The 239134-nt window shown below is 41.7% G+C and overlaps 1 protein-coding gene across 1 annotated transcript; it reads left to right on the top strand.

Annotated features, from left to right (window-relative positions):
- Positions 1 to 1033: 1033 nt before the first annotated feature.
- Positions 1034 to 207183, top strand: TMEM178B (transmembrane protein 178B). Its single transcript, XM_053977885.1, has 4 exons — positions 1034 to 1415; positions 58653 to 58766; positions 189378 to 189515; positions 206933 to 207183. Exons 1-4 carry the CDS (start codon positions 1034 to 1036, stop codon positions 207181 to 207183), a joined length of 885 nt encoding a protein of 294 aa, XP_053833860.1.
- The last annotated feature ends 31951 nt before the right edge of the window (positions 207184 to 239134 follow it).

Here is a 239134-nt window from a genome sequence, read left to right as displayed (position 1 = left end):
GAAGGATGCCGGGGCCGAGGGCAGCCCCCCGCGCTGCCTAGGGGGCGGTGCGCGGGCGGCGGCGGCTCCTGCCGGGCTGCGGCTGCTCCCGCCGGCTCTGCCCGGCCCGGAGCCGGGAGGCTGCCGGAGCGCTGCCTGGGCGCGCCGGGGAAGGAAGGCAGCGCGACGTTCGGCTGCCTGGATGACAGCGCCTACGACAAAAGCGGGAGAGTGAATGGCAAGGCTGGCAGAGAGAAGCCGAGGTGTCTCCGAAGCCAAGATGCCAGAGGCTGTCAGCGAAGTCTGCTGAGGGAGAGACCCGTACGTGCCCGCGCTCCCAGGGCCAGCTGGGGAGGGGATGTTTTAACCACGATTTCAAACAGCAGCAGCAGCAGCAGTAGCAGCGGCAGCAGCAACAACAACAACAGATTGCTCCCCCCCCCCACTCCCTCCCTTTCGACCCCGCTTTAAACCCAAGCAAGTGACCGACCGTCCAGACGATGATGCTCTTGCTGAAAAATCTCAGCTCTCACTGACAAAGAAAAAGCAAGTCACCCATTCCTGACATCGGGACAACTGGCTGCTTGCAAGTGGGAGATGTCAGGCTGTTGAACTTTTCTGTCCTGTGATGATGCTGTAGTGAGCTTGCTCATCTGAAAGCCATCTCTTCTGGATTTCTGAGCGGGCCAGATTGAAAGAGATTAATGGACTGATCAGCCATCAGGTCTCTTCAGGGGGATTCATCCCTTCAGCCCCTGTTACTTGGGTGCTTGCGGTGAGAGGGTCACTGGTGAAAGGCTGTGTTTCTCCTCACCAGGTCTCCTCTGCAGAGGAGAAAAGGCAGATGAGACTCCAAGACTGCCTCCAGGGCAGAACTTTGTAGTGCTCTCAGCATCCCTCTGCAGCGTGGATGTGAGCCACAGGAGTTGGGGATGTTTGAGGTAGTCTGTGCCAAGTGACACCTAGCAGGTGCTCCGGTGGCTTTTGCATGGTCTCACCCCCAACAGCTTTGCCTGTTGTGAAGATGTCCATGGTGTTTCTGTGAAGCTGAGGCATGGCTGCTGGAAGGTTACTGCTCTATGCTGGCCTCTCTTTAGCTCTGTGTGCCCTTGGCATGCTGGCTGTGGCAATCTGCTCTGACCATTGGTACGAAACTGATGCCAGGAAGCACAGGGAGAGGTGCAAGAGCATCACAACTAAGAGAAATGATCCTGGCTTCATTTATAACTCCAACAACAACCTGCCTCTCAGGGCCAGCAGGTCTAGGTTGGACCGCTGGGAAGGGAAACTCCTCTTGGCAAGAAACAGGAGGCAGATCTTTGCTATGAGCGCAGTTGATGAGTGTAACAGACAGTACAACTCCACCAACATGGGGCTCTGGAGGAAATGCCACCGACAAGGATTTGACCAGGAGCTGGAGGAGCTGATTGCCAAAGGTAAGGGCTGTTTTTTTTACCAGATGGACATGCCAAGCTCTCCTGAGATGAGCAGGGGCTGAGCAGAGTCATTTGGGCTCACAGACGGGAGCTGGCGTCTCTAGCCAAGTACCTCTCCTTGCAAGGGGTGAACTGGCCTGGCTGGGCATTGCTTCCAGAAGCACTGCCAGGGCAATTTCCCACAGGATCTCTACTCCTGGGACATGGGGTTTGGGAGCAAGAAGGCAATGAGGGTGAGAACACACACACCCCAGAATATCTTTTTCATGCCTCTCTCTAATCTGGATATAGTCTTCCCATCACCATGGTATCAGATTTTTTTCCACACACAAATAAGAAACATGCATAAAGCAGACACTGGATTTTTTTTTTCCTTTTTTTTTTTTTTTTTTTTTTTTTTTTTTTTTTTTTTTTTTCCTTTTTTCTTTTCTTTTCTTTTTTTTTTTTTTTTTTAGTTTGTTTGACCCTGGTGGCTTGGGCAAAGTACATCGTAGTTTATTGGAGGCTACATATGTCTGCCTTTCTGAATATCCCATCCATCCTGAAATACACCATTTGCAGTGCTCACATGTAGGCTTTTTCTATCCTCAAATGGAGAGTAAACAAAGAGAAATGCTAAAGAGCAGGAGGAGACCCAGCTTGCTGTTTACACTGAGCTATGCTTTGGAATATTTTCGATATCTACAAAACATTACATGAATTTATTAGAAAGGAATAATTTTCTCTTGGGGTGGAGATGCATCTGTTTTCCTGTAGCATTTTTGTGCTATTTTTTTTCTAGTCTTTTGGTCCTTTGTCTTAATTTTTCCCCCAGGGTAGTTGTTCAAGGTGATGGTCATTTTGCCCCAAATGTTTCTTTGATCTGAAGTATAGAAAGGGGCCACATGCATAAACCCCTACCTAAAGAGAAGATGCATGTTTTTGCAGGGCGATGAGGGTTTCAGTAAAGGATGACGGCATCTTTGCTACCCACAGCATGGTTACTCTGTACAACAAAATAACATTTCCCTCCCATGGTTCTTCTGTTGCAATCGGAAGATTCCCCATTGGTTTATTTCCATTGTAGTGAAATGATTGCTTCTCACATAATGCCATCTTCCAAAATTCTTGTCTTCCAAGAGTGTTCTCTATCCCAAACTCTCTTGATAGCCTTCATTAATTCCCTCCTCAGACATTGCAAGTGGAATTATTATTTAAAGTTACTTATTCAGGAGGGGTGTTCTCACACGTTTGCCCATGTGCAGGTTTTGTTTCATATGTTTTACGAGTGAGCTCTGGATGTAAGTAGCATGGTAGAAACTTGTACCAAACCAGTCCAAGCAGGGGGTGTACCTGGATCACTGCTTGGGATCTTGCCTGTGTTCCTAGGGACCCTTAATATCCAGCTGCTATTTAACAACTCCTAGGAAATAGATTGGTGTCTTCAGCCCCATTTGTAAAGGGCAGGTGGACATGTTGAAAGCCTGTGAGCGCAGATTCTTGCTGCTGGTTTCAGTGCCAAGGGAGTGATTCCTCTTCTCCATCTAGGCAAGGATGGTATGTGCTAGGCTGGCCATGGTGAGCTGGATTGCTCTGCCACGTGTGCTCGCTGTGCTCGGGGCATAAACAAATTCAACCTTGACAGTGGGCAAACATGTCAACAGAGCTCACCTTTGCAAATGGAGTTGTGGTTATTAGAGAGGATTTTCAGCCTGAAATAAGTGAGACTCTTTCCTCTTTCCCTACCTGCCTTGTCCTGGGAGCAGGAATGTCCATTTCTCCTGCCAGAAACAGCTGAAATTGTGTGGCGCAGGGTTATGTGTAATGGCAGCTCTGCTAAGTGTTAACCATAGGGAGAATATGACAAAGCAAGATGGTTACATGCAGGAGAAGGTGGACTTTGAAAGGTCTTGCTATAGTCTGCTTGTGTTCATATATGTGTGAATGAGTGTGTGTGAGTGTGTGCAGTAAACTAACTCTAAACATACAGAACCCAGCCAGTAGCCAGGGATTCCCTGGGCTCAGGGGCAGTGAGTGTCCCTGCACACACACTCCTGCATAGGTGTGTCTGCAGATGGCTAGAGAGCCACTTGGCAAAGTCACTGCCCCAGGTCAGATGTGCAACTTGTGCACATAAAGGAGCTCTGGGTGTGTCCCTCCTTGCCTGCTCTAAATGTTGTCTGATACACTTCTAACAAACTTCATTATAGGATGAGAGAAGTGTTCAGGAGGGAGATAAACAGCAACATTTTAGTTCATTTGATGGCCTTTCTTGGGTGAGGATCTATGCTATGGCTCTCAGCCATGATGATATAGAGGTATAGCATATACATATATATGCTGAAATACAGAAAAAGCAAGTATAATGGCAATTCAATAAAATAAAGTGTTTGACTTGCTCAGAAATAGAAATGGAGATGTTTCCTTTTTGATCCTCACTTATGATGAAAGTGAAGTAAGTGTTACTGCTGTCCAATGTTGAGAAGAGCTGTGAGTTCAAAACAAGGCAGGTATTCCAGGTTCATACCAACAGGATCTATCATGAAAGTAAAAACTAAAAGTAGTTTTCACTTCCATGACAAATGCTTTTTTGGGAGCTAGTTGTAGGGATGGGTGTGTGGACAGAGTGTGTCATGCAGGTGTGAGGGGCCGCAGATGTTCTCTGTGTGTAGTGTTCAAATAACCTGACTGGGGCACATATCCTTGCACAGATGAAATCACTCTCTATCAGATCCAGGGCAAATACCTTATAAAAGAGGATGTTATTAGTACATACAGCTTTAACTCTTGTTCCTCTGTTAATTTAATGTAATACACCTCTTCCAGAAGTGGATAAACTAATGCAGGTTCTGGCCCCAAATATTGTGTGTAATGTTATATATAATTGAATGTGAATTTTATTAAGTGTTTTGGTTTTTTGTTTATTTGTTTTTAAAGCTGGACAGGATCTGTGATCCATTTAGTTTAAAACAGATCCTACATTTTTCCCTAGGCAAAACTTCCAGTGTTGAGAATGGTCTATTGAGATTTGTCTATCAAAGTATAACAAAAAGTGGTCATTAAGAGCCTAACTAGCTTTTCAAATACCCTGCAGTTATTCTGCTTATGAACTCTGCTGAAATTAATACAGGCTATAGGCAATGATTTGTGGCAGGATCAGAAACTGTGGTACTTGGCAATATTCTGATACCAATGATTTTAAAAACCTGTTCTGTTCCTGAATAGGTTGGGTCACTTCTGTAATTCTATTCTGTATTTATTAATTTTTACTTTCTGGGAAATAAATCAAGACCTTTATGTTGGATTTTGCTAGAAAAACTAGAGATCTGTTACTTCAGGTTTCTTATATATAGGTGTAATAGATAGTAATACATATAAAAAATAGTTGGTCCTATTTTTATTTCTCCTATACTTTTTGTTTTTATATTTTCATAGAACCCATGTGCATATTTCAAAATAATACAACTAGATAAATAGGCAGGGAATTAAAAGAGATTGTCACAAGTAAGAATACTCAGGGAGAGGCAGATAGCATGAGACCAAAGACTTGAGTGTTCTAAAGCTGCAACAAAATTAAGCAGTTAATTTCTTCTCTTTGTCATCATGGAAAAAAAAAACCAAAACAAACAAATAAGAAACAACAGAAATTACAATCAATAAAGAAATTTTTGGAGTTGAACACGCAAACTGAGGTCTCAGTCTTGCTAACTTTTCCTCTGCTGAATAATCTATATTTCTGGGAATGGACTGCTTGGACTGAGGGAAAGCATTCTCGTACAGAGGGACCAGTGAAAAAGAACAAGCTAATGGAGCTGTTCCTCTGATTCTGCTTTCACATCTGGTTGAGCCTTTTAGCATCTCAGGACCAGAGTTTCACTTCTGATCCCTAAAGCCTTGCAGAGTCAGGAAATACTGGCTCTGGGGTTGTTCAGCGCAATATTCTAAAATCCTTCCAATTCTCAAGAAGAAGAATTCTCCAATTCTCCAGTCTCCTCCACAAACTGAATAGCCTTGCTGCTGGAGGCCCCTTTGAGTATAGAGCTCACCCTGTCCTATCAGATCCACTGTTTGCCTCTTTACCGTGGAGTTTCTAGCAAAAGCAGCAATCCCTCACCCAAGCAACAACTCTGAGTGAGCCAAGCAACTCCAGCACTAAACAAGCAGAGAGCTGGAATGCAGGTGAGCGTCTGGGAGAAGAAAGAGTTTATGTCCTGCTTTGGCAACCAGCAGCTCACAGCTCTTTGTATACAGCTTGTAGTGAGCCAGGAAAAAAATGGGGAGCCACAGTGTCTGTCTGCATCCTATGGCAATGCTGCTCAGATGCTTTCCTGCAGTAGTTGAGAGGAAAACAAGAAAGGAAAAAAGGGAATTACATCATTTAATTATAAAGGTACAATAAAGTAGATGAAGAAGTTGCACAATAACCAGAGTCTGTTCCATTTAGACAATTACTACTCAGAGGACCTTTCATCTTGCCTTTGGAAGGCTGCCAGTTAAACCTGACTGTATGGGGCTCTGCTGCCTGCCATTGGAATCCAATTTTTATTTAAAACCCCCCAGAATTTACAATGACCTTATTATTTTAACCCTCCTTTTACCTTCTTTCTTCCCCTGAGATCTTTGGAAGTCATAGTAAATCCTATTTTAAAAACATTTTATTGTGAGTATACTAAGCCCATGCCACCACTGAAAAAAAACCCAAAAAACCCAAACCCTAAGTAATTCCTGTGCAGCCCACCTTCACCTGAAATAATATGCAAGATTTCTGGGATGAAAGCATTCTCTGGTTTGGTTTGTCAGATGCAGGGCATAACTGAGGAAGAAAGGCTTAACAGGTCTACTCCAGCCATCACTAGGGATTATTTATACACAAATGGAAAGAGGCTACTGAGAGAGGCTACTTGCAGCTATATCTAGCTGAAAAGAGCAAAAAGATTTATTTTTGTAAAAATTCTTGCAATACCTTGCAATGATTTGACTTTTAAAATGCAATGATTTTGACAGGTAAATTAAGACAGCCAATTTTTTCATGCATCCTTTAGACACTAAAGACTCAAATGCTTTGTTTAAAATCTGTGCTTGAAATCCCAGCTGTTTTCCAAATGGACTCATTAAAAAACAGACTTTATTGAAGTCTTGATTCTGATCCTAGAGAATTCAATAGTAAATGTTTTATTGAACATGGTGATGCAGCAAGTTCAGGCCTTTAGTGTTTCCTTTGAGGTTAAAATTGTCCCTGGGTAGAAAGGCCAGTGCAAGGTCTGTGCTCCCTCCTGTCACAGCTGGAGTTCTGCTGGAGGCATCCACTGAAATTCAGGCAATAGACAGCACTGGAGTTGAATCTTAGGCTATCCAGGTACTCAGTTTTGTAGGTTTTGATGCTGAAATTATTCTTAGTCTGTTGATGTAAGACTGGAAGTCAAACAACTGAGATAGAGCAAAGCCATCCTCTTGTTCAGGGATTTTCTAAAATCCTTTAGTGGATGAAATCACTCGTTCATGTGTATGACAGGATTTGGCCCATCATATTTTGAATAAGCAATTTAATATTTTAATTGCATCAAATTTAAATAGCAATTCATTAAAAAGTTTATTTGCCACAAGTAATAAGAACCTGACACATTCCTCTGACACATCTGAGATAATTAGTTTGATACTATATATCTGCTAAAAATACTAAGAACATATATGTAATTTAACAGAACAGCAACCAGTTTTGATCATGACTTTTTAAAGGGCAAATTTCAATCAAGCTGTTGGCTTTCAAACAAATTTGCCAGTAAAGACAAATGGAAATTTTGCCTGAGTAAAAATGATGGGATCATGCCCTTCTCAAGAGAAACTGATATTTGCAAGCTGCCTGCAGGACTGAATGCTTAATTCCTGTTCATTTAATTGAACATCCATATCCTTTTGAGAAATCTCAGCATTTTTATCCTTTCTGCCTACTGCTAAAAATTTGTAAAAGCTGTGGAGGAAAGATTTAATATGAGTGCAGTTGTGTTCTATTCAGTGTAAAAATAAAAATTTGAAAGATAATTTTACTTTAATAGAGATGAAATGGTCTGAACTATTTTGTCATCTCCTGCAATAAAAATCCATATAAATATGCTTTTCTCATTGAAAAAGTATTTCTGTGCATTTAGAAAAGCTTCAAGAGGAGAATGAGTTCATTAACTATTGCAAAACCAGCAGGGGGAATGAGTCCATTAACTATTGCAGAACCTTTATAGGTAAGAAACCTTTGTTTTTTGTAGGTTTAGCAGAAATAATGACAGTAATTTATAATGTGAGTTACTTAATGGCTCATTGCTCACAAACTGCTGCTGGAACTCTTGACTACATATCTACCTCTTTAGGACCAAAAGAAAGAAATGAGATGGTGTTTCTTAGTTTTTAAGGAATAAATAAATAAATAAATAAATAAATAATGTGTATTCTGGAATCCAACTTCCCTTAACAGATCATCTGGAATAGAACCCATTAAAAAAAGAATATAAACTAACACATTTTCCCTGCAGGAGAGAAATCAGAGGTAAAAAAAAAAAAAAAGGAAATTTATCCATTTTCTTTCTCATTAGGCCTAATTCTTTTATAAATAAATATTCAGAACTGCCTGGCTGAGCCTGCTGAAATCATAATCCTTTGTACATAAGTACCAAAATAGATGAAAGAAAGGTAGTACTGCAGTTAGGGCAGGGGCTTACAAAGCCAGAATTCAGTCCAAGCTCTGCCATAGCCTTTCTTCATGACCTGAGGCAAGGGACTAAATCTCTCATACCTCAGCTCAGTAGCAGTAAAATAGGGATTTCGTTCACTATTATTAATGCCAGTTCGCATTCTACCCTCAGATTTACAAGCCTTAATCATGGATCAGAAATCACGGATCAGAAAAATGTCCCTGTCCTTTTGACATGTGGCTGCACTTTAAATATTGACAGTGAATGCAGCCTTATGAGAGAGTACAACGAGACTACAAAGTAATTATGTTCAGCGTGAGCAGTAGTGCTTTAGAACACCAGGAGGCAAACCACATTCCTGTGAGCACCACAAAATGTGGCATTCCTACACAAGCACAGTTGTAAAGAAGGATAATAAATAAGAAGTGTAAATGTTTACAGGATGGTCTTCCAAAGACTGAGGGATGGCACCAGAAAAATCATGGGTCATGTCTGCTTGAAATATTAACAGGTAGGTGATGGGGATTGACCTCTTTGGTTGGCTGTAGGAAGAAGTTGACATTTCCTTAATGAAGACAAGTAGATTACACTAATGAGATAGATATGGGAACAGCAGTCTACAGCTGCTAAGAGAAATGACGTGGTCAGAGTGATGTGTTAGGAAAATTATATTTCTAGCAGCATCCTAAATGGATACATGGAGGGTAAGTTCACTTTTGTAAAGGTCAGAAAAAGAAATATTGTAGCAATAAAGGCACGAGGTGGTGAGAGCCTGGATGGTGAAAGAATATGCAAACCTTAGACATCCCCTGGATCTATATATATGGTAAGAGATATGAGATGAAAATGTTGCTCCAGTTCTGGAGCCGAACAATAAGAAAAGTAATAGCATTGTCTGTGATGATCTAGAGGGGAATTACTGAAGAGAGCATATAGTAGAGAAGGAAGAAGACATTAGGAACTCTGTTTTAATTACAAGAAGCTGAGTTTGTTATATATGTGTCCATGAAGAAATATTAGAGATTCTGTGGGTATGGACCTAGGGAGACAAGTCTGTGTTAGGAAGTCTGTGAGCCTGGAAATTGCTACATAGAGATCAGAGCGGAATCTATGTTTGCGCTTGAAATTATCAAGGAGTGAAATACAGAAAGAGAAAAGCCCCATGAACACCAGCTGATCTGGGAGAAGTGTCTTTCTGGAGGGCACGCAAAAAGAGCAGATTCAAAAGGTGGTGCAGTAGAAGTCAGTAACACCATGGTAGCTGAAGAGAGACACTGCTTCAAATTTAAACAACACAAGAGACTACTGCAGGTAGCCAGTGTGCTGCAGCAGGTGAGAACAGAGTATTCAGACTGTGCTGAAGATTGCCCAGTAGATTAAGTAAAGATTTTAGCAGTGGTTGCAAAGGAGAGGAAGCTGCAGTGAACTAGTGGGGAGGACTCCAGGCAACATTTGTAGCTGGCATATTCAGAGCGGTTGGTGAGGAAAGGAGGAGAGGAAAAGACATGGTATTTCTAGAGGAAGATAAATGTTTTAAGATAAAAGAGTGTTTTAAGATGAGAATATTTTAAGAGGAAAGAGATTCAATGGTATTTGTGTTATGAGAGTAAAGAGGCAGAGGGGCGTGAGAGGTCAAGGCAAAGAGAGAGCAAGAGGACAAGAGCAGCCATAAGGAAAGGCAGGAGGTAGGGTAAGACTGGCTCAATGGCAAATAAAAGAAATGAAGAGAGCCACATAGGAGGTTTTTCATCTGTAGGAGAGAAGAATGGGGAAGGAGTTATAGGAGGGGAAGTGGAAACAGAAAGCAAAGCTGCTGGAAGAGGAAGATCATGGTTTGTCATTTTCTCATGGAAGAACTGGGTGAAATCCTGCGTGACAGCTGAAGTGGAGGCTGGAGGAGGCAGGAGGGTCTGAGGAATGAGCCAAATGTGGCAAAGAGGTGATTGTGACTGTGAGTCTGAGATTTAACTGTGCTGAGCTGGAGTAGTAAGTCTAGGAAACAAGCAGAACTGAATGAGGGAGCAATGCAGTTATAGAGGAGAAAGTCAGGCAGAAGGGTTCCCATTAGAGATGTCATGCTGTGTGAGACATAGCAGAGATCAGCTGGTATGGATCAGCTGGGATTTGGGGTACAGGGCAGGAACAGCTAGGGGAACGCAAGGCAAAAGGCTGTGAATGAAAGAACACAACATCTACAGCTGGAGAAAGGCAAGGAAAGATAAAGAGAGTGATAAAAGAATATGGGCAGGCAAGAAGTCCTTGATGCTGATGATATGAGGTGACAGAAAGGCCAAGGAAGCTTAGTGTGAAGAGGTGGCTGGTGCTTGTTGAAAGAGTCCAGGAGATTGCCCAGGTGGTGGAGGAGAAGGATGGGGGGCTAGCACAGGGTTCAGGATGAAGCCTTGGCTTTTTGATGACTGAGTGGATCAGAGTTGTACACTGAACAGATGATACACTAAAACATACGGCTTTAAAGGGCAGAGAAGTCACTACCACTGACTCTTCTATAACTTGCTCTGCCTTCCTGCTGTGCATTTATCCTCTGTAACTTTACAGAGGTGTAAGCATGGCTCTCCCCAACAGAGTTCAACAAGTTTGTCCAGTGCTTGTAATAGCCATGTTCCAGTCTCAGCTTGAACCTCAAAGATGAATAAATATCAAGTATTAATTCAGGATATTTTCCACAAAGTGGGGTGTGTGTGTGTGTGGAGAACGGGATTTGCATAGCTGGGGGCTTTTATGGAAAAGGAGTTCTAGGATGTCCCATGTATACAACAGTGTGGATCCTGTTAAGATATCCCACCAGATTGAGTGAAAGACATGGGGTGTCTCATTGTAGCCCTTACTTAATTCTGAGAACTTCTGTTGGTTTTGAGTTTTAACAGCAGACATCTGAAAAAAGCTTCCTAAATGTATTTATAGACTTTCTAATAGGATGAAAATGTCATGTTAATTTTATCAGATAACAAAAGCTATTTGAAAAGATCATTCTGCCTCAATATGAATGTATGATTCTTGTCTCTGTCTGTGTCTCTATTAATCAGTGTGTATCTTTGAATATGCAAAAGAGCCTTTATAGTGTAGATACTTTTCTTTCTGCCTAATGGTCATTTAAAGACAGAAATATTATAACAGAAACAAACACAAACAAAAGAAACAAAAACTTTTTCAGATGTTACAGGTGTGGATTAGGGTCACTAGACTGGTTTTGAAGAGGTGATGATTTATGATAGCTGATGATCCAATTATATTGCTTTGTCTTAGGTACTTGAGTGGCCCTGATTAAGAGTATCCAAATATGGTTTTTGATTTTTAAACATAAAGGAATTTGAAGAGTGGAATTATCCCTGTTTTTCACAGAGGACAGTTATTCAACAGTGCAAAAGTTCTGCAGGAGAACAATTTGCATTGGAAAGATCATTGTTGATCCCTAATTACATATTTTATGTTAAATTTCATCCCCCTTTGATTTACCAGTTCCCAAGACTGTCCAGTTTTGTTCATGTGATATTCTGTAATGGTTAAAGAGAAAGGGAGGGGTGTTATGGTGATCAGAGAGACAAAGGAGACAGCCAACAGGAACAGGGGAAATGGAAAAACTCAAATAACTTAATGGGCTCAAATTGGGAAGTTGGACAATTTCCATCTGAGTCTTTTGAAAGATGTGACATTGCAAGTCCAGTAAAAAGGATTTTCAATAAATCTGTCTAATTAGGGTGGTACATTAGGAATGAAAAGTAGCAAATCTATATTTAAAGAAAGGAGCAAAACTTGTCTGGGCCACAGCGGACCTTTTAGTCTGATCATAATAATACCAAGCAGTGTTTAAAGTAAGTTCTAAAGGAGAGATTAATGAAATGCACAGGGGAAAATGAAATAAACATGCAACGTATATTTTCCTATTTGAAGTGTGGCAAACTACCCTGATATATTTTGCTAGGAAGATAACTGGGGTTTAAGATAAGGAAATGCCTTAGACCTAAATTATCAGGATTTTGGTAAAGGATTTTATATTCTGCCCCTAAGGAAATGGTTTGTTGCAATGTTAAAGTAATTAGTACAAGATTTACAGAAGGTTTAAGGAACTGACTGAGGGAAGGCAAAAAGTGCTAAGAGGGGAAATGCCAAGATGAAGTCAACAGTAGAATTCCTGAAGTAGGGGACCAGTAGCATCTTTGCACAGAAGTTAGCAGGGCTCATTGAAAGGACTTTGAGCTAGATGTGAAGGGGGAAAGAGATAAAGCCAGGCTTGTTAGAGATAAGCCTGAGGGTGGCACACCGATGTTTTAGGGACAGTGTGCTAAGAGGGTGGAGATTCATATGGCAGTAAAGACTCAAGAGTTAGTGGTATATTGGAAGGAGAGACTGTGACCTTTGGAGAAAGAGGCAGGCAGCTCAGGAGGACTACAAGGATGTCATGAGGTTATGCAGAAGGAAAATTAGAAGGGCCAAAGCCCGACTAGAATGATTTGATGATCTTAAAGGCCTTTTCTAACCCAAATGTTTCTATGATTCTGTGATATATTGCCTACTATGCAAGAAAAATGCAGAGTCCTTTCCGGTACTATGTGCTTGTGAAACTTTTTTTTTTTTTTTTTCCCCTGTGAAAGAGCATATTCAGCTCTGTACTGAGCAGGACCTTATGGAAGGAGTGCTTGTCTCTGGGCTGCCTGACACCAGCCACAGGTATCTGGTGAGAGGGAAGGGACCTAAGGCAAATCCAGCTGCACTATCTCAGCTGCTTTGTCTCTCACTTAGATCTGAGCCACACTTTTTTTCATTCCTGTGACACCCCACACATTCAGGAAGGACTAGAGAGTAGGACTCCAAGCACTTTAATGCATACGTCACCCTTCATTGAAATAATGTTGTTAGTAGGGCCTTTGTTTCCTGGGTCCCTCATCTGCTTTCATTTCAGATTGCCTTAGCTCAACAACAACAAAGGCCTGTTAGATTCCCAGCTATTTATATATATATATATATATATATATATATATATATATATATTTATATATTTATATATATTTTTTATATAAATATATATATATATTTGTATAAGCCAGGAGAATGCAGAGCCTTCAGCTTCTTCATTAAAACAGTTTATATAAAACAAAGGAGAATTTCCGTGCTATATTTAAGCGTTCAGAATGTCTGGCAGCAGCAGAATTAAACTCTTCTTTGCACATATTTAAATTACCATGAGATGTGTATTTCAGTTCACAAAATGTTCAACCCTTTGGTTGGTGATGTTGGGTGAGTTTCCTTATATTAGGATGGATTTTGGCACAGGATCCACCCCCTTATGAGGAATAAACAACCCACTATGGACTTTGTTCACTTGTGTGTAAAGCAGCAGACCACATTCCTCAAAGAAATTTTTGGGAAAGGTCTTACAGAGAACATAAAGGCTCCACAGCACTAAAGGTAGGTAAACATCTAGGATAGTGTTTTGGGGCTATAGTTCAGTTTCCAGGAAAGGTGGAAGCACAATGACATCAGTACGGAGCAGGACAAGTGTGGATGCTCTTCCTGTCTGGAAGTTCAGAGAATGTTGTCTGACACTCCCAGTAGCAAAGCTGCCTTCTGCATTACTGGAAAGAATGGTTACCCAGCCCTCTGCCTGGGCACCTGTAGAAGCAGGGCTGTATCTAAGGTGGTTTAGAGAAGGGATTTCTGTTTTCTATTTCTATTGAAGAATGACCTCAGTCTGATGAACAGGCCCCATTCTGCTTCGAGTGACCTGGAAAGGGTGGTGGCAGAGACCAAGAGAGGGGAGGCTGGAGGTTGATAGCGTTGCCTCTACAGGGATGTCACATATGTGGGAGCAGCTGGATGTGAGGTCCTGTGCCTGTGTGCTGAGCTGTGCTATCAGCTATACATATGTGCCAGTGAGCTATGCTAAGCCACTGTACACCACTGAGGGTATGGAACAAGGGCAGAGATAAGTGTTTTCTTGCCTCATTCGTGTAGACTTAAGCCATCCTCTTTCCATGAAATAATATTTCATGTCCAAGAAGAATTCTTTCTACTCGGTGTCATGAGGGAGAAGCCTCCAGTTTTCAAATGCTATTCCTTCTAACTCATAGATCCTGGTGGGAAAGTTAGTCACAGACTCCCAGGGCATCGACTTTGTGGGGATGGGAGCAGGACCAAATCTCATTGACCACGCCATCCATGTTTATCAGTGATTAAGTGGCTGCAGAATGGGCCTATAGAGTGTCTTGGCCTCTGGACCTGGAAAATTCAATTTGTATAAAGCATGGATGCAGCATTGCGTTCTTCTCCCCGGTCCTGGGCAGCTCTGGGGAGCCCGGCTAGGCTCTGCCTCTTGGCCGGTCCGTGGTGCCATGTGTCCAGGCGCCCTCGCGCTGAGCGCACCGGTGTGGGCTGCCGCGTTCTGTAACCGACGCTGAGAGGAGGTAAAGGGGCGAAGGAATGGCACACTTTGCCTTGCGGTTGGCTGGAGAAGATTTATTGCCGTGTGGCCGCTGCGGTGGAGAGCAGCATCCGCTCCTAGCACCCGCATGGACAAGATGGCGATGAAACAAAGGACCCATGGGGTTTTATAGGGGGCGGGTAGACAGGGGCGGAAGCCCCCTTGCCCAATGGGGACAGGCAATGGGGGGGTGATGTGGACCATGGCAACCAACGGGAACACGACAGGGGTGTGTACAGGGTTCCGGGACGAATGGGATTGCGGGGATGGGGTAACTGACACAGAAGTTTCAGGAATGAGCAGGGGGTGGTTACAAGACTGACATGGGAAGGCTCCAATGGTAAGTGACCCAGAGCAAACCATCGCGGGGGGAGGGGGAGGGAATGGGGGTACATAAAACTGGCTAACTAACATTATTAAAATCCCTAACTGAACCCAACCTGGGATGCAACACATGGAGACTTGTTTCAAACATTTTTTTAAACAGAAGGTGTCATTGGGAAGAGTGTGGCAATTTGTTTAAGTGTCTTCCAGGGAAGGAGGGAGAGGCTACTTGGTTAGTTGGAAGGAGGAAAGATGTATGTCAGTGTAAGGTCTCCCTCACACTGACAGCCATGGCACTACAGGGACAGCCTTTACTTCTCCCTCAGTCTTTCCTTCCTGTCCCCTGTGTTGTTCTTACTGGTGTCCCCTGCACTCTGTGCCACACCAGAACATCTGCCCCCTCTTGTTCATCAGTTATTATCAGCATCCAGCCTGTGACACAGCAACTAATTGCATTGTCAATGCCTTCAAATGAAGAAGCAGTAGGAGCAGGAGCAGATGAACTCTTCAGCACCAAAGTCCTCTCCCTTTACAAAGGGAGAGAAAGGGAAAGAAGCAGGACTTCCTGCTGCCCACAATGCTGAGGTATGGGCAAATCTTCAAACTCAAGCTCTGCTTCACCTGCTGCCAGCCTTGCTTCTATCTGAGGGGTCTTGGTGTCCATTTGGTTGTGTTACCAGGGTGTAGTTTTTGGCTGGTGGCACTAGGATGACTGGAATGGCACAGCTTCTTTAAAGATTCTCCTTCCTTTGAATGCAATTGATGGCATTTTGGGAGTTCCTGTACCTGAAATTTGAGGTGACCTGCACTTGACTGCTGTGGTTGGATGGTACATTGTACCTGTCACCTAGAAAATTAAGTTGTTTGAATGTTCTTCTTGGGCAAATGAGTTAGGCACTGAAATACCTCTTCTGAGGACTAAGGCTCTTCAGGCTGCTTGTGATAATGTTTCATTGAATATCTTTAGGATCTGTGTTTTGAAATGAGATCCAACTGTTTAGCTCACAAAAGGCACAAATTGCCCCAATTATATCTATCCTGGTGGCAATTTACACCAGGGTAGGACTTGGTTCTAATACTTGGGGATCAAATACGAACATTTCTCCATTCATTTCAATGCTTTCTTTCCAGGATTTTGGTCTGTGCTAAAATGCAAGTCAGTGCTCCTTCCCGAGATTAAGCTTTAATTTGAGTAAGTTTCATTCTCCATCAGAGCTATGGCAACAATCTTCAAAGCTGATGTCATGGTTTAGGCATCTGGTGCACACATACTTGACCCAAAAGATAGAGGCAACATGTAAAAAACTGATGTGAGTGGAAGAAATAGATCAGGAGTTCTCTCTATGGTCTTTAACAGTTTCTTTTACCATCAGGCTGTTCCTTTCCAAAGATAATCGATCAATTATTTTTCCTTTGTTTCTAAGAGCCTGGGAACTGAGAAGCTACTTCTCTGACATTTTGGTATAACACTGTAAAAATATGGAGCAAGTTTTCACATGAAACATGTAAGAACCAAAGTTTGCCCATCACAGATGCCAATCTGGTTTCAAAGGATTTAAGAAGGCCTATTGTCTGCCACACTTTTTTCTTCTCTCCTTTTTTTTCTTTTTTCTTTTTTTAAATTTTTTTTTATTTTTCTGTTGATGTATTGTCTTTGTAGCTTTTTCATCTGCTAATTGATGTATGGCTGTATATCCTGGTCTTTCAGCTGTGCTCCAGCTTTATATTAGAACTACTACTTTGTTTTTTCGTGATTCTTATGGTTCTATTTAAATGTTAGGAAGATAAGTCTGAAATAAATTTGTAGCTCTTATGGATTAAAGTAACTTTATTGAAGTGAACCAAGGGAAAGCAGAGATCAGTGGGTGCCTGAGCCCTCAGGCAGCCTGGAAAAGTGACTTAGCAAGGTGATCACAGTCATTTCACTGGAGCATCATGTTTCAAGCCAGTAAGAATGAAACTGGGCCTGAAAGCTTGGAGTTGTGGACAAAAGAAAATGGGGGCAAAGTTAGGGGAAACATATGCAAAGAGAGAAGGGGAAGAGTGCAAGAGAATGGAAGCACCAGTAAGGAGAGACAGCAGTGGCTGCAAGGGGAGCAGACCTTTGGTCTGACAGATCCTGAAGGCCAGGATCTGTCCTTGAACAAATATTGAAGTGACAAAAAGTACATAAACACCATTTTTCTCCTTTGGCAATTAGCAAACTGTTGGCATGTTTGTGGCATGCGTGGGAAGAGCCTGAACTCTAATGCTGCCTGCGAGCCAGACTCATGGTGAAATTTTTCTGACAAAGATGCATTTGGGTCCTTACTGTAGTAGGGGCAGGACAAGTACAAACTTGTGACCAACCTTTTTCATCTTGAAAGGGTAATTTCACCTGCCATTTCTGTCCTTGCAGAGCCTCCTTGGGGGCAATTCTTCCAGCAGAGCACATCTTATCAAGTTTTCCTCCAGAAACTGAAGCAGGAGCCAGAGTCCTTTGGAAAGCCCTGCATATAAATATCTGTTTAGTTAGTCTAATAAAGGTATTACTAACAGTACTGCTTGGAGGATTTGTTGGGGGATTTCACTAAGACAGTGTTAGCAGTGGAATTATAGTCATTCTCTTGTAAGACCTTGTCAATGCAAGAGAAAATAACATTGATCCAATCAGAGATATTTTACAGGATCAATGTAATATTCTTTTGCATAATCACAACCAAAGGATTATGGGCCTGTGCTGGGAGTGATGAAGGATCACTTGACAGATCACAGCCTCATTTGTTCTCATCCTTTTAACTGGTGAAGTACGGGCAGTTTTTAAAAGTCTGCCTCTAGATCCCTGTATCTTAAATACATCAGGGCTCCTTCGGGCCACAGGCATTATATATTCAGTCTATTGCTTTTAAACAATATTTTTGGCTACATACATTTTTCATAGCTGAGCCATACTGAAGCATCTTGGTATGACCTTGAGACAATTCCCTCTGCAATCCAGGAAACCAATGTACACAAAATGGGAAATGAGGCCCTGAGGTGAACAGGGAGGAGGAGAAGACAAATCAATATACAGCATGAGCCTTATAACCCAAACATCATAAGGGATTCTGAATAAGTTTGTGTAATTGAACTTTTGGATAATGCAGCAATTCCTCCAAGGAGATACAAGCATTGCAGATGGCAGTGAATTCAGGAGGCTCAAGAGCATCCTGTGGTATGCTGGGAATAACTTATTATCAAACAAGTCTCCCTCATTGTTTGCACTATTGTCTTTGCATTTTTTCAAGATCCCAGGTCCGCTCTATTGCTTTAATGACAGCTTTGTCATGCCTTGTGAAAGCCCTAAATCCCTCTACTGGCTAGTTACCTAGATATTCCCTTGGCTTTAGGCAGGCTTCTTCTGCTGTGGAAGAGAAGCTGTGTGTTTGATAGCTTCACCACATTTGATAGAATGGTTCCTTTGGATTTGCACGTACATCTCAGTAAAAGATGGAAAGGGAATATGGTGGCTGAGGTGCAGAGCAACGGCTCGGCTCACTGATAATATCAGGGACCATTCAAACTCCAATCATGTGGTTTCAGATGATTACAACTGCAGGGCTGCAAAATTTATTTGGGGAATAAAAACCAGTTATTACAAGTGACATTTAAAATTAGATGGGACATAGCTCTCATGAAATACAGCAGGCATCAGCTTGTTTCCATCAGGACTAGGACAGATGACCGAACATGTCCCTTTTTCAGTCATGGGCAGAGTCTAGCCTGAATCAGAGCACACAGCTTTGCTAGGAAGCTGTGACTAACATGAAGTATATGTACAGAGGAGTATGTGAGAGGATTCAGGAGCCTTTTGGAATTAACCCTTAAAACAAGTTCAAGCTGGGGACAAAATCTACAGGAGTTTGTGGTCTCTACAGCTTTACCTTGCACCAAGATGCATAGGAAGGGGAAGAGGAGACAGGGTTACAGATCACAGATGGGTCATAGCCTCTAGGCAGCACCAACCCTGGCAAAGTCCCCTTGCTGACCTTATTCTTGCAGGCTCATGTTTGGCAATACAGGTCTTCCACAGCCATCACTGTGAGGTGATTTGTGGAGGAAGTCTGGTTTGACAGCTCCCCTTTGTGTGGCCCGTTACCTCCTGCGCCCTGTGGCACGTGGCACACACCCCGTGCTTGTGCAGACTGTGACCCCCCTGCATTGCTACACCTCTGTGGGCTCCTGCTGCCCACGGGCAACTGCTCCTGCTTTGCTGATGGCCATTTCCATAGGACCTGGCTAACTGTCCTGCCTGTAAGCCTTGGGACATTGTCATGGGTCTGGCGCTGTGGGTAGCACCAACATGGCAAAACAAACTCAGGTTGCCAGAATCATTAAGTGAGAGTAATTGTGGTGCCATTTTATTTTTTTTTTCCTTGCTACCTCAAATAATCAGTGATCAGATTGCTTCTGCAAAATGCAGTGCCAAGAAGTAATCGGTGATAGCAATCATTCACTGTATCAGCTCTGGACACAGAGCTTCGGTCTTTGGGCAGTTTTTAAATCCTTGCAATTCACGGGTGCCTGTCATTTGTTCTGTCAGTGAGTCTGAAGAAAATCTGTACTAAAATGAGGTTAGGGGTTCAGACTTAAACCCAGAAAAGCATGAAAAGTCAGAGCAAATCCGTGCTGATAGACTGTACTTTGTTGTGTAAGTTCAGGATGGACCCTTATATAGGATTTTCACTCTTAACTCACAGTATCCTGGTGCTGAGAGTTGAGTTAGATCATGGATATTTCTGGATTGTGCATATTTTCCTGTTAGTGGATCCATAGGCATATGATGAGCACGCCAGTGTAATTTGCATTTTAAAGCAGTCTTAAAAAAGTTCTCATGTCTGCAGCTGGGCTTTGAGAAGATTGTGTTCCCTGGAGTTAGCCCAGGGCAACCTGCTGAAGATCACACCTAGCTTTTACTCTGTTCTTGCTCAAGCAAAACTGCTTTTAAGTTCAGGAGAGCTATGTCAGCCTTGCTGAAGTTGGAAGCAAGCATGCCTTTGACTTCAGTGGGACATAAATTTTGCCCAGCATTAATTTTTGCTTGTGAAAAGTCTTCAAGAAAAAATGGAGAACGGCCTTCTAAACCAAACCTCCCAGGGACTTACTAATCACTCTTTCTTGCATAGGTTCACTGCCATGTGAGTCCCCTGAAATATTACCTTATGTGGAGCAGGAGGTTTGCCTAGAGAAAATGACCTATATACAAGGCAAGTGCCACGTAACACTTGCAGTTAACGTTTTATTTGTTGGTATAATAAAAGCATGTCAACAGTTCAGTGTTGCCAAATTCCATTTGCCTGTTTGGCTGGGATATGTAGTTTTTTTTCCTGAGGAGAGAGTAAAATTATGTTCATTTGTTTCTTTACGACGCTGCTCCTGGCGAAGAATATTTTGTGTCAGGGTTGATAAATATTTGAGTGAATTTTTTGAGGTTGTTACTCTGAACCACTGCCCAAAAAAAGTTCAAGGAAAAATAATCCAAGGCTTTGTATCAATTCATATACCTACCCTTACAAATAAAAATGTTAGGTCTTTAGTTGAATAATCCACTACATCTCCGACATAGTGGTCTTTTGTAGAAGTCATTTCTTCTGTGAAAGCTGCAAATATAAATGTTCCCTTTCAACCAGTCTCACTCACAAATAAATAACTCAGATCTTCCTTGATGCACATTGTGTTGACCAAGCAATTTCCATCACCTTAGGCTTGTTACTTTTTCATTTTTCCCAGAGGGATTTGCAATCATTACGAGTCACTTTCCATTTTGACTTGTAGCCCAAGCAATTGAACACGAGTGTGAGGCTTCGATAGAAGCTGCTCACTGCAGATAAGAGTAACCCCCATTTACAAGCAAGTAAGGTCAGGCCTTTCCATCGTAACCTTTTAGGGGGATGCTGATCTTTCAGGCTATTACACAGGCAAGAGAAGCATACCATGATATCCATGTCACTGAGATTTTATACCATCCCATCACAGTAGCATCTAAATACCGACATGCACGACTCTGCAAGGAAATACAGCTCAGAAACTGTCTGGAGTAGATATGCCATGTATTATTAATTACCCAGCTGAAGCATCTGTAGAAATATTTGTACTATGGGCTCTGCAGCTCTATTCCCCCCATTCTTTTGAGCACTTATTTGAATATTGTTATTTATTTTAGGATACCTGGTGATGCCCAAGCTTGAGGAGCTTAATTGTGCTGTAGGCAGAGGAAGTTGGGCACTTTGTGCGTGTGCGGTCCCTGCCGTCACGTGGGCTCACTCAGCAAAATGGTCGATGCGGGCACAAGATGTGTAAATCAGCCAGTGCTGCAAGAAGAGCACTTAATTGAAGCTTTATCAAGTGCCTGCAGAGCTGACCTCCGAGCAGCAGCTGAACCACAGTTGGGATGGGAGTGAGCCAGCAGCTTTCACTGATGACTAAGCCTGTGTGCTGGGAAAGGATTTGCTTAGAAAACTTGCCTGCTTTACCCATGGGTGGCAGAGCACTGCATAGCTAGGGGTGACTTAAATCATTCTGCCTAACTTACTTAAATTGTTCCTTTCAGCACAAATTCAGAGCTTTCAGGACACTTTGATGACTCTGTAGTTGTGTACAGGGATTTAAGCTAAAGCCAGGCTGCTGATGGTCGGGGTCAGCACGGTGCTAACGGCACAGGGGGTGTCAGGCTGTATGGTGACATGATGGCAAATTCGGGCCTGTGAAGTCTTTTGTGCTGGTCTGGCATTGCAAGAGTGGATCCAGCACGTTTTCTATCCCTTCTGCATGAGCATTTCCCTGCTCTGCATGTCTGCAGCTGTGTATGCAGAGACAGGTAAATATCCAAGAGTTGTAGATATTTGGCTGTTGAGAAATGGATCCCACTGAACTACACAAGCACACTAAACTAAAATAAAGCCCTGAAGGCTGAAAGCAAAAGGAGAAAGAACTGTGTAAAATTTCACAATGCTGAAAATAATGGAGGACCAAATTAATTTGGAGACAAAATCTAAGCAATCTTGACAGGTAATTGGAAACTTATAGACAACATTCTACTACATGTCTGCAAAAAACTGTAGTGCTATAGCTGAGAAAGAAGACAGTATTGTTAAAACCTACAATAGCTTCACTATGAGAGGAAGCAAAAATAGCAGGAAATAAAAATTTTGAATGGGCCTTTTCTCACATACAGGAGGAAGAAAGGGCAACATACTGAAATATCTGGAAATTAAAACCTTGGAATGATAACAGCTAGGTAGGAGAAGAAGTACAAGAAGGAAAGCTATGGGTAGCTGTGTTGATACAGGAAGCAAAGCTCCAAAAGCTATTAAAACCCAGACACTTCAAGTAAATTATTATTATATGCTCTGTAATAGCAAAGCATATTAATGATAGAAATGCTAACAATAGTATTTGCCTTTTGCTAAATGGAAATGATTAAGAAAACCTGTGGAAGTCAAGGATATTTTTAATAATGTTTAATTAATAATAATTTTTATTTCTCATTTGGGAAAATCCTAGATAAGATATTCTTGCCTGTGATGACAACAAAATACTTTCTTCTCCAGCAGTAATTTAGACTGACAGAACAGTTAATAAATTCAGTCATTTTAATTTAATTGATCTGAATAATTTGATCCCAAGCATTTTAAAAGACCTGGCTAAGGAAATGTCCATATAAATGCAGATTTTTAATATTCGCCAGGATACTGGTGAAATAGCAAAGACCTAGAAGAAAGCTGATATTATTCAAACTCTTGTAAAGTTTAAGTATAAAAATGCTAGGAAAAGTAATGCAGCAGCTAATGTAATTAATGAATAAATTAATAAAGAATTAAATACAGATATGCTAACTAATGCTAATCAAAATGGATTTATAACAATAGATCTCATTAAAGTAATTTTTGTTGATAAAGGCACTCGTGTTGATTGAATATTCCTTCTCTTTTTTTAGGCACTTGACAGGATAGCAGATGACATTTTTATTAATAAACCACAGAAATCAACATGATGCACATTAAATGGATTAAAAAGCTGGGTAAATTATGGAGTTTAAAATGAAATTTTCTATAGATATAAAACAGGTTTCACAGGATGTTACAGGTAACAGCATTAGGCATTTTGCATTAGGCTAGCTATCATTTTTATTAAAGAACTAGGGAAAAACATGACAAAGTGATCCATAAAGTATACTTATAATAGTTTGGAGAGTGTTAAATAATAATGCAAACCAGGTAGATCTGTGGAAATGGTTGAGGAGAGCATGCTTGGTAATGCAAGGCTTATAGAGCTCAACCAGCCAAGCTTAAAGAGAGGACTGAGGGATGGCTTCACCATAGGCTATAAAGCTGCATATGGAAAGAAAACCTGCTTAGACAGGACTCTGTATCTAGCAGGCAGATCTATCACAGGTGGAGGGCTGAGGTTAAACCAGCTGAATTCAAATGAGATATAAGGCCAGTTAGTGGGGAAGGTATTAACCTGAGGAACAGCTTCCTTTTGGACATGGCAGATTCTCCATTGAAAACACCTTGAAAACTTAGATTGTATTTTTCAAACAGAATTAAATTCCAGACAGTCCCATGGCCTCTACTGGGCATCTCAGTGAGTGATCATAGAGCTGCCTTCTGCACTCATAATTTATGACTGAACATTACATGGAAGTTGTGGTTCTGGAAAATGAGTGCCTGACACCAAGAGTTCAGATTTTACCTGTCAGTCAAAGGGTTCTCTGGCTTTCCTGAACACAGAGCAAGACTTGGAGTATTTTATGTGTAAGTACACAAAGCCATAGATGCACCCACTTTAAAGCTTTAGGTAACCGCATGGAACTGGTGCCACAGCAATGCAGCCTAGGAGTGCTCTTAATGCAGTGGCACGTTGTGCTGCTGCTTCAAGATCAAGCCAAGAGGATTTTATCAACATCATCAGCATTTTACTGTACCATAACTCAGAACTGAGTTCAGCCGGCAAGCCAGCATGGCCAGCTGTCCCACAAGAGGGGATGTGGAGGGTGATGTCAGGAACAGGCAGTAAAAGAGGGAAAGAATACAAGGGAAAGTTAGAGAGGAAGGACAGATGCACTAAAACCATCAGCAGCAGAAGGGTGGCTAGAAAACAGAGAAATGTGAAAGCTGCATTTTAAACCATAATTTTGTGTACATAAGGAAAAGAAAGGAGAGGAGTATTGCACAAAAGCAGGGAAATTAGGGAGGGAAGAGAAAGAGCATGTACATAAAAGATGGGGAGAGAGAAAAGGAGAAGAAACAGAAATGTTTGTTAGTCTTCGTGACCTTCTGTTGCACTTACTGAATTATTTATTCTGATATTTGCTGGTATCTTCCTGCCAGCTGTTTTTTTGTCACGATATAAATAAGAGCAGAACTCTGTTACTGCTATTCCTGGAGGGATTTTGATGTTGAATGGCAGTGGGCACCTTCCCCCTCCCCCTGGCATCAGGCGATTATGAATTATGCCAAATGCCTCTAATAACTAAAGGGAAAGGGCTGCTCAGCACATTTGGAATGTAAATCTCATTTTTTCACTTTTGTAGGTCATGAAATGCAGCCCTTTTCTAAAGCCCTGTGCTCAGATCACAAGCTACCGCTGCACACGAATTCCTCAGCCTAGCCTCTGCAAGGGTGACATTTTACCCAATGCTGAACCCCTCAGCATCCTGAGGGCTTGAGATAAGATTGCTATTATTGTTGTTTTAAACACAAGCATGCTGCATCACATCACATAAAAAAGTGCTGCACCGATATTATACCACATGGAAAACCAGATTATTTAAAACCCAGAGATTTTGTATTCTAATTAAAAAGCAAGAACTTAATTTATATTTTTTTTTCCATAGCCTGCAGGTAGTCATGGGGTACAGTTTGCAGGGAATCTGCACTTATTGGCCAAAATTTCAGAAGTGTTCACTGTCCCGCCACTCTCAAGCAACCCATATAAGAGAACAGGCACTTTTGGGACCCATATTTAGTTCCTGAGTTCTTACATCTCCTGCCCTTGGCACCTTCTTTGCAGGAGCAGGTTCTGTGCTGCAGCTTGAGGAGCTTGTGGTCTCTGGAGAAGATGCATGGTTCTGCTTTGCAAGAAATGAAAGGGAGGGAAGAACCCCTTAAACATTAATGAGCTGAACTTTCTAGTTTATGATTGGAGTCATTTAGTTATGATTTGATTTATTAAAGAAATATGGATATTGATCTAGCACCAATATCCAATTGTGACGGACAAAAACTCTCTACCAGTTTTAAAGTTAGAAAGTGTATGTTTATTGCGATGCCGGACAGCATGCGGGATAGCTCCCAAATACACACCGTGCCTTTCAAATGATTACAGAGTCCTTTTATCGACACAAAAATTGAATATCCAAAATACAAATACATATTCATCATTTTGTACATCCCATTCCTCGCTTCGTATGCTAATCATTTCAAAAGCTATTAAGCATGCGTAGTTTGTTCCTTGAAATGGGTCGGGGGTCCCTTTCATGGGGAGGGGTCCCGAATGAGGAAGTAAATGAAGTCTTCCTCATTCTGACCTTTCTACCTTTTCAATGCAAATATGACAAATGAACCTTGGTAGAACTCCCATTCCTTGTCTTCAATTGGTTTCGGAACAGAGGAGGCCCACAATTGTCTTATGTTCCTAAAAGCTATTTGTCAGTTTCTATATTCTTCATTATAAACCCAGCCAACTAAACATTGTGTTGACAAGCAATCAATTATTAGTTAACTACTAACTCTTAACTTCATCAAGGCCTACTTATAGAATCCCTTTATTTTAATTAACTTTAGTAAGGCTTATCTCTAACTGAAATCTTAGCTTCTCTAAAATCTCTAAATTTCTTAAAGTTTATGTTTCAGATTCAGGTCATAGATGGTCAGTTTTTGCTTCCTACTGTACCGGCACTGCACAACATGCAGTTCAGAACTTGTTTCATTTTGGAAGAGTAAGCAAGTTATGTAAATATTTAAAAGGAGGGGATGCAGGTAAAAGGGAAAAAAATTAAAATTACTTGGTGTTTGTTTTGCTTTTGGGATAGACAGTTTCTGTCTGTGGGGAGAAATTAACTTTTCTACACAACTTAAATCTCTCTTAAATCCTTAAAATAGAGCTCTGGTAGTGACATGGCACTGAGGCCTTGCTGCTGGCCAGTTTCACCTTATCATATTTGCTCAGAAAATTTCCAGCCCAGCAGAGTAACTTTGCTGACAGCTCTGCACGAGCTCCAAGATATTTTCTTGCTTGCAAATTAAGTTTTCCCAGCAATCCACCCTGCTACTTCAGTTATCATCACTGGAGAACGGATGTCCTCAGGGGCTCAAAGAGGACTATGCAGTCTCTCACCCATGGGTTTTAACTTGACCTTGCTCACATCACTAGTGACCAAAAGTCATTACCATAAGTGGCTTATGTGAAATGTATTGGTCTCAGTCAATTATAAGCAGACAGTTGTCTGCATGACTAAACCACCATCCCAAATGGTGCTTTTTTTGGGAAGTCCTAAGCATAAGCAGGGTCAGTACAGCTGGACTGAAACCTCAGCAAAAGCACAAGGAGAACAGATTTTAAGTTTTGTACTTATTCATTTTCAATAGAATGAAAATAACACAAGCTGTAAAATAGCTGTAAAAGGTATTTCAGGTCTGCATAAATTAGAGCAGTCTCTGGGGTTGCTCTGACTTATACATGGGACAGTCATACTCCCCAGACAGCCCCCATCTTCAGAAGATACCAAGGTGGCAGAAAGTGTTTCTGGCAGCCTTTGCCCTCACCTCTGCTGAGGAAGAGCAGAGACCTGCAGCCCAGACTGTGTCCAGCACATCAGTTTTTACCCAGTGTGCCCATACAACAAGCTCAGCCTTGCTCTGCACAGAATATCACACTGTGGACAAACAGGGATGCTGTCTGCCAGGCCTTTTTGAGCCACAGAGAACCATCAGACTTGCTGGGACTACCCAGTGGTACTCAGCTTTGTTGGGGTACAGATGGGGTGAGATGCAGAGCCAGAGCCATGGCCCAGGAGGAGAGAGAACAGTTGGTCCATTTTGCTTTAAGCTACAGGCAGCAGATTTTCAATCTGGGAAAGGCTTGCAAGAACTGATCTGGAAATTCAAAATAGCGGATTTTTCTCAGAACTGAAACACCAAAGCAGACATTTATTTTGAGTCAGCTGAAAGCCTCTGATTTAGTAACTGAGCTATTTAATTTTGATTTTGCTTTATTTATTAATTTATCTTGGTAAACACATGCTGACTACTGCCTGCTGCTAAACACCCAGTGCTTCCTCTGTTCCACTGCTCTCCTCTCCCCAAGCAGTTGAGCAGTGCAATGTCTCTCTGCACAGCTACAGGGAAACAGCCCTGGGAAATGCCTTCTTGGAGGCCCACTCTTTGCTGTGACTTAATAATGTCTTTCTGGCTTTCCCTACAGCTTTACTCCATGCCTGCATTTGTGCTCCTTCTGCAGCTCTGTGTAGTCCTGCAGTGGTGGGTACATTAAAATTCACCTCAAAACATTAAAACTGAGCTTCAGGATGGGATTCCTACCAAGAGGCCCAGCAGAAGGCCTAGTCTTTGATTAAGGACTGTGTATCTGAGTTGACTACTGTCCTGAGGAAAAAGACTGCCTCAAAGCATAAAATCTAAACAGTGAAAGAATTATTGAGATATTCTGTTTTCCTTTTTTTTTTTTTTTTTTTTTTTTTTTTCTTTTCCAAGAAGCTCAGGTGCCTTGTCTGCAATCTCACAAAGCTGGAAGTGTGTCCAAAATTCTTGACTCCTAGTCTTATGCCTTAGCTGTAAAAGCATCCTTTCTTCCTGAACAGCTGTAGTAATGGTCTGCCAAGGGAATGAAGAGAAATGGAGACTCTTGTCTCCAGTATTATGATTCTGAATAAAACCTCAGGTCAATGTAATCAGACGTACAGAAAAGAGAAGGATGATGTCTCTATGACCTGGTTGAATTACTGGCATTGCAGAGCTGGTCCAATTTTTTTCATAAATGGTAAACTTATCAATCTGGGGGAGAGTCAAAGGGTTTTGTGAAATTTTGTCAAGCACAGTGACAAAATAATCACTATAATGTCAGAAGGCAAGGAAGGATTGAGGGAAATAAGGCAGTGAAAAAGTAATTTTTTTTCAGCACGACAGATATAATTATGGAAATTATAACAATTTCTAATATTCTAAAAATAGACTTCCAATGTTTTTAGGGAATATTTCTCAAGGAAAAATGGATCCAGTTAAAAATCAAAGCATTTCATTATTTTGCCAAAACATTCTGGGTTGACCTAAAATGATTTTTTGTCTTAACATTTCACTGAAAAGCTTTAAAAATTTTATTCTGCTTGAGTCAAATTTAATTTTTTCCTGATTTTTCTCATTTTCCCACCTGTTTTTGATGGATCTTTCTTTACTAAAACAGCATCTTCACTTTTGCTAGCTTGATCTTGCACACTTGAATGTGAAAAAAGGCAAAAATAAGTTGAAAATTAAATGTATTAAATTTTCATGATGTGTAACTTTAGTATGGATATGTAAATATTTCATCCCTCTTTGGTTCCTTTAAAACATCCTTCAGCCCATTGACTCTAGTAATGGGCCAGGTAAACATCTTGACCTTTATCTACTCAACCTAAAATCCCTATAAATAACTTTTATTGGTTTCTCTCCTCTGCAGCTATATGTAGTGTCACAGCTAAGAATGTCATGCCCCAAACTGACAATTATGTTTTCCATTTTTTGGTCTTTTGCTTTCTTTTTCTTCTTACATAGTTTATAAAGCACAGAGACAAGAAAAGTCAAAAGAAAGGTCTTTGTTCAAATAAAGGTAAAATTCTGCTACAGACAGAAAAGTGACTTTGGAGAAAAAACTGTATCATCAGACTCCATATTTATTCTCTTCAGTGGCATCCAGATCAAATTTACTTGGTTTTCAAGGTGATATTTCTAACCAGCCAGCCCTTAAACTCAAATTGGGATCTGAAAGTCAAGCTGTGTCCTTTCTGACTCATGCATAATCATCCTTAATAAAGTTTCTATAGACAGGATTTAGCTGACGAGTTGGTGTTTTTCATACACAAGACAAAGGAGATTAATCCAAGGCATTCATCCATAGCTAGGCTGACTCTTCATCATTGACTGGTTAATGTGTGCTATCTGTAAAGCAAGACAGAACAGGATGATCCAAAGAGCAGATGTCCTAATATGGAGTTGATTTTATGCAATGCTTTTCTCCACCACAAATGCATTTCATTTTAACAAAGTATTTCCCAGATAAATCCACTGGTGAGCCCCTGTGATAGTAGACCTTGGAGAAATCCCTTTTGCCTTCCTCCCCCTCACCTTTGTGCCCATCTTCCAAAGCAAAATGTGTGTATGGGATTAAAAAGGGGAAAGAGTGGGGACGATGAGACAGGGTAGGAATACCTGGGGCTCTGCTCTGCAAAGGGATCAGCTGGTCAATGGAAGATGAAGTCAGATTTGGAGTTTCCAGCCCCATAGCTCTCCTTGTTGAGCATGGTACCTCATGGAGTATGGCACATGATACTGAACACCCTCTCAAGCTCGCTGACATATGCATTTGTATATTTAATGTACATGTATGGCAGCCTGACACCCGCTGTGACAGGAACCACCAGCGGTCTGTGCAGCAAGCTACCATCTCCCATCTCTTTAGGTTGAGGTAATGATGCAGTTTGAGCTTGCTTTGAGATCTCCTCTCTTTTTAATAAGTGTTAGGTCTTGTCTTAAATGTTATTATAATCCACTTGTCATGTACTTAGCATGCTGAGTAGTCAGGCAAGGAGAGGGGAGCTGACTGGGTGCAGGGTAAGTGAGGTATTCCTCTGCTTGGGAGAGCTCTGGTCCTTCCCCTTAAGCACACCTACCTCATGTCTGATGATGAATGTTAAAGGGAAGACTGGATGTCACCTGGCTTTTTTCCTGCCACCAGGGTGCCTGTAAGAAACCAGAGGAAGCAGTTCAAAGAAGTGGTGCCCTTTAAGCAGAGAAAGAGATCATGCTTATAGGAGGCATTGCTTTGCAAGTAGCACAGTGAAGCAGAAGTGGCCAGTCTCTATTTCCTGATCTATGCTAGACCAGCTTAGGAAGCAACTTCACCCCCTGCACCTCAGCCATCTTACCTGTTAGTGACAATGGAGATCCCTCCTTTGTAAGGCATTTGAAATCTGTTAGTAAAGAATGTGCTATTAGAGAAAGGAATATTACTGTCACAATGCTAATAGAATTACTCAGTTTCTGTCTGGACAAAGATGAGATCTTTGTTGGCTTCTCGAACAGATGTGTGGCCAGGTTTTGTCTCATCAGAAATGGTTGTTGGTTATTGCCTTCAAACACTAGCTTACCTACTAGTGGCTCAGTCTGGGGCCCTGTTGTGTGTTTGAAATGCAGAGGTTGTCCCTTTGGAAGCTGCCAGGACTTCTTCTGGATCATATTTGTGTCTGACATGAAATTGTGCTCTTAATGGCCTGATGCAGTCTGCCACCCTGGGTTGTGACAGTCTGGGGCTGTCACAACATTTCTTCTCAGCTTCCATATTACTATTCCTCCTGCTGCTTTGATCCCTGCTCTTCTCTGCTCCCTTTCTTTCTGTCCCTTTCCTTAGTCCCATTTTGTTATTATTAGTCTTGTCCTTTCAAATTGTCCTGTTATTTCTAGTGTTCATCTCCTGCCTCTTTTGCATAGACCCTGTGTCTTCCCATGCAAATTGTGTAACTCATAATGTTCCCTATCTTGGAAGAACCAGAGGTGGCCAGCACACAGCAATTGTGGCCTCTCACAGCAGGAACACACAGGTAACTGTTTTTTTAGGGAGCCTCAACACAGTGAGTGGGCAGCAATCAGTCCAGGCAAGAGAGGAGACTTACACCTTATCAACGAGGCTAGGTTGGGCCTCTTAAAGAGGTCTGGGGAATCCTCCTCTGTGTACTTGTTCATTTGTCCCAGATATGAGTTGGGTGACTTTGAGTCCCTTTCTCCAGTTCTGTTTCCTCACTGTCTTCTGAATCTCCTGTCCATCTGTCAGCAAGATTGTACCACATGTCTCCTTGTGATCCTGTCACTGAGCTTTCTTCACCATGTGAATGCAGCTACACATAATCCAAGGCTATAAGAGTTGTATATAGTGATGGATGATGCTCTGCAGTGGAGTCAGGATTGTGTGATTGTGGGATTTGGAGGTCCTTTGCTGTCCCAGCAGTAATCACTGTACACACAGAGACTAAACAAGAATTCAGCCAAACCAATATTTTCTTCAGGGCAAAATGTCATGGAGACTTTGAAAAATACATTGAACCCGTCTTTTCTGATTATTATACTGTATTTTGATGCTCCTTCTGTTGAAATTTTTCAGAACCTGTGTCTCTTCTAATTGAAAAAACAAGATACAAAAATAATCTGGAACTCATGACTCTCAAAAAGAATCAAAAGCCTGGAGAGCAGCTCAGAAACTCAGGATAGGACATTCCATATTAATCTGCAAAGCAGTGTTTGCACTGCATATATAGGAGCATTATATCGCAGTTCAAGGTGATAACAGATTAATTCTATACAGTTCTGATGCATATACATCTATGTATATGCATAAAAAACTATCACATCAAGCCTTCAACAAAACTTTGATAGCAGTGCCTCAACAACTGAGAGGAGTTCAAAGAAAAGCAACAAAAATTATCAGGATGGCTTCAGGATTGATTTAAGTTGAAAGATTAGGTGTGCTTAATGTGGGTGAGAGATAATGAAGGCGGGCAGGCACTAAAAGACTACAAATATTTGGTGGGTGTTAATGCTAAGAGGGGAAGAATTACTTTGTGTGATTTAAAGGGGTATATAATAAGAAATGACACAGAAGAAGTGACAAGATAGTCTGAAAACTACAAAGAACCTTCTGCTGTCAAAACATAGTACTGTGTTGTCAGTGAAGTATCTACAGAGGTAGGTAGCAGGCCCTGGAAGCAAAACTTGGGAGGTTATGCTGCATGAAGTCAGCTTGCTCTAGAAGAGAGGTGAACTGGAGATTACCTGTTCACCTGCTTGAGACAGCTTTCCTCTACCACATCTTCTGTTTTTTCCAAAACAATCTTTGTGAATGCACCAGTCATTCAAATGACCTCTTCTAACTCAACACATCGAATCTGTGTATTATTTTATTGACAAATGGTTATGACTTCCTTATTATGTTGTTCCCAGTGAGTGTACAAGTTTCAGGAATCTTGTTAATTTGGCTCAATCTTTCATATGTTTTCTTAATATCTAGTCTAAACCCACAAAAATCTGGTAAGCTTACCCATCAGGTACCTTGCCACACAGGTAAGAAGAACAAAGGCTGTTTTTTTTTGTTCTTACATTGTGCTGATTCACAAATTTCTTCACTGCCAGAGACACAGCTTCTCTTCTGAGCATAGCCCATAGCAGGAGCCCCCACACACTCAGGGATGAGATTCGTGTTACCATTAATGTTGGTTTCTTCACCAAGTACACTTCAGGCTGCTTTAATTTTGTTCACCTGCAGCACAGCGGACTGTTCACATCCAAAGACGGAGTCTCTGCATCAGACCTTTGGTCCTCGCTTGCTAAATATTTCCAGAGGTCATTTTTGGCAGGTGTGACACCTGCCTGGGCACTGCCTCAGGACTGTGGGTGGGGTGCAGAAAAACATCCAAGACCATGAGCAGAAGGATGCTCATGCCAGGGGTTTCTGGAGGAGTGAGGCAAGTAAAAGACAGAAGCACAAGTGCCATCCAAGCACTGGTGCAGGGGAGAAAATTTTGTGCACTTTTCTCTTTTTCTTTTCTTGACACCTCATTTATTTCAGTGGCTGTTTACTGCTGGAAGGTGAGACACATAAGGCCCCTAGCTGTTAATTGCTTCTTCCAAAAGAACATTGTAAACAATCCTAGGAAAATTTATGATGGAATTTGTTTGCCTTTTATCAGCTAGAAGTTTTCTGGAGGGAAAAGGAACCACCACACTTCACTCCAGCCTGGCCATTGCAGGGCCTGATCCTGACCAGATGCCATTTGCAGTAGCTGCGATCCCTCAGCCCGGTGACCCGCTCTGTGGGCGGCCACCAAGGCAGTGATGGGGAGCTCCACTCTGGGCATGGCTCCTCCATGTCCCTGTGGGAAAAACAAGCCCCTCGTGCCACATGGCTCTGGTGGCAGGTGCAGCTGCTCCTCAGCAGAGGTGGTGCCCGCTGGAGGCAATCAGGGGCCCTCAGGGCCCTAATTGGCTCCACCTGCCCCCCCCCCCCCCCCCCCATCCCGGGGGCCATTTCAGTTCAGCCTGGGAGTGTTGGCTCTTCCCTAAGCTCTGCAGTGAGGAGGTGGCTTAAATTTTGAGGGATGTCATGGTCCTGGCTTGCTCATTGCTGGATGGATGGATCATCTTTGTGATGAAGGACCCTACTACCAGCTCCTGTGCTCCATCTTGTGGGCTCATGCCCCTTGTGAGGCTCTTCCCGCCATTTGAATGAGGTATGTGCATGGCTGGGTACAGGTAGGGCCTGGTTTTGTGCACCTGGACTCTTCTGAGGCTGCTTGGAGCTGGTGCTGGGATGTCCCTGTGGCTTGGGGACCAAGGTGCTGTGGCCTCTGTGGCCCAAACCAGCAGTGTAGGCTTTGGTGATCTCCTGGACTGGGTACAGCTCTTCTTGCAGGTAGATTGTGTGATCAAAAGTAGCAGCTAGCTGAGGCCCCTTGTGTGCCCTGGGGTGTAGCTCTGTGGTACAGAAGTGTCATCTCCCTCAGCTGGGGACCTTCCCTGGTCTGGGAGGTGACATCCAGTGCTAGGGCTGAGTGATGCAGGCTTGGCTTGTAGAACAGCTGTGTGTGATCCTGGGAACAAAACTGGTGGCCTGTGAGGTTGTTCCTATGCACGCTGGATGTCCAGCTTCTTTGTTTTCAATCCAGGGAGGCTGTAGCTTGGGGTCTGCATGGGTCTGAGAGCTTCCCCTGAAGCTGTTACAGCCCTGGCAGAAGACAATCGCTCCATGCTCCTGGGTCTGAAGGTGATCAGGACTTGGTGTGACTGGGCCTGTGGAGTTGGTGAATGAGCAGTAAGGGAAAAGTGCTTCATGAGTGTTTGGTCTATGCTTAATTAAGAGTAAGTGAAAATATATTTAAACAACAGAGAATTTATCAACACTTTCCCACAAAAGGTTCAGGGGCCAAAGGGATCAGGAAAAATGGGTTCAATTGGGTTAATAGGACTCTTCCTGTTCTTTAGTGTTGTGTTTTCAGTTTGGGGTTTTTGAATGTGTGGGTTTGGTGACTTGCAAGAGAGGATGGTAGTTAAAAGCTCTCAAGCTGCATCCTTAAGTCACTACCCAGTGAATAGTGCTGTGTGCAGCTGAACACCTGTGTGTAGTTTCCTGTCTTGCACTGACTCTTCATCCTGGAGCAGCTCCTCACACAGGTCCCTGTGTGCTGGCACAGAGCCTTGGACTGGCCAGCCCCAGGAGTTTGTGCTTTGCTGCAGAGTGTGTAATTATTCACCTTATGACTCAGTCAGCAGTACTGTGAGTGTCAGCATGTAATTCTTCTCTGCCCTAAAGTAATGGTCTTCGACCAATGGTCCAGGAACTATTTCTATGGGTTTGTGAAAGATAATGAGAAAAGTGAGGCTGTTGTCATTAGGCTTAAATTCATTATTCAGAGATCCATACCTCCATTTGAGATGCTTTATAGGTCCATGAGTTTCAATAGGCTGAAGCCAGTGGCTCTGACAGCTTTCCTACCTTCTGATGGTCCCTTACATAGTGCAGTATCACCACTTTTTCCCCCCCTAGAGTAACAAATAGGAAGAGTACTGGGTCACACTTTTGTAGAGCAAACTATTATCAGGAAGCTATAATGGTAGCAGTCTAATTGAATTGACATTTTATGTATTATAAGTGATTCTATTAAATTAATTTTATTGTGATATGTATCACATTGTGTGAGATTTTAGGGGAAAACTGCTACTTTGTGCCAGATGTTGCTGAGAGGAATATTATAAATGGCGAAAGTATTATAAAGACTGTCTCTTTCATGCAGGATTCATGTCTAAGGTCTAAATTTTAATACTCTCATTGATATTTGAATTTTATTCTGTGTATTGTTTGACAACACCCAATCCAAATATGCAAAAAAATCAATCTAGCTCTAAAAAAATTTGAGATTTATGGCACATATGTGATTGACAAATATTGGCCTAATTTTAATTTTCTTCTGGTTATTGATCAATACCCAGATATTTAGGGTAGGTTTTCAGCTGTCCTCTATGAGTTTAATTGCTACATTATTGGAGGGAGTCTTAACAGACAAAATACTGTGGGAAGTGTTGGTAAAATGCAAAAGGTTACTGCTCTGCAGTTGGCTCATAATGCAGAATTTGATGCTACTTTTTGTAAGTGCTGTAGTCTTGTCTAAAAAGATCATTTGCCTGGGATATACTGCTAGGGTTGGGGTTGGTGGGAACATCATCTGTACTGTGGGGGTTTTCCTCAGAAAACAGTCTCATAAATCCTCCTCTGAAGAACTGTAATAACTGCTTTTGGATTTCATATCTGTGTGACTCTTGTATATCCAAAAGATATGAGGCCCATGTGCCTTTTCAGCTTTATTTTGTGTTTACATTTATCTTAAATGGTACAGGCACAATGATGGCAGATTCCATAGGGGTATTTTTATTAGGAAAGCCCAGTAATACAAATAGTTGTAAAATTTGTCTAGACAGAAGAATAGACTAAAATAGCAGTGGAACATGGGCAGGAAGGAAAGAAATACAAGTGTGTGTGTGTGTGTTGGATGGGGGAGTACACAGGCCTGTTTCAACCTCCAGGGCAAATTATCAGGAGCACGTTACCACTGGTAAAGGAAAATCGTGAGGACAGACGGAGTCCCAGGGGTGAGAGCTGTCTGAAAAATGAGAACATAGTTGTGGAAAGGTATTATCAGACTTTTTATGTAGATTTTTTTTTGGTAGTTCAAGACAGGCTCATTTTTTTGGTCTTTCTTCCCTTAAATTTCAGTGACATGTTTAATGTCTTTAAAGTTGTTATAATGAAATTCTTTTGTAATTGTTATATTGAAATTTTCAGTAATGTTGCTGTAAAAGTACAGTAATGGAAGTTGGCAGAAATAAAAAAAAAACCATGGAGGACTTTGATTATTCCGTTATGAAAAGTGATTTTTTAATTTAAGGCTGCTGTCCTGGGATCCTTGCCGGGGGGGGGCCTTGTTGTTTCATGCCTGAGCTCTTGTTGCTGTTGGGCAGAGTCCTGTCTAGGAATAGTTCCTTTTAGTGAAAAACAGGAGTTGTAACCTGTGTGAGAACAGATATTAAACTGGCATGATTTTAAAGTGTGTTATAAGTGGGGCAAAGCATCAGAGTACTCCAGAACTGTTGATAGCTATTGCCTGGCAGCACAGAAATATTTCACTTTTCTATCAGAGTAATACTGGGGGAAATCAAAGAACACTGGGAACTGGGACACTACAATGATTGGCTTAGGAGGTTTTTTTTTTTCCAAAGCTAAATCAGTAGGGCCAGATTTCAGAGCTTTATTCATGTTCAGTAGTAACCCCACTAAAGGCACCTTCCTTCTCCTGACTTAACACACAATTAAAAGGATTCTGAGAGCCCTATTAATGATATTGAAATCTAACTTGTATCTTGGCACAAAAAATGGGGGGAAAGACAGGAGATCATCACACTCTGTGTGGCTCTAGTAAGAGCAAAGTTTGGAGAAATGTACAGAAAAAAAAGATTAATAATGAATTGAAATGTAAAATTTTAGTTCAGTACAAGACAACCGAGTGTGGTAATAAACTGTGGAACTGCATTCTGGGACAAATGGTAAACTCAGGTTGCCTGCAGCTTTTAATTTGTTTGAGGAACTGCTTTAAGCAATCTTATGCAGTGTAGTTTCATACATTTAGATTTTAACTCCTGAAACGGAGTGCAGCATTGGGAAGAGAGTAGAGGAGCACGTGGCCTGTGTTAGTGTGACCCCAACCCTTGATGCAGAGCTTATGGGCACACTTTATGGCATTAGGAAGAATGCAGTAGCTTCCTTGTAAATGTCTATTTTCCAAATATTGTAGTACGGTAGAGAAGATGGAATAGTCATTTTTCTGAATTTTAAAAAATCATGCTTAAATTGGAAGCTTTTTAGTACTACTACTACAACAGCATAAGGATAAGTGGACAAGCATTTATAGCTCGAACTTGCTTACTTCATTTGGTGTGGGAGAGAAAGTGAATTTCAAAGCATGTTCTCAAGCAAAAGATTTGATATTTGCAACCTAAATCACGTGGCACTGTATGTTTCCTGGGAGGGTGATTCCTCTAACAACCCAACTGTTAACTGAGAGTGTGCAATTAAAAATGTATACTGTGTTTGTCAGCTCTTTAAACTGTTCAAGCTGGTTACATAAGGTGAAGAAATTCATTACATAAGTTACACCATGAATTGCAAATTGTTTACTTAGTTGTGACAGCCATAGCTTAAGATATTTGTAGGCCGAGGGTTAGTCAGGGAAGACATTTATGAATCATTTTGAATAATAAATAAATTTCAGATTTAATTTGCAGCCTGTTAGCAGACAATTAACAAAGAAAAAAGGATAGAACTTGTCAGAGTTGTATTTAAATTACTGTCTGCTTCAGATTAGTGATTTACGCTGGGTAGCTGGGTTTGTGCTGTTGACTAAATTTGGCAGTTCATATCTTGCTGTCAAACTCCTGAGTCATCTAGGCTCTTGAATGTTTTTCTGCATAACTGTATAATTATAGAGAGAAAATAGATGAAGTACATTAATAAGGCTTAATTAAAACATGCATATGTACAAATACTCATGTATACAAATGAAAGTATCCAAACTTCTATGTTGTGATTGAGCATCAGACACAGCAGTACTCTGCAGTACAAATTCTCTGTAAACTGTGTTTCAAGTCTTTTCTACATGGGTATAAAATTCAAACAGCCTAGTGATGTGTTAGAAATTTCTCTAATTGTAAAAAAATGTTTGTATCTGAGTTTTCTTATTTCAACTGCAGCTTTCCCAATAGAATTGCTTGTCCCTGTTCTGGAACAAAAAATAAGCTATATTAGTATAAAGTGGTTTGCTTGTAACACAGTGTACTGGATTCTCTGCTAGGATGATTTTTCAGGAAAAATCTTATTTTTATTGCAAAAGTCATGTCAAAAACCTTATTTCAATACAGATTACCTCTTGAGTGTGTGCTCTGGTGTTCTGTTAACTCCAGCCAAGTCTTATACTCCGGGCTGTTCACTGAGAATCTTTTGTGTCAGGTGTGGGCAGTGAGAGCCACCTGCTGCCATGGCAAAGGTTTCTGTCATCTTTTCCTGAGGTGTGAGTGACCCAACTAGCCGAGCTGTAAATTTGTGATCCCATGGCCTGTGGGAAAATGTGGGATCTGGCTGTGTCCTTCCTTCCTTCCCCTGGCCTATGAACTTTCCTTGGAGGTGCCTGAAGGTCACTTGTCCTGACAATCTGTGATCTGGTTCAGCTGCTAAATTACTTGAGGATTATCAGTTCATGGATACCTGGATTGGCCCTTGCTTCTCTTGGCCAAAGCTTTTGGGATGATTGACAAATGCAGGGGTGCTGTAATTCTGGGGCTGGAACAGCTCACAGCAAGTTGGCTGTGTGACAGCAGAGCAGCATGAAGTGTTGACCTAATATAAAATGGCCTATAATTCTGACTGTGATCACCTATTTGATATAGTTTTCAAGTAGTTTTGTGGTGATTAATGAATAGTTATCATTCTGGAGATCTTCCAGTGGAAAACATTTTAATAAGTACCCAAGAATGTTATTGAAATGCACTTCATTGCATAGTAGGAAAACATGTATTTAATTGTTTCTGTAATTGCTGGTGACTGGATGCCCAGCTTGGCAGGGGAATGGCTCCAGAACCTGACCCATGTAAAGACTTCTGGTGCAGGTGTGTTTGTGTGAGCCATACCTGCTTTGAGAGGTAGAAGTGACCTCTGCTTCACTCTGACTTCAGAGCCAATGAACCAAGTCAAGTCACCCTGTGAAGAAGGCAAAGGAAACTTGGAGAAATAAAGTAGTTTGTAGTTTTCTTTTTCCACTGGGGTTATTCCCACCCATTTTGACTAGCTTATTTTAGCAGGGTAAGTAAAAAATTAATTTCCCTTAATATTGACATTCCCTTCTCCATTGCTTTTGCCATGTTTTTTGTAGCTTTCACTGTGATAGAAGCAAATCTGTAAAACAAAACAATAAAAAATTAAACTAAGGAAAGTACATGAAGCAGGAATCAGTTTCAGTTCTCCAATGGTGTGAAAGATGCAGTTTGTTACCAGGCAAAGTAATTTCAGAATATTTTTTTACGCTTCAGAAGAAAACACTAATTAAAGTATTCCCTGCTGCTCTGCTGCACGAGGCAGCATAGCTCTGATGCTGTTCAGAGGACTTTCAATGGCTGTGCTGAGCAAGTCTTATGGGTGGGTAATGGTGGTTAAAGTGGAATGGAGGCTAGAGGTGGTTTATTCTTAATAAAAATGTTAGCTGAGTAGAGAGTACTTCAAACAATGTACTGAGGTCATAGTGGCAGAACTTAGAGAGGAGAATTAAAATATTTAATTACTCTTGTGGTTTTTTCCCTGTTCAAGTCCAAGAAATACAGATAATTTTTACTGTCTTCTCCTGACACATGTGTGCAGGACTAGGGAGAGCTGCTGAATCAGTGTAGTCTTCTGCTATTGCAAGCAACTACTATGTATAATCCCAGCCACAAACATCTTAAGATACATATGAAGAATGAAAATTTAGGCCCTTTTTTTCTTGGATGACTCCAAAATGTGGGACTGCGCCTTTGAGGTTTTTTTAGGTTTGGCTTCAGTCTTAATCTGTGCCTTCTCAGAGCTGATAGTCTTGCTCTATTGATGTGAATCTTTGTTACAGCTCTTGCCATCAGCATGAGTTTTTTTTCACTGACTTTCCACCTCATCTCAAAACTGAGAAGAGAATGTGGCCTTTGTCAGTTCTGAAATTCCTTTCTATACCTGCTGTTATTTATTTGTCTCTACAGGGTATTTTGGGATTTAGCAGGGACAGGGTGCTAGAGCCAAGTGAAGTCATGTTTGGCTACAGCTGCTGGAGTAGATAGTTCTTTGCCCCTAAAGACCAAAGAAAACAGTGGATGTACTTTAGGTATCAAATTGTCCATTCCATTCAGGCATAACTCTTGTGCTAGTATAGATGTTAATATTAACAAATCTCATGAATCAGTTTCCTGTGGCTTTCACAGGTGTGTTTGCTAACATCCCACATTTGTAGTGTGTTGTAGTGAATTTGCCTGCTTTGAAATCCAGGTAGACTACTTAGTTGAATTTGGTTATCACAGTGGGACTTGCAGTCAGTACAGAGAAATGCTGGCGAGGCCAAGCTTTGAGACAGAGCATGTGTACCTCTCCTACCCTGCCTGGGTCCAAGGCAAAAGACTCAGATGATAACTGAGCACAAATCACAATAGCCAAAATAGCTTGTTCCCCAAACTGTTCCCCAGACATTTGCTCCAGTCTAGACTGCTGATTGGGAGTGTTTTGAGTGACCTGACAGAATGTGTGAGTTTCTGGGGCAGTCAAAATTCTTTCAATATGTAATTATCCCCTTCTTCATGCTCCTTCACTATTGTCACAACTTGCTTATTGCTTAGATGCCTCCAGCTGCAGCTCGCTGGCATGGGTCAACAAAATTGGCTGGTTTATAAGTTGAGAAAAATATAAGCATCACACTCTCAAATTGATATTTGACAAGGAAGAGGGCTGAGAGACTCAGTGGTGTTGCTTGGAAATGTATGAAAAAACAGGCAGCCACCTTGAACAGAGATTTGTCATCTTGCCAGGGAGGCACAGGGAGAGAAACCAGACCAAGCTGTGTCCATCACCTGAACATCACTCAGCCATACTTAGTTGTGTGATAGCTTTGTAATACAATGTTTCAGTTGCCTGTGGTCTGTGTACCATTCTATTTAGAGCTTTAATTCCCAGAAGATGGAATTTTTGTTTTGATTTTATGGTTGATGGTTACTTAAATACAGAGAGTTATGCTTGGAAAAGAATGCTAGTTGTGCCAGAGACTAGGTATTGGAAACTGAGAGTGATGCAGAAGGGAAAAACCTTGGTGGTGCTGCATTTTTCTTTTCTCCTTAAACAAAATGCTTTGATCTCCAGATGAAGCAACTAGCACAACAGTTCATGTTAATTGATACCACTCAATCATCAATCTACTCAGCTTCTGCAAAGAACATTAGTTCAGCAGCACTGGCAGAGCATCAATGGAAGTTAATTTTAATGGTAATTTGGAGCCTGGCTTATTTATCTTTTAAAAGGTTTTTATACATGAAATAAATTTTTATTGCTAATTCATTTCATTATCATCTGGTGTGGGCTCATGCTAAATAGTGCAGTTCACTCTTCCTTTTCTGGAATTGGGTGAAGCTACTGTACTCCCCAAATACTCACGAGTTGTGATTGTTGTTTGTAGTTCAGAGAGGTGAACCGTGTGTTAAGGGACCAAAGATTAAACCAGTGAAAGGGATATTTTTTTTTAATATTGAAACAAGCTGCAGTTCTTCCAACCAGGTAATTCATGATACAGGAGTCAGCCTGCTTGCCACGACATTATGGACTCTAGCAGGACAGTGCTTCCACTTTGCTTCTGTCTGATGGGAGCAGCATAGCCCTAACCCTAATGAAAGATGCTGTCAGAACCTTCCATCATGCTTTTAGTGATATGGCAGAGCAGTGCAGTTCATAATGCCTGACTGCATCCCTGATGCAGCACAGCTGCAAGTGTGCATATTGCTGCAAGTATGATGGTACCCATTTTGGACAAGGCACTTGAGTGATTATCCCTGTCCTTTCTAATTCTGGTCTGAGGATCCAGCAGGCACCAGCATCCTCCAGGCAGAGATAAGTAACTGACTCTATCTAACATAGCTTCAAAATTATTTTAATATCTCCTCATAAATATTCTCCTAGTAGGAGTATCTGTGGTGATGTGAGTCTGCTTTCCTCCGATTAGAAGTGAGACTGGCATCCTTCAACTACTGTGCACAACGGCCACATTGTATTTCTCAGATTCACTTTATAAGATTAGGAGTAATAGCTGAGGGGAAATCATGCTCAGCTTCATGTCCAGGTCAGCGTATTTGGAGAAGCTGCAGAGCTGTCCAGTGCTGAAGTGATTCAAGTGTTGTATTATTGCCACGGGTCATGTGCAAATGTTTGAAGTAAACCTCTTTACTGTTTTTGTACTTCATGACATAGAATCAGGCTCCAGAATGATCAAAGCCTCAGGCTTAAATTATCCTAATTGAGCAAAATCAGAGCAGTGTGAGTTGAGGCTTAAAGGTTGTCACAGAGGCAATGTGCAGTTTACATGACTATGTCCTACTTCCTCGTGGGATCTCGGGAGTCTACATGTTCTTACTTCCTGTTGGAGTACAAGATTCTGAGTCTTTTAAACAACCAGGACTATTTCAAACTCTGTTTTTTTTGCCCTGGTATAATATGAATGATAAAATTGCAGGCTTGGTCTCAAGTAACAACTCTTGTGGGTGAGGTGGACAGTTTGAGCATCATTAGATCATTCCACTTGGTTATATATTTTCTTGGATTTTGAATATTAGTAGTATACCTAGCTATGATTTTTTGTTTAAATACATCTCTCTACCCCAGTACAAAATCAGCTTATGGTATGATATTGGAGACATGCAGAAGCACTAGAAATTTTTATCAAATGGTGAATAAATTTGGTCTGGAACACTATTTGTTTCACAATCGCACAGTGCCTGGACTCATGGGAACCTGGTCCAAGACTGAAGTTCCTAGTCACTGCCATAGCACTGCTGAATTACAATAAATGTCACCAAGTCTGTAGGAAATCTAAACAGAGAAACAAGGTATTTTCTTTTGCTCCCTCCTTTTAAAGACAACCTAAGTGTTCTTAAATATGGTCTATATGTATTTAATATCCTTCTTTAAAGTAAGTAATGGTCATGCCATCTCATAGTAAAATCTTTATTCCATAGTTGAAAGTCTATAGAGTAACAGATGAATCTGTTATTTTTCATTTCTAAGGATAACTTGGTTATTTTCCAGTAGGAAAGATTTTTGCTGGAATGTGGGGAATAATAGCTGGAAAATTCTATGTTTTGCCATTCTCTACAATTCTAGACCACTTGCTCTCATTTTGGAAAGATTTTTATTAAATCTCAGAAAAATATTAAAGCTCTGGAACTGGATGAGCTTGAAGACAGATTGGATGTGGCTGTGAGCAATTTGATCCTAGTGAAAAGTGTCCCTGCCTGTGGCAAAGACCCTGGGTGGTCTTTGGGGTCCTTTCCATCCAACCTATTCTATGATTCTGTATTTCCCAAGTAGCTTTTCTTTAGTCCATTATGAAGTGTCAAGATCCAGTTTTGCCTTTTGTGTGTGCTCCTGGCAAAGGCTTCTTTTGTGTGGATGAAGTCACATTCCTGCACATTTGAGAGCTGTTCACTTATTGATATTTCAGGATTGGAGTATTTTACTTGAACTATATCCCTGTACTGAGAATGGTTCTCCATATATCCTGCATTTGCTGTGGCTACTTTCAGAAAAGCTGTTTAATCTTTAAAGTGTAAAATCTACCACATTTGCAAATGTGTTATATAAACATATATGATAATGGTATCATTTCCAGAAATTGGGCTATTTTTTGGGGCTATTTAATTTCTGACTCCTTTTAGAGTTCTGTGCTGCTAGCTCCTTTTTCTTTGTTTTATGCCTGTTGCCCACTTGTAGCTACAAGCATAAATTCTGTAACCCCTTCAGTTAACCATCTGAACCTCCTGCTCTTTTCTCTAGGCATGATCAGGCTGGTCAGTTGCCTGAGGAGGACACAAGTATCATCTTTAGCTGATTCCAGTGACAGACTTGGGTGTTCAGTTTGGGATATTGACTGTGCTGCCAGTGAGTCTGGCACGTGTGCACCCTTACTGTATTTCTACTGCAGTATGAAATGGGCATTTTGCTTCTCCTTCCTAAGTCTCCTGGTCCTGGGAGTGCCTCCTAAATCTCAGCCTTGTGCCTGCCTCCTTAATAGCTTGTTCCCTTTAAGTTAGGCTGTCCTTAGAAATATTTTTGATGAAACTGATTTGCATGTGCAACTCCCTCAGCTTGTACTGCAGTGTCTTCCTGGTGCTGCATTTGCCTCTTACCCTGGTGGGTGGAGTCTCTGGGCAAGATCAGCTTGCAGCTATATCTCTTTACTATGATTTTTGTCACAATTGCTGTAATTAAACCTGATATAGCAGAACCCTAGGAGATAAGAATATTAAGCTAATGGCATATTTTCTTAAAGGTTTGGATGTTTTCCAATTGATATGTTTTCTGTTAGGTTGGCATGTTGTCTCCATTCTTTTCATCAGTGTGGCTGATGATCCAGTGGAGGCATGTTTACAGTCATCCTTGATCTCCTTCATCTCATCCTATACTCAATGAACTGAAGCCTCATGCTCTTTTGGGAAGAGACAAGTACATAAATTAATGCTGGGAGCAATACTGTCTGTTATTAAATAGTTTCAAATATTGTAGAGAAATAGACTGGGCAAGGTAGTTTCAGAGTAGTAACTAAAATAGAAAATGAAGCATTCATAGAATACAACACATATAATAACACTTGGGTTTAGAATTAATTGTACAGATAAAAATGTGTCCAGAAGCACATAGGATGCTGAATCATAGAGTTTTTAATTTCTAAAATCAAGCATTGCAGTTCAGGACTTATCTTGATATATTATGCAAAATTATCTATATAAGCAGGGGAGGTACTAAATAGGATCAGCAAAAGTCTTTCAGGGCACAGATTCTGTTCACTGTAATTGTATAGCATTTGTCCCATTGGGTATTATCTGAGGCTACTGAGACACAAGCCTTTATTAAAGTTCAGACTAGAAGTATAGTGTAAAAAAGTAAATCCTGAGCTGACAGTGTCTGAATAAATGCCTGTTTCCATAGCCCCTTCTCTCTAAATCGGAATTTCACCAGTGTGGTGTTAAAGGCCTGTTCTGCACCTTTCAAATGGTGCTTGGAAGAGAGCTCTTCTTTGGTCATATGTATGGTGATGGATCTTCTGGGATATGGTTGCCTCCTCCTCTGTCAGGATGAGGATCATAAAGCAGGTTCTTGAGTTGTAAAGGGCTGAATAACACTTCAGGCTATAAACCCCAGTGGGATTCTGCTGCCCTTTCAGGCACAGGGATGGTGGGATGCCTTGGGTGATGACAAAGGTGTTCAGATGTGCAGTGCCCACCTTTCAGACAATGCTTATTGCTGCTGTCCATGGGGTTCTATTATCTAATGCTGCTCAGTGCACTTTGAATTGTGTCTTTCCTTCTATACAACTTTCTTGACAGGCAGCAGAAATATTTAGTCCAGCTTGTCCTGGTCAGAACATCTTAGATTGCAGTGAGTGGGAGATCTTCATTCTGTAAGCCTCTGATTTAATTTGACATTTCAAGGAAGGTGCAAGAAGTGGTAGATGACATTTATTGAAAGGCAAGAGGATGTTATAGGCAAGGGATCATCATGTCACAATCCCCTCCCAAAGCAAATTCCAATCTGCCCCCCAGTATGTGCTGACCTAGAAGTAGATGGGATGAGATATTCTCATCTTATACCTTAATACATTTAAGTATACACCAGCTCTGGGCCTAAGCTAGGGTCACATGATTTTGTAACAATCTAACTTTATTTGGTGTGGGAAAAAAGAATAGAATCTTTTAGACTTATAGGGGCTTTCCCTACTCTAATCTGCCGCCCTGCTCCATAAGTTGGGCTGGTTTCTGCTATTTTTTATTTCTACATTAAAGTACATAATATGCATGTGTTAAGAGAAATACAATGAATCTTAGCTAAAGTGCTTGGATACTAAATACCTTTGAAACTTGACTAGAATAACTTAATTCCTTGTTCAAGATCATGCTGACAAACAGGTCATCTCACTGCTAACTTTCCTATAGCTGGAGCTATTGGCATACTCTGATCCTTCTAGATGTGTACTGGGAATAAGCAAAGGGAAGGTTGGGACTGGAGAGAAGTTGATCCCTTCTCAGTTTTTGGTTCTCTCTATCCTCATGCAAGGACATTTATCCTTCCAGTATTTTTATCTGCTGTGTTGTTGTTCGATAGGGAGCATCTGCAGCGATGTTGAGATTCTAGCCCAAAGTTGACTGAAGTACATTTGAGTGCAGTAAGACCTTGATGCACCAGAAATGAGTTCCTGTAGTGTTTGTGGAGAGGTGCTCAATGCCCAAGCCTTCTGTACACAAGGGCATATGATGGTATTGCAAAACTCCTTACTGGATAAGTTAGGGCACAGTTCAGTCAATTGGAACAATATTTTTTGATCACATCCACCAACTTTTCCTATTTCAAATACTTCTTCAAGAATAATTTCCTTCTGGCAGGAGCCACTTATGATCAGACAGCTGTGGGGAGATTAACAATATCTGTGGTTCATAGGCTTTAGAATGACCAAATTGTGTTTTTGCTCATCTTAGATTTCACAGTACAGTTGTCTGATCTTCTTATCACCATCTTTATCTTCCTTTTATTTCCGTCTAGTTGTCTTTCAGTTTGTTAGACTATTCAAGGACACCTTTTAAAATATCTACATAACATTGAATTTCGCAAGGCCTTTATTTGATCCAAGCCGTCATGTACAATAGTAAGTCCAGTTAGAATAGTGCAGCAAACAGCCTTGCAGGGCAAGGGCAGTGAGCTGTGCAGTCTTTTGTCCCTCTGAATGTGTACTCCTTTACAAAGAAAGATGGAGTATCTCTGCAATTTAGTGATGATGGCTCACCAGTTAATAATTTGAACAAGGACAATCCAGGGAATGGCTTCACTGGGAAAGAGTGTGGCCAAACATGAATCTGTTCCTCACTTCAGACAGATATTATACATACTGCCTGTATAATTTAATGGTCTCTACTCACCAGGAAAAAAAACTCTCAATGTTTATTTCAAGGTAGTTTTTTGTAGCTTTTGTCCATCAGACTATATGATCCAAATAGTTATTCAGTTGGTAGAGTTTGAGGCAAGAGATATTATGGACTTGCCAGGAGAAACTCTGCTCACTTAGGGATGATCTCATCTGTTAGCTTTACTCTGCACTTAGATTTAATAACTGCAGGGGATCTTTGTCTCAGAAATACTTTATGTATGAAATGGTATCTTGAGAATGTTTTTATTCCAATCACAGTACCCTAATTTTTTTCTTAAAATAACTAGAATAGGGACAGCATAAAAAATATTAATGAATCTTGGAGAATCTAGAATATAAGGATATATTTAAAAATGGAATCTTTCTACCAAAGAGAGAATGTGAATATGTCCAAAGTCTTCTGTTTGCCCAGTTTTAAAGTCTCAATAGAGTCCTTGATGGATGGAGGTAGTCTGTCTCATCAGCACAGGATGTAGAGAGAACAGTTTATGGGAATAGCAGGGTGTCTTCTTTCTGGTCTAGCCATGCTGTAGTCTGCTCATGGGGGAAAAAGCCCAGCCTGGTTGCAAAGCTGATGTTGGATTTCTTCCTCACTTATTTCTTTGATAGGCTTTGATAGCTGTCTGATGGTATTTCTGCTTTTGGGTCTGAGAATTTATCTTTTTTTAACCTATTTTTATCTGAGGTAATTTCAAATACTGTGGTTTCTCCTAGTTACCTTTAATTTAAAATGTGCAAAATGGGATTTATGCTAGCAAGGGTGTACTTCCCAAATTTAAGGCAAGCCACATCACCTTTTATATAAAACATGAGTTAGAAAAATGTATCTTAATTTCAACTTATAAGCAAAATGCTTTTTGACTATAAGGGAAAAAACTGTCTCTTTAGTTTAATTTTTGTCATGGTTGGACACTGGCGCAATGCCAGTGTCCCCATGAAAATGCACCTTTTCTAAATAAATGCTGTGAGATGTTATCAGGAACAGAGCAGAGCAGGCCCAAGCTTAATAACAAAGGAAAAAAACTTTATTAAACTACTACTAATACAGAAAACACATAAACTAAATCCAGGATGAAGACCTTTTAAACCACCCCTCCTCCTCCCAATTCCAAAAACACCCAGCCATGAAACATCACCCGGGATTCTTGATCAAATTACCACCCTTCAGGTAATCTATACTTAAACTATCAAGGGAGAGAGAAGTCCCTCTTGCACTACAGACCCCCCAGGAAACACAGCTGCCCCCCTGTGTTTCCCTGTCACACATGGCAACCACCCAGAAAAAAAATCTGCCAGTGTGACACTCTCCTTTCCATGTCACAGTGCTCTCACCACCGTGCATGGACAGACTGCTCATAGGGCTCCTTTAAGGATGCTTTGCCATGGACCCAAAAATACAACAGTTCAGTTTCTCATCCTGGGACTACAGTCCCCCCCATTTTCCCCTGGGGCCGAGGGGTCCAAAAACAGGACTCATCTTCTTCCCAAAGACAGAGGGTATCACCATTCCCTCTTCAGCTTTCTTCGTTTCTCGCCATTCCTGTGCTGTTCGAAGCTGAAACAGGTCTCCCTGGGTCACCACTGCATCCCCCTAAAATGCAGTCTCCATTGCAGGAGATTTTAGTTCAGTCCATGGCTAACAAGAAAAGTCCAGCCAAAAGCTACTTCATCATCTCTTCCCACCTAAATATTTCTTCTAACATCTCAGGTCCCGGACCATCTCTCTTCCACTACAAATCAAGAAGGAGTAATACTTTTAAAAAACCCTCATTTCCTGGAAAGGGTTAAACATTCAGACTCCTTGGACGGCTGATATCTCGGTCCGGTGTTCCGCCGCCTCCCACGCTGGGCACCATCCCCCCCCTTCTCCTTCTCCTCTGCCGGCAAATTTCCAGGTGCCGTCAGGCTCTCTGTCTCTTTCCCTCTAGTGGGGGGGGGGGGCACAAAGGCATCTCCGCTCGTCTCCACCCTTCCGTCCACAGGAGCTGGCTCGGTTCCAGACCCTCAGCCCCTCGGCCTACCTGGACAAGGCTGTGTGGCTTCCCCTCCCCCACCCAGCCCGTAGCTGGGCAGGGGAGAGTCTGCACTCTCTGACGACCGGAACCAAAGAGACAGTTCCCCTGGGAATTCTTGCTTTTAACCCCCTGTGTTCTCAGAGGCGTGTCCATACTTTCAGTGGTCACTCCAGGTGCCAATATCCAAACCTGACCACTGATTGGTTTGACCCAACTTCCTGGAAAAAATTCACTTCCATGTCAAACCACGACAATTTTATAAATTCCTACCATATGACTCCTGCCACAAACTTCATTCTTCCTTCTCATTTATCTTCATCACAACTTATTGTGTTCTAGTAAAGTTGTGAAACTCTGCCTGCCACCCCCACACCTAGTTGCAAGACAAAACCTACATGAAAATGATATCATAAAGATGTTGCATAGCTCATGTAAGTCCTTTTGTTTAGGGTTTTTTTTTTTAAGAGACTGCTGTATGCAAGTGTAACATCCCCTGTAAGTGGGTTCTTCTGGGAGATTTGCCTGGGTTAGGTCTCAGCCTTATTTCCTCACTGTTGCATGCATGCATCTGAATGATTCTGTCATGTTGTGATTTCTGCTGTTTCAATATGAGGTTGAAGTGCTACAAGAAAGCTAAGTGCTTTCTCCAGCTCAGCTATTTGTGGTGCTTGCTGTAAACTAGCAGGGGATACAGAGAAGAGCTTCTGTTCCTCTCACTTTAAGGAGACTGAATGTGTCTAGAAAGCCACGTTTACATTGCAAAGCAGCACGTAAAAGAGCTTTCCAAGGCAGAGAGATAGGCACCTCAGACTTCACTGCATGTGATCACAAATACTCAGCACGATGAGTAATATCAGTGGATCCACCCTTATTTTCTTCTTGGCAATATGGGCCCCTGTGTCTTAGACTTCCATTTGAAATAGGTTTTGAAGCTGGTTCATGAAACACCAAGCTTCATGGGAGCATCTCACTATGAGAATCATAGGGTGTACATTGATAAAGAATAAACCTCTCCATTGAGTAGCCTTTGCTGTGCTTTTTCTTTGGCTTGACAGCAATGCTGAGATATTGCTTTGTTCCATGAGCTATTGGGTCATCAGTGAATTTTTACTGGCAATTGCTGTCTCACTGACTTTTTATTGATCATTTAATTTCTGCCTCCAAACATGTGGGAGCAAATATTTTTCAGTCCTTTTAACCTTCTTAACTTTTCATTTGTGCTCTGCTTCCCACTCCCCTGTGGCCAGCCCAAAGCAAATAGGTGGACAAAAAGATTAATAGAAGCAAGGAGATGCCTTCCTCCTCTCAAGTGCCCTGTGGCTTGGAGACTGTTATTAATAGCTGAAGTAAAAAAGTGTTTCATAACCCTCTTCTTTCTCCTGCTTCCTTGCCAGTCCCCTTTCTTTGGTCCCTGGAGAGAAAGTGTGAGCTCATCACTTTCCAATGCAAATTGAGCTTTTGGTCTCATACTTGGATTCTTTTCTTATCATGGGTGGAATATTTATCTTCTGCCAGCTGGTGGCTTTAAGCAAGTTGCTATTTGCTGGGCTATCCAGAAAGCATGTGAGGAACAGGCCTGGCAAAAGCTGCTCAAGAACTTTATTTTTTCTCTACTCTGAAAATGTTGCTGTCCGCTCAGTGTGCACACATCTGCTGCACCTCTGTCTTTGCTCATACAGTGGTTGAAAAGAAAATTTAGACATTTTGGTGTGGAAACAGAAATTGAAATGTAGGTGTAACTGTTTGAAATCTGTGGAAGTTGCTCTGTGAAATCTGGTCACATAAAGCCCATACACAACACAGCTGTTGTGTGTCTGGAGATCCATTGTCTTCAGGGATGGCTTCCTTTTCATATGTGCACTGTATCTGATTTTTGCTGTATCTCTAGAGATCTAGTGGGACAGTACTGAAAGGGAGCTGGCAGGTTTCCATCCCAGATGACCTGGTAAGAATGAAAATGACACACTGTTGTCTAATACCCCATTTCTGTATGGATAGTACAGCAAGGGGGGATGGTTGAAAAGATCCACCATGCTAAGTTTTTTACAAGACTGCTTTACCAGCTGAGCATTGCCTAACAAGTTTGACTAAGCTAAAGGCTCTGAGAGAGTTTTTATTTGGAAGTTAAGTGAGATGAGCTGTAGAAGAAAAATGGAAAGAAAAAAGAGCATCATGGTTCTGCTTTTCACTCTGAAAAAAAAGTTTGCTCTCTTTCCTAGTGAGAATCTTTAAGCTGTTCTTTCTGTTAATGTATTTTCTGGGTATGTGCCATTTTGTGGACAAAATATTTATTTTACATCTCATCCTTTCAGTTGCTTTCTACCCAGTGAATACAGGCAAGCTTTTCCTTCAGATAAAACAGAGGATGCTGCAATCTTTGGAGTATGTTTTCCTGAAGTTCTGTGTTCATTGCATTTTTTGGTGATCAGTAAAGGCATCTACATGTAAAAAGCAAGTTTAAATAAGATTGTATATTGGAATATCCATTTGCCACTGGCAGCCTAACAGGCTGCACTGCAGACTTTCTGCGTTTTACCCCACAGGGAATCTATAGGTGTGTAATGTGCTTGTAAGTACATTTATAGTTACTCTTAAGTACAGTTAGAAAATTGTTGTTTTCTAAAAAGTTTCATGTGGAAACTTTTTTTCTGAAGCAAAAAGCATGCAAGGGGACAGAACCCCTTGTGAAACAGTCTATTGCTGCTGGTGGTTTCAGCTGAAAAAAACCTATGAAATTTAGACAAATGCTGTAGAATTTTCAGAGTATGTTTTTCAGGCTTTCAATTGAAACACAGTTTTTAAATTATTCTTTAAAGGCATCAGAATAAGTCAGAGATGAATAAAGTTTTGTGGCTGTACAAAACTTTTGTCTGGTGACCTGAATTTTTTTTTTTTTTTTTTTTTTTCCCTTGTGCAATATGGCAGGGTTGAATTTAAAAGAAACAATTTGTGCTTAGGACCTAATGTTCATTTTATGTTTTTAAGAAGAGGATGTTACTTCAAAATGGCTCTGCTCTTGTACCATTAGTTGAATTTCCATCAGCACATCTTCTGATTTAACTTTATTTGTGAAGAATCAAATGAGCATCATCTCACAGCACATGGTGTTCTGAACCAAAGCATGGTAACTAGACATGATCAGGTGGTAATTTCCAAAAATGCTCTCCTGATCCATGTCACATGTTGCCATAGACATATTCATTGTCTCTCCCAATACGTGACCCTTGGGTCTCTCTGTGAATTGGAAAGGGCATTGGAGCAGATCCCTCTTTGATTTTACTCAGATATCCAGAAGGTGAGTAGAACCTGACTGTGCACCTCTATCCACGTGCAGGGGAGGCAACTAGGGGCTGGCAATGAGTCTTAAACCCAACAGACAGAAACTCCACCTCATCAACTGAAGGGAGGCATCAGCCCAATTCCTTGACAGCTCAAAGCAAGCAGCAATGAGCACCAGGAGTTGTTTCACTTTATCTAGGACAAGTAGCAACAGGTCCTACTGGCAGATCAAGCTGAACCTCTGTGCAGGATAATGCCAGAGCCAGTTAGGAAGAAATGTCTTATATTCTAATAGTTTGGCCCATGCTGCAACTGAAAATCTATGTTGAGCTTCATTAATTAGAACATTGACTTCTATTTATGCTTATAAGTTAATGAATATTAACAAAACATGTTGAATAAGGCAATGATTCTTGAATATTCTTCCTAGATTTTTAGCCCTTTACTCTGAGGTATTGTATTATTCAAAATATTAATGCGACACCAAGGGAATTTCTGATTAGGTAACAGGGGCGTTCAGATGTTGGAATAGGTGCTCAAGGATATGCACCTCCATTCTTGGAGGTATTTAAAACTTGATTGGACAAGGCCCTGAGCAACATGAGCTATCTTTGGATATGATTTTAACTTTGAAGTTGTGCCTCTTTTGAGCAGGGTGTTGGGCTGGTTGACATCTAGAGATCCCTTTTAACATAAATAATTCTGCAGTTAATGCAGAAAAATAGTGTTCCTACATTTTTGGTATTAATCTATTTATAGATCTGGAAAAAATATGTAACCAGTACTTTCATGGTTAGTGTTACTCCAGAAGTAACAAAATAATCCTGTTAAAGGTGTTGCAATATTTTCTAATAAGTATCTGATTTCATTAAAAAAAGTCATCCTGAGTTCATTAACTAGTCAGCATCTCTGATTGCATGATTGCAATCTGATTGCAATCTCTGATTGCAGTTATGTCATAGCAGCTGGTCAAAGTAGAACTTAATTTCTCCTTCTATCCTCCTCCAAGCTTTAATTTGACCAGTTAATTCATGCTCAAACTGCAAGTCTTGCCTATATTAAGGTGCCTCCAGATGAGTTTTGATGACTCATAGGAAATGATTAAAGTAACTGAGGGCAGCACATACATCTGAGGGTGATAATTCTGAAATGGCACCAGCCTGAATTGCCAGTGCTAGTTTGAAAGATGCAAAAATGCTCACATAAACAATGAACTTTTCTAGATGAGAGAAGACTTTTAAGACAATAGTAGATACATATGCCACATAGAGTTGCTTTTTGTAACCAAATCTTGGTCCTAACTATGATTGTAGCCTCTGGAAACCTTACTGAAATGTTATGCTAAGAAAAACAACCCACTATGAACTTCCTCTGCTCTACAGATTTTCTGAAGATAATATGAAACAATTAGAGGTTAAATGGCTAATCTACATCTTTGTTTGCTATGGAGATAGTCACCCAATGAGGGAACGGTAACCAAACCATGGAATTAAGGTAATCATTCATACTGAAGGCAGTCTCTCATAATGAAGAGCAAATATATGTAGTGAGTGCAGTTTGCAAGCCAGAGGCTAAGATTTCTTTTACTAGGAAATGTTTGTGTAGTAATTCTCAAACAGATTTGTGAAAATTAGAACTAGCACAAAGGGTGAATTTTGTGGAATTGCTTACTACAAAACAGTTCATCCAGGGGTATCTGCAACACAGAAGAAGGAAAAGCTGCCTGGGGGTAGCAAAGGCTTGAATATCCACACCAGTCTTTTCAGGGAAGCTCATAATATCAAAAGCTTTGATATGGAATGTAGTAGAACAAATACTAGTTTTACAGCTGGATCTTTCTTAGAAATCAATAGACATACTATAAGAGAAGAATGGATACTCCCTGGTTCAGATCTCTGCATGTTACAGAATGCAAGGTGACTCTCAGTCCTAGCTTGTGGAGTCTGGAATGGCTACACCATAGTTCATCCAGAGAGAGTGAGCTAATGGCTCCCTGCATCTGAGTTTCCTGATTGCTCTAACCTAGGGACTGATGCAAAGAATCTTAGTGTGAGAGAAAATTTTATGTGTATCTGCAAGTCCTCTAGCTACTGAAGGCAACTTATTCACAGGCATTTGGTTAATCTGTAGTTGAACCTTTAAGGATGGCTCCACAATCTGCAACCCTGAGAGCTGAGGCAGGGGGCAAGTGTGGAATATTCTAGTCCTCAAGATAGAAGAGGAGTACTCAACCCATGCAAGTAACTCTGCCATCTTAGGCTGGACATGAAGTGATATTACTGTCACCCAACTGCTCTCACAGGTTACGAGTTTGATGAAAGACCATGTCAAGGACTACTTTCTGTTACCAGCTCTCAGATGGATTGGTCTGTATTATGCAGAATACTAAACCATACAATCACATTGACACTGTAAATTCATGAAACTTGGCAACCACTTTTGCAGAAGTCAAACTGACCAGGCCAAATGCCTCTAGCTGCTTTCAAGATCCAGAATTTACAACAGAAATAACCAATACCTTGGTGGCATTTTGAATTTCCATTCTATTTTTAAAATTAGCCATGGTAAAAACTGTGGCTTGGAGCAGTTTGAAAGAGTTTAAATATTATATTTAAGGGAGTGGTGGGGGCAAGATGGTGATCAAGAAATACTGGTCCAAAAGTTCTGAAAAAGTTGTGTGTTTACTTACCAGACAAATACAGTCTGGACATCAGAACTATGACCTTAATTGATCTCAACCCTCTTCTGTTTAGAGTGGGATAATAGTTCAGTCATTCCCTGCATTACCAAACAGTTTAAGGCCTCTACTGAGATGGTGTTTACAGCTCCAGTAATGCAGTGGCAGCTGAACTAACATCTGGATTTTAGTTGGTAAAGTTCTGAAAATTGAACAGAAAAAAACCCAGGGTTTTCAGGTAGTATTTCTCTTGTGGCCCAGGTTAAAAGCTTTTCTTGTAAAGGAGAGAAGAGGAAGTGTTACGTGCTAAGGTGATAGTATGGAGCAATGATCAACAGATATGGGAAGGAAACTGAGCAGCTAAGTGAGTCAGTAAGAGGAGGTGCGTGTTTGCTGTGAATACTTAGCTGCTCAGGATGAAGCTATCTCTAGTTTCCTTATCTCCAATTTGTTTGTCATCTGACCTTTGCAGGAACAGGGCGTGGCCAGCCACAGTTAACAGCTACTGAATCCCCTGAACATCTGTGCTTGTGATGAAGGTATGGCAGAGGTTTGCTCTGCGTGGTTCTAGTTGCATCCTTCTGCTGATCCTTTTCTTAGCACTCTATTGGAAGATGTCAGCTACTTTTCTTTAGGATTTTCAGCAAGCATTTCCCTCTGGTCAGAGACATATAGGCTATACTGCATCTGTCCCTGGAGCAGCTTTGTGGTGGCTTTTGTTTCTTGTGGCCAGCTATAACTCTTGCTATGGCAGCTCATAGCTAAAAAAAAACCCCACTCACTCCTTTGCTCTATAAATACCGTTCCCAGTTATGGGAGCAGACTGCAGAGCAAAGCTGCAGTTGCATTTGGTCTAAGTTTGTGCTGAAGGCTGGAGATGCTCCATAAATTGCAGTTACCCTATTGAGAGTATGGAAGGGAAAGCTTGCTTTGCTTCCTATCCCAAAGACTGGATTGAGCATAGCTAGTAATTCTTCTGAAGGTAAGGATTTTGTAGCATTTTTCTGAGAAGGCTTTCCAGCAGAGCAGTAGTTCTGATTCTTGATGCTTTTGCTCTCATAGGGACCTCTAGGACTTAGATCTTTGGGCATCTTGAACATTGTTCAAGATGTGTTCAAGTTGTTCTGTGTGGAACAACTAAGGAAACATCAGAAGTATGAAATCATCACTGCCTATAAACTCACCTTCTTCTAATTTTTATTGCCAGGTCCAAGCAATTGAAGGCGTTTTTCTTAAGTTCAAAAGCTGATTGTCCCGTCTAGTTAGATATAGGCTGATGTAGTTGCATTGACTCAGCATAGTCACTCTCCTACACTTGTGAGAGTGGGTTTAAACAAGTGGTTCATGTTTAAATACCAAGCAATTACAAGTATTGTTGTTTTGGGCCATAAAAATCTTGAGTTTCTCAGTAAGATACTGCCTTCTGCTGAGTGGACACCATTGCTCCTTGGTGGAGCTGGCAGGGCTTCATGCCCTGTGCACTGCCGTGCCCAGTGCTGTACCATGCCCTATTTGCCCACCCTAGTTGGTCCCAAAGCTATTTTTGTGTGCTTAAGTCTCATTAGAGCCATGGGGAAGTAAGCATGAGCCCAAAATTATGGAAATGGTCAAGTGATGACCCAAATTCAGCCCATAATCTTTCTGCTTTAGACTTTGGCAATAAAAGTGATATTGAGCAACTTGCTGTGTTACCGCCAAAAGTATTTGCAGAATTAGAAATCTGATGGACCTTACTAGAAATTAGCCTTTTTGGTTCCAGAAAAGCTGCAAATAGAATAGGAGTTTTTCTCCCTTCCTTCTGTAAGCTTTTATTTTTTATCTTGTCTCTGTGTCCGTTTCTACTATTCTATATAAATCTCTTGTTTGGACAGGTATCTGATAACTTAAAGATTAATTTCTGACAAATAAGCATTTGTTGTTTTCTTGCTGATGCTTCTAATCTCTAAAAGCAACCTAACAAAAGGGGATAGGAAAACCTATAAGAAGGCAAGGTTGTGATTTGGGGATTTTTTAAAGCTCTTTGCACACTAGCTGTCTCTTTATTTAAATACTATTCTTAGTTTGAAACTTTAATTCTGGGCGTACATTTGGTGCCCAGATGGTGCAGACTCACACAGAAGCCCATCATGCTGTCAGGGCAGGCGGATACATATGTAAATATTTTGCCTTTTTCCCCTATAATATTTGGCTTTGTCTAATCTAATTGCTGTCAAAGGCAGAATGTGAAGAATACTTGCAAGAAGCAAACAATGAGGACCTCAAATGTTTATACTGCACTAACTCTGGGAGATGCTGGTAGACTCTGATGTAATTAATAACTTGTGGGTTTTCTTCATGCTGTGAATCCATGGTCTATAATCTAAGTTCATGCCAAGTAGTATCTTACAACCCTTAGTAGAAACCTGTATTTGTAGTGGTTTAAAAGCCTTTTTTGCCCTGTGGAACTGTCAATATAAGGCTAATGGGTCTGCCTTTTCAGTTCAGGCTGGCAGTGTCCTCTACCTGCCTCCTTGTGTATAATGGTCTATATTATTTATATAATTCATTGCTTCATTTAATTTATTCTATTGAGTGCTCATCTTAATGTATTTTTAATACATAAAAGCATTTCCAGCATAGCTGCTTCTCTGACTAGTGGTAGCTAGTAACAAACAGCATCGCCAACAACATTAAGGATACCTATTTAGTTATCAAAGGTCTGAGCCAAAATAACATAATGTTAGTGGGAAAATGACTTCCATGGGCTTTGACTCTGACAGCTTAGTGAGAAGGTCTAATAAAGCCAGTGTTAGCTGAGAATGCTGGCAAAAGCAATGTAGGAAACCTGACTGGCTTTCATCAATACAAGAACAGTTATACAGTTACAGGTGCCTGATCAGATGTGAAATTTGGCTAGGCTATAATTCATGGAAAGCATCAGACTACACCAGACTTTCTTCTAAGGATGCTAACTATGCAGAGAGATGTCACGAGATCAGATGCTGGAGGGGCAATTATTGTACAGGAAGGAAAGTGTTTATAAAAGGAGATGTAATGATGTGACCGGAAGACTTCAGAAGCAGCACATGGTGCTTTTTTCCATGGAAATAGGTGAAATCCTGAGGAAAATACAGAGGGGGAAAAAAAATTACCCATTTCAACCACTGATACTGCCATCTGAGCCTCATTGTTCAGGGATGCCAATGAATTCTGTCTCTGAACCTGCTGTAAAAGTGTCTAGGTACCTTCAGGAGACAGTGTTGCTGGTCATGTGTCCCCCTGCTGTGGGGTGGAAAGGGTTAGGAAATTGTTCACTACCTATATGTATAATTTTTCTGTGTTGCTTTTTATTTAAGGGAAGATCAAAGTTATTTGCTTTGTGTATTTCCTGAAGTATGGGCATTGAGTCATGCCCATGACTGCACAGAAAGCTAAGACATGAATTTATAGCTTCTATAAGTTAACTGTATGGCAGCTGCTAGCTCACAGTTCAGGGAAGACATGAAAGGAGGAGTAATTTGCCATACAGATATCTCATGGTGAAAGCAGGCACTGGCAGCTACTCCAGGGCCAGTCTGGAAGGTCCCTGGAATGTGTGAAAGATAAACTTCCCATATCAGAAGTTTGGATCTGAGCTTACGTGTAATGGACCAGGGAACGTGCTGGTTGTCACAGTGGGCAGGGATGGTAGGGATTGCTTTGCTCCTAGGCTTTGCTTTTGGTTGTCAAACCCATCTGGCCTGTAGCTGGCAGGACATGTTACATTCATTTAACCACACTTTTCTGCATTTTGCCTTTCCCAGGAGCAATTGAGCGGTGTTCATACATCAAGTACCACTACTCCTCAGCCACCATCCCCAAGAACCTTACGTACAACATCACCAAGACAATCCGCCAGGATGAGTGGCACGCCTTGCGTAAGTGTTGTTACCTTTCTTCACCTTCTCCTCATGTGCAGACGGGAGGTGCTTCCTGATAAATGAGAGCAGAGGCTTTGAGTGACAGCCTGCTCAGAGCCCTCATCTCACATACAGTTTGTCTTTGCAGCAGACGGATCGATTTGTTCTTAGGACCTACATCTCTGTTTCTGCTGCTGACTGGAAATTCTGCTGAGGCATGAGAATGTGGCAGTGGGGAAAAGGCATTTGTATGCAGAGATTAATACTGTGTTAAATACAAAAATGAATAACAAAATCAATGCCCTATTTTTTAATTCAGTGGAATGCTCTGTACGTGAGCAGATTCTCATGCCATTGCTGCTGAGTTTCCTGCTTCCAGGAGAATTCATTGCTGGCATTTATTGTAGAATATGTCCCACTGCCAGCAGCTCCTGTGTGAGTGTGGCATCACTCTCCTTTGAAGATCTTGAAAGAGAATTGCTGCACCCTTTAAGGCACAATGCAGGAGCTTAGCCCTCAGTGATAATTGTAGCCAGTGGTCACCAACTTGTAATGCTTGCTGAAGTGACAAGATCTGACAGGGATGGGATTGCTTTGGGATGTACTGGCTGACCTTAAATTTTGTCTCTTTCTCATCTTGGAGATGGAAAAGGGTTTTCACTGATAAAATGCAAGAGGTAGAATTTCACAAGGAAGAATACCACTGCGACTGTTCTTGTTACTACATAGTTGTGGGGACTCATGAATGAATGTCCTGAGTGGCTCTGTTTTGGTGCAAGCAGTTAAATCTCCTTGAAGTTGGCAGTGGTTGAAGCAATACTGGTTCTGAATGAGAACCTTGAAAGGTGATAGTGAGCTTCTACTCTGTCAGTTTGAGAACTGTGCCAGACCTTTGGTGTTCCCATGGTTTTCAGTATGTTTCACTCCTCCCTTATGTGGTTCTTGCTTTGAGAGGGTCTTTCTAAGCTCAGAGGAGGAGGAGGTGCAATGCTATAATTTATTTCCTGCATGGGTGAGGTTCATTGATGCCTGTAGGCCTTCCTGGTACACTCTCGTAAAGAGTTAAGAACATTCTAGAGGGTCTTGCTAAATGCCTGTTGGGTTTTTTTTTAATGTGTCAGTGTGGAGAAATACCTATTTTTATTGTGATATGACGAAAAAAAGGAATAATTGAACTTATTCCTCTTCACAGTTGGTAAGAGGCTGGTCTTGCAAAATACTGTTATGTTATTTTGTCCCTGAAACCAGAAGGTTCAGTTTGCTTCAAGTTTTCTCCTACCACCTGTCTTCTCTGCTGGCGTTAGTTTCATGTGGATGTAAAATGTAACAATGCTCATCTATTGGCAAAAAAAAAAGTGCACTCACCACCCAAGAGTTCTTAGGGCAGTAGGAAGGAGCTTTGGTTTATGCTTTGTGTATGTGTGGTTTTGCTGCTGTTGTGAGTAACAATGAGCAACCATCTGCTGGGAATCTCACTGTTCAAAAATTATTTTCTAAAATTAATCTTTATCTCAGCAATAGCTCAAATAAAGGGTTATACACCTGCTCATCTAAGGATCAGCAGGTGTTGAGTGTTGGTAGGGCATTTGTCAGTCTCCAAAGGTGCAGTCTAGACACTGCTCACATATTTATGTATCTGGTATGGTCTGAGGCACTCTCCAGGTAAGGCTGCTTGTCTCTTCCATGTAGAGGGTATACTGAGTGTGCCTCGTATTTCTGACCCAAATTTTCTTGCCAGTTTCAGAAGTGAGATGTAGATAGAACTGGCATCTGCATCTACCTATCTGAAGACAGAGGAGTAGAGAAATACTTTGTTGAAACTCTCTTCTCCTGAGCAGTTGGTGCAACAGAGTGCTTTGATATATGGCGTAATCCCACTGGTGGTTCTGGAGGTCACTGCATTTAAGAATGAATTGAATATGACTATTTCCAGTCTAGAAACAGTAACCTGTTTTAAAAGACAAGGCCAATACCAATCTCTCAAACTGTGGTTTGGTTGAAGGGATTTTTCTCCCTTTGCATTGCAGTAGACCAAGCAGGATAGGTCTCTTCAGGAAGTCCCCATGATTTTAGCCCTCTGCCTTAGCAGCTGATCCTTCTCTATGCCTCTGGACTAGTTTCATCCAGGACACAGGTACTTTATCTCAACACTGGTCAATCTGCTATTTCCAGGTTGACCTGGCCATTAATTTCTTCTGAATATTTTCCTGTTCATATCAGCAAGTGTTGTGACAAACAGCAAAAGAATCAGGGCCCAGGCCTGGCTATCTTCCTTCTCCTGCCATGGGTTATTTTTCAGACCTGTTGCATGAGATAGAGGGAAAAAAGTATCTCCTGAAGAAACACTGGGGCAAAATGGCTTCTTGGAGAACTTCAGAGGAACTGGAAAGGTGAAAGCAGAATATTTGGTCACCATAGTAAACAAAAATGTCTCTTCCAGGCTGAAGCCACTGTTACCATTTGCTGTATTTGTATTTGAGTCATGTATTTTCTTATGTATGGACAGTCAGCTATGGTGCCTGTGAAAGAAATCCGTTGTTTTGTGTGTTCAGTGGGTTAGGGATCAGAGGAGAGAGGGCTCCCACCATGGTCTGCAAACTGCTCTTTTTGGACTGGTAGGCAAGACTGATGCTCCATCAGTTTCTCTTGAATTGCAGGAGTGGGTGAGGGGACAGTTAATTTGAGGCTGAGGACCCCATGGCACCATTCAGCACACAAAGCAGATAGTCCTCTAGCTGTGCTGTTAGCTATGCTGGAAGAACCTGAGAGAGCAGTTGGTCTTACAGGAATGGTTGGAGCTGACTTTACCATTTTTGATTTTATCTTTTTTTCATTCTGTTTGACATTTTCAAGATGGAACCTTTGCTCCAAATTGATTGCCTATGGCAGTATGAGCTGGGGAAATAGGACTTGTCTTCACTGCAATCACTTCCTCTCAACTTTCTCTGGTTAAACAGGGATAGAGGGAAAGATGATTGTAGTATTGTCAGCTCTTGCTTGTCAGGAGATAAATGTTGATCTAATTAGACAAAACAAGACTCTATGTGAGCTGAGAGGGGAAGAGAGAAGCAGAGAAAAGCTGTGTCCAACAACTTTGAGCACGAGTAACTGTCTTTATGGAAGATGCTGACATAGTGATACGACTGAGTCACTATTAGGCATTTACCTTGTCACACTTGGACCCTGGCGTTGAGTGCAAAACCTGATAGCTGTGTTTTCTGAAAAAGGAGACCAGCATTGTTGATGCTCTTTGAAATGGAGATGTATTATTGCAGTATAAAGCCAAGAAAATGTGAGCAGGTCTATATTTATTCACACATTGTTCCATGTGTTTTATGCTGTTCCTGTAGGTTCACTTTCATTATGCTACATATGTGTTCACAAAACATGGGAATGTGCTCATGGCAGGAGTTTGAGCTGTAGAATGTGGTGCAGGCATTTGGAGGGGTGAGAAGTGTTTTCAGGTGATAGAATGAGCATTTCAACTGGATGCTTGTGCTGTAAGGAAGCTGACAATAAAAGGGAGGCTATGTTGTGATGTTGAGGCTATGTTGATGTTAATTCTTCTTTTTCTTGTCCCAAAGTCTTCAGGAAACTGTTTTCTGATATGTTATGGGAAAGCAGTTGAAAGGCTGTGTTTGTAAAGAAAATGGCAGTACCTCCAAGGCAATGAGGGGACATGCTATATTCAGTTTAACATCTTCCAGGAGCTAACAAAGCTGTTCCTTTGTTCCTTAAAGCCAATGAGGGATAAGGCACTCAAAGCCCAGGGAGTGTTCAGTCTTTGTTGCTCTTTGGGGAACCACAAACACATGTTGGGTTGATGCTGTTCATCCCTGTTTGGCTTTGTGTGAGTGTGTTTATTTTGTTCTATTTTTTTAGTAGGCTATAGGCAACCCAGACTCTATATTAATCTTACACTGCACCCTGAGAATTAACTTCCATGGAAAAGAGCCATCTTCTCTCCAAGGCAGATGTAGAAACTACTGTGGCTTTAAAGTGCTGCAAACAAACAGGTTTCTGATGTGTGTTCTTGAAGAGTGAGATTTGTTTTTCTCTTAGAGAACAAGTGCAATGACTCCCTCTTCCCTTTTTCCTGCCTTCGTAGCTGAAAATGGGACAATTGCTCCGTGGCACTTAGAGCCTTTGGCAGAACTCCCAGTGGTTTATGTTATAGTGCGTGAAAGTCTCTACATCAGAAGAGAGATAAAAAAAATTTCTTCATTGTCTCCAAAAGCTCTTGTTTTGCTGATTCACACAGCCTATTGTGTGAGGTAGATAGTTGGGTCTAGAAGCTTTTTATTTTTCCTTCCTTCCTATATGTCACAAACCTGGTTTTCTAGTTTGGATGTAATACTGCCACAAAAGAGGGAATTTGTCCGTCTCTTCTCCAGATTGCTGTTGCCTCCTCAGCCTGTCTTCCACAGCAGCTGTGTTTTGTGTCCAGGAATGTGAAGAGTGCTGCATCAGGGCAGGAAGTGGCTGGAATTGCTATGGAAACTGATTTTTTCCTGCACAGCTTAGAAATTGTGTCACCAGACTGCTTTGGAGTGAACCAGTTCATGAACAGGTAGCTGATGCTTCCTGAGTGTTCAGAATTTCCTAGGCTTTTTGAAAATACTCCTTGCCTGGCACTGTGGGATCTCCTTTACCTGTCTTCTACCCCCATGTTTCTACTGCAGGACCACAGGACATGGACTCTGAATTTAAAGTATCAGTGAGGAGAGCTGCATTGTCAGAACAACAATCATAATGCTTTGTATTGCAATGATAACATTCATCTGCACTCTGGAACTGCAGCACTCCTGTGGTCTAAAAGCCATTTGCATAAAAAATGAATTCTAAAGTCAAAAGTAATAGCCTGGCACATTTTGAGAAGAGCAAGTATTGGAGGAAATTAATAATTTCTACAGGGTGTACAGAGTGGTAATATTTTAATTCATACATCATCTATGCTGAAAGTTGAGTGGATTTTATTGGCCTTAATGCTCTGAATTTTGCAGGAGCCTGCAAAGCACTCAAATACTTCCTTTATAAACAGTAAAACTACTGGAAAAAAACATCCAGCAACAATTAACAGTCAGGAAAATGTCTGTAGTTCAAATTCTTGAAATGTCCAGACTTCTAATTTCTACAGACTTCCCAAGCCTTCTCATTCCATGAAACATGAAGTTGAGATTTGCACAGAAGCTCAATTGATAGCTTGACGATGCCTTGGTAACATCAGCAAGCTTATGGACTTGGCCCCATCTGCTATTATAAGTAACAATAAATATTGAATAATTACATTTTTAATAAGGGTCTACCCCAGAAATTTTTTGTCTTTATTTTTTTTCATGGGTACTACTGAAAACAGTATTGAAGTAAATAGGCAACATCCCACTTTTCTTGCTCCTTTCTTTCATTGTCTCCTCTATGTGCCTCTACATGGAAATCCTGTTTCATTTTTAATTAGCTATCTGGGCCCCCAGATGGAAGCACACCCTGAAGTATGGCCCCGTCCTGCTGGTCAGTGCCATTTGGTATGATGTCAATCCTTAGTGCATTGGTTATGACAACAGACGGGGCAGGCATCCCAGAGGTTAGTCAGGCAGCAGGTGCTCACATGCCTGGAGGTCTTGTGTTGTTGGATCTTCATTGCATTCATTGTTCCCACAGCTAATGACCAGGTGGTAGTGACAGATCTTCTCATTTCCCCCTCTCTCTCTGCTGTAAGGTTTTCTTCATATCCTGCTATTTCAAGCTAAGATAATTTTTTTTTTTGGCATTGTAGTCTAAGACCTATTTTGAAATCTGTAAGGGATTTTATTGCCTTCTGCTAGGTTTCATCTTAGGATCTGCTAATATGCCTGTGACCTCAATACCTACACTGATGAATAACTTTCCCAACTGCATACTACTTTTTATTTGCTTCTTAGAGGCAGAAGAGTAGGGATGGGGTAAGGGAGGAGGTCAGTAGACCCTTCAGTCCTGAGCTGACAGTGGTGCCTGAATAGCAAATATAGACAAGATTTGGGAAGGGAGAAAATGAGGACAGGGAAAGGGGTAAAACTGTGCTGGAGAGCTGGAAGAGGTAAAATGAGGGATTACTAAGCATTGCAATTGGGAAAATGGTTGGAGTGGTGGATTGCAACAATTTTAGAGAGAAGGTGCAAAAATGGTCAAATTCTGTGTTGGAGTGAAGTGGGGAACAAACAGGAAAGTGTAGGATCCCCTCCAAAGCCCTGTTCAAAGGGCACAAGTCAGAGGTCTTACTGTAGATCTACTGCTAATGCAGCTGTGAAACACTGGTAGAGGGGAGGTCTCATCCTGCTCCCTCAGCCAGCAGGTTCTTCCCCAGCTCACATAATGGGGCTCACAGGTAAATCAGGATAGTCTTATTCTGCTGATGACCCTCTTGCCACTCTTCTGAATCAGTAAGAAACCCCACAGTAGAATTTCTGGGTTTGCAATTTGTTGTTTGCTTCAAGTTCACTTGAAATCAAATGAGTGTTTTTAAGGTTGCAAATACAAGCATGTAAGGTTAGGAGATGACCCAGTTTGGGCTGCATACTTGGCCTTAGTTTCTCTCCTCTAAGCACACTCACTATTGAGTCTTTAATAACTGTAATCACATACTCTTGCCTTGTTCCATACATCTGGGATATTCTGTTTCCATTCAATGATGCCTTTGTTTGGTTTCTTTTTCATTGCTAAATATGTGGTTGTTGGCCTTTTTAATTGAAGATCATACAACTCCTGATCCTATGATGGAGTTAACCACTTAATGGATTTTGTCACATTTCTAGTCATTGAATTGAAGAAGGGCATGTAAATATAAATATAAATATATTAATATCTAATAACAGTTTGTGGTTGGCTATAATTTTCATTTTAGGCCTGACAATGAAAGATAACTTGTTTGGGTTTTTGGGTGTCCAGTTGGACATAAAGAAATCTTGAGTTTTACATATTTCCACAGCACAGCTCCCATTAACTTTCAGAGTAACTATAAGAGCTCCACACTATGTATCAAGCTTCAAATGGCCACCCAACTCACATTGGGTTGGCATAAATGAGGAAAACACATCTAGGGAACATGAAGAAATTTCTTGGACTGACTTATCACCAAGGAGTTTTAGGCTAAATGAAGAGCAAAGCGCTTGTGTGAGAGGAAGGAGGAGGTGTGGCCATCTGGCTGATCTCTGCTCTGATTGCTCTTTGCTGAAGAGCTTCTTGTCTTCTCCCCTTTCACACTGACCTTTCAAAGGGTCTGACCCTTTCAATTCCTGTATTTCCTAGCTTTGGCATGCTTGGCTTGGTAACCTTCATGTTGATAGGTTTTGGATTTTTTTGTTTTGTTTGTTATATTTGTAAGTTTAGGCACTTCAATTCACTGTGGTTTAGGTGATGTTTTGCATTGTCTTACACTGTTATACAAGAAAAAAGACAATTTTATCTTCACTGTTGAAGAGAGTCTTAAGGTACTTACAGAGCTGTTCTGAGTGCAGGAAAATGGAGAGCAAACCCCCTCCAGTCTCACTAGTGATTTTTTGAGAAGAAGTATTAGATACTTTTTGCCTGTTGCAGTGTGGAGATGTTGACAGGTAAAACATACCATTGCTAATAATTTCTAGTCATTCAGCCAGTCAAAATATAGCTTTATTAATATGCATACAGAGCTCTCTGTTTCCCTTCTCTCCCTCTTGAGAGACACAGAGGGGGAGACATGGGCGTTCTTCTGTCTCTTGGCTAATCAAGAATGATGCCTTGTGCATTCTTAGGGTGAGAGAAGAGGAAAGAACAAACAGGAGGCTCTAATGGGTCTCATCCATCTGACTTCTATAATTTTTGATTTATATACCAATTTAAGGCCTGGTTTATGATGATTTATGTCCCAGTTTGTTTATACCCCGGTCTGATGCCCCACCCCACAATGTTAGTGAAATTAAATCCTGGCTGTTAAATATTTCAAGGTGATTACATGCCACATACAGAGTTACTAATGACAAGTTAAGTGCTTCCTTATTTCAGTGCAAGAAGATAGATATAAGTGGAACATTTTGGAAATGAGTTTAGTGTGATTTGTTCACAAAGCCATGCACCATCCACAAGGAAACATCATAGCAGCCAGTGTGAGAGAGGGGGCAAGAGACTTTGAATCAAACAACCTGGCCTTGACTTGACAGAAATTGCAGGCTGAAACATGGTGAGTTTTATATGTCAATAGCTACTAGGCAGTGGTTGCCATTTTAATTACTGTTGTGCAGAGATGCTCTTTGGGCATTGAACTACAGAATAAATCCAAACCTTATGTACAATCAGGACATTCTCCTGCTTTGAAAAAATATAAAATGTGTCAATATTAATGTACAGAAACCATAATGCAGTTTTACTTCCTCAGATTTTTAGTGTTTACTGAGTCATTGTGATTTTGGCCCTGTTGTCAGAGCCAAATGTGGTTCTGGTCCATGAAGACCAGATGAAGCTGAAGGATTTGTCTAGGGGCCCATCCCAAGACTCCTTAATTGGCTGGGTGAATCACAGTTTAGCTGTTCAATTATTCCCTACCCACCTCCAGGAACTGATTGCACAGTTGGTGGGGGAATAAGAAATCAGGAATATAAATCAACTGCAGGTATCTCCTGTGGGAATTCAGAGTTCAGTCTGGCAAATCTCATCTGGCTGCTCTGGATGTAGGTTATACTTAATGGAGCTTGAGCCTGCATGTCCCTTTGCATCACTGGAATTATGACAGCTAATTTGAGTCTGTCTGCCACTGGTGTGTGCAATTGATCAATATCTCTTTCATAAATACAAACTCTCCCTCATCTCTGCCTTCATCAGCTTTGTCTTTTCTGGCTTGCCCTTTGCATCCTTGTGTATTTTGTGTTTTTTCCCCCCCAAACCTGATTCTCACCTACATATTCTCAGAGAGGAAAATCAATGGAAGAATATCAGTTGCTCACCTAAGAGGGGCTTCTTTGCCATACATAACTAAGGTTATAAATAATTCAGTAGGGTCCCTGTCTTGTCTTTCCTCCCATAAGATTGGGTTTATTAAAATTTTATGGGAGAGGACATGGAGGTAGCTGAATTACTGGCTTAATCTGATACAATCTTCAGCAATGCATTAGTTCAGTACCAGCTGCTCTTTACTCATCATCACAGACACACACTAAATCAGTCCTCCTTGTAGAATCCATTTTGCAGCATGTTATAATCATGTATTTGAGCATGAAGTAATGCCATTCCTTATAACTTGCTTTCATGCCTGATGGTGTTGCCAAGGGAAGAAAAGTGTTAAACTGGCAAGGCTTAATATTTTTTATTTCACTAAGGAATTCAGTAGAGGTATGAATCCATATAGAGAAATATCCTAATCAGAAGGGAGCTATAGGCTGGGGACTAAGAGTTTGGTTTGGCTTATATTCATACAAAAATACTAATTCTACTGAAACAAGAACAGATATTCTAAGATGGAAAATGGTGTGAAATCAGCATCTGAGTACTAAATACTCAAGAGATATCAGGAAAAGAAAATGACTTTTTGGCATTTCAATGAAAATGGACAGATCCCACAATTAAACTTTTCTGTTAATTATGCTACTGATGGTGTATAGTACACCTTCCATCCTAGCATCTTGAAATACTCAAAAAATGGTTTTCGCTCAGTATCCTTTGGATTTAAACAAGGTGCCAAAGGAGGAAGACAACCTAAGCGCACCCATTTCACAGAAGGAGTTAGAGAAGTGAATTAACTTGCTAAATGTCATGTGGAGAGTGAGTGGGAGAGCCAGAAACAGAACTCAGGTCTTTGGATTCCCACTACTGTAAGTGATAGACAATGCTGTGTCCTGTCGTGCCAGGGATTATGCAGCCTATCTCCTAGAAAAGCCTTGCAAAACTAAATATCAAGAATGTTTTTCCTAAAGATAGTAAAAAAAAAAAAAAAAAAAAATTCAAATGAAAGCTCACTGGCCAAAACCAGAATCCAAACGGGTGTATCCATTTTTGCCTAGGAAAAATAGCAAAACCACCTTCAAAAGTTGCTAGCAGCTTAGATATAACAAAGTGGGGGTTCCTCAGAACCTGTTAAAACCCAGGTCCTTGGAGACACAAGGGTGAGGAACAAAGATCAAAGGTTGTCCGTTACAGTATGTGTAGGTGCTGTGAATTTTCTGCCATGTATATGTTGCACTCTACAGAAGTGTCTTTTATGACAACAGATACAGCACAAATAACTTACTGGTACTTGGTTTTACCTGCAAGTAATCTTAACCATAGTTTAATTTGAGAAATAATCAAATCAGTGCATTTTGAGAAATAATAATTATCAGTCCTATTACAGAGTCATAGAATCTGAAAGCAATGCATGCTGACAGGATAACTCTAGGCATATGATGCAAAAATGGCCTTTCTGATATAGCCTGGGCAGAACCTGTTATGGGTGACAAATCCTCTTTGGCTGGTAGATTGGCCACAGCCAGCTCTGCTCCTCTTCCCAAAATGGCATGGGTCAGGAAATGATTAATTGACAAGGTTAGTCCTGACTATGATTACTGGCTATGAACCATCTGCTGCCAGAGGGTGCATTAGAGCTACCTGTGATTTATTCCACATAAACCTAGGCTGAACTGGTTTTTGGCTCGTTTCAGGAATATCTTCATCCTTCATGAAACCCAGTGTACCAGGACCTATGTGTTGGTTAGTTCTGCTGTTTTTTCATTGATGTTTAGGTCTTTACATTAAAACAGGATTTTTTATTCCATAGATAAGCCTTGGCTCTGACAACCATTTGCTGAGGCACCATTCCTCTGTACTGACTTCAGCTGATGAAGTAGTAAAGTCCATGGTGTCATCCCTTCCACAGAGGACCAGATATTTCATGTGAAAGTAATTGAGAATGAAAAGCTTTTGTAACAAGATACCAGGCAGAGAAATGCAAGAAAAAAACCCTTGATATAACAACAGGATTAGTATTTCAGACTGTCTGCCCAGTTTTCCAGCAGGAATCAGTGGTTCTCTGAAAAGCTGAATTGACAGCTCCACTAGGTGAAGCTTTTTAACAAGACAAAGGGTTGCACGGACAGGAGCACTTTGAAAATCTTTGTGATGCATGGATGGATTCGATAATTTGATGTATCTCTTTGGCTGCTAGTTCATAGGATTTCCTGATTAACAGTTCTGGCACTGGCTTTCAATGGGAACCAATTCTTTATGCAAGTAAGAGCAGAGCTCCAGAGGTAAATGAATCCCTGCTTTTTGGCAGTCAGATAACAAGTACAGGGTAAGGATATTTGTGGTTTTTTATCACAACTGTGGGAGCTTCAGTATTTTACAAGCCAGAGAAGAGAGGCCATTTGTCACTGGCTTGTTGGATTCATGATGAGTGTTTTGCTGTCCTTTCTTCATAGACCAGGTGAGTTGATCTGTTACTGTACCAAAGCAGTGCTTAGAGAAGGCATAGTAAATATTGTTGTAGGGCTAAGACCTGGTAGGAAGGTCTTGGAGGCTCCTAAACCTCCTGGTGCAGTTGTCAGACGATGCTTTGACTGAGAGAGGAATCATGGAGAGCCAATCCCCAGGTAGTGATGGCCTGTAGGAATTGCACACCTGTCTATGAAGTTGGCAGAAGGAACATCAGGGAGGACATGGATAGGATGCTCACGTGGTGCCAAGTTATCTGCAGAGGGCTGTGGTCCACACAGCAATCTTGTTTTGGTGGGATTGAGGGGAGCTAGTTTGGGACAGAAAGCCATCTGCTTTGACAGCTGCCTTCATTTTGATGTTGCTAGAAAGGGAAAAACATCTGGTAGTAGCTGTTTAGTGGTATGGTTGGCAGTTGGAAGGGTACTGCTGCTTTCCAAGTCTTTTATTCCTGTGCTAGGTATGAGTAAACATTCTCTGGTGTAGGAGCAGGAATCTTACAGCCTTGGGGAGTGGTGAGTGCAGAGAGGGAACTCTTTGTATGCTTGGGAGGCTCTGTGTGTTTTTTGGTTTGTTTTTTTCTGAGAGCTGAGGGTGCCATTGGATGAGCTTTTAGTGGTGCCTTTAAGAATATGAACAAGGGAGCTAAGGTGGTGTGTGTAAACACCTGGGGAGAAGCTAAAAGAGAAAACAGAGCATAATGGAAAAGCTGCTGGGGGAAAAAAAAAAGTGATGCCTAGATGCTCTTCTGTGTATAGAGAGAACTTTTCTGTTTATTATTCAGTGATGTGGATGCGTTAGATTTATGTGAAAAATCAAACAAATTCCTGGCAGTGCTGAGACAATAACCAGGAGCTGTTGCCTCTGTCACTTTCCTTTTGTAGCAAAGTCTGATGGTGAATGAGACTGGCATGAGTTTGCCATTGCTCACTCATTACTTTTTGAAATTTACTTCTGGTTTTTTTGTGTGTGTCAAGCTCTTGGCACAACTCTGATAAGCAACAGAAAGATGGAGCCTTTCCACAGATCAATAGAGATCAATCTCTTAATTTCGACTGAATGACAAAACAAAACCAGCTATTAAATTGTGTTTTTACTTTTTTTAACACCTGCTAGCTGATAGCTAGCAGGCAGCTCCCAAAACCAAAGTACCAAGGGACGTAGAAGAGAGCTCTTGCCTGCACTTTTTTTATACTGACTCCCTTAGAGGTATGTGGTCTGTTTGTACAGACCTGAGGATTACACAACAGGTAAATGTGCCTTGAGGCATTAGTGTGTAAAATTCAAACTGTTTGGCTTGGGTTAGGTTTGTTATTTTGTTATTGACTGGTCCATGACACTGGCTGCAATGCCACAGAGCTTTGGGCATGAGGCCTCAGCATCCCAGGGAAGAGCTGCAGGTAATGTGAAGATGGGGCTGTACTTGGTGTTAGCCAACATCCATGGGGTTCATTGGTACCAGATCACATGTAGCTGTCCAGTAATACATCACGTCTGGTTCCCTGACTTACAGAGAAGGCTGGGAAGTGGGATGATGAGTTCATTTGGGTGTCATTAGAACATTCAATCAACCATGTGGGATGTTGTCACACCAGTGCATTTACCCCAACAAGTCTTAGGGGTATGGTTTGAGGGCAGTGTGTGAGACTCACTGCCCTTGTTTCCTGACCAAGTGCTGTGTAATGAAAATCTTGCTCACTGTTACATTCAAGTATCAAAACAGAGGTCTTGGTGAAGTATTTTGAAAATCTGTCAGTACACAGAATGGTGAAAAAATTGGTTTTGGTAGTTGTTCTGACTACTTAGAGCACCAAAGTATAAAAACTTTATTGTAGACACTACTGTATATACCCATCTGAATGTGGATGTCAGGGGTGGATATGCAACAAATGGCACAGGATAGTAAGTAGTGTGAAATATTGCTGCTAGTAACTATCAATAGCTGACAGTTGAATCCTTGTGGGTTTTTTTATGAAGGAACAGAAATCAGATATTTCAGTTGTCCTGAATTTACTGTATTTTGTTTCTCTTCCTACAATGCTGGCCTCATCAGTAAAAGTGAGATGTTTTTGAGCATGGCTGCTCAAAAGCCATGGGCCTCTGGTGTGAATGAACAGGCAGAAGGAACAGAACATTGCCTCCTGCAATGAGTTTTCTCTTTATTTGGGGGTGTGTGTGGGGAAAGGCTGAAATGATGTATTGCTCATGAAAGCAAGAGACAGAGCCCCAGCTAAACCCAGGCGTACTGCAGGCAATTACTGGGCACGCTTCCCAGTCTTCCCAGTTACCACCATGCTGCTGCCCTTAATTGCCATGTACAAACTGTTGCTCTAGCAAGAGCTGATCCTTTGTTGGTGCAGAACTCTATCTTGACTTTAGACAGCTTTGCTACTATGTCTCAAGCCTTCTCCTGCAGTATTGCCCTGCCATTCCCAAAATGCAGCACTGTGCCAGCTGCAGCCATGCAGTTTGGCTCCCAGGGCTGTCCTCAGGTCAGAATGTGTCTTGCTTCAGTGCCATGCTTTGCTGGAGGAGTTCAGCATTGGTAAGTAAGGCGTGAGTTCTACTCATGACTCTGTTCTTCAGGTTCTCAGCTTTGGCCAGCTACTGGTTTGGTGGCAGAGAGTCTGTGGGATACATTTATATGCTTCTCATCTTAGAGCTGTCTAGAAGAATTTGGCCCCTAATGCAGACATGTTGTAATTGGGCCTCACAGAGATGATCCCTAGAACTTGCTGCACCAGTAGATTTTACTGGAGAGCAAGAGCTTTGTGGGGGAGGTCGTCCTCAGTTCTGAAGAGGGAGAAATGGAGTTAGCATAGAGTCAGTGATTTTGTCTTTCTGTGAGCTGAAGCCCAAGCAGTGGGCTGAAAGGGCAGCTGCAGTGGTGCAGAGGGGCCTTGGGCCTTTCTCCAGCCCCTGGGATGAGAGGGCTGAAGTTTGAGGGCTGGCTGCATCCCTGCACTCTCCTTTTCCCTGAGGATGCCTCTGTGTGGGTCATTTTGGGGGTTTTACCAAACCAAGAGCCTGTGTGAGGGAGATGTACTGCTACTGAGAGGAGAACAGAAGAGCTGCAGAAAGGGGAGGTCTGACAGCTTCTGGAGCAACATGATGTGGAAACTGAAAGAGGTGGATATTTGTCACTGTAGCATGAAGTGAGACAAAATCCCAGCACCTCAGGCAAACAATAACAAGACCCAAGTTGACGGAGCTGCTCTCCTCTGAAGCCTTATCCATTGTGGCTGTCCTGCTCTGCTAAAGCTGCTCTGAGGCTGCTCAGAGATGATTGCCTCTCCTCCCTCTTTAGGGAAATTACAAGGGGTGGGCTGTGGAAAAGGTGCCAGCAAGCATAGAAGGGAAGAGAAAATAGAGAAAATTTGATGTTGAATGTATTCATCACCATCTATTTTAGGGTCAGTTACTGTTTTTTTTTTCTGTGTTAAATGAAGTGCTATTTTTAGATTGCCAAATCCATACATGGAAATTATTCTCAAGTGTTCCAGCTTTCATCCTGTATTAAAAAAACCCAGTTTTATCTTGATGGTGCATTTACTGCATTAATTCTATGTGATTTCTTTTATCCTTTTTTTTTCTTCCTGCTCAAAAAAAAAAAAAAAAAATACCTGCTTGCTCCCGTACCTTGGCTAACATTATTGGAAATGCAGCAAGAGATCTATTTAATGCTTTCACTTGTTGCTTTAGTGTTTTGTTGGAGTTATGGGGGAAGCACTGGTGGGTTAAGAAGTGGCTTAGCCAGCAGCCCACCCACTTCCTTGTGATTTTTCTTCAAAGAAGAGTCTGACAGAGGAAAGTTGTTCTGTTGCAGATTTGCTGAGTTCAAAGTGAGTGCCCTACAGATACAACTTTGTGATTAATCCTCAGAACTGGCACATAAAGCTTATGCTATACCACTGCTACTAATGTTAATGGGAGTCAGGCAGCTTACTTACAGTGCACTGCTTCAAAGAGTAATAATTTACCCAGAAAAGTCCTGAGGCAAGAGAAGTGATAGTCATTTATTAATTCTTTTGTAAATCCTTTTGTCTGTGGCAGTGGCATTGCTTTCCATCCATTTCTAAGTCATTACATTTTGGTGAGCCACGGGCCCTGAAGTGGGAAGAGAGCAGGATGCTATTTTTCCCATGTCCTTGAGCTCTTCAGCGCCAAGAGCTAGTGCATGTACTAGAATTCCAGGCTATATTTACAAAGAAGAGACCAAAACCTCATAAACATATTTTATACCCTCTGTTGCACATGCTGAATTAGTAGCTGTAGAGAAGAATATGACCTTTAGGCAGCCATTGAAAAGCAAAGAAAGCTGTGCCTCTCAGCTTTGATAGAAAGCAGTTCTGTCTGAGCATAGCTGTGACATCAATGAGATAGTTACTCAAAAAAGTATGGGCTTTTTCAGAGGGAAATGAATTGGGGTACCTGATTTTGAGGTATCTGACATTAAATATGCTTGAAAGAGCCTGATGGCCAGTGGGAAGTGCTCAGCATTCCTCAGGAGACTGAGGAAGGTTGTCAGCATCTGGGTGTGGTTATGTGCAGCATTACCTCCTGGTATAGGCAGTTATCCAGCAAAGGTGTCTCTTTGGCAGATTTGGCTGTATTTGTTATTTCTATGCTAGTTAGGGATTTCTAGTGAGGGTGCTGCTTTCTCAGTGCAGGAAAGAATTTTGGCTGGGAACCAACTCATGGAGAAAAGGCTGTCTGCAAAATTGCACCATAGTACTGGATATATACTGGATATTTTTTGCATGTGTGGAAAGTTTCCTCCACACATACAGTGAATACTGGTGTTCTGAAAGCAAGAGAACTATAAGTCTGAAATAAATTACCATATTGTGTTGTTTTCTAAAAGCAATTGAGCTACTTGGGTTCCCAAATGACCCTGAAAGCTACAAGTGAATAATGAAAATTCCTTTTTTTTTTTTTTTTTTTTTTTTTTTTTTCCAGAGCAGATGAACCAGCACAAAACATGATGGATGCAAACTTTCTGGGCAATTCTGGTGGTGGAACTAGCTTTGGGAGGCTTGTGGCAAATGGCAGCATAAGTTAAAGGACCTCTTGAATGCTAAGTTTGCCTTGAGATGAGTAGTCATTATTACAGCTACATCTGTATATTACATTGCAAAGCCTTGAGTCCTTCAGGAATGCTATTTGAAATAATGATCCTGCAGCATGAGCCTGACTATCAGCCTGGGAGACTGGGTCATTCATTAGTTAGAATTCCCTTTTCCTCCCACCTTTCAAAAAACATTCTGAATTTTTTTTTCACCTTTCCTGCTTTTATCCCCTCCCACCATCCTTCCCAAATGCTTGAATATTTTATTCTAACTTTAAATTATTGAGATTATGCATATCCCTGTTCCTCCTCTATGTGCCTGTGGGATCACTTCCCAGCTGATTTTTGGACTGATTTTGAGTTTGTTTGGGGTCTTTTTTTGGGGGGGTTTTTTGGGGTTGTTTTTTTTTTATTTTGGGTTTTTTTTTTTTTTTTTAGCAATGAGGCTGGTGTCAAGTACCTCTACATGAGAGAATTTTTAGTGATTTGCACAATGGGATGTCAGATTGGGGGTTCATTTCCTTGCCTTTGCCTGTGATGACTGTAAACAGAGAAGCAATTGAGATTCCTTTGATCTGAGGGAGATGAGAGGTGGCAAAGATGACTTCTCAGTGAGCTGAATGGGCAAAGAGCTCAACATAATTCTTGGTACAAACCATTTAAACTACCAGCTGGAGCTGGGCAGGAAATGATCAACCAGAAGCACATAGACTCTTCTGTATTTGCTTGCTAGAATGTCTCATAGAGGGATCTGGGAGACAGCCTGAAATAATGCATCCAGCTCCGGGTTCCTCAGCACAGGAAGGACCTGTTGGAATGAGTCCAGAGAGCCACAAAGCTGATTAAAGACATGGAACACGTTATCTGTGAAGACAGGCTGAGATACCTGGGGTTGTTGAGCCTTGAGAGGAAAAGGCTTTGGAGAGACCTTTTTGCAGTCTTTCAGGACTTAAAGGGGGTTTATAAGGAAGGAGACAACATTTTAGCAGGTCCTGTTGTGGTGGCACAAGGGATAACAGTTCTAAACTACAAGAGTGTCAATTTAGACTAGATATAGATGTAAGGAAGATTTTCACAGTGAGGGTGGTAAAACACTGGCACAGATTTGCCCAGAGATGTGATGATGCCTCATCGCTGGAAACTTTCAAGGCTGGATTGGACAAGGCTCTGAGCAACCTGATGTTGTGGAAGGGAGATTGGATTCTATGGCCTTCAAAGATAGTTTCAGCCCTCCAGCCCAAACTGTTCTATGATTTTAAAAATCTGCAGTATTGTGGTCTGTAGTGGTGCTTCTGGGGAGACTGGGACCAACACTTGGTGGCACCAGCTGGTGCTGGAGTGTGTCACTGCTACTCCAGGTAGCAGTCTGCCTTGGTGTCAACTCTTAGCCAGGACTCGGTACTTCCTGTTGGGCCATACAATATAATTTTGTCCCCTTTTCCCATTTCAGTCCTGAAACAGCCTCTTTCAGAACACCACAATTACTAGCAGAAGCCTGTTTAAAACTGAGTAATAGAAAACACCAGTTTAGCTAAAAAGGAACATGATTGTACTGCAGGCAAAGTCTTGTTTATTCAGGCAACATAGACTTTACTAGCTTGAGTTTGCATGGATGTTTTATGCAAAATGTTTGACAGGGTCATCATTGAGTCACACCATTGTACAAAATGTACAAAAATGTTATTCTTGAGTTTCGTTTCTTTGAAAGCATGTTAGAGAAATCTGGGATAATCTGGAATTTTTAGAAAAGGATGACTGCTAATTTTCAGAACTCCCTGTAGAGCAAACATAGGAAAAACAGCTTGTCTTTTACAAGAAGACTGAGGATGGTAATTACACAAAATAGCATATACTTCCAATGAGTTGAATTTTCAAGTGTATACATTTACAAAGAAATAATATTCATCTGTTGTCTTTTCTCAAAGCTCTAGCTGAAATAGTACTCAGTTTGTTTTTTTTTTCTATTATTGACTTCTAATCCATAGCAATTAAAAAAACAAATTCCTCTATAATGCCTTAATAGGATTTAGAAGTTACTATGCAAAAGTCACAGCAGCCAGACTCTTAAATCCTTCCCTTAAAAAGTCATTGTGGATGCTTCCTATAAGAGACAATATGGTTATTAAATTCTCATGCTGCTTCCTGACAGCCCTGTTCCCGTGCTTTCACTGGCTTTATCACCCCACTGTTAGTTGAGTATTGGGTATTTATCAGATAAGGGTATTTTTCAAATGAAGGAAATCTCTCCTAAGGGAGACAGGGTCAGATATTTGCTACTAGAAATAGTAATAAGGCAGTTCTTTTGAACTAATATTATGTGCATGAAACATGTCTGCACACCTCATCTTTGCTCTGATTCCCTCCTGTCCTCCCTCCATGTCCATTTCTGCTGTAGGAGGGCAGACTACACCTTGCTAATAACACCTGCAGCATGTGGACTGGGGCATTTTTCAGGAGATTCTGTCAATGCATTTGCCCAACACAAGCCCCTGATTTCTCTGGGAAGGGACAGGACCCATTTGGTTGCTTGGGGTCAGCTGTCCTGTTTGTGTGCCCTCCCAGCTTCTTGTGTACCCTCAGTCCAATCACTGGTGAAGGCTAGTGAGGAATAAAAAAGGAGCTGTGCAAGCACTGCAGTAACTAAAAACATCCTTGTGTTATGAATGCTGTTTCCAGCACAAATCCAAAACAAAGCACCATAATAGCTACTATGGAGAAAATGAACTCAATCCCAGTCAAAATCAGCAGAATTTGACTTTTTTTTTTTTTTTTTTTTTTTTTTAAACAGCTGAGCTCCTGTGGCAGTTTTGTTCTTCAACAGTTTGGTTAGATCTCATTCAAAAACATCTCTTGTAAAGTCGCACACAATGGAATGCCAGCCCCATCCCTTGCTGTCAGGCTCAGGATCCCATGGGCAGTAGTTGCTCTGTCCTCACTCCTGCCTGGGGCTGCTCAGGTGCTTCCTGTGCTGCTTTGGCAGCTCTGACTCTGCCTGCACAACTCTATCTTTAGAGCTGCAGAAACTCCACTACCGCAGTGTCACAACAGAGCAGGTGGTACAGCAAGCCAGGCTTTGAATGTTAATTTTGTTCAAATAATTTCTTAGTTAGGAAAATTTGTCTGAGTTCACAAACCTCAGTTTTAGAGGTGTGTTAAACTGTAGAGAGATTTTGAAATGTGCCTGCTGCAAAACCTAGCAATGAGGGGGCTGTCTGCATTATGGAATTACTTTTGTAATCTTTTGATGTCATTTCCTTAACCTTGTGCTAGTTTTATCACAGGGATATATTTTGTTACATTCCTCTTAAAAAAGAGAAGAAAATAAGTAGTTAGTTGTTATTCTAGCTGACTCTCTGAATAAAGTTCAGACACAGCTGTCACACAGTTCTACTATCTGAGGAATATCAGCATTATGAGTGGAATGCTATTAGCATATTTATTAACAGTGCATAGAATTTATTTATTAATAGTAATGCACAGATAATTTACTCATTATGTACTTGCACTACTGTTTTGATGCAGTTAATATTGAAAAAGCTTGTATTTTTCACTTTACATTAAAAATATTGATGACAAAGATTGAGTTGGTTTGCTCTTGCTGTGTCTTGTGTCACCTCACACTCCCTCAGGGACAAATTTACCACTTCACTTTCTCAACATGCTTTAAGTATATGGCAAGGTGGATGTTGTCAGCTAGTATTGATTATTGATGCTGATTCTTGCAAATTTCAAAATCCCTGTAGTATAAACATTTGATGTAAAATTTAGATTAACTTGCAAATGCTGAATTTAACTAAGAATTTTTCACCTTCATATTTTCAGTAACATACACTCACTAGTGCAAAACAAATAGCATGTACTGCGCCTTACAAATGTGCATCATGAGCCCAAATTATTTTCATAATCACCGTGGATGCTTTTTACTGCTAGCATTATGATATAATGGCACAAGCTTTGCAAATACCCCTGGTTCCAGCTGTGGCTGCTCACAAATAAACCAGACTATTTTGGGCTGTAGCAAAAACAAACTGATGGATGAACGTGCTGATGCAGTATGTCTTTGGGAAGCCCTCAGCAGCAGTGAGCCATGGATCTCTGGTTGGAAAAAACCTCATGTGTTTCCTTCTCTGGGGACAGAAGCAGCTGCCCTCCTCAGGGACTGCATCCTGCTCTGTCCTAAATAAGCTGATGTATTTGACTGGCAATGTGATTGCTTAGGATGGAGCATGATTCCCTTAATTGTTGACCAAGAACATCTTGGTGATGTTATTCACTAAGTGCTGTGCTCTGTTCTTGTCAGGGATGTCTCTCCAGCACGGATATGACAGTCTTGGAAGCTCTGTTTCCCAGTTTAGGATATGGCTTTAACAAAAATCAGAACAAGACAGATTATTCATCATCTGAAGAGTGTAGGAGAAGTTTCTGTGGTTGCTCTAACCCTGTGGTTATTGCCACCTCAAGGGTCTTAACTGGCATTTTAACTTATGCAGAGGGGAGGGATGCTCTTCTTGGTTAGAAAGAACAGTGACCATTGCCTGTCCCCAGCAGTTTCACCTTTTTGGAATTGTGGAAAGAAAGTGTTTGTCAGAGAGGTTGGGAGGATTTTGAAAGCTGTTCTAGGTGCTCTCCAGACCTCACATGTAACTTCTAATTTTTTGGGACAAATATGCATTTGGATCTTTTAAAACACGTAAAGTCTCACTTTCTAACCTCTTGTTGCTGTTGTCCTATTAGGCCAGATCCAGCCCATGAGAAAACAGGCAAATCAGAAGGGAGTTGGCCCCTTTTATGTAATGTCATATCTGCCACATGGAGCTGGAGTCCAGCTGTGGATGGAAGGAGAGAGATGGGACAGTGCACATACACATTTGTGCCTGCTGCAGCCCTGCAGGGGGAAATGGAAGTTTTCTTATGTGATTCATTATACTGGAGGAGAAAAGGAATTGATGTGTACTAGACTTGGCACTGAGGAGCTCCTTAGCTGATTGCTGCTAATTTAATTATTGGGATTTCTGTTAACCCTTTGGTAAACTAAGACAGATCTTGTTTTACATTAACGTTCCATGAAGAATGAATAAGCATAAAAACCAACAACTTGTAGCCAGGGAGCACCCAAGGGATTAGTCTTGTAGTCAGGAGTATCTTCAGGACACTTGATTTAAACGGACTGCTTGCACAAAATATCAAAGGTGTTTTATTTGGAATTAGTTAAATGGCTGGAGATAAATTTAGACATATAGCTCCTTATCCACACATATCAGTTCGATTTTGGAAGTGTGTGTGGGGGTTGAGTGTTCTTAAAAAACAGTCTGGCTGAGGCATTTCTGGTCTATTCAGGCAGAAATTTTTAGCTACAATCTCAGGGTTTCTGGGTACAGACTGATGTTGCCTCTCTCACAGTGACAAGAGCCTTAAAATATCTGGATAAACCCTTCTCCAGGTCCCAGTGATCTCCTTATGTTGCAGTTGTCTACCTTTTCCTATGCCATAAATATTCTGCAGGAGAACTTATCTCTTTTTTTTTTTTTTTTTTTTTTTTTTAGTGTTTTTTTTTTTTCTTTTTTATTTTTTATTCTTCAGTACTCCCTTTTCATCCTACAAGTATTTTCATATGGTTTCTCACAGGGCAGTGGGAGTAGAACCATGCTGATATCTAAGAATATTAACTTGGGTTATTCTCCTCACAATTCATGTCCTATCTGCCAGATGAGGGGATTACTTTTCCCACTCAGCTTGCTTAAACAATTCCATGCAGAATGAGGCTGTCTCTCTTCTTGCATTTCTGCTGTCACAGATCCTCTTGAGTCCTAAATCCCCTCTAGTTTCAGGGATGAGAGTCATACCAAGAGCATTCTTGATGCTTGGTCCTCAGTTCTCTGCTCATTATAGGACTGTGTTGCTGTTATTCTGTTGCTTCAAGCAAGAACTCAAAGGCAGCAACTTTTTCCTTCCATGTGATGGCCCAAGTTGAAGTGTAGATAATAAATGCTCCCCCTGCTCCAAGGACTACAGCCGTGTGTTTTCATTCCTGATAGAACTTGTCTCTTTGCAGTGACCCTTGTGTATATAAATGGGACGAAGGGCAAACCCATGTTGCCTGTAAGTCCCATGTATGCAAGACGTGAATATAAACATTGGTTGTTATATTTGCTAACTATAAACGCTGTTTTCTGCATAAACTGGGGAGCTCAATGCAACTGCATATTCTGAGAGTTGGGTGGTATCTGTAACTTTCATCACATGTGTTGACACATTGCACAATTTCTCCATGCCTACTCAAGTTGTAGTGCCCTTAATGGATGTCTTAAGATTGACATAGAAATTTTGTTGGTGAGATCACATCTCAGTTCTACCCTGTGCTTAGACAGGAAGAGAAGTGCCTCAGTGTGGAGAGACAGGCGCTCTCCCTGCTCGTTCCATGAGCTTCACAGCTGTTTCATGCAGCTACCTATGCAGTTGGCACCTTGTAGCAGTCTGAGAAGAGAGGCCAAGAGCTGAATCAATCAGGAGACTCTGCTGGTCTCAGTCTGGCAGGTAAGCTCCCTCCTGGTCACAGCTGAGATGAGTTCTTGTTCATTTTAACTGTGCTTGCAAGCTGCTGCCCCAGGAGCTCTTTCTGCTGTGTAAATAAACTGGGGACTTCAGTACAGCAAATTTTCACCCACGTTAAACTACACAACAACAGTTACTTGGCAATGTTCTTTATCATCATCCTGTACTTTTTGTGAGTATTTACACTGCTGGGAGAGGTTATCTGGATTCTACTGGCTTGTGAAACAGGAAGAGTTTTAGTAGAGAGAGGGAGTAGGCTTGGGATAACTTTACTTGAGATAAACCCCAGCAGCTGGGTTCTGAAGAGGGTTCCTGTGCCTTTTCTTGAAATGTAAAGAGCAGGCTTGAGCTGAATTTTTATGTAACGTTGCAGCTTTAGCCCTCTCATCAGCAGATTTCAGGAGGAAAGAGTGACTTTATGTAGTGTTTTTTAGTAAGCTGGGAAAGAGAACGGGTAATAAGACTGCACCACCTGAGTGGCAGGTGTGAGGCACCTACCATGTGTGGGTATATTAAAAATGTTTCATGAAAAGCAGGTTTATTTTCCCATCCTGTTGTTTTTAAAATCTCATGAAATGCAGTTTGGCTGGTGGAAACAGGCAAGGACATGCCTATGCCATGCATATTGGATTTGGCTCATGAGTACTTGGGTGCAGGGTCCTGGCTGCACTTTTTCAGGCTTTTAAATTATGAGTCAGCAGTATTGGAGGAACTACTTAAGGAATAAAAGTGTCATGTCATGAAGGCCACCATCAATCTTTTCACTTGTTTGAAACTAAAAAGCATCTCATCTGTCTGAAAGTTTTGGGCAGGTGCTCTGGTTAGTGCTGTTGAAAAAGACACATTCACAGAATTACTTTAAAAGATGAAATTATGTGCCTCGTTCAAGCCTATTCATTGTAAGCTGTTTCTGGGCCTTTATAATGACATGAGAGGTCTTTCTGGCTTTTCACCACTCTTCAAAAACTGACAGCTCACCAATGAGGGGAGGAGAGCAGCACAGTGTGGTCTCGTGCTGCTCTGTAATCCCTGCCTCACTCCCTGACAGCTTGCTGAGGCCCAGGTTGTCTGACAGAAGGCAGACAGGCCTTGCATTTCTGTCATGGCACAGATGAGGGTGTTTGTTACTGACAGGATCTTTGTAGGGAAGGTGCCTCCAGTTTTGACACACATACTCTTTGAAGGACGGTACCAGTTTCTGGTGTGTTATCACTTCCCTATTAATTTCTTTATTGTGAATATTTCTTTTCAGATAGGCATTTTTAAATACAGAACTGCATTCTTTCCTTCTACATTTCAACGTTTCTTGCTGTGATTTCACAGCCAAGCCAAGTTTATAGTTATTGAATGTCAGCATATGTATATAAAAGAGACCAGGGAAGTGTGGAATGCTGGATGAACAGGGTGATAGTTTTTGTTTGAGGACTGATGGAAGTGAATTTCTTCTAATGAAGGTTGTCTTTGTTGTCAACTTCAGAGGATGCTACCAATGCTTAAGAATTCTTACAGAGAAACCTGGGTTCCTAGATGACCATACTATTTCTTCTGCTTTTTAAAGGTATGTGCACCAGAAAGAGCAGTAGGGTATCTTCTTTTTTTCTATGTACCCTTTTTTGTACAAAAAAACCCAGCAACTCAGAAACTGCTGACAGCTTTGGAATTTGTGAAGGGTGGAAGGCTGCTATTTTTATGTTCATAGGGGAAGTTGAGCCTCAAGGTAAATCAGGTCGAAAATTAACGAAAAGCCTTTTCAATGTGATGGCTCTTTAAAGATTTGACATGCAAATATAGCTCACAGGAGGGAGATGTCTATAGCACAATTAAGCAGAGCAAATCTTTGCTAGCAGCTGAGCACAGAAAACTGGCACCACTGAATCTGCACAAACTCCAGTGCATTCTTGGCTGAGATATGTGTGTGGGAAAGTGTTTGCTTCAATGACTATTTTTGACCTATTTCATGAATAAATAGGACTTGTGCCTCTAGAGCTTGCAATCTGGCAATTTCCAGAAGCACTACATTAGCAAGGAGAAGAAAACAATTATTAATAAATACACTTCAATAGAAAAATTCTCCTGCCCTAGCTTTCTAAATTCCATATTTAAGCTGATTTTATGTGAAATGCACCTCTAAGATTACCTTTTTTTAAACAAACCCTTATTATTCATAGAAAATCTGATACCAGGGTTTTGTTCCTCAGTGCCACACAGGTTATTAGCAGTGAGATAGAGGATGAAAGAGCTGTAGGGAGAGAATCCATAGACAGAAATGTATCTGTGGAAAGAGCGGTGGTGTTCTCTACCTGCTTAGGTTCTCCTATTGAATTTACTTAAAATACAATCGAATTGCAAAATCCTTTAAATCAAACCTTTGTTCTGAAATACAAGGTGGGTGCTTTTTGCAGGAAGATATGAAGGAAAGTTATCAGAAATACATTAGCTCATAGTTGCTTTGATGTGCAAGGCAGAATTCAGTTTATTCATTTTTGTGTTAGTGTAGTAGAACAGAACTTGTTTGCATGAATAAAACAAGTGGGTAGTATAACATCATGTACGAGAGAAACCATGAACTGGAGCTGCTTGTTTAAATGAATCAAGTTATGACTGCTCCAGCTATGAATAATAAGAGTGATTGGAGAAGGTTTTTTCATTTAAAGTCCTGACAAGAAAAAAAAAAAAAAAAAGTTTGTTGGCGTTTCCCAGCAATACTTTTATAGTGTTCAGGCAAAACTCTTTTGTGTCTTCCTGTTTTATAATTACAGATTCCCAAAACCTCCAAAACTTCAGATAGATACTGAAAAGTCTTCAGCATTATTTTTCTCCAACAAAACCTTTTTTTTCCAGAAGGAAAGAGAATATCTTCCACATCTTTTGGTCAAAAATCTAATTATCTATTTTAGAAGATGTTTCAACAGATTTTTTGTTTTAATATAATTTCTGAGTAATGTTGAGTTAAAAGGCTCCCCACTTTAAAACATAAATTTTTTTTTGCATACTTTTCAGCAAATTGTAATAGCATGTATAAATAATCAGATGCTCTCAAGAGCTGACAGGGGCTGCACAAATTTTGTTTCAGAATTATTTTTTAACCTTTTTCTGGGGTTTTGTTCTGAGGTAATCAAGATAACACAACACTGTCCTGAATCCAGAATGGTGTGTTTATTGTATGGTGGGATACAGTGCGGGATCGCCTGAGCAACACCAATGCTGTTCATGCCATGTGGTACAGTGCAGTGAGAAGCCCATTGGAAGCCTCACCTCGCACCTGGGGCAGCAGAAGTGCCTCCCTGAGGGGCTCCCAAACTGGCAGCTGAGCAGGTCTGTCCCCTGCTGCCTCCACCACCTCTGTGTGATGCTCCAGTGTTTCTATTTCTGAGTTTAATGGTGAGTTTCAGCTTCTCCCTATCCCTGGCATGGATTTACCCTTAAGCTTTCCTCTCCAATTAGGCTGTTTCTAGATTGCCATATATCAGGCTTGTCAGAGCCTTTAAATCCCTCTTCTAGGTCACCTTCTTGCCTTTCCCCAGGGGAGTATAGCAAATCATACTTCCCACTGAGCTTTCCTACACATATGCTAAGAGGATGCTATTAGTGCCACCTTCTTCCCCAGAGAGTAGGATGCAATAATGATTTTGGGAAATGGGTGTTTCTGGCTTCTTCCTTGGCTCTAACTTTCCTCTTCCAGTGGCTTTTACCAGCTCAGTTGCTATTTCTGGCTGTCTGTAATGCTAAAATTGAAATGATTACACTTCCCTACCTGACAGGCTGGAGGTGAGAAGTGGTTGTAAGGATTAGTTACTTAAGGGCTATAGCATGCAAAATGTTATTAATAATACAAAGCAAGAAATGTTCTGAAAGAAAAATCAAATTCCTTTTTTTTGCTCCAAAGGAGAGGTTTACCAGAACACTGTAAAGACCCTGATTTCTAGTCAGGTGGATTAACTGATGTCTTACAGTATTACAGATGTACATGAAACAGTGGGAGAGTGGCAGGCCTTGAAGTGTTTCCCACATTTGGGTCACTCTGCAGTGTTCAGCGCATTACTGAATGCAAGGACGTGACTCCTGCCCAAGAGGTGCACCTAGGTGCTAAAAGGGTCCTAGGCTGTTATCTTCATTTGCTCAGATAATTACTTACATCCTTCTTTTTTAAATTGTCTCCTAGAAGGGTGTCTAGGTTTGGAAAGACAGGTGTCTGCTAAGGAACGGAGGAGCCTCTCCTGAAATGGAAAAAATGTAGACCTCTTCCCTCCAAATTGTTATAAATTTGAAATTAAGGGTGGCTCTCAGGTAAAAATATAGGAGCAGGAATAACAGTTGTTTATGAGGGAAGGAAAAAAAAAAGTAAACAGTGCAGTAAACCAAACCAACACTGACAGAGTCAGAATGTAACCTGACAACCTGTTGGACAGGCTGTTGGCAGTGGTCCAATTGGAATTGTGGCTGCAGTCCTCCTGTAGTGTCAGGTGTGGTTCTGTTGAAGAAGTGATCCTGTAGAAAAGGGTGCAGTCTTCCTCTGAAGAGGCAGTGGAAGAGGCAGCTGTTCCTCTGGGAAATCCAGTGCAGAAAAAGCTGTGCTGGTGGGCCAGAATCTCAAGACTATATCCAGGTAGAAATGCTTGGCTCCTCCCTCTGGGTGGAGCATCTCACAATGGGATGTTATAGTTCTTATCAGTCATACAGTGACACTCAGTGGCCTGTTATCAGCAGATGTCTCCCCGGAGGGAGGATTGGTTGTGGAAGAAATAAGGAAAAACTGGCCACTTAACACAAGACAACTGCCATACAGATGGCAAATAGAATACATCTTGCTTTTCAATCTGGGACAAAGGGCCAGTAGAAGTGTGAGAGAGGAAAAGACTTGAACTTCTGTGCAGCGTAGGGGTAAAGCAGAGATAAGAGGAGGGAAGGATGGCAAAGGACAGAAAAGGAACCAGTGACTATGTAGAGTGAGAGGGGAAAGGACAGTGCAAAAAAGAGAAGGAAGGACAGAGTGAGTAGCACAAGCTAAAAATAATCAGTGAAGGGAGTGAAAATTGGTTGCAAAGGATGGAGTGTCAAAGTGCAGGAGACAGCAAGGAAGAGTGAGTCAGGGAATAAAGAGGAGAGGAAGAAAATGCATTTATTATCTCTTTTTATCTGACAGTACTGAAAGTGGTGTAAAACAGCAATTACCCTGCTTCATGCAAGTCTCTGCTTAAAAAGTGGTAAGGAAATGAATATGATTTCTGAAGAGAGATAGTCCTCTGTCCTGCCATGGCTTATGTGCTGGAGCAGTTCCTGCTTCTCTGCTGGTTCTCCTCTCTTACAGCTGAGCTGCTAGTATGCCCATCACCTCCCTGCTAGTATCATGCAATGTTTAGAGGGGGTCTTATCCATGCCAAAAAAGGACAGCAAAGCAAGCACTGGAAGTGCACATAGGAAGCACCTAACAATTTTTTCTATTCATTAAAAAAAACCCCAAAAACCCCAAAACCTACATGTTGCATATTATTACATCTCTGTTAAGGGAACATCTGGCAGCTTATGGGATTGGGTTCATACCTCTGGGCTACTTCCTTCAGCACTGACACCTGTGGACCTTGGGGGATTTCTTTGGACAAAATCTCATTTTGCTGTGCTGCAGCCCTATTCCATGTCACGCTCATTAACACTCTGCAAGAGGTACCATGCACTGCCACATCCCTGTTGGAGCTGTCACAGCCATCTGTGGTCTTCGTGCTTGCCACTGCTGAAAGTAGGCAATGCAGTGCCAGCAACCAGCCTCACTCCTACCAAAGTCACTGGTGAATTGGAAGAGTGCAGCACACAAGCTCCAACCACAAAATAGCAGGGAAAAATTATTTGCTAGCCTGTCAAGAGTTAGAGTAGTCCTAGGAGCTGCTCTGGGGCTATTTTATCTCTTTCACCCCAGATGACACTTCTAGTGCAACTCCTTGTGTCCCTGGCCCATTCCTTATGATGGGATTAGAAAGGGTTGATTCCTCTGCCAACCCACTGGTTTAGCACTGGGAGGTCAGTCTCTGACTCCTTCATTTCTCTGCCATCACTCCAGCAAACCAGGGCAGCAATCTGGCATTCTGATTCTGAAAGTGGATGCCTCTTCCTTCTTTTACTGTTGGGTAGGCTTTGACCTTTGTTGAATGGGGATAGTGGTGTAGTAAAAATATGGTGTTGGCTATAGGGTCCAGCTGCTGATTCCATAATTTTATTTCATATTCAAGGATGAGGAACTTTAGCTTATGTTCAGCCCTGAGGTAATAGGTGTCAATCACTACCACTTGCTAAGCTGGACAGATATTGTTGCTATCAGATCCATTCCATGGTTTTAAACCATGCTGATAACATACCTTGCTGACAATACCAGGGAACCAGGATCATAAAAAAGAATTACCTTCCTAGAAATAAGCTGGAGGGAGAGGCAGTTTGCAGGCTTGATTTTAGTCTCGAGTTCCAGATTTCATCACTGATGCCTGTTGATGTGGCTGTGTGCAATCCATGTAACTGCAGCACCTCAGCTGTTTTCTGTAGAATCGGGATAAATGCTGCTTCCCTGATTGATGTTATTACAAGGTACTTCAATACTATGTAAATGAAGGTCCTGTAAATAATGCAGAAATGTAGATGAACATAACTGGGGAAGGATGAGTAGAATGAAAAGTTCAACCTGAAGCAGAATTCCAGTCTGCTGAGTGAATATATATGGGAAAATCCATAAACTGTAGTTATTTTTTGAGTAGAGCTAGTTGATTAGACATAAATCTCTAGCATTAATAATATTAAATATTTATGAAGTTTATTCAGTATAATTTTCTGACATTTGAGTTATTACCAAAGAAATCTGCCTCTGAGCATGCCTCAGGTTCAAACCCTGTATCTTAACCCTGTGTTTTGATCTAGGCCTGCTTCTGGATAGTAGGGACTGAATTCTGCTGTCAGGTACATAAGCACAGCTTTCTATGATGTTGGAGCTGGAAAGCTAAATTTGCTCTGAATAGTGAAATACCTAAGTATCTAAACAATTTGCTCTAAATTTGCTTAATATCTTTTCATAGTGGCAGACTTGTAGAAATATAATTTCAAAAGTCTGTTCCTATTTTGTTAAATAGAAACAGTATTTGGTGATAATGCACCTTTTTCTACTGAGGGAACTCAAAGACTGAAGAACTTCAATACTCTGTAGTTTCCAGGACTGTGCTAACTTCAAGCTGAAGTTGTAGCTGTGCTTATGAAATGGGTGGGTGGTGTGATGAGTCTTGTCCTGTGTGCAGGGGGAGCTCTATGGTCTCAGAGCCTGCCAGGACTTGGCAGAAAGCTGCAGTTTTTCCAGTGTATTGCAGCAGAGAGAGCCCAGGTATGACCCTGTGGGAGACAAACACAGTCCATCATGTAGAGGCAGCACATGAAGTGTGGCAGTGGGAGGCATTCTCTGTGAAAGCTTCCAGTGGTACACCAAGAAGAGATCCAAGTTTTGCTGCTTTCATGTTTTGCTGCAGAATCTGCCATTTCATTGAACATTTCCCTAAAGGGAAGCTGGAAAAAAATCTAGCTGTGAATATAAAGGCAGAAGCAAGTGCTTAACCAAAGGCAGTCCTATGTGAGTGTAATCTGAGTATAATCTATGAACAGCACTCAAATACTCTTGATACTGTTATTTTAGGCATGATGGTTTCAGGATAGAATGCCATCAACTCTTGCAAGAAGAGATGATGTCTTTAGGAAGAGGTCATGTGTCTTCCTTGGAGCAGGGATTGTTTTTCTGACTGCATCTCGGTGTTTCTATCAGTTGCTCCAACAAAAACCTGCATTTTTCCATCCAAGTTCTCATTGCTCTTCTACTGGTGCAGGTACTTCAGAAAGTCTAAGGAACAGACAGACAGGTAGTAATACTTATGTCTGGACATAGCAGAAACCAAACTGGAATTACATTGGCATTTAAGGCTTTGGAAGAATAAGGAAAGAGAGCTGTGTTTATCAACTGTTCAAAGGAGAAAAAACCAAGAGGCAGCAGCACTGGTTGGTTTCTTTTTTCCCCACAAGTAACAGTCTTGAAAAAACAAAAATAAGAGTCAGTTTAATCCCAGTGGTAAACTGCTACCATATTCTTCAGTCTGATTTCTTACCTAGATGAATGTAATACACGGTGGTAAAAATGCAACACTTGAGGCTGAATTTTGGATTATGGCTGGACAGCTGGAGAGAAAAGCTCTGATGAGCAGCTTTGTGGCCCTAGTGAAATTCTGGCTTTTGGTGTTCTGGGAACATTGAAACACCTGTAAAAATGACTAGAGCTAATAAGTGGACCCAGATTTTTGGCATGAAAAGTAAGATTTCACTTTGCTTTTTTGTTTTTTAATATTTTCTGATATTTGTCAACTTTCTTGAGGGATATAAATAACATTCTCATCCTTTGCCATTATACCATGAAGTATATATAGGACGGAGACACATTATATGACTGTCATTTAAAATGTTTTTCCATAATTCTTTGTTTCCAATAGGTATAAAATTAACCTGGCTTTAATACCTTATTTGAAACACCTGCACAATGTTGGATAATGTCTTCTCTGCCCTGGGAATTGGTTTGGGTTCTTTTTTTTTTTTTTTTTTTTTTCCAGCTAGCAGATGCTCCCTCTGCTTGTTTTGGAGCTGGAAAAGATAACACAACATAGGACCTACATAAACAGAGAAAATTACTCTTTCAATGTTTCTTGGCAGCAGTTGTAGATTAGATGCACATGAATGTCCCCTCACAGATGTAGAGTGATATTAAGCTGAAAAGTCATGTGATACCAATTAAATACGTGTGTCAGCTGGCTTCTGTTCAGTAATTTATTTTTTTCTGAGAGTATTTCAGCATCTTAAAAAAATTAAATACTGACACTAAATAAAAAATAATCAGCTTGGCAGAGTAATCCTTCCTCTCCTTCCTCACCATGATCTTTTTTTTCTGCCAGGTAGTTAACATGGCCTGGAATGGTCATACTTTTCTGCTTGATCCTTTGGACAAAATGATAGGATGTGGTGAAAGTCAGGTCACTTGCAGCCATGCAAAGCTTGAGATAGAAGTTGTGTGTGGGAAGTCACTCTCTTTTTCCTGTGGGAAACAACTCTCTCCTACAGCTTTCAGAAGGTCTGAGATAAGACTTAAGATATTTTTAGATGTGAGAGAGCTATTTTTATGTCCCCTTTTTTATTTTCTTTTCCCCCCAGTTTTAACAGTTCCCTCTGAGCCCTCTGTGGTTGGGGTGGTTGTAACTAAGGCACCTGGTGCTTGTGCTGAAAAAATGAGTAACACAGTCCTAACAGCACTTTTGAAAGTTCTTTGTATTGTTCTAAAAAGACCTTTTTTTATTGTGGAGCACATAGCGAATATATGATAGTATAAGGTTTTGGAAGTAGGCTATGAAGTCTACTTCATATGGAACAGAGACACTGTGCAGTTCGTGATGTTGTCCCTTGAAGTCCTGTGATGTGCATCTTTCTACCTGTAATGTGCTGTTACCTGCCACTTCTCCTTCCTCTCTGCCATCTCCTCACTGCTGCCGGACCAAACCTTGGGTGCCCGTACAATCACCTGGATCAGGGAGCTGATTGCCCTTTGTAAGGACCCACAGAGGGGGAAAAAAATATCCTTATTTTTCTTCTGAATCAGTTTCCCAGCCCAGATTATTGGAGAGGCCCATAGCCCATGTGATGTGCAATGGGGCAGGGGAAGTGGCTTTGCTGTGTCAAGGCAGCTCATACACGTGGGTTGGGCAGTGGTGTGAGAGCAGGGGAAGTGGCTTTGCTGTGGCTGCTTGTACATGTGGGTCTCTGAATTGGTGTTGTTTTGCCATCCCTGCACACAGTTTTTCACTGGGATATCTAATCAGATGAACAAGGCAAAAGGCATAAAGACCTGTACCTGAATGTGACAGTTTTAAATTAAATGAAATGTTGAGCCCACATAATGGAACCACTTTCAGTAAAGGATTACAGCCACTTACTCCCCCTAAACCAAGACATTTACTTTCATGCCTATGATCCAATAGGACACAAAAAAATAAGTTTAGCCTTCTGTGTAACCTCTGCCAGGCAGACAAATTAATTTAATCTTCTCCTTGAAGCTATGTCTGTACCACACTTTCATTTTTGACTACTAAATATGAAGGGACATATTTACTTGAGGTGTTTTCCAGTCCATATCCTCCAACCTTCAAGAGGGGCAAAACCACAGAGTCTTTTAGGGCAAGGCACTGCCCTCACTCTAGCATCATGTCCTTCCTCTGTGCCTCTAGAAAAAGGCTGTTGAAGGCTGCAGAACAGGAACTCCACCCTGTAATCTTGCACATGTCTGGGTTGTTAGTGGCTTATCTGTGTCTTGTAGGTCACCAGGAGACCTGGTCCATAAATCTGAGCTGTGCTTAGGATAAACTCCTGGCAAAACATGTGGATATTCCATACTGCCTGTTTTCTGTTGGGAGTAATCGGAACTATTTTTGTCTGGTGAAAGATATTGAAACAAGCTCTACCTGATTTAACTTCATAGTATTCTTGCTGTCTACAGTGTTTGTCACTAAAGCTTTGAAATAACGTCAGGATTATTTATATGTGTGTCTATTAAACCTTTGTGTACATATGTTTGTTAATATGGCACATGTGTATGCAAATATAAGTGGAGGAACAATGTGTAATAAAAGATCAGATTGTGCATCCAGAAGAGGATTTCCTCTATATTCTGTACTTTATTACACTCTTACATTTTTAAGCTATTGCTGAGAGGTGCTAGAGTGCTGAGCCTGATTTAGGCGCCTTCTAAAACTGCTGTAAGTTTTGGCAAACTTTGCCACCATCCTCATCCTCCCTTTGGCTTTTTTTTTATGGCTTTGAGTAAGGAGAAGAATAACTGTAATAAAAGTCATTGCAGCTTCTCTCTCCTCTGGCTGCAAACCTGTTGAGGATCAGAGGCTGTATGGATTTTTTTTCTATCCTGTTGCTGATTGTCTGCACCCTTAGAGGTACATGAGACTTTGCATCTCTTCCAGCAGAATTCCCAAAAAAAATGTAGGGAATCCTTACTCTAGAAGTCTATTGTATGTGAGAGCTGGTGTAGGGTTTTCCATCTGGTATGCTCAAGATCACGTGGAGATCCCTCACACAGTGTGTATGGAGGTGCAGGTAAGTTCCTGCATGCACTGAGGGAATTTGGTCAATTGCATTCCTCCGTCCATTTTCAGATTCTTACTCTCTTTTGTCTGCCTCTTTTATAAAAGGGACAAAAATGTATGGCTTCTTTAGAAGGTCTTTTAAAATCTTAGTTTAGGATTTTCCTTTTTAAGCATACACCTATGCTGCCTGTTATTTCATGTTTATTGTCTTTTTGAGATTTTTCAAACCTGAGTTACATGGATTTTTGTCTGATGACTCTTTTACTGGCACATGGATATTGGACATTGAAACAATAACTATATCAGTATATTAATGAGAATGATAAGAGTGAAGAATGTGTATGAAGGGATGAAAAGACAACCAATGCATCTCTACAGCCTTTTGGAGAGTCAAGTGGGCTCACTCTTCCTATCCCTAAAGCTTGATTGGAGCCATGTTTGGGCTGAGCATGGGGCAGGAGAGCAAAGTAGCATCTACCTAAGAAAGATGATTGAGGCATATGCAAGAAAAGGAGGAAATGTATGTACAGATGATACAGAGTTAGTCTCTTCTTCTTTTTTTTTTTTTTTTTTTTTTTTTTTTTTTTTTTTTTTTTGTGTGTGTGTGTGGAGAATTAATAGCCAAGTCACAGCTAACCAAAGAAAACTCTTCCTGCTTTTGAGACTTGGCTTTTTAACTTCACTGACCACAAAATTGGAGTTAATGTTACCTTTGCTCTCTGATATGGAGGTCTGCTGCCTACAGGAGGGCAGAGGCTGGAAGAGTTGGTGCTGAGCAGGCAGGTGTGTTTTCACAGCACCTTAGGGGCAGCAAAGAGCTTAATTTGCTAATTGTGAGTCAGAATTCAGGTTTCTGTATGGAGGGGAAATGGAATCTCTAAGCCATGTTAATTTGGGATTTAGTACCATTCCAGTAGCTTAAAATAACAGAGCATAGCCAAAGCATATGTGCACCCATTCATCCAGTGTTGATCTTGAGGAGGAAAAGTAGTGTGAAGTCTTTGGAACCACCACTGTATCCTAAAACTACTTTTGCTGGATGAAATCTAATAAGATATACAAGTCTGCTTCCTTTTGCATAGCTGTCTTTCTATGTACTGATGAGCTATTTATATACAAGGTCTTTGGTCTTTGTTCCCTATTTGCTGCTGGTTTATATTAGCTCCCTGGATCTTCACAATCTCAGATGAGGAAAGTGTTGGCCTAAAAAAAAAAAAAAGGCTTCTCCACAGTATGTGTGCAGTTCTAGGGTTTTGGATTGTGCATGTGATCCTGGGCTTTAATCAGAACTGATTAAAGATGCCTTTAATGGTATGCCACACTGCAGCGCAAGGTTTTATGGTAGGTGGGCAGTGAGAAGAGCATCACTTACCTGGGGTAAACACAGCCTGCCCTATGTTGTCAGGTATTTCCACCTCATGTTGCTGCCCAAATTCATATCATTTGTTCTGGTCCCTGTGGGATGTCTGTCTGAAATGGAAGCTGTGTTTACTTGGGTCGATCTCTGGTGAATTTTCTGAAGGGGAGAAATAAGATCTTTTTGAAACCAGTTGTTTCTGGAGCCTCGAGCCACTGCTTATGGGAAAGGCAGGGATTGTGTTACTCTTCACCCACATGGGTGGGTTTTGCTCACGGGTGTGACTGCTCGGGCCCCAGCACAAATACAGTGTGATGAGCCCATTTGTTGGTTTTCCTGGCTTTTACCTGGCCTGAGTCATTCCAAAGCACCACGAGATGGCAGTGCGCTTGCTCTGCTGTAGGCAACGCGCAAAACCTCTTCCGAAGGGAAAATCGGTGCACTTCACTCATAGGGACTGTCTTTGTACCCCATAGCCACAGTAATGCTGCTTCAGAGTCGAGTAAAGCCTATCATCGTGCTTGCTCTGAAAGCTGGTAATGAATCTGCTCCTGGCAGAGCTGCCTGTGCTCTCTTATTCTGCTGGGGTACAGGTAGAGAGGAGGGGAAGGGTTTACAGAGGGAAATTGAGAAGAGGCAAAGCTTGCTTTGAATATTTGTTTCCTGTACTGCTGGGCCATCCTGGCTAGAGAGGAGGTGCTCCCTTCCTTCAGCAATGTTGGTTCCAGGGCTGCCCCAGCAAGATATAGAGAATGTCTTCTCAACAGATGCTTTGGAAAATTGTCTGCAGTCCCCTTTTGAAGGGGATTTGTGGTCTTTCTTTGTGTTCTTGCAACCCTTTAATGATGGCTTAAGTTTTTCTTTCCTTCTCTGCCCCTTCTGACAGGCATTTTTAATTGCTCTCTGTCTCTTTGAGTTTCTTTGCAGCTTCTGGTATTAATTGATTTCACTTTACAGTCCGTTTAGCAGGAACCATAACAAGGAGTCCCAGGGTGGCTTTTGAGATGTGTTATTTTGCATGACAAGTACAAGGCTTCAGTGTTTGTCCTATTCCCAGGCAAAGATGACTTTGCCAGTGGAGTAAACTGGGGCCAATGCCCATTGCTGGATACAACTTTGGAGCACCACAAGTTTAACAGCAGAGCAGGGAGATGACCAAGTGATGCCTTGCTGCTCTGCCATGTGTGTGCTCTGCCATGCCATCTGTTAGCACTACCTGGGGCTAATCTGTTTAATTTTCAGGCCATCTAATGGTATGACTGTATTAAGTCTGGGTAAAGTAGGTCCCTTGATTTTTAGAACAGGTCAACTCATTTTTGCTGTTCTTAAACAAGTTTGAAGCTAAGAACTGGCCTCCAGGTTCCTGAGAAACAAAAAGTTGAATTTGGGCTCAGTAATCCCTTGTGAAGATAATGAGATTTTCTTGATTTCTTGCAAGGGATGCAAAGGTTGAGGTACAAAAGTTGTGATTAGCTCAGGGGCATCCAGAGAACTAGTACTGAAACTGAATCCTTTTTGTCTTGTGCTCAGTCCTTTAAGAGAGGTATCCCTTTAAGGGGAATACCATCCATATTAAAAATGACCTGCACGCACTTCACAGATGCTCATGGTAAATACAATGACATGAAGTAGCATGGCCATGCTCTTACCTTCAGTTCAGGAGATAACTCCCCCTTCTCTGCTCCTTTTTTTTTTTTTTTCTTGTCTTTTTCCTTATCCTATGTTCCATCTCCTCATCTCTTTATGATTCTTTTGTCTTTCAATACCTGTCTTAAGTCTTCTCTTCATCTTTATTTTCTTTCTCCTCTTCCACTACTTATGTTCTCCCTTCATGAAGATGGTTACCCAGGGGCCATGAGCAGTGGGAGCATCTCCCAGACTTTGAGAGCATCTGTTTTCTCCTTTTCCCACCCTCTCCTCTTGTTTTGGCAATAGTAGCATGAACAGAAGCTTGAACCCTCACCAGAGGGTAGCAGTTAGGGCTTAGGCTGCCACATGTGTTCATGGGGTAAAGGTGGGAGAGCAGGCTACAGAGTGACAGAAATTTCAACTCCCAGTGAAGAGAAACAACTGCTGTATTTTGGAGCGAAGGAAATTGAGTCCCATATAGTTTAGACTTTTCACACACTCTCATAAAACAAAGCAATTATAGAGCTGGAAGGAGCAGTTAAAAGCTAATGTGACAGTGGAGCCAGCTACTCTGTGATAAGATGGCAGTTGATCCCTAGTCCCCAGTTTTGGAATACAGCACTTGATATTTTCTCTCTACACACAAAAAAAACTTGGAAGAACTTCTGGAAAAGTTACCTATCTTCTTCTACCCTTTCTTGCCTTTTCATTCCTCACAGCAAGCTCTGTTTACATATCTTTTTCTCAGGCAGGGTTTGCTTCACAGCACTGTTTGGCCAGGCTCAGTCAGAGCAGTAAATAGCTGTTTTCCAATAGATTCCTTGTAGTCCAGCTGCAGTTTGTTGGATTTATTCTGTTTCAATATGTTGTCCATTTATCTCCTGTGCTGTGTAGTCCCCATTGTGGAGATGCCTCTGGTTTGGCATTCTTTTAGGATATGTTACTTCTTGAGCCCAGTAGTTGGAATTTATCTGACAACTTCTGCTTGGCATTAGGCCCACCCAGCACCACAGGGTGCTTTGCAGAAGCTGCATTTCCCTCAAAGCCAGAGTGTTATGAATCTGTAGTGAACCAGGTTGTCCAGAGGTGACCCAGGGAGAGGAGAGCCTGGCTGAGATGGCAGCTGGCCTGATTTTCTCAAGATGTGGTGAGCTGCTCTTCCATCCTGCCCCTGCTTCTGCTTTGCAATGCCTTTTAGGAGCTCCTCCTGGCTCTGCACTTCCACCCCCTTTATTCCAGTGACATCTTCTAGCCGCCCTTTGTCACCAAACTGGTCCCCTTCCTGGCAGTCTACTCCAGCAGACCCTTTGCTCTAAGAGGCCACCACGTAAGCAGAGCTGTGCTGGTTCAGGCAGGCTGTTTGGGAAGCCAGGCAAGGGACAATGGGAGTTGGGATGACAACTGCTCTGTTGTGTCTCATAATAGCAAAAAATCACAGCCCTCGCCTCTGCTCCTGCTCCACGCATGAGTGGAGCAGAATCCCTGCCCTCTGGGGACTCTGCCTCTCCTGATCCTGCCCTTTCTCTGCCCTACAGGCAAGAGTGGAGTGATTGCCAGCCCTGCCCTTTCCTTCTCACTAGCCCTTTCTAGCAGGAGAGAGTGAAAAGAGATTTGTCGGGGGGAAAAAGGTTGGAGGAGGAGACGTTGCGGTAGAAGTGAGTTGGAAGCAGAAGGTTAGGAGTTTCAGGTTAAATTACAAAAAGTGCTGTGTACCAGAGGATGGGGATAGGGGGAAGAGGGCCAAGGGGAAGAGCAGAATGTATACAAATAAAGGGATTTCTTAAAACTATTTTCTTCTCTCTTGGCCCTGTGTTTCACCATATCCAAAGAGCTTTCACCTCATTCCCAGCCTTCTTCACCCCTCTGGTATCCACTGCTTCTCACTCCCCAACCCCGAACTTTCTCGGTTGCTGCTCAAAATGTACATTTTACCTACAAAGCAAAAAAGCTTTGAAGAAGCTCTGTCCTGTTGTATATCCCAACATCATTCTTTCTATTCTGTGCTGTCTGTGGTTCATCACAGAGATGTGATTTTTAGAGACTTGTACTCATGGACTTGCTTCCTTTGTTAAATGCTGAGCTGTGTGTAAAGTCTCTGGTAGGGAAAGCAAGGTCATTAGCAAACTGCAGTACAGAAAGTATATAGTTTATTTAAACTTGTGCCTTGCAAATGCCCAAGGTTATAATGCTAGGTAAGCAAGACAGATCCAAACCAAAAAGCTTCCTTCAATTGGTTTAAGGCTTGAGAAAGTGCTTCCTGCATCGCAGACAGAATGCAGACATTCATGAGGACATTCATGAAGAAGCAATTATAAAGATTTTGGGAAGTAGTGATAGCCTAAATCCTATGTTGCAGCATAGATACTACTTTTTTTTACCACCTGGTCAAGTTTTGCATCAGAAAATGTATCTCTTATCTTGGATGATATTAGTGTTTTGTCATGTCTTGATGTTGGCAATACTGTGTCCTTCCTGTGCAGTGCTGCTTTTTGACTGTCCTACAAACCTCTTGGGTCTACTGTCAATAGAATGTTCAAGCTTGCCTGTGATAGTTCAAAGCAGTTCTGAAAAGATGAGAAATATAACTTCTCATCTTCTTGAAGGACACTGGTGCATGTCCAGATCCTGAGATCAAGTACATGATCTGTTGGGCCATCAGCAGGTTATAACTGATTTATACAACTGAAGATGCAGGATCTTTAAAAATGGGTTACTCTCCTTCCAATGCTGGAAAGATATTAGAAAGTAAGAAAATAAGCAATCAGCCTTCTTCACACAGCTGAACCCACACATGCTAGCCACAACTGCCTAATTCCCCAAACTTTTTAATAGCCTGATTGTAATCCCATTTACTAATGACTCCTAGAGTTTCCCTGGCTTTAGACTTATGATACATAACCTTTCACACTTTCTCAAGTCATTATAACATCTTCCAGAAAATAACCAGACTTCACATGTAAGAAATCAGCAGGCAAAGACCTTGTAAAATGTAAATGCATTTTAAAAAAAATCACAGTTCGTAAAACAATAAAAAACAGAACTCAAAATTGAGGTTATCCCTTTACACGTCACCTTCAGAGTTCTGAGCTGTGATGAAAGGTGTGTTTTCCCTCTTAATAAGAATGTGTTTATTCCATGGACAGAATGCAGTTTATGAACTCCTTAGCTATTTATTTCCTGGGGCTTGAATGGAACCAGATTGCTCCAGTTTCACACCCTTGATTATTTCAAAGGAAGTCACTTTTCTTCCTATCTGGAATGAAAATTATGCAAATGAGTCATCAGACTTAGTTTCCACCTAAGTCTGAAGGCAGCCGTAGCTTGTGGACATGTCAGGAGGTGTCTTGGTGATGTGCAGATCTGAGAACTGGTTACTAAGATTTCATTGGTAACATCATGATCTCTACACTGCTGGTCAACAGGTGCTGTGCTAAAGGGGTGAACATATAGATGCTTTTTTGTCACTGTTATTGTTTTTCCTCTGCAATGAGGAGCGGAAGTTGTTTGTTTCAACTGGCATATCAGGATCACCTGGCACCCCAGGGAGGAATTTTCCTACACACAGGCCGGCTTTAAATATTCCTTAATTTTGGTCCTGTTTCTGAAACTGTGCTGTGTGATGCCTGACAGAAGGAGGATGAAAGCAGTTATAAGAGCTGCAAAATTTGTGGCTGGTGCTTTACTTTTACTGGTTGCATCGAATACATCAATACTTAGTTCCAAGTTAGATTAGTATTGTACTTTGTGAGTGATGCCTGAAAAAATATCACTGCTTGTTTTTCACAAGATGTTATCCATGTTTTACAGATGAATAAATACTTTGTTGTCACTTAGCAGTGTTAACCACTGCTTAAGTCAAAATGTCTTCGTTGTATGATTTTACAAGCCTTTGAATATTTTATAAAGCATTTAATTTCGGTTTTGTTGGTACACAAATAGAGAATGATGGTAAAAAAATTAAATAATGATGCAGTTTAAGAACTGAGTCTTTCAGTCTAGACTAGTAATTTATGTAAGGGACTTTGCACCTGTAATGGCTTTGAAATTGTCACAAGAAAACCTTTTAGTGAAAGTGTATTTTATAAAAAAGATCCATTAGCTCAGTATCTTTGCCTTGGTCACAAGAAGGGATTTGCAAGTGATAATAGCTCTCAAAAGTATATGCCTTTTTTTACATCAGGTTCTGTTTTTGGGAATTAGGTTTTCAGACACTGGTAATTTGCTGAACGTTTTGATGTTTCTCATCTTTGAAAAGTGCCTGTTACACTAGCAGGTGTCAAAATCTGTAGATTCTATTTATTGCCCTTTACAAAGCACTTACTACCGGAGACTGTACATGGAGTAAAAAACATCAGGGATGCTTTCTTGAAGGGGTTGGTGTCACTGGTTATGCTGGCATTTTACAATGTAAAGTGCTGTATAACTGTGGGAAATGGACAGAGGTAATTAAAAAAAAAATCTTTGCAGGAAAATGTAAAATATAGCCACTTAAAACTGAGCAACCCAGGGCTATAACTGCACCAGATGTTGCTGGGGCAATACCCATGCTGTGACTTGGAGCTGCACCCTATGGCTTAATTTCCTCTGGCCCCAGTTCATGTGTCCCTGGCAGGTAGACCCACCTGTTTTGCAGAGATGAGCACGCTAATTCTGGAAGTGGTTCCCCCTGTGATACTTTTCCTTGGAGTGAAAGAAGTACTAGTATTGTCTCCAGCATGGAGGGAAAGGGTTTGTTTTGTTTCCTGGGGGAAGAACTACCTGGTTGGCCCAGGCTGGGCCATGTTCCTCCTCCTGTTGGGTGGCTGGATGCTCTGAGTGAGCACCCAGCTGGATAAACATACCATGAAGTGGGAGAGCAATGGCTCATGAGTCAGGCACCAAGGGTTGCTGTGAATAGGGTGACATCAGGCTGGGGACATGTCACCAGTGGGGCTCTGCAGGGCTCTGTTCTCGGCCCTTTGTTCTTCAACATCTTCATTAATGACTTGGATGCAGGACTGGAAGGGATACCGAGGAAGTTTGAAAGCAATACAAAACTGGGAGGAGCTGTTGATTCCCTGGACAGCAGGGAGACCCTGCAGAGAGATGTTGACAAATTAGGAGACTGGGTAATCACCACTCAGATGAAGTTCAACAAGCAAAAGTGCCAGATTCTGCACATTCCTGAAGCAAAGTGCTTCCCTCTGATGGTTGGCTCATACTAAGGCTTTATGGATAGGCAGCAACTTTCCAGTAACTAAAGGTGCTGCTTCTGCCCACACCACAGCATCCTGCAGCTTATTTAGGGGAAAAACTCAAAAAAATCAAATAAAAAAAAAACCCCAGACAAACAAACCTTCCTCCCTCTCAACCCCCTCAAACCACCTCCATAAACAGATGCCTTGGTAAGCAAATTAAGCAAGTTTAATAGCATCATATGTTAGTGGAAACTCTACTGTAAGCATTACTTTATAAATTAAAGGGGGTTGTTTTCCTTTCCCCCCCCCACAGAAATATTGAAGAAAACTTAATTTCTAAATGAAAACTTCCTTTTAAAATTTTATATCTATTTTTGGAATTATTTTAAGGATTGTTGTTAGGAGTTATCAGTAAAATTAAAAGTTAGCTTTCTCTAGTTCTAACAACACTGATTTCTGTGTACATTTGTAAATTTTTAACACAGGGAGTGTCACATGTTGATCTTTCATAAACCCTGAATCTAGTGCTTGAAGTCCCTTCCTATTTAACATTTCTGAGATTAAAATCTTGACATTGATGTTATCTGGATGGGTGGTTAAGATACTAAATATTATATTCTCTTTTAGCTCGCCAAACTTCCTATTTTATTCCCACATTAGAACTGTAGTCCAGTCTGCTGAAGAAATACCAGCAGTGATATAATCCCAGTATTGTCACTATAGGACATGAGAAAGCATGACGCCAGCCGCTGCTATTGTCACGGTAAAAAGACTAATTTATTTTTCTGACTCCAGCATTTATAGTTTTCCAAAGGTGACAGTGGATTGGAGGGTGAAAGTGCCACCTCTCCGACGACACTGGACAAACTACCAGTCCATCAAATTTCTCCGCCTCTATGAAGGAATGCAAAACAATAAGTTATTTACAAGTGTGTGAGAAAGTTTGCTACAAGAATGTAAACTCAGAAGGCTTTAGAAAATCTTAAAAAATCAGGGTGACAAGTATAGTGGAAGGGTCCCCTGAAATAATGTCTACTTGACATAGTTCCCTCCTTCCCTCCTTCCGACCCCTCCAATTCCCTGTGGAATTGTCTGTGATGATGAAGTGGACCTTCATTCTGTATTGAAGGCTGATGCTAATTCCTCTTTCCCATTAAGAAACTGCCACCAAAGAGCAAACTTATTTCCTTGTGTTTTGACAGAAGATGAACAATTGCATTTGCAGACGCAATCTAGGAGAGTGTCAAAGCTGTCAGCACAACCAGAGGTGTCTTTCACTGTGTGTGTACAGAATCATTGCATTTTGAAGGTATCAGCTTTTTCCTTCCCAAGTATGTCCATGTGATCTGGTAGTTGTGAAAGGATGGACTTGTACAGGACTGCAAGTCACTATCATTATTTTTTTTTTGGTAGCTTTAGAGTTGAGAGGGTTCTCAGCAGCTGAAAGCAGATTTATCTTCAGGGAAAATGGCTGGGGGATAGATCCTGATCTCCTGATCCCTTGCTGCCTTGTGCCATCTCTGGTCCTGTACTTCACTGCAAAAGGGACTTCACAGTGCCACCATTTTGATCTGGTGGCATTCTGCAGGGCCCAGTGAATGGTTCCACATTGTGGTTCCACACAAAAAGAAAACCAGTCTGGTTTTCTTTTTAAATAAACTGCTTTAGTATGGTGCCATACAAGAAAGGGCTTCACCAGAATTGCTGGGGCCATCAGTTCAGCTTGGTCTCCCTTTTGATGTGTGGCACAGGACATTTTTTTTTTGAGAGGCCAGAGGTGATCCTGTCCCTCTCTTTGCTGCAGGTGACGGTGGAGCTGTTTGGGTCATTCACTTGTCCTAGGGAAGTTCTCAGCAAGTGGCTGTGCACAAGGGAGGGTGGATGTGTTGTGCTTGTTTTGAGATGTGTGTCCAAGGTGAGCTGTGCTTGCTCTGGAGCTGGCATATTTGTGGCAGCAGACAGGGCTGCGGGATGATTGACTTAGGCTAAACACACAGAGGTTGAGGGATGAGGTCCTATTTTTTCATGGCTCTGTGAGTCAGGCTTCTTGGATTCCACTCGTAATCCTGCAGCTGTCCTCTGTGACCACAACCTGCTCACACAACATCTTCATGCTGATAAAAAGGGACTGCACCTTTTTTGCTATATTGTAATGATGATAATAAAAGTCAAAATTATTTTGAGATCACAAGCTGAAAGCACTTATGTAAAAGTAAAATGTATTATTATGTTTTGTTGAAAAACAAAAAAAAATTGTTTTTAATTGTGCATTGTTTGAGCAATCAGTTTCTTGCAGGAATACAGATAAAGATCACAGCTTTTCACATCATTTGAAAGAGGCAATTGGTAGCAGTGTAACAGCACAACCTTAGAAAATTCAAGCACAGTCATCTCCACAGAAAATACTTCAGATTTTGCCCTTTTATCTTTCCTTTTCAATTCTGAGTTTCTTCCTGGCATGCCCTACAGATAATATTCCTGCCTGAAGACATGCCCCCCTTCCCAATACCCAAATTTTCATTTTCTCACATCAGTGGCTGTATATTAAGGAGTGGGTGGTAGAGGGAAGGATATTATTTGACAGCTAATATTGTAAATTCTGTCTAATATGGTTTGTATATGGAAACAGTAATAGCTACTGCTACTGTGGTTTTGTTGCTGCAGGGAAAATGCAATAAACAGGACTTTCAGATGAAGATCTGGCAATGAAGAAAAGCTTTGGGATTTCATTTGTTCTTCTTGTGCTACCACTAAATCTCCCTTCTCATGTTACTGAAATAAACCATAGATCTAAACAGATCCTGGCATTCTATGGATGTACCAAACGAAGACAATGTACATGGATACTTCTTCCCATTCAAATTCATCTGTACAATCCTTTGTGGAAACCAGTGATGTGGTGTGTTATAATACCTTCCATTTCAAGTTCTCAAAGCACTCTCCAAAGTGTGAGATTACTTATCTTTATTCTTCCCTGTGGTAAGTTAGCATTATTGTTCTCCTTTAACAGGTGAAGGAGATGAGATGCTCCATAACCGTAACTGGAAGCCAATAGCAAAATGGAGAAGAATGTTACATTTCTGCCCTTGTTTGCTTTATGCATCAGGCTGTACTTCTGCCTTGCAACCTTAGTGTCTGCCACTGCACATCATTTATTGGTTCTGTTGCTCACAGCTCCATGTTTTCCTTCTTTGCTCTTTGCTTTCACTAAGGCACTCAAGCATGTCAAAGACTGCAGAGCGCATATTAAGGAACAAGACTGTAAAGGAATAAGATGCAGCTTCATGGCTTATTGAAATAAAGGAATGCATTTTTTGCGTGCCCTGGCAGTAAAAGAAGGAAACAAGGTGGTGCTCTTGCTCTCCTTCCTTTGCATATGTAGACTGTGTTCCTTGAGATCCTTGGAGGAAGCTGCTCCCTGGTTTCCAAAGCTGCTTGAATACACCATGTGGTAACAGAACATATATCCTGATGTTATTACAACACCTTTTCCAGAATCATCGAGGAATATTTGATTAGCCAGAAAGTCCTATGACATAGCCTGGAGATGTCATGGGTGTGTTTATGAGCTGGTTGATTTGCTTTTCTCTGCCTGTCTGTTGCTGCATGTCTAAGGCAGGCAGAGAGAGGGCAGTGGGCTTTCTCAGCTGGTTCAGAGCTCTTTGTGTTTATCATGTGTCTCATTTTCCACAGGGATGCCTGTGTCTTTGTGCAGTGCCAAGGTGCTTTTCAGTGAAGCGTTTTTGAAGGTGCAGCAAAGCCTTAAAACTGTTCTGGTTCAGGCAGGATTTAACAGGTGTTTTTCTTAACTGAGCTGGCCTGTTACTATCGGAATGAACTGCAGTATCTGCACATTTAAGGCCAGTTCACATTACAGATTGGACTCTCTAGAGTTTTATGCCAGAACTTAATCTTTCTCTCCTCAGTCCTGAGTGTTACCTGTCTATTGTTTAGTCTTTCCACAGTCTCTTAACATGATGAATGTCGTATTCTTAGTTGTGAATCTCTGCGTAATCTGAGATGGTCAATATCTCTGATTGCCTTCTCCACTTTCTTTAATCCAGTCTTTGGGAAAGTCTCACAGTGACCAAATATTTTTGTTTTAGTAAACAAATCTTTTAGCACCTCTGATCTCTCTAGCTGAGGTTTTCCTGATGACTGCCTCTATTAGCTGGGGGATGATATGCTGCTCCTTTTGTGGTTACCTGAAGCTGGGTCTTTAGGACTTTGGAGGATTGGAAGTCAGTTGAATAAAATAAATTGATAGATTGTGTGCAGTAACCTAATTTCTGCCTAAGATAATGAAACCAAATTTTATTTCTCTGACTACAGTGAAACAAAATGCAGCAAGAGTTTTCAAAGTCTCTTCAGAAGCCCCAAGGGTTTTTTTCTTCTGATGATCTCTGGTTCTGATTTTCTTCTGATGGTCCAAGGAGGCCCATTTGCTGCATTCACTCAGGGTTTTTGTTGTAAGAACTTCTGCTGCTTTCTATCTGCAGTGCACCATCTGGACACTGCCTCCTCTCCTGACTTGCAACATTTGAAGCTGGGAGATCCTTCAGTAGAGGCAGCTGTGATCTGGCCAGTCCCCAGCTCTTGCTGATGGGGTCACTTTTGTTGGTTTGTAAAATTTCATTCTTTGGAAAGGGTTGACTGATTTCGCTGACAAGTTTGAAAGATCACAACCATTGTTTTTAATGTTATGGCTGATCATTTTCACATGGTATCCTGTCCATCCTTGGATCATTTGCTCCTTCCTGTGGCTGGATTGAAGAGTATCCAATTCAGTCTGGTGGTGCTGAGTGCACCTGTGTAAGGCTCTATAGCTGCCCCCCTTGTGCCTAGTCCAAATTTTGTCCATCCTAGTGTGTAACTTCTCTATGTGTCACTGGTTGCAGAAGGGTTAACTAGATACAGGCTTAGTCTAGTCATACATGAGATTCAGAGGCCCAGATGGTGTGCTTAATTACTTTGGCCACCTCTGGCACCATCCCACTCCTGAGGGAATTAAATGAGGAATGGTGTGTCAGAGACTGTTCCTTTCCTTTCTCCCCAGAGCACTTTGGTGTTACAAGCTCCATAACACATTAGGCCTAGCTCAAACGTCCCCAAGACAAAGTGGGTGCTGGCTGGCCCTTATGTTCCCAGCTGGGGTTTTACACATTCTGTGTGCCATCAGGGCTGCTCTGGGAGTGCCTCATTACAAGTGACTCCAGGACACCATTTTCTTTCCAGGAGCAGTCAAATTCCAGTCCATGAGCATGGCTGTAATGCTCACAGCTGAAATACGTGCCTCGGATACATGATCAGAGCTTGCTCTACAAAGTTATTTTTAATCCTGTCTCCCTGTCCCTTGGTATCACATGCATAGAAATATCCTATCTTGTTGGCTTGCCTGGTAACATACCTGCCTTTAGCCAGAATTTAGAGGGCTGATCCCCATTTGCTGTCAGGAGGGAAAACTCAAACCACATCCACAGTATGTACAGTCTCTATTTTTGCTTCTTGCATGTGTCTTTGCAGAGTGAGACTGAACATCAGAGGAATGCAGATGCCCCCATGGCAAGGTACGAGCCAACTGCAGATGGTGCAACTCAGCCTTTCCCAAGGAGTTATGGCCTGGCTGCAGTGGTTGAGTCCCAAGCTGGGCTCTGGCTTGCAGTGCCAGATCTGGTAACCAGCTGTTAGGAGGAAGCTGGCTGTTCTCTTAGCGGAGCAATGACCAACACACATCTGCCTTGATGTACTTCCCACATTCACTCTTCCCATATCCACTGGGAGTTTTAAGTGACAGAAATTCTAGAGAATGAATATTTTTAGCTGGGACTGGTGCAGTTAGTATTGCATTAAAGATTATCAAGGTACTTGAAATTTTGAAATCCTGTTTTCAGACTGAGCCTGGGAGGCATTCTGCATTTGGCAAAGATTTGTCATACTTGCTTTCTGGACTGAAATAAAGCTTTTTCATTTTTTCTTCTCTTTCCTATCCTGTCGTTTCAAATAAGAGCAAACTTAGCTATTTATTCCTGAGAAAAATAAAAGAGGAGGGTATGTCTTTTAGGTGGTGATGGTTTTCTTAAACTGCTTTTCAGTAGTAATGGCAGATGTTTGAAAGTTGTGATTTAAAGCAGTAATGCTCCTCACTGGAGAATGATGTGTGGCCTTTTTCCAAAGGAAATTTGGTTTGATTTTACCACTCTGTTAGCACTGAAAATCACATACTGAGCCTGTACTGTGGAGTGTTTTTCCTGGGCTTAAGTGTGCATCTCAGAAATGAGGCACTGTATGTGAGTGAATTAACTTCACTCTGCAGTCAACTGGGTGGGCCTCAAAAGAGCTTTAAAAATACAGGCTGTTTTTCATGTGGTTTGAAAAACTTAAGGTAAGAAAAGTGTGTCCCATGGTGCCTGCTATTCCACCAGTCAAAATGCCCTTATTGCCTGGGGAAGTACACTCAGCTCTAGAAGTCAAGAGGGCATGAATCCTATTTCCAGTTCTGTACTTCACAACTCCTATTTAGTGTGTCTGACTGGTGCTGAGAAAGCTGGAATCGGAGAGATGCAGTTTGTTTTGGAAATAGTTGGCACTGGGGAACAGCACAGGGCCTTGATCCAAGGGCGACTAATTTTTATTTGAGCACTTTAAGGGGTTTTGAAAATCCCATGCTGAATGTGTAGAGCAGAGATTTTAGTAGAATTAACACAGTCCCTGAGGATGGTTGTTCTCCACAATAGTGCCTCAGCTGAGGTCAGATGTAACTCTAGTCCCCAGTCTTCTCAGAAACTGCCGCTGAGGAGTCTGCACACTTCTCAAACAAAATTTGGTGAGGGCACCATTCTGGTGTTTAGCCAACTAGTTTTTTCTATTCTTGGATGCTTTATGTCCCTGTGGCTTCGAGAGTATCTCTTTTGATATTCTGCTTCTTTTGCTTCATTCTCATAAAGTGACCAGATACAGTCACTATAAAAAAGTAAATGGAGAAACCCATATTGCATTTGAGTGTGAATGCCAGTGTTGTCTTGAGCCATGCATGCACTCGTGTCTTTGGTCCACGCCTGCCCTGGAGGTCTCCTGGTTTTCTGCAAGGACACAAGAGAGGGATGCTTTTCAATGGGATTGCCTGAACTGTAGGGCACAATTGCAGGGCCTTGGGAGTCAGTGGAGAATGGGGACATGTCACTTCAGGCACAGGTTTCTGGCTTTGTCCTCTGCAGGCTGGTCAGCTGCATATGCAGCTGGCCCCTGAGTGGGACAGGCAAGGTGGCTATGAGGGATGTGTAAAATCCAGCAGCTTCCTTTCCTGTCACACAGAGCCTTGGGAGCCTTTTGTAGCCTGCCCTGGAAGGCGATAATCATGAGAGGGATAATGGCTTGTTTTGGGTTAATAGATCTTGACAGCCTAATTTCCCCTGGTGAAAATAAAAGGGAATAAATCTTACAAATACTGTAAAATCAATAGCTAGCAGTGAAGGGGATGACAACAGGACCCTATATCCACAGCACATTTTTCTGGTGAATTGTTCATTTCACTTTCATGCGGATGGGTTCCCTGTGGCTTTGCTAGAGCCATGTAATCCTCCATTCTCCTTTCTGTCATGCCTATCTCTTCAGTGCTTTTGTTTTACTTGCCTCTAAGTAAGGAATCTTAAGCCTTGAGCTTGTTGGAGCTGCCTTGCTGGGGGAAGATCTACAGTGCTTTCACATCTTGGAGACTGCTCTTCCTTCTTCTCATTGGCCTGCACAGCTAACCTGGTTGCAGGTCTTTATCTGTAAATAGTTAACCTTATCCTGAACCTTCAAAATAACACAGCCATGGGAGCCTTTGCTCACTGGTCTCCAGAAGACCACAACCTCTGTGATGTTATTGACTTGAAATATTGACAGAGCCATCATTGGATTTTTTTTTGTATTCCCAAGGTCAGGATTTAGGATTCATACACTGAGCAGCCAGAAGCTGCTCCAGATAAATCTGCAAATCCACTGAGGATAGTCTGCAATGAGTTGGGATTAGCAGCATTACAAAAATAGAAGATCATGAAATAGGAAGCAGTAAAACAGAGCTGTGGGATCCTTGCTGGTGCACACTTCAGAGGCCAAGGCACAAATGTCTCTCTGAACAGAGTAAGCTTGAGGAGGACCACAAGCTCCAGCCTTGAGGAACTCCTGGTTCCATGGGCTGGCAGGAGCATGGACTGAGCAGTCCTCCCATAAATCCTGAGGAATAAGGCTTGGGATAGAGTGTTTTCTTGCTATTTGATTCTTTGTGAATGAAGATTAGTGAGATAAATGGGCTCTATTCTGTACTCTTGTGGACCCTACTTTAAAGCTAAGGTGAAGGAACTACCTGTTTCCCAATTTTCAAATACTAAAAATTAGTTAGGTTGCTAAAAACTGTGGAAAGAAGTTACTCTATTCTCAGAGATAAGAATCAAGTAACAAGGATTTAAGAGAAGCCTGAGTGAGTGGTTAATCCAACCTCTCAATTATAGTGCTTTGACTCTTTCCTATCAAAGTATTTACACTTGAGTTTCGATTAAAATTATGTCCTTCCTTAAAAGGAAAGAAAATTCCCACTTTCTTTGCTTTCTAGATGCAGACATTTTTGGGCAAAGCCAGGTGAACTCTTTTCCTCAGCCTGTTCCAGTTTCCCACTTCCTCACTGCTGAAGGACACTGAGAGGCAATCAGCTTCTCTTATGTCAGGGTGCTGTCCTAGTGAGGGCACTGCCTTGATCTGAACTCCTGCCTCTGAAACAGGCTTCCTCTGTGATGTTGAATTTGTTCTCTCTTAACTCCAGTATTTCTTCTGTCAGATGGCTCTTTCCTTCTGTTTCCCTTTAGAATGCTCAGGCTTCCTGTCATCACTCTCTATGTACGGTTCCCATTCAGTGATATCTTCTACTTTGGTGGCATTTCTGTTATTATAAGTAGAACAAAAGCACTGGTGGGAGAAGGTAGGGGTTTTTCTACTGACAGTTGATGTTCCCTTTGAGATTTTCTTCCTCTGCCACCTGTTTTATGTTCTGTTATACCCTCTCTTCCCCAGTGTATTTGACATTTATAGTGCTGATGACTTGGTGCTATGTGTTTTCCTCTCTTGTTACCATCCAGGGGCTGTGGGGACACTTTGCATAAAGTAATTTAAACTGAAGTGTATTTTTAAGAAGCAGAGGTATCAGTCCTAGTGTTGCATCATTCATACAGAGACTAAAATTGCTTTCAGAAAGGGCTGGTCATTTGCTGCTTGCTGTGGGCTCTTCCTCCCCTCAGAACAAGAGAGAATCTCCATTGCCCTTCTACCACTAGGAATTCTGCTGATTTCAAGTGGTACCGAATGAAGAGCAACATTAATGAATTTATGTACAGAAGTCTAATTTAAAGTATACAGGTAGCTATGTTTCCTCACAGCACTTTCCTTGGTGCAAAAAAAAAAAAAAAAAAAAAAAAAAAAATCAAGAAATGGATTCATTAGAGTTCTACCTCTCACTTGTGAAAGGTAAACAAAAATCAATATGCTGTAGGCAAGTCCTTGTTTTCAGAAAAGAGTCAGATATCAGGCTGGGCAGAGAATCCCCTAGTGATTCTTAGTCATAGTACATATTTTCCTCTGTTGGAGTAACTGATGAAATAATAATAATAATATTTAACAATAATGATAATAGGTGCTTCACAAGTGATTTTTTTTGGTCAAAGATTACAGCGCTCCCTCCTTACTGATATATGTGTTAGAAGATACATAAGCCCATGACAGTAAAATACTTTGCAAATGTCCTTCAGCAAATAATCGGTGCCAGCCCTTGGAAATGGGATCACTAGTGATGTACTTCAGTGGTTACAGAGAGGGTTTGGTGCAGGAAAGATCTACTGGGTGGAAAAATGAATCTGTAGTTATGAAGGTATGGAAGCACTTGGCATCCTTGGGAGAGCTGGAGCCTCTTTTTTCTGTGCAGGCCATGGAAAACAAAAATGTTACTCTTGTGCCAGAGGATTGTTCATGTCAGTGGAAGTGGCAGAAGGAAAAATAGAGGTACGTAATTGGAAGTGGACCTCTTGACTTTCCACATATCTGTGAGATGTATGCAGGTGAACACTGAGTGTGCACTGCTGATGATAGTCCATGGGTTGTGTTCCAGGAATAAAACCTCCCTGGATGTATCTGGCTTTAATTCATGGAGAGAGAAGGAGGTGCTTTTGATAAAACTGACTTGCAAGACAGAACCTTCCCTTCTGCTTTGGGGTTCTGCACCCCAGGCACATCAGGCTGGCATGTCAGGAGGTGGCTGCTAAGCTGTAACTTGTATAAGGTATCATGAGGCATAACAAAGGTTATGACTGTGCTGCAAATGTGTGGGAAGCTGGGGCTGTGAAGGGGCAGCTTGGGGGAAAATGGGATGGTGTGAGTCTCACACTTGCTCTCTGAGACTTGGCAGATGTGTGGAAAGTAATTTCTCTTGAGTCATTCATCAGGTCAGTGACAGATCCAGAAATAGAATCCAGGTCTTCTGATTGCTAGAGCCACCATCATATCTCTAAAACCGTATTGCCTCTCAAAAGTTACTTCAAAAGTAAGCAAAGTGCCAAGGGATCTTTCACTTTCCTACCCATACAGCTCTTTGATGTGGCCAGGCAGGTGCTCTTGAATCATGGCTGTATATTCAAAATCTGTGGCAGGTCCATTTTGAATAAGAGTTAAAAATGAGTTTTTCATGTGGTGAGGATCTTCTGCTGTGGCAGGCAGAGGCAGGACCATGATGCTAGAGATAAAATGAGTTCTCTCTTTGCACTGCAGCTTTCAAGGTGACCTTCACATTAAAAAAAAAAAAACAAAACCACCTTGAATGTAAATCAGGAAGCCTTAAGTACTTGTTTATGATTTAGGAAATGCAGTTTAAATATGTGCTTTACAGACACCTAAGAGAGAACCTCTAGGAACCTTCTGCAGGTATTATGACTCATACACTATTCAGCAAAACGATGTAAAATTATGCAGACCTCACTGGTGTGGAAATCAAGCCTTGGGAGGATTTGTTAAGCAAGAACATGAGCCTAAATCCTCTGAATTCAGTCCTCTGGGGTTTCAATCAGACCTTGTGTGCCTTTTTCCTGCTCCTCACCCTGATGCTGTGTTCCAACTGCAGCTGTGACCTGTGACTTGGTGTGAATCTCCAGCAGTTTGTTCAGGTTTTGTGCTAACAATATTCCTCTTCATAGAATGTTTTTTCTCTGGCATGACACTTCTCTATACAGCATCTTTCCCTTTCAGGCCTCCCATACATTCTCAAGGAAACCTGGCTGCAGGCGAGTGCTAGGTAAGGCATGAATAATCATGGTTGCAATTTAAAGGGTCTTGTAGCTTTGCCATATTGATGAATGCAGCAGTGGAAAGCAGGCACCATGAGCATGCCACTACAGGCAAAGCAATACACAAAGTGTTGATTTTTTTTTTTCTTTCAGTATGAATATTGTGCTCAGAAACATTTTCACATCAGCTGTGGGATGTTCAGTGCTGCCTGGTATCGACTGCATCCATTGCAAGGTAGCAGAGACAGCACAGCCTGGAGGCGCCCTCCTGCCATGCTACAGCATATCTGGGACTGGTAGGGGTGGAGCAAAACCTGTCCATTTCAGTGCTCTTCTGCTGCATCCTGTGCATCCATGAAGCACTGGACATTTAAAGATTTTGGCTTGGGATGACTTCTATGATATTTCTAAATCCCCTGAGGACTTGGAGGGAGGGGGCAGTGAAATGCATTTTGTATGTGTGCTATTCTATTACTATTTTATTTCCTAAAAGAAGGTAAATTTGGAATTGGGGTTGCAATGAAAACAAAAACCATAAAGAAGTCCTGAAGTGCCAACAGAAGTTGAAACAATGCTTCTGGGATGGGACATCCCTTCTGGTGCTGTCAGGCCTGTGCCCTCCCTTGAGTGGGATCTCATGTCTCATTGGCTTTTGCTGACTTGAAACCTTTCTTTCTATTTACATCTTAAATGAGTATTTGTCTTGATTTGGCATTTATTGACTGTTTAATATTTAAACACACTTAATAATTCCTGAAATGAAACCATTTTCATGTAAATATGGGACTTCTAGTCTCAGCAAGGGCAAGCATCAGCAGCAAAAAGATAAAAAGCCCGAAGTAGGGACAGCATTAATATAAAAACCATAGTTCCCTGTCTCAGTAAAAATGTTGTGTACTTGTCTGCACTGGCAGCAGCAGGGCAAAGGCTGCTCTGGGGATGCAGTGCTTCACTCAGCTCTGGTGTCAGAGGGCTGGTTACAGTCCTGACACCACCCCCTTGACTATGGCAGTGAGGAGGGCAGGCAGGGATGGCTCCCTCTCACCCTGTTCCTGTCCCTGGGGACATTGAGTGCCATCTCTGCCCAGGTACCAGCGGTACCCCCTCTGCAGGGGTGTGGTAGAAGGTGATGAAGACGTGGTCTCTGGCATGGCAGCTCTTGTCACTTCACAGTCTCCTTACAGATTTCACTTTCTGACCTGACACTCTGTTTCCTTCAACTCTCTCCAAGCTGTAATTTATCCCTCACTGTCAGGAGCCAGCTCTCTGCTCTGGCTCCATTTGGTAGAGCTTTTTCTGAAGGCAAATTCCTTGAGCCCCCCATGTCCCTGCCACTGCAGGTGCTTCCAGCATGAAATTTCTAGCCTCTCACCCTGCAAACATGGGCTGTCCAGAGAACTGTTTTATGCAGAAGTTCCTCTTAATCTAGTTGGAGTAATCCTGAGAAGGTTTAGAACAAAACAACAAGCACACAAAAAATATTCTGTAGAACAATTCTGCCTGTGCTAAGTTAGTTCTGCATCATGCAAATTTATTTAGTGGGGCATGAGAGATTCTTAAATTTAGTGTAAGTACCAGAGAACTCCTCTATATAAATAAAGACATGGAAATAGCTTTCCATTAGGAAGCAGCTCTGAGCTGTACTGCCACAGTGTACCCTAATGCCTGGTCATCACCTTTGTTTTCCACTTAGGCTTTCCAATGTACTCAGTGAATTCAAGTGGTTGTGAATCTTAGGAATCAAGATGTGCAGTTTGGCCACTTTCAGGCCTTTGGGGTGCAGACAGAGAGCTCAATATAAAAATAATAGCATATGGTTCCATTTATCTAAACAGTGGGATGGGGAACTCTTCAAAGCTGTTTGCAGTGAATTTGTTGGTGTTTCAACTGTCTGTTAGGGTAGGGCTTGAGCAGATGTCATTTCAAAACCTGTTGCTGTTTCCTTGGAGAGTGAACCCAGGCAGATGGGAATGGCAGGGTTGCAGTGGTTTCCCCACTTAAGCGGACCCCAGGACTTGGAGGTGTGCTGCAGAATGCATCTTCCCTTCAGTGAAGATGAAGCTAGAGAGAGCTAATTCAAATGTGGTTTTCTACCTTTCTTTATAGCTACTAGGAAGTATTTTAAGAGCAACATGTGTTCTTGCTCAAATCCAGTGACAAGTATTTTCCACCTGCTGAATGCTTTCACTTCACAAATCTATTGCTCCTCTTGGCTCTTTGGTGGAGCCTAATAAGCCCTATCCTGAGAGCTATTTATCTATGTCCTGATGCTGGGAACACTGACAGTCAGACTGGAGAGTGTGTGCTCTGCATGCTGAGCCATGTGCTAAAACAGCACACTGCAAAATATACATCCTATCATCTGTGCAGGCACACCGTGAGCCTACGCAAAAGAAAGGATGGGGAAAAGCCCACAGGATAATAATCAATTGTTTAGCAGCCAATACTCAAGAAACTCTGTGGCTTTTCTAAGAGCAAAGAGTGAGGAACCCTCCCTGCTCTGAGAGAAACTGTGGTTATGATAATGGAAACGTTATTGGTGGTTAATGTTTCAGACTACTCAGAGCAATAGGGAAACTTCTATCAGTGTTGAAATTCATATGACTAAATACAAACCTTAAAAAAATATATCTTTGGAGGTTTTGAGGACATTTAGATTATGAATTTGAAGCTACGTTTTAGAGATTCAAATCCCTGTGCTTTTGGAAGGGTCTGAAACTTGAACTGAACCTTGTAGCTTTGAAGCACCTTATAAATTTGTTATTTTTTTACTGTTCCCCCTCCATTTTTCACTCCCTGTGATCCATCAGTGATCTCCAAAAGTCTAATCCATTATCCATTGGAGGCAATATAAATTTCTAGTGATATCAAATATCACTGGCTACTCTTGTTAATGATTGCTGTGGATTTTTTGTGTTTTTCCATTGTTTCAGCATTATGAAAAACCTGTGCCATTTTATATTAAATAGGTAATAGACCAGTTGTGATGGTCTCTGTTGCATACATAGACTTTGTAAGACTTAATATTGTTACAAGGAATATAATTTTTATCTTTTTAGCTTGTGCCATTTAAAATGCTTTAACTTTTAAAAAATGCTGATCTCTCTGTCAGTCTGATAGGTTATAACTGAGATTTCTGGATATCTACATATTGAACTTGTAGTGTTACAGGGGTTGCAGTTGCCACACATGTTTTTCACTCAAAGCTGCCAGGACTGAGGTATCTCTGTTGTGCATACTAATGAGTGATTTGCATGCAAAATCTCTTTTGGGCATGTAAGGGCTGGACATGCAAGGAAAGAAGAAAAAAAATGGAGCAAGGCTGGATTTTAGCATTCTTTGTCACTTGTGCCACTAGGGCTTTGTGGCTGCTTCTTTCATCATTCATCATGTCAAAGCACCACCAATGAGTGGCACTTCTTGGTCTCACTCTCCTTTCTGGCAGATGTGAGGGTCTGTGTGGAGGCCAGTGGAGCTCCTTCCCGAGTAGGGGATTTAGCCCTGGACTAGAGGCTCCCCACATGTGCCTTGCTCATGTTGGGGACCGGTAGCAACAGCTTCAGCAGTATTAGCAAACTTAGTGGGCTGGGAGAGCTGTGCAAATCTTGATAGCTTAATATGAGTTGGTTGTCTCACAGGCCTGAATCTTGTGAACTGTTCCACCTGCCTTTGTTTCCATAGGCTGAGCTGATGTGATTTCAAACCTGTTCCTCTGCATAGACTTCTGTACTGTCCCTTCCTTTGACTCCTCTGGCACATAATCACTTCCAAGAGTCCTAGGTCTTCAGGGCCAGTTCTGGTCCTCACAAAATACACCATGTAAACCCATCCTTTCCCAAGTCTTCAGCTTTATGATTGCTCCAGCTGATGGCTTATTGCCCTGGGACATTTGAAATACATAATGCGCTGTCTGAGGGATTCCAAGTCAGTTATCCTTCTGCTCACATATCACCAGACATGTGACAAAATCAATAAAATACTAAAAATATTTCTTTGCTTCAATTTTTTCATTATGATGTCACGCTCCTTGTGTTTGGGGTTCTCTTGTAAGACCAGGATCCTCCTGGTTTTCTGTACATGACCTCTCCTCTGTAGTGGAATATCTGTGGCATCTTCTAAGAGGGTGATGAGTAAAATTTGCCTTTAAAACTTGCTGTCCTACTTGACAGTAACATCTTGGCCAGCATGGTTGACTGATCATACTGCCTCACCAGCTTATCAAAGTGGATACCAGTTTAATTACCAGCTTATCAAAGTGGATTTTTTTCCTGATTTGACTGTCATTTTGGCTTAAATTGTTTCTTCTAGCAGAAAATTATCAAGGTTTAATGGTTCTTTTTTTTTTTCAGTCCTGTCCCAACAGCCTTACAATTTCATTTAAAGACAGACATGTAAGAAGAAAAGAGGCAAGCAAGCTTCTTGCACAAAAGATGTTTGGAGTTTGAAAGCAAGTCTCTAATTTCAAGCAGAGTTCTGAGACAGAGGAAGCAGATATCACTGCTGCTGTTAATAAGATAAAAAAAACCAATTCATAATGGCCACAGCAGTCAGAATTCGTCTGGAGGCCTAGGGGGAGTTGCTGTGTGAGATATTTTTGCTTTTTTACAGTCAGCTACAATGTGGGTTATGTTAGGATTGTGACAGATCAGTATGCCTTCCAGCATTATTCTCCTATCCTATTTTATTGTAATTTTAGTCAGTGATGGCTAATGAAATTAAACTCTGGCCCTCTTCTTTGCAGCAGTCCAACTGAGCATGCAGTGGTTAATGTGATGGGATGGAACGGGAGAAATAAATTCCCTAAATTTTGCTGATGGCTGCCAGAGTGCCCCAAGCATCTCAAACCCAGTGTGTGGTTGGGTGCTCTCATTTCTTCAGGGACAGCTGTCTTCATTCATTGGTTCCTTTGTATCTGATGAAAGAAAGAGGTTCTCAAATGCACCTCAAATAGGCCATGAGATTTGAGGCATTTTTTTTCCTTTAGGGCCTTCTTTGAGCCATGAGGAGTCAAAAAATAACAGCGAGCAGGGTTAGTAGAACAGCTAACTTTTGTTCTACATTTTTAGGAGCAAAAAGAAGGTCATTGCCCTTAACCTTATCTCCCATTCCTAGCCAGTTTTTTTTTTTGTTAACTCTTAACATTTTCACTGTGCATTTGCCACAGCATTATCTTTCTCATGCTGCTTTTTCCTCGGAGCCAGTGAAACAAAAGAGAAAAAATGTTTTAATTCCTAGCCAGAGGGGAAAGTGATATCTCTAAGATGAGTGTAATATATATGTGAGAATATAAAAATGTGAAATGAACTAGCTTTGTAGGGATGCCGGCTGCTTACAAATTACTCTTTTTGTTTCTGGTGCTCTCTGATACATTAAAAGCTTTACCCTAGTACTGTTTCCATCCATCTTAATGCTAAGTCAGCAGAACCTGATGTTACAGAGAAGCATTTTCTGCACCTCCTCGGACTGCAACTGTGGAAAGAACAAGCAGATAATGTCTCTTGCTGGTACCCTGCATTTCCATCATTTCTTCCCCTTTTGTGTGGTGGCTTTAGTATGGGCTTTAAATTCCCAGACACTGAGTCCTGAGGTTTGCTTCTGAATGAGGACAGCAGAGGCAACAGAAATGCATGCTTCTGCCTCCCAGCAGAGCACCTGCATCCTTACCTAGAAGATATAAGGTAAGAAGTTAGTAGTTTGGTTTTCAGACCTGGTTTTGTTATTGTGTGGTAGTGTTGGCGTCACATGAGTGCACTGTTTTCTGTTTATGTATTGTATTATTTATTTTCTGTGGCATTTCGGTCTGTTGTGAAACTGCTAACTCCTTTTTCACAGTTGACCAAAAAGTCATAAAAGGGAACAACTTTCATTTTCCTTTTTTTTTCTGTTGAGATGATTTGGATTGTTACTGGTGACCCCAAATGAAAGGCTTACTGTCCCATTGCCACTGACCTGACCCATGCAGCTGCTCATTCTTACATCACCTTCATGGCTATACAAAGGGTGAAAGGTGATGCTGTGGATGCAGAACAGTTAGAGGGAAAACACTGAAGGGGTGCTCATCTTCTGTGGTGCATAGCATAGAGAAGAGACAAGTCAAAAAACACTGTAGAGCCTATAAACTGAAAAAATGGTAATGAACAGGAAAGCCTGCAAATGGGCTTCAGGTAGTCCAGATCTTTCTGGGACTTAGAACAGATTTTGTTATGGACTTTTCTCTAGTGAATTGTAAGGAATAAGCATTAATATCAGGATAACTGCAAGTATGAAGGACTTCATAGCCACAAAGGATATGTATTTGGAGTGCTGGGGACTGAATTTTTTCCTCTTTACCTTGTAGTACACTTTCATACCGATTAAGTTCAGGGCAGTGTGTGTATAAAATGCCCTTAATCAGCATCCCCGATTTCTCCACTGCAGGCATTTTACACCTGCTTTTGATACTCACAGTGTGCGAGTGCAAATCACTATACAAGGCAATCAAGCCTGTACGGCTTGAGAATTACTTCGGTAATTCACAGTTTATTTCAGTTGCATTAGTGGAAATATACTCGTTTTTACTTAACGCCTTAAGATCCGCTAATCAGAATGTGCAACTTCCTGGATGAATTGCCTGACTTTAACCTCCAGATGCTGTGAGTTCACAGCCTTCTTTGGGGTTGTCTTTCAGTGAGAAAATGCCACAAAATCTGTCTTCCCCTGTGAGCAATGGAGGACTAAATTCCCCACACACTGTTATTCTTATCAGCCCCAAACATACCGCATAGGACTACTACAGTTCAGTGGCACTTTGTACTGAGGAATAAAAAAAACTCTGAAGTCGAGTCTGATGTTCCAGAAATGATGCATGCATGAAGAGAGCTTTGCTCCACATGAAGGAAAGGGATGCACTTTGAACTCTCTATCCCTTTGCTTGTGGAGCACTCATCCCCTCATACTGCTGCTCCTCTGTGCTTCTGTGCAGACCTTTTAAGCAGCTGTTGTGCTGAGCTCCATGGTATGGGGGGGATTTGCTGGTGTGTCTGCAGCAGCTCAGAAGGTGCTGAGCATGGTGTACACAGTGTGCAATTCACAGAAAGGAAGCAGTTAATTAGCCTTTTTTATGTCAATATGTTTCTATTACAGTCACGGGTCCATGTTGATACCCTCAGATGCTAATTTACATGGAATTTCTAGTGTGCACTGAGCTTTAAACAACATCCCAGGTAACCCAGTGAAAAAGGTTGCTGATGGCTTTTATACAAAAGATTGGAAATTCAACCCCTGTTGGGACTGTGCTTTCAGACACAGCACAGAAATATTAATACCTGTCTTTCCTTCCCTGTTCATAAACAAATTCTTATCGCTGTTTTTACTGCCTAAACAAAAGAAATGGTCCAAAGCATTTAAGACATACAAAGCCAAGATGTGATATTTATAAAAAGAGCCAAGGCAGATAAAAAAATGATTTATGATACTCATAGAGCACCTTTCAGCCAGCTGGGTCACATGACACAAACTGATTGTATACACTCTGAGTATCTATGTGTGTTGTAAGATAAATGAAAAAAGTGTAACTTTTTCCAAAAGTAAGTAAAATTAATGTACATTACTACAATAGCTTAATAAATCTGCACATTAATTTCAAGGAGACAGAGAACAACTGAACAGCAGGAAAGATAAATGTACTGTAGCTGGGTGGGTCTTGGAGCAGCACTAAAACCTTTGCTTCCGTGAGCAGAGATGTGTTGTGTCGGTAATGATGAATGTCTGGCACTTTGGGTGTACCTTGTGCTGAGTTTTGGCACCTAGAAATCAGAAGAACTGCACCAATTTATGCTGACCTAAGCATCTGGCCAATTCTGCATTAATTTTATTCAGACTAAATGAATTCCTGGAAAACTCAACATATCACTGTTTTGGCAGGAGTAGGAGAGTTTCATTGGAGAGGATTCCCTTGTTGTCCTTTCTGTTCTCTGTTCATAGGACAACTTCCCTAGAAATGAACCACATAACTCTTTCCTGTGGTGTCTTGTCTCCTGATCTTAGTGTCAAGATGTGATCCCAACTTAAAGGATCAGCAGTTTCTGTTGTAAGGATCCTTGTCATTGAATGTTTTCACTTGAAACATGGTAAGCCTCTTTTACCAGGGACCCTCCACTCTGAATGGGGTGGTTAGAAATCCAAATATGATGGGTGGACCTGCCATCACTTCTTCATGTTTCAATTTTCTTCTGGCACTGGAGAAGTGCCAGCCTCTGCTCTAAGTACTCTTCTTTCAGTGTGAATCAAGGATTGTATATCACGGTTTGTGATAACAGCTCCTGCTGCTTTGACCCCCTGCCCTCTGCTGATCCTCCAGTCTCCTGACTCTGTGAGCTTCCCCAGAGCATGAGTTGCCTTTGCAAAGGGGTCTTCAAATTGTCCTTTTTGCTTTGTCATCCCTATGCTGCTGTTTTCCAGAGCCAGGACCGTTTATAGGTACAGACTACTGTAGGAGCTTTGACTTTTCTATGCCATGGGCAGCATGTATGGGTTGCACTCTGTGCCTCCTCCTTTGGGTGAGATGGCAGTATAGGTAACCCCTTGTCTGCCTGAATTTGGAAGGATCAATGCCTTCAGCACTACCAAGACCCTTGTTCAGTTTCTCCTGTAAGCCAGACACGAGGCTTTCATGTGCAGCTTCACTGATGCTGGTTAGCAGTGCCTGCCATGCCTAGTGTGCTGCAGCACATCCACTCCATAAGCTGAGTGATTGGCACAGAGCAAGGCTGGAGAGTTTTTCCAAGTTCAAGGGCAAGCACTTGCATAAAAAAGAGGAGGACCTGAGAATCTAGACTCTGTTCCTGTAACTGCCAGACTGACTCATATTTGGAGTGATGTGAGGTAGTTTAGGAAGCACCGGTGTTTGATGATTGTTTTCTGATCAAATAATCTAGCTAAAGAACTCAGCCTACCAGAGACCTACAATAAAAAGCAATGAAACATGGGTTGAGCATCATTCACAGACTTAACTGTGGCTTTATTCAAATCCTTGGTGTTTGTAGCAAACAATGCAAATGCATCTATTTCTCTGCAGCAACTGAATGCTGCTAGAAATTAAAAGATGCCAAAGACAAGAAGAAGCTTACAAGGATCCTATGATTATTAATATTGATATAGTCCAGAGAAACAACTGATACATCTGTTTTTTTGTAAGGAGTTTGAAAGAACTGTCTTTTGTCTTAAGAGATATAATCCTGAAAGAATTAAAGGTGATAGATGATCAGTTGAGCTATTGATCTGTTGATTGATCAAGCTATCACATGAATGTTTATATGTCCTCATACATCAAATGTGTGAACTTTTGCTAAGGCATTAAGAATAAAATAATGTTAATAATAATTTTTCCCATTCCACAGGCTGTGCATGTATATGTGAATGTATCTTGTGTATTGCAGCAGGTGAAAGCATGACTTGCAATTCTTTGGAGAGGCAGGCAGTAACAGGGATGTGGTTTGTGTTCAGCTCTAAATGTGGGCAGACCTGCACTTTTAACAAATATATGAGTGATGGCTCTGGTGTGCAGAAGTTGCATCCTGTGAGCCTCCTGCTGCTACTCAGTGGTGTAATTGTGTAGGCGTGGTGCTGTTATCTTGGAGATTACAGTGAGGTCCCTTGAGTAGCTGCTGTCAGTACTGTGGAAAAAAACTTTAGCGGAGGACAGAGAAATTGAAATGGTCTCAAACATAATGAGGAGTCTCCAATGTATACAATGACCTGATACAGCTACTAATAAGTAAGCAGGTTCATTTTACATGCACTGAAGCTTATTCTAATTATGTGGCTGGATAACTAAACACCACTAATTGTCACAGCCTGCGCAGGTTTTGGCTGGGGTAGAGTTAATTTTCTTCCCACTGGTTGGTATGGGGGTGTGTTTTGGATTTGTGCTGCAGGGTTGATAATATAGAGATGTTTTGGGTATTGCTGAGTAGTGCTTACCCAGAGCCAAGGCCTTTTCTGCTTTTTATAGGGTCATGCTGGTGAGGAAGTTGGAGGCTGGGAGGAACAGGTGACCCAAACTGACCGAAGGGATGTTCCATACTGTATGGCATCATGCTAAATGTAAAGTAGGGGGAAGAAGGAGGAAGGGGGGGATGTTTGGAGTGATGGTGTTTGTCTTCCCAAGTCACCATTACATGTGATGGAGCCCTGCTCCCCTGGGGGTGGCTGAGCTCCTGCCTACCCATGGGAAGCAAAGCAAGGAACTAATTCATTGTTTTGCTTTGCTTGAGTGTACAGCTTTTGCTTTTCCTATTAAAATGTTTTTGTCTCAACCCATGTGTTTTCCAGATTTTATCCTTCCAATTCTCTTCCCAGTCCCACTGGTGGAGGGAGGGAGTGAATGGCTGTGTGGGGCTTGGCGGCTGGCTGGGGTTTAACCATGACAGAGGCAAAGCTTGACATCATGGATAATGGCACCACATAGTCACATATGTCTGATGAGTTCGGATGTAGTCCATACAGCACCAAATGGATATAGGTCCATTCTTTCTGACTTCATTATTTTGGTATTTGGTGACTCTAAGATATACTAAATGCATGTGGGTTTGGTTCTCAGTCTCCTGCCATCAGGGAGAGGACAATGAAGGGGATGATGGCTGGGGAAGGCAAGGATGCCTGTTATGGCAGTGGGTTGTGTGATCATGTGGGATTAACATGTTGCTAGAAGATTTGCTGTGTTAGTGGGAGGTCTTTGATATGTTTGCTTCCTTCTGCAAGCCTTTGTTCAAAAATCTGGGAACAATGCTATTAATTTTGGTTATAAGGAAGATAATACATACTGGAGTCATTTGCATGCTGTATGGTTTTATCACTAACACCAGCAGCCTGGGTAGGGGAGGAATGGACCCACACAGTCTGTGGAGGCTGAAGAAAAAATTTACCTCTCAGGCCAAAGAGGAAGGACCCTGGGCCATTTCAGAGTGGTTAAAATAAACAGCGGTAGGATTTCTGTAGTCATGATTGTCTAAAATACATAAGTAAGGCCAACCATAAACCAAGTTTTATGGTTTTATATTAGCTCAACTGGCACAGGTGGAAAGCAAAACAAAAAGTTTTTCAAGCTCAAAACTGGTCTCTGTTTCTTCTAACTGTATCAGTTAATCTAAATAAAAGATATTATCTCTCTATATGAACCCTGCTTCAAGGATGTCCCTGTACACACCTCTGCAACCTGCCAGGGCAGTGAAAACCAGAAGAGAGATACACTATGTCTGTCCCTCCTCCCAGTGAGCAGCAGGTCCTGTCTTCATGCTGTGTGTTGGTCCAAAGGGCACCAAAGAGCATCCAGCACCCTGCCACGAGTCTGGATTTGTGCCAGATTCTCAGCTGACTTGCTTTGGAAAGGGAAGCTGGTGGCTTGAGAGGTCACCAGGGTGGGCTGTGATTTCTGTGTTAGCCATCTCTCTAAAGGTTAATGTGAGATTCTTCACTTCCTAAATCATGTTTCCATTATCTCTGCTGGGGTCCCCATGCCTGTCCAGTTAGGAGAAGTCACAGATGGTGACTGTGGTTAGCCACTTCTGCACTGCTCTGTGAAGCCCTTCTGGTGCTCTGACCCTCTTCATGAAGTACAGAGCTACTGGCAATGGCTCTTTCCAGCTTCTGGAGCCAAAAGGTGTCAGGTCAAGTTTATAAAAGGGTTTGCAAATAAGGAGCTATGTAGGGAAATGCTTCTCCTGCACTTTTGTCTGGATGTCACAGAGTTCTGAAGGAGCTAATGGGAACACTCTCTGATAAAGTTAGGAAGTTCTCAAAGGAAATTCAGACATCTGTTTGGGGAGTACCTTTGATACATCATCTAGAAAGCTGTAATAGAAACTTTTGACCTTAGATTTCCCACAGACAGTTTCTGGATCTCCAAATAGTTTTCCTTGAATTATGTCCTGGAGACAATCCCTCAAAATACATAGAATTTCAGGATAAAGATAGAAATGGGTTCTGTCAAAACAAGGGTGGAATTTCCTTATAAACAGAGAAGTTAGAAGGGTCTGATCAGAGAAAAATCATGGGGCAGCTATTATACCACAGAGCTGTTCCAGCAAATAATTGGACTCTGTATTTAAAAGTAATAATGAAACAAATGTACTTACTTTGGTACTTAAAATAACCATAGTAGATTAAAACTGAAGATTAAAATGATAGTTTTCATTTGTCAGTATTCATATTTTTGACCACTATGCAACTTTCCTCTGTTAATGAGGTGTTAGAGGTTTTAATTTTTGCCTATATAGTAATTTTCTGCATAGTTTCAATTTTAGATTTTATACCCCAACACAGAGATGCAATCACGAGAGCAGACTGTTAGTTTATATTTAAAATTCCTCTACTCTTCTGTTTCTTTTTAAAATTAACATATAGCGCTATGGAAGCAATTCTGTTAGGCTTGAGCATTGTAAAAATCCTTCTGAAATTAAATTGTAGCAGTGTGACATCCAGTATTCTATTAATCTGGGAAATAATTTGTTTCCTAATAAGCTCCAGTGCTATCAGTACACAAAACCCAAAAGTTGTGCCACTGCAAGTCTAAATGCAAACTTAAGTTTCTCTTTGTATTTTGAAAATTTACAAAGCATCCATTTGAATACATTTAGCAAAACTTTTACTTTTATTAAAGGCATTAAAATGTTCTGGGCAGTTTTGAGATCCATACAGAAAATTGCACAAATCCTTGAGAAGCCACCACTGCTTGCAGCTAGGTGTCAGAGAGAGCAGACTGGAATCGAGAGCTTAGAAGTGACTAATAGCCTTCAACTTTACTTGACCCCAAATATTTCCAGGCATTGGGAACAATACTTTATGGATGAACTCGAGTTTAGACCATGTGTATATATTTCAGAATCCATGAATGACTTAAGTACATATTGCAGTATTGAGTGTAGTGTAACAGATGTGAGCCGTGAATGCCAAATCTCTCCCAATTCATACTGAAGCAAAGGTTGTTGCTTATTCCTCTCATCTTGGCAAAAATTTGTATTTTAGACAAATAAGTGATATAATCTGATTAGCAGGATTGCACTGGCTTTCAGGAGTGATGAATATGTGGAAAAAATATCTCTTGTATATGAGAGTAAGTGCAAAATGAAAACCTAGTTGCCTTTCTGTTGCAATAAATTAAAAATAACTGCACGGATATCACAGGAGTCTCATGCTTATTATGTTAATGCAAGACAAAGATAAAATTCATTGTTTCAAACACAAAAAAAAATACGTTTAGCAAATATGATGTACTAAAAGGAGTTTTAAAGAAAGAAGGAACATTTCCTACTGCAAGAGGACAATTCTGATTCTCCCATATAGGCTTCTATGACATTTTTTCAGTGTGTATATCTTGCTGAGGCATTGCACATTTAACAGCAGGAGGCTAAAATGGGTTGATCCATATTTAATTCTAGAATATCCATTGACTGTCCACTCTGCTAAAAATCTCCAGAATTAATGTGGTTTACGTGTAAGGATAAGAGGTCAAGAGCTCTTAAAAGGACTGGGTACATTTGTGACAAGGTATAGACATTGATAATTTGGGAGCAATCAAGACTGAAAGATTTACAAACAGAAGGTGTGAAGAGTAGGGTACATGGCTGGAGATGTTGAAAACTGCTTGAGAAGCTGTCCTGGGAAAATGCTAAAAAGATGTACCATTTTATCCCTACGTGGAAGAGGTGCCAAAATGGCATATCTGATGCATACAATTTTGGGTAGAGATGGGTAGAAAAATTACCTATCAAGAGTTTTTTTGATATGAAATTTAATTTTAGCCTAACCTATGCTTTTGTTCTTGTTTTCAGCATTCTCTTACAAGAATATATCTCTGTTTACAAATCATTAGCCAAAACCTAGAATGTGTAGTAGACAGGCATTTGATCCAGACTTAATTTTTAAAGTTTTATTTTCTCATTGAAGTTTGCATTACTTGTAGAAGTTTTTGATGAGAAGAATGTAAATTTTTTGTAGTTAGAAGTGTCCATAGGAAAGAAACCCAAGGAAACAGTGTTTCAGCCTTCTGAAAGGTTGAAGAGCTTGGAGGCTAAAGAAGTCAGTGAGGAGCCTTGCCTTGACCTGAGCAATGTGTCTGTGGGCACTATGGTTTTGGGAGCTTCTGAAGGCTTCGTGTATGGAGGAGCTGCCCAGGCTGTGTCGGTAGACTGTGTGCATGTGCTGCTGAGCTCTGAAAAAAATCAGTGTCTTCTCAAGCTGCCATTTCCAACCTTCTGCATGACTGACATGCCAAGAAGCAGTCTCTGCAGAAATGTGCATGAACATTCCCACTTGGACTTACTTCATCATGGTAACCAAGACACTGAAAGACACCAGGAGAAGATGCCATGTTCTTTGACCCCTTTGCTGTCTTCCTTTTTGCTTTTTTCATAGAACAGAGTTGGTAGGACTAACCAACAGTGTCAGGCCGGGATATGGGGATTTTATATGGTTGCTATCAAGGGCCTTAGTTTGAGAGCCTCCCAACTCAGCACATTCTCAAATTTAAAAGTCTGGAATCAGACCCAACTGAGACTTATTTTTGATGCTCAAGATACAGAGGCTTTTAATACTGTTAAATGTTCTCTCTTTGATCCTTAGAGCTTGCAAGGACATAGTTGGGCATAGAGATCTCCTGTTACCCTCATCCTTCCACAGGTTGTCTGGATCAAGACTACTTGGGAAGCAGAGAAGGACTGGTTGGAGCCTTCATATCCCAAGGTCTTGAACTTCAGCACAAGGGAATGTTCTCTGTATCAATTAGGTTGTCTTGATTAATGTGTTTGAGTATTATTCTTTGAGGTTTTGCAAAACTTTGTTTTTGCAGCACCATTTGTCTATTGAGTGTGCAGTGGGGAGCAGCAGAGAGGACAAGATGCACTGCAGTTACAATCATAACCCACCTCTGTGTGCTGTGGTTTGAATTTAGGTACGTTTCTGTATCTTGTGGTGGTACATATGTTTTCTGCATGCACACTTCTCTGACAGTGTGTCTTCAGAGGACCTGGGCAGGAACTCAGAGTTTCATGCCTGGTTTGATGTGTTTGCAGTTTCTGCCAGCAGTCTGTGGTGAACTATGACAGTGCTGTGAATAAATCCAGCACACGGAGGGCCTGTTCACTCCTACATCCATTGTCTTCTGCCTTCCAATATGCTGATGGCTGCCTGGCATCATGCCTAGGTAAAGGGAGTCCTCTTGTAACTTGTGGCATTCAGGGACTGTACCAGATTAAGAAAGTCCAGCTGTAGAACTGCATGCTGGTGTTGGCCTACTGCTTCAGACAAGCAGGCTGGTATGGTTCCAGGCAACTCCAACCTGCTCAGAGTAGTAAATAATTGCTAATGATAGGCAAATGTAATAAGGGTTGGTAGGCCTTGATCCCCCTAAGTCTTAACATGCTTATAGATATCTAGCCCATTCCCACCAGTTTTCTCACCAGAACTGTCACAGAGTGAACAAGGCTGACAAGGAATTAGCTTTCTGTTAGAAGTCAGCCATGCTGCCCAAGGGCACAGACATAAGCCATGTTTGTGAAACCTTCCCAGACTGCCTCTGGTTTGAGGATGAAGAAAGTAATCCTGCCAACTGCTGAACATCTTTCAGGAAAGCTCAGTTCTCATCTTCTGTTCGTGGCTCTGAGAGGGCTCAAGTGTTTTCAGGAGTCACTCAGCAGCTTGTAGAATGAGGCACAGAAAAAAGCTGCCTGTCAATCTGGTCCTATCCTCAAGCAACAAAATAGTTTTTAAACAATAGACTGTGTCTGATTTTTCTTGTTTCCATTTGTAGATATAAATACATGTATGTTCAAATGATTTTATGAGTCTGGTTGTGAGTGGCGGATGAGAAACTCTCAAATGCCTGGATTTTAATACTGTTACTTCATCAGGAGAGTGAAAGAAGTAATGAAGCCTGTTAAAAGGGAATATCTTGGCTGCTTATTTTGCTTCATAAATATTCATGAACACCCCCTCTCCTTTCTTTGCCCTTTGACTGCTTCTATTAACTGGGAGCCATTAGCTGTGGATGAGGCTTGAACCTCATAAAACATTTTGTGGTCATCAGACGCATTATTGGAAGAATTTGCAGACACAGATACTCTTGACATTCACATCTGTTCCATCTAATTATTCTTAAATTGAAATTGTAAGCCTGTCTTTGTGACAATGCAATATATTTCCATAGAGTTGATTGCATTATTAGAAGCAGTGGTTTACAACTTCAGCCAGGGAATGAGTGACACACAGATGAAATTTGTTTTTCTTTGTAGTATTCCTAGCAATATTAAAAAAGCTTGAGAGAGAGCATGTATGATGTAAATGCAAGCCTATGTATCATGTAAAAACATACCATTTTTATATAAACATTTTATTTAGAAGGTCAGAAGGCAGCAGTAGAGAGCTTACTCATTGATTGAATAAGGATTGAAGACTCCAATAGGAAGTATTGGTAGTAGACCAATCTTCTGTCAGGATTGAGTATGCACTATTGGGAAGGTCTAGGTTTTGAAGTAACTCCATGCTTGGAGATTCCCAAGGAGGTCTGCCAGACAGTGCAGTCTTCACTCCCTTGGTGCAGCCCAGAGCCTTCTCAGAGGAGACAGCACCAGTGTCCAGGACTCCATAATCTAGGTGGCCAAGTGGTCATGAGAAGGACAGGGACACAGCCATAAGAATTTAAGCTGTATGGATCTTTGGTGGGAAAAGCAGTCATTTGAATCACTAGATCTGTTTTTCCCTTTTCTCCTCTCTCCCACTACCCCTGCCTCCACCCATTTAAATGTGGGGGTTTTTTTTATAGCTCCTTTTTTTATTTTGGCATGTCTCTATGGCCTGATAAGTAATACCCTCTGTAAAGATTGCTTTTGTGAGGTAAATGCCTGTCCAAAGGGAACCAGGTGAAATCAGCAGCACTTTTCACAAAGGAAAAGCCAGCTAGATGACTGGCAAATGTTAACAATTTTTGATCAGCTCTTGACTAGAGAAGAAACTCCAAATTGGACGTGAAAGTTTTCTTAAATGTCACATTATTTTATTGTGGTCTCACTTTCTTTGCATCCATTCTTTGCTTCACCCCCAGACTGTGGGATGGACCTCCAAAATGGGACGTGTCATCCCATAATGTTGAGAACAGGTGGAAACTGTTGTTGTGCTTTGTTACGGCAGGTTTGGTTTGGGGATTTAAGGATGAAGGAATAAAATGACCAGCTGGTTGCCTGAAAGGAAGATACAGTCACTGTCTCGTTAACAAAAAAATTAAAAATTTGTTTATTTATTGCAATTATTTACAGACTGCCTATTCACTGCCATGTTTTAATTTTTATTCTCTATGCACACAGCCGCCCACCCCACTGCAAATATGTTATAGAAAAGCTGCAAATTACAGGATGTCTAATTAGAAAGCTTTGAGGAAAAGATGACAAAGAATCATTCACCATGGAGACAGAACTTGCTTGCTGGTTTATAGCCAGCTAAACAATGCCAGAGACTCTGACAAGCTATTCCTGGGGAGAGTAGGAGTTAGCCTCTTTGAAAAGCAGGGAGCTGGTATGCAGCATTTTATGGAAGAGCAAAGCCCTCTTCTCTTCTAGAGGGACCAGAGACAAGGCTACATGAATACAGTGGTAAATACACTGGCTGCATCTTAAATCTATTTCATAAGCTGATGTAGTGCCTGATTCAGACCTCTTAATACAGGAAAAAAAAAACCCTACTCTGTTTTCAGTGACTGTTGTTAGGTCACAAGGAAAACAAATCTGTGGCTTCTCTCTAGAACTGGTCATTAGAGGTGATCTGGAGACCACAAGTCTGAACTACACACATAGCTTATAAGAGTACCAGATTTATACAGTGCACAGATGAGGAGGATTTTTAACTTCAGCTGCGAAATCCCAATGTTTGTTCTTAATTTGTATTCTCTCAGCCCTGTGGAATTGGCCAGAAAAAAGATATTTCGTTCAGGGCTATTTTTACATTTAAGATGTTTGTCACTAGCAGCAAATTTGACATGATAGGCAGTCTCTGCATAAGGCTGTCTGGGGACAAGAATAGCAGAAAGCGCAGCAGATGAAGACTGAGGTGCACTGTCAAGAGTGATCTGTTATTACACGTAGAGAAATTGCATGGGGCATGACTGGGTTGAGCATGTAACATAAGCTTCTCTATCCATTCCACAGATATGCTATTCTGAAGATCTCAGACTGCTTTTAGCAGAAGAGTTCCCAAATTCTTTCCTATTCCTTGCATTTCAGAGCTATGCAGTGACTCCTGTTCACAGCTCTGTGAGCTGTGGGCATGCCTGTTGTTGTCACCATGGGATGTCATGTGTGACAGTGTTACACCCAACGCAGCATTGCATCAGCTCTGCACACGAGGTGTCAGACCCACCACAGCACTGTGCCAGACCACTCTGCTTTCCTCAGAGGCAAGGGAGGCAGGGACACTTCCAGTTTGGTTTAGGCCATGTTCAAGCTAATGACCAATCTGACCAACCAAGACCAGCCTTGGTGCCAAAACCCCTTAATCAACCAACCAAAAAACCAAAAAAATCAAACTTTGTTGAGAATATACCTGCATTATTGAGAGAGGGAGCAAATTTGTCAGCAAATCTGACAAAGCTCCTACTGTGAAAACATTTGGGGTCTAAATTTATACCTTTCTGCTCGAAGTACATGTCTGCTGCTTTGGAAATATGTTTTGTTTTGCATTTGGAAGTGATCACCAAGCTTTAACTGAGATCAGAAGTCACTGAGGGTTAGTTCAAAGGATTCCTCTGAGAACAAGATGAAATTTGAGTTCTGTTTCAAATAAGGGATTGTGGTGGATTAACACTAGCCAGAAATTAAAGTCCAAATAGGCCACTCCTCTTCCTCCCACCTTCTTGGACAAGAGAGGAACAAAGGCACAGACTATGGGGTGAGATAACAATTCACTGAAAGGCAGCAGCAATAATAAGAAATAAGAATAAGGAATAAGAAATGCACAGTAGCAACAGCAATATTAATGACAAAAGTATACATAAAGAGAAGCTGCTTCACCCACACCTTGATCACTTGGACCTCCTCATGAAAATGTGAGAGAAGTGGGATATACATATTTCCCAAGAAAACTTTGCTGACATGTATCGTGCAGGAAGAAAAGGACATCTTCTCTTAACATACTAAGACAAAGTTGACTTTGCTCCTGGCTTTTGATGCAGAGCTATGATTTCATCTGGTCATCAAAGAGAAACAGTTGGCAGAGATCACTAGGAACTTCTTAGCAACATAAGTAAAATGGGATATTTTTATTCCCACAAAAGTGGATGTGAGATAATTTATATCTGTGCACATTGCTGAGTTTTCTTAAGTTTTGGAGCTTTTGGATTTTCAGAAGTCAAAGTCTGCAAAAGTATGTGTGAGCTGTATTTGTTGAAGCTCCTACAAGTGTTCTCACATGCAACCTTCTCTTCCTGCACCTGTGTTCAGTAGTCCATACCTGGTTCCCACCGCACCTTTAGAGTGCAATTCACTGAGATTATGCAATTTAGAGCAGGCAGCATGGGATAAGTGATCAAAGAACCTGATCTTGAAATTAAAGCTCCCCAGCTGGGTTTCTTGTTCAAAAGGTGACTGAAGAAGGGTTAAACCCAAGTTATGGTTGCTGGTGGTAGTCTCTAGGTTTGCATCTTGAGTTTGGGAGGGATTCAACCCTCCCTTGCATTTGACAAGGTTGCCACATTTGACGAATGGCAGTATGTACATGCTGAGATGGAAGATAAAAACAAAGGGAAAATTAGGGTTTAAATATAAAAAAATTGTTTTCAGACAGAACTACAATCTAAAATTTGTGAGGGAAAAAATGGTGGATTTCTTCTGTGTGATTAGGCTGGCCCATCAACAGGGGTCCTGGATATTTGAAACTACAAAGCAGTAGTGGGTGATACACAACTCTGTCAGTGCTTTTCAGTCAAGAAGCCCCTCCAGGATAAGTGGTAACAGTGGTCTGCTGAGCTGATTAAGAGATGAGCTTTCTATTCAGCACCTTTTCCCTTCCTGAAAATGCTTCAAGTGTTGGCAAGGCAGAGCCTGTTCCAGCTGTGTGGGCATGATGCTTCTCCCTCTTTGGGCCAAACCCAAAGTCACCCTAGGAGGGGTGTCAGAGGAAAGTCTCTAGGCTGAAATTTCTCCCTCCCTAAGCTCACAACAGATTAAATATTTGCCCTGTTTGTCCATGTTCCTGGCTGGGTGTACAGTACTCTCTAGAAGAAAAACACTTGAGCCAGTAATTAAACATGTCAGCTCTTTATCCAGGAGAGTATTATATTAAATTATGTACAGTAAATATTTTTGGAAGGTAGAATTCGAAAGAGAACTTATTGATTTATGGCAAAGGGCCAAGTTGCTGATGGGTTTGGCAGACGTGTTCAGCATCCAGGGCCAGCCTGGGGATGGTGTGTGCTCGGGAGACGCAGGGAGCCGGGCATATCAGCACAGAGGGAGGCTCTGCAACTCTCCCTCCTTCTCACAAGTACACAGACAAACTGCGAGCACTCTTCGGCTTTCTGTATGCCTGTTGAATCGATAATGGCAATTTAGGAATGCTTTATCAGCACTACTGTCTCAGCTGTTCTTGTAAATGGCAACATTAGCAGGACTACCCAGCCATAGCAGCGGGGGTGGCACTGAGGTGAGGGCGGAGGAAAGTGTCAGCAATATGGATGGCCTTGCCAGTACTGTCAAGGACTGGAGGTGATAAACAGGCAGCTAGAGATGTCATTTCAGCTCCCCAGGGAGACCTGGGTCAGACATTCATCATATCTCTTTATTCTGTGGGGAAATGCTTTATGTGAGACAATACATGGTGTACTTCTGTATGTTGCTTTCTGTGAAGGCTGATACATGCACTTGGCTTTTTGATGTGTTTGGGCCCTCAGTGCTCCTCAGGAATGCTTTGCATCTCTGTTTACAGTCAGATGTGCCTTTGTCATCTACAATGTAAATAGGAAGCGATCTCGAGGGAGTTATGCTATACTAGCAGAGAACAGGTTAGGTAACCTGAAGAGATTTCTTATTTGTAATGTCTTTCTTTGATTCCCTGGGGAATATTTGCACATGCATGTTTTAGCAAATGGTGCAGGACCCTTGCATGGCATTATAGGAATGTAATGTTCCATCTGCACGTGGCTGTGGTTCACACAGCATGATGCTAACTCACAGCTATGGGATCACAACAGTGTACTACAGGTGTGTGTGTGGGGAATAGGCAGGAGTGAAAATGTATTACTGAATAAGCATGGTGAACATTTGCCATCATTATTTACTGTTTTTTAAAGAAAGGTGTATGTTTCAGAACTGGAGATGCATGTTAGATATGCCCAAGGTAAAAATTTGTGTGTAAAATTTGCATATCTACATTATGCTTTGTGTGTCTTTGTGTATTCTTGTTTTTTCAAATATAAGAATATTATGAATTTAGTGAAGAAATTATACATACAGGTGTATTTTTACTGTAAAATATAGAGAAATATGTGTAGTTTCCTGAGGTCATTTTCTCTTCTGCTGGGAAGTTGATAATGTTTGTGATAGTTCCTCAAAGGAAGAGAAAGATCCGGTGTAGTGCAGGGTATGGCATTATGTTCTCTGCAGGGAGCCATCAGTTCATTAGTTAAAGATGGCTCTTCATTTTGCAGTATAAGGTCATTCCACATCTAAGTGATGAAAGTCCATTTCACTCATAAAAATTTTAATTTAAAGTGCCCAATGCCTCTCCTCAGCTGGAAAAGAGCTATCACTGGATCTTTCTGCAGGTATCATAAGGAAAAAAAATAACCAGGGCAAGCAAAGCATTTTAAATACTGCCCCTTTTGTGGTTATCATGTGTCTCCAAGGGTGCTCTTCACTTGAAATGTTCAGAGATATGGTGCAACATCCTGCTGTTTTTTGCAGTATTTTTAAATTTTGCCATAACTAAGGTGAAGTTTCACGAAGACAATGCTTTTGAAGAGTTTGTTAGTATTGCTTGCTTGTGGTTGAAAAGAAAAAAAAAAAAAAACAACAACAAACTAAGCTTGAAAGGTAATGAATACAAATTTGTAGCATGTTTCACATACACAAATAAACTATGGCTGAATGTGCAATCATTCCAAAGTTTGGATGCCCAAGTACCAGTCTGCAGCAGTAAAGAAACATGCATGAAAATTCTACTGTTTGGAGCATAGCATGAAATTTTCATCTCATGACATTTGAGCTGTTGCCTTGCAGAGCATGTCCTGTTCTCCCATCTTACACCATAATTGTGTATGGCTTACTGAGCATCTTTTTCCAAAATAATTGCTGAAATCCTTTCTGTGGTTTGATCAAACATTCTTGGATGCTGCCAAACAACCCAGATAAGATTTGCGTTTCCACTCTTCCACAGCACAGTAGGTGAATGAGTCTTGAGGTTGTATTTAATCTGCTGACTTCATTGGAGTCATGCCAGGTCAGGTCAGCTGTGAAAATTTGGCCCCAGGTCACTAATGAGAGCTCTATCTCTGGAGCTCCAACCTTGCAGTGGTCTTCTGGACACTGCTGGCACTTCTCCAATGCAAAAAACATAAGAAAAGTTTTGGTTATGATGCAGTTAAACCCTCTTTAATTTGAAAGTGATTATAATCAGTGGAGAAAATCCTGTTAATTAGGCAATTATGTACTCCACTTCTCTTCCAGTCTCTCTCTTTTTTCACTCTCCACCTTGTTTTCTACTTTGAAAATCAGAAGAACAGACATTATTCTTGGCATCTAATTCTAAATTCATCTCCTGGGTCAACCTCATTCCAGTTGGTGCACCTCTTCCTTCAGCAGGAGGATGATTTAAAACCTCCACCATACCACTGTGATTATTTAAAAGCAAGAGGTGATGACGTGTGTTTGTGTGCATTCCTGTCGTTCAGTACACCCTCTCAGGACATCTCAAGTGTCTCTTACAATGAAACCTCCCAAGGTAATTTGATATCTGTTTCCATTAAAGCTTGAGGATGCCTATGAGTGAAAGCTTTATTGACCAAACATCCAAGGCTTTGCTGTTCTGGAGGTCATCAACTGGATGTCATGTGCTGGATGTTAGTCAAAATACACAGATGTGAAAAAGTGTACCTCAGTGTAGCTGTATTGGGAAGAATAAAGTCCTGTCAGCTCATCACAATCCTTCTTATCCTTTGTGTTCCTTTTCATTCCACCTTGGCTTTGTTTGATATTGGTTATGTTGAGGAAACAAAGCTATGTTTTACTTTCTCTGGCAGCACCACAGTGTTCCCCCAAACCTGCTAGCTCTAGGGTTGTCTGACTTTGATGCTTTAAAGATAACCCTAGGGCTTCATGTAGTAGTGACCTCGGGCTGAGGAAATATTGGCTTTTTTAAAGTTTTTCCAAAATATTCCCACAGTCTCTGCCATGAAGGTTGCTTGTGAAACAGAGACCAGATGGTTAATCAAAATTAGTAGTTGTGCTTTATAGGCCATCGGGGAATAGTGAAGGGGAGATGGAAGTTTATCATCAATATAAATAGGTGCAACGCTGGGAAGAGAGAAGGCAAGGGAGTGGGCGGAGTCTGCAATAGCTCAGCATTAAGGCTGTCAACCCTTCTCCATGCCAGAAGTGGAATGACACACAGAAGTGTGGAGATGGAAAGGAAGCAAGGAGGAGGCAGGTGGAAGCTGAGGAAGACTACATGGGACCTGTGGAAGTAGAGTAGGAGTGGTTGTGACACGTGAAAACAAGTTTGGGAGCGGGTGGAATGAGTGGGAATGGAGCAAGGGTGGGAAGGGCCCACAACCACCTGAAGAGCACTTTTGTACTTCAGACAGTTTTCTTCTCTGTCTGGTGTTGAGAGTTCAGGCCAGCAAAGTGTCACTCATCTGCATGATGGGAAACCACCACTGGACAGAGGGAGACTAAAAACTGTGAGACACACATTTTTAACACTGTCACCACACGTGATGCTGTGTGAGGCTCTGCTGCCAAGAAGTGTGGTATCTGACCATATCCTGGGGTCAGGTTCCTTGCTGGAGAGCAAAGCATTTAAATGCTTCTAAAATGCCTTACACAAAGCTTATTGTCAAACCCAAAGAAATCAGAAAAATAATTGGGAGAACTTTTAGCTCCAGATAAAATATTCAATGAAAATGGTTCATTTCTGTCTGCAGACTGATTCTGATTTTGGCTAATGCTTTCTTTCTGAGTATTGTCTGAGTAGTGTGGAACTTTTTGCTCAATAAAGGTCTCTGCTCTCTGCTACACAACTGACTTATCCGTGGAGTGGGTTTTCCAGTGGTACTTTTGCTGTTTAACCAGGTATCGGAAACATTTTATGTAGAAGAAATGCAGAGGGAGAGCAGAGAGTAACAAATTTCTTTTGTCAATTTGGATGATGTCAGTTGAGCTTCCTGGGTTTTCAAACAAGATATTTAAGGAACATGGCAACAAACAACAATGTAGCAATTATTAAAACGGCTCAGCAGTGCCGCCCCTTCTTTTATTCATCAATCCAGCGTGGGGACTGCTTGAGCAGCCCTCCCACAGTGTGTCTCATGACATGTGTGTCCAACCATCTAGGCTGGAGGCCTCTATCCCAGCCTGGCTTTCTGCTGGCATGTCTATGTCCCGAGCATCCCGACCCACATGCAATATGGCCGATCAGGCTGCCTGGAGAGACAACTGAAAAGAAAACACATTCCTTTCAGTTCTTTTCTGAGGAAAAACAAGTGTGACAGGTTAGGCCCCATCCCAGTGCACAAAAGAGAAAAAAAAATTGCAAAAGAGGCTGGCAGAGGAAGGAAGGAAGACAGCACATTTTCTTGCTTCCCTGAAAGCCGGGCTGCTTTTGACCCCTGGTTGAATTCATCTGTGTTGGAGCCTGCAGGAGAAGGATGCTTCTGCTGGGCTGCTGTTGCCATGGAGACCAGCAGAGACAAGAGGGGCAAAAGACTGCCAGAGACGACTTCTGAATTAAAAACACAGTATTCCTGCTCTTCATGCTCCCATATCCCAATTCCCGCTGCTCTCTGCTCTTCATGGGCTGTGGGTGTAGTAGCTTTGATGGAAGGGGGAAGCAGCTCTTTACTTATTTCACAGAATGGTTTTTTTCACGCCTTTCACAACTCATCAAAGCAAATACAGCACTTTTTTTTTTAATGTCTCACACTTGGTCAAAAAAAAAAAAAAAAAGAAGAAAGAAATAGAAAAAAAGTAAAAATAATGAAAAGACTATGTAAAATTGCTCTTCCCACCCCCAAAACTCTCCACTCCCCTGGAGACTAAAAGGGAAATATCATCATCATTTTATTTTGAACTATCATTTTCAGCTTCAGTGGGTGGGTGGAGGAGGGTGAGAACTGAATTTCTAATTTCTTTCCATCAAAAATGAGCATGTGGATCAGGAACTGACAGTGTCTGTTACCTGTGTCTTCTTGTTGGATGTGTTTGGGGAAAGAGGAGGGAGGGAGGCGGAACAGGTTCATCCTTTTCTCTAGATTTCCAACTAGAAATTTTCTAGAAGTGTTCAGTTTGTTTTGGGTTGTTTGGATTTTTGGGGTTTTTTTAACCACATGTATTTTTCATGTATAGTTCCATTTAGTGCTATCAGGGTTAGACGGAATTGGGAGTTGCAAAAACAACACAAAAAGGGGCTAAGTGAACTTCCAGTATTCTGTAAAAAGGTGTTTTTTTTATTTTTCCATTTAGGTTCTCTACTGTTAGACCTTCCTATGTTTACTCTTTTGCCACAGAATCCTCCAGGTTTGCTCTTGATGCTTGAATGGCACAATCGGGGTAGAGACCCAGTTGCTGACTTGTGACCAGGGTCCCTCCAAATACCACACTCTGACATAATTTCTTCAGCATGCAGCATCCCAGAGAAAAGGATTTCTAGTCTCAGCCTTCAGCCCCCCTGAAGCTGCACTTCAGCCTTCCTGTGCTGACAGCCAGGTCAGGCTCCACACCCACTGCTTCAGCCAAATGCTTCCCCCAAACCTGCTTCTCCTGTTTTGCTCTCCACAGTTGCACATCTGTGAGAAAGTATTTCACTAGCTCATTGGTAGCACACAGGATGAATGTTGCATTGTTTAAATCATTCTGTAGGCCCTAGCTCTAAAAGTCTAAGGAGAGAAGAAAATTGCTGTAGAAGAAGGTGAAATATAGAAGGTCAGAAAAAGAAGTCTTCAAAGTTTTGTTCTTTTTATCATTCCCTCAAATGACTCTAATTTTCCTCTTTCACCAGTTTTGATGGGACTAGCTCTAGCCCTAACAAAATTTGGGTTGAGGAAATTGGGTTGATCTCAACCTTGATCTGGTTGAGATCTTCATTTTTGCATTCCCATTCTGCCTTTTCCTACCCACCTCCAGAGATCCTAGTCCCAACCTTCTCTCAGAAGCTCTCTGTGGCAGTTGGTGGTGGGGAGATAATCAGGACTAGTGACATTTGGTGTCTAATCCTCCCCAAGGCCTTCCTCTGAGCTTCACTGTCCAGTAGCAGTGGAGAACATTTGTTATCTCCCAGACTTGGGGCCCAAGCAGGAAATAAGTAGTTTTTAAGAGACAGACGTGAATTTGTTGTTGACATCTGTTCTTGTTTTAATGAGAATTAGAAAGAAGGAAGACTGGTTTGAGATGGAATTAAATTTACTTTTCTCCAGCAGGAAATTCCATTAAAAGTCCTTCCAAAGACACTGATGAGCCTTTAGTAAAGTAAAAGAAAATTATTGGGACATCAATAAAAATCCAAAGAGCAGTTAAACACTAGTCCCCTTGCCACCCCAGTCTCCTGCCTCTCCTTCTGCCTAGGTCAGTCAGTAATTCCTCCTGACTGAAATGAGCAGTTTTCTTCTCTGGTGAATCAGAGATATAATTTTTCCACCTTGACTCACTCACCACTTTGAAATGCAGCTCTTTCTTTGGCTTGTTCACAGAGGTCCTTCTATAACTGTTTCTATGTAATAAAGACTGACCAAGGAGCGAGATTGATGTCTGATGAGAAAATTCAATCACTGGCTTCGATGATCTATTAAATCAGCCTGTGATGTCTCCTGATCTGCCTCTTGCTGGAAAGAGCCCTTGCAGCAGTGGAATTGCTTGCTGCCTCCATTAGTTTGTAAATAACGTATACATTTGGAGGTCAGTTTGGCATGATGGTCTCTGGCTCAGCAGGTGTCCTGCACTGTTAAGCCCATTTGATTTTTGATTTTGGAAGGCTCTAAGTCAGAAAGAATAATTGATAGAAGACTTTAAAATAAAGTTTCTCTACACTTTTTTGTCCTTTCAAAACGGAAGTGTGGCAGTGAAACAGAGTCCCTGCTCTATCCTTGCACCTTCACTTGCCTTTTTTGCTGTTTCTCTTGCTCATTTTCTTTCTCTAGAATAAGGCTTTTTTTTTTTTTTTTTTTTTGTTCCTTGATGTAAAAAACTGTCATCCAGAGATAGGCTACTGAGTTTTACTCATAACTGTGAGATAAATGCCTTTGGGTAGCAACTATGGAACAGATACCTTTCTGGTGCTGATGAGTTTGACAGCAAGAAACATGTTGTTAGGTGCTGAGTTTTTCCCCTTTCCACAAGATAAATTCCTCCTTTTCTTCAGTGTCACATTAACTCTGGTCTTCCACTTCTAAGAGAAGTTTGGACTTAGACCCCAAATGACACCCACAAACTGCAAAGCTGTCATCATGGATGGAGCAGTTTGGGAAGGCTCCCATTTTACCTTGTGAGTTCAGCAGCTGAGAGAGCCTTGCCTTGCCTCTTTTGCCACATGATTCAGAGTGAACACATAGGAAGGTGTTTCCTGGTTATCCTTGCTGGTTATCCATGGTTTGCATTTAGGGGCAGCCTGAACCCAGAAGAGTTATTCAGAGAGGCATGATGCTCTGTGTGTGGGCCACATCACCTCCACCAGGAGTGCAGCTACTTGGGTATCTGGGATATTCTTGTGCTTGGGGAGAGAGCAGTGTTAGAGGAGTTATTCTGCATGGAGAAGTTGTGGATCCAGCTTGTTTTAGAAGCTTCAGACCCACTGGGGCTCCACACAAAGCGAACGCTTGGAGGCATGAAGAGTGTCTGGCATAACCAACCTGTCTCCCATGTCTTCTAATAGTAGAACATGGACTGTAGTTCAATTTCCATGAGGGTTCATAGGCATTGAGTACCCTCATCACCAATTAGGGAGGAAAGGCTTCTCTTCTATGGCAAGTACATCACGACTGTATTTAGCTCTTATTAAATCAGCATGGCAACAGAAGTGATACCACTGACATGCTGCCATGTGGTAGACAGATGAAAGGCCCTATTGCAAATACATTAAATCTCCCAAGCACTTTTACTTGCAGTAATTGCTTCTGTGCTCCACTCCTAGATCTTGAGGAGAAGTTGCCATTCACATTGGATAAAGATGTGTGTTTGTGAAATGTATTGATGAAGGTTTTTTTGGCTGAGAATTAAATTATTAAACTCATTGTGCTCAGTTGAAGTGTGAATTCAGGTTCCCAGAGGCCAATGTCCTGACTCACAGGGCCATCTCTTTTCTGTAAATAGCTGTTGATGAAAATTCCACAATAAAATCTGTCTTCACAGAAATATAGTTCTCAACTTGTATTGATACATTTAGCCTGTCAAGTAAATAGGTTGTATTGAATTAAAAATAGTTAGAGGCTGTTCTTTAGTGGCTGTGTTGTACCATAAGAAATAACTGCCTTTCTGCTTGTGATGTCTCCTGAAAAATTACTAGAAATATGGATACTCCCATTGTATTAATTCTGAAGATCTGAAAATGGCTGTACTACAAAAGGAAAATGGTAAACTTTTAGGATTCTCCATGTGGTTCAAAAAGCTCTTTGCCTATACAGAATTGGGTTTATTTAGTCTTTCCGAACAAAACATCGATAAGATGAATTTTTAAACTATGCCTTATAGATTTGCATCAGTGCATATGGGACAGAATTTGCTCTGCTATTTCTCCCACCCTCCTGCTTTCACTAGGTTGCCAATTAGGGCTAATTATACGGGGCTGACTCACCACTCCATTATGGCTCAGGTTTGTGCCACTGTAGCTGCCATTGGAATGAATCAGCCTGTGTGGCTGTGTGCCTTGCCCTTTTCCTCCTGCCTCCTACCCAGCTCTTTTTTTCTTCATTTTTAGATGCCACATGCCTTCCTTCACTCCTTCTACCTGAGTCACCTGCCGAAGGTGGTGTGGCTCACCAGAGCTCTCTACCCATGGTCTTCTCTGTTTGTCTTCTTTTTGCAAGTCCCTTTTCCCTGTTAGTGCTGCCCACCACACTTTGCAGGAATGCAGCATTTCACTGCTTCATCTGAGTTGCACTTGTTTGTCATTATTTTTCTGAGGCTATCATAAGGATCATTTTTCAGGCTCTAGGAGAGAGCTGTGCAGGTGTTAGGATGGAAATTACCCAGCTTGGGTCAGTCCTTACTGAGCCCCCATCACAGGGTAAAACAGAGAAGTCTCACAGTGGGAAGCTGAAAACTCTTCTTATTTCACCCTCAGTCTTTCAGCATATTTTCAAAGAACCTTGCCTTGCATAGCATCCTCTCATGTTTCCTTTTGATATTCTCACTTCCCGCCTCATATTTTATTCTACCTTCATATCAAGTCTGTGTGTGGTGTCAGCTCATTCTGAGCTGTCATCACAGTAGCTGGAGAGCTGACACCACAGGACAGTATTTGCTGTTTTGATTGTGGATTTTAGGTCACAGAGGTATGTTAACAGTATTGGGTAGTAGGCCTGCTGCTATTCCTAGGTTTAGAACCTTAAGGAAGCTTCTCAGGTGGGATCAGGGTGTCTTCAGGATGGCAGAAGAAAGGGGCAGGACATACTGCCTCTCTGCCTTGGCTCTTCTGGGAACTGATTCTTAGGGTTGCAAGATGAGCATGCAAAGTGGAGCTGCTCATGGTTTCTTTGGCACAGTCAAAAGAGGAAAACATTTTATTTCAGTTATATAAACACAGGGCAAGAGGGGAGCACAGAAAGCAGCATGAAAATGACTTTGTATCACCTACCTACCACCACAGAAAGCACCCAGTGTTATATTCTCATCCAGACACTCGAATTCGAGTGGGAATGGCATTCAGCCTTTTGTAATACACATCCTGTTGTGGCCTACTTCAGCCGGACTACTGCAGGACTTGTTATTACTCTTGGATGAGGTGTAATTCATAGCATCAACCCTTTCTCAGCTACTGCACAACAGGTCTTTTCAGTCTCCTTCACAACTGCAAACCATATTTTAATATAAAGAAAGTTGCTGGTGCTCTTCTCCTTCCAATTTGCCATCTTGCACAAACTCCCCCCAGATGTTAAGAAACACATTATTTCCCTGTGACAGCAGTGGCAACTGCCTGCTGAGGAAAAAAGTAATTTTAAGAGGGCATGTAATGCATTTTTAGGTGGGGAATTATGATCAGGCAGCTCTTTGCAAACAAACAGCTGATGCTCAGCAAGACACACATGGTTTGTGGCACATCTCTGGAGAACCTGTGTGCTGGAGTTTGCCACCCTGTACAGTAGTGTCACAGCTGGAATTCAGTGGTTTTGGGAGACTCACTGAAAAGCCAGAAATAGAAGCAATATTCACTCCAGCACTGAGAAGTGGAGCACTGCAGTGCAAAGGGATTCCCCAGGCCAGAGTCAGAAATGCAATGACTGCTATTCTTAACCACTTACACTCAGCAAGATCCAAGGACCAGACTTCAAGAGAAATCCCTGCACTGATGTATCTGATTCTCTTTTGTATTGGTCTGGCCTGAAAAAAAAAGCTGTTTTCAGATGGATGCAGCTAAAATAGTCATGAGAAGAGTACTGAAACCTTGCTCTTCTAATTGCACTGGTATATGAATGCTGACTGTGTACTGAAAACTCCCTGATACTTCATTTAACAATAATTCCAGGTATGGAAACCCACAGACCTTATTAGTTTCCACTCTCAAAAGCAAACCTGCTACAGAACTAGCTTGGGTGCTTTGACCAAGCTTGTTGGTCTGTCCTGCCCAGTACATGTTACTCAGGGATGAGCCAGTACTTGGAGCTGCACAGACCCAGCAAAACAGGAAGGTACTTGGTGGATCTCCCACCCCCCTGGGCAGATCTTCCAGGAACAGTTGGGTTGGAAGAGCGGCCTAGGAAGGGCATAGTGAGTCTTGGGAAGGCGGTTAAGACTGGTCTCATCCAGCAGGGTGAACTTCTGTGCTTAAACATTTCTTGGCTGCTCCACCAACAGACACATATTCTGCATGGAAAAGGAGTTGTCCTCCACACAACTGACAGAGCAGCGTGTAGCGGTGTGTCAGCTTTGAGCTGTGTAGGTAACAAATGGATGCTGAGCACACACACAGATTCTTGGTCTGGTAGCAGGACCATGTGTTTGAGTCATGGCTACCCCTCCTGCCTGGATCTGTACAGAGCTAGACAGAGCTAACTTACATATCTGCACTGTTGTCTGTTTTATTCACAAACCGTGTTATCGACTTGCAGGTGATTAAAGGGGACCAGAGGGAGGTGGGGCTGAAACTCCTACCCCAGTTGTATGGCATGGTTAGGGCATTTCCATAATGTTGGTTTCTTCTGTAAGAAGGGAACACTGGGTACCAGGGATCCTGACATTCATGCATGAAGGTGAGGGAATTCCTATTCTTTGCAAAAAATTAATGATGTCATGCGTGGGCATAATATATGGCTATTCAGCAACTGAAAAATTGATGATTTATAACTTACTCTCTTGCAGTTGTGTACAAGAATAATTTCAATTTTAGGCACTTTACAAAGTGCAGGTCCAACCACTTATATACTGTCTTTTTCCCTGAGGAAGTCACTGTAACTAACCTGATTATCATTTAATGATAAAATGTATTTACATAACTGGAAAACCAAGGTAGATGTAAGTGTGTTAATGTTTTATGAGAGCTAGGACATGCTGGATCTTTTCAGAATTATCTCAAGAAAATCACAGATGTGGTCTTTGGAGTTGGGTTCATCCTAATAAGATGCAACAGGATGACTTCAAAGAGACTTTTGAGAGGAATTTCACAATGAGTCTTCAATCTCTGAAGACCTAAACTGAAATGATAAAAGGAATTGTTTTAATACCCCACAGGGTGTGATGCCATTATGCTAATTTGCACCACAACGCCAAAGACCCTGCTTTAATAACATCTTCATTAAACCACTGGCTTAGTATCTGCCTTTTAAGATATAGTGGATGAATGAGGGATTTGGGAGCAAGAAAAGCAAATTAGCTTGGTCAGTGTATCCTTGAATGGTTACCACTTCTCTTTGCACTCACAGCTGCAGAGGTGGGGGAACTTGGAAGAGGAGAAATAGTCAAAATGGAAAATTGCGTGCTACTTAGATCCTTTACAAACTCCTTTTGTCATCCTGTCAGTGACAGAAGACTGATTTATTCCCTCATCTGTTAAACTCCAGGCAATACAATGATCACTATAGTCATGATGTGTCAATGCCATCTTTATTTTTCATCATTCGCAGCAAGGAGACCATTGTCACTGACACCAACAGCTTTCTGGTTTTCTCCTGCTTCTCCTAACACATTGTGTTCAGAAGGCAGAATATGGTGTCAGGGTGCCAGAAGAATTTGGGCTAGAGATCCCAGAGATTATTCCACTCTGCTTCTAGGAGCATTGAGTACCAGTGGCAATCACAGCAGAGATTATGGTGACACTGGTGAAAACAGAGGCATTTTTTACTTTGTTGAGACTGATGTAGCTTTTTTGGAGTCAAATGGGAACTCTAAAAATTGTTTTTTTTTGGTGTCCTCCTAATTTTCTTCCATTGCACACTCCACAATGCATAGGTAGGTGTACCCAGTTTTTCCACTGCTCAATCTCTCCAACTACTTCTGTAGAGGGTAGGCTGGCAAGTTTTTGCAACCAAATGACTAGGATAAAGATAAGTTGATGGCTTGTGGGTACTTCCACCTCATATATTTGGCACAAGGGATGTAATCAAAAGGGAAGGATTATAACCCACAGCCACCAAGTGCAGTTCAGAACTATGTGGAGTAGCCAGGGTCATGATAAAGCTATAGACATATTTGGAGAAGTTCATGGTAAGTTTCTCACTGTGCATGGGCTGTGCATGCCTCTGGAGCCTGGGTGTCCTTTAATACTCCCTTACTACATCATGAGCTAGTTTTTGGTCTCTGATGAACATGTCTGGACCAGGTCTTTAAAACATGGAAAAGTGTGGAGCACTGTGGTGTGGATGTTTATTTAGATTTTTTGAAAGTGATTTCTTTTACTTCTGGTTTGTTTCAGTCTTTTTTTTTGATGATCACTTGAAATACCCTGCACTAGTTGATCTTAGTTCCTCTGCAAATAGACAGATGCTGGCAACACTAAAGTGCAAATTGCACTTTGTAGCATTTCTGCTGGCACTTTGAGCAGTACAACCACCCACTGAATGGCCTGGGCAGGGAGAGAGCCCATAAACTTTGGGTTGGCATTGCCAGTCGAGAGTACAAGCACATTGGCAATGCAAAGGTTAAAATGCTGACATCTGAGAGTCACTGGAAAAAGGCCAGAATCACATCTCTGCTGGCCAGGCAGGATTGCCTTGTGTGGAGGCAGAACCAGCTGCCCTCACACCTGTTCTGCTAGATGTTTGCAAATCTTGTTCTGCCCTGGAAGTTCTGCAGTCAGCCTAGGCTGTCTGCTCCCATGGTGAGCTCCCACTGGAAACAGTTTCCTAACGTCTAACCTGTGTCTTGCTCAGTACAATCAATTTAAACTTGTTTCTTGACCCATTCCGTGTGAGCAAGGAGAACTGCTTATTGCTTGCCTTTTCACAGTTTCCTTTCATACATCTCAAGACTGCTGTGCCTCTTTTCAGCTTCCTGGAGACTAAACACCCTGAATTCCCCTCAAACTCTGACCCCCTTGGTCAGGTTTTTCAGACGTTTGATCACCGCTGCTGCTTTCCTGTGTTACCTGTCTATGCACATGGTGGACTTCTATCTAAGGCTGTTAGCACAGTGCTTTTTAGCAGCATTCTCTCATTTGAAATAAAAAGTGTGAGGAAAGCAACAGCCTGACCCACAGCATCTGTCTGCTTCTGTTGAAGGCGTGAGGGTTGTTACTGTCACTTAATGAATATTGGTTTTAACCCAGATTGCATCAGTCCCTCCTTGCTCACAGTGTTAATCATCAGAACAGGAGATAAACAGGGTCTCAAGTGAATAAGCTTTTTGGCTCTCTTCATATGGACTCCTGGGAGATGACGATTTACCTTCTACATGATATTGAGAACTGGGATCTGCGAAAGATGAAATAACATGAACAACAAAAGGATGCGTTTGTAATTGTGTAGTTGCCTCTTTCTGTATAAGTGCATTTGGGAATACTGAGCCAGGTGGTCAGAAGTAAAGAAAGGAAATCTTAGTAGTAGGGCAACTACGTATATAAAGCTAATTAGTTTATAAAGGGGAGTGAAGGCTCCAAAACCAGAACCCAGGATAAAACAGTGGGATTTGGACCGTAACTAGGCTGTTGTTTTTTTCCTTTGTCTCCTTGGCAAATGTTTCCTGTTATTTGAGGTTGTGACTCCATAGTTTAATACAAACAGCAGTGTTAATAGAAGGTGCTCGAATGTTTCTTTGCAGAGAATAAACCTTTGCTGGAATTTGTCTGAGTGTGACCTATGGCTGGCTGTCCCTTGTCAGCCATATGGTACAGTTAGGAAGTATTGTTATTTTGAAACTACCTAGGGAAAAGCTACATGAAAGCTACATGATTTAGGACAAGAGAATAGTGTTAGGGTAAAAGCTGGAGTAGGAATTCACTTAGAATTCATGCTGCTTTAACAAAACATTGCTTTCACACAGAAGGGTGCTGCTCTGTGCATGTGTGGAAGCAGGGAGCAAGAGCTTGGCTCATGGAAAGAAAGAAATAGAGGAGGAAATGAGGGAATTGGCACTCAGTGCCAGCTGTATTTCTGCTGCAACCTTCTGTTTTGCACTCAGAGGATTTTACAGTAGACAGGAATGTGTCCCACATGACACACAATAGCCACTGATGGGAAGAGAAAGAGAAGTTGAAAGGAAGAGAGAAAAGAAAAAAGACTTGTTTCCCATTGTGGAAAGTGGGAATGATAGACTTACCTTCTCAGGAGGGGATTCAGTCTGTGAAATGGTTCATTTGCAGGACAGATTTTATTCCTTACATGCATGGCTGATTTCTGCCCCCTCATTAACCTGCTTCACATGTTCCAGTTGGCCGTATATGTAGTGTTAGTGATAATGGTCACATCCCAGGAAGCTATAGGTTGTTTGGGAGAGGTACTCTGTGCTCACGCATAAGGTTTTTTACAGATCAGGAAGGTCCTCATCATCTGGTGTAAGCTCATTGCTTTTTCTCAGAGGTTCAGCTGTGGTTTGTGAGGAGGTGGGGGCTGTCAACATCCAGTTCAAAAGGCACTATGGCAGTGCCCACATCATTGCTCTGACAAGTTTGCTCACATTATCTACTGGTCTGAGAGCAAACAAATTAGAGGCAGAATCCCTTGGGTGAGCATGGATAGATTCAATCTGATCAATTTTTATGTGTGGAAGTGCTAGGAGATCAAGGCAGGGTACATGAGGCCAAGCTCCTCCATCGTGGGAAGTCTGAAGGACCTCTGGTTTCCTGGATGGTCACCTGTTTGTTGTAGCTGTCTCCCCTGACCTTCACCTTCCAAGAAGAACTTTCACTCTCATCCTGACAGATGCAAGGAAGGGCAAAGCATTATTCTGATTTTGTTTCTATTTTTTTATCTCTTCTGCCCCTTCTCTTCCCCAGGGTTAAAAAGAGAACAGAAGACATCTAAGAGACAGATACTAACTAATTTATGTAGGGTATTTTCTTCCTAAAATCCCTCCCTATTTCCTGGCTTGATTACTTATTACTTAAGGGGGTCTCTTCCATTACTTAACAGCTGTGCCTTGAAGAGAGTTCACAGAAGCCTTAGTCAGTTTGTTTAACCTGGAAATAAATTGAAGTGACCCACCAAATTCTTTTTAAACAAAACAATATTTAAAAATAAAATGTTTACTAGCTCCTTTTTTTCTGATGCTTTCTTTCTCCTCTGCAGTTTATCAATTCTTGGTACCATCTCTTCTTTCCTGACTTTTCATAGGCATGAGAGAGAGCCCCAGCTACCCAGTGGTTTTATTTTCATTTGAAGGCCTCTATAAAATTGCATGTTATGATATATGGTGTTGCCCTTGTGGAACTGTTTATAACCTACTTTATGGACCTCAACACCATCCAGTCCTCTTGTTCCCTTTAGATAGGTGTTGAAATTAAACTGCCTGCAAAAGTTTCTTTATTTTTGAAGCTTTTTAGGGGAGAACTTATTTATTTTTTGCATTTGCTATATTTTTGTTTTGCTGTTTCTTTTCCTTCACGTTTGGCTGGTATAAAGCAATTGCCATGTTCCTCCAGGTGTCCAGCTTTCAAGGGCATCCAGGGGGGACTGGAACAGAGGGGGACAGCAGGATAAGTCAGAGGAGAATGTATGATTCTTGTTTTGTTTGTACAGCAAGGTATCGTCCGTGGAAAGTCAGTAGCCCTGTACTCACTGCGAATGATGTGCAAGCTCCCCAGTGCATGAGACAGCTCCTATCACCCTGTTCAGTGGGCACTGAACACCCTGTGGGCTCCAGCTCCTGTCACACACTGCAAGCCAAACAAAAGCTCTCTGGGTCCCAGCGATGCTCAAGACGGCTCTGTAATGACTTCTTAAGGATGTGTAATGAATGGGAGTGAAATCTACTTAACTCCTTAGCTCCTGGGAATGTCCCTAATCCTGTTGTTGTCTGCTGTCTTTTGAGCTGGTTTGCATCATGTGGGTCTAGAAGTGCTGCTGTTGTTTTTATTGCTGCTTGGGCTGGGAAATCATCCCTAGTTTATTGCAATCTAAACAGGAGGCAATACCTTCAAAGTCTTTTAAAAATGTGCTCCTTTTTCTCTTCAGGTCCCTAATACGGTATGAGAAGCTCCAGTGGTTTTTACTAGGTTTTTCTTTCCTCAAATATATTTGCAGGGAGGTTTGCAGATTTTTATTTAAAAATAGGAGGGTTTTTTCCTGAATTCCAAGTTTAGACAAGAGCATGCTTGGATGTTGAAACACTGGGCTAAGAGTAAGACAGTTGAATTTTGCTCCAGACTTTGCCCGTGTTTTGTTCTTAAATGCATCATTTGCCCTTTTTGCAGGCACAGCTCAATGCTGCAGTATGTAACAGGAATTCAGCTGCGTTGAATACTCACTTATACTGTAGCCAAGTTTAGTGCTGCCTTGTAATTTTCTGATCTGCCAGCTAGGGATAAGACTTGCCCATTAGTGGAGAAATGCTCCAGTTTACCAGCCCAAGAATTAGAAATCAGAAGCCAGCCATGCAATAAGAGAATTTACATAAGAAGCAAGACATTTTTTTCCCCTCAAGTGGGAACTTTTTCAATTAGTTTCAGATTTCTGAATCATAAGACTTGATTTTTGCCAGCTGTTGCCCAATTATATAGCTATGGATCTTGCACATCATTTGACTTCTGAGAGTTAGGGCTTCACATAAAATAGAGTAGGACAAGTAAAGTTGAGTGACTTATGGTAAAATTGAGGGAGGTGATAACCCTGGTGTTAGAGAGACAGAGTTTCATTTGTTAGTATTTGTAAAGTGTTTCTTGAGCCTTGTATGGCATAAGCTATAGAAAGCAGCGCTACTCTGCCATGTGCATCACCAAATGATGAACCACGTGTGTCTTCAAAGTGTGTGTGAAGTGAAAGCATGGGACAGGGAAGATTTCCCTCTCCGTTCACCAATAATCCCTGAGCAGGTGCTTGTCTTCTAGACTGCACATACACTGCTTTGTTGAGAGAATAACTCTGTGTTCTGCTGTGTGTTTTATTTGGTAAATGCAAGAAGATAGATCTTTTCACTCACAGTGAGGCTATTTCCTGCAATGTTTAATGTGGAAAAACTTCCTGAGATGTCTTACTCATTTCATGACTGAAGAATATGAGCTCCCACCTCCTGTATGTGAATTTCAGGGGTGTCAGGGGGAGGCCTGTCTGTTATTTGCTGAGCAAAAGGATATGTTGAAGAGGAATGAGCAACAGGCTTCAAAAGACTTTAGGTCAGGCCTTTCTTCTAGGCTGACATTGCTGCAGTTCAGAGAGTTGTAGCCCTGCTAGTTTAAAATAGCCAGGTGGGTTCTTAGCACAGCATCTGCCTGGACATCAGTGTGAGCTGCAGAGCCCAGCCAAGAGGCTGAGTCAACATTTTTAGTTAACCTGCATTGAATTGCTGTAGGTAGCTGCTAGCATTACCTATTAAATATACCCACACAAATATAGATATACCAGACTGTTAAGGAAGGAAATTGGCCTGTGTTGATGTGCACAGGTGGCTTCTGAAATTCCTTAGATGACTGTACATTGGAATGTGGTATCAGAAGAGAAGATAAATCTCTTTTCCTCCATTCTTTTAAAGGAGGAACTCCAGGCAGTTCCCCCTCCCCTCTAGTACTCTTCTCCTATGTTCATTTTCGTGCCAGGTCATTTCTTGCCAAAAATCCCATCTGCTCATCAGTGGCATTCCAGAGCAGGAGGTGCTCTGGGGACTTGATGCTGATTAATAGCATCATTCATGAACCTGTGTATGAAAGCAGGAGGAGAGGGATATGATGCCAACCAGAGCTGAACTATCAAGAGCTTGGAGGTTCCTTTCTAAGGTGCAGTGATCACTGCATGTCCCTTCCCTGGATAATATATTTCACTATTGCTTCCTCAAATACAGTCTTCAGTCAAGTTTAAATGTTCATGTGAAAACAAGGGAGCTTTTGCCTGGGTCAGTCAGAATTAGAACAGCTTCCATGGGAATCACTCTGTTATTTACTATGCTAATTTTCATCCCATTGTTCCTAAATATTTGCTTAAGTATACATGGTAGAAAAAAAAATCATGCAGATAGATGTGCACTCACTTGTATCCCATCTGGAGATTTTTCTCTTATCCTCCACCACTGCTTGCCTTTTGCAGTCCCTATGTATTTTTTAGGTAGGCAATGTGTATGTAGAGCATTTTGAGGTCTGTCTCACAATCACAGAGTCATAGAATGGTTTGGGCTGGAGGGGATCTTAAAAATCAACAAGTTCCAACACCTCTGCTGTGGCAGGGACACCTTTACTAGACCAAGGTTGCTGAGGCCCCCAGCCAGCCTGGCCTTGTGCACTTACAGAGATGAAGCATCCACAAGTTTTTTGGACAACACATTTCAGTGCCTCACTACCCTCACAGTAAAAAAATTCTTCATTACAATTTAATCTAAATATCTTCTCTTTAAGTTTAGCCATAATCATGATATTGTGCAGTGGGCTCCAGGACTAGCGTCCTCTGTGATCCAGCTGTACAAAGGACAGCTTGTGCACATACCTTTTTGATTTTTCTATTTAGCTGTCCTATTTAGCTTTTTCAGTTTTCCCTATAAAATAAATAATATTAGGTAATAGTTCTTGCCTTTCCTTAATCATTTTGTTGAAAAGCCCCAAATTACCTAATTTCCTGAGGGTGAGGTTCTCTATAACTGAGAATAATAGCTTTGTTACTCTATTAGCCTATATTAGCCTATTTTCTATCTACGCCTTTTCTCCATCTCTGCCTCTACTTTCTGTGTCATCCCTTCCCTTTCTGTCTCCTCACATTCCTCCCCCTGATCTGAATGAGGGGTGGGGAGAGGTCTTGTTCAGCCATATCAGTACATGTGTGACAAAAGGATTGAGAAGTTGGCCCACCACCAGTAGTTTTTATTGGAAGGAAAAGTACAGTGGGAAGTAGAGTCAAAGGGGTTTTGGTCTACTCAGCCTCTCCACTGACAACAGCTTTGAGGAGCATCACCCTTCATTTTAAAATGGAGAGAGAAAAGGTAAAATGGGGAGGAAATTTGCCACAAAACACTGAATTCCATACACACAAAAATTGATTTGTCTCCTTTCACCCAGCAATGGTCCAGCCCAAACACTATCTCTTTTTTCCTCTTCCTGCTCATACTTGCTCATGGGTGGTGCCTGGTTTGGGTTTTTTTTTCAGAAATCCATATTTAGTAGTGAAATCACTGCTGTTGTTTGTATTCACCACTTCCTCTGAAATACATATTAAATACACCATAAATTGAAATAGATGTATTTTAAGTGGTATTAGGAGCAGCTGAGGGAACTTGGGTTGTTTAGCCTGGAGAAAAGGAGGCTCAGGGAAGACCTTATTGGTCTCTACAACTGCCTGAAAGGAGGCTGTAGTGAGGTGAGGATTGGTCTCTTCTCCTAAGTAACAAGTAATAGGACAAGAGGAAATGGCCTCAAGTTGTACCATGGGAGGTTTAGATTGGATACTAGGAAAAATTTCTTCACTCAAAGAGTTGTCAAGCACTTGAACAGACTGTCCCGTGAAGTGGTGGAACTCTTGAGGTATTTAAAACCGTGTACATGCAGCACTTAGGGACATGATCAGGTGGTGGACTTGTCAGTGCTGGCTTAATGGTTGGACTTGATGATCTCAGAGGTCTTTTCTGACTCAGACTATTTTGTGATTCTATGTGTCTCTTGGTTTCTGTGCATGCCCCCTATTTGTGAGGCAAATCTTTAATGTCCTTCCTTTGGGACATTTTCCAGACACTACATTTCCTTAAAACCCAGGTACTTCCTAACCAAGACTAACATTTTCTATTTAAACTTATTAACACTGAAGTAAAAGAAACAAATGCCAGAAGAATCTTCCAAATGTTAACAGTAACATGTAGTTACATGTTAACTTAATAGATTTTATATGGCCATTGAGCAGAGGCATCCATTACTCTCAAACAGTGTAAATTTTTTTTGTTTTCTAAAGCCTCTCCAGGTGCAAATTCTTTTATAGCAGGAAAAAATGTGGGAAGATAACAGTCACAGGATGAGACTAATGTACAATTACAGAAAAGTCATATGTCTTTGATCATGAAGACTAAGGTAGGAACAGTTGTACACCCTAATTTGTATTAGAAAATGCAAACTACCTTCTCATTAGGGTAAAATCAGATTTCCAGAATTCCTTATAAAGCATATAAGTGACTGCTCTTCAATTCCAGGTTGACCAGGGCCAACGAAGAAAATGAACTCCAGGACTGAGGGTCTGTTGTTGGGATGTCCTAATCTCAGCTCAAAAGTCACAATGTTCTCACTTGTCAGAGACCAGTGAAAAGGCAGCATAGGTTACAAACTAAGCATGGGAACCAAATCAAAAGTATTCCTGGACAAAGGGTTCTATTGATTTACTAGCTCACAGGCTATTTTGAAGCTGCTTTACACAAGTGAAGTAAGAAAAAAAAACAAACCTAAAAAACCAGAAAACAAAAAACCAAAACCATTAAAAAATCCAGAAAAGTAAAAAAAAAAATTCCTATAGATTCCATTTAAGATCCTTTTTTGTCTATGAAAGCATTCTGAAAATTGCTTGCTTTTTTTACTTCACAAGAGGTTTGATTCTTAGCACCCCAAGTACTGTGCAGTAAATACTCTGTAGACCAAAACAGCTGAAGGAGTTTTCCCAGTTGAGCTCTCCTCCCAGCCATCCTCAAGCCAGGATCTGGAGTTTTCAGGCGGTAGGCTGCAAACATTTTATGCATATCCAGAAGTCTTGGTACAGTCAGTATGCAGTTATGCTGTTTCTAAGTCAGAGTCAAGATTTTTTACACAACATTACTTTTGTAGTGTATTGGGTCTCTTAATTCCAAAAAGCAAATGAAGATATCCTGGGTGCTGTTTGGGGACCAAGCTATGTATAAAACCCACCAATTTTGCAGTGGTTTGTGACGTCCTGCACATAGAAAGCTTTGATTATTCACAAAATTGTTATTAGCGTGTGCTGCATGTTTATGTTTGCCTCCTCCTTTTTTAATTTCATTGAAATTTCCATCTCCTGCCTTTCACCCTTTCTCCTACATGCTCCTTGTGTACTCTGCCTTGCAGAGAAGCTTTGAACAGGAACCTGAGCAGACAGTACCACTGTCTAAACAGCACTGCACTCCATGTTTGATGATTTAAATCCCATATCTTCATACAGAGTGGATAAACACATGACATGGCCAATTCCCACTACCTGCAGAAGGCAGCACTGATTTTACCCCCCAAAAAAGGCCCATGTGCTTCCCAGTCTTGGCAAGCGCGGTTTGCTGTGTACATCTCCATAGAGCTGAGCTGCCGCTGCCTCAGCAACCAGACGCAGCAGCCTGTGTGTCCACATGCGCTCCCTTCCGGGGCTTGACAGGCTGTGCTGTCAGGAGATTAAATTATACTGTGCAAAAGGGTGTGAGGGAAATAGCCTGAGACAGATTTCTCGGCTATTGACCGCTTTTCTGCGAGACATGTTAGCGTTAATTCTCTGCTCCTTCACTCTGCTGTTCTCCACAGTAGCAGCTCCGTGCAAAATGCAATGAAGTCAGCATTTTGGGGGTGACATGGCAGAGCAGTAGCTGTGAAAGGCAAGTCTCTTAGATTAGTCCCCAGCTCAGGAGAGATGTTAGGGTTCTGCCTTCTAGAAATGCTGAGCAGCTGAAATGTGGGAGAAATCAATGGACTCTCTCCAGCTTGTCTGCAGCTCTGGTCCTCTATGTACTGCTGATTTAGCAAAGACTTTTTTTTTTTTTTTTTTTTTTTCAGTCTGTCCACTAGTAAACAAGGTAGCTTTCTCATCTCTTTTGAGTTTCCTCTACTTTCTACCATTTTTCTACCCTCATGCAGACTTCCCTTTCTATTTTGTCCTCTGTCTCAGGTGTTTCATGTTACACAGCTTTTACTGTCTGAAAGTTAGGCTATTAATTTAGCTAGTTTTGAGGCTTTCTTGACAGCCACCCCGAGACAACTATTTATTATGGAATAATTAATTCTTTGGAACTGTTCCCTTCACTCTCTTCCTACTGATTATAGCACCATACAGCAGGGGTGGACAAGACAGCTACTGAAGTTTAAGGGCAGTCTCTGCACATCTATCTCAAAGCCTGTAGCACTGTGTAGGCCCAGTCAGATTCTTGAATTAGGTTCCCAAAGATGCTGAACCCCTGTTTCCAGAGGGTTCTAGATTTTATTCTGGTTCCCTTATTTCTGTGGGAGCTGAAATTACCAGCTTACAGAATAGCATGTGATGCTGATAGCTCTATGTGGCTGACTGGCTGGGTTTCTAAATAGGTTGGCTGATTCTTCTTATGGCTCTGTGGCTGCAGAACTACCTAGAACATTATTTTCTTGGTGCAAGGGAACTGGACAGGAGAGGGAGTAAGCAAAACTGGCAAAATAGAAAAATAAGGAAAAAGGAAAAGAAGGAAAGTATAGAATGGGAAAGTAAGGGGAAAGAGGCAGGATGGAAGAAGGAGAAAAGAGTAGTGAAGAAAAGTAAGAAAGGTAGGAATAAGAAAGATGAAAGTGGGATACAACAGTCAGGGAAAAGGATGAGGATGGCAGATGGAGGGAATATATGAGGCAGACTGAAAGAGAGAGAGAACAGGAACCTGGCAAAGTACAAGAGAAATGCATATTAAGAGATAATTTTCTTCCCAGTGGAATAGTCCTGTTAGGAAAAAACAGTCATCTAACAGACAGCATGTCATCTTGAAGTAACATGCAAAAATTAATATTACACTGCATATGATTTGTAAAACTCCATCCCCTGGGGAACATATTATGATGGAAACAAACTTTGGGTGTGTCAGAATGAGACTTTCTGTTTGATGGTAAATTGTCCTGTCTTTGCATCATGTACCTGGCAGTGGTTCATAAGCTGACAAAAGCTCACACTGGGGAGAAGTAGAGGTGAGAGGTCTTCTCTCTTATCATTCTTGCTGGGGAGGGAGGGAAGTGTAGGGGCAGAGGTGCAGTGAGGGAATTTGTGCAGATTAATACTTCTAACAGAAACATCTATAAGGGACTGCTAAAAATAGAAGAAAGTGCATGAGAGAGAAAAAAATACATGAGATGGAGAAGTATAGCCAGTGAGCAGGGAGGGAGACATGTCCTCTTCCCTTCCTATCTTTTAATCTGTGAATTCCCTTCTGATATTTGTTATTTTACTTCTCTGGAATTTCATTATATTTGGCTCCTTCTGTACTATTCTTTTGCCTCTGGTTCCCCATGTTCTTCTTCAGGCAAAAGCCCTTTCCAAACCCTTTTTCCTTACATATCCTTCCTGCCTTTTCCCAGGCTCTCTGACACATAACTAGTGTCTCCCTTTTTCCCTTACTCCCTTTTTCTCTTTCACGCTTCTCTTTCTTACCCATTTGTGGTTTTTTCATGGACTCATCTTCCTTGTCTAGAAATTAGAGGCTCTTGCTCTGGTGTTCTACATCACCAGTGTCCTACTGTTACATGTATATGTCTATTTATTTACATGTACACACTGACAATAATATAAATGTGCATATGTGCATACATATATATGTGTATATATATGTACACACAATATTCTGAACCAGAACTAGTTAATTTGGTCAGAAGGCAAAGCCTGGGTGTTATTCTTACTGTAGTTGACAAACTGCCTGCTTTGATGCAAGGATTCAGACTCAAAGACATGATAACATTTCTCCAGTGTCTTCTCACAAAACTCTTCATATACAGCCTGTGATGTGGCAGGATGGAGTCATGGGAATGGCTTGGTTTACTTCACCACTAACACCATGAGATAGGACTCCTCAATTCCAGCTGTCTCATGCTGATGGGTGCAATACAAGTGGACCTAGTGCAACAGGATATGGCAGTGCAAGTTGTCATGATAAACCATACCTCAGCCTCAGATACTCACTGCAGCCCCACCCTCCCTCTTGCCCATTCCTCTTCATACTTCCCTCTCTTTGCCCTCCCAGCTGACAGTAGATAACTCTGTTATCTCTGTTGTCAGGTGTGAGGGCAAACAAGGCATCCTTTTAGTGTGTGTGCCAAAGGTCTGCATGTCTCAGTGTCTTATACCTTGAATTCTATGTGTCAGAACTACATATAAATAGCTTAATTTGGTTTTGAGTGATTGTATTTACTGTATGTTGACGGAGCTTGTTTCTAGGCATTTACAGTTCTCTTCTCCCTCTTGGGCCACTATATTTTTGAGGGGCTTAATATAGGTATGACTGAATTTTTTCTACTCAATTTTTCTAAGGAAACTATTTACATACTAACACTCTGGAGAGAGAATGAGAGTTAGAGTTGCTTCTTCCTCTTAATTCAGTCTGAAACTCTTTGGCCAAATTGGTTAGAGAACCCTCTGCAGGAATCACTCCTTGAACATCAGCAGATCTGTTTGGGGAAAGTTGCTCTGAGATGTACATCCACAGCTGGCCAGGGTCCGTTAGTTGCTCTAGATATGCCTGGTGTCCTCCTGAGCTCTCTTCTGTGGGACAGATGTGCTCTCCTAGTAGCCCCATGACTCCTGTTTCCCACTTAACTGCATTAGGTGGCCCATAGTCTCAACACCTTTCCAAAGGCCAGAGAGATGTTAGGGTACAGGTTCAGTCATGAGAGTAGCAGTCCTTCTCCTGTGCCTTCACACTGTGCTCCTTTCTTGCCCAAAACAACCAAACCCAAGTTCTGTTATGATGTGGCAAGGAAGCTCAGTTTACCTCAGCCTTGAGTCATGGCAGGTTACACAGGGTCAGGATTTGTACAGAACCAGCAGATATTTTGGAAGCTCAGAAAGAGACCATCCCTACTGAGACCAAGAATGCAGCAGCCTATAGCATAGTCAGTCAACAAAGTGTAGGGAAAAGAGTTTCCATGTTCTGGGTTTGAAAATCTCTGCTATTTGCATTTTTTATGTTGCTATCTTTTTGGTTCATTGAAAAGCCTCTTTTTGAAAAGCCAAAGACCTTAAGGCCAGAAGATACAAGACATTGTAATGGTGGGACATTTTATAGAACACAGGCTATTTAATTTCATTGACTTCCATTTGTATGAAGGCTTCCAATTTGTATTTGGTGAAAGCACATTTTCCAAAAAGGCATCAACTTTCGATGTGAGGAATCTGAGAGATGGAGAAGTTACTGCTTCTCTTGGTAGTTTGTTCCAATAGTTAAATAAACACTTGCAGTGTAAGTTGTGCCTCATTTCTCATTTGAAGGTGTTTCACTTTCCCAGCTTGCATTCACCTATTTTTCTATAGTTCTGCTTATCCACAGTGAACCTTAATCTTCCTCAAGGTCCCTGCTTTCCCAGTGTCGTGCTTTGTAGATATCGTCTGCATTTCTTGGTCCTTAACATATTACTCTCTATTTGGCTGAATTAAAATGTATTCAGTTTGAATAGGTATAATTTAGAAGGGATCCACTTTATTTAATATTTCTGCTTCTCTACCAGTCTTTGCAAAGTTCACCTCAAGTATTTAGCATTTATTTCTACATCGGTGATGAGATGTAAAATCACGTTCTGTTTACTCATGATATATGCAGAACCTCACACTAAATCCTCCTACTGAATGATGATTCTGTTCTTTGTTCCTTTTTGAGATTCCTCAGACAGTCCTCAATTCGTTGAATAGGTACTTTATTGTCAAGGTATAATGCAATTTAATTCATAGTGCTATGAGATAATAAGTCACAAACTCTACAAAAGCCAGAATTTCTGTAGGATATTCACTTACCTTTGTCAATGAAGTTTGTAATTTAATTAAAGTATGAAACTATCGCTTTAAAAATTCTTTGTCCCCATAATCCTATGTTTCTTGGCATGAATTTTATTGATACTGTTTTATATATTTAACAGTGATTCAGCATTTCTGTGATCTTTCCTGGGAGTATTGTCAGGCTGAGAACCCTCCCTTCTTCCCTTGCCCTTTTTGACTGTTGACTCAACATTAAGATTCCCCCAGTCCTATCAAATTCCTCAATGTTCTACAGTGTATTAAAAATTAACATCACGGTGCTGAGGGATGTTTGTAAGCCAGGTTTTCAAGAATTGTGGGTATTGGCTGGTTGGCCTACAGAACTTGTCTGTGGTTCCCAATAGGTTTGGAATTAATTATTGCCAATGCAGTAAATATTAAATATATACATAGTGTGTTAAACAGCCATAGTAATCCTTATAAGACAGTTTGCTACCTTGGCATTAACAATTTTGCCACTTTCATTTAGTATCATACTTCCACTTACCTGCAGATTTCTTTTGTTCCCAGAGTGTTTTCAGATACCCTCAGCATTCTCCTGGAGAAACAGGCAATCCATGGCTTGGTCAGGTGCACCCTGTGGGGGTGAAAAACTGGCTGGATGACTGGACCCAGAGAATGAGATGATGGAGAATGGAGTGGTGGTCAGTCCTGTTGGTGGCTGGTCACTGGGCTCAGTGCTGGGGCCAGTCCTGTTGAATATATTTATCGATGACCTGGATGAGGGGATCAAGTGCTCCTTCAGTAACTTTGCAGATGACATCAAGTTGGGTGGGAGTGTTGATCTGCTGGAGGGTAGGAAGGCTCTGCAAAGGGATCAGGACAGCCTGGGATCGATGGGCCAAGGCCAACTGTGTCAACAAGGCCAATGGCCAGGTCCTTCCCTTGGGTCACAAAAACGCGCTGCAGTGCTACAGGCTGTGGGAAAAGTGGCTGGAAATCTGCCCCAAGGAAAAGGATCTGGGAGTGCTGGTGACAGTGGCTGTACAAGAGCTAGTTTGTACCCAGGTGGCCAAGAAGACCTGTGACATCCCGGCCTGTATCAGCAATAGGATGGCAAGCAGGACCAAGGAATACTGGTGCCAGCCTCTTCTCCCTTACAACTACTGACAAAACAAGAGGACATAGCTTCAAATTACACCAAGGAATTTTTAGATTGGACATCAGGAAGAAGCTTTCACTGATAAGTGAAAGGTGGTGGTACTGAAAGGTGGTTAGGCATTGGAACAGGCTGCCCAGGGAGGTGGTGGAGTCACCAAGCCTGGGAGTGTTCAAGAAACAACTGGACTTAGTGCTATGGTGTAGTTGCTGTGGTGGGGTTCAGTCAAGGGCTGGAGTCAATGACCTTGGAGGTCTTTTCCAACCTTAATGATTCTATGATTTTGTTATTCTTAACTCTCATCAATTACTTAAACACACTATACAATTTTCATTTGTATTGACTGCCCTTGTAACTGCTGCCTTACATTTTACCATATGTTGCTTTAATTTCTAATTACTGCTTTATTTGCCATCAAACCAAGCATTGTTTTCTTATCCAGTGTTGTAAGCTTTTCACTGTCATACCAGCATTTTGACTAGTAACTTAACTCTTCTTATGTAAAGTACTTCCACTTTTCAGTCATGTTACCTCTCTAATCTTTGGTCCCTTCTCAATTTCACTCAGATTTTCTGCAAATACCTTCTCTTGAAGCCTTAAGACCATTTGTTGGTATCTGTGTACTTTGTATGCATGTGGATATGGGTATGTAAGTATTGCTTGTCGATGCTGAACTTTTGTCGCCCTTATTGATTGTAATCTGGTCATGATAGCTGGTTTCCAGGCAACAGCCATTTTTCAATCCAATGATTAATTTATTTTCTCATAGGAAGAAGAGAGAAATAGAATCTATTAATTTTTCTTCATCATTTCTTGTTTTCATGCAATTCTTCCCTATGGAATGGGGTTTGCTCTTCTGAACAGTCATTTTAATCTTTTTTTCCCCCCTCAGTGTTTCCAGACTTGTAACAGTTGCTCTTTCTGTAACTGACTCCCCTGGTTTTTTTCCTTCCAGTTATATCCTTCCAATTTTTAAACTAAATTCTTTCCTAACAAGGATATAATGGATTACTATAAAGAAACTATCATATTTCAATGTTCTCCTTTCCTCTTTTCTTCATACAGCTTGATATTTAATTTGTCCTGGAGATTGCCTTTGTCACACTGTGAACTGTCCATGGAGTTCATCGATAATTTAGAAGTCAGTAATGTGTGCAGTGAGTTCAAATCATTCCTTCTGGTACCTTACATTTTCCAGCACCAAATTTCATTTCTTGTCTGTGCTCATTCACAGGTTCACCAGGTTCAGCTGAAAGTCTCTATCAAATTCTTCACTCTTGATCAAAATAAATAAATGGCATTGTTTGGAGGCTTAATCATCTCCTCTTCACTCATTTTCATAGATCCCTTCTAAACATGTTTATATGAAATATTAAACAAATACCAGAAATCTCAGATCTTTTAGAATGCAATTTTCCTACTACTTTGAAGACAGAGGAGAATTTTTTAAAGATCCCAAATGTATTTTGGAGTAGTGTAAAATCTTTTCTAAAATCCAGAGTTAGGAACCATTCTAGGTGGGAACCATTCAGCAGGTGACCTGCTGCTACCTGTCTTGGTAGTGTTGAAATCCCCTTCTCAGCCACCAAAATCTTCTTTCTTCTACTTAAGTTCCTCTTTGCAGAGATGTACTCATTTCTCCTAACAGTTAATTTTGGAGGAGTTTTGATAACAATGGGATAAACAGTGTCAGGTCAACTAAGAGCACTCTCCTATTAATAAACTGAACGGATATTCTCACAGGAGGCCAGCAAAGATTGATTTGTCATTATGGACAACACTCACCAAATTCAGTTCTCAGTTACCTGACTTCAGTAAAACTGTTTTAAGATAAGGGACTAGAATTTAGATAAAGGTGCTTTGTTTTTGCTTTTGGCTACTGTCAGCTAAGTAGTAAGTAAGAAACCTATATGAAAAAATCCTGATTATTCATGGTTTTGAGTAATCTGCCCTGCTCTTCCCTTCTTACTGTGTCTGTGGTGATCAGCTAAGTGGTGCTAAAGTGAGGGATGTCATCTTCTGCTGGGAGCGGAAATTGTCGTTCAGATAGGAAAGCACTTGGTTTTCATTCTTTCCTTGCTTGAATTTATGTGGGTAATCATCAGCAGGACACTTTTTGGATCTGAAATTGGGTCTGTGGAGGACTTTCTCTGCTGAAATCTGTGATGTGTATTCAATCACTGCTATAAATAAAGGACATCTATATAAGCTCGATATTAGCTATATTAGCTCACTATAATGGACAATAAAAGGAGCTTCCAGAATGTTTAATTGGAGAGGAGTGGGCTGTTTATTGGAATGAAACCCAAATGCAAATTAATGCTTCCTGGAATATCACTATTGTTTGCTCTCAACACTGGATGGAGAAAGATAAGGAGAGGAAAGTGAGAAAAATACCCCCTGGCACTTCTCTGCCAGCTTTCAGTTTCAGTCAGGCAGTAAGTCCATGCACGCATCAGTTCTGATGAGCCTGATAAACAAATCTATCAAATTTGCCATTTGTAGGAATCCCAGGCTGCCTAATGGTAGATGGAGGTAGGGGTTACAGCAGGATGGCATTTACTATAGCTGCGAGCTGAAATATAGTAATAATATAATAATAAATATAGCTGCTCCAGCAGAGAGAGCAGAACTTCTGGGGCTGCATGAAATTTGGGTATAAAAGTGGCAGCAGTGGGAGACCTGGAGGATATTTAGCATAAGGCAGCAGGAGATGTCCAGGGGCTTAGGAGATGTGGCAAATGGAGGAGCAGGTTGCAGTCTGTGAAGCACAGTAGTCCAAACCTCAGATCATTCATTGTGTTTAAAATAAAAATTATACACATTTTGGATAATGTTGTAATTTTATCATGGTGTTTAGTAACTGGATGAAATAATTAGTTTCTCTGTGGACTAATACTCTTTAATTTACTATATGCTGAACATACAAGCATACACACCCATGTTTTACCAACCATTCTCTTGTTGGTTCCAAAGGGAATTTTGAGACAGGGACATTTTAGGTGATACTGTATCACTTTAAAATTTTGGTAAGATGTGCTTTAAGTTATGAATTATCAGTGCACCCAATCTCTGTGGCAAAACCTGAACTGACAAGCTTGTCTGTGTGGGAACTAAAATCACATTGTATGCAGGCCAGGGTGAGGATCTTCAGTTAGTGGATAAGGAAAAGGCTGTGGAAGTTGACTACTAGACTTTAGGTGAAGCTTTTGATACCACTTCCCACAACATTCTCCTGGAGAAACTGGCTGCTTGTGGTCAGGTGCACTTTTTGGGGGGTGAAAACTGTCTAGATGATCAGGCCTAGGGAGTTGTGGTGAATGGTGCTACATCCACCTGGTGGCCAGTCACCAGTGGTGTTCCGCAGGGCTCAGCTGGGGCCAGCCCCGTGTAATATAATGATCAGTTATCTGGATGAGTGCTCTCTCAGTCCAGTGACAGCAAGATGGACGGGTGTGTTGATCTGCTGCAGGGTAGGAAGGCTTTGCAGAAAGATCTGGACAGGCTGAATCAATGGGCTGAGGCCAAAGGCAGGAGGATCATGGGGGTCCTTATTGCTCTCTACCACTGCCCGAAAGGAGCACAGAGCCCGGGCTCTTCTCCCAAGGAACAAGTGATAGGACAAGAGGAAATGGCCTCAAGTTGTTCCAGGGGAAGTTTTAGATTGGATATAGGAAAAATGTCTTTACCAAAGTAGTTGTTAAACATTGGAATGGGCTGCCTAGGGAAGTGGTGGAGTCACCATTCCTGGAGCTATGTAAGGGTGGCATTTAAGGACACAGTTTAATGGTGGGCTTGATGGTGCTAGCCTAATGGGCTCAATGATCTTAGAGGTCTTTTTCAACCTAAACTATTCCATGATTCTAAGAGCATTTTGCACCAAAGTGTTTTTGACCTTCTCCCTAAATACATATTAACTTAAACACAGGCACACACAGCTGAGGAGAGATGTGGCGTGAGCTTTCAATGCTCAGTTAGTCTGCCAGGAGGGATCAGCAGCAGCTCCCGTATGCACAGAATTGCAGAGACAATTTCACTGATATGAGCAAACTCTTTTTGATTACTTGGGTGAGAAGACAGAGAAAGAGAGAAAAAGACAAAGTGACATTTCAATTAAATCAGTGTTTAAGAAAAATATTTAAGGAAGTAGATGGAAAAAGATAGGAAAACATAAACAAAACAAACAAAAGTCCCCAGGAGCTCTGTGGCGTTAATCTAACCTTCAGCATGACTGAAAACTGCACAGGCAGGTGAGCAGCATTATTGATGTTTGAAGTAATTACTTCAGCAGGCACTGCTATCAAAATTCATAGTGATTGATTTCCCACTAGTCAGCTTATCTGTCTGAGAACAAGTTCACTGGAAAGCAGCTTATAACCCCTTCCTAATAAGCCATAGCACATCACTGGAGAAAATGGCGTCAGGCTCGTTTTGTTTTGCATTCACTGCTATTAAAGGTTGAATCATTCAAAATTTTAAGACGCCAGGCAGTTTTCTTCTCCAGACAGCCTAGGAATACAGAGATCTGTACTTCCCAAGCAACCGGTTCTTGTCCTCCTAGGTACTGTGTCAATTGAAGGAGACTTTCAAACTGAATTTCTTTCAGTAACAATGGGGGAAAGTCATATCTGAACACATACATCACATACATTTTTTAAGGTGGTTTTCAAATGTGGAATATTTTCCATAGGCTGACTGAGAGCTGGTTAAACCACAACAGTGGAGGATATAACTGAGGTGCCTTAGGCCACAGCAGTAATGTTGCTGTATACGCATTCGTCAGCATCAGGTTAAATCAGTGTTCCCTCAAGGTGCAGATTCAGGTCTGAATCTGAGGTGAAGTCTTTAAGGTGAGGTTGGATGAAGATACAGGTGGCTCTGGGGTTGTTTTCCCTGGAAGACTTAGAAGACATGATCCATATCATCACAGCCTCAGTAAAGAACCACAGTGTTGTGACAAAAACATGATTAAACATCTCTCACGTCCCAGCTATCCTGATTGAAGTTAGTGAACAAGGAATTACTGTCCATGACATTGCAACAATATCCATCAAATGCAGCCTCTGTCCCAACTCTGGACAGGGGTGCATGACTTATAGAGAAAGCCTATCAAGCTGGAGTGACAAGGGCTTTCTCTTTCCCCATCCATTTTTTTTTTCAACAGTCATGGGCTGGAAAACAGCAGCCAAGACATGGGGTTTTAACATTAGGTCAGTATCAGTAAGAGCTTGGACCTTTACTTCACTCCAGCCTCTGTTGGTTGGCAGTCATCTATTCTCACAGATCAAAGCACAGGAAAAATTAAATGAAGGACAAGTGCAAGGGGCTTAACTGTCAGTCTCCTGGATTTGTATCAGTCTGTGTCAGGAGGCACATCATCTGCAAGTGTTTTTCCTTTTCCTTTTGGCTGTTTCCTGTGCACAGAGAGCCAGAAAGCTTCCTAGTGCAGATAGTTGTTTCCCCCTGCCATCTGGCAGGGTGTACAACACAAGAGGCAATGGTACTATTTGTCAGGAAGGAAAAGAACTAATTGCTGGATCAGTTTTATGGAGGAAAAGAGAGGGAAGAAGAGAGTGCAGGAAAACCATTTTGTACAATTGACAGGAGAAAGAGAGGAGCTGAGTGAGGTCATTTCTCAGGGCAGACATAGGCTGCTCCTTCCAGGACCCAACAGCTGCCTGCTTAGAATCTGTGCATAAGAGAGGGAGACAAAGGCAGGAGGGGAGTTTGGACCTAAACTTTCACAGAGGATTCAAATGACAACTTTTTTTAGAGTTGTGGGAAGATGTGTACAGCAGTGTCCAGGGCTCCTTCTGCTGCCCATCTACGCTGTTCAGGCAACCAGGTGGGGAGGAAAAGTTCTGTAAGCTCCTTTACTAGAAAAGCCCTCAGCACGTGGCCGAGTAGGGGAGTTCTGGGTTGTATAAACAACACATCCCAGCAGACCCAGGTGGCCTGTGACTCTTCAGATGGTGTGACAGAGTGGCAAGCATGGCAACCCTTTCTTCTCTCGGCTGTACCCAGCAGGCTCTGGAGACATCAGAGGCTCCACGGATTCTCACCATGGTCTGCAAACCAATATGCCCTGGGTTTTGGCCCACATTACCAGTAGGCTTCTGTGCTCTTTTTATCCTTCTGTGCTTCCAGTGCACTGAGCTACAGCACGACCCAAATTTCTGCATCACCCTTCTGGCTTGTAACACTGTGCTTCTATTTCAGTGCTTGGCTTCCTGGTCAGTACAGTGATCCTCTTGGTCCATGGGAGTCTGGCAAGGATGGGGGAGCAGATGGTCACAATAACAGTGAGGCTATAGGAAAACTGTCTCTGCTGGGGGCACATTTTTCTCAGATGCACAGGGATGACTGCATCTTGTCACAGCTGAAGAGGAAGGTAGATGAGGATCCGACTGGCTTCCTTTGCAGGACACACACCCCTTTATCCTCCCAAACCTTTAACATCCTCCCTGTGTGTTTGTGTCTCTTCCCACTTGTCTCTCTGGATGGGTGCTGCGGAAGCTCAACGCTCTGATTCCTGCAGAGTCAGGAGGTGAAGCGCAGAATGCAGACAGGATGGTTCCCCTGGGGGCTGGAAAGTCTCTCTCCATTGCTAATTGTTTCTGACATTTCACCTGACACATCCCGAGTGAGCACATCACCCCTACTGCTGGGGGGTGATAAAATGTTTGGATCTCTGAACATGTAGCTGTGTTCTTTGTCAACAAGAGATCAAAGATGTCAGAACTCTGGAAAAAAATCCCACAAAAAAAGAGAGACTGAAAAGCAAAATAAATGACAGAGATGGAGAAGAAAGTCAAGTAGAAATAGGAACAATTGCCTGGAGACAGGTGGACAGATGCCTAGCAAACCAGATAGACAGAGGGCTGTGGCAGAAAGACAGCATGCTCCTTGCTGTTCTTGGGCTGTAATTATCAGCTATTTAGGCACTAAGCCCAGGCAAACCAGTTATTATCAGTATTCAACAGCTCTGAGGTGAAGCCCAAAGCAATTAATGTCCTTTGAGATCTCGGGACCAACTACAATGAGCACTGATTTTAAGCAGTGTTTGTGGGGAGGGAGGGATTAGGACTTTTTCATTATATAAGAAAGGGAGGGAGAGGGAATCTCTTAATGAGCAAAACAAGTATGAACGGCAAGAGAGCTAGAACCTGCACGCAGGGAGTGACTGTTGATCACATCTTTTCTACAAGCAACCCTTATTCTTAAAAGGAGAAATTGCTGTCAGAACTCATCAAGTTCTAAGAAAGCAGAAGTGCTCAGAAATACATCATGAGGAGAGCAGAAAAAACCATGGTCTGTCAAGGGCAGGAACACCTCACTCCTGTTGTTTTCATTTGGTCTGATGTAGTTGTAGCATCTGAAAAGGTGACAAGACTCATTCTATGGGATGGAGGGAAGGGAAGGAAAGGAGGAGAGATGTGCCCTTTCCTGGGTGGAGGGCTGAAATCCACGAGTAGGGCTGGCCTCTCCTTGGTATTCATATTTTGCCAGGAGTAGAAAACCATCCTCTGCCTGATCTGGTCCTGTAGTGATAAGAGGGACTTGGTGTGGCATTACAAGTCTCTGGCCTCTTAGGTTTTTCAAAGAAATACAGAAGAGTATCCTAAAGGAAGCCTTTCAAAGAAACTTTCAAAGACTTTGTAGTGAGCCTATTTTAGCATTAACAGCCATACCTGTGCAGTTCCCATATACACACACAGATGTGGTGGTGGCTCAACAGCTGGTGCTAGGCACTCCTGAGTCAGAAACGTTGAGAAAACATCAAGTCCCAGGCACAAGAAATTCTGTTTGTCAAGACAACCAGAAGTTTAGATTTTCTGATCCTGAGTGGCTGCTCGCTGCTCTTTGGTCAGAAAATGAAGTGTGAGTAGTTGATAACTTGGTGGAGTTTTGTTGGGATATTTTCCTCTATATCTTAAGCATGCATGAGGATGAACAGCAGAGCCAGCAGTTTATTACTAAGGATGCACAAATTAATAGTGTATTTTGGTGCTTCTAATTAGCCCCTCAAGCTCAGCACAGAACCTGCTTGGAAAACCCAAGCTTGTAAACTGCTGCTTTGCTGTGAAGCCTGTTCTAATAGTGAGAAGAAAGTGTTTTGAAGATGGCACATATGTGAAATAGTTGTTAATCCTCCTTAAAACCATTTTTTTTGTTATATGCTCCTGGAAAACACCTTCCTTTATATTTTGAGCTGTATTTCTTATATAAATTTGCTCTTCAAAAATTTCAAGTACAGGAACAGCTGGCACACAGAGTGGCAGAGGAAAGGGAAAGGAAGCAAGAGAGAAAATCCATTTCCCTGGACCCTGAAAAGATTGAGAAGTGAGAAAATCTGGTTGAGTGAAAGGGAGCTGGTAGCCACAGCTGTGGCGAAGGAGGGTCTTTCATCCCACAGTGGTGAGGCTGTGCAGAGAAGGGCCTTGTGATAACAGATGTGGGGCAAAAAGCAGAAAGGAAAATATTTCTTTCACCAATGCAAATTTCAAAAGTTCTTCTGCTACTGCAAGCAAAGCTCCCATGACCAGGAGGTCCACTTCTTGTTTGTCTCATTTGGCTCAAGAAGCAGTAATTAAGGTAAATGTTTCAGTTCTCTGATCCACTTATTTATTTGTTCAACCTGCAGCTTCTCTTGAAGGCTCACAGTCTGAAGCAGAGCTTTACAGCTGACTCAGGGAAGGATGCTGAGATGTGTTTTCCTTGTAGATCTAACAGCATCACTAAGGACCAAGTGAGCAGTGGGGAGCAGTGGAGGCACCATGTTCCTTCCACCAGGCTGGATCGGAGCTGCTCTCTGTGCGGTGCAGCCACTTGTCAGAAACCTGCAGGCTCTTTGCTACACAAATGATTGGAGATGCTTGAAAATGGAGTGTTTTCTCTCACTGCTTTAATCTTTATTTTATTATTTTTATTTTACCAAGTCCATTGCTTTCTTCCAGGTCTTTTGAACGCAGCTAGAAATTCATAGGGCTGGATTGCTTATTTTCTCTTTTACTTTAGATCCTGGCACGGCATCACTATACTGATTGAGATTTATTGGGTTCATGCTGTTGCCTGACCAGTAATACAGCCCAGTGTGTTTGCTTGAGACTATTCTTCCATTAAATGGAGCCCTGCACTTCACAGCAGGTGCATATGGATTCTTTGTTTCTTCCTTTGAAGCCCCTGCTTCAGTCATTTTTGAGGAAGATGGCATGACAAGGTGACAGTGGGCTTTTTCTCATATAATAGTTTCTATAATCACTACATTGGGTTTTAGTCTGGTGAAGAGAGAGCTTTTTAAGAAAATACATATTTAAATGTCAGAGAAGACCTGTGTTCAGAAATGTCATGTCCCCTGGATGCCTTGGTAGACTTTTATAAACAGAGGTGAGGTTTTTCTGGGTTAATTCCACGTAGCTTTGTACTGAGTCTGCTACGTGAGAAGATGGGATTTGGAAAGTTTATTGAGTGCTGTGGGAATGCTTATGTGGTACAGACATGATAAATGAAGCTGGTAGATTGTGTCTCTTCTGTCAACTTTGTGTCTTGATTTATGGAGGTTTCAGTGTTTTAGGGCTCCATAGCACTATAATTCCAGATCATGTAGGATTTGTTACTTTGAGACTTGATCCAAAACTCTTCCCGTGTATACTGAAAAGCTTGATACCTTCTGGAGCAGATATTCTTATTGTTTCAGTCTTCTGCAAGAAAATGGACGGAAATGTGTTGTGTTGCTGAAAAAACCTCCAAAAAACCAACAAAACCCCAAAACACAAAAGAAAGAAAAGCAAGTTAGGAATGTGTCTTTATTCAGTGGGCTGGGTAATGATTTTAGGTGCTGACTCTGCTGGCAGTTTCACATCATTTTTTCCCCAGCCTGCCCCTCTCTAGCTTTGTTTGGAGGGAGGGAATGGAGGCTCCCAGTAGCATCCTTTGGAGCTCCAGTCTGCTCCCCATCCCTCCCTAACTTCCTCCCTTCTCCCCTCTACCTCCTCCCCTCAGGCTCTGCCTCTTTGTGCTGCATGTTCCTTTTTCAAAAAGTAATTTCATGGCTCATGCGCTTAAGATTCCATCAGAAAGTTGAGTCTTTGATCAGGCAGACACACACCCTGCTGGGATTTCATTGGCAAATCACAACTCCCTTAATTAAGACTATGTGTCTTTATATCACTAAACTGGTTCCAGCTGGGTCCCTGCTTGTTTTACATCCAGATTTACCTAGACCATGGAATCTCACCCCCTGTGACTCTGGAGGAACAAAAACCATTTAAAGACTTTTTGTTACCAGTCTTTTTCCCCAGCTGCTTCTCCCCACTGATACAGCAGTCAGTGTGGGCTGGGAACTAAACCTCTCCCTTGGTCTTGTTTGTACTCTCTTCCCAATCAGGAAATATGATTTTGTGAGGGATTTGCTGTTTCTTTGCAGCACTTGGAAACTGGGAATCAGTAGTAAAAAGGGAATTGAACTTGCCTGATGCCTCTAATTATTTTTTTTTCCAGAAGCCATGTTTTTACTGAGAGTCAGGAAGATGCTGAAATTCAGCATAATTTTCTCCTCCTTCCCATCTTTCCTTAGCTATGCATTAAAGGTGCAGCAGGTTAAGAATATTCACTTATGGTAATCACAGGACCTGTTTGGGAGCGATTTTGGTGACATTTCTGCTGTGCTGGGTTTGCTTGTTGTATTAGTCATGCCAAGAGGAGCATTTCTCTGGAGACAAAATAAACAGTCTTGCCTACAAGGTGTGTGGTCTGCTGTGGCCAAGGAAATAATGCTCTGGGGGCAGCTTCAACAGACAGTGTTTTTCCACCAGTCATCTGCATTTCCCCTTCCTCCTCTTTAATTTTCTGTCTCCCCTGAGCAGTGCCCTGACACCTTCTCCAGGGAGAGGAAACTTCCATAGCAGCCTGCTAATGGCCCTGATTACAGGGGTGGCAGCTGGCATGGCTGCACCCAGCCTCTGGCCCAGAGCCTATCTGAGGAGGATTGAAGGAGATTCAGGGTTGGGGCTTCTCACTGCACCAAGCCCAGTGGTACAGCTGTGTTTGCCATGTATCAGAGAGAGAAGTCTGGCTCCTCTGGAGCAAATCCCTTAGGCTTTTTCAAAATCATCTATGGGGGCAGGAGATGGACTAAAAAACATGCCTACAGCTTGAGAAATGTCCCCATAGATGTATTTGCAGGTGAATGCAGTCAGACTCTGCCCTAAATGTGGGGAATGGCTGTCCCTGGGTGGGGCTCTCGAGATGCCACCCCAGGCTCTGAGCATCTCTGCAAGTGACAGCTCTGTGACCAGGAAACCTGGCTGCTGGCTCAAAAGTGGCACATGGGAGGCTGTTGGCTGCTTATGCAGTCACGTTTAAAATTAACAGTCAGCAAGCAGGGCAGCTTTAACGGCCAGCAAACCCTGACCTGGCAATTCTGAAGCTGACCTGCTCTCTTAATAAATGAATCCAGAGTCTAGATTCAGGACACATCCTCTTCCACAGACTGATGCATCTTCTGATTTCTCATGTGGAATTCTTTGCTTGAAAATGCCTACTTAATGATGTGCCTGCAGAATTTCAAACACTATCCTGGGAATGGAGTGACTTTGTTTGGGCCAGGGCAGAGCTTGACTTTAAAGGAGCTTCATTTTAAGGGCATGGCGTATTTCCTGCTGTTACTCCCGGCAAGACGAGTTTCTGGTTCAGTCAAAAAGGCTCCTGCCTGAGCTAAACCTTATTTTGCTCTTCACGATAATAAAAATGTTCACTGAAAACATTAATAGGACTTTGCACTTAGATGAGTTTTTGATTTGAGGGTTCCAAAGCTCTTTTCAATAAGAATTGCTGATTATGCTCCATGGTAAAACCGGATTAGAACAAAAGGGGCTGAGATCTCTGTTTTGTTTGAGAGACAGAACAAACTTATTCCAAATGTAGAGATAGTACATTCTGTGAATAGAAAATGAATTTTATGAGCTTTTTAAATAACTTGATAATTAATTTTTGTTCAAATTAATTTAAAATCTCATACTTTATAGAATGTTAATATCTATGTTTATCTTTGTCTTGTCCCAGATCATCTTAATGGAATGATAGAGACACGTTAAACTTATAGTTTATATATAGTTAAAATTAATTGAAATCTTACTCATAGGCTCTTTGTAAAGAAATTAGGATGTAATTAAGCTAAGTTGTTAATGATGTCTAGATGCTGTGGTGATCAGGGTCTGTGCCAGACTTGGGCCACTTGGATTTGCAGACAAAGGAGCCCAAGCTGTTGCTGTGTTTCCTTTGCGGCTCATTGAGCACAGCAGGACCGTGGTCTGCAGGCACTTGCTGGCACCGGGGATGTCCTTCCCTGAGGGAGGAGATCCCATTGGCAGGGATATGCCAGGGCCCAGAAAACCACCATGCCTTGGGGATGGCTCCCTGTGCTGGAGCACTGCCTCTGGGAGAATGGAGCCTGCGCAGAGACACTGAGACTCATCTGAGCACCCCCTGCACCCCTTGTTGAGTGAGAGGCTCATATGTAGGGCCCTAGATAAAAGCACTGCTTGAAGGTGAAAAGCCAAAATCACGAGTGTGGTTTGGGTGTGTGACACTACAGGAACACAGTGAACATGTCCTGAAAAGTTTAAATTAGGAGGAGCGATATAAAGTTAGTACTTCAGGACATCAAGCCCTTAGAAATATTATAAGGTAGGATTCTCTTGGGCTTTCTTATGCCTCACTAGGTGTGATTAAAAAAAAATAATGAAAGCACAGTTAAAAAATTGCTAAGCAAAGCATCAAGTGCTGTTACAGTTAAGAGTATCAGTAACTTAGCAATAAAAAATAGTAGAGGACAATGTCTAACTGCACAAATTCCAGATATTCCTAGCTGACTTCATATATAAGAGAAAGCAAATGCATTGAGATAAGAAATGCAGAGATAAGGTACCCAAACTGTCTTACCTTAGCCCTGGAGAGATACCACAAAGGGAGGAAGTGGAAAATCAATGATGATGCATTTTACCAACAATTTAAATCCCATCTGGGACTATAGAAACTGATGTCATTCTTGTCCACACTGAACCATGATCATTGCACCTGTCCACTGACTTCCCTAATATTTTCTTTTGACCTGATAAGGAATCTAATACCTGACTACAGCTTTTCACATGTCTTGAAAGTCACAGGGAGGGTGTTAAGATGTGTCAGACTTGTGAGAGATAGAAAGGAGATGGGAGGAAATTCTAAGGGAACGTTAGGAAGGAAAGGGAGGGGTGAGTGTGTGTTAAGAAAGGAGAAGCGAAAGACAATGCAAAATGAAGACAAGCGGAGAAGGGCAGGCTGAGAAAAGGAGGGATTTGCACCAGAGATGGCGATAAGGGACAGATAGAAGGGAAGGTGGGGAGATGGCTGGAGGGGCAGGTCACAAGCTGTAGAGGGAAGGGTGTTATATTTTCTTAAAAAAGATATTGGTATGCATTGGACTTGTGTCTTGGCTTTCTGGATAGGCAAGTCTCAGTTAAAGGAAAAGGGTATGGGGGTCTGGGCTCTGATAAAATGCATCTCATCTTTTGGTGCATGAGCATTTGGCAGAATAGCCTCTTTTAAGGTGCAGATCATTGTTGTCTGAGGCACAACTGTCTGCCTTGTGCTCTACTGCTAATTGCCAAGGGAAAAAGGGAGCCCAGTGGAGTGCAATAGAAGTGAATCCTGGCCCCAGTGTGCACAGCTTCCTGAAACAGTTTGAGTTTTCTGGGTTTTTTTTATTATTGCACATACGTGACCACTACACAACCAGGAAGAAAGCTATTCTTTCCCAATCAAAAGCTTTTTTATCCACCTCTCACAAGTGTGTTTGCTATGTCTGCTGCTCTGTACTGGGTTGAGGCATGTGTTTTGATGTGCAAACATAGCAGAGCTGCCTGCAATCTTTTCTTTCCTTTTCAGCAGCTCATACTGCATGACGAGATCAAAGAGGTTAAGTGAATTAGGGATCTTCCAACCACAGCTTTTTGGAAATGTGTGACTGTTAGCAATGCACAGTGGGCCCTTCCCTCCATTTGTTCCCCCTCCTTCACATATGTACCCACCAAAACTTCAAATGCTGTATCAGATCTAGGGAGACCCATTAGGAAATGAGCAAATCAGCCAATACAGATGAACCAAGACGCTTCTTAAAAGTGAGAAAATGTGCTACAAGGATTTCAGATCCCAAATCAATTGAGTCATTCATGTGGAGGCACAAAATTGGAACCATATGCCATCTCAAAACCAAAAATATTTAAGAATAATTCTGGTTTTGCCACCGCTGTCAAAGCTTGGCTTCCCAGTTTAGCTTTCTCATTCCTGCCAGGGATATTATTAGCCCTGTGCCACTGCTCAGGTGCTGCACTGATGGACAGGGCTATTGAAATAAAAGGGCTTTCTGGCTGGAAAGGCACAGTGAATAAAGCAGCATGGTGGAAGGACTGCAGGTGGCTTTTAAAAGTTTTTCAGCAAAATGAACAACAGTTTATTTTGGAGCAGCCAATAGAGTTTTGGCTGAATTGAGCTGCTTTGATTGTCTTAACATTTTTGAATCTTTTTTCTTTTAAATGTAAGTGCAATTAAAAAAAAAAAAAGGTTGTTTGAAATGCAAAGTCAGAAGCTTTATTATAAAAAAATGTCCATATGAGACCTTTTGGACTTTTTATATGGAGTATATAAACATTTTAATGTGATACTTAACTTTCCCTCTTTTGTAGCATCTTAAAAGCAATAGAAAGGCAGAATCAAGCAGATAACTGCATAGACACTTGTCACTGCTTTTGGGGTGCTCTGCTGACAAGGAGATGTGAGGCTGTCCCTCAGGACAGCACCCAGTCAGGCCCACATGTTTCCACATGCAGCACCACAGCCCCTGGCAGTTGAGGAAATTGCCAGGGTAGTTTTCCAGTCAGCTTCCAGCTTGTGTTAAAAACGTCTCTGATCTACGTCAGTATCACAGACTTGGCCTTTAAAGTGAACTTATGAGGCAAGTCATGTAGTATGATGAGTTTCTGACTTTGGAGTGCAGACACCAGATCACCGTCCAGTGAAAGAAACAGGACAACTGTGCCTTCCCCCCAAAAAAGAGTCCCTGAGATGGAGATGTCGCAATGCCATGCATCCTACATTGGTCTTTCTAACTCAGAAGCTTACTAAGGCTCTCTTCTGGGCAATAGAAATGAAATGTGTTTTATGGAGAAGGCTTTTATCACTTATCTATCAGGTCACTTCAACATGGTTTTGAGTAATTAAACTTTCTATGGAGCTCATTGGAATTGCTCTAGATTTTCACTAAGTCGAGGATCTGACCTGACTAATATAGGGATATTTCTTTTTTTTCACAGTAAAACTAGAAACTCTGTCTCATGGCATGTTCTTCTAGCTCATTGAGTGGTTTTGTGAAACTGCTGTCAAACATGGTATTTATTAGGGTTGTGCACAAATACCTAACATCGTGAATACACTGCATACATACATTAATGTCACAGTCAGGTGGCAAAACATTTATAACTGTCACCGCTTTCCCTCTCTTCTTGCCTGTCTCCAAACACATAATCAGCCCTGCTCCTGGCTGATTGATGAGGTAGGTGGGGAATGGTCACATTTGTCCTCACGTTGCTGTGCTTTCTGCAGACTTCAGAGACAGAAGTGCACAGGGACTTTTGGGTTTGGGAGTGTTGAGTATATGACAACAACAATAATCCATTTAGGATGATAGCTGAAAAATACATGGTATGAAGGAACACCACTACGGTCTGTTGGTGGTGTTGTGAGGGAATTGTTTGTTGGGCTTAGATGATCTTACATAATTTTCTAGAGTATATACTGATATCCTCAGGAATTTGGGCCCTTCCATCCTGTTTGCCATGCAAATATCAGTCCCTTCAGAGACCTCAAGCCACGTTTCATGGCCTCACACCACTCTGTCAGACTGAGTCAGGGTGCTGCCCGCAGCACTCACTGTTCTCCTTAGCAAAGATCAAGGGGTGCTTTCCATGAAAAGGTAATAGGTCCTGTGAGACCACAAACAGCTCCAAGATTGTTCAGTCTCCTACCCTGTCAGACAGTGCATGGAGGTTGTTTAGACTGGACAATTTCCAATAGCATGAGGTAATTTCTCAGAATATCTCCCACAGTTGCCCCATTTTGCTGTGGGCTTGTAAAATTTTATCAGCAGCAGGACTTCTGATATGAGCCGACGAAAAATCTGCTGCTAACCAGTGCTTCCACTGCTGCTTCCACAAAGAAGCCTGTGCAAGGACAGGTCTTCCTGAAAAAGCGTGAATAGCAGCACGGGAAGTCAGGGAAGGAAATGAGCCCCCAGAGGGCTCTCTGGGGAGTGGGAACAGGGTGCTGGGGCAGGGAGGCCCTCTGCAAAACTGGAAGCAAGCTGACTTTAGGAGAAAGCTTTGGCTAAGCACCTACAGGCTGTTCTGTGTCAGTGGCATTGCTAGAACAAGGTAAAGGCTCACTCTGTCCCATGGCATGTGTGGAAACCCTACCTGCTTGCAGTGCTGTGGCCAAATAATGACTTAGTTCCTACTTTTTCTTTATTTGATGAGGCCAGATAATCTCACATGCCAAGTTGGATCCTACCATCTATTTTAGGTGAAGGAATGTGTTGCCAGAATCCGTCAGAGCTATGTATACTGGCTTTGGAAGCAGCTCCGTGCTGTTTCTCTAAGTCTGACACGTAAATGGCTTCAAATCAAGCTCTCTGTCACAACTGCTGGACACTCTGCACTTCTGACCTCTATCATTCTCCCAATTCCATCAGGTGTAACTCCATACAAATGTCACGCTGGGAGCAGTCACCTGTGTCCTGCAGCTGCATCAAACACCCACGTGTGCTCCAGCCTTGGCCACAGTCCCCTGCCTCTCAAGTGACATTACTTTGAAAAGGTCTTAGAGTTCACATTCTCCCTGAGCATGGTTAATACAGTGGTCCAGCAGCTGCCCTGCAGATATCTCTTGAACACAAAAATGCTTCAGGGAAAATGTTTTGGAAAGCGTGTATCTGACATTTTCATCAGGCTTACTGTCCTCAGCCTGTGCAAAGACTCAGCTTTCTGAACTTGTGTTTTAGTGTCGGCCCACCTCCACCAGCTGGCCAGTGGATCCCACTGCCCTTGCTTTGGGAGTATTTTAGGGTTTGTTAGAGCTCCTTTGGGCTCCACGTTTGTGTTATGTTTCTGAATATGGAAAGAGCATGCTCCATTTCCTCTCAGTTGCAAGCTGCAGTTTGCTTGTCTAGACCCTTGTGATGCCTCTCTGACTGATGTTCCAAGAAGACCCACATTGTCCTAAAGAAAATTCAATAAACTATTATCTTTTAGTGGTAATTTTGCATCTCTGGTTAGCTATGTACATCAGCTATACCATCACAATACATGACTATTTACATACACAAATACAGCAAACACACCTTCACATTTTCCACCAAGGCATCAGTGCACCATCATAAAAGCCATAGTCCTCTAATTTCAGGAGAAAAGTTATTTCAGTGTTGCTGAAATGGGAATCAGAAGGAAGTGGACTGATTACAGTGCCACTTACCTTGCCTCCTATCAGTAATTGCCTGGCAGCAGAAACTGGACCAATTCAGCTGAAATATTGGCTCTCCTAACTGGAGGTTAATTAACCACCTGAATGAACTAAGTGCAGCATTCTTCTTTTCTTCATCTTGTCACATGATGATTGGACCTCTTTCTGGAAGTTTTTTTTTTAGCCAAATATTATGAGATTCAATATATGTAATTTGAAGAAGATGGGTGTGATACAGACACCAAGTAGGTGAGTCAGTCTGTGAACTGTCAGTGATGCTTTGTGCATCACTGAAGATGCAAGAAAAGAAGTTATTTTCAGACAAATGGGAAAGCATTCAGTGCAGCGATACTTTGAAAAGTAAATTCAAAGACACCCCACAAAATAGTGTTAGAAAATAGTTGTCTCCCTACAGCTGATCACATCAGTGGAAATATTGAAGATTCCTTGTTAGAACAGCTGCTGAGTCCTGTGATATCTGATAGTTTGTACAGATTGAAGACCGTGTCCCATTTCCCTTCTGCTAGGAAAGACTTCTAAATTCGCCATGTGAGGAGAATTGATTGGGAGGCATCTCAAGCTAGACTGGGCTTAATAGGTGCCTAAGGCTTTCTTCCCAAGCACATGTTTGCTGGGGTACTCCAGCTGTGGATGTGTTTTTCCTTTTTGCTGTGTGTAACATCTGCGCAGTGGGCTTTTGTTTGGCTCTTTGGCGGTTTTCTTCTCCTTCCCCCAAGCTGCTTTGGCTGCTTACCCAGCTTTTTACCAAATTGCAAATTTATTTTCCTTCTGCTTTTAGCAGGCCCATATATGGAACTGTCAAAATGTCACTGGCATCAGTTGTGAAAGGTTAGTGCCACATTATAGTCAGTGAGCTTATTAACACAGAAATGATTGGATTTTGGAGGGGGCAGGGAAGGATAAATGGGAATCCGTTTTCCAGGCACCTGCTTTTTCTACTAAACATTTCTTCTTGTCACATATATATTTTCAGAAAGTGGTTGTCATCTGCATAGAAGAAAAATCAGCTGGAGACCCCATGAAGAATGAGATTGTTCTTTGTGAGATTCCAGCAAGCTGGGAGAGGGAGATGGAGAGGCAGTGGGGCAAGTTGGCCAAATTCATTTGAGTGTTGAGTGACAACAGATGTTTTTTTTTTTCACCAATCCAGTGACTAGAGACGAGATCATGCTGCAAAAATTAGGTCTGATGAAAACCCAGCATCAAAGTAGAAGATTGTAGGTTCTTTGTTCCATGATACCAGCTTGGCCCCATAAGAGTCAGGATTTCCAGTTGCTCTCCTCAAGTTTATAGATGCCTGTATTTAGGTGAGAGCTACTATTTTGCTTATTTACATCCCTTTTTTTAGGATTTAATCAGAATGAGTTCCAAATTACCATTGAAAAAAACCCCATAATGCAGTTTTTATCTGTTCAAGGCCTTTTTAGGGCTTCTGGGGCTATCACTGCAGGGAACCCGTCTGGCAGTCTTTAATGCATTAATCTTCAAAATGACCTACTGAGGTGAGATTTTTGCAGTTTATGAGAACTGAGACACAGAAAGCCTGACTTTCCATGGTTTTTGAGGAGGTGTGTGTCCCTGTTTTCTAGATGGTGTCCTGAAGCCAGAGAGGTGTATAACAAAACTGCAGAAAGTTTGATTCTCCAGGTGGGAATGGGAACCTGGAGACATCCCCAGTGAGATGGGCATTGTGGTGGGAGTTGGAGCCCTGTGATTATGGGTGCCATGTCTCCAGGACCAGAAAGGACAGACCCCTCTTGGTCCTGACCCTGGTAGCAGGCTGGACTGCCTCCTGCAGGCTCCAGCAGCCCTCCTGGAGAAAGTCTGAGCTCAGAATCAGGGGTTTAGTTAATCAAGCAACCATTCCCCTTGTGCCACCTCTTCCTTGTGCCAAGCAGAATTTTAATGTACTTCCAATTTCTCTTTTTAGCACACACAAAGAAAAAAGAAAAAAATTAATAATCATCTATAAGAGAAGTTCTTTTCAGACAAATGGGAAAGCATTCAATGCTGATATATATTTTTCTCCACATTTAAATGGTATCTATTTAAATGCAGATTTTCTGGTTTCATATCTGGAGCTTGGAAGAAACGCCTTTCAATTTAAATGTTAATAGCAGAGTAAACTTCAAAATCAAAATTTCTCCATAAGGGACAGTGTTTTTTCACAGCTCTGTCTTTTTCTACTTCTTCCCTCTTTCTTTTCCATCCTCCTTCCTTTCTTCCTACACCTCAGCCCAGCCTCACTTGCATTAAATAGTCTTTTTAAAAACAAGAATACATATTTCAGAGTTCCTGAATGGAAATGTTTAATGCTGGGATCTGTGGAATGAGTGTGTTTGAGCAGAGGGCTGAGGCACTGATAAAGCAGAGATACCATCCCTCCACCTCCAGCCTTTTTTATGCTGGCCATTTATCAAACGTGCTGCTCTGAATGCTTTGTGCTGGGATTATTCTCAGGCTCGTGAAGTGGTTGGGGCAGGGCATGAAAAGAAGGAAAACCTTTAGCATAATATTTTACTTGCTCCTGATTGTGAGCAAGGCTTTGGTGCTGGGACCAGCAGCAGAGGAGGGAAGTCAAAAGCAGAGAGAAGAAGATAAAACAAAGGTGCCGTTACCAAGTCTCTTTCTTTCTGTATTACCCCTCCTGCTCCTCCTCTGCTCCATTGCTGCACGTCTCCAGCTTTATTTATTTTGGGAGAAGCTTAGGGTAAATCTGCTTTTTACAAAAGGCACTTAACCCTGTCTCATACTGGAGTTCTACATATAACTATGGGTTTTGCTTCTTGTCACATTCCATTTCTCATCTTTAAGGTTTTCTTTAACTTTTCTCATCACTCTTCAATTATCCACCTGTTTTTGTCCACTCTTCTTTCCTCGCTGAAAGAAAAAAAGTGGTTCTGGTTTTTCTTCTGCTTCTTTCTGGCCCCGATGAGCCTTATCCACCTTTGCAAGAAGTGGTTAAAGAGATAATATCTGAAGATTAAATCTTAATAAAATTCCACGTGATTAGTGGATATGTTGATACTGTGATGGTTACCAACATATAAAAGCAGACTGTAACAGGGCAGAGTCTGCTCACAGCAGAAGGGCAATTCTGTAAACTAAGTAATAAAGTAACTAATCTATAGAATAGGTCATAGGGCTTTCTTTTGTCCAGATTATTTTCATCCAAATGTTACTTTATGTCATTATTATCTGAGTGCCTATGAAGAGAAAGTGCTAAACTGGTTTCCATGGCCCCCTGGGAGACAGGAGAAAGTCTGATTTTCAGAGGCAAGCTTTGGAGCACCCAACCCTCCCACCAGTTTCAGGGAAAGCAGAGCTCACTGGGCTCTTCACTGATGCTCAGTTCCTTGCCCCCAAGGTGTCTCTAGGTGCCTGTGACAGGCTGGCAGCACGGCTGTGTGGTGAAGCTGGCCCTGGTGCCCTGCTCTGTGTTGCCTCCTGTGCACTGTACCTTGTGGAGGTACATGGAGTATTCAATCTTCGTGGTATCAGAGCAGCACTTCTCACCAGCACTGAGAGCACTTTACAATGAAGGGAGACACCTTTGCCCTAAACCCAGAGCCCATCAAAGATTTCTTCCAGACCATTGGAGAATGCAGAGAAACTTCCATTTAGAAATGGGCTTTTCACCTGGCCTCTCCCACTACCCCCAGGGGTGGAAGTGCAGGAAGAGCAGGGCACCTCACATCCTCCAGGAAGGATCCCTCTGGTCAGGCTAATGTGATGCTGAGGGACTCTGTTGTCCTTCCTCCCCATCAAGACCATATTGTGCTGTAGTGGCTCCAGGTAGAAGTCACTTCCAATAAGAGATGACCAGCATAAAGGAGTGTGTATTACCTGAGTTTTTCAAAAGTACAGGAAGGAAAAAAATGGAAAAGGCACAGCTTTGATGTCATAAAGTCCCAAAGTCCTCACTGAAATTGAGCAAAAGCCATTTTATTTCAAATGCCTCAGGTTTTTCAACACCTGCATAATCCATGGAAGCTGTGTAACGAAAAGCCTCATAGCTTGGTCACAACTGAGAAATGTTTGCTTTGTGTGGCCTCATCCAGCAGGAGCTGGAAGGATTAAAGTTATAAATATGAAGAAGAGTGGCCAAAATTCCAAGTGCCTCAGACTTTCTTGTTTCTGAGGAGAGGGGGGAAAGAGGGATGAAAGGGATGACTGGACAAATTGCAAGTGTACTCTGCTGGGACCAAAGCTTGGAAATATTCCTAGATGATCATATATTGCAGTGCTGAAATCACAGGTAATAAATCTGGAGAAAGACTCTCTAAGATCAGCTCTTGAACATCGCTGAAGAAATGTAAATAATCAGCTTCAGGTACTTTCCAATAAAATCTCCTCACCAGAACCAGAGAAGGAGAGGGAATGGTGTGGAGTAGGGAAGGTAGAATAGGGCATGAAAGATGAGAGTAAAGTTGAGTTGAACGATGCTTTGGCATAGGCTCAGCTACACTGGCCCACTAGATCAGCGGTTGTAAGGGCAAAGCTTTTCTTTTCTTCCTACCCTGCTGTCAGTCAGAGCTGAGTAGAGAGCAACACAACAAAATAATACCCAACCAAATACCCAATACAATGAAAAAGATCCTTATTCTTCTCTGGTCAAAATTTCTTTTTGAATGTAAGGGAAAGTAGGATTGGAGCAAAAGGCTGAACCCTTCTATGGGATGGTATTCGCAGTCATTCTCCCACAACATAAGTCTTGCACCTTCTATAGTGGAACTGCTTCAGATGTGTTAAATTCCTGTTGTACAAATGTCCCCTTTATGCATTAAACTATCTAATATCCATATCATAAAGTATCTTAAAGACAAATCCATCTTTTCACCCTCATGAGACACTTCTCACCCTTTTGTGCACTATACTTAAACAAGCCTTGTTTCCTTCCTTCCTTCTCTAGTACCTCCTTAAATCCCTCCCTTACTGTCTAGGGGTCTTCTTTTTCCTCTTCTCTGCTCTACATGAGGAAAAGGCAAGAAGGAGATCAGAACTTGTTATTTGAGCTCCAGATAGTGCTTTTGACCACTGCACAATTTCTTAGGCCCCTGTAATTTTCCCCAAATAATGGAGGAATTGCTTTCAGACAGGAACATCAATATGTGACCTGGTCTGGGAGTTCTCCTTTCCTCTGGTGCTTTATGACAACTCACCAGAGAAAAGAAATTGCAGTGTCATGTGGGGTTTGCTATTTGCCAGCATAAACCTCTGAAGGTGTCAGCCTTTGTAGAAGACCTGGCTTCATTCCTCCCTTGATGAACTATTCACCTGGCTCTGAAATTGTGGGATTTCTTATGAAGGAAGGCAGACTGAAGTGCCAGCAGTGCATAGCTGGCACCTTCCTTTTGTGATTGTATCTGTTTTAAATAACTTTAAGAACACTTGAAACTCTGTTGGAGGAAATCCATATAGGTAGCCTGTCCCAACAAGAATAAATCAATCTCATGATGTCCACTCTCCATATACCTCATCCTGAGGGACGTGTTAACTATTACAGACCACAGCCAGCTTGCAAAGCTTCCTATCAGCTTTTCCATATAGGTGGGCTCAGGCATTGCCAGCAATCAAACACTTCACTTATCACAAAAATAACAGTCTCTAGTCAACAGAATGTGATGGGATTTTGTTATTTAGGAGAATTTATACATGTGTGTTATAAAGGCCATTGTACCTCTTGAGATATGAAGGCTCACTTTATCCTTGACAGAGCTGCTTCCCTTTTTGTGAGGGTCTTCTGCTGTTCTTTCTCTCAGCTTTGAGAGAGCTGTGTTTTAGAGTATGTTTGTGATGTGCATATTTCTGAGTCTCTTTGGTGCAGATACTTACATGTAAATGTAATCTACTGTTACTTTGGTAGAAGTGGGTTGTACTCATGGAGATTGCATTAGAGTAATCTTTAAACTGAGAACTGGGTTACCACATGATTCAGTGAAAGGCACTCAGAGATTTTAAGTCTCAGGTAGACTAATACATATTTCTTTTCTTATCTCTTCATACCTGAAGCGCAAAGAAAAGATTAAAACTCTCACCCTCTATTTGCCAACCTCATCCAAAATACAGTTTTAAGCTCTGCAGAGAGAATAGTGAGAGCCAGAAGATGCCACTCAAAATCACCCGCATTAACAGTCACTTGTTCATTGTACCTGGGAGCTGCAGGGCTGGCATTCAATAAAAGACATGTCTGTCCAATTCTATCTTGCCCCTGCTGAAGTTTCAGGGTGAGATAAGAGAAGGGATTATGTCAGAGAAAGATACCTCTATGCTGCTGATTCATTATAAGAGAAGTAATTTAAACAAAGCTCAGTGAAATCTGGTAAATTGTGTTCTAGGGCTGTGTGCAGTTCTTGAACAATTTCCAGTACATATACTTGTTTGGAAAAGGAAGAAAAAGGAGTGATTTTGACTCTTTTCAAGTACAAATGTTCTCGATCCCTGGTAAAGACAAATCAGAGGGAATTTAGTACAGGAGGGTATAGATCAGAGTGACCTGCAAGGAAGGATTATGCTAAAGAATTATGCCATCCCAGTCTATTTCTACTTGTGACTACTATAGTGTTCTTCTGCTATGCTACTACTATAGTATTCTGCTTCTATAGTATTTCTACTATATCCTGATATCTGTTCCTAGATGGGCACAGAAATGCATTTGTGATTTCCTTTTCGATTTTCCCTTTTGTTGGGACACCTCAGGAAAGAACTGTGATATACCCAGAATGTCTTCTAAGCTGTTCTAGATATTCTTGATATAGACTTCAGGGTGCTTAGTCTCTGCAGACTTTCCTCTATTGGGAGAAGGAAGGAGGACATGTAGGATGGACTATCTGAAATACTATTTGCAGCAATATTGCACTTTCTGAGGGTCTGATAACAAACACTGTAGTTTGATTTGCTAGCAAACACTTGAGAACAAGCAGTTCTGAAAGCAAAAGCAGTGCTGTGTGATTCAAGGGCTGTCCAGAAATCCTGTTAATATAGATTTAATTATACACTCTCCACAAACTTTTTTTGTAGCTGGGGGCATGTTGACTATTCTTGACTTGGTTTCCCCATCTTTCAGAAGAGTTTTCATACAGTGCTTCCTGTATGTGTTGTGAGGAAAGCAATCTCTAGATTTTTTGGGGGTACTATTAAATTCTGTGGAAAGGAAGATAGATATCAACAGGAAATCTGAGCCCTTGCTTTGGAAAGATGACTTGCAATTTCAAGGAAGAGAACCCAACATCAGAAGTCAAAAAGGAATATTGAAATTTTTAAAAAGCAAAGCTGAATCAGAACATGTTATATTTGCAGCTGCTGGGGTGTGAAACTTCTTCCACGATGTGATAACTTGCATGAATTACCTTATTGCTCATAACAAATACAGATGGACAGATATCAGGGTGAAAGGAAGGGCAGGGGCATTTGCAAACTGACAGAGAGAACCTTCCATCACAAGTGGCTTGGAAATAAATTACTCTTAATCAGCTTTTCTGCCTTTCTTTATCTTCAGGAAACCTATAGAGTTAACTCCCAGCAGAAACCAAAAATGCTTTAAAGAAATGCATGTTGGTTTATGAGAATCTGTCTCTATTTTAAGGACGTTGTCTAAAATGTTAATGTGTCTCTTTTCATCATGATTCACAAAACTTGTGGCTTTCAAATTTGTCATTTCAGCCTCCATCATGGGACTTGGATTACTCCATTCTTTGTCCCTTCTCCAATGTTATCAGTTGAGAAGTTTGTTGTTCCCAACCTACATGAAAATGACACCTGTATTCCTTGCTTGATGATCCACTTTGCTTTTGAGTCAGGATTGACTTCCCTGCCTTTTACATGCAGCAGCACCTGTAGCAGTGCTAGATATGTCTCCCAAAGATAAGATAATTCACTCATAGCTTTTAGTCGACATTAAAAAGAAAAAGGGATGAAGAAGGTGTTTCTAAAAAATGTGTGGAAAGACAATATTGTGTTTTCACCCACAAGTGATGTTGGTATCTATGTCCACATAGTAAATCATTGAAACCAGCAGTCATATAGGCCAAGATTAAAAATTAACTTCCGTATTTTAGGTTATGGAATAAGCAATGCAATACATTCCTTACTTTCACCCTGTAGCTACATTTCTAAAGGTTTGGTTTGCTAGATGGTAGAGAAGGGGAATTCAGTGTCCCTGCAATCTGTGCACTTTGCTGCAGTGTGAGGACTTGGGATGGGTACCCAGGAGAGGATCAGCTGCAGGACCAGCTAAGCAATGCTCATGAATGCACTGAGATAAGTTTGTTTGCTGTTGCAGCTCCCATTTGATTGTATAAGATTCAACTATGTATTTTGCTGGCATAGTCACTCCTTCAGTTGGTTGGTGTTGTCATGCCATGACCCTGAGATCCCATTACTCAGAGCGGTTTTCAAAAAGAGAAAGAATGTAGAGAACTAATAATTTCATAGCCTAAAAATAAATAAAAGCAATTTCAGAAAAATAAACCAAACCCAGAATTTACTCAAATGTCATAAGTGGTGTTACATGACAGCATGACCCTTTTTACCTTCTCAGGATGCATTCAGGAAGGATTTTATCAGTGCCAATCAAACTCAGACAAAACCCCATCAATTTGTACTGATGAGCTATTGTTTATTTATATGTCATCCCTCCATCCTAAATTAGCAGAACGAATTCAGATATTGCCTCGAGTACACAATGCAAATCTTTGCTTTTCTTCTGTCCCTTCCATGTCAGGCACCACACCAACAAACAGTAATCATAAACAACCCCATTAATAGGGATTGTGTCTGGGGAATATAGGCTCCTATTCCTCTAAGCAGCCTGAGGCTGATGATTCATTTACATCCATTAAGTACTTTTCCACAAAAGAATCACTTTGAATAGACTTGATCCCAGCACTGACCTCAGCTTCATGTGGGCACTGACAGGTGAGGAGTGCCAGGAGGATGCTGTTGGACAAGTGCAGGCTGTTATTGAAGCCAACTCTACAACCCCCTTTCCCAGCACTGCCATTTCCAAGGGCTCCCCTCAAAGGATGTTATGGCAGGACAAAGGCCAAATAGTTTTAAATAGAAAAGAAAGATTGTATTTTATTTGTTTCAGACAATCCCTAGTGGATGGATTTGTGAGAAGCAGATTTGCAACTGGACAAACAGTGGTACTCTTAAACTAAACTCACTGAACTTGTGAGAACTAAGAGTCCATAAAGAAGTTCTATTTGGATTTCACTGTATTAGCAAGGGAATTTCAGGCTCCATCAGCAAAAGAGGTTGAGGGAAACAAATTTTAAAATTTGACCTAGAAATCTTGGTCCTGCTCCTTTACATCTTCTGTTTAATGGCAAAATTCACTCAGATTTTAGCAGGATAAACACCATTCCTGAGTCTGGCATACATGATGTGGGGATGCTTGTGATCCACTCTGGGGCCTATGAAAACTGGGTCCATCAGCCAGTTTTATCCATTGGGGTAGATCTGAGAGGTTCTGGACATCTTGAAGCTGAATAAAGATATTTAAGCTGAGCTCATTGGAGGCAGGTTGTTAGGGTATGTTTCCATTTGGACAGGCAAATTGTGTTATTTGGTGTCAGCACTCACAAGTTAAATTGCAAAGGGTTTGTGCAGCTCCAAAGAGCTGTGCAGCTCCTTGGAGAGATGTGCTGTGCTGTTATGGAAGATGATACAGGAAACAGTAGAGATTTTATGGTTTTATTGTCAAATTGAGACCAGGGCCTTATGGACTTAAAAAGTAGGAAGACACTTGGCCATCAAAAATGGTTACTAACACTTACTGCTTGTTTTAGAAAGCACTCTGAGAAATTCCCAAAGAACAGAGACATTGCCTGGGGGAAGTACTAGTTTCTGCAGGAAATGCTTTTTTTTGAACATACTCAAATGTGATGGAACAGTCACAAAACCTAAGACAAAAGTACTTTTACAATGCGTATCTTGTTAAAAGAGCCTGGTTACTGGTGGGCTGAAGATCTGGTTATCTTTATGTTGTCAGAGAGACTCCTTGGAAAATCAGTGATACTTTACAAGAAGGAGTTATAGCTTCAAGGGAGAGGTTGTGTTCTGCAACTTGAGCTTGCATACAAAGTGCTGCAATGAACATGGACCTGAGTAAACTGCCTTCAAGTCATTCTGTCCTAGCATACTGATAGACTTTGTGGACACTTAGCATTTTGGATATGAAGTTTTATAAACCTCTGATGATGGTAATTTATCTCTTCACAGAATTCATTGAATCTGTGTTGTGGGTATTGCTGATCTTTTTATCTACTGTTGGAAAAGCATAAAAAATAATAGAAACTGAGACATAGTCAAAGGCGAGCCAAGGAGAAAAGCTGCCACAGAGACTGGTGGATGATTCACAGTTTTCAAATCTTTCTTCTCTGTCATAAGCATTCTGTTTCTTGGGGAAAAAAGAAGTAAAATCATTGCTGTGAAAAAAAAAAGTTTCAAGAAGGAAACAAATGTTTAGAGAGTTGACTTGGCTGGAATTTTCTCTGTACATATACTCCTGATATATCAGTGCTTCAAATTTTTATGTGTGCATGAAGGGGGGACAGGGAATAATCAAATATTAGTGAAGATGCCCCCATCTGTTTCATTATATGAGGGTGTGAAGATGCTCTTTACCTCACATAGTCCTTGCTCTTTCAGTTGCCACATGGTCTCACTGCCCAGATTTCACATTCAAACCAACTGTGAAGAATTTTATTTTCCCAGCACATGCAGGAAGAGCAGTCCCATAGTCCTATCCTTTTTGCAGAAGGCAAATATGCAACATACCCAGGTCTTTATTTAAGTATTCCTTTCATTAAGACTTGGGGACCCTTTTCCTTTATTTATGAAATAAATGCAGGTCAGCCCCTGTCACCCACATCAGATGTACTCAGTCCCTACTTGAAGAGCGAGAATGTTTTTCTCCAGTGCCCTGCCCTCCTCCTACTCTTAGTGCCCACTGGAGCAGCCAAAAACGTCCTCACCAAAAATCATCTGGCAAGGTCACCATCTGGGTACAGGAGAGGACAATGATGTGTCCTCTGTCCCAGCCATGTATCTGGAGTGCATTTGATGATGTCTGACACCAGAGGATTGGTGTGCCTTGCTGTTCTGGACATACCACATTTCACTCCTACCACGCCTGGATGCCATGGCCCAACTTACACCTGGAGTGACAACTGAGGTGCATACTCTGTCATGTGTGTGCTGGCACAAAGCATAGAAACTGCTTTGCTGACCACTTTGAGCAGGGACATCCTTTGGATGCTGGGGAGTAATGGACAGAGATGAGAAGGCAAGATGTAAACAAGATGTTGTGCTAGTGCCCAGAGACTGGAGTTATTAGGCACTGCATTGCACTGAGGCCATTTTACAACTTCTAACTCCTGAGCAAGCTGTCACAAGTCACTTGAGTGCATCTGCACTGAGCTTCACTGTGTGATAAAACAGTCAGCTGCTCTTTCTCTCCCCAGCCCAAGCTAGTGATTTAATTTATGGTTTGTCCTCGCTCTGAATCATCCTTACTTAAATCATCCCGTACCAACACACACTGAAGTCCTTGCAGATCAGTAGCATTTTGGATTAAGACTGTTATGAACCCCTGATGATGCTGATTTGTCACTGTTCCCACTCATGTTGTTTTTCTGTCTTCCCCACTGCAGATCTGCGCAGGATGACAGCTGGCTTCATGGGCATGGCTGTGGCCATCATCCTCTTTGGATGGATTATCGGCGTTCTGGGGTGCTGTTGGGATCGAGGCCTTATGCAGTATGTGGCAGGGCTTCTCTTCCTCATGGGAGGTAAGGATGGTGGTGTTTGAAGAAATGCATTTTTCTTGATGTTTTCATGTTCCCTCTTTTCACATGTCCCTCCTTTTCTAAGTCACTGAAAATATGTTTTCAGAGTTGTTTTACCTGATTTGGACTTGGTTTCATTCTGAGCTCCTTCTGGTGCATATCAAGGATCACCCAGCCATAGTTACATTTAACTTCCATCCCAAAACTTGTCTGGAGTGTCTGTAACTCATGGTAGTAGAAAGGGTAATCTGAGATTTTTAGTACAGTACTCCCTTGTTGGATTTAACATTGTCACTTAGTAAGCTCAGTAATAAAAATCCAAGGATTGTGCAGATGTTATTCCCACCACTATCCAATTCCACAGTGGAACACTTTGATACCTAGAAACTATGCTGAGAGTTATAATCTATATTTATTACTCATCAGCTGTTCATGTAACCTTTAGTTTATATCTCTCTTTCTTTGCTGTACCTATGAAGAGCATTTTCTGTTTTCCTGTTCCTTATATTTTTACAGATACTTTCTTGTAGACTTCTCTCTGTAAGAACAATTATCAATCCAGCAGCCTTTTCTGCCACCTGTTCCTGTTTGTACTTGCCCTTCTCCAATATGGATGAGAAGGACCATTCAATAACAAGGTCTAATCAATGCCTTGTATAAGTGGTGTGATGGTTTCCTTCCCCTGCTGGTAATTCCTTGCCTGAAGTATTTTGTGGTTGTATTTGCTTTTTTCATGCTGCATCACACTGGAGACCCACTTTCATCCTGCAGTTGGATCAGACATGCAGAGCTTTCTCCACCTTTGTACCTTCCTACTGATGCTCTCCCAATTTACAGCAGAGGTTTTGTTTATTAATCCCCAGGTACATGTCCTGACACTCTGTGCTTTTGAACTTCTTCCCATTCCTACTATACCAGCCCTCAAGGTCATCCAATATTTCCCATGTAATGTACCAGCCTTCCTTACTACAGATGCCATTCAAATTACTATGAGCAGCAAATTTCAAGGCAATTACTTGACACCAAGGGTGCGAGAGGCAAGTCCCAAACAGAGCCCTGGGTGAATGTCTCAAAGTGAACACCACTACTTCTGTTCTCTCTTCTTTTCTCTGCTGGTGATTTTTGTTTAGCTGGGTTTTTGCCCTCCAGGCAGATCATCACTTCAGTGCATTTTATCATCTGTTTATCTGTACTGTGGTGTGACACAGATCAGTGTGTGACATAGAGGAAAGATTCTGTAGTCCCAGAAGAGGAGTTAAGTGCTGGAGTAACAAGTATTTATGTTCTAGTAGTGTTGTGCTGGTGTCATTAGACATCAGTTCTCTCTGTGCCTACAAACACATTTGAAATCTGCTAGCACCTTGTGCAAGCACACACTGGTCTTCATGGGTATGTCTGTAAATGCTTTCTTGTGGGTGTCAAAACATTATAGGTAATGGCTTGCCAGATGAGCTTGGTGTTTCTTATTTATTTAAAAGCTTAGTTTGCACAGGGGCCATTTTGCTCTAATCTGCTCAGATATCTGTGTGGTATTTAACTTACTGCAGCCCAACATTCATATTAAAACATTAAGAGTATACTAAATAAATACAGAAAACTTACATTTATTAGAAACTAGCTATGTCTTGTTTACTATTTGGAAATTATCATTATATATGGGTTGGTTTCCAGTGCAGCTGCAGAGATTACCTTTTAACTCAAGGTTATTTGCGAGTGATTTGAAAGATGACTGATAAAGTTTCCAGGTGAAAAGAGATTCAGTTTTAACCATGTGTAGTGGAATGGATCACTCACAGCTTACAAAGCCATCTTTTGGGGTGCTCAAACAACACACATTTCAGTGGAGATGGAGCCAAGGTCACACAGCTGGGAACAGCCTCAGTCATCCCCATGGAACAAGCTGCTCCCTCTCAGAGAGCAGTGGCTCTGCAAAGGTCTCTGGAATCGTGGATACTGGGATCATCCAGCTGCACAGGAGCTCTCAATGCAATGCAGCTGCTAAATGTGTTATTTTTTATGGAATATGCAATGAGATCATGAGGTGGGGTTATCCCTGGGCTAAGCAAAACTATTTCTGGACATCCTAATCAGGTGTCAATGCTAAAGGAAGATGTGGAAATAATGGGAGAGGTTTGCAGAACAGCTACAAAAATGACTTGTGGTTTGAAAATCAAGAAAAAGACAGCATGCCACAAAAAGCCAATTGCTTGAAACTGTTTACCAGAAGGTTTATAATTGACTTGAACACAGAGTGGAAGTACCTATGCAATGGGAAGCCATCTGATAGGAGCATGCTCTTTGTATAGACAAAATAATAACCAGATCCAGCAGTTGGAACATGAAACTAACTGAAATGAGAAGCACCAGATTATTTTATCTGCCAAATTCTGTCAAGATGTGTAATATTATAAATAAAGATGCGCTGGGAGGAGATCAAACTTATTTTCTGCTTCAGTGCAGACACGTGGATCAGTATTACCCAAAGGTTACCCTCTTTCTTGTTTTGCACAAGTCATTAGCAACTGCTATACTGATTTCTTTTAACAGCAAATGGGCATAAAGTAACATCTACAAACTGAAGCAGTCAGTTAATAAAATACACAACTAGAGCCATCTAATCTAAAAGTCAGTAGCTATCAATGTTTTCAGACTGTGTCATGTGTTACAGTCATTCCTTTTACAGCCAATGAGTCTTTTAATTTAAACTTTTTTATTGCTGAATGGTGTTTGAATACAAAACTGTTGCTTCTGTCACACCATAAGTGCTGTCAACATATTACTGTGCTGTTCCTTAAAATGCATGGAGACAGAGTGCCTCTTAGTTTTGCCTTTTTCTCAAGTCCCATAATGGGAAAACTGCTTTGGAAGGTTTCTGCCATCTGACCTCATTGCAGCTGAGAGGAGACTGTGTTCAATTGGTGGCCATAGAATCAGAATGAAATCTAATCTTCCCTTCCATTTTCAACACCACTTGTCTTGGCTATGTTTATAGCGTTTGCTCTGTTTTTATTTCTAGATAAATAGCTCTTTTGCATGGGGTTTGTCCCTTATTGCCCATAATTCTTTGAACAGGAAATCTCAACAGAGCACTGAGAAGAGCGCTATAATAATCTAATAAGACCAGATGTGGTTTGCCTGGACCTCTGGTTCTTTATTATATTTACCAAACAGTCCTCTTGCTAGCCCATGTGGCAGTGCCTCATAAGGACTTGCTTTACTTTGCTTGATCTAATTTCTCAAGCAAATTGCTGAAACAAGTCATTTACGAAATGCAGGCCATTATTTGGTTTTTAGCTCATCCAGAATCCAGGACATGTAAACTATGATTTAGAGTCTGTTTTACACTGCTATTCTGCATGTTTTGTAACAAGCTAAAAATTATTAATAATTCATCTCTTCTGTTTATTCCAAATGTATCTGTATCAACAGCAATCACAGATCCCTTATGGCTTCCACAGCTCTTTTCCATAATTTTTGGTATTTATTGTACAATTTATACTTGGATTCCTTATCTTGAACTACAGTGTTTGCCTGACCACAGTAGGATTTTTTTTCAGTCCCTCATCATCTACAGAGCCAGATGGATACTGTAAATTATGTTTAGCTTTTTTTAATCTCACTTTGCATTATGGTACTGTTGCACAGCCTCCTTTACCCAGAATTACACTAATGTTACATTCCTGTATCGTCAGTATCATTTTACCCTGCAAGGTGGGAGAGTTTCCCTTTTTGATAGTTTCTTCATTTGGAATTGTGCTCTTAAATTTCACTGTGATTAGTTCATTTTATTCATTTTACTTGAGACTGTTTAATTCTATTACAGAAGTGGGTCACACTCAAATTATACATGACTCCAAGCACATACTCTTGCAGGTTCTTGTGTTTTCTCTTCATGCAAATTACCAAAAATCTGTGCACAAGTAAAAGCTCCAGCCAGTAATTTTGTAATTTTATAATAATTTCTGGAACCTTAGGAGCATCTGTAACACTACTTCCAAATGTCAGAGTCCTGTGGCAAATGTGATGCTTTCATGCTCATAAAGTACCTAGTCTAACAGGAATCCAGTTAAACATCTGCCTGAGGAAATTCACGTGGGATATTTTATACGTTGTGTTTTGACCAAAGCAAATTTATTTGCATCAAAACTATGCTTTTGCATTTTCAAGTCTAGAGGTGGCCACCTCATCAGTTCCCAGGAAGATCACATTTTCTGGCTTTGAGCAGTTCTTTTGAATGTATTCAAATCCTTGACTTGTTTGTGTTTATTATCATGGCAAACCTGCCAATTCTTTTGGTTGGTGTTTTCACTCCCTCAACATCTAATTTAGCCAATATTGTCAAGGTCAAATGTCAGTTTTAGTTCCAGCTCCAAAGAGCTGAGATGCTATGAACTGGCACACTGGTAACTCTACCAAGGCAAATTCCATTGTCTCAGGAATCCCTTCTTTCAGTTCTCCATCAAGTTGTTTGTGAATATTTCCTGTATCATGATCAGTGAACAAGCTGATCCATCTAACCCCAGGTTTTTCTACCTGCTCTCCAGCACATTCATCCACAGGATTTTCTTGTTTCAGCATCTCAGATTCTGCTAGGTTTGCAGTCATGCAAACCCAACCTCACCACATCTTCTGTTACTGTACTTGTTTTATAAAGTCATCTTTTAAAGACAATCTTTGATAGCCCGATGTTTTCCCAGGTCAGCTGATTTCAGTCAGCTGTTTTGAAATATTGTATGGCTTGCTTTATTTCTAATTTGAGGGCAGGGCTGACTTCTTACCGAAATACTTCAAAGCCCTTTTCCTCCTCATCAGTGCCTGCTGTGGGGAAAGTGGGGTGGCTGCCTCCTGGTGGCATGATCCAGTGTTTTGGCAGTAATTTCATCCTCCCCGTCCCTAACTTGTGCACCTCCCTGCTGAACTGCTGTCTGTTGTCCCAGTGGGAACTACAAAATGGCACTTCCAATATCTGGTACTCGCTTCAGCACACAATTATCCCTGGCCAAAGCTACATCACTTGCCTTTGTAAGTGTATTAAAAGACTGACAAAGGGTGATGTTTTATCACCCTTAACGAGCTCTGTCCGTCAGCTGCACATCCATGTATTTTCCTTTTGTAAGTCTGTAATTTGTACTGAGAACACACTTCAGTGAAATAGTTAGGGGTTTTACTGCATGCCTAACAAGGCAGCCCTTCAGGGAGAGACTTCTGCGTTGTCTTATTTTGTTCCAAATTTACTGCAAATGAATGTAATAAATCATCTCTGCACTTGTTTACTTTTACCTGTTCTCTTATCAGGTGTCTACCAGTTTTATCTTGTGACATGCACTTTAGGGTGGCTTTATTGTTTTTTCCCCATTTGCTACCAATTTCCTTAGAGAAGCATGTAATTTTACTAGCCTTGCAAATATTCATTATTCTTTACAAAGTCAAGTGAGTTTCTTGCTGTAACCTTGCTTTGAGACAATTAGAAATTTTACCATTAATAATTCAGTCTCTAATTAGTCTACTTGGAAATTATTCCAGCTGTTAAATGCCCTCATATGTGATTTGGCTTCACAATGCAGATCTGTAATAAAATGATCTGGAGTCTCATACAGCAGCTCATTTCTTGTTTTTGCCTAGTGATATTTTTGCCTGAGGTACTGGGCTTGGAGCTTCACTTGGGAGTCTGAAACTTCCTTTTCTAGTGGCACTGAAAGGCCTGGAAGTCATGCTGTACACATGTAGTAGTAGTATGGAGTTCTTCTGGCCTGAGTTTTTGTTCTAGCATTTGCTTTCAAAAAAATCAGGAATTTCTTTCATCCTCTCCTCCCTTGCCATCAGTGATGATCTGCCAGTCTGAGGGTTTCAAATGCCATTTGCCAGTTCCACTTTTGCCACTGATTTGGGTTTCTTCTGACACCCTCTAAGAGTACTGCAGGGACATTACTCTCTGCAGCCCATTCATACTCAGAGGACCTAGGTCAGGGTTAGAAAAGCTTCAAATCCTTCCCACTGCAGAGGTGATCACCTGTTCATTCCGGTGCTGGCTGCTGCAGTAAAGATAAGCAGGCAGGAAAGATGTGTGAGAGGGAATAAAAAATTATGTTATACAGATGTGTTGGCATAAAGTAATGTTTTATTTTAGATATGAAGAGAGAATGTTTTTTAAAGAAATAAAGAAAAACCCACTTATGTATGTTATGAGTGTGTTCTTTTTTTTAATTTTAAACTAGGAAGAAATAGCTTTCAATAAGTAATTTACAGCCTTCTCAGAAATACTTGCAAAATATTCCTTTCCTCAGTCCAGGGGTAAAGAAACAAAATGCTTTATTATCCTCACAGACAGAGGATGGACCAACCATTTAGACTGGGTCACCTTCTTTTGCCCCAGCTGTGCCACGCTTCTTGCACCTCTCAAAGGTGCCAGCAGGGATGAGGACACACCCAAGGCTCTGTGCCAGTGCCATCAGCTGTCACAGCACGACTCGCTGTGCCCAGGAACTGATGGCCAGGCAGGGATGCCAATCCCATCAGAAAGTGGGGCTTCAAAACAGGGCTTGGGAGCCCGTGCGGCGCCGCTGTCAATGTAGCTGTGCTGCACACGTCCGTATCCGCTTTAACACCCACCTCCACAGAGAGCCTTGTCTTCCAAACCCCCGAGCCTCTGTGCTGTGCTTCCTCCGCCTGTGCTGTGCATATGTTAGGAGATGACAGTGGAGGCATCTGTGTGTTTGCAACCATGGATTGTTACCAGCTGTTGAGTCATTTGAGCTTCAAATTTAACTCACTGTACTTTGAAAATAGCACGTAACGGTAGAAAATAAGAGCATTTATTCTACGCAACTGTGGTCCTGCTGTCTCAAAAGAATCGTTCCACTGCTGAATAATTTAACAAAAATGGAGCAATTTAATGTAGCAGGTGTAAGGCAAAACTCTGTGACTGACATCTCCTAGGCAGTTATGAAGTACCTTCATAGTAGCTGCCAAGAAGAAGCAAAGAGAAAGATAAACAAAGGGACAAAGTAAGAGCCATTCTTTGGAATTCATTGGGAAATATGATATGTCCCACAGGGCACCTAGGACTTCTATTTTTCATTAATAATCAAGGTCTCTACCCATTCTTCAGAATGTTTACTTGTGGTGACAAGATCAATCACAACACTGAATATGGAAGGTACTTCCTGTGATCATGTATATTTTTTTCATTTATACAACATTATTCTTTGAAAGTTCAGTTTCTTGTGCTTCTTCCAAAAAAAGGAATGGTTTTAGAAAGTTTACATCAATTATTTTTTTTCTATGTAAAGGCAAGTATAAATGCACATGTGTGTGCACAAGTGTATGCAGACAGATCTTAAACAGCAGCATGTGATCTTTAGAAAAACCAAGATCTGCAGTAAGTTACTGGAATGTGAACTCTGAAGCTTGGGATAAATGCAGTTTTCACAAAGGCATAATACCTTTGGCCACTTTGAAGAGTATTTATAATTCAAAACAAGTTGGAAGACTGGAAAAAACTGAGATACCAATCATGTTTTATTCCTGTGGGAGGTACTAAATTAATGATGACTGCAGAGGAGCTTAAAAATTTGGCAAAACTCCCTATACACCACTGTGAGAACTTATTTATGTGGATTGACCTCCAGATGGAGACACAGGCTGGTTTGTATCAAGAGGTGCCATAAATGGGTTATGAAAGTCTTTGAGACCAGCCTCAGCACAACAAAATTATTCCCCCCTCTGCCATGCATCCCTCACCACACACATGAGCACTCTGGCTCCTACCTGTGCTTTTGGTTAAATTTTGCATTATGCGCTAAAGTGATTTAAGGCTTTGAGTTGGAACAAGCTTGAGTTAATGTACAGCATTAATAGGCTTGAAATGTTTAAACCTCTCAAAGGCTTTTGATTGTTTAAAACCCTCAAACACATGACAAGGGTGTTGTGGAAAGCAAAAAAGTAGCTGATGAGGGTCTCTTTGGACCTGTGAGGAGAAGCAGAGCTCAGAGCAGTCGCACAGGCTTTATGCCCATCAGGAAGTAATGTAACAAGGCCAAGAGCATTCATATTCAGGAAATAAGAGTCAACCTGTTTCTAAAAATGTCTTTTTTTGCTTTTAAGGATTTGTCCCTCTTTATGGGGAGCAGCCAAGGAAATTTGGGTTCTTAACTGCAGAGAAGACAGGCTCAGGGGAGACTTTATTCTTCTTTACAACTACCTGACAGGAAATTGTAGCTATGAAGGGATTGATCTCTTCTCCAAGTAACAAGTCATAGAACAAGAGGAAATGGCCCCATATTGTACCAGGGAAGCTTGAGATTGGATAATAGGAAAAACCTCTGCACCAAAAGGGTGTTCAAACATTGGAACAGGCTGCCCAGAGAAGGGGTCACCATCCCTGGAAGCATTCAAGAGTTGTGTAGGTGTGGCACTTTTGAACATGGTTTAGTGGTGGACTTGGCAGTGCTGAATTCCAATGGGTTAATGGTTGGACTTGATGATCTTAGAGATTTTTCCAACCTAGGCAATCCTATGATTCCTTTAAAACATCTCCCTGCACAGTTTGTGGTGTGTCTCACAGACCTGCTTCAAGGTCATGTTCCTTGGTCCTATTTTAGGCCAGGTTTCACTAGATGTTTTTTTTTTTTCCCAGTACCTCAGGAATATATCTGATTCTCTAGGTGAATACTGGCACACCTGGCATTAAAATGTTGAGACCTGAGGTAACATCTCCATAAGAAAACAAGGGTGGGATATAGATGTGTTTTTTGCAAGTCAGTAACACAACTGTACTGCAGAGTGTAGTCGTTTAGAAGTATTGTTCTGTGGGGCTTTTTTTCCCCTGGAAGGAAAGGCTCAACAAGAGAATTCATTGTCAACTCCATAGCATTTGATCTCCATGGAAACATTATCAGCTGACTTCAAAGTCAACCTTCAAATGTGTTGTGGGTTGTTTTGTTTTTTTTTTTTTTGGGTTGTTTTGGTTTTTTTTGGTTTTTTTTTTTTTTTTGGTGGTTTGTGGTTTTTTTTTTTGTTTTTTTTTTTTTTTTTTTTTTTTTTTTTTTTTTTTTGTTGTTGTTGTTTTTGTTTTTTTTTTCCCCTGTGTCTCATTTCTGATGCTCCTAGATGTGCACTTGCAGGCTGTGGGGGACGAAATACCAACACAATTTCATCAGCTTTGTACATGATCACAGGAGAGCACTGGCACTTAGGAGGAGAGAAAAAGCTTCTTTAATGAGGTACAGAGATCTTATAGTCTGGAGCAAAAGACAGGGCAAGTAGTGTATACACACCTCTAAACCCATTTGTTTTCCTGTCCTAACTCAAATCTGTCTCCCTGAACTTGGTGTGCAGTAAATTAAGGAGTCAGCTCTGTCTGGCTTTTCAGCGGGAAGAACTGTTCATATTCCTCTGTGTGTTCATTTTAAGTCAGCTATACTGACTTGTAATTTCTCCCTCACCAGGATGGGAGGTACTGGCAGAAGCATCAGTACCTTCTAAAGTTACGAGAACAGACAACTTAGTGTAGTGCGTGAAGGGCATGCAGTCAAGTTCCTTCTCAGGGATGTCAGTAGGTCTTTGAGGGGCTGACAGAAAGTAAAATAAAGTAGAAATAAAGCAGAGGAGACAGATTTTGTAGAAATAAAAAAGACTTTCCCACCTTCAGCCCTGGAAAACAAGTTCTGTGTGTTTTAAAATTCAGTGGTTGTCCTATATCCTTTAATGATGTCACTAGGTCTTTGATCTGTTGCTGGCTTCTAAATTCCAATGGCAAGATGCACCAAAGCCAAAAGAAGACAAGGAAAACAAAACTGGCATTTATTATTTGGTTGGTCTTTTTAAAAGGAAATTTTGCTGAGTTGTTTGCATGCCTGACATAAAAGAGGAAAGACTGCACATGCAACAGAAAGAAGATTAATACTGGCATAATTTGCTAGACAGAAATAAAAACCTTACAGAGGGAATGGGGAGGAAATTTCTGTGTGTGGCAGATCTTTTTGTTAAAAGCAGAGGCTGAAGCAAGATTTAAATCACTTTCTTGTCTCCTCAGGTTGTCAGCTCAGAAACAACATTCCCCTTGGACAAAACACTGCCACACTCACTTGGTCTAATCTGCTTGAACAGAGTCCAACTGGACACTAGAAACTGCATTTTAAAAGCAACTGGAAAAAACTATAAATGAGTAGGGCCTTCCTCATTTCTGCCCAACCTGTCTCTTCCAGGGCATACAGAGATCAGTCATACCAATGCAGTTGTGTGGGCTACAGCAGATGAGCAGGTATTTCCTCTGCAACAGGAAAGGAGATTTCAGCATGATCCTTTAGGACTGTACAGTGTCAGTCTAGTTTGTTGCTTGCAAGCATTTATGTGGATGATGTAAACTTCATAGGGGTGCCTTGCACTAAGTGGTTTTTGTTGACCAGACAAAACTGCATCTTATTTTGATTTCTGACTATTCTCTCTCAGTAACTGTGTCAGCATATATGGAAAGGATTTTCTGTTCCTAACAAGTCAACTCAGGGAAACAGCAATAATGCCCAGAGACTTTTGCAGTAAAGATCCTGAAAGTTGTACAAGCAGAGTCCTTTGGTCTTACATACTTAGAGGTATAATGAGCTCATTACTAAAAGACCAGATGCAATGTGATGCACAGATTCCTCATGCTACAGAACATATCCTGTGACAAAGCAAACCCAACCTGACTCCGCAAGTTTCCCTTTAGCTCTGACAAATGCCTAGGGTGGGAAGCACCTGCCTAAGGTACAGCTTGATACTAAACTTATCTGTCATCATCTGAGGCAAACCTGAGGTGTGATGGAGTCACTTGAGTTTGTTCAGACCTCCAGTGCCTCTTTCTATTTAATCTTTTGGCCTCTGCCTGGATCATGCTGTGAGCTCCACACTGCAGAGGATGAAAGAACCTGCCAGAAGTCTCTGTATGTTGCCAAGCATGGTGCTTGCTAGCACACGGATGGGATAATTTTTCTTACTTTGGATTAGAATTTTTCTTCATTTTGACACTGAGGTCCTTTTCTTACTTTCTGCTCCAGTAAAATTGGAATAATATCACAGTGCTACAACTGGCACAATTTTTGCTGTCTCCTGTGTTGTGGCTGCAAGTTCATGACCTGTTACATTTGCTTAATGGCTGTAGTCAACCCACTATTATTGCTAGGTTATTTTGGTTGGATCATAGGAATCACCATTGCTAAAGTACTCAGAAGTTTATTCACTCAGGCTTTGATCTGAAAGTTTTCTTCTCTGCCTAGTCCATCAAACCTTTGTGCCTTTAGCTAAGTAGTGTTGCTTTTGCCTTATGTGCCAACTCACAGTTTCAGAGAGTGCTTGCTCATCGCTGTAGCTCACTGGCTGTGGCTGCGCACAGCATGGGTGTCCACTCCCTGTGCAGTCCCATGCCCCAAGGGATATGGTCATGGAAATGTCACCATGTGCAAATCTGCAGTGTGAAATATGGACTGACACTTGGATCAGCAGGGCAAACTGGAGTTCAGCCCTCAGCTGCTGTAGCATTGCTCCTATATACAAGATACTGATTTACACAAGCCTAAGCATGGTCCCCATTAAGCATTTGAGGTTGTGGCTGAGGACACATAATCCTCTGGTGCCATAAGACATTGCAGCTTGTGCAGCAGCAGTCCCTAGACAGGCACACAGGGGAGGTGACACGCAGCAGGAGCAAAGCTCTGGCGTTCGCTGGGCACCTCTGGCACCTTGTGAGGCAGGAGGCCAAAGGCCAAATGCAAACCACATTCTGAGAGTGACTAAATGCAATATCATGGCAGACCCTGCAGTTTATCTGGTCTATGGTATAAGATAAAAATGCATTAAGTCCCAACCCAGGTGGGGATGTAATCTCACAAGGACACCGCACTAAATCTCCATCACCCAGTCAGATTTATCCTTCCATCTCTGCTTTTTTCATAAGGGCAATTTTCCAGTAAACCCCTTGCTATTCTGCAGCCTATTGGTGATGCTGCAAGCTGCTTCTGCTGGAACAGTACATAATTAAGCAATAATTTATATTCTATGCGTGTATGCACAGAGCAATAAAGTGTTCTCAAGAGCTGCGTGCTGCTGAGGGGTTTAATCCGTGCACAGAAGGAGTGTACTGCAAAGCTGCTCCCTCCCTCCAAAAAGCTTTTGTCATCACTGTATTGGGAGGGAATACAGTGTATTCTTTAATAATTTCATTTGATTGGGATATAATTTAAATAGTTAATGCTACACACTTCACTTTAGGATCAGGCCTAATTTTATTTGTTTGTTTGATGTACCTTGAAAATAATAAAAGCTAGTAGGGCAGAGAGAAAGTAAAGATAATGTTTCACTTGTGAGATTTTTTTCTCCCATAGCCCTATAATAAAATAAAGTGATGATAATTAAGTAAACAACATTCCTTCCAAAGACATTAGTGGCCACAAGAAGCTACTAGAAATACTTTAAAAGGCAGATTTACATTTATTTGAAAACTGCATGGTTTCAAAGGACATCTTAAAATCCATACCTTTGCAGTTCTCTTTTTATCTACCAATTTTTAAGTAATACTTGACATTTCTATATGCTTTCAAAAATAACAGAAGGTGAGAAGAATCAGTTTTTGGGGTTGTTTATTTTGTACATCTGACAACACAGTCTGTGAGTCATTTCTATCTGTTGTGAGGGGAAGGGAGAGAACGAACATCATTCTGTCAGATGTGAAGCAAACGATTTTCAAATCATGAGACAAATGATCTGTAGGAGGAGGGTCTCAGAGATGGGCTTGGTGCCCAGATCATTTTAATTACGGCTTTTTGGATTTCCCATGCTTTCAAATTGGTGATGTCTCCTTCAGGTTCTAGTCAGATACCACCTCTCTAATAATAAGGATGAGAATGTTTAGATGAAGCTCCTGACAACAGGGTCTGTTTATGCCCTAGCACCACAAAGGTTCCCCTTCATTTGCAGTGCATTTAAGAAAGGTACCAGTTCTTGTTTTAGAACACCATGGACCTTGGAAAATCCCTCAAGGTCTATCACCCTAGAAGTCGAGCCAAATCTATGGGTGAAGGATGTGGCTTCTGACATGGTTCATGGGGATACTAGCATCAGGGAAAATTCAAACAGATTTGTTATGGATGATTTGAGCCTGTTTGTGTTTAAATCACAAGCAGTTTTGGTCTCCCCTGGAGGTGACGTTTAAAAACTGTGGAGGCATTGCAGACCCTCACACAGCTGGGCTGATTGGAAAGAAAGGGACATTTACAAAAAAGAAAAAATTAATTCCTTGCAGCAGAGGCCCATAGCACTGCTTGATATAATCATGCTTGAAAACAGCTACAGCAAAGGGATCTGACTCATAATCCACATGGAATTAGGCTTTGACCAATACTGACATTACCTTTCCCTGCCATCCCTCTTAAGACCACATCTGCCCCTGCAGCAAGCATGGCAGGACATCAATCTTATAGCAAATAAATTCATCTCTGTCCTAAAAGACCTTCAAATCTAAATGAAAGTTATGTTCAGTGTAGTTTTTAATATTGTTCTGTAATATATAAGAAAAACAGGCACAAGATAACCAAGAGTTATTTAATAGCTCAGGTTCTCAAAACACTGATGATCATCAGCCCATTATTAGGACAGGCACTGTCAGAACCAGGCCAAGATGAAAGGAGGCTACCTGACAAGGAGTCAGGATGGAGCTTTGACTACATGTCAAACAGCAGTTTCTGTGGCACAGACACAGCTTTACGTGAAATTTCGTCTCTCACTTGATTGAAACATTTTGCAGTGAAACATGAATTACCTGTCAAAAATCCCACTGTTGCCGTGTCTCATTCATTAGGTTTCACTTAGGAGGATAATGTGTAAATCCCAGCACAAAGAACTTTGAGAGTTCTGCTCCCCCAGCTGCTGAAGGATGTGGCCTTTATCTCCCTGTGCAGCTCATGTACCAGCGAGCTCTTATTGACACCTGTCATTCACATTTTGTGCCAGGGCCATGGCTGAACTACCAGCCTTCTGGTCTGATCATCTGCTTGCGGTGAGTGTTTTTCACAAAATAAAATTAAAGTTTGTATCAGTGCAGTTTCCAGGGGATATGGGGCAAGAGTGCACATGTAGAAGGATACCTCACTGACAGCAAAAACTTGGGAGGAAACTGCAGAAGTCAAACTCCTCAGTTTGCAGCAAGAAGTCAAACTCCTCAGTTTGACGTCTGGGGAGAAAAAGGAGCATAGGGTTGGGAACAGTCGTGACTTCCTGCAGTCCTGCTGCCTCTGAAGCACTGTGTCTGTAGTGCACAGTGTCATGGGCACGAGCAACAGCCCCCCTCCTCCAGCCACCTCAGCTCCATGTCTTACCTGGACTAGCAGAGGCTTAATTTCCACAGATAAGCTCAGGTTCTGCATCTCTTTTTCTCATTACTCTTTCACTACAATGGCCAACAACTGTGCCATTTGCAAGGATGATCTTTTGTGTTGTGATTGCCAGTTCATGAGGAAAAGCTACTAAACAGTCATGAGGTAGGAATCTTACTTGGTTTTCATCAGTAGCCTTCCTGGTGAGAGGCCAGATTAACTATAAGCAGGAACTTCCTTGCTTGGCTGAACGCAAGCAACACATAGGACTCATAAAATGGCCATAAAGATTTTTCTAGATGGCATAAAATGGTATTTTTGTGTCTGCAATGAACAGCACTAGAGAGACAGATAAGTCTGTGTTGTACAAGACATCCTGCAGAAGCACTGGGGGGTGACAGGCTGAGGACTGTGCTCTGCACTCTGTGACATTGTGGATGGCAGTCTTTATTTGTCATCATGGGTTAGCACATTCTCCAGAAAGGGGCCAGGCTTTTTTAAGAGAAGTCTCATGCTTGTGATTTGCTTAGTTCTCTAGTGTTGTTACTTGCTTCTCTTTGTTCCTTTGTTAACGGTCAGAATACCCTCAGCAAGGTGGAGAGCAAATATATTGGGCCCTGCTCAAATACAAAGAGGAAGCAACACTCATTGCACTGAAGAGCTTGTGAACAAAACAGCCAAGACAAAGCGTGAAAGCACGGGGAGCATTTGAAATCCAAAGTTATTTCCTTCCCTTTCATACTTAGCAAATGCAGCTTTAGTCTGGCCACACAGATTTTCCCACCCACCTCTCTTAACAATCTTATATTTTGAAAGAACAGAAATTACCATGTTCCTACTAGCAAAGAAAGGCCTTCCCTGTCATTTTTCTAACCACAACCATTTGAAATGAGCCACAGAGCTCAGTTCAGAGTAAAGTGCCTCTGAGGATCCTTGTGTGATCCCACAATGTTCTAGTCATTCTGACATGGAACACAGGGAACAACCACATTCTTGTCAAACATCTTCATATTACTGAATAACCTAAGTAACACAGTAAAACATGGAAATGACATGTGGTTTCTAATTAAACAACCTGATTTTTGACTAATGAATTTTGGGATGGAGATCTTCCCATTTATCCTACTCTGTGCATTGAAGTAGTATAGGACAATTCCAGAGCCTGGGATCTCACGAGGCTCTTGCAAGAATCCAGATCACTGATTGCAGACTGCTGGGGTGCTGGTAGGAGGCAAGAAGGCTATTTTGAATGAAATAGGCATAGTACCTACTTCAGTAGCTCACTGGTCCTCACTGGTAGCCATAATATGAGAATTTATGAATATCCTGGGCAGCTGTACATGGCATTAGGGGAAGCACCTGACAGCAAAGTCTATCTACAAGTGACATTCCAAAATACAGAGGAGAAAAGGCCATACAAAGGCACAGCAGTGATCAGAAGAGGGAACAGAGACCGAACAATAACAGTGACCTCACTGCAGGTCCATGATAGAGATTTGCCTGTAGATTTAATGCCTATGTGATGTTCCTGTTAAATAAAGAAGGTGGGTATAGCGCACAGTCCACACATTTTGGTGATGTGTGTATGTTTCTGCAAATGCTCCCAGTTTCTCAACCAAATTCCATGGCACTTTACCAAATAATCTTATATCTGTGTTCCCAGTGGGAGTGTCAAATTCATTTATTCAATGCAACTGCAACTAAAAAGAGCAAAGCAGCAGAGAAACAACAGCAAAAGTGTTGCAGAAGAGAAGCAGAGCCGGGACAGGAAGGAGTAGAAGGAAGCAAGGGTGCCTATTAAGCAGAAGACAGGAGCTTGTCCCTGAAACTAGGCAGATTGTGACTAGATTTGGAAGATTATGCTGGTTTAGGAATGGGACCAGGAAAAAGAGGACATTCCTCACCAGCAGCTGTAAGTGAATAGATGCAGGACATGCTGTGCAGGTAGCACATGTCACATGTTACTGATCCATGCAGGAACAGAGGAAGACACACAGGACTGTCCGTGTGTGTCCTATAGCACGAGTCCTGTAGGCTGCCTTGTGTGCCCAGGGCTCTCCAAGCAATTTAGAGAGTCCCACAAAAGGAGGAATTAGAGAAGAAAAATAAAGTACCAACTTCATGCTGACGTGAGTTGTTATCTCTTGTGGCAGGTGTGTAGCATCTGTATCTATCAATTATTTGGCGTGTGGGTGGCAATTGTGACATTTCAGGAGCTCAGAGTTTAGCTTTGATGAAGCTGGAGGCCAAAGATCAAAATTAGACTCATCTGGGTGGGATAAAGTTCAGCTTCATCTGATATGAGTATTTTCCGTAACACCACCTGACAGAGTTAGGAAGTTTGTCCTCGCTGTGTTCTCAGGAAGAAATAAGAAATGAAATATTGCTGCAGAGATGGAAAACAAGAAGAGGATATTTTGAAGATTTCAGCAACGTGGCAGAGGGCATCTAGATTGAAACTGGAGTCATGCAGAGGGCAGAATCTGAGTTTTGTGAAGGATTTTAATATTTTTTTTAGTGATTTTAAAAGGAAACTGTATAATGAAAAATTCTGTATTTTGATATAAGAAAAGCATGAAGAAAATCTCCCACGTAAGTTCAAATGTACATTTCAACAGAGCCAGAATATGACAAGTATATTGTAATATTCTATAAAGTCTATCACTGAAAAACTGGAATGAAACAAAAAATTCAAGGTTATTTTCCCTTCCAAAAATGTCAAAACAAGATTATTCACTCTGTATTTACTCTGTAAAGCAAAGTTTCAGAAAAATCAATGGTTCCATGGAGCATTCTGGTTCCCAAGGGAGTGCTCATAATGAAAAAGTGTTCCTGTTGAAGTTTCTCCATACAGCTCTGTCAGCAGCAGATCAATATTCAAGGCTCTGGTGGCACTCAGTGCTTTCTCCCTGAAGCCTCCAGACTAAGCCGCTCTCTATACAAACATCTTACCTTAGGCACTTCCTTACTGCTTGAACCAACACTTCTCAGGCAGCTTGGAAAAGGGTTTGTCTATCACTCTTCTAACTTCTCTTTCTTTTTTTCCTCCCTTCTTCTCCCCTTCCCGCTCTCCTCCAGGAACCTTCTGCATCATTTCACTGTGCACGTGTGTGGCTGGAATCAACTTTGAGCTCTCCCGCTACCCCCGCTACCTGTACGGACTTCCCGACGACATCAGCCATGGCTATGGCTGGTCCATGTTCTGTGCGTGGGGGGGCCTGGGCCTCACTCTGATCTCTGGCTTCTTCTGCACTCTGGCCCCTTCTGTCCAACCTGTCCCCAGGACCAACTGCCCCAAATCTAGACCTGAGAATGGGACAGTGTGCTAAAACAAATAGCAAACAAACACACACACACACACACAAAGACATATATATATAGATATATATGCCTAGGTATGCCTATACATGCATATATATGTATATATAATTATATATATAAAAAATCTCAAATTAATGCCAGTGCCAAGGTAGAGCTGAGTCCAACATGGCACTCACATCTCCACTGGACTCTGTGTTGTTTCATTCTTTCTCACAGTGATGGGAAAGCTTTTCTCTCACGTGGCTCTTCCATCCAACTCTTAACTTCAGCATCATAACTTAGAGGTCAAATGAACCTACAGTTGCACCTACCCACTGCCATTTGGGAGGGGGAACAGGGGATCCATGTGGGGAATCTGGAACCGGAATCTGTACAGGACATGGTCGGGGCAGAGGTGTGGGGGGGATGACAAAAAAAGTGTGTTCACTGCAGCCAGAAGGGAAAATGTAAACAGCAAGCAAATGAAGCATTTGAGCCACTTCAACAACATACCTCCTAAAGGCCATTATCAGAAACCCACCCACGTCCTTTTTATTTCTTAAAACAAAATGACCGAAGTCGTGTCATTGGTTTTGTTGGGTTTTTTCCTCCTTAAAACGCAGAAAACAAAATGGACAGAATGTGTGAGGAAAAGTAGAAAAGCATTTTCTCTTTGCCTGCCAAACTTTAGAGAGAAGCAAACAAGTGAAAATAATAATAATTAATAATAATAAAAAACATCTAAGAAAATAAAACCAGAAAACAATAAAAATCGTCAAGAGGACATCTCAGCGGACTTTCCAACAATGTGGTTTTAATCTTCCAGCTGCCTTACATCCAGGCTTACAACTGAGGCTGAACTGCTAATGTAAATGCAGCAGAAGGCCTTTTGAAAATGCTGTGATACATGTGTGTATAACTTTTTCTTCCCTCTTACTTTATTTATTTTTTTTAACAAAATGAAAAATTTAAAACATTGCAATGTGATTATCCACCAAACCATCCATGCTGTGTTTGTGGCCCGAGACTGAGGCACTGCAACGGCAGAAGCATGAGGAAAGCCGTCAGGTCTGAGACAGTGCATCTTCTATGGTGGATTTCAGCAGGTTTTCTTTTTCATGGAGCTTCTGAGAGTTCAGGATGGTGGATCCAGGGGAAGACTGACCAAGGAGAAGGGAGGTGGTGGGAGGCCTGGTAGTGTTCTTCCCAGGGATTTGATGGAATGGGCTTTCATCAAGTTTCCGGTTTGGATGTTTGAGACAACTGAGCAAAAGCCATTGTGAAGGAGAAAAAGGGAGCTAATTTCTGTAGAAGAGAAGTAAGAGATGCGTCTCATTGTGTTCATGTATGCCAAATAAGACCTTCCCACATCTTGTATTTGGAAACTGCCCGGATTCAATGGACATCTCCTCTCTCCATCTGGGAGAACTGTGTACAGATGGATGTGAAAGGGTCAGATGCAGAGAACAGAGCTCCATTTCCCATGAGCTTAAGCATTGTATGATGTAACTGTGAATCTACAAATGGAACTCTCTCTCTTTTTTTGGTCTTTCTCTTTTTCCTGCTACTCCTCTTCCTGTTGTCTCCTTTTGCCTTCCCTCTGCTCTTCCCATCATTCAGGTCATAGGTCCCAGAAGAGCTAAACAAACGGCTAAGTCTGGAGAGAGGGGTGAAGGCCATTAGAGGAAGAAAAGCATTTTGGCTGTGAGGACAGTGGGTTCTTGCAGGATACCAGTGGCTGAGGGGAAGGTGGGAAGAAGGGCCAGGGGTGTAGCCAAAGGGACTCTGAAGGAGGATGACTGAATTGTCATGTGCAAAAGTGAGGGCACCAATGACAAATATGCAGGCAAAAGGAAACAGGGCAAAGAAAAAAAGGTCTCCCCAAAACCAATCCAACCCAACATGCTCTTAATTCAGGGATAGTACCAGCAATCCTTTCTTACATGATAGCTGCATGATATCAGTCCTCATTAGTCAATAAAAAGTAATCCTCTCCATCTAAAATATCTCATCTGGAGAAGGAGCCTGTGCCTGCTGCACAGAAATGCAGGCATTAATTTCCAGGTCATGCTATTTACACAGCTGGCAAGAAACGCTATTGCTTGGTTTAAAAATATCCAGCTAACAAATAATTCTTACACACATAGTTGTATTACAGTGCTCAAAGAAATGAGGTTTCTGGAGGGCATGTTGGAATAGAGTAGATTTGGGTTTCTTCCATTCTTGCTTAACTACCTAGCTCTTGTTTTCTGTTGTCTACAGATTCCCCAAACATGCCAATGCCAGCTGCTAAGTCAGTGTGTTTCCACTGAAGTGCCATCCCTGTCAACTGAAGTTTCACAATTTCATTTTACATTAGATGTGACCAGAGAAATTACTTATTTATTCGAGTTGAAAATACAAGCCTTTTGAAGAAACTTCCTTTTTAAGCAGATTGGTTTATTTATTTTTTTTCTGGGAAGGTTTTCAAATAGAGTGGTTTTGAAAAGTTTTGAAATCATTTGACTGTGCAAGTGCCTACTTGGTAAGGAGGTTGATGAATTACCACTGAACAGAAGAAGGAAATTTAAAACAAAAACAGCCTTGGAGAGCTAAATGATGGCTGAATGCAGAAAACCAATAACTGGAGACCAAAAAAGACCTATAAAAAATTGTTCATTTCTTCAAAGCATGAAAAATTTTGGAAAAAAAAAAAACTTACTGCTAAGAAATTATTAGGAAAATTACAGCTGCTTAATTAAAACAGCTTTGAATGCAAACATTTTTCCTCCTCTGCAGTGCTGAATGTGATAGGAAAGGTGTTTCATGTAAATACAAGTATCTGGGGTGACACAGGTAAACCAAAGTCATAGAGGTACCTATCTGGAGTCTACCATCAGGCCCTGTGGCAGGCAGAGCAGCTCCTGTGATGATGTATCCTTGTGTGTTCACAGGGTGTATTCTACAGATAAAGTTTTGAAAGAGGTATAGCAGTAAGATTTAAGTTTGATGGATTTTCAAAGGTTTCCTTTTCTTCTGCAGCTGGCATAAAACCAGTTTTGCCTTGATGAAGTAATCTCTGATGGTGTTGGTTTACAAGATGTATATAAGCCTCTGTGTCTGTCTGTGTGTGGCAGTGGTGGAGGAGGTTTATGGTTACTTTTATTAACAACAGAAAAGTGTTGACCCTGCATCTTTGGGCCAGTTCTGTGATTTTCCACTTGCTCTAGTATAGTGTCTGTAAGGCCTGTGTGGCTATGAAGCATCTTAAAATCTATGGGAATGTCTGAAGCAGCAGGTGATCATGTCACCTTAATCTCCAGCTGGATCCCCAGAAGAACCATTTGTCCAAACACCAGTTCTCTCATCACTGCTTTAAGTAAGGGCAGAACCCCTTTGGGAGTTTGGGTGAATTTCCCCTCTGTGCTTCTCGAAGGATTGGCAGGAGTCAGTCCCATGTGCTTCCATAGCCCTGAATGGGGGTCACAGCCCCACCACGCCTTCTGAGTGCTCAGGCTTGTCTTTAGAACAGGGTTGATCCAGAATACATCCAGATGCAAATTTGTGATGGTGAGTGTCTCCATCTCTCCTGAGCTGAAGCACACTCACAGCTACTCTGAGTTTCTGCATTTTGGGGGAGGCTTTGAAGCATCTTTCTGAACAGACATTGAAGCTTTTTGACTAGTGTGTAGTTTCTTAGTTGGAGGAGCAGCTAATTAAAAATCTGTTAGCTGTGATCTCAGCATTAAGGGGCTAGACCCTGTCCCTCAGATCTGCTCTGGCCAAGTGCCTAAGCATGTTCTTTACTTGGAGCATGTGACTAATCCCCTTAAATTTGGTTGACTACTCATATGCTTAAAGTCAAGAATGTGCTTTCTCAGATGACATTCAGCTTCCTGCAGAGTCCAGCCCACGCTCTTCTTTTCCCATCCTTCCCCTGTAGATAAGGTGACACTCTGTCCTAGCCTGAGCAACCGGTATGTTCTTGGTCTCCCTTTCTGTGAGGTGGAAATGCAGGATCCATGTTTGGCAGGCCCTTTGCTACACATAGCCTTTCATGTTGCACTTCTGGGACAGCACATCTCTATGTTCCAGAGCCCACAGAGCCACTGGAGTGCAGTGAGGACAGATACCCTAAAATGCTCATCCTAAGGATGCAGGATGAATTGGCTCAACCCACAGTGATCTGCAGGCTGAGGTTTTGTATGTAGTGACTCACTTGTGTTGCCCTGTGACTGTAACGAGTCAGCTGCAGGATTCTGCTGTCTGTCCTTGCTGGGACACTGTACATCTGAAGGGGCTGTGTGGCAGGAGCATACATGCCCTGTATCCTATGTCCTACAGGATAGGTGTCCTATAGGACACCACCTTCTTCAAGCTAAAGCTGTTTGTATGTTAAATTTCCTAACTCATATTAGCTGCTTGTATATATCATCAATCCCTTCTTCCTCTCTGCAAACACACAACTGACCTTTCCTCATCTAAACAGTACAGTCCCTCCAGTTCTTCTTCTAGTTGGGCATTTTCTTCTTCTACCCCAGAGACAGTCACAAGTGAATCACAAACCACCAGTGACCAGAGCAATTTCTTTGAAATACTGTTTTTGAAAAATCGTCATTATTTTTTAAAATGTTATTCCAGCTGCAATAACAAATGAAAGTGAAAAAAAAAAATCATCCTGAGAGTCCTCTAAACAGAGGATCCTTATCCTCCCAGGAGTGAATTGTGAGAGTGCAGGTATTCTGCTTTCCTGTGGATGCAAGTCATTTGGGACCATTTTTAGCTATGGCACGTTAGCTTTGCAGTTCAATGAATGGTGAATAAAGCAAAGTTGGTGAAGGAGGGCGTTGATGTTCAAGGGCTATTTCAGATTCCCAAGCATTCCTGGAAGACTGTGTCTCCATGGCTGTCCATTTACCCACTGTGCAGAGCCTCTAAATCAGACTCATCCCTGGAGCCCCACTGATAAGCAGAGCTCAGAAGAAAATCACTGTAATCTATCCTTAATTCTTGAGCGCCACGCTAACTGCCAGCAGCGAAATGGAGGGAAAATAATATGTTACCAAGTATAGCTTAAATAAAGACATGCATTATTCGGGCTCTTTCTTCTCTGTGTCTCTACGTAGGCCTAGAAGGGCTAAAGGAGTGCTCAGGCACATTCACACGAACCACCACTGCATTTTCTTGCCCCCAGGTTTCCCACTCCTTCATGGTCCAAACCGCTGTGCTCATCCAGCCAGCAAGGGAAGACTCAAGGTGAAAAACTGAGACAGCTCTGAAAGGTTGCCAGGTACCAATGACAGACAAAGAGTAAAAAGTGGGCATGAAACACAAACAGCATGTAAAGATTAGTGACAGATGAATTTCCAAGGTCAGAAAATGAAGTTCAAAAAAGCCTAAAGTTTGATTGCTAACTCCAGGCCAGATCCATAATATCTTGATTCTGCCAGTCTAAGGTGAAAACTCAAAAAACAGGGCTTAGCTCAAAACTTACAGTCCACTTTTTCCATTCATAGCCAGGAATACAATGCAACTATTCCATAGTCTGTTGAGGTTCATAGAAAGCTCAGATGCCTTAGAAAATATTTAGTGCTGTCTTGGTTAACACCAAAAATGAAATGTGTGCTTATACACTCACAATATCTATTGTTTGGCTTTAGAAAGAAAGTCATCAGATGCTGCCTCCCCTCCCTCCCATCCCCCCAGTTCAACTTAGGGTTTCCATCCTGTATGCCCCACTAACACCCCAATCATACAGCCTTCTTCAGAGCCATAATTATTAATGGCAACATTTAGACAAGTGCTGCTGGTGCCAGGGGGCTCTGACAAGCTTTGTGTTTACATCAGTTGGAGAACTGAAACCTGATACAGTGCTGTCAATTTAATTGCATTAGGCCTTGCACAAGTTTAGGATTTAACTTGAGAAAGAGTCTCGACGATTGCCTCAATATAGGCCACAAGAGGGAAATGAAATTCTGGTCACAGTAAAGCACTCCAGAATCACAGATCAATTGTCCTTCCCTCGCTCAGGGAAGACTTTCAATGAAAATATCAGTCTCAGATAGGTTATCTCCAGGGGAAAGTGGGAGAGTGAAAAAAAGGAGACCCAACAGCAGTTGCTTCAAAATTGGTAGAATTCTGTGAGGATAATCCAATGTCACCCTCAGCATCAGCAGCAGGAAATGTCATTCCCTTCTAGGACTGCACTTTTATATTCTTCCTTCACTGATTAACACTCCTGCACAGTGGCAAAAAAGTCAAAACGTGACTTCCAAAATTTTCTTGCATAGGGTGTGTACACATGGGCACCCTCACTCCCTTCTTTCCTTAAACACACACATCTTCACATCCCATGTGATGTGGATGCCAGGAACCTGTAAAAGTGTCCTATATAGAGAGAAAATACATAGCAAAATGCAGCATAATTGTTCTCTGTTCTTTTATACTGAACTCAGGAGTTGCAATGCAATTCAGATGCCATCTGTGTCCCTGTTAGGTTATGTGTGCAGATCACATGCAAAATCTCTGCTGGAGATGCATGAGAAAGCACAGTATAACTGGGATAAATTTGATATTTTCCATCAAAAGGTATTTGGATATTTAAGGAAGAGATGCCAATGTATCTCCTCCAAATCAGAAATGTTTATGATCCCCTAGTGTAACAATCCCACTGTGCCAAGAGGCAGCGCCATGGCAGGACACTCCTGAGCCTGCAGAGGGCTTGTGCAGGCTGTTGGCAGCAGGAAGACTGTGGTTAAAGCTGCTGGGCACAGCAGGGAGCTTCACATCCCGTGGGTCTGAGCCCTACCTGTGGCAGCAGGACACAGGAATGTCTCTGTAAAGGCAGTTCCTTCAAGTGGCCTTGTTACTTGCCAGCGGGTCAGAAATACTCAGGCAGCAACAGCAAATTCTGTAGTAGGTGAGATAAAGAGTAAAGCCTTCAAAAACCTGTGGGTTTTGCCCCAGTTTCAAAATGATGTAGACTCCAAGGAGTGTAAATCAGTCATGGCTTAGTCTCCTGGGAGCAGATACACAAAACAGCTTCAGCATCCAATTACTCCTTAGACTAAATGCTTTTGGTGCCTAATATTTTTTTTTAAAAAACTTACACGGTTCTAATTTGCTTAAGCTCTCATGATGTTTTATCTCAAGAAGAGTTTTCTTCTGGCTGTAAAGCATAAAGCTGTATTTTTTCTACAAAGAGTTATTCATTAACAATATAGATCATAAGAAAAAGGTTTGAGTAATCAGAACAACAAAAGTGCAGCCTTAGACTATTCAGTTAGAGTGTACTGAATTATTTATAACTCCTGAGCACCAACAGCAATCACAGATATCTAAATTAAACTGTTACTATTTTTACTTGGCAATTTCCATCATTTAGAGTGTTTATATCTATGTATTTGCAGTTTGATCTTTTGCAGGACAAAATTTCCCATACTTACACAGAAAAGCATATTTAGGAACTTTGAAGGTATTTTTCTGCAGTAACTAATTATTTTAAAGCATTTTGAGGCATTGTATGGTAGACTTTACAACTTTCAAAGCTCTAAACTGTATCTAAAATGGGCTTGAACTTTCAGTTCTTTCTCAAGTTAAATTCTCTTTGATTACAGGTCATTGGGATCAAGGAGAAATTTGTTTCACTAGTAGATGTAAGACTGGGTCCTATTTATGTGTATATGTGATGAGGGGACTTAGGTAAGGGGGCTGCACTTCTATGTCAGCCTACTTAAGGATCTTTTGCATAGATGAAGGAAATGTCACTGCTAAGTCACTCCAACTTTCTACCAATCTCTTTTTGTAAAAAACAACCATTATACTTGTGTGTGGCTGGAATAAAGCATTATTAAATCTAGCCCATAGGCTGACACACATACACTTGTATATATGTATATATTTGTATATATATTTGTAAATTTATGAAAAATGTCTGTATCTTCATGATTGCCTGAAATAACCTGAGGTTGATGTACAGAATTTCAGACAAAGGACTGTTTCTTTTTCACAATTCTCACGTATCTCAGATTTAAACCAAAACAAACTAAAAACTACTATTTCCCAGAAAAATCCTCATTTTGCCATTGCACCAGTTGAGGAGGGGTACCACACTTAAGTCAGCAGCACACACATCTACACACGTGCATCCAGTCAAAGGACTGGGTCTCAAGGGCTTTTTTAAGGAAATGGAATGGATTGAAAAAGCAATGGTAGAATTTCTGTTCAGCATTAGCTCTCTCAATTGATTCTCTTGCCCTTTATTAGGAGGCCCTTTGTACAGATGCTGTTCTTCTCTTTAGGTGTACGTTTGGGAGGAGCACCTTTGTGTGTGATACTGAGCCACCAAAAGGTCAGGATTTCCTGACCTGCCTTTGTCCCCATTAACCTTAGACACTTCACTGAGTTCATGATGTTAATGGGCTCATCTTCCTTGGCTTCTTGTACAGGTAGTGAAGAGAGACAGCTGCTTACAGGTGGTGACCTAGCAAAACTGACATCTAAGGAGCTCTTTTAGGAGCTCCTTCTTGCTTCACGCAATGACCACTCACCTATTTTGAGTGATCCCAAGATCTTAAAAGATCTTAAATCTTGGTGAGGTGAATCAGGTACTTAGTGCAGGAGAGCATCCATATGGAGGTCAGCTGTGTCTGTGTGCTTCGGGTGCATGGCCTGGGCTTGTCTCTCAAACATAGGTTTTAATTGTGAAAGCCTGTTGGAACAAAAGGAGATGTTCACAACAGCCTTCCCCTCCCAAACTGCAACATGACTGCAAAGGATAGGGCTTGTCTGAACCCCTGGAAATAGCATTTGAGGTGAGTGCCTTGTGGTGGCCTCCAGGCACAGATGACTGGGTGGTCCCAGTGCTGGAGGTCAGAGGTCTTTGGTCTGAACTCTTCACCTTTCTCTGCCAATCCTGGGCATTGCTAAAGCAGTTCAAAGAGTGGATTTACATCTTAAACCTTTGACCACCTGAGCTGTTCAAAGGTTACTTTTCTTGCTTTATTCCCAAACTGGCCTGAAAAAGTTATATAGCTGGTAGTGATAATCAAAAACTTCTCTTCCAAGATACAGTCTGGGTAGTTTCATATTCTTTTTTTCAATGTTAATAACTGCTTTACAAACAGCTTACATGGAGATTAAAGAGATTGCAATTTCATCCTCTATTGTTGGGATTATAGTTGTCCTCAGAAAAAACAAACTGAGGACTCAACAAGAGGATGAACTGTGGCTGTATAATTCAGAAAGCTGCTCTGATAAGGCTGAACGTACATCTCCATCTCATGGTGAGAGTCTCTCAGAGCCAAAATTTGGAATTGCAAATTGATAGTGAGTCTATCTAGAAGGACCAGCAATTTAATCTAGTATTAGAACTTTGGAACTCTTGTATAGTCCCACATATTACTTGAATAAAACAAACACAGTGAGAGGAGTGGGAAAATTAAACTGGTTTCTGAAAACTCTAAGGTTAAGTGAACTTTGGATCTTGTGCCAATGTATGGTCACTTGTATTTGTTTCTACAGCTAAATTTAAGTCAGTGACTTGACAATCTTCACCTATCTCTAAGAACAACTTTATTTTTAAAAATACTGTTAAGGTTTTGACAAGAGGGACTTCAGGGAACTGTAAAATGAAGATTTAATACTGTGTACTAGTTCTTAAGGGAAGACTTTAGTTAGAAAGTGGAAGATAAAGCTGAGTTCCAGGGATGAAATGTTATTTTTCAGCATGGTACTACCTTGCCCAAGCTGTAGTGTATCATCCTGACATTCTTCTCCTGTTCTCCATTTCCCTATTTTGAGGAGTAAGATACGTATCTCTGTCTCCCTCTCTTCCTTTTCTTCCCTGTGTGTGAGAATACAGACATACTTCTTGTAAAGACATTTTTCTGTAAATTTCATTCCATACCAGCTCTTGCATATGTGACTGTTCTGTTATTTGAGACGTCTGTGAAAAAGAAATAAAGGCTTTAAGAGTGAACTCTGGAAATGAGGAGAAGCTTGAGAATATATCAAATTTAAGTATGCAGCACCATTTTCTGCTAGATTTTCCACTAGATTTTCCAGAATGTTCCTAAATTCTCATCATCACTCTCCTGCCCTCCCTCTCTGTGAGAGGGAGGAGGAAGATACTGGAATGTAGGACTCTCAAAGGTTGCTTTTTAAACTGTTGACTCACTATGTCCCACAGGGATTTTGCAGGTTTTTCAGAATTTTAGTGTCAAAGAAAACCTCCTTTTAAAAGGTGATAAAGTCAATATACAACATCACCTGGGAGGAGTTCTAAGGGGTGACTCCATACCAGTTTATCTTTGTTTCCCATTCTTTACGACAGTCCTGCTTGGCTAGCCATGCACATTCTCCTCCCTGCTGTGTTTGCTTTGCCAAGGTGTGGCTTGCCAAGAGAGGCCTGCCTGACCTCTCACCCCCATGATGCACTTGGATAACTTTCCACTTTCTCTCAAAAAACCCCGTCTCACCTCCTAATGAAAGCCATAACCACTCCTGTGACCCTGCCACAGGGAGTGAATGCCCAGGCTCCATGGGACAGAGCAATGCCTGGCACCGGGGCAATCCCGGGGGAAAGGAAGGAGAATGGGTGGAGTGCTCAGGCCATCAGAGCTCCAGTGTCACCTTTCTCTGCAAGCTCCCCTGCTGCTCATGAACCTCTCAGCCAGTTCAGCACGTGGGTCTGACTCTCACTCTCCCCACTGTGCCCATGGAAATTGTGTGTCGATGTGCAAAACACTCTTGTGTGAGGGCATGGGCCTTGGTTACAAGGGGCAGGGAGAAACCAGACACAGTGGACTCCCCACCATCCACTGTAGGTGCATCTCATGAAGATACTTGCTCTTCAGGATTTCTTCTGCCTCAAGTAATATTCAGCTAACTACACGCTACGACACTGGCCAAAAGTTTTTGGAGGGTTTCCCTTTCTTGATTTTCTCATGGGTCCTTTTTTCCTTATGATTTTTTTTCTTGCTCAGAAGAAATGAAACAATTCCCATAATCATCTTTTGATGATGATAAAAGTTGCAGTCATCACTGTTTCTAATTGACAGTTTGGGAGGCTTAAGATAATAATTCACTTAAATGCCTGCAAATAGAAGCATGCCAGCACTTTCCTAGGACATTCCCAAGTAAAATATTATGACTGGTACAAGACATTTGTCATGCGGGTACACCTTAGCCAGCTGTTTATGTTTTCTTTAAGTGCAGTACACACACATCAAAGCTGGATTTAGAAAGATCTAGAATGCCACAATACTCAGGCATATTTAGAGAAATTCAGCAATACATCACATTTATCTGGCATATTTTCTCTATAGAAAATTTTACAAGTATGAGTCCCATTAGACCTGTCTGAGGCAGGTTGGTATTACAGCCATTTTGGAGATGGGAAGCCAGAAGCCTGGGAAAAGACCTTCTATTTAGTGGTTTGATGTCCCCTCACAAGTTCTACCAGGTGCAGGTGGAGCCCTCTCTTTTCAGCACCTTTGAAAATCCAGACTGTAGCTGGGTTTACTAAAATCTGCAGTGGCTGTAAATGTGAAAGCCAGAATTAGGACACTCAGGATCCTTATTTCTTCAGAGCACTGCTACAGAGCTTTGATCCCACAAAGCACTTGCCTAATTTCAAGCATAAGTTTTGCATTAAGGATGCTATTGTCATGCTTAAAAGCTAGGCACATGCCTAAGTGCTTTGCTAGACTGGGAATTACATTGAAATATATAAAACTTCAACGTATTTTGGAAAGTCCAAAACCATGTCCATTTCTGATTATAGTTTGGGCATTGTAAAGGATATTTGAACTGTGTATGCAGCTGCTCAACCAAATGCAGCACTTTTTAGCCAATACACAGAGAGTTTTATGACTTTTGGGTAGTAACATCCAGTTGTCAGAAGTAATAGAGAGTGACATGTCCTGGGAGGTTGGGACCTCTGTGCTGCTGTAAGAGGCGAAGTGGCTCCTGTGGCCATCGGTGCTAACAATACATCAACAACCACTGACTATTTTGTTAGGTTGTTCTGGTGAGATGTGAGTGTGGTGACTAATTTCACAAGTAACGTGACATCAAGTGTATTGTACTTTTCAATTTCTTCCTGTAATCTGTTGCAGCAGAGGTGAACAAAATTTGTTTAAACATGAAACACCCCCAAACTTCTTGTTCTGTTAATCCAAGGTGCTAAATCTGCAGACACATGGGTGTTGGTGTATGTGCATCAGTGTTGAGATCAGGGAACTAAGAGGGAGAATGAAGAAACCCCTATAACTTTGAAAGACAAGAATTGCAGAAGCATCACAGGACTTTGCCAAAAAACTGGTTAAAATCTTAAAATTTACATTTTGTTTTGATTTGTTTTGGTTTTGGTTTTATTCAGATTGGCACAGAATACTGTATTTCCATCGATTAAAATCTTGTCTGGTAACTAACTAAACAACTTGTTCATGGAAAATTAAAAAAATAAATAAGTAAACTGTCAGTTGTGGAATGTAAACTGATTAAACAAATAAAAAAAAATCATGTTGTGTGTTTTAAGAGGTTGAGGCTGCTTGTGTCAGGAGCGGGACTGGACACCTCTCACCATCCCCATCCTCACAAAAGAATGGGGGACAAAGGGCAAAACTGGGAGGTGGGTGGTCTCTGAGTTATGGGGTACTGGAAATGCTCTTTGAAAACTAACAATAATAAAGATTAGATGACTTCTTATCAGAATCACTGTACAAAACATTACAAACACAAGCAGGATCTCAATGTGACTGCTTATGAGGAGGTTTTCTGTCTGTCATAGAAGGGATTGATTCCTGCTGGAACCTTGATGTTAGAGTACTGCATGTACTCTAACACCATTAATCTCATTTTGGAACCACTTAATGTGTTAAAGTCTGTGATTTAATTGAAATGTATAGAGGCATCACAGTAGTTTAGCTCCCACCTTCCCCCAGCAAATAAACAACTAAAACTGAATATGGATTGGAGCCTGTCAGGTTTCCAGTGCTCAGCTGTAAGAGCTTCAGGAAACGCTGCACTGATATTAGTGCTTCCTCACTGCACTTGTATCCTCAGGCTGAAAACAATGCAGCAGACACACATTTTCTGTAGGGCTTGGAGTGTGCAGCCAGAGTCGGGCTGCAGGTGTCCCAGGATATTCAGGGAATTCATAAAAGGTATGAATTCATAAAAGGTATCAAAACTACCTCAGAAGTATAAAAAAAGGAATGAAAAGAAATAGACAAAAGTACTTGCAACTGTCCTAGCAGAAGAAAAGCAAAAGAGAGGATCAAAGAGAAAAGCACAAAGAGTATTTTTTTAATTATTGAGTTTTAAATTAACTAATCTAGAACAAAACTATTAAAAAATAACGGCAAGGTGTTTATAAACATGGTTATTTTGTTGGTTATGGTGTTAAATATCAAAATTTTCTGTGTTGACTCTTTTTACCTGATTGAGGCATTGTACCTATAAAGACATGACAGTCAAAAATAAGAAGGCACATGATGGTTCTTCCCAAGATGACTGTTTTTCTCATTACAGACTATGGGTTGTAGCAAAACAAAGAATCTCCTGGATTCTTTTCAGGATGGAGTCCCTCCTGCCCCCAAAGAGGTCCTATCTAAAACACCAGTGGTAGTAAGGAACCAAATGAAGAATCAGAATGGAGAAGTGTAAAAGACAATTCTCTACCAAAAAACCCATCAGTACTAGTGTAAATTCCTTGACCTCTTCCCTGGCACTAATGGTTAAGGAAGGGAGAAATCTTGGTGATACACTAAACACAGAACTCCAAGAATGTGCCTATTTTTGCCACGTTTCAAGAGAACCCACTCGTGTTACCCATGCTTATGACCTGCCTGCTGCTGCAAATAAAATCTGTGGGGTGAAGCAGAGCATGAGCAGGGAAGAGCTGGCTGGGGGTGCAGAAGCTGGCAATTCCTCCAAAGCAAATGAAGGGGACAGAGGTGTTACAGTGGCATATTCAGCACCAGGAGGTGTCAAAACCTTTTGGATGAAGCGTCTCCTCTACTTGTCTACCCCTGCCCGTGCCCCCAAGCACGGCCGCCTGCCCAGCCATCCTCAGCTGCTCAGTGCCACCGCTCACGTTTAGTAGTGATGCCAGTGGTCAGGGTTGCTCGGCTCTTTGCTCCCTGCCATCAGCAGAGGAAATGTGATTCATCCATGCTAAAAAAAGAAGTCTGCAGAGCCTGCTTTGTGGCGAGGGAGAAAGCAGGTGCCTTCTCCTGTGGCAGGGATGGCATGGAAAGCCTCAGGAGCGTGGCCACAGGGACAGGGCCTCAGCTGCTCAGTGCTCATACAGGGAAGGGGGAAGAAGAACATGAACTTCAAAGGCCAGCTGGTCCTTGAAGGTTGAGCCAGACATGCTGTCATGAAAGGGCTTGCACTTAGGAAAGAAAGTGGCCTGACTTCAAGAAAGATTCATGAATAAGAGTCCAGGTTTGCATTAGCCACGTGAGGGCTGAATTTTAAGCCCACCTTGCATTGTTGCTCTGTGCAGTGCCCAAGCTGCCCAACCCTGCTGCTGCTAGCTCTGTGGTGCTTTCCAGGCTGCTACTCATGTCTTGGGCTCTGGCTCTTGGGCATGCAAGGATACATGAGAGCCACGGGATCACACAGAAGCCTGCAATGCAGTTAGATAAAGCAGACAGCAAAAGAAGGGAAAATCATTAACTGCAGTTCACCACGGAGGAAATTAACAGAGGGATTTCAATAACCCAGTATCACACAAGCCACCCATGGAAGAGCATGGGTTTGCTGTGCCCTTGTCTCAGTCAGGAAGGCAGGGACTGAGGCTGTCATACACAGACACTGCCCCCCCCCCCCCCCCCCCCCAGTTCTGGGCACCTGGATTTGGCAGCTGATCTCTCGTGGTCCAATTCCTGTTCTGAATTAGCATCATCTATTCAAGATTCCAGCCAGTCGTGAAGGGAAAAAACTACAGAATTAGGAAGGAAAATAATGCAAATTTTGAGAATTAGGTTTAGAAGAAAGAAACCTTTTCAGCTTCATCTGCAACACAGTGGGGCCTCAGCAGATTGGACAGAGGGACAGGCAGCAACAGCTCCAGTTCTTCTTAGCAGAGAAATCACCCGCTGTGTCCCTGAGGAGCACCCCAAAGTTCAGCTTTCCCTTTACTTTGAGTATCTGCTGATGTTTTGTGCCCACCCAGGAGTGAGGACCCCCTCACCGGAATGCAAGCACTGTGTTTCAGAGGCAGGATAATCTCACGGTGACCTTTCTTGTCAGACACACATGATAACTGCAGCACACTGGGGCTGCATGGGGTGAGGATGCTGGTAATGAAATGCTTTCATAGCTCGACACTCATTATTCTGTTACATTATCGGGCTCTTCCCCAGGGGCCCTCTAAAGAGTCACGGCTGAGCTCCTTTCCTGCAGAGACCAAAATCAGACCACCTAACAAGCTACATTTACTAAAATTTTTGCTCCCTCCCTGCTCAGAGGGAGCACAGTCTTGTTCATTTACATGAGACAGAAGTGGAAGAACTACAAGAGCTCAGCTCTGATCTTATCAGCTAACTCACATCAAACAAAGCAGTGAGCCTGTGGCCAGCCAGAAGTGACAAAGGCTGCTGCCATCCCAGAGCTCACCATGCAGGCCCCTGACTTGCCCCAGTGTCCCCAGCATGCCTCAAACACAGTGCCCCTGCTACCCTGCATCTGCTACTGACTTGCAAAGACTGACCACAGACCACTTCTTTGTAAGAAACTGCACTTTTCCTTTGACTGTTTAATTCTCTGCTATTTCTTCCCATCCTGAGATAAACCCTTGGCCTCCTCAGCTCTGAAATTCAAAGCAGACCTCACCGGGAGCAGGCTGCTCAGAGTGAACCTGGCATTGCCTGTGATAGCAAAGCCCTCTCACAGAGCTCAGTTCTGTATCAGGAAATGAGCTGGTGGCCCCAGGGCACGCCCAGCAGCAGGAGAGCTCTACTGCCAGCAGATACGGCTGGAGAGAGGTCACAGAGTCCAAGCTTTGGGCCATCATCTCCCCCTGCTCAGTTCCCCAGAGACACCCCTTTCAGTCAGAGTGGTGGTGGGTATTTCAGGAGGTATTAAACAGGAGAACTGAAGGCATTAGGTAACCTGCTTAGGCTTTTGCTAACTGTTCACAGCGATACTCAAAATGCATGCCAGAAACATAAAGGGAGAAATAATAAACCCTGCCATAAGAAGCATGTGATTTGGAAAAGCAGAGGCAGGCAGAGGGTGAGAGAGGATATAAAATACAAAGGCAACGTCTTCATAGCAGCAGTTGGCACTTGGAGCTGGCCATATATATTTGAAACCACTATACACAGAAAGCCACTTGGTACTTCAGTGCCTTCTAATGACTAAATAAAGTGAGCACACACATGCAGGTACACAAGGCCCTCAGTGAGAAAAATATGAAACATTAAACAACCCCAAATATCCACTTTCACAGTGATGCAGATTTCCTTCTTTTCTGTTATGCTTTCTTACAAGCTTACTTCAAACCTGTCAGAGCAAAGGAGGCTGAGTGAAACGTGTTGCCCTGTGTATTGAACAAAGCTTCAAGTTCTCAATTTCACATTTGGGGTGTTTCTGACAGGCTGCAGTTTCTGCTTTATTTAACCCAGCTCATTCCCTTTGGGAATTCTCTACCCACCATATTTGCAGCAAGAAATGCCATGTGCTGAGGTTTGTAAAGAGCTTTCAGACAGAACAGGTGACTGCTGAGTCCTCCTTTCCTTCCCCTCTGTCAGACAGAGGTTCATGCATTACCTTGCACTTCTTGTCTCTTCCCAGCTACCGATTTTCACAAATAGAAATCTAAATATTTTTGAAACTCGTAATGCTCCATCAAACTTGTTTGCAAATAACCAGTGGATCCAGAGTTTGATGGGGACAGATGGGCAGACATGAAGCGACAGAACCTTCATTTCCTTAGGAAACCAGTCTAAAAATATTATCTTCAGAGCTCAGCTTTTTCCGTAAAGATGCGCAGCTTCCCGGGAGGCCCAGCCAAGTCAGGGGACGCAGGTGGCAGCAGCAGCTCTGTGTCCTGGGTGACACCTTTGCCTGTGGCAGCTGTCATTGCTGCTACTGCCACAGGGGCATCACATCAGCACTTCCTTTCATCTGGGAGGCTCTGTCTTTGAGATCTCTGCTCTGGTACTGAGTCCCAAAGAGGAGCCCACCAGGGAGGATGATATGGGAACACTCATGGTTGGAACGGAGATCCACCTTGTCTGAGTCAGGGTCTGAATGCTCCCAAGGTACACCTGGCAAGTTAAAACACATCTGCAGGGATGGGAAGGTGCCCTGAGGGAAGCTATATCTCAGGAAAGGCAGTCAGCCAGGCTTTTGTCCCTCCTCCAGCTGTGGCACCATCTAGAACAGCCTTGCAGAAAACCCTACAACCCACCTACCAGCCCACAAGTAAGCAGGGATGGAGGCTGACATCTGCAAGAGCTTATTGTGAAATCTACTAAGGTAGCGCTGCTCAGATGTTGCCAGGTGGCATAGTCCCAGTCTGTATAAAACAGTCTCTTTTTGCCGTTTTGCCAGCAACAAATTAATTTTCACCAGCCCCACAACTTCTCTGCAGAGTAGATTCAAGCTGCACATTTATTAGGAGCATGTTCATTTATTCCTGAACATAGAATGTGCTCCTGCAGCCCAGGGGCTCGCAGGACTTGCTAATGGGAATGCAGGAGTGTTGTGCACCAGGTTCACTGCCTGGTGGGGAGGGGACGGGAGAACGAAGAGGGAAGCTGTGCTCTCCCTTCAGGCAGTGCCGAGGTACCTGCCAGCACCTGGCCCCTGGAAGTGTTCCCAGCTGGCACAGTGGATGGCTCTTGATTGTCCTGTCAGACCTTTGCTGACAAGTACTTAAATTGAGCGAGTTCATCCCATAAAATTTAAGGAAGAAGTGAAAGGACAGAAGAATGAAAAGCAATGTATCTTTCTTTTAGCACCTCTCTTTTTCTCATTTTCTCCTGAGGTGTCAGCACCTTAAATAAAAGGCATTTTACTGCCTCACTGTTGTCTGCATCCAGCCACAAATAGCAACACTGGTGCAAATAGACCAAGGTCTCAGCTTGCCAGCTCTGCCCTCAAGGTTGTCACCTCTGTACAGAGCCCTTCGTTCTCCTTCCTCTCTCGTTTCTCCTTTGCTGTCACATTTGCTCCTGCCACCTCGGAAAACACACGCCCTCTGCTTGCAGAGATCCAAGGAGGTTGAGGGCAAACTCAATTCCCAAGGTCTGCAGCTCAGCTTCCATCCACCAAGAGAATGTCCAGGAGGAGCCATGTTACTGATTTCCAGTTCCTCTTGAGTCATTTCCAAATTCGCAAACCACAATGAGAGCTGACAAAGTATTGCTCTATCCTGGCTCCCTCCTGCAGCCCCAGACGGGCTGGCTGGAAAGGGATCTCCTACAAACACTGCATCCTGGGGAGCCCATATCAAACTGTGTGAGGGCACTGGAGATCAGAAGCCCCTCCCTCAGCAGCTCCAGACAGAGGATACCAGAGAAGGATGAAACAGGGTCCTGAGTGGAACCTCCAGCCAGGCAGAGCACTGGGCTGGCAGATGGCTCCCAACACGTAGCAAACACTAAACCAGGGGCACATGTCACTTGTTTCCTTGAAGTTGACTGCATTTTTGCATTTCCTGACTGAGCCCAGATAGGATTGCAGCAGAACAAACACTGGCAGTGTGTGATGCGGGATGTGAGTTACAGGGCAGCTGGCCAGAGAGCTTATTCCCTTTGACCTCTTGTTCTTCTTTGCACACCGTAAAACTTGTGTCTCTTTGAACAGTGTAGTGGGAGCCCCTGGGACTTGCCTCATTCCTCCCAAAACTGGCTGCATACACCATCTGGGATGTATTTCTCTACAGGAGCACAGTCATGTGCAAGAACAGCCCAGACAGGAGGGTCACACAACAGGAATGGGAAAGGGACAAGATATTTACAGGCTGTCATACCATCAGGGGTGGGATATTGTGCTCCAACTTCCCATTTTATTCTTTCTTTATGGATCCAGGAAAGTTTTATGTTTTTAAAACTCCTATTTATTATCTCTTTGCCCATTTTGCTAAAAAATGTACTTGGCATAGCTGTATTTCTATTATATTTGTAGTAGTGGTACTGAATTATCGAGGTAAATGCAAATTTGCATATTAAAACAAAAAAGGATTTTAATTATTCGGAGGAATACAAACTAGGAAGGCACTGGGCCAGCACAAAAAGGCAGTGACCAGTAGCCTCTCCTGAGTCCAAATCAAATCCAGGCAGCTCTCTCTGCCTTGGCCCTGTCCCACACAGCAATTTACACATGCACACAAGCATGTATCACACCATCCCCTCATTGATTTAATGGCACATACTGTACTTCAGAGGCTGGATTTCTTCTACTACCATTTGGCAGAGCATACCAAAGTGGTCACAGACTCATCTGTGATGCTCAGAAAAAAAAAAAAAAAATCCAGACCAGAATGAACATAAAATAAAAGAGTAGAGTTGATAAAAACAGTGAGGTTGGCTGAGGATATTTTTGATGTACCCAGAGAAGAAGCAGTCATGTTTCCATCAGGTGTGCAATGTACCCATAAAATGTTTCAACTATATTTTTGTGCATTTGCAGATGGAAAAAATAACTTGTATTCCTCAGCAGTTATTTTACCAGTGAGACAAATCTGTTGTTGGACTAGAGAGTACAGATCACAGCTAGGGATGGGAATTGTTTTGATACATGTTCAAGTGGCTCCATGCAGGTGTAACAGACCTAAATATAAACTGGCACAGCTGATAGGCAAGAACAGCTTGAAAATCTACCTATCTGCACTTCATGAATGCATTTCCATTTACTCCCCTGAGCTGAGGATCAAGCCCCAAATCTTTTAAATAGGGATGGCTCAGAACAAATCTGTGGTTTGGCTTTGCTCAGTGCAACATCAGGAGCCACTACATGTCAAGAAGAAAGTGATGGCTTCCCAGTCCTATGCAAGCCCATTCAGGATGTCACGTGGAAGCATCTGACATACCCAAGAGGTATTGGATCACTGTCACAGAGTTCACCTGGCTTGTGCAGGGATTGGTGTTTGCCATGGGAACCCAACAATGTTGACTCTGCTGTGAGGTGTCCCTGCTCACAAGGGGAAGTTTCTGCAACCAATTCTGGTCCTGACTGTACCATTTTGTGGTAACCAGGTCATATAAAATGGCCAGACTCTAGAAGAGAATCTTATAATTGAAATTTTTTTAATTTAAACCTATTTAAACCTTTTTAGAAAATAATGGGGAAAAATGTATGAGAACAATCTGATCCAGAATTATCCATCACTCACTGAGATTCAAACCTAATTTGATTGCTATTACTGTATGTATTTTTATTGTTCTCTAATTGCTTAATGAATGTTGCAGTTGTAGTAATAAGATTATTGGTAATATGAAACAGATTTGCAGAATGATGACAAGATAATTAGATGATACCTTGAGGGTGATTTCTGTTTAAGACACAGTAACTGTGTCATGGAGTAAATAAACTTGGTGAGGGAAGATACCAATGGCTATTAACCTAAGATACAATTATTCCCAAATTACCAGGATACACATTTCATTACAGTGAAATTATGAGATTACCAGTGACTGATGCTTGGTCCGGGATCTCCCAACCACTCATGAGGTTGTAGGACAAAGCCTTGCCCAGAGTGTGAATGGACAAGCAGCTATGTTTCCCCACAGGCTAGGATGTGGTGGCTGAGGTGGAACCCAGCAGACCCTTCATGAACACGTTGGGTTGGGAATGGTGAGGTCCAAGTGATCAAACTGTGCCTGGCTTTCGAGAGCTGGGCCTTACATCTTGCCTAGCTCCCATTACTCCTGTGTGATGGCCACAAAAGCCTGACAGCACAGCGGTGACAGGGATGCTTGGCCATCAAAGTTGTAACCTTAAAGCCACGCGTTCCTTTCTAAATCAATGCTTAGTGACATTTCAGGATCAGTATTAGTGCAAGGAGTCTGCTGCTTCTTGGATCTGCAAGGCTGACTGGGGACAAAACATTCAGATACCCATGAACCTGCAGATCCTGAGGCTGCCCAGCTGTCCTGGCTGAAATAACAGGCTCACCACCCCCCTCCTCCCTCTCTCCCTTCTTGGATCTAGGCATGTTCACACAACTAACTGTGTGCTCCAGGTGGCAGACTCCACCGAGTACACAGCTGCTTGTGTCCCACTGTTTTAGTAAAGTGATGGGAACAACAGTGCACACACACAAGCAGATGCACAGCTCTGCACCTTGTCCTCCACCATCAAGATGAACCATCTAAATCTCTTGCTTGTTTTGGTATATTTAGTGAATTTTGCCAACTTCCTTAGTGCCTTTAATGGTCTGTGGAATATTTTCTTGGCTCTTCATTTAAATTTTTCAGTCTCTTAAGGACTATCACAGATCCATTTTGGTCCTAAGTAATGAGAGTTTCTACAGAATTTTAATAGTGATTCTAATAACATTTATTTTCTCTGTAGTCTCTCTCTGTCATACCTCTGTCAATCTCAGTCAGTCTTCTGTTCAAGGTTGGGAAAACTTTGGATAGTAGGTTTGTTGTTTTTCAAAGTCAGATCATTACACACAACATGTAATTCCAAGCTGTACCTACTGCATTTTCACACAGGTAGCAGTTTTAGGCCCCCAGAATGCCTGCCAGCTGTGTATTTAACTGCAAGCAGAAATTCCTAGGATGAACTGGCTTGGCAATCTCAGTAGTGTGGCATGGCCAATTTCAGCAGACAGAGTTTTCTGTGAAAAAACACAAAATCTCTTCATTTACTTGAACACACCAATATCACATTTCATTGGCATCTGTGGCACAGAAGTCAGTGTTTTGCAGCTTTGAGCAAAGCTTTGCAGGACCACTAATAGTGTCCTTGGAGAAATGAATGCGTAGCTTAACTCTTATGCTGTGAACCATTGGAACAGAGTGCCCTAATAAACTCCCTCAGTTTCTCAGACTCTGTATTAATATTGACACTGCACATCCATTAAACATCAGTGAGCAGCAGTGCTCCAGGTGGTTGCTGCAAGCAGCCAGATAAGGGGCAAATGTTAGCAGCCTTCCCAATGAATCTTCACATATTTTCCTCATCTATGTGGACAAGCTCTCCCTCGTCATCTCACCCGTGACATACTCATTGCAGTTTTTATGTTGTGTTATTTATTCCAGCATTATTTGCATTATCTAGAATTTTCTGGTTTGTTTGCTTACCTTTGTCCCAGTACTAGAAGAAACTGTGTTTGTTCCTACAAAAATGAATGTGATGGTTCTAACATCATCCATTCAGTGATCCTACCAACATCCCCTCTTTGCCTCTGATTTAAGAGTATCTTTGCTAAAGATAAGAACTGAAGGGAGCTCGTAGCACGATGCTAAGGGAATTGAGATTTTTTTCTGGGTCAATATTACAAATTATGCCTTTTCCAGTATATTGCCCATTTACTTTCCAGTTTTGTTCACATACTTCTTTGTGCTTAATAAGCTTATCACTGTCCATTCTGTTTCCATATTTACTTTCTGCTATGTGTGACTCTCCTACAAGTATCTTCCAAAAGTATTTCTGGCAACACATATGCTTCTGTATAACAGTTAAAAAATAAATGTCTTATTTATTTTCAGTTAGATAATTTCATCTTTGGCTGCTATGTTGTACATTTTCATTATGTATAGTTTTCATCTAAGCATGTGGTGCTGTCCTTGTTTTCATTACCCATCCTATATATTCCTTCTGTTGGTATTCACATGGTTTTGTGAAGCAAAGTCAAGTCTGGTATTCCTTGCCTCTTTCATCATGGAATGAACATTATCCCAGTTTATGTTGCTTGCTACAGTGTACATAAATCCATACACTGTTTGACATCTTGAGTCTCTTCCATGACCTGGGATCCTCCATGTATTTGGAATGACAGACCATCCTGCCCATCCTCTGCGAGATTCACTCTGTGAAGTGATTGTTGTTCCTTGGCAAAGCTTATAATCTCTGTTAATTCTTAATTGTAAATCTCCTGTTAGAGGTTTAACACTTCATTCTCTCACTTACATATTTCCTTAATTTACTTTACTCCAGGTGCCTTATGGTATTTGGTATTTAAATTACTCTTCCCATCTGTTCTTAGCAAGGGAAAGCAAGAAAACAAAGCATGCAAAGATGTCATATAAATGGAGTCAAAAATGCCTGTGCATTTGGAGGGCGTGGATAACAAGTATTGGCTCGTTACTGTGGCTCAAACCACTTTCATTTAATGTAAAATAGATGGCTGTTCTAGTCGAGCCTAGTCAAGTCCCACAGTCTCACACTGCCCTCAGCAACATCTTATCAGAGATCCTTAAAGCAGCATATTAAGTGAAAAGAATGTCTAAACAGCTTGAGAAACAAAGCCAGTCTTTGAACTGATACCAGATCACAATATGATAGGAATTCAAAGAATAGGCACCGTATGCAGGGAAAGAAACAACATGGGATTTAAAAACAATGCCTGTGTCAATCATAATTAGCATATCAACTAACAACACAAAAACAACAAAACCAATTCATAAAACCATATCAATTAGTAACTTTCTGGAAGATAAATGCAATGTGAAACTCTTCAAAACCAAGCTAGCCACAGAGCTTATTGAAGTACACTTATTGAAAATGCTACAGAATTTGTAAAGAAAATGTTTGGAAGAACTCTCTAATGTCTTCCCAAACCTAAGGAAGCAGTATATACAACAGGATCTGTGGCTCCAATAACTTTTTTCTCACTGAAAAGTGATTACCTTTAAATAGTTGAAAGCTATGAGAAAGCAGAATATCAGATTTTATTCTGATTTAACTGATTTATTGAGAGGAAAGAAGAAGACAAAATACAATTATGTGTTCATCAACACCTGAAGACATTAAGACCTGTACTTCACAGACTGATGAAGTGGCCAGTTACAATTTGTGAGCAAAGGTTCTTGTCAGTATAAGATGCAGAATGTATCTTTTGGCAGGGACTGAACTAGACCAATTTATAGTAGCTCAGTGGGATTATACTTTTTCTAAGTGGTCATATTTGGCACTCCAGCATCAAAGACAAATTAATCTTCTACCTTCTACAGCAGCAAAGGTATTTGGTTGGTGAAAAGAAATGGGAATGGTTCATCATTACAGTGATGGATTTTCTCATCCTGCCTTTTTCTGCAACTGCTTCTGTTGATCCCTGAACTCCATCGAAGGACAAGGATAAAACAAGTCACTGTCACAGAGCACTGCCACTGACTTTGGAAGGAGTGAAACTTTGAGCAAACACAATAATGTGCCGGGTATGTGATCTAAGATGTCAGCCAGATGTGTTCAGTGGGCCATGGTGATGCACACAATTGAGTTGAAAGAAAATGAAAATGAAAATAGAAGCATTTAATAGAAAACCAACAGGGAATCTCTTTCCTTCAAACTATGGCTGTTGCTCTTTGATTACAATTGCCCAAGGCCCCACTCCATCTGGTCCATAGATTAGGATGTCACAGCCTCAGTGAAAAATGAACCATTGCTGCAGATATATTAGTAGTTTTTAGAAGCTCTTCTGAATACGAGATCATCTGGCCATGGGATATAACCAGGATGGTATATAGCAGCAGCTGGATTTTTGGGTAGGCAGTATCTCATTGTGAATATAGGTAAGTATATGTAACATTTTTGGATGCACTGAAATCAAGGAATAGTGTAAAAGCCTTATTTTCCTACTCTCTCTCATCCAGCTGCATGACAGGGATAAAAGGAGAGGATACGACTTATTTCTTTTGTTAAACAATGAGCATTAATCTCTGCCAAAAGCAAATGCCTGAGTGAGGAGTCTCATGGGTTACATCCCTCACTCAGACTCAGTGCAGAAGTGACAACACTTGCCTGCTGATGTAAGGCAGGAGAGGTTTGGTGCTGCCAGCCTGCTGGGGGAAGCTACATCCCTTCCAAATTGGTGCTGCTTAGAGGGGAATGCACAGCCTGCAGGCAGGTCAGGCTATTTCCTTCTCTCTCCCTCCTGCTATCCTACTATTTTCTATGCTGAGTCCTCTAATATGTAGCAGTACCATAGTAACAGTGTGAGCTCAGAGAGGAGTGACCTTAGCCTCAGTCAGCAAGACTTTTTTGAGGGTAGGAACCTGTACCAGCAACAAAATGGATGTCTTTGATGTAGCTGTCACTGAGACCTTCACCGAAAAGTGGAGTGTAGAATTAGCACAGGAGCTGCTAGACGTTTCTGTGCAGGGGCTTGTGCTGCTAGGAGAATGGATAGATCCCAGTCCCAGGGCACTGGCCTTGTTCCCCCATTTGGAGCAGACCCAGAGGAGATCTAACTACACTGAAAGCTTAGAGTCCAGGCCAGCTCACGCTGATGCCTCAGTGGCACCTGAATTTACTGAATCCAAATGGTTTGGGAGTGAGAGTAGAGCCTTCTGAAATGTGTCTCTGCTAAAGGAACAAGTTCCTGTCAAGATTGCCACAGAGCAACTTAATGGGTTTCTGCTGCTGTTCAAAAGCTGTGAATATCTCTATTCATTCCCTTGGAAAAAAGTTAATAAACTCAGAGAATTAGGGAATATTTCTGTGTAATAACTTGGATGTGGGAAGAGGGGGCAGGGTATAAAGGTCGTGGGTTTTGCCTTATAAATACGCTAGGCATGCTCCTGAATTTCCTTCTAGGGAGAGTGAAGCTCTGGTCATGTTCTGCTTATAGAAGAGCCAAGGAAGAGTAAGGAGGGGGAAGAAAGGAGGGATTATTCTTGTGCAGAGTTTCTCTGAGTTACCCAACCAAAAACCCTGCCAATGTGATTCAGTTCTTTCTCCAAACCAGTGGAGCAGGCACTGACTGCAGACATGACTGCCCCAGGGAATCACACCTCCAGGCAGAGCTGGAAATAAGGGCAAGAGAATCCATCATGAACTTTCTTTGCTCTCACAGGCAGGAACTTTCTCTGATTAGCTTCAATGGGTGCAGTGCTCCTCTCTCTTACATAAATCATTGGCCAGGGTAGAATGGAGTGGGACCTGGGACACACTGTGGAGGAGGAGCTTTAGGCCCTGGACACAAAACCAGAAGAACAGAAGCAGAGAGACACAGACTGGGAAGTCCACCAGAGATTTCAGCTAGCCCAAGGACCCTCCTGGACAGGAAGGGAAAGAACTCTGTCTGCAGCCAAGCCTGTGCCTGTGGCTTGTGGTTAAGAAAAGTCAGACGTGGATGTGCCTGAAAGGCAGGAGCTCCATCAGGAGCTCCCACAGCCTGATCTGGAGAGGTATCCAGTTAGTGCTGCTCACATCCACTAAGGAAAAGGGCTCTCCCTCAGTTTAAACCATGTGTGGTGTTCAGGTATAGAATTAAAACAAAGCAAATTATAATCTCTCTTGCTGAGTCAGAGACATGGAAAGATTTAGATTCCATTTTTCTCCATCAGCTGCGCAAAAGCCTGAAGGTTCTGTGAGGATTCTCTTCCCTGTCACTCTGGCCACAGGGATATTAATCATGTGAAAAACGGGGAGACGTGGGCAGACTAACAGACAACGCTGCCTCGGTCTGGCAGGAACATGGAGCTGCACCGCTGCGGTAAACACAGCTCCTGCAGAGCACTACATTTGGTCTCTTTGCAACACAAGTAGCTATTTGCATTTTACTTGTAGGAAAGCACCTGAAGAGACATAATTACCACGATGGCACAGGATGTGCTGGCAGCACTGCTGTTTCATACCCCCAGACCATTGATAAACGAGTCTCAAATGCCAGAATAACCAGCAGGCTGAGGGGTCCCAATTCTCCATTGCTGTAAGGATGACAGAAGGACTACACTGGACTGGGGAGGTCCCTTTTTTATGCAAATATAGGCACAGATTGTGCTGGACAGAAATGAAGACTAAATGATTTTCTATCCTTATCAATTGTAGGGCGTAGCCAAGCACTAGACAAAAGCCTCTCTACTGTCTTTTTTACATTCTGTGGCTGAGCACTGAGATGACTGAAGATGTGACTTTGCCAAAGGAACAAATAAGGATGTGCCTGAAGCATGATCATGAATCTGAAGCTACTCCTGATAATAGGCTTGGAACTGATGGTAGAGACAGAATTATAAAAATTACTCATCATAGAAGGGTCAGACATGAGTAATTAGGATGAGGTGTTCACCTGTCTTCATATACAACTTGTGAGAAAATTTTAGGTGACACATCCCCAGTCAAGTTTTAAGAGTTACAGAGCAGCTTTTTAAATTAGTCTGTTTTTTACAAAAAAACCACCTAGCAATCATAAGAAAACAAAATCATGCATTCTAGCCTCCTCTGAACAGTGTTTTGAAAAAGAAAGCAGGAATTTTACTTGGCCTAAAAAATTACTACAGCATACAATCTAGAGGATGCTCAAGATCAGTCCTTTATCCTCTCATTTTCCATTGCACACACTCCAATACCTGCTTCTATTGATCTGACATGCAGAAAACTAGGACAGCTAAAAGAGAATTACCTGGTACACTCAGCAGCATGGCAGGCATGATCTACCTTGAGGGTGATCAGACAGCTACAACCAAAAACTAGGACATACGTGTTTGCCAGGAGGAATTTCGGAATGGACGCTGCATTCTAAGTAAAGGCAAGTAAAAAGACAAGTGCACAATCTGTCGTTGCTGTCTGCACTGTCTCTTTCTTCTAAGGGCAGATTTCTTCAAAAAGTCCCACATCAAAAATCAGCAACCCAAAATCTCAGATAGTGTCACACAGTCCCAGTAGGGGAGATGGGATGGGACCTCTGGACCTCACCCTGTCCAACCACCCTGCCCAAAGCAGGGTCCAGTGTCTTTGCTAGGGATGCTGAAAACAACCAGCAACTGAGGTAAAATTTCTCACTTTTAGTAACTCTGATGTGTTTTCATGGTTATGAGCACAGGAAAATTGCCATTCAGCCATCTTAGACATACTCAGATCTTTCATATATTTAAGCATTTTTTTTCTGACTGCTCTGAACATGTATTAGAATACTAAAGAGGGTTTCTTTTAAAAATTCAAGCTTGTTTTGGAAACATTGTTAATGAACATAACTGTACTCGGTAGACTTGGTTGCAAAATAGGAAGTTATAGATGTTTGTAAATTATTTGTGGCACCACATGAGAATTATAAATTTGAAAAGCATTTATCAGCACACAGTCTTTTCATAAGTGCAGGTTGAGAGTACTAGTATCTGAGGCTATCATTGCTGTTAGCAGTTGACCATACCACCTGAATCCTCTAAAAAAGTAGGACAAACACCGAAAGAAAAGTAGGACATTTAATCACTCCACACCACCTGGAACATTCAGCACTGCATCAAGTGCACATACTCAGCACACTGAGATGCACTGGACAGATGAACCTGGAATATTTAAGTGGGAAGCAATGGCTACTGTATGAGGTTATCCCTGAAATATTCATCAGGAGAAGATAATTTAATGTTTTCTTACTTAAAGAAAAAAAAAAATCCCAGATCTTCTGCTCTGCACCATAAAGGAAAAATAAAACCCAAAACATAGTAGGGATACTAATCCCTAGGGTTTAATCAGCTTTTCTTATCACTAACAGCAGCATGTTTTCGGGACCATCTTCTGCATCAACTTGATTTTTACAGAACAGACTCACATACCCAGAATCCCAAATTTGGCCTCAAGCAGCCACCTTATGTTACAACTAATATCCCATCCTGACATTCTTAAGCAGAAGGATTTGGAGAAGCTTTTTACAAAAAAAAAACAAGAAAGAGAAAAAGTCATTTTATTGACTTTGATGTTTTTGAATTGTTAAAATGACATTTTTAAGAAGGCAAAAACATTCGTTAGGAAAAAAAATCTGTCCAGTGTTACATTCATTACCCTGACCAGAGTTCATCCTTGTTCTCCTGAGTCTGCAAACTGAGGTCCCTGTCAAGAGTGGTCTACAAAAGCAGCACTGCTCCCTCACATCACTTATTTAGCCAAAAGATTGTTAGGAATGGCCAACATCCCTCTTCCTCTCTTATAGGATGGGGTCTCTCTGAATAACTCTGCACTTCTATGAAATCTCTGGCTGTTCACCCTCTCTCATGTGTCATGAGAAACTTTGGGAAAAGGTGCAGGGAGCCCCAGGACAAGTGGGAAGGGGATAGTCACCAGGACAGTGATTGAGAAGGAATCAAGGTGCCATTTGTAAAAAGAACATTAGAAATGGATTGTTAAGTGTCTCAAGATCTGCTATTGCACCAGGGTCTCACCACACTGGAGCTTTTGCTGAACCACAAAGTGTGTTTCCTAGTAGACATAGGAACTTCTCTAATTTGCATTTTATGTCAAAGGGGGAACAATTGTCCAAATGTTCTTTTGGTAAGTGGGAAAGGTGAGCAGATGCATTTTATTGAACCACGCTTGGTGAATGTGGGTGTGGGTATGTGAATTCCCACAGTGTTTGTTATCTTCATAGCTGCCTTTGCCCATTCCTCTCAAACACCTTGTACAGGTTTGGGAGAGGCTAGCAAGAATGAGACATGAACAGGAAGTTGGGTTGTGTCCACTGAGTATTACACTCTGTGTAATATTCATTGCTTTTGGGTTTTTTTAACCCACTTTAAGACTCTATAATGACTGGGTGCAGCAAAATGGAAGGGCTATCATGAGCCAGGTGAGTTCTCTGGCTTGCTCAGATCCTGCTACTGAGGAGCCAGCTCCTCAAGATGATGAATGGAGGGACCAGGCTGGGAGAGAAGCTGTGGGAGAGTCTGCTTCATATCCCTGCCCCTGCCAGCCTGGTAATGATGGGCTGCTATGGGGTGCTGCAGGCTGCTCCTCCCTGAGAACTGAGGGTGCAGAACCTTAGGGGTTGCTTGAGGTAATTTGTGGTTACTTGAGGTCATTTGGGTCATTTGGGCTGACCTGAGGTCATTGGAATGCCTGGTGGGGGTTACTTGAGGCCATTTTGGGGTTACTTGAACAGGAAGCACATTTAGCACTTTGGACTTTGCTGTTCAGAACATCCAACCAGGACTGCAGGAACAGCATCCAGGAGAGCTGGACATCACACACAGGTCAAGGTCTCCAAAGCCCCAGAGATTTGCACTTCTCAACTGGAGGAGAAGGATGGGTGTGACATTCACATTCTCTGGACAGAGAGACATAATTCTGTCTCTCAGGAAAAGCACAGAGAGAAGAAGAGAAAACAATTTTTATCTCTGCTCCTTTGTTTTCCCCATGTGGAATGTGGTATGGAGATTGTTTACCTGAAGTGATTACTGGATTGGATTCTGCTGAAGGTTGTTTGGGTTCAATGACCAATCGGATCCAGCTGTGACTCGGACTCAGCAGAGAGTCACGGGTTTTCTAGTTAGATTGGTAAGTAAGAAGTAAGTACGTAGAAGAGTATAGTATCTCTTTAAATAGTATTAATGTAATATAGTATAGTTTTAATAAAGCAAATCCTTCAGCCTTCTGATCTGGAGCCAGACATCATCATTTCTTCCTGTCAGTGGTCATCTGATTTCTGATCTATGGGAGACCTTGGCTATCAGTTGCCATGGGCAAGGACTTCTAGTGATTAATTGGTGAATATGAACTGTCATTGTCTACTTTATTCTCTGTATTTACTTGCCACACTTGCTGTAGGGACCAGAGGTGGAAAAGTCAGGAGGGGATGCTTCAACTTTTCCAGATGTTAAAAAGGGTTAAGTTAATACTAACTACGGTTTGTAAAGACAACTTGAGAAATAAGAAGAGGAGGGATTGAGAGGAAAGCTCATGTCTTTACAAACAATTCCATGGGTGAAGGTGTGGGTGTTAACATCTTTAAAATGGGTCTTAATGTCTTTCCTGGTTTGGGCAGCAGGTTTGTTGCAGAGCCCAGACAGCTTGGCTCCTCAAACAGACAAGGGTGTGCACAAGCTTGAGCTTTGGAACTTTGGGGTAACATGACAGGTTCAAGGGGGGATATGTTGCAGGTGGTTTGGGAAGGCTGTACCTTCCCTGCACCTCAGCCAGAGGGGAAAGGCAGAGGGCAACATGCAGCCGGGAGTTCAGGATAAAAGGAGGCTGCACTCTCCAAAACCGAGAGAGAGAGAGAGAAAACCCCGTGGGTGAGCCCCGGTGGACTCTCTCCCTTACTTGAATAAAGTTGCGGGACTCCTATGTCTTCTTTTAGACATAAATTTCTGGCGTTTGTGGCTTTTCCTGACAAAAGTTTTACTGAAATCCAAAAAGATTACATGTACTGGCTTCCCTTGATTAACTGGGTGGGTTACCTTGTAAAAAATAGTTCTAGAGAATAATAGTTACAACCTAATGCTAGGAGAGGCTGCCACCACTAGTTTGTCCCAAAGTGTTTTCCATTATGAGGTCAGATCTTGCCCGTTGTTTATGTTTCCACCTTCCCCTGGCTGGATGTTCATGCTGTTCGTGGCATCCTTGTGATATTGGTGTTTTCCATGTGTAATTGGAGACATTTCTCCAGGTTCTTATGGCGATCCTGATGTTTAGGCTTAAACAGCAAACCCCCCCTACGTCCTGGACAACATTTCTTCTGTGAAAAACGCCAATCACTTGGTTTTTTAAATTTTTAAAGTTTAATAATAATAAAATGGTTATAAAAATAGTAATACAATTGCAGTAATAAAAATTTAGAGTTAGGACAATTACAAGACAATAAAAAGCAAAGAATTACGGATGTCCGGATGCTCTTGGGCACTTAAGCCATGACAAGCATTCCTTGTGAACAAAGGAATAACCATTAAAACAATACACTGTTGCATATTCATACATACTTCGTGGTTATGCATACATTCTATTTAAAACAAACTCTCTGGTATATGTCAGCTGCTTGGCCACAGCATCTTCGAGTCTGAGCAAGACCTGAAGAAATTATCTTCTTCTGATAAGAAAACCATAAATTCCTCTTCTCTGGAAGATTTAGGTGTGACTGTTATCTTGAAGCGAGTATCTAAT

This window comes from Vidua macroura, chromosome 5 (genome assembly GCF_024509145.1).
Source record: "Vidua macroura isolate BioBank_ID:100142 chromosome 5, ASM2450914v1, whole genome shotgun sequence".
In the NCBI taxonomy this organism is placed as follows: Eukaryota; Metazoa; Chordata; class Aves; order Passeriformes; family Viduidae; genus Vidua; species Vidua macroura.
This window is presented reverse-complemented; position numbering and strand designations above follow the sequence as displayed.

Coding starts and splice junctions, on each gene's coding strand:
- TMEM178B (XM_053977885.1), top strand. CDS start 1,034: ATGGCTGCTGGAAGGTTACTGCTCTATGCTGGCCTCTCTTTAGCTCTG. Junction 1,416..58,652: donor GGAGGAGCTGATTGCCAAAG/GTAAGGGCTGTT, acceptor TGCCTTTCCCAG/GAGCAATTGAGCGGTGTTCA. Junction 58,767..189,377: donor GGATGAGTGGCACGCCTTGC/GTAAGTGTTGTT, acceptor TCCCCACTGCAG/ATCTGCGCAGGATGACAGCT.